The following is a 288,358-nucleotide window of genomic DNA, read 5'->3' on the forward strand; positions in this document are numbered from 1 at the left end:
ATAGAACCCAACGTGGGGCTCAATCTCATGACCCTGAGAACATGACTGAAGCCAAAAGTAGAGTCAGACAGTTAACCAACTGAGCCACCAAGGTGCCCCATGCTGCGTGTTTTAGTAGAAACTTCCAAGGAAAGATATTATGAAAGATTCCTGCCAGGATCTTCATTTGGCTTACACGTGGTCAAAGTTGTCAAGCTCTAACATCAGTGCATCAGGAATTACTTTGCATTGCTACGACTTCAATGAACTTTTTTTTTTTTAAATATTCTACTTATTTATTTGACAGAGAGATCACAAGTAAGGGGGGGGGCAGGCAGAGAGAGAGGGGGAAGCAGAAACCCCAATGGGGGGCTCAATCTCAGGACCCTGGGATCGTGACCTGAGCCGAAGACAGAGGCTTTAACCCACTGAGCCACCCAGGCGCCCCTTAAATGAAATTTTTGATACCCAAAGTGCAGGGATCAGTCGGAAACAATCAATCAGGAACAGCGCAGTAAATCCAGAAGGACAAGAGCTGTATTACCACAGCTGAGCTGAGCACGGGGGAAGCAGGCTGGGGCGGGGGGGGGGGGGGGGAGGCAAATGCAAGGAACAGGAGTCAACCAAACTCCCAAATTTGTGGAGACTGATACGGCCTTGTCCTTTCTCCTTGTTCATATGACCACCATCTCCAATGCTACACTTCCTGTTACAGTCACGGAATTAGGTCACTGTCTTTGCACTCGGAGACCAGTCCTCTTGTGTATTCTGATGATGGACCTTTGCCCAGATCAGGAGGAGCACCATGAAGAATGAGATTGTCCATTCGTCCTTCCATCCATCTGGGCAGGAAGGTATGACTGAACAGCAAGGACACACAAGGCGCATATCGCTTAGTAAATGGAAAATGGGAACATGGCTGCGTTGATCCCTAGGGTGAAGTCCCCGCGGCTCTCTCTGCAATTCGATCCACGGTGAGGCAGGAAGACTTCAGGAAGCACCCACTTGCATGAAGTGGGAACAGAGGCCTGCACTCTGAATTTCATGTGACCATCATTCCCTATGAGAGAAAAAGAAGCCCGACAAGCTTCTTATACTGGTTTTCACACACTTGGAAGGTAATTTGGGGGAATTTTCCTACTCCCAGATGGGTGACCCTTGTCCCACATAATCCACAGATGTATTTTTCTTCGTTCCCCATGATGGGTGTTTACAAAATTAGCCCCGTACTTTGAATGACGGGTCTGAAGAAGCGATGTAATCTGCAACTTTCGGCCTTTAAATGTGCGCTGTAGTTGGTACTGACCGCTCGGATTTTAACCTGCGCGTGAGAAAAATAAATGGCAGCTCTTTTGGCGATTGTTTTGCTATGGTTGTTCTCGTTGGTTTGCTTTTTATTCAAAGCCAGTCATTTATACCTCTCCGTTCCCTGATCTCTGTCATATGGGAATGCTCAATGAGTAACAGGATTGCTGGGGTTACAGGAGCTAGTGCGTGGGAAGAGATGGGAGGGCAAAGCCTGGTACACAGTGAGTATTTGATTATTATTGTTATTGTCGTTAAAATATATACGAGGTGACACAGTTCAAACCCACCAAGAATATTTAGTGTTTTCGGTAACACGGTGTTGTTTAAAGGTTCGCTGTGTGAAGATAGGCCATTTTTCTTGGTGATTACCAAGGTCTTTGGGAATAAAGAGAGATTTGGATATTACAACGAGTTAAGGTGTCATGGTGACAAGGTGAGGGAACAGAGGTGACCAAATACAGGGAAAGCACCCAGAGTTCTTGCCCTAGTAACTTTTGATGGGAAAGCTGTGCTTTCCTCTGGATTGAGGACAACACCGTAGGGGGGAACAGCGGTGGGTCTGCAGGGGACTATAAGAGCAGGTTGCAGCGTGAGGGACCCGGAAATGACAGTGACAGGGACATAAGTAACCACTATCCAAGAAATGGGGATCAGAGCTGTGCGGGATTAGAAGGGATGCAAAGCATGGCGCTTGGGTGGGACCTAGGTATTTCTGGGGAAGATTCGGGTTCCGAATCAAAAATTGTATGAAATAAAAAGAAAAAAATTGAAGAGAGCCAGGAAAAGAATTCTAATATTGTAGAGAGCACTGGTCAGTGGAGTGAGCATGACAATATAGGAGAACGCAGGGGAGGTGGCCTCTTATAAGTCAGCCTTTCTGTGCCTCAGTTTCCCGACCACAGAATGGAAACTAACTGGAAACCATCTTACTCAACTTTACAAACTTAGGAAGAGAAAAGGAGTAAATATCAAAGTTCCTTAAAAGAGACATTTGCTAAATGTAATTATCACGTTTGGATATGGCCCTGTATTTACTCCACATTAATTTTGGAATCACTTGGTTGATTTTCTAATTTAGAAATTAAAAGTTTCTAATGAAATTCTTTTGGATTTTTTGGTTGAGACTGAGTTAGATGTATACATTAATTTGGGAAGAATTGACAGAGTTTTAATATTACATCTTTCCTTTGGGGGACAGGACATGCGTCTCCATTTATACAAGTCTCCCTTCCAGTGCTCCAGGAGAGACTTGCAGGTCTTTTTGTAAAGGTTCCTTAACATTTCTTATTTTGTTTATAACTAGAGATTTTTACACTCTTTGGTTGCTATTCCTTTTAAGCAACTTCAAAAAAAATTTTTATTTTTTTAATTTCTTTTCAGTGTTCCAGAATTCATTGTTTATGCACCACACCCAGTGCTCCACGCAATACGTGCCCTCCTTAATACCCACCACCAGGCTCATCCAAGCCCCTACCCCCCTCCCCTCCAATACCCTCAGTTAGTTTCTCAGAGTCCACAGTCTCTCATGGTTCGTCTCCCCCTCCAATTTCCCCCAACTCACCTCTCCTCTCCAGCTCCCCATGTCCTTCATGTTATTCTTTATGCTCCACAAATAAGAAAAACCATGATAACTGACTCTCTCTGCTTGACTTATTTCACTCAGCATAATCTCCTCTAGTCCTGTCCATGTTGATACAAAAGTTAGATATTCATCCTTTCTGATGGAGGCATAATACTCCATTGTATATATGGACCATATCTTCTTTTTTCATTCATCCGTTGAAGGGCATCTTGGTTCTTTCCACAGTTTGGTGACTGTGGCCATTGCTGCTATTTTTAATTGGACATTTTCACCTTGTATTTTGTAACTGACTTATAGGAAAGCTATTTTTTTTTAAGATTTTTTATTTATTTATTTGACAGAGATCACAAGTAGATGGAGAGGCAGTAGAGAGAGAGAGAGGAAAGCAGGCTCCCCGCTGAGCAGAGAGCCCGATTCGGGACTCGATCCCAGGACCCTGAGACCATGACCTGAGCCGAAGGCAGCGGCTTTAACCCACTGAGCCATCCAGGTGCCCAGAAAGCTATTTTTTAATATATATTTTATAACCAGTCACTTTACTGAATTTCTCTAATTCTTTCTAATAGCATTTCTGTTGATTCTCTTGGAGTTTCTAACTACATAGACATAGGAACTGCAATAGAGAGAGGATGATTTAATCTGTTCTTTTCCAGTAATTGAACTCAATTTTTCATTCTCTCTTTAGTTAGAACTACAGAACAGGAGCATCTGGATGGCACAGTTTGTTGGGCATCTGACTCATGGTTTCAGCTTGGCTTATGATCTCAGGGTCGTGAGATCAAGTCCTGCATCGGGCTCCATGCTTGGTGTGGAGTCTGCTGGAGATTCTCTCTCTCCCTCTCCCTCTCTCTGCACCTGCCGCTCATGCTCTCTCTCTCTCTCTCTCTCTCTCACTCACTCTTTAAAAGATATAGGTAAATCAGGGTGCTTGGGTGGCTCAGTGGGTTAAGCCTCTACCTTTGGCTCTGGTCATGATCTCAGGGTCCTGGGATCGAGCCCCGCATCAGTCTCTCTGCTCAGCAGGGAACCTGCTTCCCCCTCTCTCTCTGCCTACTTGTGATCTCTCTCTCTGTCAAATAAATAAAATCTTAAAAAAAAAAAAAAAGATAGAGATGTCTGGGTGGCTCAGTTGGTTAAACAGCTGCCTTCGGCTCAAGTCATGATCCCAGCATCCTGGGATTGAGTCCCACATTGGGCTCCTTGCTCAACGGGGAGCCTGCTTCTCCCTCTGCCTCTGCCTACCACTTTGTCTGCCTGTGCTCGCTCTCTTTCTCTCTCTCTCTAGCAAATAAATAAAATCTTAAAAAAAAAAAAAAAGATATAGGTAAGTCTTTTTTTAAAAAACCCCAAATGCAAAAATACCTACCAGAACAACACTGAACAATATGGAGAGGGCTCACACTGTCTACAGTTGTTTTAGATTTTTTAAATGAATGTCTAAAGGACTTACCACTAGGTATGATGTTTGTTGTTGATTTCAGACAGAAAAATTGTATCACCATAAAGAAGATTCCTTATATTTTTTCTTTACTAGTGGTTTCCCAACATGGTCATTGTTTGAGCTCCTGCTTACAGAAGTACTTTCCTTAAGGTCCCCCCATCTCATTTTGGTCAAAAGCTTTTCGATCCATCCCAACTTAATACATGTTGTTGGATTTATTACTTAGCTGTGATAATTTGCATAACCATCAGGACCTGAATATGGGCAGCCTCTTTTAAATTCATATGGTGTTAAGCTAAATTCAGGAAAATAGCTATCCCGAGGAAGTGCCACGCGGAAGGCATCTCCTTAGATGCTTCCAAGCAGAGTTTCCCAGGAGGGGTTCACAGTTCGCTTGATGTGCTGGTTACAAGCACAGACTGATGGGTTGTACCGCAGAGCCACCGAAGCAGGCGTGGGGACGGACGCTGGCGGGCTGCGTTTTCAATGGGCTCCAAGCGTGGTGCTTCCACACCTGCCACAAAGGGTAAAAGCAAGCGAGACATACCGAGCGTGGACAAAAAGGGAAGAGGAGTGTATTTCCTTACGTTTATCCTCTTGTGGATAGTTGAGTGGAGTTAGCTCACCTGTCACGCTGCCGTGACTCAGCTAGTCGCGAAACCTCCTGGCCACCATGCGCTCTGCTGCCATCATAGGGGCTGAATGCTGACAGCTGCTTCTAGAAATTTCCTTTAAATCGTGGATGTTTGCCGAGGCCCCAGAATGGGCGGCAGAGGAGGCCGAGCTGCTGGAACTCTCTTTTTCAACTTCAAGCCTTGGCAGCTCTACTTTTAACTGTTACCCATTGTGGGGTTCCGGGCAAGATTCTAAGAATAAAAGTTTGGAAATGACTGTTCCACACCCTTGAGCAACATCTTGATTTGACTAAAGAGCTGGGTCGTTTTATGTTGGTGCACATAATTCTGACAAAGAGGCTTCATCCGAGCAAGTTTGAGATGGTCCCTTTTATGTTTTTCTTCCTTTATGGATTTGTCTCAAAAATTGAAATCTCTTTGGTAATCAGGGACCCTCATTTTGCATCTAGTGTCTAAGATGCTTCTGTGAATCTGAAGACATTCTGTAGCTCTTACTTTTATTACTCAGAAATTCTCTAAAATTTGTATTTTAAAAGATTTTATTTATTATTTGACACAGAGAGAGATCACAAGTAGGCAGAGAGAGGGGGAAGAAGACTCCCCCCCTGAGCTTAGAGCCCGATAGGAGGTCGATCCCAGGACTCTGAGACCAGGACCTGAGCTGAAGGCAGAGGCTTAACTGACCGAGCCACCCAGGCACCCCTGTATTTTATAAAAAGGGAGGAAATTTTTAAAAACCCCACTGAGAGAAATAGGGATAATTAATGTAGGCTGTGGGCCCAGGTCCAGGACAGGAGCCGGAGGTCCTGGCTAGGGCCCTCTGATGCCCTTCGGTTTGTTAAGGTCAATGTCCTCCTTCCCTGCTGGGTCTCATTTTCTTCTTTGATAAAGTGAAGATGCTGGAGCATGAAATTTACAAGATGCCTTCCAGCTCTGAAAGTTGATGACTTATTTGCATGTCAAAGAATTCAACCTAGCCTGCGTCTTACAGTACTCCAAGCTCTGTCATAAACAAGAAAAACTTTCTGCTTAATCATCAAGCATAGAATAATGTCCTGCACTTGTATATATTAAGACTAATTTATGATAAAATGAATTAATTTAGCATGATAAGTGTTTACTTATGTGTAATTAAAAAGAAATTATTTGAAGGGACTCTAAGCTAATCATTATTCTTATTTTTCTTTTAACTTACACATGATCGGCTAACGTCCTAGGTCCTTGTAAGATCACCGGTTTATTGCGGACAAGGTTGCTGCATTAAGAATTTATTTTTTATTTTTTTAAAAGATTTTATTTATTTATTTGAGAGAGACAGAGAGAGTGGGAGAGAGAGAGCACGAGAGGGAGAAGGTGGGAGGGAGAAGCAGACTCCCCATGGAGCTGGAAGCCCAATGTGGGACTTGATCCCGGGACTCCAGGATCATGAGTGGAAGCCCATTGCCTAACAACTGAGCCCCCCAGGTGCCCAAGGATGCCGCATTAAATCAAGTACAGAATCTCATTTCTCCACTTAAGGTTTTAGTTCTCTTTGTATTTATTTTTCAGATCAAGTTTTGTTTTGTTTTTTTCAGGTAGGACCTTCCTCTCCTCCCATAGCCTCTGCCGAGCTGAAATTTTAAAGGTGATCCTTTTATTTTATTTATTTAATTAATTAATTAATTTATTTTTTAAAGATTTATTTATTTATTTGACAGACAGAGATCACAAGTAGGCAGAGAGGCAGACAGAGAGAGAGGAGGAAGCAGGCTCCCTGCTGAGCAGGGAGCCCGATGTGGGGCTCTATCCCAGGACCCTGGGATCATGACCTGAGCCGAAAGCAGAGGCTTTAACCCACTGAGCCACCCAGGCACCCCGAAAGGTGATCCTTTTAGTTGTGCTCCCTGATGTCTCACCAGTGCCCACTGATCATAACAAAACTGAATTAAGTTGAGTCATGAACCCTTTTATGCATCTAGCAAAAACCTAGCAGTGGACTAGGACATCGGAAGCAAAGGATAGGGGATGGCCATGACCTTGAGCAGCTACCAGCCTTCCTGATGCTCTGGAGAAAGGGGAAACCATATCCAGCATGCTGGATCAAGGCTGTTCCGTGACCAATGATGATTTCTACCTTTCAACAGAATTCCTTAGCAATGGTTGCTTTTGGAATACACATTTGACATTTTAACAATATGGTATTGGTTGGACGCAGAGCCCCAGGCGTATCTCCTTGCGGTTGTCAAAACAAATTCAACGACAAGATAATGAGTGGGTTCAAGGAATTAATAATATTTTGGTGCAAGCACCACTAACAAAGTGGCAAAAGGCAAGAGCTGGGGGAAGGACCGCTGCTGTATATGATGACCACATTTTCCTTCCCTCCCAAATCCTAGTACACTGTTTTATAAAAGAGAGATTAAGGGGGAAGGCATCTCAGCAGGAAAAAAAAATATGCAGCTATCACATATGAAAGAATTTCTCTTACCTTTCCCTCCATCCCAGTTTATTCTTTGCCTAGAGACTGTAGCATAGACCGTATTCCCATGTGGTTGTGTCCCACAGGGTTGGGTGTTGGGTACAATAACTTACCTTGAACAACTCTTCACTTGACTTTCACTTTGCCTTCGGAAGTGCCAGGCACTATGTGAGCCCCTACTTATTATATAGATGATTCTCTCTGCTTTGCTGTGTTTCTGCTCGTGTCAAAGGGACACCTGATCGTGTCCCATGAGGCTGTGTTTCATTTTCACCTCCCAGCTCCCTCACTTTTGTGAATGAAAGTTAGACATTGCTATAAGGTTTTTTGGTTCCTGCTTTGTTGGAAAAGCTTTTGGGGGCAATATCTGTGATCACAGGTGTATTAAATGTCAGGTCTTGAATAATTACTCCACCCTGAGCTGATGGTAAACCAGGGACAAATCTTTTTACTTTTCATCCCAAGCAAGAGAACTGCCCTTGGATTCAACCCATCTAAGTCAAACATGCTCAGACTCTGTTCCAATGCATATCCCATGCTACCTAAATAAAAGAAAAGAAAAGAAAAGAAAAAGGAGAAAGAAAAAAAATGAATTCACAGAACCTCGGCTAAACATCACCATTAAGAGGAAATTACACGTACCGTATTTCCATGAGAATGGCAAAGAGAATCAAAATAAATAAATACCAGGATCCCTCTTGGTTCTTACTGATTTGCCAGATTGTGGCAGAATTTAGGAGATCAAGGAAAGATGTGACTTCCATTCTTTGGGATCAAAGAATTTTTTTTCAAAATTATTTGTAAAATATAATTTGGCTTTTTAATGTGTGCATCTGAAAATGAAAATAAATGAAAGAATCAGTGGACTCTGACATTTTTCTGTACTTTAAAACCTTTTATGATCTCTCTGGTGTGAGAACCCAGGGGTTATTTTTGTATCATAATTTCATTCCTTGTACCGTGTGTGTTTTCCTGTGATCTTTGACATAAATAAAAAAGATAAGCATCAGTGTTCTTAAGTAGAAAGTGGAATACTAAACAGCTCCAATTAAATGTGCAAAATGTTAGGATCTGCCGGCCGGCTGGTAATGTTGGAGAGTGGTGGTTTTCAAAGTACATGTAATTAAGTTATCTGTGTTTTTTTGTTGTTGTTGTTTTATTATTAATATTATTATTTTGTTTTGTTTTTTATTAAGTTACTTGTTAAAATGATATTCGAATCTGCATGTCCTTGTACCTAGTCCAGTACCTAATCCAGTACCTAGATTTTGGTACTGGAGAATGGGAGGGAGCCTATGGTGCCCTGGTTTTTGGATCTAGGCTTATGAGTATGAAGAGCATTAAAGAAATAAGGAGGGGAGCAGCGCGCGCATGCCCAGCGGTCCCTGGGAAGCGCCCCGCAGCACCCCACCGACGGCCACGAGCCCACCTGACAATCACTCCGCCTGCGGGCCGCTCCAGCAGCTCCCACTGCACACCTGCACACACCTGCGCCCGCACCTGCACACGCACACACCCGTATCCACACTTGGGCACATCTACGTCCACACCTGCACTTGCCCACGCCCCACCCACGTAACCCGCATCCTCCCGTGCCCACACCTGCGCCCCCAGTGCCCCACCCACACACCTGTGTCCAATACCCATGCACATCTGTGTCCACACCCGTGCAAATCCACGTCCACACTGGCCCACACTGCACGCATCCGCCAGCAAACCGGTGCTTCCGGGGTCTGCCTCCAACAGGAATCCTTGACCCATGATTCTTCTGTCCGATGCCGGCTCACCTCGGTAACACCGTTTTTTTGAACACAGCAACAATTTATTTTAAAGGCATGGCCTGTGTGACTGCAAGTGCATCTTACAGATTTAGGGCAGAGATACTCCATGCACGTCCGGAAGCCTGACGGCCTATCTGCTCGGCAGTTTTCAGTTGGTCTGTGCAGAGCGGTTCTCAGCAGTTGTTTTATCATTTTAGGGACGCGCATTCACCCCCTCTTCTCACCCTGCCCCCCCTCCCCCGTTAGGAGGCTCTCACGTAGGCCTAATGATTTGGGGTGGCCTTTCCTTTAGCATTTCCTCCATTTGGAAGAAAAGGGTGGCTATGAAGAGTGCAAACTACCTTCCAACTTGTAGTTCCACAGGAAGCTGGATCAGATTCCGCTTCGATTTTTTGGCATAAATACTTCATAGGCTGCACATTTCCTACTGTGTCACATGGAGGACCCAGAATACTCGGTGGCTTCTCTTCTGTGATGACAGCACCCTTTGGCAGATACCGCCAACCTGATGGGTTCATTATGAAGCTCCCCCCAGGAAAGAGAATCATTGCTTTTTTTTTTTTTTTTTTTTCCAGATGGGATAATCATTTCTTCCTGTATTCAGTAGTGATTGCAAAAATGCCAATATTTGAGTTGTATCATTCCTCCTTCATTTATTAGCTGGATCTCTTCTCATCGATTATTTGATGACGCTGAGATGCAACTCATACAGGAAGGTGGGATAAATGCTTGATTCTTTATTTTTATTTACTCAGAGACAGTTGCTTCCTTAACATCCTTCAGAGGTGAGCAGTGAATCTATTTTTGGAGCATTGCTAGGAACCTGTGGATATTATTGTACTTGATGTATCTCGATATACTGCAAGTTCTTTATATGTTTATTTGATTCTTCAAATACCCCACCTTTGGCCAGTGCTCCTGTGTCCCTCTGACACAACCCCAAAAGTCTTTTTTTTTTTTTAAAGGTTTTGTTTAATTATTTGTCAGAGAGTAGACAAGCAAGGGGAGTGGCAGGCAGAGGGAGGAGCAGCCTCCCCTCTGAACAAGGAGCCTGACACAGGACTCGATCCCAGGATGCTGGGATCATGGCCTGAGCTGAAGACAGACGCTTAACTCACTGAGCCTCCTGAGCGTCCCACCCTGAAGATCTTTGAGAGCTTCCTTGCTTCTGGTACAACAAGAAGTTCCGGGGCTCAAAGGAGCACATTAAATGACATCATGGGAAATGTGATATCATTAGAATGTGAGACACTGCAGGACAAATTATTCTGTTTCTCCAATAATTGGTTTATTTGAGGGGGAAAGAATGGGCTGGGAAACCTACAGATTTGAAGAGATTGGAGAAGCAGCAGATAAATGCGACATCTGGATCTTGTTTGGATCCTGGCTTTAAAAATTTTAAAAAACTATAAAAAAATACTATGTGAGGAAATCAAAGAAATTTTTATGCTTGTTGGCTTTTGGATCATATTAAGGAATCATCGCTAACAATTTTAGAAGTAGTAAAATGACCAGATATGGCTCTGTTAGAACTCTATATTTTAGAGATACAGTACTAAAGTGTCTGTGGATGAAATTATCTGACACCTGAAATTTGTTTCCAAATGATCTCGTTGAGCTGGTGGGATAGATGTAATACAGATGGAGTGAGACTGGTCTCCTGCTGGTAATTATCGAGGTTGGGTGATGGGCACCTGGCAGGTGGGTGGGGGTCCCTGTTTTAGTCTCTCCAGCTTTATACCTGTTTGAAAATTGCGTAACAAATGCTTGGAAATTTATTTTGAAATAGAAAGCACCCCACAAGGAAGGAGCCAAAGGGGAACAGATTATGGATAAGCTACGGCAACTCCAGAGATGAAATCTTGCCCAATTCAGAAATGTGCTCGCCACCTGCCAGAGGCTAGTAGCAGAGTGAGAGGGAGGACCTGGAGTGCTACACAAGAATGTTACTACCTTAGTAGTAGGAGTATCGTGTTGTTTGTATTGGATGGTGACTGAGGCGCACTGCAGGCCTGTGCCAGGTGCTTTGTGTGCATTTAAGTCCTGTGATCCTTATTTATAACTTAATGAAAGCCAGACTTGAGAGGAGGTGACTCTGGCCCCTCTCATGCTCTTAGCCCTGGGCCCCCACTGACACCTGTCCTGTGCAGGGTCCTTCCTCCTCGGGTCCTTAAGCATCTACTGAGCATGCACAAGAGGCTCTCTCTCTCTCTCTCTCTCTCTCTCTCTCTCTCTCTCTCAGAGGTGCTGTGTATGGTGAGGAGCAAGACATGTTTTTTTAACCTTCGGGTAGCTTATAGCCTCCTGGTGCCTGACACTCTGTGGGGTTCTGGAGGCTATTTAGGAGATAACGGGTTCAAACTCAGAAGCTCATGGAACCTTGGTGACACTTCCTTGTTTAACGCTGAATTGGAAGGAGCAGGGAAGCAGCAACCCCAAGAAGGAGCCCTCCTGATGCTAGAGTTTCCGAGGTGAGCCTCTGAAGGAAGTTGCCTGTGGATCCCATAACTTCACACGATGACCCTCCACAGTGGGACCAGTTGGTTCCTGTCCCTCAGGACGCCATTGCTCATTCCCGTGCTAGAATGTTCTCTCTCCCCTGCTGGGTTTTGTTTACCCTTTATCTCATCTCTGTCTGGGCTCTCAGTGATCTCCTCTTCTCTGAAATCTCTTATGGGTCGCTCTCATCAATTGAGGAGTAAATTCTGTAATTCTATTCTTAATTCTATACAAGGTATAATTCCGCACCTCGATTGCTGCTTACCAGCTGACTGTGTACATTGTGCCTCTTCATTTAAACTGTAAATATTTGGAAGACAGAGACTAGGTCCTGTACTTCATTGATATTCCCCCAGCAAGCCCCAAACCATGGAGTGGGTGCTCACTAAATATTATTTAAACGAATAAATTCTGTTTACAACAGTCCAGTGTATGTTAGATGGCAATATGTGGAATGATTAAGAGCACAAACTCTCTCTCTTCTTAGCTGTGTGCCTTGAAGCAAATTTTACATTCTTTATGCCTTAGTTTTTCCCCTGTGAAATAACGATGACCGTATCTTCTTCGTGCATGTAATACTTAGCACCGTGCCTGGCACACAATGAATATTCAGTATATATCAGACCTAATATATGTATTATAAGTAAGGTTTTATTACCTAACTAGAGCACTTTTTTCTACATGTGAGGTCAGATTAAATTAGAAGGTTGTTTAGTATGCATGGTTTAGTTGGCCGGAGAAGTTGGGGGTGTAGTGGAACCAAAAGGGGCACTAAAGCTGACCAGAATTCACAGCTCACTTTTGACACTGGCTGTGAGACCTTAATATTTACAAGGCTCAAATATAAAGAACCTCTCCCAGAGCTTAACACAAAATAGATCTTAGATAAACCATTCTGTTAATATCATCAAATCTATAGTGTCCCCTCTATATAGAGACTATGTCTGCTTAGTAGCTGAGACATTTGTGGTTGTTCATTGACCCCTCTTTTCTAGAAAGTTCTAATCCTCTAGACTGTTTTGTCTCTGTCCCCCTGAAATCTTGGTATTTAACTATACCACTTATTGCTGTGTACTCCCAGGACACTTAATACATGTAGGCACTTAATGAATTTACATTGAGTGACTTGGCAATTTCCTTTTTACAGATGCATGTAGACTATCCCCCCTCAACCTCTCAGACCCTCAATCTACCGATGACTAAACTCATCCATTATGTTTTTGTGCTTCTTAATTTTGTTCTCAGGGGTAACCTTCATATCTGTGTCCCTTTGTTCGAACCACAGGTAAGATTTTACACCAGATAAGAGAGAGCATCCCAGGCTGGGGTAATGATGTTTTGAAGACCAAATGAATAGTATCCGGAACCAAGAGTACAAAAGGGAAAGAAATTTAGAGAGAGATAAGATAGGGAGGGTGGAGAGAGGTCACGGAGAGACTTCATGGTCAGGCTGAAGAATGTGACTTGACACATTAGGCTGTTGGAAAAGCCAGGCAATTTGTTTACATAAGTTATAATGATTTTTTTAAAAAATATTTTATTTATTTATTAGAGAGCATGAGACGGGAGAAGGTCAGAGGGAGAAGCAGGCTCTCCATGGAGCTGGGAGCCCGATGCAGGACTTGATCCTGGGACTCCACGATCATGACCTGAGCTGAAGGCAGTCACCTAACCAACTGAGCCACCCAGGTGCCCAAGAATGATTTTTTAAATTTAATGTTTCTACTTTTGTTTAAAGAGTCAAAAATGCTATTGACTTATAATGAAAACAGCAGTCTCCTGCCCCACCTCTCCCAACCCCCTGCTCCCTCTCCACAGAGGCAACCATGTTTGAGTCCTGTACCTGTCTCTTTTGGTTATTTGAATTGATTTGTTTTCTTGTATGAGGGATGATTCCTGACTCTTGCTGCATCACCTTCCCTCCATCTTCCCAATATATTCATGTCATAATTTATGCTAAATCAGTATTTACCATTTACATCACTCTGACTGTATAAACATTGTTTACAACTAATTAAATTTTTTCCTATATAGTTTTTTGTTTTTCCTAGTGTTAATTATTGCCTATTGATTTGGGCAGATATTTTGCCCACTTTGCAAATACTTTGCCCAATTAAGCTGGTAAAAAAGCTCGGATGGTGAGTGTAGGAGCATACAGAAGGACATCAGGATGTTGTTGGCTGCTGAAGCAGTTAGGGGCTAACATTTAATTACACCCCCCCAAATAAAGTGGAGTCATTTCTGCAGTATAGCTGTTCTATTCATCTCCTGTGTCCCAGCATATATGCCACTATTTGGTTCCCTACAGGCAATGGATAAACAGTTCTTAGCAGTTCTTAGCAATTTATTTTCATTCCAACTTTCTAATGACCTTTGTTATGGGGAGAGTTTGTATGCAATTGCTAATTTTTCCAAATATTTTCATATTCATTATCTTCACTGGATCCTCAAAGTGTCCAAACTACTAGACTAGCTATTTTGAAGCCTGCTGGAGTGTTTACTAAGCTGTGTGTAAGTTACCTTGTTTCTCGTTTTTGTCAAAGCAATTGGGGATCACCTCATGGGATAGTTGCAAGAATTAAATGAGATAATCTATGTAAAGCATCACATACATATATCAACTATTGTTATTGAGGTAAAGCATTATAACCTATTTGATGGTGAGACAAACCAGTACAAAGAAGTTGAGCGACTTGCACCGTTTGCAAAGCGCATTAGTAGTGGCAGCCCTGGGCCTAAAGGTCAGCCCTGATTGAATCACAGTGCAATTGTCAAGGAAGAACTGATTTAACGTCTTGGTCACTGCTGCATCCCAGTGTCGGAGATAGTGTCTGGCAAATAATAGGCACTCATACATGTGATGAATACATTAACGTAAACACAAAGTTTTAGGCCTGGAAATGGTTCATAGATCGTTTATTTAAATGAACTGATTTTTGGGGTGCCCATGTGGCTCAGTCAGCTAAAGTGTCCGACTCTTGGTTTCAGCTCAGATCGTGATCTCAGGGTTGTGAGATCAAGCCCTGGGTTGGAACCTGCTTAAGATTGTCTGTCTTCTTCTCCCCCGCCTCTGCCCCTTCCCCTCCTCTCTTAAAAAAAAAAAAAAAAAAAAAACCCAAAACTGATTTTTCAAGTAGAGAAACTGAGGCCCAGACATTTTAAATGAACCAGGGGCATGTTTTGTTTTTTTGTTTTGTTTCTTTGTGTCTGCACAGTGTTTTTAAGAAAAACTGAAGTAGTTGCCAAGTTAAGTTTGGCCGTGTATGAATAGAAAACCCAAATTAGTGGCTTAAATACAACAAAGGTTTCTCTTTCATGAAAAAGAAAAACTAAAGACAGGAAGTTCAAGATGGTAAGTCCAAGAAACAAGGCACCTATCTTTCTGCTCCACTCTTCTTAACACAGGGCTGCCATCCTCTTTACACTGTTAAGACACAAAGTGGCTGCTGGGGCTCCAGCCATTTGGAAGGGAGAGCCAGAGGAAATAAAGGAGGCCCACGAAGGCAAGACTGAGGAGAAAGAAGGGGAGTCGATGTCCCCAGATGTGAGGAGTGATGTGGAGTTTGGCCTTCTGGTCTGATAAAATTCATGTTTTGCAGTCTGGTAATAGTGTGGAGGATGGGTTAAACTGGGGGAACGCAGAAAGAACAGGTAGGAAGCTATCGCAGAGATGCAGGCACGATATGATGAGGATCCAGAGCAGCAAAATCCATAGAAACGTAATGTAAGTGCCACGTGTAACTTTTAAATTCCTAGTAGCCACATTAGAAAGGGAAAAAGAAACAGGTAAAACTGACTTTCATAGTAGATTTCACTTTTCATTTTTAAAAATTTTTTTAATTTTATTTTTTAAAAATTGAAAAAGAAAGATTTTATTTTTTTAAGTAATCTCTATACCCAACGTTGGCTTGGACTTAAAACCCTGAGATCAATAGTCTTCTGACTGAGCCAGCCAGGCGCCCCTGGATTTCTCTTTTCTGATGTTCACAATATTACTATCTGAACATGTAATTAATATAAAAATTGTCAATAAGACATTTCACATTCTTTTCCTGTCTTTGAACTCCAGGGTATATTTTGCACATCTCAATTCAGATGCCAAATTTTCATCAGAAACACGTGGTGCACAAAATAGGAGGGCACGAGACTTACAACTGAAAAATTACATTCACATACCCAATTTATCCCAGATATATTGAACAATTTTTCTGACAACGAATTGAGTGGTTTTTAAATTTATGTTAATTAAAATTAAATACAGGTAAAAATTCAGTTCCTTGATCACACTCACCTTGTTCCAACTCTCAATGGCCACCTGCAGCCAGTGGCCCCATATTGGAGAGAGAAAGAGAATCCAGTTTGAAACATCTGGCTCATAAAAGATGCTCATCAACAGGACCTTCTGAACAGACCCATAATATCGTTCTATGAAGCATTAAGCAAAGCATCACCATTCTGCCCATTTCCTAGACTCGCCAGCTTCTTTTACGTCTCCTGTCCCTCCACCTAGAATGCTTTTCTCTTTCTTTTTCATCTGGAAAATGTCCACTTATCTCTTAAGTCTCCATTCAGACCTCATCTCTGTGAAATCTACCCCAAGTCCCTCAGGCCCTGTTAGTTGTCCCATCCTAATTTATGCCTTTGAGGATCTGTAATGTTCTTACAATAGGGAACCATTTCTTGATTGTCTCTGAATCGCTACTACAGAGCAAGGACCTTCTAGATTCTTGGTAAAGTTTCCCAAATCAGGGCGCCTGGGTGGCTCAGTGGGTTAAGCATCCCACTCTTGGTTTCAGCTCAGGTCATGATCTCACGGGTCCTGGATTGAGACCCAAGTCGGGCTCCCTGCTTAGCATGGAGTCTGCTTGAGATTCTCTCCCTCTGCTCCTCCCCCAACTCTATCAAACAATTAATCTTAAAAAAAAAAAAAAAAGAAAAAAGGGCTGGGTGCCTGGATGGCTCAGTCCGTTAAGCGTCTGCCTTCACTCAGGTCATGCTCTCAGGTTCCTGGGATCGAGCCCTGTGTTAGGCTCCCTGCTCAGCAGGGAATCTGCTTCCCCTTGTCACTCCGCCCCTCCCTCCACTCATGCTCTCTTTGTCTCAAATAAATAAATAAAATCTTAAAAAAAAAAACTTATTGAAGGAAGAAGACCTTCTGTTTAGCCTGTACCTTGCTTCCCTCTTGGTACTTTGGTCTGCTAGATTTTTAAAAAACTAATCCCTACGCCCCATGTGGGGCTGGAACTTATGACCCTGAGATCAAGAGTTGGGTGTGCTGTCCACTGAGCCGGACAGGTGCCCCTTTGTTCTGATACCTTTTGAAAGGACACCCTCAGCCTTCTTGATTCAGTTTTTACTTTGTCTACTTGAATTATTGCTGGACGTGACCCTTCCAGATAGCACAAAGGATGATGTCTAACTTTATGTATCCGTACATAAAATCTGCGCGGTGCAGGTTTGTGTAAAACTTTCATTTTTTAAGGCTTAACATCAGTGCATACGGCTGCACTAAATAAGGCATTCGAACTTAATGCATGTGTCTTTGTGACTCTCGCCTTTTATGCGGACCGACTATAGCACACAGCAGTTCTAGACGACAACGCCAGGGACTTCTCCAAATGTAAAAGGGATTGATTCTGGTGGAACCTGCTTGAGCAAGGCTCCCTACCGAGGGCCAGCATGACGGGACACACCTTCACTCCCCTGCTGATGGGGAACAGGCTCCATCAGATATTGCTAACTTGGGCACAGTCAACCTCACAGCAATGGAATGACCCACCTTCAGTGCTGCCAAATCCACGCTGCCATTCTTTAGATGACAAGGGACACCGTGATCCCCAGATGATCTCACCTGGTAGGGAAGCAATTTGGCCACGTCTATTAAAATTTTAAGTTCAGGGACGCGTGGGTGGATCAGTCGTTAAGCCTCTGCCTTTGGCTCAGGTCATGATCCCAGGGTCCTGGAATCGGCCCCCGCGTCGGGCTCCCCGCTCTGTGGGAAACCTACTTTTCCCTTTCCCACTCCCCCTGCTTGTGTTCCCTCTCTGTGTCTCTCTCTGTCAAATAAATAAATCAAAGATTTAAAATAAAATAAAATAAAATTTTAAGTGCATGTTCCCTTTGACCCTCCAAATTCTACTTTTAAGAATTTATTGTATAGGAATATTTGCATAAATACATTATCATGTGTGGAAGAAAGGAGACCATTGTACTATTCATTGTTATTTTGAAAATTTGAAACAGTCCCCACACCCATTGGTATTAGATGGTTAAATAAAATGTAGTATATCCATACAATGGATTACTATGCAGCTGTTGGAAAGAACAAAATCTTTCTCTATATATAAATAAACAGATAAATCTTTCTCTCTCTATATATATATATATTTAAATATTTATTCATTTATTTTAGAGGTGGGGGGAAGAGGTTGTGGGAAAGAATTCTCAGGGAGACCCTCTGCTGAGCAGGGAACCTGATTCAGGGCTCAGCTCCAGGACCTTGAGATCACGACCTGAGCTGAAATAAAGAGTCAGATGCTCAACCAACTGAGCCACCCAGGTGCCCCTCTCTGTATATTTAAAAAAAACACTTTTTAACTAAACCCTACATAACACATGGGGCTCAAACTCATGACCCCAAAATCACGCTCTACCGACTGAGGCAGCCAGGTGCCCTCTCTCTCTCTAATTTCTTATAAACACGGAGAGCTATTCATGATTTATTGATGAATAAACAAGGTTTGAGAATATACTATACTAAAAAATATATGCAAGAATATTACACTGATAATTTTAACTGTGGTTTTCTTTGGGGAATTAAAATGGGAGAAAGGATGGGTTTTCTCTCATACAAACATTTTTTTTTATTTGTGGTTTGTTCAATATGCTCATATCATATCTACAACATTAAAATATATTTTTAAATGTATCAGGATACCAGGAAAGTAAAGAAACAAGAAAATGTCTCCACAGCAGAAAATCCAGGCAAGCTTGCCAGGAAACCGCCTGGTCCTCTCATTCCCTCAACAGGAGAGAAGGCCTTGTCACCCTGCTTTAGTGACATGCTCTTACTACTAATCCACTTTCTTAGATTCATTTTCTTTCCTTTTTTTTTTTTTTTTTGGTCCAGATTGTATTTATTTGTTTTGAGAGAAAGAGAGAGAGAGCAGGGGGAGGGGCAGAGAGCCCGATGCGGGGTGTGATCCCAGGACCCCGAGATCATGACCTGGGCCAAAGGCAGACACTTAAGTGACTAAGCCACCCGGGTGCGCCTCTGGTTCATTTTCTAATGCCTTCTCTCCAGTTTACATAAAAAATTCCCCAAGATAAATGCTCTGATTATGTTGGCTAATTGCTGTTAATCGGGATTATCCGTTGGATGGAATTCTCACCCCTGGCCACCTCCTGGGCCTGTAGTCTCCTTTTATAGCTCACTGGCTTTCGCTAGAGCTGTTTCACAGTTGGTCGTGGCCAAGTTTGCAGGGTTATATGACACAAAGCAAGGTGACAAGCACGAAGCATACCTACATTTTGAAAGAATATGAGCAAGACGTATGTCTTGTATGTCTACACACGTAGCATAACATGGACCACCCAGTGTATACACCCTTTGGTTTCATACAAGCAAAGACAGAGAGCATAAGCGGAATCAGCAGGCATCTATGTTGTTAAGAAAGCCGACCAAGAACCCCTTTTAAAGATGTCCTCGTCAGTTGGGAGGAAGCTCGTCTCCCTCAGATTTTCCTGGTGGGTCAGTGTGTGTTCCTTGGACCGCCAGTTTGCACTATGCCTGCTTATGACCAACAGCAGATTCCAGAAGCAAGCTACTTGGAGTTCTCTTTGCACTCGAAGATTGATTGGGTGACGAAAGGTGAACAAAGAAAAAAGGAATGAAAAAGAAAAAAGAGAAACAAAAGAAAAAGAAAAACCCCAAATCAGTGTTACTGCTTCTGAAGGGATGACAAAAGTCGCAGTGTTCGTAGAGATGAAAATGCAGATAGGATTTTTATAGAATCTGGGATTCCTGTAATGCTGTATTCTGGAAATATTTCAAAGCCCAGTCTGAGCATCTATTTTTAAACTTTAAACGGCAGGTCATTCGAACCTTCCAGAATAAGGGAAAGAAAGCAAAAGAATAGACATGTCCTAGAAGACTGTAGGGGCGAACACTTCCTTCATGATATTTAATCTAAAAGTAGACATCTTCAGGCCACTAGGAATATTGTTAGTCTTTTCTTGCTGGCAAAAGGGCCATCTGTCTCATCTGTCTTTGAAAACCTCTATAAGCTATATATGTATTTATAATACTTAAAGGCAAGTAAGTTTCCTATCTCTTTTGGAATGTGGTGGCAATTATGGAAGACAGCCTGCCCCTGGAGCAGGGAGACGGATTCGCCAAGGTACACTTGGTGGAACAGTTGGCTCAATGAAGTTTTATTATTATACGAAGTCTGTCACACATTCTTCATTCCTAGTGGACCCCTTCCCCGAGTGTCTAATATGATCTTGCATGAGGATTTCAATTTATTTTTATTTTTTTAAATTTTCTTTATTTATTTAACAGAGAAAGAGAGGGAGAGTGCACAAGCAGGGGAAGTGGCAGGCAGAGGGAGTAAAAGGCTCCCCGCTGAGCAGGGAGCCCGATGTGGGACTCGATCCCAGGACCCTGGGATCATGACCTGTGCTGAAGGCAGATGCTTAACCAACTGAGCCACCCAGGCGTCCTGAAGATTTCAATTTATATTAAGCAACTGAGTATTGAACATCTATCTTGGACCAAACGCCGTGTTGGGTGCTGGGATGCCAGAGGAAGAAAGATATATTTCCTACCCTAAAGTCACTCATATCTAGCAGGGAGAGCAGCCCTGTTAACAACCAAATAGAATGCGATACAACGTGTTTCCTGCAGGAATGCACAGCCAGCTACCCAAGGCCAGGGAAGGGAGCAGGTACCTTGGTCCACCAGTTTGAAGGTGAGCACTAGCATTTCTGAAACCGAGATGCCTCTTACGGTTCATGGTGTCTCACAGTTATTTTTTTTTAACAGCTGCTCTTTTTAAATTAAATTAAATTTAGTTTAATTTTATTGTTTATCGACATACAATGTATGATTTGTTTCAGGGATACAAGTCTGTGAATCATTAGTCTTACACATTTCATAGCACTCACTATAGCCCATATTCTCCCCAGTGTCCATAACCCAGCCTTAACCCCCAGCAAACCTCAGTTTGTTTCCTAAGATTAAGAGTCTCTTATGTTTTGTCTCCCTCCTAGTCCCATTTTGTTCCATTTTTTTCCCTTCCAACCCCCCAGAATCCCCCACCTTGTCTCTCAAATTCCTCATTTCAGAGAGATCATATGATAATTATCTTTCTCTGATTAACTTTTTTCGCTTAGCATAATACCCTCTAGTTTCATCCATGTCATTGCAAATGGTGAGATTTTGGGGGTTTTGATGGCTGCATAGTATTCCATTATATATATATATATATATATATATATATATATATATATATGTATATATATGTATATATATATATCTCCGACATCTTCTTTATCCATTCATCTGTTGGTGGACATCTAGGCTCTTTCCATAGTTTGGCTATTGGCTGCCTCACAATTATTATTGGCAGGTGTTGTTTCTTTATTTTTCCTTAATGACATACAAAATGCTGGTGCATCTTACAATCTGTGGCATCTTCAATACGTGTGGGTATCCTTGGGTCATGCCGAAGTGAAAGAGATTCTTAAGTTGGGTCTGTGAAGAATGAAGCAGGATTCTTGCTAGGTGGAAAAGCAACGCACGAGGGCAAAATCCACTGATTGTGAGCTTTTGAGTCGGAAGAACAAAGTCCTAATTTCCGAGGCTTGGGGCTGTTTCTTGGTTACCCGCAGGAGTATTATGAGGACAGTAAATACAGCTGACCTTCACACGAAGTATGCGCTGTGTGTCTGGCGACATTCTAAGGGTTTTATTTATTTATTTTTTTAAAGATTTATTTATTTATTTATTTGACAGAGAGAGATCACAAGTAGGCAGAGAGGCAGGCAGAGAGAGAGAGAGGAGGAAGCAGGCTCCCTGCTGAGCAGACAGCCCGATGCGGGACTCCATCCCAGGACCCTGAGATCATGACCTGAGCCGAAGGCAGCGGCTTAACCCACTGAGCCACCCAGGCGCCCTCTAAGGGTTTTAAATAAATTAACTTCTTTAATCCTCAGCACAAGTCTGGGAGATAAGATACTGCTATTAACTCATTTTTAAAAATGAAGAATCAGGGCACCTGGGTGGCTCAGTCGGTAGAGCGTCTGACTCTTGGTTTTGGCTCAGGTCATGATCTCAGTGTCGTGAGCCTGAGTCCCGTGTTGGGCTGTGCGCTCAGTGAGAGCCTGCTTGTCCCTCTCCCTCTGTTCTTCCCCTCCACCCCACTCTTGCACGAGCTCTTTCCATCTCTTTCAAATAAATAAATAAAATCTTTAAAAACAAGTCAATATGAGGTAGCTGTAGCAGTTACATGAATGGCCGGGATTACACAGTCTGGCTACAGCTCTCCGTCACTGACGCGGAGCTCTCAGCTGAGTGTTGGCCAGAATGTTGCACAAATGTTAGTCATTATTTAATGCAACGAAGAGGGCTTTTCAGGTTAAGGGGACAATAGGAGCAGAAGCCACAAGATGTTAAAGCATTTAGGAATTCCTTTTGGCTGAAGGTTTCGTGGGGAGGAAGGGTTGAGGCAGGCTGGGGTTGAGTTTCTCTAGACAGGAAGCTAGAAAGTTCTACTGATGTCATATTATAGCAGGCTTCATGGAGCACTTGGGCTGTGGGACAATCTATAGACTACAGAGCACTTACATATTTTTTAAAAGATTTTATTTTTTAAAGATTTTAGTTATTTGAGAAACAGAGATAAGAGAGAGCGAGCGGGAGCAGGGGGAGGGGCAGTAGGAGAGGGAGGAGCAGACTCTCCGCTGAGTAGGCGCCCAATGTGGGGCTTGATCCCAGGACTCTAGGATCATGACCTGAGCCTAAGGCAGACACTTAACCAACTGAACCAACCAGGCGCCCCATCACTGTTAAATATTTTTGAGCTGGGGAGTGACTCAACCCTATCTGTGATTTAGAAAAACAGGCAGCCCTGGGGAAGATGCACTCACTCGGGGCAGGACGAAGGGCAGAGCCGTGTTAGGAGGCTGAGCATTGGGTGTGGGCCAGTCAACAGACAACGGCACTCGGGTGGCAGCCGTGGGCAGGCCGAGCAGGGGCTGGCTGAGACATAGTTCGGATGGAGGGCTGAGCCAACTCTGACGAAGATGCGAGTAGCTATCCTCAACCAGCTCACGGGAGGGCAGGTGCATATCACAGGAGGCAGGCCAAGCAGCCAACACAGTAGCACAGGGCAGGAGTTTGGAATCCATGTCCTGGTGGGTAAAACTGACTCCTTCATCGTGACATCCCACAGAGATTGTTTAAAGTTTGGTTTGGCTTTGGTTTGCTTCTTAACAAGCAAACTCTTGTTTGCTCTGGGACACAAAGCAAAGTTTTCATCATGACCACACGTTGCCTTGTGTGTTTCTCAAGCCAGCTGGTGTGCTCATGGGTAGTTCATGACTACCGGGCACCTGAAAGCGATGGAGGGGACTGGCCCGAGTTGGTGGCAAAGACCTCCATTTCCAGAGGGGTCTAGTGAGAAGAGATTCCACTGACAGTCCATAGCACTGGGTGTCCGCTGTGCCCGGGACACGAGCGAGGAGACTAAAGTCCTGAGGAATAAGGTAAGCTTCTTGGTCAGCAGGGAGGTCAGAAAGGGAACACCTGGAAAAGCGCTTTAATCAGCAGATCAAGCAATGGGAGGAAAAAATGATCCGTGTAGTCAAGCTGCGTGTGCCGAGTGAGGACACAGAATGCTCTCAGGCCAGCTCAAGCTTCATGGAGGCTAAGTGGCCGTGGGAGTGGGTTGGGGCCAAAGCACCTTCCCGAGAGCTGCCTCAAGTTTGGTCCAATGCTCATACTCCCAATAAGAAAGAAAAAGACAGTGTCCTTCAGAAGCTCTGAATTTGGGAATGTCTCTCTCCAGCCCTGTGCTTTTATTGATTAAGTCCTGTCCCGCCTTCCAGGAGCTGAGCTCCTCCCCCTGGAGAGCCCTTCCCCCATCCTCTGACCTCACGGGGTAGTGAGATGATGTCATTCTGTATCAACCTGGATACGCGCATGCCCTCGGATTGCCCCCAGAGGCCTAATGGGAGTTCTAGATATGGACCACCAGGGGAAGGGTACCAGCCAGGCAGGGCAGGAACGGGTCTCCACGTAGTGCTGGGCAGACTCCCAGGAAGGGGACTGACCTGCCGACGCCGCAGGGGGTGGGGCAGGCAGGTCCCTCCCCAAACCCACACCTCAATTTTAAGTAGTTTTTTTTTTTTTTTTAAAGATGTTTATTTTAGAGAAAGAGACAAGGTGAATGAGGAGAGAGGCAGAGGGAAAGATAGAGAGAGAGAAGGAGAGAATCTCAGGTTGACTCCCTGTGGAGTCGAGAGCCCAATGCGGGGCTTAATCCGAGGACCCAGAGACTGTGACCTGAGCTGAAATCAAGAGTCAGATGCTTAACCGACTGAGCCACTCAGGCGCCCCAATTTTCCAAATAGTTCTAGGAGCTTGCTGAATTATAAGAACAGAGGGCAAGGAGGGCATGGCTTTTTCTGGGGAAGTTGCTTTGCCTCAACCAGAGACATCTCATGGAAATACAGCTCCAGATATGGAGGTCATTCAGTCAACATTAGCAGCCATGTTATTAAAAAGTTAAATGAAACAGGCAAAAGTATTATCATTTTAACAATAATCAATATAAAATCTTATTAATCAGGTATTTTACTGAGTTCTTTTGTATGAGTCTTCGAATTCCAGCACTCATTTTACTCTTGTGTCTCAGCTTGGAATAGCTACATTGGAAACACGAGCCAGGCACGCATGGGCACACGCAGGTCTAGACACCACCACTCGGGGCAGCTGAGTGAAAGCACTGGACACGTTTTATCTGGTTCCCCAGGGCAGGGGCTGGATTCTTCACTTCCCCATGTCTCCCTCAGCTTAGGGGGACTCCTGGACGTTGGATGGTCTACATCCCTCTCCTGGGGTTTCCCTCCATTCCATGTTTACCAAATTTGGAAAACTTTCTTGGAAGACTGAGTGGGATTTGATTGGATATATTATATTATATTATATTATATATTATATATAATTTTTTAAAACTTTTCCACATTTGGGATATGCAGGTCCTTCACTGCACATTCAGGGTAGGGGCTCCTCTTGCTCTGGTCTAAGGCTGGCACTGGAGCTTGGTAACATTATTTCAACCCCTGGATCAAGCAAAGCCAAAATCCATATCTGCTTATAGACACTTGAGTTCTGTCCTCTCTTCTCATTGAGGTGGTTTAAGAAGGGCTCCTGGTCAAGTACAAGGGAAAGAGTGTTAAGGGATACAAGGTCCAAAGTCTCCCTTCAAAGGCCTCGGGTGGGATACTCACTGAGGGCCCCCGTCCAAACCCCCTGCTGTTGGGGCTATGCAAACAAGCTCCTTTCCAAGTGTCAATGATCCTATGATTTCTCTAATTGTAGGTAAACAGACAAATTGGACCACATCCAGTAGGAAGTCCCAAGTTTGTTCAGCTTTTTAGACAAATGTGTATGTTACCAACATTCTGATTTTCACAGCATTCTTCACTTCCTCCAGATGCCTGTCAAACCCATAAAACAGTTCCTCTGAAGCACTGGTAAGAAAAGGAAAAAAAAAAAACCAGTTATCTCAGGAATATGAAAATTCCTGAACAGAAAGAGTACATTACTGTTTTATTAAAATTAATTACTTATTTCCCAAAGATTCTATTCATTTGACAGAGAGACCGAGACAGTGAGAACAGAGGAAGTGGGAGAGGGAAAGCAGGCTTCCTGTGAAGGCTGGAGCCCGAGGTGGGACTCAATCTCAGGACCTGAGATCATAACCTGAGCCAAAGGCAGACACTTAACAACTGAGCCACCCAGGTGCCCCTGTTACTGTTTTTTTTCCCCCCAAAATGGAATGTTTCTATACACTAACAGTGAGCAATTAAAAAAGAAAATTAAAAAATTTTTACTTACTGTAGCATCAAAAAGATTAAAATATTTAAGAGTAAACCTAACCAAGTAGGTGAAAGACTTATACGATGGAAACTCTAAAACAGTGCTGAAAGAATTTAAACAAGACACAAAGAAGTTGGAAAGAAACCTTGTGTTCATAGATTAAAAACTTAATTATGTTAAGATGTCCATATTACCCAAAGCAATCTAGAGATTCAATGCAATGCCCATCAAAATCTCAATGACATGTTTTCCAGAAATAGAAAAAAATCCTAAAATTCATGTGGAATTGCAAGGGACTCTGAAGAGCCAAAACAATTTTGAAAAAGAACAAAATTGAAGGATTCAACTTTCTTATATCAAAACTTACTACAGAGCTACATGTTACACATCACAACAGTGTGGTCCTGGCATAGGACAAATACAGACCGATGGCATGGAACAGAGAGCCCAGAAATAAATGCTCACATATACGGTCAAATGATCTTCAACAGAGTGTCAAGTCCACTCAAAGGGAAAAGAGCAGTTTTCAACAACTGGTGTTGGGAAAACTGGCCATCCATTTAGGAAAGAATGAATTGGAGTCTTATGTCAACTGGGAATGACCAGTTGTTGTTTAATGGATAAAGAGTTTCACGTCTACAAGATGCAAAGTTCTGGAGATCTGTTGCACAACAATGGGAACATCCTTAGTACTACTGAACTTGTGCTTAAAAATGGATAAGATGGTAAATTAAAAAAAAAAAAAAGATGTACTCCGGCCCTCTTCTTTCCTTGATGCATCTGTGGTTCATTCAGATACAGATTCTTCCATGAACAACGTTACCTCCAATATATTCCAGCAGTGGAGATACCCAGTGTCCTCAATTTGTGGTCATGATCTGAGATTGTTTAATAACCATAATTGTCAATGACCGAAATCTCTGAAAGGAGATCACACTGAAGGCCGGGGCGGGGGGGATGGCACAGGATATGACTAAGAGACCAAGGAGATCATCGATGAGCATCTTAGAGGCTGGGCCCATCCTCTAACACCGCAACTCTAAGCACTCATGGTCGTCATGCTCTTTACGAGAGCTTTTATGAGAGACTCCAAATAGCCAATTCATAAGGTTCTTACCACTCACAGCTCAGTGTATTATGTAATTTGTTCAGGGTCACAGAGCAATAACCGTAATTAGATCTCACAAGTCTTAACCTCCTAGGTGTTCTATCTGACAGGGTATTTTTTTTTTTAATGATTACAAGCAAATCATCTTCTTATTTCACATTTATGGAAAATCAGTGATGTGCTTTATGGCACCATGTAGATTAATGGGCTTGGTAGCAACTGTTTTCTTTTCATATTTTTCCGTATGTGTAGTCTTCTTCATATGTCAAATTTGTTTGTTGGAGTCAAAACCCAAACCAAACACACATATTACATTTGATGGTTACATCTCTTTGGTTTCTCTGGGTATAGAGTGATCTCCTTCCCTCCTCCATACCTTTTTCTCAATGCCATTGAATTATGGAAGACACTGGTCTAGTTGTCCAGTACAATATCCCACATTTGGGTTTTCCCTCTAGTGCCATTTAACTCACTGTTCCACTGCCTCTCCTGCTCCCTACTCCCATTCCCTGTAAATGAAAGCTAACTCTAGAAGCTTGATTAGAGCCGGGTTCAATTTCTTGGGTGACAATATTTCCTATCTGGGTGATGTAGTCATTGGTGACTTAAGAAAAATTCCTACAAAATCAAGCAATGTTGGATTATTCCAGGAGACACTCGAGATCTCTTCTGAAAACACAGTGTCATGGGGCATAAGAACCCCCAAAGTCCAGCCACTGACTTCATTTTTTTCTGCTCCTTGCTAAGGTTTGCCAGCATTGAATACCCAGTTTTGTCATTGTCTAAAGCAGAGAAAACAATCCAAGGGCCTCACTGAATATGGAACATGCTGGAAATGAGCAGGTATGAATCCTTCCAGTTCTGGGTTGGAAGCCACAGAAATGAACTCTGCCTAACTCATTACTGTATTCAAAGATACAAGACAGATTATAGAATCTCTAGATAAGCTGGAGAACCAGGTTCAAAAGAAGGACGGAAATCTCAGGAAATGAGGCAAAAGCACCCACAACCAAGGTCATCCCACAGGAAGCTCTTGGATGGCCATCAGGCATTCCTACCAGCTACTGCCCCTAGATCTTACTCAATGAAAGATTCTTAATGATCTCTTTATCTTTGTGTCACATGTTCAAGATCCAGAGTTCTGGGCAGGGTGACAACTAATTTGCCATCCTGGCTCACGTGTCCATTCCCTGCTCCTGAAGCGTTGGAAGAGGAAGCATCTGAACACTTAGGTATACATAGGGGAACACTTTTTCTCCCCCTTACTACTTCTAAAATGGGAGATCAATCTTCATTGGAAACTGTAGCCAGAAAACTAGCAAATATCAGAATGGATTGGATGAATGGTTGGATATGTTCAAAAGATAGGTGAACAGAATCACTGAGAAGAAGGAAGGTTTCCAAACCTAATGGAAATCGAGATTTTAGGCCAAACACATCTGATCACCTGTATTGGTCATCGTGATTGAGCGTGCATTAGAATCACCTGGAGGGCTATTGAACAACGGAATGCTGGGTCCCACCTCCGCGGTTTCTGATTCTGTAGATGGGAAGGGGTCCAAAGGCTTTATATTTCTGACAGATCCCAGGTAGTGCTGGTGCCACTGGTCTTGAGTCCGCATCCTGAAAACCACGAGTTTAGTTTCCAGATCAATAACTCTGCATTTTGTTCTGGTTCAGATGTGTGTATAAGAGATCATCTGTAATTCGAGCTGCAGAAGGGTGGGTGGAGGAGGATTCTTCCAGCTGTGACTCCCTGGTCCAGGAATAAGCTGCAAATATGATTTATTTCCTATACACCGTTCAAGTTCTCGAAGCTAGCCATCATTCTCCCCCAAATTATCGGGTTCTGGACTAAAATGCCTGGTTCCATCACTATTCTTCATGTGTCACAGACTTAATTCTGCTCAGTGACCCTTGTCACTTTCCTGTGGATTTTTTTCAGGTCCCTATTGTTTCTTTTTAACATGAGGGACCCAGAGTTTGAAACATACTCCAGATAGAGTCTGACCATTGTAGAGCAAAACCAAGAAGTACCCTCCCTTATGTTGCTCCCTAATTGTCTATTAATTTCATTCAGGAGCTGAATCTTCTGAGGGTTTAAAAAAAAAAAAAGATTTTATTTATTTATTTTATTTTAGAGAGAAAGAGAGCACAGGAGCAGGTGGGGGGGAGGGGCAAAGGGATAGGGAAAGAGTCTCAAGCAGACGCCACATGAGCCTGCGGTGGGGCTCAAGCCCATGACCCTGAGATCATGACCTGATCTGTGATCAAGAGTCGGATGCTTAACCGACTGAGCCACCCAAGTGCCCTCATGTTGAGTTTTTAATGCATGAAAATACAAACCACCTCCCTTCTCTCTTTCCTTCCCTCTCTTGTTCCTTCTTGCCACATTTCAAGACTCAATGCCCATGTCTTCTCATCCAAAATTCTTCTCATTGTGAAATTGATTATGGAAGTCCAAGTTTAAGATTTAACATTTATCTCTATTAAATTTTATTGGTTTAGCCTTGATCTAACACATTTGCCTATTATGATATTTTAATCTTAAATTTCCTGTTTGATGTGATTCTTTTGTTTTTTTTAAAGATTTTATTTATTTATTTGACAGACAGAGATCACAAGTAGGCAGAGAGGCAGGCAGAGAGAGAGGAGGAAGCAGGCTCTCTGCAGAGCAGACAGCCCGATGTGGGGCTCGATCCCAGGACACTGGGATCATGACCTGAGCCGAAGGCAGAGGCCTTAACCCACTGAGCCACCCAGGCGCCCCTTGATGTGATTCTCGAGACTTGAAACTTTGTGACAGCTAAAGTGATGATCAGCACAGTACAAAAATGTATTAATTCATTTATTCAATACGTTTACCTATCCTACCATATTATAGTCACTGCTCTGGTCCCAACCATTAATAAAATGTTGATCAGGACAAGGCCAAGGATAGAACCCTATTGTACCTACTCCCAAGAATAATACATTGGCTGCTAATCCACAGTTTGAAGGTTTTGGCCATTTTTTCTGTTCTCACTTTACCTAAATCTATTTTCACCGAGTTTCCCTGACCATAATTTGCTTACAGACGAATCCTCGGGTTTCCAGCACATACTTCGATGAAATGAGATCCACACCAAACAATGCGCCCCTTTTCCAGACTAGGAGATTCTCTGTTTCAAACGCCGTTGTGGGCGGTGACTTGGGTCATTAGGGCAAGGTGTGCACCCCAGGTCTGTGCTTACCACTGTGAACCAGTGGCAAGACTTAGACCCTTGGCTTTCCCATCTCCACAAAGGGCAACAAAGCCGACGTCACAGGGTTGTTATAAGGATTAGACATGATGTATTTATTTATTTATTTATTTATTTATTTATAAAAAATTTTATTTATTTATTTGAGAGACAGAGGGAGGCATAAGTGGGGGGAGGGGCAAAGCAGATTCCCCCCCCTGAGCTGGGAACCTGATGTGGGACTCAATCCCAGGAACTCGATCCCAGGACTGGAATCATGACCTGAGTCAAAGGCAGATGTTTAGCTGACTGAGCCACCCAGGCATCCCCAGACATAATGTATTTAAGGTGTCCAACACATACTACTACTTTTTTGAATGTGGCATCTAAAAAAAAAAAAAAAATCATAGGAAGAGAAGATTTTCCGGTGAGGGGAAATTAGATTTTTTCAAATCCTATATAAATTCATGGAAAGCTTTGGTTCAAGGATTTGTAAGTCAGAATACAAAGCAGTAGATACAAAACTTAAATTATCAAATAATTTAAAAATATGTTATTGCTATCTTTAGCTTGAATGAACTCCTTTTCTACTTAGTTAAAATATACAGTATAGTCATTTCGTTCTTTCTCTCATCATCTGTGACAGGGTTTACTTCATTGTCATCATATTACTCTGCAATAGAAGACTTTCCCCAGGCTCAGAGAAAATAAGCAAATTATTTTCTCTGGGCTTCGCATGTAGAATAAAGGTTTCGTGTAGAGTTTTGGAAGGCTTATATGCTATGACATTTTCCTGGTTTCCTAGTTATTCTAGAAGGAAGGTAACAAGACATTCATTAAATAATATAAATATTTGCGTGTGGTTTTTAAAAAGTAGACAAACACAAAAAACCTGGTAACCATATCTAGAGGGAGACTTTAGGCGGGTGGGAAACAGGAAGGGAGACTCTCTTTTCACTATACAGCCTTGGTACCTTTTGAATTTTGTGCTCCATGCATATATTACTGATTCAAAAAATAGTTAATCCTTTTTAAGGAGTGGAAAAAGAATTTTAAATAACACTATCCTTTTCACTGAAAGCTTCTTTTTATAAAATCTCAAAGCTGAGATAACAAAGAAACCAAAGTCCCTGAAAAGTCCCATTAAAGTCTGATAACATGTATGAGTTAAGCCAGTTACATGAACCACATTAAAATAGATTTACTTTATAATGACCTCTAAACACTGCCTCCCAGCCATTCCAATTAACAATAAATTATTTCGAAAAAGGTGCCTGACCCATTGCAAAAACTTTCCTGAGAACATCAAATTTTAAAACACGGACACTTTAAAAATATAGTGAACAGGATAGTAAGCTCAATTTAGATGTTGAGGTATCAAAATCTAGTTTTTCAAAATATTTGGGGCAAATGTATAACTTTTATATATAAGATATTATTGTGGTTTTATATTTGATTTTTGTTGACAAGATTGTATTCAATGAACAATCAACAATTTACATGAATCCTGACTCCCTGTTAAAGACAAATAAAACAAGAGTGTTCCAAAGAAAATTGTGCACAAGAGGGAGACATTAAAAATACCAACTGTCCCCACGGCACCGGGCCAGCTCAGTTGGTAGAGGGAGCAACTCTCCATCTTAGGGTGGTGGTGAGTTCAGGCCCCACTCTGGGAGCAGAAATTACTTAAAAATACAATCCTGAGGGGTGCCTGGGTGGCTCAGTTGGTGAAACGTCTGCCTCCAGCTCAGGTCTTGATCCCAGAGTCCTGAGATAGTGTCCTGTATCAGGCTCCCTGCTCAGGGGGGAGTCTGCTTCTCCCTCTGCCTCTGCTTCTCCCCCTCCTTGTGCTCTCTCTCTCTGTCAGAAGAATAAATAAAATCTTAAAAAAAAAAAAAAGTACAATCCAAAAAAAAAAAAAAAAAAAAAATCCACCATCTCCAAGGATGACTCACAAAGTTTTATAACACAAAACGAGAGCCCTTCAGTCTGTGAAATTTTATGCAAAAATAGTTGCATAGAAAATGTTTCTGTCTCGGGATGCCTGGGTGGCTCAGTTGGGTAAGCATCTGCCTTCGTCTCAGGTCGCGGTCGCCGAGTCCTGGGATCGAGCCCCGCATCGGGCGCCCTGTTCAGCAGGGAGCCTGCTTCTCCCTTTGCCTGCTGTTGCCCCTGCTTGTGCTCTCTCTCTGACAAATAAATAAAATCTTAAAAAACAAGAAAGAAAATGTTTCTGTCTTTACATATGAGTTAGTATCCTGGTAATGTCCCTTGTCACAGCAACTGCCAGTGAAGCAGACATTATGACAGAGCCCTGTATTAAGTGATTTGGCAAATGCCAGAAAAATGAAAACGGAAATCCTTGTGCTGGAGGAGTAGATAAGCACCCGGGGATGTAATAACTGCTTGAGAAAGTCTGCTAAGACATGCAAAGCACTAGGGTCACCAGGGTGGCTCAGTCATTAAGGGTCTGTCTTCAGCTCCGGTCATGATCCTGGGGTCCTGGGACCAAGTCCCACATCAGGCTCCCTGCTCCACAGACAGTCTGCTTCTCCCTCTCCCTCTGCCTCTCCCCCTGCTTGCGCAAGCACTCGCTCGCTCTCTGTCACAAACAAATAAAATCTTAAAAAAAAAAAAAAAGTTTGCTTTTCTTTTTCTTTCCTTTTTAAAAGATTTTCTTTTTAAGCAATCCTTACACCCAGGGTGGGGCTTGGAGTCATGACCCTGAGATCAAGAGTCACATGGTCCAATGAGTGAGCCAGGCCAGGGGCCCCCCAGAATGTGCTTTTGAAGTACAAGAGATTTCATGCTCAGCAAACACAGTGGGAGGAAGATCTTCCCCTTAATGTACCTGGTGCCGCGGTATTATCTCCCTTGTGAAATCCCTGGCAGAATGGTAGGGACTCAAAATGCAAGACCCCTTGCCTCTTTCCTCACCAAACTCCGCAGCGTGTCTCCTAACGCGCCTGCCCCCAACTAGAGGAACTCTATCAGTGTCTCCTAACAGGACGCCCCAGTCACAGACAGTAGAGGAGACCATTCGTAAGGGGGCCCGGGAGCAGGAATAGGCAAACCACGGCTGTTATCTCAAAGCCACGGGGTGTAGCCGCAGCCCAATGAGCAAAGCTCCACCGGCCCTTGACCCAGAAAGCATCCCGGCGGTCTCCCCAGAGGACATGACGGGGATTCCGAAATCTCGATTCTGGAAACCGAGTGGTTTTGACCCAGACTCAGTGGGGTGTAGACACAGGAGGCCAGGATTTCCCCTATAGGTGTGGGCGTACCTGGCTGTTTCTTTCTAAGCTGTATTGAGACCAAGCAGGCCAAGAGACACCTGTTCAAAGCTAATATTCTGTTAAACAGTTACCAGGACTCCCTCGTAAGGTTCCAGCCCATGTCTGAGGACTCCCAGGGGCAAAAGGCCCCAACTGATAGGGCTGGCGGTTGTTCAAATGCGGAATGGGGTGATCACAGCACCTTCCAGCCCGGCGCACGGAGACCGCCCGGAGAGCCCCCGAGGCCGCGCAGTGAGCGTTTAACGGATGTGTCTTTGGAGCTCTTTGAGCTTTTCTCTTCTAGGATGAAAAGGAACTCAGAGTAATAGAAAGCAACAATGCCCACATTTTAGGGTGCTGCCGTTTTGTATCAGATGCTGTCCAAGTGGCTGATACACTACACCACCCCAGGATTTCTTCACAACTCCTGGGCTCTTTTCCCATTTGGCAAATGAAAAGGCTGAGACTCAGGCTGCGGAATTGGCTCAAGTCACAGACTGAACAAGTGACAAAGACAGAATTCGAACTCCGGATCGCCAGGCATCAACCCCCGTGCTCGTCCCACTCAGTTCGCAGCTTTCCAATTACACAATGTGCTTGGGAAGGCAAGAAGTGTCTCGTGACACAGGATTTTTTTTTTTTTTTTTTTGAGTATCACATGAGAAAACGTTTGAAAGCAGCAGCCTGTTGCCTCTCATACGGCAGGAATTCAGTTAAAAAAAAAATTTATATCACTATCTTACATCCCAGAAAATGTACGGTGTGGCAGGGTAAGCATGCAATGGTCTTTGGGGCTTTAAATGGGTTGCAGGGACAGATATTACATATTTAAAAATAGCAACACTCACATGGCTCTATAGTAAATCAGTTGGCCAAGTTAAAAATAGATTCTAAACATAGCAGGAGTAGAAATTCAATCTAATACCAAGTCACTGAAAGCAGTGACAGTGTTCGCAACAGAAAAAGAATAGCAGGCATAAACCGATTAAGCATTTGTAGGCAATTCTCCATTTCCATTTCAAACTCTGTCTAGCCCTTCTGCAGCAGAAAACACATACATGCGCACACATGCATGTAAATATACACATATGCAAATACACAAAGAGGACCTACCCCTCCTTATTTATCTGTAATGGCATCCTTTGCAAACCTGTCATTCTGAGGCTTTGGTCCTTATTAACAGATCCCAGATACACTACAACCCTATGCCTTTCCTTAAGCTTTTCAAGCGCAGGAGAGAGGACAGTTCGTGTCTAAAATGCATGGGGCACAGGGGCACAGCATGGCAAGACCGCAAGGTAACTAGTAAGGTTGGGGTGCAGAAGCCACATTCAGAACTATTCCCTCTGCATTCAGCGAATTTACAGTGGCAGGCTTAGAAAGTTGGGCTCCTGCTCTGTCGCTGTCATTTGAAACCCTGGGAGCTGGTATGTCAGATAAAAACTCCAGTTTCTATGCCAAGGATTCCTTCCCCAGAAGCACAAATGACTTTCAGAAGGCCGGAGCTTCGGTTCTTCTTCAGTCCCCTACTTTAAAGATGTTTTGAGCACATAATTTGCTTCCTAGCAGTTACCAGAGCGTCCCAGCTGTGTGCGTGATCGTTTAGGGAGGAAGCCATGAAACGTGTGTCCTTAACTCACATAATCTTCTTCCATGAACAGCAAGAGGGGCATGACAGATGGGTGTGTGTTATCACTTGAAATAGAGCATCGCATCAAGCAGAACTTCCCATAAAAATACAGATGTAAAGATACATTTGAAAACTGAATTCTTGGGGTACCATAGAAAGGATTAAAAAAAAAAAAACTTACAGAAGGATTCACCATTATATTGACTTATCAATTAAGGAACAGTAACCCTTTTCCTTAAAAAAAAAGTTTGAGAGAGGTTTATCTGTAAAACATGAAACAAAATAAGATTACTAAGAACAAAAACACAGGAGAGTGGTAAATTGTGTGGGGTTTGGACTCAGACTAGCTGGGTTTATAACTCACTTTAGTCAATACAAACTCTGACTTTGCATCTTTGGATAAGAAATTTCACTTCTCCGGGCAGTGAACAGTGAACTCCATTCACTGTTTCTTAGAATGTCAGGAGGGAAAAATCATAGTTTATACCTCATATGGTCAGTGTGAGGGTTAAAAGTCCTATTGTAGTTTTTGGCCTAGCACATAGGATTATAAATATTAGTTGTTATTTTATAAAAGTACCACTAAGTACCTGGGATAAACTGTTTACTACAATCAAGGACTGATTTTTTTCCCAAGAGCTAAAGGGAAAAAAAAAAAAAAAAAAGATTTCACTTTTTTGGCAAAGAAGCAATAGGCATTGTCAAGCAAGGCAACCCAAACTTAAAGAGGAGATTATTGTTATTATTATTTTTAAAAAATTATTTATTTATTTGAGAGAGAGAGAGAAAGAGAGTGAAGGGGGGGAGGGGCAGAGGGAGGGAGAGAACCTCCAGGAGGCTCCACAGTGAGTGCAGAGCGGAGGCGGGTCTCGATCTCGTGACCAGGAGTTGAAGGCCTGAGCTGAAATCCGGAGGCGGATGCCCCACGGACTCAGCCACTCAGGCGCACCTTAAAGAGCAGAATATTCACTGAAACTTGGAATACAGGACGTTGCGTGGACCCGCAGATATCCTCAAGGGCCTGCTTTGCCCACGGCGGAAACAGACGTTCCAGGGAGGCGCCTCCTGACGGCGCTCGGAAAGGACTCCCCCCCACCCCCCTGCCAGCCTGTGGCTCTAGTGGAGAAAGGAGACACGCTCCAAATTCTTCCCCTTAGAACGCATGGACATAGGACAGGGACAGTCTTAAAAAATAAGTTGGGGGGAGGGCATGACATTTCAGATGACTGGGGCCTGAAGCATGCCTTTAGCAGAAGTGGATCACGGCTCATTCATAACTTACCTACATCTTTGGTCCAACAAGTATTGGTTTCAGACATTGGGTTATGAAGACCAGTGAGATGCGTTTCTCTTTTTGGACTTAGCTGTTCCACATGTGGATTAAAGAAAGAGCCACAGACTTTGGCTACTGGAAAATTCATGTATACGTGAGTCAAATGCCTCCTGTCCTCCTCCCCAAGGGAGGCCCAATGGGGTTGGTACCATGAGGATGATGAGGCTGCTTCCAGCCACACTCCTGACAGCTTTTGACTTGAGAAAGCTATGAATGAGCTCAAACCCCAGGATAGCTTCACAGTGAGTACGGCAAGTTATGTGCCTTTATAAGACGAGGAAGAGATTATGGCCTGAAAAACTTTAAGATAGGTTTAATCAGTCCTTCTCTCTATTCAAAAGTTGGCCCTGTAGACTTTGTCTAATTTCCAGAAATATCAACAGTGTTTTGGATTTAGATTTAATTGCTCTGCTCCCGTACCTCTGGGCATTTCTCCATTCTAGTACCTTTCCTATGGTACTGTTTCCCCCCGTCAGTGCTGAGGTACTGCTCATTAATTGAGCCCAATTATCTAGAGAGCAGAGATTCAAGAAGAGCTCAGGGATGACGCTGGGTTTGACACAGTTTCTTGAATGGGTTCATTCATTGATGAATCCAGTGTTCCCAAACTTTATTCACTTGTGGTTTTTGTCATACCCATGTTACTGGTACAATTAGGTAATATTTCCTCTAATTTGACACCAACTGAATAATGTTTAAAATTCAGTTTTATCTTAAGCCGTTTTTGGGAAATCATGGGTTTGAGATACTAGACTTTTAAGTACATAATTAAAAAACCCAACTATGTAAATTAAAAAAAAATTATGAGCCACCTGACATAGTCTGCCACTCGGGCAATAGGGGATTAATAAACTAATGAAATTTTGGACTTGAAAGTCCTCTTTTGGCTTTTCTAATCCAACCAAGAGTTCCATGGAGGTTAAGAGATTTGGTCAAAGCCACCTGCCAAGGGGACAGTTAAGAACAGAACCTTGGGGAGGCACCTGGGTGGCTTAGTTGTTAAGCCTCTGCCTTCGGCTCAGGTCATGATCTCAGGGTCATGCTCCCAGGGTCTTGGGATTGTGCCCCACATCAGGCTCCCCATTCTGCAGGAAGCCTGCTTCCCCCTCTCCCACTCCTCCTGCTTGTGTTCCCTCTCTCATTGTGTCTCTGCCAAATAAATAGATCTTTAAAAAACAAACAAACAAACAAAAGACAAGGGGCGCCTGGGTGGCTCAGTGGGTTAAAGCCTCTGCCTTCGGCTCAGGTCATGATCCCAGGGTCCTGGGATTGAGCCCCGCATCCGGGTCTCTGGTTGGCAGGGAGCCTGCTTCCTCCTCTCTCTCTGCCTGCCTCTCTGCCCACTTGTGATCTCTGTCTGTCAAATAAATAAAATCTAAAAAAAAAAAAAAAAAAGGACAGAACATTGGTCTGTAGTTTAATGTTGCAAATTTAGTACTTTTTTTGTCATGTTTGGTTGCAAACTGTGCCCCCAACCAGCTGATTAGCTATTTAAATATGGGAGTTTCCTCTAAATAAGATAATCTCAGGGTATAAATGGTACGAAAGTACTTCCTCTGCAGTAGCTAATGGGTCCAACTGCTTACGATCATGAATACTTTTCTTATTTGCCAAAGCAATAGCTGTCTCCAATTTTTAAAATACCAGAAAATTAGAAAAAAAATAGGATTATATTGATAGAAAATTGTGATGATGGGGAAATGGTGGGGGAGCCGAAAAGAGGTCTTTGGGAACTCTGCTTAATTTTTTTGCTCAAAAAAATAGTCTACGGAGGGGCACCTGGGTGGCTCAGTGGGTTAAGACTCTGCCTTCGGCTCAGGTCATGATCTCAGGATCCTGGGGTCGAGCCCCACATCCGACTCCTTGCTCAGCCGGGAGTCTGCTTCCCCTTCTCTCTGCTTGCCTCTCTGCCTCCTTGTGATCTCTCTCTGTCAAAAAAAATAAATACAATCTTTAAAATAAATAAATGAAAATAAAGTCTATTAATAAAAACAAACAAAGAATGCTACTGAGGCTTAATTCTCTTAAAAAAATTTTTTTTTAATTTAGAGGCACTGGGATGGCTCAGTCAGTTAAGTGTCTATCTTTGAGTCAGGTCATGATCCCACAGTCCTGGGATAGAGCCCCATGTTGGACTCCTGGCTCAACAGGGAGTCTGCTTCTCCCTCTGCTTGTGCTTTCTCTCTGACTCTGTCAAATAAATAAATAAAATCTTAAAAAAAAAAAAGATTTTATTTATTTATTTTTTAAAGATTTTATTTATTTATTTGACAGAGATCACAAGTAGGCAGAGAGGCAGGCAGAGAGAGAGAGAGGAGGAGGCAGGCTCCCTGCAGAGCAGAGAGCCCGATGTGGGGCTCGATCCCAGGATCCTGGGATAATGACCTGAGCTGAAGGCAGAGGCTTTCACCCACTGAGCCACCCAGGTGCCCCAGTAAAAAAGATTTTATTTATTTATTTGAAAGAGAGAGACAGAGCCCAAGCAGGGGAAGGGGCAGAGAGAGAAGGACAAGCAGATTCCCTGCTCAGTAGGGAGCCCATTGCGACTTGGGGTCCCATCCTGGGACCCTGAGATCATGACCTGAGCCAAAATCAGATGCTTAATTGATTGAACCACCCAGGTGTCCCAAGGCTTAGCCCAGTTTAAAACTGGGATTATATGGGGCACCTGGGTAGCTCCATCAGTTGCAACCGACTTGATTTTGGCTCAGGCCATGATCTTGGAGTCATGAGTTCAAACCCCAAGTTGGTCTCACCCTGGGTGTGGAGCCTGATCAAGATTCTCTCTTTCCCTCTTCCTCTGCCCGCTACCCCTACTCACTCTCTCTAAAATAAACAAACAAATAATATAAAAATAAAGATTCATTTTTAAAAAACTGGCATTATATCTAACTGATATTATTCTTTTTTTTTTAATTTTATTTATTTATTTAAAATTTCTTTTCAGCATTCCAGAATTCATTGCTAACTGATATTATTCTTGTTTGCTTTTTTTTTTTTTTTCTTGTTTGCTTTAATGTGGGGTTTTGTTATGGACCATGAAGAAGTATTAATTGTCGGCATAGCTCAAGCTCGGTCAGACAAGAGTGTAACAGTCTTAGATGGCATTTAGGTGTATAGACCTTGGACTGGATATGAAATTTGCCTTTAACATTATCAATATCCTGATCCTAACATGTTTGATCATCAAATTCTATTTGTGTTGTCACTAGATACGTGATATTTCATGGAAAAGATAATTATCTTCTTAAGACTTTAAAGCACACGTGTAATCAAGTGGGAAAGATGTTGTACCCATTTTAAAGACACAAAGGTACAGAGGTCTGGTAAATATTCCATAGCCATTCCAGCAGTAGATATTCCTGAATAACGTCAGAGGAAAAGAGAAATAGAATTCAGGATTCTAGAGCTCTGGCTTTCTCATTATGCTGTTTATTGTTAAAGTGATCATTTTAAAAATATAATTAACAGCGGGGGGCGCCCGGGTGGCTCAATGGGTCATGATCTCAGGGTCCTGGGATCGATTCCCACATCGGGCTCTCTGCTTAGCAGGGAGCCTGCTTCCCTTTCTCTTTCTCTGCCTGCCTCTCTGCCTACTTGTGATTTCTCTCTGTCAAATAAATAAATAAAAATCTTTTAAAAAAATTAACAGAAAGAAAGACAGCGTCAGAGTTTTGGGGCGCTCACAGAGTGAAGACAAGGACATTAAAAAGAGATATACATAGCCTTCATTCTGCGCAGTCATCATTATTTAAGATTCAGGGAGGGTTTTATGTTTGTGGGCATTAATTTTAAAAGTATTTATTATATTCTCCGATGGTTTTTTTTTGGCACATTGTTGTGTGATTAGAGCAAATACAATACAAAGCCCTCTCCTCTATGAGATAACTATAATTAGTATTATGTTTCTAGTTAATATTCTACTCAGTTAAAGGTCAATGAATTCAAAGGCCTTAAGACCCATTCGAGGCACTGTAATAAAACCATCTAGTGAACAGATTTTGTCAAATTAAATTCACAATCTCTTGCTCTTCACATGGAGATTTATTTCACCTCTTACCTCCTGGAGAAGGACACTATTAGTCTAATCCAATGACATCCTTTTTTCCCCCTCCCCACAATGACACATTTTTTTTTAAGATTTTATTTATTTATTTATTTGACAGAGAGAGTGATTGCAAGTAGGCAGAGAGGCAGGCAGAGAGAGGGGAAGCAGGCTCCCTGCCGAGCAGAGAGCCCGATGTGGGGCTCGATCCCAGGACTCTGGGACCATGATCTGAGCTGAAGGCAGAGGCTTAACCCACTGAGCCACCCAGGCGCCCCACAATGACACACACTTCTCTGGTGTTCTGGATAATTAAGAATTGATCACACCTTACAGATACAAAGCACTATGGCCACAGCACGGGTATAATATACACTATACATCATTTGAAGGAGAAAGTAGCTGTGCTGGGTGAATATTTCAGTTTGGTGGGTCAATAACTTAGTAAATTTGGGACAAACAAACCAACCATGGGATGCCTGGGTGGCTCAGACAGGTAAGCAGCTGACTTTGATTCAAGTCATGATCTCAGGGTCCTGGGATGGAATCCCTCATTGGGCCCCCCACTCAGTGGGGAGGCTGCTTTCCTTCTCCCTCTGCCTTACCCTCCACTCATGCTGTCTCTGTCTCTCAAATAAATAAATCTCAAAAAAATATTTAAATTCAAACAAAATCCAAACAAAAAACTGCTAGCTTCCAACTACCAGGTCAAAGGGTACCTCAGCAAACAGAGAGCAGGTATCAGCTGTCACGCTGGTGAAATCCCCATTGTGCCTAACAGACTGTCCTGCACACAGTAGGTGCTTGTGTTTTCTACAGTGAGTGAATCTTCCTCCTCTAAGAATGGAGAGGAAAGGTAAGGTGAACAAGACGGTGCCCTTGGCCTACTTCCCGCTCCCCCCCCACCCCCAGACATTTGGGCCAACTTTCCGGCTTGGTGGGAAAGGATTAGGAGTATGTGAGAAGACTTAAGTGGGACTAAAGGAGTAGTCAGCCATTACCCAGGTAGTCAGCCCTCCCTTGGTGCAGGCTGCACCTGTCCCCGCTTTCCTCGCGCGTGCGTGTGTGTGTGTGTGTGTGTGTGTGTGTGTGTGAGAGAGAGAGAGAGAGACAGAGACAGAGACTTCCCTCCCACCCAAGCCTTCCTAAAAATAACTTCCTCTCTAACCTCTCTCCAGCTGCCACCATTCACTCTCCATCTCGCACGTTCCCTTACTTTCTTGAAAATATAGCTGACCTGAAAAAAGAAAAAAAGTATGAAGAAAACCCCAGCAAAATCTTAGAAAATTTTTTTAATCTTTGCAGGTTTGTCTTGTTTTGCTTAGTGGTAGAGTCTGTTGGGGGTGGGGGTTGTAGATCCCTGTTCGGGGACAGTTACTAGGGAAGGTGGGGGGACAGAGAAGCAGTTAGTTTCCAATTCACAAGAATGTTGAGTCTCAACTGAGTGTTATTTGCAGGTGTCTTGGTAAGTGACCGTCATCATAGGCCAGGCCTGTGCAGGCAAGGTGAGGCACAACAAGGAGCCCATTTCTTCTCGATTCTCAGGCTGCCAATGGCATTGGAATTGTCAATAATGCAGAAGAGTAATACCATATACAGCAATTTAAAAATCCGTATGTACATACATCTAGAACGATTTATGTATCCCTTAGGGTATTTTTCTTTTGTCCTGTGAGAGCCACACGGACGGACTGGTGTTCATCTGCATCAGGTCTGGGAAGGAAAATGAATTATGGTAGTGGTGGCATGGAAACAGTGGGGGGAAGGAGAAGAGCTTCCATGGGCCAGGCATACCCTCTTACCATCTCAGGGACTCCGAGTCGCAAACTTTACGAATCAGGAATCACGTCTCTAAAAAATTGCTAGGATTCCAGGATGCGTATGCTATCCTGCTATCCCCACCCCCACTTAATTTCATTATCCTGTCTCAGCAGGATCAGCAGTGAAACCCTTAAAATTAAAAAAAAAAAAAAAAGTTTACACAATCGTATTTAAGGGTTGCAAGGACGGTGGTGCTAGAGAGATAAGGATGTTCCAGTTCCCCCTGCCCCATTCGCAGACAAGACCTCCTTCAAGAGGGGGGAGAGCAGGCCAGTCCCCGGGAGTTGGCAGAGGGAGGAAATGAAAAATCTGGGAAGATCAGGAGAGCCTTTGGGACACAACAGTAGAACAGCGACCTTTCTTCTCAGAGAAGCAATTTGGGGTCTTCACCCCTGGGTCTCTTCATCTTTCACATGGGAATCATACCAGCCGCCTCCTTACAAGGGGATTGTGATGAGTAGGCACGATCGCCCCCGGAAACTGCTCAGCGAAGCTCCTAGAACGCCGTTAAGTATCTCTACTGGCCCGGGCGCCATTGAAGGCTCAGCCGGCCATGGTCAAAGAAATGAAATCAGGCCAGAAGGCAAGGGAGCTGTAGTGTGGCTTCATGTCCCAACTGGCCAGTTGTCTCCTTATGTCCCTCTAACCTCCACATAATCACGGGTGGGGAAACAGGTTCTGGAGGAGAAAGAACATGTCCAAAGTCAACTAGCTGATGGGTAGTGCAATTTGAGCCTAGGTCTGTTTAATCTCCTGTTAGCTTGATTCTTCTATGCTGCATTATCTCCTTATGTCAATGTTGACATAAGTGAAAGTTAATTTTCGAAGATTTATTTTTGGGAGAAGGAACTGAAAAATCATTCCCAAGTCAATTACCAGTATCGTTCTGTGCTCTTTCTCTGTTTTTCACACTTCTGGCGGCGGCGGCGGTGGTGGTGGTGGTGGGGAGAGGTTATGTGAGCAATCATAAACATTTCCTGACTCTCTGGGTCAGCTCCAGCATCCTTCACCCCTCCAGTCTTATTTTCAGTGAAGAAAGAACAGAGACTCCCCCAAAGTTGCTTATCTCTGAGGGTCCCTGAAAAGTGCCGCTTAGGACAGGAAATGTTTAAGTAATGAATTAAACAGTGACTTGCCTTGTCAGTGTGTATTTTGAAGTGAAACAGAAAGAAACATGTGCTTTTGAGCAACACAGGACCGGGAGCGTGAGTTTTCTCAATGCATTAAGAGCTGTGGTTTCACATAACATTTACTTTCTAGCTGCCCACAAGGGCTACAGCCCCAGCTTCTTGCTCGGGGTCTCCCCGAAAAGCCCGGAGTTGTTCTGACTCTCAAAAACGCTCTTGTCTGGGGGCAAGAAGTTAGCACAATTCTTCCTCCTTCTCCAGAGGCCTGAAATCAGATTCTGCCGGGAGGAGAGGAGGGACGAGAATTTGACCAGACCACTCGCAGGAAGAGTGAGTTTTTTCTCCTCTTCTGCCGTCAGAAGGCTAGGACCTCAAGTCTTTGTCCACGTGGGGGCAACGTGTATGGCATTCTCGGGTTCCCTCACAGTCCCTAAGAGTCTCTGCCCCGTCGTTTTGGTTGATGTTTTGCAGTGGTTAAAAAAAGAGTCGGGGAGGAAGGTGACTAATCCTGCCCAGGACTGTTGCCCTTCTCTAAATATTCACGTTACTAAACAGGATATAACAATGGTCTAGTTATTAAGAAGTGGTAGAGCACAGGGGCTCTGGAATCAGAACTAGGTTCCTAGCCAGCTCCCTTGTTGACCGAGACCTTCAGCCGGCCATTAATGGGAAGATGTAGCTTTTTCATCTGTAAAAGAGGGATACCAGTATCAGCCTCCTAAGGATGAAGAGATAATGTATACAAAGTAATTAGAAGAGGTATTTTTATTGCTGTAACTGTAATGAAACCAAACCGTTATTCTGTTGTATTCTGATAAGGTTTTCGTTTTGAGATCTTAGGGTAAGGCCATTCCTGTACAGGTAGGGCTAGTATCTTTTTTTTTTTTTTTTGGTAGGGCTAGTATCTTGAAGGGCTGGACGGTTTTTTGTTTTGGGGCCTTTTCCCATGATTTTTAAGTCATCTGTACACCCAATGTGGGGCTCAGACTCACGACCCTGAGATCAAGAGTCACATGTTCTTCCACAGATGCCCCAGGGCTGGACCTTCTTGATGTTAATCATCTAGGGAAGGGTTGTAACCTTTTTTTAGGAAACCGGAATTAGACAAACCAGGGAAAGTAACTGCCACCCTCTCACTTCCTGCGTCTAGAGCTCAAGGAGTTGAGATATGCTTAAAGCCACTTCTACTTGAGGTTTCAAAATGGGAAGGTGGAAACCAGGAAGGGGCCACACACCTAAGATGCCAAGCTCTAGAATAAGGGCTCCAGATGTCATGGGGGTGCAGGTTCTCAAACTGAAGGGTGTGAGGCCTGGAATCAGATTACCTCCTGTTGTGTAGGAAAGCCCTGGAAAAGCAAACTCTCCCAGTGGAAGCTGAATTCTCAGGAAAGAAGCTGGAGTTTGACCTCAGAGGGCTCCTTCCTACATGGAAATGGGGGTTTATCTCAAAGAAAGTGGATTTCCTTTCAAGTTCTTAAGCTTTCAAAAGCTTGCAAGTTACATCTATGGGGTCTCATGAAAACTCCAAGATAGGGAGTTTGGACATTGCCATTTTTTCCCTAGTTAACAAGAGTTTTTGTTTTGTTTAAAAGATTTTATTTATTTGACGGAGAGGGAGAGAGCAGGAGTGAGGGGGGCAGGCAGAGGGAAACAGAGACGCAGACTCCCCACTGAGCAGAGCGCCTAGGACCCTGAGATCCTGCTCTGAGCTGAAGACAGACACTTAACTGACTGGGCCACCCAGGCACCTCATGAGTTAACAGCTTTATTTATTTATTTTACTTTATATTTTTAAAAGAATTTTATTTAGTTTAGAGATAAAGATCCAGATAAAGACAAGCAGGCTCACGCTGAGCACAGAGCCCCATTGGAAGGCTTGATCCCAGGACCCTAAGATCATGACCCGAGCAGAGACCAAGAGTCAGCTGCTTAACTGACTGAGCTACCCAGGTGCCCTGAGATAATGGAGTTTTAAAGAGATGAAATAAATGACTTGCCTAGGCTTGTGTCAGTCCACCGTAACCGCCAAGGAAAATCCAGTTTTTGTTTTTTCAATTATTCCTTATCCAAGGAGGTTTCAATTATTCCCAGAATAGTTAAGTAGATATGGGTGAAGATTTTTTGGCTATGATTTTGCCTTACTCACACAACTTACCCTTTCCATGTCAACCACCTCTCAGGTAACTTGAGTCGATTGTATTCAGAAGAAATATCTGTGTTCCCTCACTAGCATGGAACTGGTGCCTGCATGAACAGATTTAACTCACTATAAATGCAAACATGCAAAAGGACATAGCCTGGCCCCATTGAATAATTAATCAAGCACGTCATTGTCTAAAATCATGCCCTTGTTTTTTGTTTTGAATAGGCTAGTAGTTTGATTTAGCCCCGAGATTGTATAATGTCTGAGTGGGACCAAAAATAATTTTCCAGTTTGGAATTTCAGACAAACTCAGAAAAATCACTCTGAGAATCGTAAATGAAAGAGCGCTTGAGTGCTCAAAGCCATAGTTCAGAAACAAATTATATTCTAAAGGGAAAAAATGGCTGTGGTTAATTTGCTGTTGTTCAAAACAAACTAATAATATTTTAAAAGAATTAAAATTGTAATATAATCAGAAGTCAGTTTTCCACAACCAAAGACAAGTGGAAAGTCAAGTCAGATAGCATAAAGTAGGTAATTACTCGTTGGTATTGTGGGCCTCTATTTTGTCATTTGGATAACTACTTTTTTTCCATTTTGTGGAGTTTTCCAAAATAATGATACATTTTTATGTGTAATAAGCTAGTCAATTTAAAAATATGTATTAATCTCCTAATACGTGTCCCAAATTGGGTGATGTACTGTGAGTACATAAAAGATTTATACATCAGGCTTCTGTCTTCAAATCTAACTGGAGGGAGAGGTTAACACACACTGCTTTTTTACTCATCCCAATTTAGAGAAACAGTATGGTCTTAAATCTGCTGTAGAAATTAATGTGGTTTGGAATAATCTAAATAATCTTTTTTTTTTTTTTTTAAGATTCTATTTATTTGACAGGCAGAGATCACAAGTAGGCAGAGAAGCAGGCAGAGAGGAAGCAGGCTCCCTGCTGAGCAGAGAGCCTGCAGGGCTCCATCCCAGGACCCTGAGATCATGACCTGAGCCAAAGGCAGAGGCTTTAACTTACTGAGCCATCCAGGCGCCTCTAAATAATCATTTCTTAATAAGTCATTGGAAAGACTAACCCCAGTCTTTAATTTTTTAAAACATGTATTATTTCAGATGCAAGAATTTAAGAATTATTGTAGGCACAGGGGATACAGGGACAAATAAAGTGTTTCCTGTCCTCAAGAGCTTACAGTACAAGCAAATATACAAAGTCATTGCAAATCAATCGAAGAGGCTCTAGAATGCGAGTTCTGGACTCCTGTGAGGAAAAGCTTGACCCGGAAAGCTTCAAGGAGCAGGTGACCTTCAAGGAGGTCACTGACAACTGGGAGGGAGCCGCCCCAGTGTCTGTGGGAGGGTGAATGTTAGGGCAGGGAGGGGCTGGGGGAGGGCATTCCAGAAAAAGGAAACTGCAAACAACCTATGAGAAGGCACAGTGGGTGAGAAGTCAACCCGAGCCCAAAGCTGAGGTTTTCCGACGTTTATTTCAAAGCCCTTCATTATCTATATGCAAAGAGGGCGTCTTTCAAAACAAACTACCAGACTATAATGACTACGAAATTTAAATATTATGTCAATGCTAATGATTACTTTCCCATATTCTGGGAAGTCCAGAATTAATTGTAAACAACCGTATTCGTTTTATGTAAGTACCTATTTTCTAACAGAAGCCATTTTGTGATGATTCAATAGTTTCTCATCAGTTTCAAAAAGAGAATGCTGGTAACAGCATCAAACGAGTACATTCTATAGAAAAAGGTTATTTTAATTAAGAACAGTTGGCTTCCGGGCTTACTGAGAAATTACAGGACCAGAATAAAAGGAGAATGTTAAGAAAATCATCACAGAGTAGTACCTTGTACTCTGAAGGTTTCAACATTTACAGTTAACAGTTCATACATTTTCACACAATATCCTCTAAACTAATAGGCAAACACTTAAAAATCATCCAAGATTAGCTTTAAAATCGTGTATTCGTTTGAATCACGTAATTCAAGAAATTAAAAAAAAAATTCTAGCAGAAGGAGCTGATCCTTAAACCCAGACAAAAATGGAACACCCTGCGACAGCTGCGAAGTTTCAGAAACGCGGCAGGTACAACTTCTCAGTAGTAACCTTAGCCGGAGGTCACGTCCAATCTCACGAGCTAGGACATTTAACGTCGGGGTCGAGGCGGCCCGCCGGGCCCGTCTCCGTTGCCATGAGACCCTTCCAGGCTGTGTCAGCCACTGCCGCCTTGGCGACGCGCGTGGGCCCCGCCGGCCCGGGTCGGGGTGCCGGCTGGGATGCCCCCCACCCCGAGCCCGCCCGGCGTCCCGGCCTCTCGGCCCCCGGGGCAGCCGCGAGGTCCGCCCCCGGCTCTCCGGCCGCGCTTTCAAATCCGTCGTACCCACGGGCGGGGAGGGAGCCGGGTCTGCGAGTCCCCACGCGGGGCGGGAGGAGGGAGAACGGGGCCCGTGGCTCGCTCACTCCCTCGACCCCCCCAGGCCGGAGAAGGCAGCGCTCGGGCCGCGGGAGAGGGGCGGGAGGGGTGGGGGCGCGCGCGGGGGGAGGGGGAGCGGGAGGGAGAGGGGCGCGCGCTACGAGCCTCCCCTCCGCCCCCGCCCCGGGGTCTCCCGCCCTCGGGGTTCGGAGCCGCCGGTGCCTCAGGCCAGACTCGCGCGCTGGCTGGAAGGGGCAAGGACGCCACGACCTAGGGTGACGCCAGGCATCTCCCGGGCGACGGCTCCGCAGCAAGATGGCGGACGATAAAGAAAGGGAGGGCACAGGTAAGACCGGGGCCCGCACCGGGGCGCGCCGGGCGGGGTGGGCCGCCCTCCAGCGGAGTCGGCCCCGCGGGGAGAAGGCCCACAGGGCAGGGGGCCACGGACGCGCCCTGCAGCCTGGCGCCCGCTGCCTCCCTGCCGACGCCTGAGCCCCGCCCCGTCCCCCTCCTTCCCTCCTCCCCCATCTCCCCCCTTCCCCCTCCCCCACCGCCTCCCTCCCCGGGAGCTCCGAGCCGCGGCTCCGGCGGGCGAGGCCGATAATGGCGTCCTTGTTCGCCGCCGGCACCCCGCCTCCACAGTCTCGCCCCGGCCTCTGTGCCGCAGGCGCCACACCGGCGGCTGCGGGGCTGCGGGCACCCGGGGCGGCCCGGCTGTGGCCGCCCGCGCCCGGCGGACCCTCGGGCAGCACGGCAGCCCCGCCCGCCGGGAACACGCCCGCCGCCTCCATTTTGCCTGCTCGGTGGGGACGTGAGGGGGACGAGGGGGGACGGCGGGGGGACGGCCTTTCCGGCTCGCGGGCGCCCCCTCCGCGGCTGCGGCCTCCGAAGCGCGCGCCCGCGGGGGGCGGGTCGGAGCCCTGGCGCGCGGCCGCGTGAGGAGGGCGGGAGAGCTGCCCGCAGGCGGCGGCGCTGGGCGGCGGAAGCGCGGGCGGAACCCTGGGCGTCCACGTTGCGCGGCGACCCTTGACGTCGTGTCGGCGCCAGCCGGAGCCCCGGCCCCTTCCTCGGTTGCTCCAAGGGAACAGCCCGTGCGTGTGCGCCCGCGGGCACCCTCCTGGCAAAACCCCGGCCACCCGTCGAGGTCAGCATCTTGGAAATGAAATTACAGTTCGTCCTCGTTTCCTGGCCGGGGAGCTGCGAACACCGTGTCACGTGTCCCTTCCCTCAGCCTGCGGCCGAGTGTCATCAGGTTCACATTCACTAGTGCAGAAGCCGGCCCTGAGGTAGTCAGTCACTCGTGTGGCTAAAATCACAGAAAATCGGCGGAGAAACCGTGGAAACGGGGCCGAAGATCTGCCTGCCTGTGGAGAAGAGGAATGCGATTTGGTTTATTTTTAGGACCGTCAAGTCTGGAGACTCGGAAGTGTGTTCTAGATGTTACCTTTACAGAGAGGCCTCATTTTTTATTGTGCTGCTTTTGCATCCGAAGGAAATGATTACTTTTTTTTTTTTAAGACTGATTTTAAAGGGTTTTATTTTTATTTTTTGGAGTTTATTTTTGTTTTTTTAAGTAGTTTCTACACCCAGTGTGGGGCTCGAACTCCCCGACAGGAGATCAAGAGTCCCATGCTCTTCGGACTAGGCCAGCCAGGTGTTGCTTTAAGACAAATTTTTAAAAACTGCCCCAGAAAACCACATGATTTCGTCGTTATTATTATTTACAAAAAAGTGGAACAAGATAAATTAACATGTTAATTACGGATGTTTATTTTTTTAAGGTTGATTAGGTCAGCAGAGAACGCACTGGATTGTGTCTCAAATCCAACATTTTCTTTACTTTCTTAAAAAAAAAAAAAAGCTTTTCTGATGTTTCACTTTTCAGAAATACTTTTCTATTTAGAATAAATCCAGAGGAAGAAACAGTTCTGTCCATAACTATAGAAGTAATGACAAAGGCTGGATGTCATTCATTCTGTTGACATATGTTGAATGCCTGTGGAGGGTGTTCTCCTTAAGTGAGGATTTTGAATGAAAAAAACTTGACTTTCGAGAAAGGTGGGATCAGGGCACTGCTGGGTGGCTCAGTTGCTCAAGCCGCTGCCTTAGGCTCAGGTCATTGTCCCGGGGTCCTGGGATCCAGTCCTATGTGAGGCTCCCTGCTCAGTAGAGAGCCTGCTTCTTCCCCTTCCTCTGCCTCTGCCTGTGGCTCTGCCTACTTGTGCTCTCTCTCTGTCTCGCTGTCAAATAAATAAATAAGATCTTTAAAAGAAAAAAAAAGGTGAGATCAGTAAAGGAGATAAGACATGGGTGCAGGGGAGAGAGCAGTGAGCTGGGGACCAGACTGTATATTAAATCTCAACATTGGTTGAGAACCAGTGTTATATGGTATATCTTATTTATGCTTAACAGTTTTACAAGTTGATTGTAATTGCAGTTGGTAGGACATGATGAAATGACGCCATGTTGCCTGAGGGTAAACTAGCAACTCATTTGGCAGTTACCATCTTTGGACATAACTGCACTCCTGGATTTGATTCTCAGCCCTGAAGGTTGAGAAATTACATCTCACCAGTAATCATAATTGATCAAGGCTTTGGGGTTTCACTCAAGCAAACTAATTAATTTTAAATTCAGTAGGGGTATGCTGACACTTTAACCAGAAAGCTGATCTCAGCAATGTAGTATTTTGTTTTATGAGTATTAAGCTTTTGGGGAGGGTGAATTTATATTTCAAAAGGTCCTTGATGAGCGTGGAATCACACAAAAGAAAGGATAGTTTTGGAGCATATATCCAGTACCCTGTTAGCTTTAAGAGGAAAGGACCATTAAAAAAAAAATTTATTTACATTCAATTTGGTTAGCATATAGTGTATTATTAGCTTCAGGGGTAGAGTTCAATGATTCATCAGTTTCATAGGACACCCAGTACTCACTAGGTACAATGAGCCCTCCTTAATGCCCATCACCCGGTATCCCATTCCCCCACACACCTTCCCTCCAGCAACCCTTAGTTTGTTCCCTCCAGTTAAGAGTCCCTTTTGGCTTGCCTTGCTCTGTTTTTTTCTTATTTTATTTTTCTTCCCTTCCCCTATGTTCATCTGTTTTATTTAAATTCCACATATGAGTGAATCATACGGTGTTTGTCTTTCTCTGGCTTATTTTGCTTAGCATGGTACCCTCTAGTTCCATCCATGTTGTTGCAAATTCAAGATTTCATTCTCTTTGATAGCTGAGTAATAATCCATTGTATATATATAATACCACATCTTTTTTTTTTTTTTTAAGATTTTATTTATTTATTTGACAGACAGAGATCACAAGAAGGCAGAGAGGCAAGCAGAGAGAGAGGAGGAAGCAGGCTCCCTGCCGATCAGAGAGCCTGATTCGGGGCTCGATCCCAGGACCCTGGGATCATGACCTGAGCTGAAGGCAGAGGCTTTAGCCCACTGAGCCACCCAGGTGCCCCTAATACCACATCTTTATCCATTTATTTGTCAGTGGGCATCGGGGCTCTTTCCGTATTTTGGCTACTGGGGACATGGCTGCTATAAGAAAGGGGACCATTTTCTGATCTGTTACACTCAGTGTCTTGAGGAGGTTCCCAGCACATTGTAGGAGCTCAATATTTACTGAATAGAGAATATTTCTATTAATTAAAGATGTTTATATTTTAGCCAAAACATTACTTGCTGTTAACTAAAAATCTATTCTGTACCCAAAACTACATACACTAGTTGTGTTTTTTTGTTTTTTTTTTCCCTCATTCTTACAAGTAAGCAATAAACTTCTATTACTTCTGGCTCAACGTATTTTTAGAAAAGATATGTTTGTTTATTTCAGAGAGAAAGAGAGGGAAGGGGCAGAGAAAATCTCAAGCTGACTCCCCACACTGGGCTCGATCCCATGATCCATGAGGTCATTACCTGAGCTGATACCAAGAGTTGGTCCCTCAACTGACTATGAGCCTTCAAGGTACCCCTTAACAAGTATTTTTTGAGAGCCAAAGTATTCACTGGCCTGTTTTTAAAAACAACAACTACAAAAATTCTCTATGTAGAAACATGCATATATTTTCTTTTTAAAGATTTTATTTACTTACTTGAGATAGCACTAGTGGACAGGAGGGTCAGAGGGAGAGGGAGAAGCAGACTCCCCGCTGAGCAGAGAGCCTGATGTAGGACTTGATCCCAGGACCATGAGATCATGACCTGAGCCAAAGGCAGACGCTTAACTGACTGAGCCACCCAGGTACCCCACCTTAACTGATTTTCATATATTTTAAATAATTTATCTTTAATCTTGAGAAAGTTTCAGAGGAAGTTTAAGCTTCTAGATTTATATCCTATCCAGCTCTTCTTCAACATTTAGGAATTAATCTTGGTTAAAGTACAGAGGACATTGGTAACAAAAATTAACTATGACAGGCTATTATGTTCTATTTATAAGTTTCGTATAAGATTATGTACACTGAAGTTGTTCTGTTCCTTTGTAGCGTTTTTGTGGTTTAACATTTTTTATTTATTTTTTTCCTAGGGGCACATAGGTGGTTCAGTCAATTAAGCTCTTTTGGCTTAACGTCTTGACCCCAGGGTCTTAGGATTGAGTCCCGCCTCAGGCTCCTTGCTCAGCAGGGAGCCTGCTTCTCTCCCCTCTGGCTGCTGCTCTCTTTGTGTGTGCTCTCTGACAAATAAATAAATAAAATCTTTTAAAAAATAATTTATTTTTTCCTAGATTAAAAAATGTATGTAGTGGGCGCCTGGGTGGCTCAGTGAGTTAAAGGCTCTGTTTTTAGCTCAGGTCATGATCTTAAGGGTCCTGGGATCGAGCCCTGCATCGGGCTCTCTGCTCAGCAGGGAGCCTGCTTCCTCCTCTCTCTCTCTGCCTGCCTCTCTGCCTACTTGTGATCTCCATCTGCCAAATAAATAAATAAAATCTTAAAAAAAAAGAACCCACCTACGTAGTTATGTTAGCTAACAAAAAAAAGGAATTTACATTTTAGAATCAAGTTAATTTCAAAAAGCTAATTTTGTTTTACTGAAAGAATATTTGAAATGGGATAGCAAAAATTGTTTTTTGAAGTTCTATTATTTCTTTCAAGTTTGCTCAGCCAGAACACTTTTTTCCTTTTCCTTCTCTTTTGTTTTGTTTTGTTTTGTTTAGAGAATCAACTCAATTGTCGATTCTTTGAATCTTTTAAACTTATTGTCTCTATCTCCTCGAGAATTTTACATAGGACTGCAAAGAACTTCTGTTTATAATTAGAATCATGTCTAGGAAACAAACTGCTTTGGAATAAAATCCGCTAACTTGGCAGGGCAAGGAGCTTTGGAAGGTATGTCAGTTTTTTCAGTAAGCCTCAGATATTTAAAGTTTGCTTTAGGATTTACTATTTTTGTATAAAAATATTGTTTCTTTGCATTGGTTGGTTAAGTGTCTCTAATTCAACTATCAACTCCTGAATGGTAGAGTTTTACAAGTTTTTGTTTATTTCTTTGCATTGTGCCTTTCCTCCGAAAACCCAACATTTGAAAATCTAAGGTAAGAAACAAACTACAGGTGGATATTACTTTTTAAAAAGGAAACTGTTAGTAGTGCAGGGTATACAATGGAGTAGTAGAAAAGTGGGGTAAGACCTCAATTTCCCCAAGCTCTGTCTGATCTTAGCCAAGATGCTAAGACCTCAGGAGCCTGTAGTTCCTCAAATGTAAAGTGGGAAGAATTTTACCTACTTCATAATGTTGTTGTAATGGAGATGGTGTGGTCTTACTCATCTTTATATCCCCAGGACCCACCGTGATGCCTGGCAGAAAAGAAATGCTGAATAAACAGGAAGAAAAGTACTTGGCACAGTCTAGGAAATTTGTAGTTATCGGTATATGTGTGGCATGGAATCTAGGAGTTAAGGAAAACTTAAATCTAAGTCTTACCAATTCTTGATCACACATGATGCATCATCCATGCCTATATTGAGGACCATTTAGCAGTTTTCTCCTTGTTTTAGACAGATAACAATCGACATAGAGACTAACTGAAGAAGAAAACTTACAATTTATTTCCTCTAATTTAGAATAAAACTTGGAGAAAAACTGGACTGAATTTGATCTTTGTACTTACCTATCAAAATCAGTGAAGAAAATTCGTATCTTAACAAGTCAAGTGGACAGTGAGATAGCACGTCACACCCCTTAGGATGACTACGGTAAAAAAAATTAGCACTGGCAAGGTGTGGAGAGATTGGAGGTCCTGTGTGCTTGTTGATGGGCATGTGAAATGGTACAGCTACTGCGGAAAATAGTATCGCAGTTGTTCAAAAATTCAGATACTGAATTACCATATAGATCCAGCAACTCTACATCTGGCTTTATACCCAAAATAATTGAAAGCAGGAACTTGAATAAGTCTTTGCACACCCGTGTTCATAGCAGCATTATTCACAGTAGCCAAAAGGTAAAAGCAACTCAGGTGTCCATCAGTGGATGAATGGTTGCACAAAATGCAGTGTGATCATACCCGGCAATATTACCCATCTTTAAAAAGGGAAAAAATTCTGACTTAATGCTGCCACAAGGCTGAATCTTGAAGATACTATTGTAAGTGAATTTAACCAGTCGCAGAAGGACCAGTACTGTGTAATTCTGCTTACATGAGGTATGTAGATTTGTAGGAACAGAGTAGAATGGTGGTTGCCAGGGGGAAGGGGAAGAGGGAGCTTGTTAGTTAATGGAATAGAGCTTCAGTGTTTGCAAGATGAAAAGTTCTAGAGATGGGTTGTACAACAATGTGAATGTACCTAACACTAAGGAACCGTATGGTGCTTGAGCTGGTTAATGTCTTAGTCTGTTTTATCATAATTTGAAACAGATGAAATGGAGATATTGAGTACATCCAAAATACTGTTAAGTGTGAGAGACTGCCCGGGAGCCTGTAGTCCTCCGAGATGCCACCTATTGGCCTGGGTTTTGCTTCCAGAAACCTGCCAGGTCATCTGGTAAAGAGCCAAGAAAGACCCCATGTTGCTCTAGCAGGGGGAGGGGGAAGGTAAACATTTTGAAGTCTCAGAGCATTCTGCATAACAAAGACCCACCCTTCTGGTGGAAAAGACTTTCCCAGAGCTTTGTGCTCCCCTGCCTGCATTTAACCAACTCGGGTCCCCTGTAGCAGTCCTATCTCGTCTGAGGGGGCAGAGAGAAGCCAAAAAACACTTGTGAAGGTCACAGCCCAAAGACAAGTCCAGTAAAAGACTGAAGTTTGATTATGAGGTAGAATGCTTTCCTTCGCTTAACTTGACCACCACATCACAGAGTTGTAGTACAGTAATCGTGGATTGCCGCTGAACTGTGTGTGGCGCACATTACTTCAGGACTCCTTAGAGGAATACAGCTGTGGCGAAGATTAAACACAGCCCTGTTCTTGGCCAAATTGTTATGAAGCCTCTTGACTGACTGTCTTAGGTCCTATAACTTGAGCGGTATGCCTGGCTTTCAACAAAAAATTAGAAGGCATGCAAAAGCAAAAACACCTTCGGAGACCAAGTAAGCATCAGAACTAAACTCAGGGGGCGCATGGGTGGCTCAGTGGGTTAAAGCCTCTGCCTTCGGCTCAGGTCATGATCCCAGGGTCCTGGGATCGAGCCCCAAGTTGGACTCTCTGCTTGGCGGAGAGCTTGCTTCCTCCTCTCTCTCTCTCTCTCTGCCTACTTGTGATCTCTGTCTGTCAAATAAATAAAATAAAATAAAATAAAAAAAGAAATTTAAAAGAGCTAGGATTAATATGTTGAGGGCTCCGATGGAAAAAGGCAACATTCAAGAACAAATGCAACATTCAAGAACAAATGCATACTGTAAGCAGAGACGCGGAATCAAAGGGAAATGTTAGAAATTGAATGCAGCGGAACAGAAGAATACCTTTGGTGGGTCCGTCAGCAGACTCAACATTGAGGAAAGAATGACAGAATTTGATTATTTCAATAGAAATGTCTCAAACTGAAATACAAAGAGCAAAAAGAATGAAAAAAAAAAACCCAGCATGAGAGCTGTGGGACAGTTTCTTGAAGGTGTAAAAGACACAGTGGGAATACCAGAAGGAAGAGAATGAAAGAATGGAGCGGAAGAAATATTTGTAGTGGTAATGGACGAGTTTTCCCCCAAACATCCCAAGATACCAAAGTAGATCCAGGAAACTAAGAGAAGACCAAGCAGGGTAAATACCAAAAAATATTGCCAGGGCATCTCCTAGTCAAACTGCAGAAAACCAAAGATGACAAGAAAATCTTGAAAGATGGCAGAGGAAAGCAGTCACCTTACCTGGATTTTGTCAGAAACCATGTAAGCCAGGTGAGAGTAGAGTGAAATCGTTGAGGCGTTGAAAGATGCGACCAAGTTATTTTTTTAAGTAATCAGTATTGAGGAAGGTACTATCCAAGGTCACTAGCTCCGTCGTGAAGCAAGGGCTCCATTCAAGTCCGTCTCCAACACCAATGTCCTTAGTCTCTGTGTCTCACATAGAGAAGTCAAGTTGAAATTTATAGAAAGAAAAAATAATAATAAAAATAGAATTTACCCATCATCTCATTATCTAGAGCAGTACCCAGACTGCAGTGAGGTCAGAATCACCCAGAGGGTTTGTTGAAACATAGATTGCTAAGCTCTCAGGCCCGAATTTGTGTGAGAATTTGTGTTTCTAACAAGTCACCATAGGATAAGGATGCTGTTAAAAACCATTGATCCACAATCTAGAATAAAGTTTGCCATTTTTTTTTTTTTTTTTTTTTTTTTTGGGAAAGTTTGCCATTTTAACGTATTTTTTTTCTCGGCAGATTTGTTTTTCGTTGGTTTCATATAGTTGGTATTGTATATAGTTTTATATCTAACTTTTCCACTTAACTATTAATGAGTGCTTTCTCATGCCCTAAGTGTCTCTCACACACATCGTGTTATAGCTGCGTGCATCGTTGTTTATGGAACATGTGAGTTAAGCTTTCCCCGACTGTTGGCTGTTTCGATTGTTTCCACATTTCCCGTGCTGTAAATAATGCTGCAGTTAGTGTTGGTCCACAAAGATCTTTTGACCCAGCTTTGATCCCCATCCTCTTCCCGCTTTGGAAAAATAATTTCACTTAATCTCACCCCTGTTGGTTCTTACTAGGTACTAACACAGGGTGTTCTAATTTCTAAATTCTCTGAGTGCCTTGTGATCCTCTTATACTAATTACATTAATTCTTTTTCAATTTTTTGTAATCAAAGGCACATAATTGCCAGAGTTCATGATCAGTATAAGACACATAGTTGCTTAGTTGTTTATCCTATTACAGTAGAAACTCCATGAAATCAAGAGACTTTGTTTCATTTACAGCTGAATGCCTGGAATTTGGGACAGTGTGGAGGTTATAGTAGTCCCTGTGAAAACATTGAATGAATGAGTGAACCAGGAGTAACACATGGAGTAAAGAAATGTAATGTCACCCTTCATGGTCTCATTATGGATAAATGTATTTTTCAGTTAACCTTTAAAAAACATTAAAAATAGCTCAGAGCTACCCCCATTAGGTTTGGAGAGGCACTCAGACTGGAAACATTTAATCTAACCTCATAAAAAACTAGAATGACACATCTGCTTCACCATGGTGATTGAGCACACATGTTTATTTTTATCCTTCTTGAAACCCAACTAGAATGACAGTGAAGGAATTAAAAAAGGCCTTAGACGTTACAAGGGCAGGGAGAGGGGGAGAGGAGATAGCAGCAGTTTGTAAAAAGACATTAAGAGAAGAGAATAGAAAGATTAGGAGAGGGCATAATTTTTAAATGGGTGGACGGGTGGCCATTAGCCTAGCAGAAACAAAGGAAAGAAAAGTCTGTAGAGAAAGGAGCCAAAAAGGAACAAACCAAGTGGAGCTGTACAACCCTGTACAACCCTCAAGATTGACGCAGCAACCATCTGAAGGCGTGTGTGAGGCTAATTCTGGGTGGTTTGGATTGAAGTCCTAGGCAAGTGGTTGGGTCTCTCATTCCTTGGAAAAACCAGGTGATCCCTTCCCTTCCACCCATTCAGGAGACTCTGATTATTATTATATTTTTTTAGAGAGGTGGGGAGGGGCAAAGGGAAAGGGAGAGAGGAAATCTTAAGCAGGCTCCCTGCTCAGCACAGAGCCAGGCACGGGATCTGATCTCATGATCCTGAGATCATGACCTGAGCAGAAATCAAGATTCAGATATTTAACCAACTGTGCCAGCCAGGTGCCTCTCCCTGATGGCCTCAAATCAGAGAGACAGGTTTTAGGGATGCCAGCCCTGTGGATGGTAGTGGGTGATAGACCATCATTATTATTATTACCATGTTTGGTACAGTAGCTGAAATATTATTAAAATTGGTGTGAAACTCAAGTATTGTCACCTAGATAGAAATCTGAGTAGGACCCAAGATAATAAACCTGAAAAGTGGTAGTATGTTGAATAGGTTGTCATACAGATGGGGATTTGAAATTCTCAGATTTGTGCTAATGATTACATTATAAGTAGTTCAAGTACTAGAAACTTCAAATGAAAAGTGAAAGGGAATCCAGAGTTTAAAAAACGTCAAGTGAAATCAGTAAATAAAATGAAATTTCATATGAAACTGGGATATAATCAAATACGAGGGAAGTTATCTCAAATATGGCCTCAATTTCAATGACTTTGATCTGTTACAATTTGGCGACCCACTTCCGTAGCTAAACCAGAGATGCCCTAATCTAGAATGGTGGTACCTCTGACATCTTAAATTTTAGTCTCGGGCCTCTAGTCTCTCATCTAGAGCAGTCCATCAGTCTTTGTCTATCCCAGCCCTGCTTGCTTCAGAAGGAGTTTGGGTCGTCCGCATGACGTCATGATGTCATCTCTCTAATCCCCTCACCTACCTCCCTATTCACTCTGCAACTCTTTTGTTTCGTATATGGGAGAGAAGATACAAGCCCTAAGATAGAAATTCTCTCAATTTCTTGACACATATATATTTATCTGTATCTACCAGATTGTGGAAGGCTCTGAAATGGTTTACTCCATTTCTCATACTGAAAATCTGGTTATCTGGTTATAAATCCTCTAACCTAAGACCCTATACTGTTTTCCCGTTGATTTAGGATGGACTAAACTTCAACAGAGCAGACTAGGATGTTTTGTTTCTCCAGGTCCGTTTCTGATCTCCTGTTTGGCACAACCTTTCGTGCATTCGACCCTTTGTCATAATGAACAGTTGGTTTTCTCATCACAGCAGTGGTGGACCTGTGCACGTGTTTCCCCAGCATGGGCTTCATTTAACAAATTGTTGTTTTGTGGTTAAGAACATGAAATATAGTGGCATCTGGGTGGCTCAGTCGGTTGAGTGCACGACTCTTGATCTCAGCTCAGGTATTGGTCTCAGGGCCATGAGTTCAAACCTGGTGTTGGGCTCCACCCTAAGTATGGAGCCTACTTAAAAGCAAACAAATGGGACATCTGAGTGGCTAAGTTGCTTGATTTTGGCTCAGGATTTGGTCTCATGGGTCATGGGATTGAGCCCTAAGTTGGGCTTTGCATTCTGTAGGGAGTTTGCTTGAGATTCTCTCTCTCTCCTCCTCTCCTTGCCCAGCTTGCGCTTTCTGTCTCTCAAAATGAATGGATAAATCTCTAAAAACAGGCAAAACCATGAAGTCTATAGTAAATCTTTACTGACTCAAATTCCAGCTCTGCCACTTAAGAGCTGGGTAACTTCAGGGTAGGTACTGAGCTATTCTAATTTCTTTCTTTCTTTTTTAAAAATATTTTATTTATTTATTTGACAGAGATCACAAGTAGACAGAGAGGCAGGCAGAGAGAGAGGAGGAAGCAGGCTCCCCACAGAGCAGAGAGCCCAATGTGAGGCTCGATCACAGCACCCTGGGATCATGACCTGAATCTAAGGCAGAGGCTTTAACTAACTGAGCCACCCAGGTGCCCTCTATTCTAATTTCTTCACAAGTCAACTGAGTATAGTGGAACCTTCCTCATATGGTGGCAAAGCAGGTAGCAGAGAGCGTCACGTGTTAGCAAGAGCTGTGCACAGGTTATCCGTCATTACCTGCCATGCCAGGCACTGTGCTCTACATTGGGGGAAGAATTAGATTAGAGATGATATTACTGTAGAGGAGAGAGCCATAAGAACATAATTATTTAACCACATTTTGGATAAGTGCTTCCAAAAAGTTCAGGGTTTCAGAGGAGGGACACTTAATTTTTTCTTCAGGGGCATTGAGTGTAGCCCTCCCTCTTACTAGGGTTCAGTGGAAGCAAAGCAAATTCAGAAGGCCGAAGCAGCAAAGGAGCCTGGCTTATCCGAGGCATTGATGAGGGCCAGGGTAGCTGGAATGGAGTGACGTGTGAGAAGTGACGGGAACTGAGGTTGGCAGAGTGGGCAGAGGTCAGGCCTGTTTGATGACCAGGTTGGAGGGGAGTGGATGCTGACCTCTATTAAAGAGGAAAAGGAAGCCATCGCAGCATTTTAAACAGGGAAATAACACATTTGGTTTATGTTTTTATAAACACACGAACAAATATTTTTGTTCAAGCCTGTTGTCTTGAACCAGGGGTTCCTGGGTGGCTCAGTCGGCTCCACGTCTGCCTTCAGCTCAGGTCATGACCCCAGAGGCCTGGGATCAAGCCCCATGTCAGGCTCCCTGATCAGTGGGGAGTTTGCTTCTCCCTCTCCCTCTGCACCCTCCTGCCCCTGCTCCTGCTCTCTGTCTCTCTCAAATAAATAAATAAAATCTTAAAAAAAAAAAAAGCTGAAAATTTGCTGAATGAAAGCTAGTTGAGTAAATATGGTATGCAGTTTTAAGCCTGGTGTTTTAGTGGTACAGTGTCTTTGGATCAAGTTGATTATAAAATAAGAATTCATTAATAACTACTCCCTCCCCTCCTCCAAAAAAAAAAAAAAAAAAAAAAACCAAAAAACAAAATACAAAACGAATTGGGTTCTTGACTTTTTAAAAACAGAGTATCTTTGGAATAGGTACCGGCGGTACTTGAGACAAACAGAACAATAGTGTTATTTGTACTTCTTGTTAATTAACCTTAGGGGCATTTCTTTACCTTCTTTGCTGTATGTTTTATACAGTTCTCAAGGGAAGGATTCCTCTTGGGACTTATTATTTCATGTTAATTTCCTAGGAGGGGTTTTGAGCACCTGGTTAAATATTTAAATATGTATAAGATGTCTTAGGTTTAGGAAAGAACTAAGCTGTACTATTTGTTTAAAACTCCACTCTATAGAGATGCCTGGCTGGCTCAGTCGTAAGAATGTGTGACACTTGATCTTGGGGTCATGAGTTCAAGCCCTACTTTGTTTAAACAAACAAAATGCCCTGCTCTATAACCGTAAGTGATGTGACTTTTATTTTGGTTATGACAGCTCCTTCTGTATTTATTATCATTAGTTTCTTCTTTTGAAATTAAGTGTAACTTTTTTTCTTTTTATGTTTTTTTTTTTCTTAAAGATTTTATTTATTTATTTGACAGAGAGAGATGACAAGCAGGCAGAGAGGCAGGCAGAGAGAGAGAGAGGAGGAAGCAGGCTCCCCGCTGAGCAGAGAGCCCAATGCGGGGCTCGATCGCAGGATCCTGAGATCATGACCTGAGCTGAGGGCAGCGGCTTAACCCACCGAGCCACCCAGGCCCCCCTCTTTTTATGGTTTGATTTTAATTTGGTATGATAGCTAATTTTTAGCCTTCGTGTTCCCATTGCTGAAAGGCAAATATAATGTCAAATTGTTGGGTTTGGTAGTATCTAATATGGAATTTTTTAAAATTAATTTTTTAACTTTAATTCCAGTATACTTAATATAAGTGTTGTATTGGCTTCAGGTGTACAATATAGCAATTCAACACTTCCATACATCACCCTGTGCTCCATGTGAGTGAAATCATGGTATTTGTCTTTCTGACTTATTTTGTTTAGCGTCACATTCTCTAGCTCCATCTATGTTGTTGCAAATAGCAAGATTTCATGCTTTTTAATGGTAGAATAATGTTCCATTATATATACACACCATTGTATATACACACGCACCCACATCTTTATTCATTTATCGTTGGACACTTGGGCTACTTCTGTAGTTTGCCTATTATAAACAATGCTGCCGTAAACATAGGGGTGCATGTCTCCCTTGGAATTAGTGTTTCTGTATTATTTGGGTAAATACCCAGTAGTGTGATTGCTGTGTTGTAGGATAGCTCTATTTTTAACTTTTTAAAGAGCACTGATACTGTTTTCCAGAGTGACTGCACGAGCCTGCATTCCCACCAGCAGCACGCAAGGGTTCCTTTTGCTCCACATCCTTGCCAACACCTGTTGTTTCTTGTGTTGTTAATTTTAGCTGTTCTGACAGATGTGGTCATTGTGGTTTTGATTTGCATTTCCCTGATGATGAATGATGTTGAGCATCTTTTCATAGGTCTGTTAGTCTTCTTTGGAGAAATATTTGTTCATGTGTTCAGCCCATATTTAATTGGATTCTATTTTTGGGGTGTTGAGTGGTATTAGTTCTTTATATATTTTGGATACTGTTTATCGGATATGTCATTTGCAAATATCTTTTCCCGGGCGCCTGGGTGGCTCAGTGGGTTAAAGCCTCTGTCTTCGGCTCAGGTCATGATCCCAGGGTCCTGGGATCGAGCCCCACATCGGGCTCTTTGCTCAGCGAGGAGCCTGCTTCCTCCTCTCTCTCTCTGCCTGCCTCTCCGCCTACTTGTGATTTCTGTCTGTCAAATAAATAAATAAAAATTAAAAAAAAAAAATTTAAAAAAAAAAATATCTTTTCCCATTCACTAAGTTGTCTTTTAGTTTTGTTGATTGCTTCCTTCACAGTGCAGAAGCTTTTTATTTTGATGAAGTCCCAATAGTTTATTTTTGCTTTTGTTTCTTTTGCCTCAGGAGGCATAGCTAGAAAAATGTTGCTACAGCCAATGCCAGAGAAATTACTCCCAGTGTTCTCTTCTAGGATTTTTATGGTTTCTAGGTTTTATGGTTTACATTTAGGTCCTTAATCCATTCTGAGTTTATTTTTGTGTATGGTGGAAGAAGGTAGTCCGGTTTCATTCTTTTGCTTGCTGTCCAGTTTTCCCAACACCATTAGTTGGAGAAACTGTCTTTTTCCCATTGAATATTCTTTCCTCCTGTGTTGAAGATTAATTGACCATATAATTATGGTTTTATTTCTGGACTCTCTGTTCTGTTCCATTGATCTATGTGTCTGTTTTTGTGCCAATACCATACTATTTTGATAATGTCAGCGTTGTAATAACTTCAGAACTCAGATTGTGATAACCTCCAGTTTTGTTTTTCTTTTCCAAGATTGTTTTTGTTATGTGAGGGTCTTTTGTGGTTCCCTACAAATTTAAGGACTGTTTGTTCTAGTTCTGTGAAAAATGCTGTTGGTATTTGGATAGGGATTGCACTAAATATGTAGGCTGTTTTGCATATATAGACCCTTTAACAGTATTTGTTCTTCTAAAACATGGGCATGGAATATCTTTCCATTTTTTGTGTCCTCTTTAATTTTTTTCATCAGTGTTTTATAGTTTTCAGAGTACAGGTGAAACCCCTTTGGTTAGGTTTATTCCTAGGTATCTTACTAGTTTGGGTGCATTGTAAATGGGATGGTTTTCTTAATTTCTCTTTCTGTTGCTTCTTTGGTAGTGTATAGAAAGGCAATAGATTTTTGCATATTGATCTTGTAGCCTGCAACTAAATTCATTTATGAGTTCTAGTAGTTTTCTGGTGGAGTCTTTAGGGTTTTCTTTATATAGAGGATTATGTCATCTGCAAATAGTGACAGCTTTACTTCTTCCTCACCAATTTGGATGCCTTTCATTTCTTTTTGTTGGGAGCACCTAATATGGGATTAAGGAGAAAAAGGAATTGCTATGTAATGATGTAACTTGCCTCTAACTGGAATTTCACCAAATAAATTGCATTTTATATTATATTGATATATTTATTAATTTAGTTACATTTTTTTATAGTAAACAAGTGTTCTGTGTGTTTCTGTAACCTAATGGAGTAGGAACAACTAGAAAATGTAAAGAGCGTTTTTTTAAAGACTTTATTCATTTATTTATTTGTTTATTTATTTGACAGAGAGAGAGAGAGAGAGATCAAAAGTAAGCAAAGAGTCAGGCAGAGAGAGAGGGAGAAGCAGGCTCCCCGCTGAGCAGAGAGCCCGATGTGGGGCTTGATCGCAGGATCCTGAGATCATGACCTGGGCCGAAGGCAGAGGCTTAACCCACTGAACCATCTAGGCACCCTTGTAAAGAACATATTTTTAAAAGTGTCTAAAATATACACTTTTATTTACTATTTGAAGAAAGATGATTTATTTAACCCAAAACAATAATACAGTATTAAAATATATATAGTGTTATATAGTAACTGCTATAATAATATATAGTATTTTAGTGAAATATCAACAGGTTCCAATATGGTTTATGATTTCATGGAAACTAATAATAATTCTGTGTGAAATTAAATATTTTGCCAGTTTTCTCTTTCTATATATGTTTCATGTGAATGAGTAATAGAAAGCTTAGTTTCTCTCAGTTAAGGAATCAGTCCTATTTACAATTATACCAAAACCCATAAGATACCTAGGAATAAACCTAACCAAAGAGGTAAAGGATTTGTACTCTAAAAACTACAGAACACTTATGAAGGAAATCGAAGAAGACACAATGAGATGGAAAAACATTCCATGCTCATGGATTGGAAGAATAAACATTTTTTAAAAAAATATTTTATTCATTTATTTGGAGAGTTAGAGTGAGTGAACATGAGCTGGGGGAGGGGCAGAGGGAAAGGCAGAAGGAGACTGTCCACTGATCAGGGATCCCAATTATGGGACTCAATCCCAGGACCCTGGGATCATGACTTGAGCTGAAGGCAGATGCTTAACCAAGGCCCCAAGAATAAACATTGTTAAAATGTCTGTGCTACCCAGAGCAATCTACACTTTCAATGCAATTTCTATCAAAATACCATTGATATCTTTCACAGAGCTGGAACAAACAATACTAAAATTTGTGTGGAACCAGAAAAGACTCCTAATAGCCAAGGGAATGTTGAAAAAGAAAACCAAAGCTGAGGGCACCACAATGCCTATATTATTACCAAACTGTGATCATCAAGACAGCATGGTACTGGCACAAAAACACACAGATCAATGGAACAGAATAGAGAGCCCAGATATGGACCCTCAACTCTATGGTCAACTAATCTTCAACAAAGCAGGAAAGAATATTCAATGGAAAAAAGACAATTCCTTCAGTAAATGGTACTGGGAAAATTGGACAGTCAAATGCAGAAAAATGAAACGACCATTTCCTTATACCATACACAAAGATAAATTTAAAATGGATGAAAGACCTAAATGTGAGATGGGAATCCATCAAAATCATAGAGGAGAACACAGGCAGGTAATAACCTCTTCAACCTTGGCTACAGCATCTTCTTGCTACATATGTCTCCAAAGACAAGAGAAACAAAAGAAAAAATGAACTATTGGGACTTCATCAAGATAAAAAGCTTCTGCACAGCAAAGGAAACAGTCAACAAAACTAAAAGGCAACCCATGGAATGGGAGAAGATATTTGCAGATGACATCAGATAAAGGGCTGCTGTCTAAGATCTGTAAGGAACTTAACAAACTCAACACCCAAAAAACATAATCCAGTCAAGAAATGGGCAGAAGACATGAACAGACATTTCTCCAAAGAAGACCTACAAATGTCCAACAGACACATGAAAAAATGCTCTGTATCACTTGGCATCAGGGAAATACAAATCAAACCACAATGAGATATCACTTTACACCAGTTAGAATGGCTAAAGTTAACAAGACAAAAGCAATAAATTTTCCATGGAAGTGGAGAACCTTCTTCCACTGTTGGTGAGTATGCAAGCTAGTGCAGCCACTCTGGAAAACAGTATGGATTTTCCTCAAGAAGTTAAAAATAGAGCTACCCTATGACCCAGCAATTGCACTACTGGGTATTTATTCCAAAGGTACCGATGTTCAGAAAGAAGGGGCAACTGCACTCCAATATTCATAGCAGCAATGTCCACAATAGCCAGACTGTGGAAAGAGCTGAGATGTCCTTCAGCAGATGAATGGATAAAGAAGATGTGGTTCATATAGACAACGGAATATTACTCAGTCATCAGAAAGGACGAATACCTACCATTTACATCAATGTGGATGAAACTGGAGGATATTATGCTAGGTGAAATAAGTCAGTCAGAAAAAGATAATTATAGAGTTTCACTCATGTGGAATATAAGAAATAGTGCAGAGGATTATAGGGGAAGGGAGCAAAAGCTGAAGGAAGAAATTAGGGAGAAAAACCATAGGAGTCTCTTGACTGTGACTCAAACTTCCCTTGCAAAAGGGAAGGTGGGTGGGGAGATGGGGTACTGAGTGATGGGCATTAAGGAGGGCATGTGATGTGATAAGCATCACTGTTATATGCAACTGCTGAATTATTGAATACTATTTCTGAAACTAATGATGTACTGTATGTGGGCTAATTGAATTTAAATTAAAAAAAGAAGAAGAAAACTTAGTTTCTCTCAGTCAAATCTGTATACCTTACTTTTCCTGAGATACTGAGCAACTTTTCCAAATTAGAAAAACTTAGAAATTATGATGGGTAACTTTGATTGAATATTACTAGAGTTCCGATAGTACCTTTCAAAATAAACTTGTGAGATAAATATACAAATAAATAAATGAGATACTGTTTTCTTTACAGGTGAGAAAAACAGAATAGCTGAGCAGTTAGGTAATGTTTTCAAAAGGTTACAGTGCTAATAAGTGGTGGATCTGTTCTTTAAGCCCAGTTTGGCTCTAGAGTGTATGATCTTAACCACACTGTGCTGCAATTTGGAAACAGTGCCCAGATTTGTTAAAAGTAAGGTGTTAACAAAGTTTGTTTGTTTTTGTTTTTGTTTTTTTAAGATTAACTAAAGCCTATACTGTAGGGTGCCCGGGTGGCTCAGTCCGTTAAGCCAAGTAAAGTAGTTTTACCTGCTTGCATTCTTCTGAATCCAGCTTATTCCTAGTAAAAACAAAACAAAACTAAACAGGGGCACCTGGCTGGCTCAGTTAGTGGAACGTGTGACTCTTGATCTTGGGGTCGTGAGTTTGAGCCCCACACTGGGCACAGAGATTACTTAAAACAAAACAAAACAAAAACAAATAGCACAGTGCCTGACAAATGAGGAGCACTGTTGTTGAGAACAGTGCTCAACAAATGTTATGTGTTATCGTAGTCACCTTCAATATTTTTCTTACCATGGACACCTGGGTGGCTTAGTCGTTAAGTGTCTGCCTTCAGCTCAGGTCATGATCCCAGGGTGCTGGGATCAAGTCCCACATTGGGCTCCTTGCTGAGTGGGGAACTAGCTTCTCCCTCTGCCCTCTGTTCCCCCTGCTTGTGTTCTCTCTCTCTCTCTCTCGCTCTCACTCTCTCTGACAAATAAATAAATAAAATCTTTTTTTAAAGGCCTGTACTTTATTCAAGTTTCCTTTATTTTTACCTAGTGTCCTTTTCCTGTTCCAAGATACCATTTGGGATACTATGATCCAGTTAGTTGTCTCCCTAGGCTTCTCTTGGCAGTTTCTTAGACTCTTGTTTTTGATTACCATTTTGACAGTTTTGAGGATTAGCGGTTCTTTAGAATGTCCCTCTATGGGAATTTGTTTAATGTTTTTTCTAATGATTAAATCAGGTTTATGGGATTTGGGGACGAAGATCACAGAGGTAAAGTGCCATTTCCCCTAACATTACATCTAGATACAGACTCTCAGTTTATGCCACTGTTGATATTTACGTGGATCATTTGGCTGAGGTAAGTGTTTGTCAGGTTTTTCCACTGTAAAGACACTCTTTTCCCTCCTTCCCATACTATAGCCTTTGGAAGGAAGTCACCATGCAAAGCTCATACTGAAGGAGTGGGGAGTTATGCTCTGCCTCCTTGAGGGTAGAGAATTTAAATAAATTATTTGGAATCAATCTGTGCAAGAGATTTGTCTCTTCCATTTATTTGCTTACTTGATCATCTATATATGTCAGTATAGACTCATGGGTATTTATTTTATACTATGGGATATAATCCAGTACTGCTTTGTTCTGTTGCTCAGACTGTCCCAGTTTTGGCTATTGGGAGCTCTTTCAGTTGGCTCCTCTGTCCTTTTGATATAGTACCATCAATGTAATTTTTTAAAAAAGATTTATTTATGTATTTGAGAGAGATGGCCAGTGGATAAAGGGGCAGAGTGAGAGTGAGAGGGAATATCTCAAGCAGACTCTCCACTGAGCTCAGATCCCAATGTGGGGCTTGATCCCAGGAGCCTGAGATCATGACTTGAGCTGAAATCGAGAGTCAGGAGCTGAACCGGCTGAGCCACGCAGGCACCCCTGTATTGTTTGTTTTTCTTTTTCTTTCTTTCTTTCTTTTTTTTTTTTTTTTTAAGTATTTTCTTATTTTCTGGCAACAAGATACTCTGGGCTCATCCTTTTTATTTTTTGCCCTAGTCCTAGGACCAGCCATTTCTCAAAGAGCCTAGTTCCTTTTTTTTTTGGAGAATGGTACTAGAAACCAACATGTGGTTACTAGGCTTGCTCACTGCTACAGGAATGTTACAGCTTCTAGGTGCTCTCTGCTGACCGATCAATAAAATACGTGTTCCCACTAACCTATGCCTATACATGCATCTATAAAGATTTATCTCTGTAGTCATCAGTATCAACATTTAGCTGAACGTGAGTTCATAATGATATCTCCAGCTCCAATCCACGATGACATGGATCATCCCAACCTACCATTGCTTAGCAGTAAATTTCCACTCTGGCAGTGAGAAACGTGGCTCCCACCACACACCTAACATTTACTTTATTGTTCAGTTCCAGTATCTATGCAGGGTCAAAATTGTTAACTCATACCCCTGTGGGAAACAGCATTATTAACTAGAACACAGTGCTTATGCACAGTTCCTTTTGCCTTTAGTCTTACATATCCCGCTCATTTCCAACGTTACTTAGGTCAGCGTTTCCCTCCGCCTTTTCCTTCAGTGAGATTGTTTCATACATTTTGTCATACAGGTATTTTCTTGGGACTTGGGACTGCTTGACCTCCTAAATGATTTTCATTTTAATTGGCATACCTTAAGGTTCACTCTTTGTTCTGTGGGTTCTAACAAATGCAATATCATATATCTATTCGGGTAGTAGAATATAGAATAGTTTCATCACCCTAAAAAATTCCATCATATATTCTGTTATCTTCTGCTTCACATCCTTGACAGCAACTCATCTTTTTCCTGCCTCCATAATGTTGATTTTCCAGAATGTCACATTATTGGAATTATACAGTACATAGCCTTTTCAGACTGGCTACTACCAATATGTAGTGTTTCAACATGTCTTTTCAGGGCTTGATAGATCTTTTTTAATCCCTGAGTAATATTATAATGCATGGATGGGTCACGGTTTATCTATTCACCTATTGACAGATATCTTAGTTCTTTCCAAGTTTTGGCAATTATAAGTAAAACTTCTAAAGCAGTCAAGTGTAGGTTTTGTGAGGACAAAAGTTTTCAACTCAAGTGGGTAAATATCAAGGAGTGTGACTGATAGGTCATGTATGTTAAGACTATGTCAACCATTGTAAGAAACTGCCAAATTGTCTTGCAAAGTGGCCACACCATTTTGCATTCTCACAGGCAATGATGAGATTTCCTGTTGCTTCACATCTTTGCCAGCATTTGGTTTTACTAGTTTTTTGAATTTTAGCTCTTCTAATAGGTGAGTAGTGGTGTCTCATTGTTGTTTTAATTTTCAGTTCCTTTTTTTAATTTAAGATTTTATTTATTTATTTGACACAGCGAGACACAGAGAGACACAGCGAGAGAAGGAAGACAAGCAGGGGGAGGGGGAGAGGGAGAAGCAGGTACCCCGCTGAGCAGGGAGGCTGATGTGGGGCTTGATCCCAGGACCCCGGGACCATGACCTGAGCCAAAAGCAGATGCTTAACGACCAAGCCACCCAGGCGCCCCTAATTTTCAGTTCTTGAATGACATATGATGTTGAGCATCTTTTCATATGTTGATTTGTCATCTGTATATCTCCTCTGGTTAGGTTCTGTTCAGAACTTTTGCCCATTCCCCCACCCCAGCTTTAGTGAGGCATAGTTGACAAATAAAATGATAAGATATTTAAAGTGTACATTGAGATGATTGGATATATGTATGCATTGTGAAAGGATATTTCTCATCTAGTCAGTGAACACCATTGCCCCTTAACATATGTGTGTGTGCACGTGTGGTGAGAATACCTATTTTTTCCCCCAAAGATTGATTTATTAGCGAGAAAGTGAGCGAGAGAGAGAGTGGGCTGAGGGACAGAGGGAGAGAGTGAGAAATCCTCAAGCAGACCCCCTGCTGTACATGGAGCCCCGTGCGGGGCTTGTCCCCAGGATTCCAAGATCATGACCTGAGTCAAAATCAAGCGTCAGATACCTAACTGACTGAGCCACCCAGGTACCCTGAGAATGCCCATTTTTAACCTTGGGTTGTTAGTTTCCTTCTTGTTGAGTTAATAAAATAATTTTTAATGGATGATCTCTTTTTAGTATTAGTCTTCCTGGTAATCATTCTGGTTGCATCTATTGAGAGCTTGTTGACTGTGAACCAACTTTATGATTGGTTCCTTTTTTTAATGGTAATCCTTCTATGTGCATCATTACATTTATCTTCACAACAACTCTGTGAGGTATTGTTCTCAAAATAGACTAGTAAGAGGCAGGGCCTGTTTGGTCAGCATTATCCTATTATCTGCTGCTTAAACTTAATGTTCCAAGTTTCTGGAAAATTATGTAAACGTTTTAACATTGATTTAAAATCAGTAAACAGAAATCCATAAGGAAACTGTGTTTCTTCTTCACATTCGGTGTTTTTCAAGTCATTTTCATGTAGTTTATAGAAAAGAAAGAGTTTTTTCCCCCTCCTGGATTTCATGGTGCAGAATGTAAAGAAAGTTACGAACATTGTTAAAAATCGGTTAGTTTTCATAGAAGGCCATTCACATCTTGTGACTGTGTGTTTCAAAAACCATAGAAAAAACAGAGGTAGGAAAAGCTGATGGGGAACCGAAAGCTGTAATAAGCTCTCTCCTAAACCATAGAATGTAGTTGACAGACATCTTTTTATAGACATGTCTGTGATTGTACACTTTTTTTAGGCTTGAAAATTTTTTCACCGAGGAAAACCTTTCTGTAATTTATAAAAGCTGTTTACAGTAAAATAGCAAACTATTACAAGACAGAAACCTACCCAGCTCACTTTGGAGCTCTCTTGGACCACATTTCCATAAAAGTGTAGACAACAGCCACAGTAGAACACAATGAAGCCTTTGTTTAGCGAGGAGATGTTTTTAAATACTACTTCTAAAATAATTTTTCAAACCTGGAATTCTTTATAATTTTGAGAAAGCGACAAAGGCAGATGAGAGAGGAAAGGAAAAGGAAAACTAACCTGATTTAGCAAAATTTGTTAAACAACTAGGATTATAGAAATCAAGGAATGAGTTTGACACAGTCCTTGAATTAGTTAATGGTTACCATGCAACCAATTACCCCCAAACCAGAAGCTTAAGCCACCAAACACTTACCATTTCACACAGTTTCCAGATGTAGCTTTAGTGGGTGATTCTGGCTCAGATTTTCTTACAAGTCTGGGGCTCACTGACATGGCTGTTGGCAGGAGGCCTCAGTTCCTTAATGGTTGTTGGCCAGAGGCCTCAATTTCTTGATACATGGGACTCTCCACAGGCCATTTAAATGCCCTTGCAACCTGGTATCTGGCAGAGAGAGTCAGCTGAGAGACACAAAGATGGATACAGGTCAAGACAGAAGCCACAATATATTGTATAACCTAATTTCAGAAGTGACATACCATTATTTTTGCCATATTTTATTGGTGACATAAACTAACACTGATATAATATTGAAGGTGACTGTGCAGTAGAGTGAATACCAAGAGGTCGGAGTCATTGGGAACCATCTAGGAGGCTAGCTAGCACGGTCTTCCCTCGGGCTCCCAATGATCCACTTCCCTCCCACATGCAGAGTACACCTACCGACTATCAAGGCCCACCAAAGACTCATCCCATTACAGTACGAGATAGAAGTCCAGAATGTCATGTCTAAATTGAGTCTTGGTGTGGATGAGGTTCCTTGGCTGCAGCTACTTAAGTATTGTCTCTTGATGGCTTCTCTCGAGCAGTAGACCTGTGAACCAGAGAGAGAAGTTACTTGCCACTTCCCACCCAATGTACAATGGCAGTGTAGGTGAGGGATAACCTCCATAGACAATTCTACCAGAAAAGTGGAGGGTGGGGGGAATAGGAGGCACACAGGAGTTACTGGTGCATAAAAGCCAACTGGGCAAATGTTGGAAGGGTCTTGATCAGGACTTCATTCTACTGTTCACAAATGATTCTAGGTGGCTTTTAGCTCTACTGCCTGGGTTCTGTCTACCCTCTCTGTGCTTTATGAGAATTAGTATATGTTTTCAGCTGACCACTTTTCTAAACCTGTTTCCTGCTGATAGAATTTTGGGGAGTCCATAGACTTTTTTTTTTTTTTTTTTTTTTTTTTTCATTTTGTACTGTGTATCCTCTGTCGGTCCAAGCTGGAGCTGTCTCTGGAAATATAATAATCTTAGAATCTTCTTGGGTCTCCTGTGAATCTTGTCCTTTAGACAAAAACCCATACCCAACTTTATTTGAGACAAGCCATTCTCTCCATTGGGCCTTTGCTCACACAGCCGAGAAGCATGAAACCCTACTGCTTGATCAAAACCATCTGTGGGATACGCCTTCAAACTCTTGAAAAAAAAATTTTTTTTCCATTTAGCTTGGTGTCCCGAGACACTATGTTTGATCTTTCTGAGGTCTTAACAAAGGATTTTATAACCAAATACTCTGTTTCATGTTTAGACTGTGTTTTCCTGGCATCACCCCAAATTCGATCTTTGCCCAGAAGCCATTTCTTATCTTAGCATCTATTGCCATCTGGAGAGGCAGGGAATTTTCACAACTAGCAATTCCTGGCTCCTTTTTATTTAACAGGTTTTCCTTTGGGTTATCTTCCTCCTCTTGCATTTTATTACAGGCAGCCAAAAAGGACCAGGGAGCACCTTCAATACTTTTCCTAGAGATTCCTAGACCACTAGGTTCATTGGGTGTGTTTTCTACTCTCCATGTTAATAAGAATTTTTTCTGCAATTCATAAAAACGCAACCCCTTTGTAGTTGCCACTGTGATTTTTCTCACTTGCCTTTAAGCTCTAACAGCCTACTCAAAGGCCAGCACTACCTGACTCCAAAGCGTCTCCTGAATTATTAGGGTTTGTTTTGGTAGCATCTCACTTGCAGATACCCAAATTCTGTACTATTACTGTTATCTATTAGTTATTAGAGATAGAGATTTAATTATTAGAGATAGAGATAGAAGGGAACAGAGAGAGAGAGGTAGACAGTAAGATAAGAGCCTAACATCAAAAGTGATGTACCATTACATCTGCCATTTTCTATTGTCACATGATGAGCCCCAGTATAATGGGAAAGTTTGTTTGCCCTCTTCCTCCTGCCTTTAGGAATTCCGTAGTCCAGCAACTACTTATCAGTGCCTACAGGTTCCAAGCATCGTGTGAGACTATCATGTGCTGTTCACCTTGTATATACGCCCCTGAAAGGAGCTGCTACCTCCAGTTGAAGCTTAAAGAGATCAAATAGCTTATTGGAGAACTCACCAGAGAACATAGATTTTAACCTAAGTTTGGGGGGAATAAATGACTTGGGAGCCCGGGGCCTTGGGTAAGAGAGTGGATAAATATTTCATAGGATTATTGTTTTTGTTTTTAAGCATAAATTTTCTTCAGGATACTTATGTTCAGCTGTAGCTATGTGACTTCTCTTTCATATGGGGATGTCTTTGGCCAATTATATTTTCTTGTAGTTCCTTCTCCATGTGGCTCTGAACTACTTTAGCTGGCCTGTCCCATCCTTCTCCCGATGTTCTTCTCGTCACTTTCCATGGAGTCCTTTGGAACTTCAGATTTAGTCTAATTTGAACAAACTTCTTTACAAATACTCTTTCTAGAACATTCCCCTCATTTCTTTTTCTTATTTAACCCTGGCATTTCTTCTGGAACACCACTTCTTTTGGTGCCATCTTGAGTAAGGGCTGTTCATTTTCCCATGTCTTTTTGTCTTCATGTAATAAGTTGAATCAGCCCAGTTCTACTTCCAAATTACTGCTCGCCTATCTATCTATCTATCTATCTATTTACTTAATTTTATTTTATTTTTGGATTTTTTTTTGTGTTTTTTTTTTATTATTTTTTAGATAGCACAAGCCAAGAGAGGGGCAGACAGAGAGAGAGAGAGAATCTCAAGCAAATTTCACACCTAGTTCAGAGCCCAAAGCAGGACTCAATCTCATGAGCCTGAGATCATGACCTGAGCAGAAACCAAGAGTCTGACACTTAACCAACCGAGCCACCCAGACACCCCTGCTCTTTCATTCTTATATAAAAATTCTTTTCCTTTGAAATTTACCCCATCTTACCCACCTCTCTTTGTCACTGTCATTTGTCATCTCCCTCTAACTTGCTCTTTGTTGAGCAAAGCTTTTGGTACTTCCTGAGCAGTTTTCTCTTCATCCCAAATTCCACCATCATTCTGGGTGGGTTCAGTGACCAGCTAGACCACTCATCCAACACACTAGTTTCATAATTCCTTGTTCTTTTCAACTTCAATGACCTTAAATCCCACTCCTTTTCAAGATCCTACTCTCCTGGCTAAATCTTATGAGCCACTATGAAATCTTTGCTCTTCCTTTCCATCGATTGGCTATGATCTCCTAGATTTCAGGGGTGCTCTGCTTCCTTACATATAAAATCCTTGCTGTTGGGGCACCTGGGTGGCTCAGTTGGTTATGTGTTTGACTCTTGATGTTGGCTCAGGTCATGATCTCAGGCTTATGAGATCAAGCCCATGTTGGGCTCTGCACTGGGCATGGAGCCTGCTGAAGATCCTTTTTCTCCCTCTCCCTTTGCCCCTCCCCCCTAAAAAAGTAATAAAATACATGAATCTTACCAAGATCTCTAGTTTCCTTGATCCTTCTCCTTCTTTCCCACTCACAGTTTATCAAGCAAAACTGATTCTAGCTAATGTAAGAAGAAAAGAACTTACCAGACAATAACAAGGAGCTCACAAAACAGGCAAGAACCAAGAAGGTTCAGCATTCTGTACTACAGCTAAAGTAATGCTATAAGGGCAGTCTAGTTACTATGCCACTGCTGGTACCACTGCCCCGGACCACTGCCACTAAATTCTTGCTGTTATTGCTTCCATCAGCCCCATAGGTAATTAAAATTGTCCCTCATTTTTATATTACCTCCTTAAGATTCAAAATCGTGCACAAGAACATCTGATTGGCTGAGCCTGGTTCACATGCCTGTTGCACCAGAAGACTGTGAGAGCGAAGATCTCGCCTCTTGAGCTTACTTAGTGAGAGGACATTGTATTCAGCTAACCTACCCAGCAGAGTCCACCCAAACAGGAAAAATATTTGGATCCTGAGTGCCACAGAAGTGAAGAATGAAAAGGAGAGGAAGGAAAAGAAGAGGAGTGGGGGGGGGGGGGAATGGAGGAAAGGGAAGAGGAGGAGGAAAAAGAAGAAGGGAAGACACCCATGGTTGTCTCCTTTAGCCCCTGCTGCCTTGGGGACAGGGTTGGCGGGGGGGGGGGCTGCTGTCTGCTTAAAGCTGTCTGTTCCAATGTCCGCCTCCTTATTCTCAGTAGATGATCTTACATTGTATTTCAAGAATGGTAGCCGTACGGCCCAGACCCCTCAACTTGTTGCTTCTACCTTTAAAACATATCCTCCACACTCTCCTTTCCTGCTGTCCTTTTTATTTTAGTAAAAGAGCTGGCTGTTCCTGCTCTTGTTCAAGGCTAATTTTCTCATTTGTATTCATGATCTCATTCACGCTTGTCTTCTCCAGGACTTTTCTTCAGTAATTAAGACTTTCTTTCCTCTCTCTCTTTTTAAAAAAATTTTCTTTAAAGTAATCTCTACACCCAAAATAGGGCTCAAACCCATGACCCCGAGATCAAGAGTCAGACGCTGCACTGATTGAGCCATCCACACGCCCCCCGTCTCTTTGTTAAGATTACTAAATAATACCTATGCCAGAAATCTTTGAATGCTAGAGATATAAAGATGTATTTGATGCAGTTTTGAAGGAGTTAGTATTTAATAGGGAAAAATGGACACAAAGAGTTGGTTGCAGTGCAATTATTTGCTCATAATCAGAATTATTTGTGTAAGTCGTTTACTTTCTGGTTATCCTTTAGAGTGTTAACATCCCTTTGTTCTCTGCGGTGTCTTCAGCATCTGGTACCTAGTTGGTGCTCAGTAAATATTGTTGCATGAACAACGAGAAGCAAGCACAGGGCTCAAGGATCCCAGAGGCGGGTGGTTGACTCAGCCTAGGGAATGAAAGAGGGAAGTTTGGGGGCGGGAGGCGGGGGAGGGAGGCCTGGTGTGGAGGAAGCTGCAGGAGCAGTATCTTCAAGGCCTAAGGTCAGCAGGGAAGACACGAGCGAAGAGTACCAGGCAGAGACAGGAGCAGGAACAAAGGAGGGACTGAAGAGGAGGTGGACGGCATGAGCCGTTAGGTGTTAAATAGTTCTTAACAGTTAACATTTATGGAGTGTTTACATACGCATTCTAAGTATTCTGTGAGTAAGGTATGATTCCCACTGTAGAGAAGAATAACTTGGATTCTTAGGGGCCACTTAGCCTATAAACGTTAGAGCAGGGATTTCGTTTGGGTTCTTTCTGGCTGCAAAGCCTGGTCTTAAAACTACCCTGTTCGACTCATGTGGTTCTCCAACTTGGCCAGTCATCAGATCTCCCGAGGGGCTCTGCCTGGCTCTGCCCAGGATACTGAATCCAAACTTCCAGGGGCAGAGCTTAGAGATCCCTAGTGTCATCAAGTTCTTGGGTGCTTGCCGGATGACTGGCCTGGTCCTGCCTCTGGTGTCCAGAGCCAAGTCACCGATCAGACCACGGCGATCTGGTGTTCCTCCGGGTCTTTGACCGCATCCTGTAGGGGTGGGGGCAGAGTCTGAAGGATTTTAGCTGGAAACTGACATCTCAGATACCCAGGTTTGCACCCCACTTTGGCAGCAATGTGAAGGATAAAGTTGAGGGTACAGGTTGCAAGCAATAAGAACATTTATCTTTAGATTTCTGCCGCAACTGATCCTTCCTTTCTGCCCACAAATATTCTCAAATCTCTATTTTTTTCCTCGTAGTCTTGCCAGTCTTTCAATTATGTGAGTTTCCTCTTTTTCCTTGCTAAATTCTTAAAAGAAACATCTGTGCTCAATGGCAGGTTTCAGTCAGGTCAAGAAATACTGCTTCGTATGTTCTTCATTCTTGCCTCACCTTTAAAATGCAGCTTCCCTTCCGTTGTCCTCTGCTCTCTCTAAGGTCATCTTTCATTCAGTAAATACTGAATGTTATTTGCAAGCTGGTCCTTTCTCAGATTTTGGGTTGAAATGGGGTCCAAGAAAGGGATTAAAGGAATGAGAGTATGGGTCAGCGGCAGAGTAATCAGTCAACAAAGTGTCGTGTGCCAACCTGTTCCCGAGCCAGAGGCACGCACCAGATGGCCCACACGCAGTTATAAGTCAGAGGATCCTCCATCTGAAGACGGATGGAGGATCTGATGGAAAATTACTTTGGTTTTCGATAGGCTGAGTTTGCGGAGAAGAGATTTGTAGTGGACATACGCACTGTCACTTGGCTGAGAAGGGGTTACAGGCTAGACAAACAGATGTGGTCGGTCACAACGTGAAGTGGTAAGCCTCAGTGCCTTTTACACATTAAATTCACAAAATGTTTCTATAATAATTTGTACCTTTGTAGTTGTTTATATCTTGAGTCAAAGTCTTCTGCTTATGATAAATATATCATGAGGGGTTTAGTTTATCTTGATGTACTAGAGTTTAAAACGACACAAGGATCCAATCTGACTTTTAGATTTGGATCATAATTGTATAAGAACCTCTCAAATGGTTGCATTTTAGTAGACGAAAAAAGTACTCTTTTTTGGTATATTTTATGTACTCCTTACCCTCATTTTCTGTTTTCTTTCTTTCTTTTTTTTAAAAATATTTTTATTTACTTATTTGACACAGAGAGAGGGAGCACAAGCAGGGGCGCAGCAGGCAGGCAGGCGGGGAGGAGAAGGAGGAGGAGGAGGAGAGGGAGAAGCAGGCTCCCTGCCGAGCAAGGAGCCCTGGGATCCTGACCTGAGCCGAAGGCAGGCTTCACCGTCTGAGCTACCCAGGCGCCCCTCTGTTTTTCTGTTTTCAATTCAGGCTGTATGTCCCTCATTTTATTTTTTTCTGCTCATGCTATTTTTCTTTTTATTGCTTTATTCCCCACTAAGTTGTCTCAATAAAGAATGAACATCAACCTATTTTGTTTTTTAAAGTTTTGCATCAAATTTTTACTGCTTTTGGTTCGTTTATTGTCGTTATTGTTACGAAATGTTTGCTGAAGCTGGGTAAGCAGAGATAACACTCAGACTTGTTTGCAAACCTTCCTCTCTGGGTAGGACTCATCAGTATCATTGCATGACCTTTAAGTTTTAAGACCCTACGAGGAGAACATATTGAAAATGGGCCATAAAACTGACCATAGTTGGGGCAATTATCTAAAGAAGGAAGCAAAAATTTAGGATGCCCAAGTCCTGTTTTATTATGTGCCATTTATTTAATGTGAAGTTGAACAATTTTTTGTGCCTTTTTTTTTTACAGCTATATACAAGTATTAGGAAACTTATAAACATTTCAGAGATTCAAAACTTTTTATGAAGAATTACATATAAATCTTAAATATCAACTCTATTATATATGATATCTATAATCCAAGCAATTTTTTCAAAGCAATGAGAAGCAGCATAATGTAGTTAAAAGAAGCTATGTGGACTTGTGCTTGAATCTTCAATATCCCCCTTGCTAGGTACTTTTCAAGTCACTTATCTGAACTTTCTAAGCCTCAGTCACCTCATCTGTAAGGCTATTAACAGCTAGTCCAGATGATTTTTGTGAGAAAGAAAACAGCGGCTCCCATCTAATGAACATTTCTATGAGCCACAGTCAGGATATGCCTTGTCTCTCTTATCCTCACAGAGACTTGCAAGGTAGCTGCTAGTATTATTATCATTGTTATTATTATCACAACATTATATGTTGATGAGGCAACTAAGACTTAGGGAGATTCGATAATTTGCTAAAACTACCAAAATTACCAAATTTGGTCATTTCCTAAGAGTTTGAATATTGAAGGTGCCTGGGTGGACCAGTCAGGTAAAAATCAGGCTCTTAATCTCAATGCAGGTCTTGATCTTGGGTCACAGGGTTGGGAGTTTAAGTCCTGTGTTGGGCTCCATGCTGGCTGGGGAGCCTACTTAAAAAAAAAAAAAAAAAAATAGTTTGAGGATTCAATCCGTTTTGATTTTGGTTTTGTATTTTTTGGGGGGATGCAATCAGTTTTGTCCAACTTTAGAACTTTATTTTTTTTTTAATATTAATCACATTAAAATTTTTTTATTTATTTGTCAGGGAGAGAGAGCAGAAACAGGGGGAGCAGCAGGCAGAGAGAGAGGCCGGCAGAAGGGGAAGCACACTTCCCATTGAACAAGGAGCCCAACATGGGGCTCCGTCCCAGGACGCCAGGATCATGACCTGAGCCGAAGGCAGCTGTTTAACTGACTGAGCCACCCAGGTATCCCCAGAATTTTAATTTTTAAATGAAATCATCACAGATGTCACACTGAACCTTGTGTCTGACCTACAGTACAAGTATTACACTGGTTTTTCAAACCTGTTTCCCACACTCGGTAATGCAAATGAAGCTGATAGCCATCTTTCCCATCTTAGGATACAAAGTAAAGGTAATCTCCAAGTTACAAGTTCTCAACATAATAAAAATAGCCTATGTTTTTAAGTTATTGCCAAGTACTATGCATGAAGCACTTTACACGTGATATTTGATGCTCGCAGGGGCCTTATAGTATAGGGACTGTCATTAGCATCATTTGACAGATAGGAGACTCAGGCCCAGAGAGATCGAGTAACTTGCCCAAGATCACACAGCACCCAGCAAAGCTGGGATCTGAGCAGTGAGTGCCGAGCATATGGGCCACATTATTTCTATATGTTTTGTAGACCACAGTGCCTAGTGGCTGCTCAACAAATATTTGTTAGTTGAGTAAAGGAATGAATGAACTAATGAATGAAGCAAGCGCGACCTCTCCTTTACCCTTCTCACACCAGGCCTTCCGTTGGTTACTAACTTACTGGTACCACCATTGGATATGATCCGAGCTACTGTTTCTTCCCCATGATCCTCTTCCTTCTGTCTGCTCAAGAATTATGTAGTGGCTGTACCCAAGCTCTCACATATGGCCAGATACGGTGGTTTGGTCTCTTGTTGAGGGACTTGGGGGAAGGAGGCTGGAAGCTTGCTCTGGGCTCTTGTGGGCCGTGCATTGTGGGTGTTCACACCGTGGAGTGTCCCTGTGGTTTTTTCATTTATTTCCTTATCATTTGATCATATAACAAATTTTATTGAACACTAAGTACTTGCTTTGTGTCTGCTTGGGTGCTTAGGATGCTAGGTGTCCTAGTGATACGAGAGTGTTGAGAGCAGATGAGGTCTCTGACTATTGAATTGAGGGTCTAATAAGGGAGGGGAAGGAAACAGTCAAGCAATTCGGACGCTTTGGGAAGCAGAGGGTGCAGGGGGATGCGGTCGTCTCCTCAGGATCGCTGTAGGAATCCCCCAATGGGCTCTGCCTCCCACTGAGTTGCCTTCATAGCAGCAAGAGGGAGCTTCCTTGTTTATAAATCTTGCTAGATACTCACTGCTTTTTTTTTTTTTTTTTTTTAATTTACTTGACAGAGATCACAAGTAGGCAGAGAGGCAGGCAGAGAGAGGGGGAAGCAGGCTCCCCACTGAGCAGAGAGCCCGATGCGGGGCTCGATCCCAGGACCCTGGGATTATGACCCGGGCCGAAGGCAGAGGCTTTAACCCACTGAGCCACCCAGGCGCCCCAATATTCCCTGCTTTATAAATCTTCAGTTGATATCTGTTGCCCTTAGGATAAAATCCAAATTCCTTTAATGTGTCTCACACAAAAAAAGTTCCCATCCCTACCTTGCAGTATAAAAACGTTTAGGAGCTCAAGCTTGAACTTTTCCTCGTGTTTTTTAGTTTCTTTTTTGGAAACTGCATTGTCGTACAGTTATGTACTTTTGTACAATTGTACAATTTTGCTTTTTATAATTTTGAATTATTTTTTAAGGAAGAGAAAAAACTGATCAAGTTAATGTAAAGGATATATAATTTTTAAGATTTATTTATTTGGGAGAGAGAGAGCATATAAGCAGGGAGAGGGGCAGAAGGAGAGGAAGAAAGAAAATCCTCAAGCAGACTCCCCGCTGAGCACCGAGCCCCATGACCTTGAGATCACAGCCTGTGCCAAAATCTAGAGCAGGCTGCTTAACTGACTGAGCCACCCACGTGCCTGTAAAGGGTATAATTTTTAAAAGCACATTTAAGAATTAGTACCTTGCAAGCACCGCCCCCCCAAGAATGTTGTGGGGGGTCCACAATAATCAAAAAGCCTTCCTGCTTATTAACACTCTCAAAAAATACTTTTAAGATTCTAATTTTATCAAAATAGATAAAACTTCAGTCAGTATACTTAAAAATTTATAAGATTGTCTGAAATGAGGCCTGTATCACCGTGGTTCTTTCATAAACATGCTTGCTAACCGGTGTTTCTGGTATAATTTCACCATCTGACCATCTTGTAAAAGTGCTTATTTTTACATATGGTCATTCCATTTTCTGCTAAATGGGCATTCTATAAAAGGTAACATTTTCTAGAGTACCTGCTGAACATGACATTTCTGTGAAATTTAATATGTTATTGCTAATATTCTCCCCCAGGCTCGGCAAAATTGCATATACCTTACTGAAACCTTACATACTCATTTCCACTGTACTTAATTTGTGATACTCATACTGAATTAGATGTGACCATGAATTAAATAGACAGAATTACTTGGGTTTTCAACCAGTTATTTTCTCCTATATGTGAAGGTTGTAGTTTAAACATATTCAGTGGCAAAAGATGGTTATTTCCAGAGCACATTTATTAATTATGGCTTTATTTCTATCAACATGTTATAACTTAACAAGAGTTAAGTATAAATAAGACTGTGCTTTGTGAAAAGTGACAGAGTGTGGATTTTTAAAAATTTGTTAAGACTTCAGTAAATGTCATTAATGGTGGTTATAGTCAATACAGTGCTTCCTTTTTTTTTTTTTTAAAGATTTTATTTATTTATTTGACAAAGACAGATACAGCGACAGAGGGAACACAGCCCACATTGGGCTTCTTGCTCAGCGGGGAGCCTGCTTCTCCCTCTCCCTCTGCCTGCTGCTCCCCCTGCTTATGCTCTCTCTGTCAAATAAATAAAATCTTTAAAAAAATGAATATACACAGGCTTTTTTTTTTTTTTTCCCCATGATGAAAAATGTAGTTAAAGAAGTCAGGGGCAGTTAAAAAACAAAGCCAGAAAAGGGGAAAACAGTGCTTTAGTTTGCTTTGGCTTAACTACCTGCAACTTTCTCAGGTATTGAACCGATCTTGCTTGAGTTCCTGGGGTCAATCCCATTTGGTCAGAGTGGACAATCCCTTTTATATGTAGCTGCATTTGGTACACCAGTATCATGTTGAAGATTTTTGTGTTTATACTTAGAAGAGATACTGGCCTGTAGTTTTCTTCTGATGTCTTTCTTTGCTTGGATCGGGGCGATATTGACGTCATAATAGATGATTTGGTTTCTGCCTCTTCATTTTTGGAAGAGTTTGTAAAGTATTCAGGTTAGTTTTTCCTTAATCTATGCACTTTAGGTGTGGCTCCGTATATATATTTGCAGCTTAAACTTATGATTTGCAGCATATGGCCCCAAAATGTATTCTACATGGTAAGTAGCATGTAGGAGACAGGGTCTACAATATGGTATGTAACTTTCTCTTTCTGTGTTGGAAAGGTAGAGTAGAATGCACGTACAGAATTCTGATGAGATTATTTTTCTCAATTTTCTGGTTCATTGCAGGGTACCTAAGAACTGCTTACAAGCCGTTGTACAGCAATTTTTATTCAGAGCTGATATCTTTTGGCTGCACGTATATTAACAGATGATAGAAGGGCATGAAATCATGGCACTGTATTTACCAGATAGTATTTTGGAAAACTCTCTCTCTCCTATACTAAGGCTTTTGAGTATATTTCTACCACTAAATTCCTGCAATCCACACAGGTTTTCTAGTTAAGCAATCTGGTTTGGAAAGGTTAAGATTGGGAAAGGGAATTATCATAGACAGGGTTGAGAAACTTTGGGCTATTAATGCTTTAAAACAAGCATTATATCACTACAATTTTTTTTTTTTTTAAATATCACTACAGAATTTTAAGCAAACGTTTTCATGTTGGGCTTACTTGCCAGGGAAGTGAATGTCTGGAAATCTACCACTGAGCTGCTGAGATACTGCCAAATAAAATGTTTATTTTACAGGGATGTGTTCGATTTAATGCCAGTGTATATTGCCATAATAAAAAGGATTGCTTGGCCACTCTGCCCTAACAATAGGTAAAAAGCTGAACGCATTGGAAGAGTAACAACTCTTCTTGCATCTGTGAGAGAGGAGAAGACACAGGGCCAGATAAGCGATTACAAAGAGTCCAGGGCATAGACTCCTAAGTAGAAGCTGCTGTGGGATCGAGTCCAGGGTTAGGGAAACCGGAACTGTAAGTGATGAGCTACTGAAGATGCAATGTGGACAAGTCACAGGGGGACCCCACAATTTTATGAGTTTTACCTCCATGAGTTCGACCAGGTTCCTAGAGTAAATATCAGAGAAAAATCCCCTTGTGCTTTCAGTAAGAGGAGGGAAAAAGGAATCATTTTGGAATCCCCCAGAGCACTCCCTTCTTAACACAAAGAAACTAGTTAACTAGAACCTAACCTGCTGGGGTGTTATCAGAGCTTAAACTGACCTGGGGGAAGGGAAGTCCCCAACTCAACTCACTCTAGCCATCTCATCCCATTGTCCCACCTAAAGGGAGAGAAAACAACAGAGAAACACTTGTGAAGCTCCTAGTCCAAAGGCGTAGGCTCACTAAAAGACCAAGACTGAACCGCGCAGGACTTCTAGAACTCTCCCCCTACTCCCACACCTTACTGCTACATTACTAAAGTCCTACCTATTGCAGTTCCTTTTACCTGGTACACCATGTCCTGCTATAAAGAAAAAATTCAAGGCATCCTAAAAGGCAAAAAACATCACTGGAAGAGGCAGAACAAGCATCAGAATCAGATGTGGGCCGGGATGTTGGAATTATCATTCACAGAATATTTTGAAAAACCAATTAATACACTAAGGGCTCTAATGCATGCGAGAACAGGTGGGCCATGTAAGTGGAGAGATGGAAATCCTAAGAATCAGAAAGAAGTAGTGGAGGTCAAAAACATTGCAGCAGAAATGAAGAATGACTTCGGTGACCTTAGTAGTCGACACAAGGAAAGAAGAACCTCCGGCTTGAGGATGTATCAATAAAAACTTTAAAAAGTGAAAAGAAAAAAGAGAATAGTGACTCAAAAATATCAGAAAAAAAATCAGAACAAGGACAGTGGAGCAACTACAAAAGGTATAACCTACACATAATGGGAATATCACAAGGAGAAGAAAGAAGGGAACAGAAAAAATACTTAAAACTGATGACTGAGAATTTCCCCTAAATAATGTCAGACACCGAACCACAGATTCAGGGAAGTTAGGGAATACCAAGCAGGCTAATTCCCCAAAAACTATCCCTAGGCATATAATTTTTAAACTACAGAAAATAAAAAATAATGAAAAAATCCTGGAAGAAACCGGAGGTAAAAACCACTTCACTCATAGAGGAACAAAGATAAGAATTACGTACACCTTCTCCTCAGAAACCATGCAAGCAAGAAGAGAGTTGAGTGAAATATTTAGTGTTTAGAGAGATCCCCCACCAACATAGACGTCTTTATCCTAAGAAATTGGGCTTCAAATAAATGAAAGAGAAATAGTCTTTCTCAGACAAAAATCAAAGGAACTTGTTTTCAGTAGATCTGCATTGCAGGAAATGTTTTAAACAAGCTGTATAAAGAGAAGGAAAATGAGATAGGTCAGAAACTGGGGTCTATTCTATATAAAAGGAAGAGCACTGAAGAAAAATAAAGTAAAAATATAACATTTTTCTTATTCTTAACTGAAAATAGATACAGTTCAAAATTATAGCAACAATGTATTTGATTATGTATGCTTATGTATGTGTCTTAAGTATGTATATATATGTATGTTTATATTTGCCTATATAAAGATGAAATGAATGACAGCAATGATATATGGGATAGGAGGGAGAAATTTGGATTATTTTATTATTATAAGGTACTCACCTGTGAAGTGGTAGTTTATTTGAAAGTGGACTTGGGTTAGTTGTAAATGTATATTGCATACTCTAGGCAACCACTAAGAAGAATTTTTTAAAAAAGCATAATGTGTATGCTATCAAAGGACAGAACATGGAATCATATGAAATGCTCACTAAAAACCACAAAAGATGGGAAAAGAGTGGAAGACAAAAATAGGAACAAAGAACAGGGCAACAAATAGAAAACAGAAAATATGGTAGCGCTCAACACGATTATATCAATAATCACTTTGAATGTCAGTGGTCTAAGTGTACCAATTAAAAGAGATTGTCAAGGTGTATCAAAAACCAAGAATTATATGTTGTCTTCAAGAAACCCACTTTAAATAGAAAGACACATATAGATTAAAGGCAAATAGATGGGGGAAATATATCATGCTAACAGGAATCAAAAGAAATTGGGAGTGGGGTTATGTCAATTTCAGACAGAGGAAACTGGAAAGCAAATTATCAGGGATAAAGAAGCACATTACATTAATGATAACGGGGCCAATTCTCCAGGAAAACATAATAATCCTTAACATATATGTGCCTAAAAAGAGTGTCAAACTGCATGAGGCAACAACTAATAGAACTGCAAGGAAAATAGATGATTTGGGGTACCCGGGTGGCTCAGTTAAGCATTCCACTCCTGGTTTTGGCTCAGACCATGATCTCAGGCCTTGAGTGGGACTCTGTGCTCAGCTGGGAGTCTGCCTGAAGATTCTCTCCTGCCCCTCTCCCGCACTTGCTCTCTCTCATGCCCTCTGTCTCTCTAAAAAAAAAAAATAAATCTTTTTTTTTTTAAGATTTTATTTATTTATTTGACAGACAGAATACAAGCAGGCAGAGAGGCAGGCAGAGAGAGAGAGGAGGAAGCAGGCTCCCTGCTGAGTAGAGAGCCCGATGTGGGGCTCGATCCCAGGACTCTGGGATCATGACCTGAGCCGAAGGCAGAGGTTTAACCCCCTGAGCCACCCAGGCGCCCCTAAAAAAAAATAAATCTTAAAGAAAAAAAAAAAACCCACCTCTCAGTAAGCTAGGAATAGAGGAAAATTTCTTCCACTTGATAAAGAATATCTACAAAAATGTACAGTTAACATCATACTTCATGGTGAGAAACTCAGGGCTTTCCCACAAAGATCAGGAACAAGGTGAGCATCCACCTCTCATCGCTCCTTTTCAACATGGCACGGTATGTATTAGTGCTACGGTCTGAGTGTTTGGGGTCCCCCCAATTCATATGTTGAAATCCCATCCCCCAAAAGGGATGATATTAGGAAATGGGGGCCTTTGGGAAGTGACTGGGTCATATGAGCGTGGAGCCCTCATGAATGGGGTTAGGGGCACCCTAGGGACCCTAGGGAGCTCTCTTGCCCCTTCCACCACACGGGGATACAGTGAGAAGCGTGTAACCTGGACGAGAGCATTCGTCACCAGACCATGTGGGCCACCTGATCTCTGACTTCCCACTTCTGGAACTGTGAGAAACACATTTCTGTTGTATGTGGCATTTTGTTTCACAGCCCAGACTAAGACAACTAGACCAGAAAAGAAAAATAAAAGGTAAACAGATTGGGAAGGAAGAAATAAAATGGATTGCCTTCACACGTAAAATGTATTATTGGGATTCTTCTGAAGCAGTTGGCAAATTTTTTTTTTTCATTTTTCAGTAACTTTTTTTAAAAGACATATACACTACTTATTAGAATAAAGGAAATATTTCCTTCTGTAATTACCTTCTTTAAGAATTATAATATCCCTCTCCTCTTTTTTATAACAGCTTTATTGATACACAATTCACATGCACAGTTTTTTGAAGTGTGCATCCAGAGGTTTTTAGTCTGTTAATAGGTGTATGTATGTAGCTATTCCCCATTGTCAATTTTATTTTATTCATTCTTTTTTTTTTTTTTTTTTTTTTGAGAGAGAGAGAGAGAAAGTGCAGGCATGCACGTGTGCACACACACAAGCGTGGGAGGGGCAGAAGTAGAGGGAGAGAGAATCTTAAGCAGCTTCTACATCCAGTGTGGAGCTGATCTGGGGCTTGATCTCGATCCTGAGATCATGACCTGAGCCAAAACCAGTTGTGTTGTATGCTTAACTGACTGAGCCACCCAGGCTCCCCACCACTGTCAATTTTAGAACAATTTCATTAGAGAGGTTAGTTTTTAACTTTTCTTCTTCTTTTTTTTTAAATTAAGATATATATAATGTATTATTTGTTTCAGGGCTACAGGTCTGCGACTCCTCAGTCTTACACCATTCACAGCGCTCTCCATAGCACACGCCCTCCCCAGTGCCCCTCCCCCAGCCACTGCATCCCTCCCTCTCCCCTCCAGCAAAACCCTCAGTTTGTTTCCTGAGCTTGAGAGTCTCTCATGGTTTGTCTCTCCAGTTTTGTCTTGTTTCATTTTTTCCTCCTTCCCCTGTGATCCTCTGTTTTGTTTCTCAAATTCTTCCTATCAGTGAGATCATATAATTGGTTTTCTCTGATTGATGTCATTGCAAATGGCAACATTTCATTTTTTGATGGCTGCATAGTATTCGTGTGTGTGTGTGTGTGTGTGTGTGTGTGTGTGTATGCCACATCTTTATCCTTTCTTCTGTTGATGGACACATCTAGGCTCTTTTAACTTTCACTCTTTAAAACCATTTTTTAAACCATTTTTAAAACCATTTTTTTAAACCATTTTAACCATTTTCAAGTGTGTAGTTCAGGGGCATTAAGTCCATACCCAGTGCTGTGCAGCCATCACCATCATCTATTTCCAGAACTTTTCATCATTCTCAACAGAAACTCCCCATGAGACAGTAACTTCCCATTCTTCTCAGCTCCTGGCAACCAACACTCTACTTTATGTCTCTGTGAGTTTGATGATTCTGAGTACTTCCTGGAAGTGGGCTCATTCATTATTTGTCCTTCTGGATCTTGCTTATTTCATTTCGCTTAATGCCTTTAAGATTCATCCATGTCATAGCATGTCAGAATTTCCTTCCTTTTTAAAGGCTGAGTAATATTTCACTGTGTGTGAGTGTGTGTGTGTGTGTGTAAAAACATTTTGTTTATACATCCCTCTGTCAATGGACTTTTGAGTTGTTTCCACCTTTGAGCTATTGTGAATAATGCCTCTGTGACTATTGGCATACAAGTATACAAGTTCTTTTGGGTGTATACCCAGAAGTAGAATTGCTAGATCATATAGTAATTTGACTTTCAGTTTTTTAAGGAACTTCCATACTGTTTTCCACAGTGGCTGTACTGTTTTACATTCTCAGCAGTAATATACAAGGTTTCCAGTTTTTCCACATCCTCACCAGTACTTGTTATTTTTCATTTTTATGATAATAGCCATTCTCATGGTTGTGAAATGGCATCTCATTATGGTTTCGATTTGCATTTATCTAATGACTAGTGATATTGAATATCTTTTCATGAACTTAGGAGCCATTTGTGTAACTTCTCTTGAGAAATGTCTGTTGAATTTTTTTGCGTATTGTTAAACTGGGTTGTTTGTTTTAGTTGTTTAGTTATAGGAGTACTTTATACAGTCTGGATGTTAATCCCTTACCAGATATATGCTTTCCAAACATTTTCTACCATCTGTGGGTTCTCTTTTCACTTTCAATAGCATCTTTGATTCACAAAATTTCTAACTTTGATGACATCCAGCTTATGAATTTTTTTGGTTGTTGCCTATGACTTTGGAGGTCATATCCATTGCCAAATCCAATATGATGAAGATTTTTCCCTGCTTTCTTCTAAAAATCTTATAGTTTGAACTCTTCTGTTTAGGTCTTTGATTCCTTTTGAGTTCATTTTTGTGTCTGGGGCAAGATAAGGATCCAACTTCACTCTTTTGTATGCATATACAGGTTCCCCAGTACTGTTTATTGAAAAGACTGTCCTTTCTGCATTCAATATTCTTGGCACCCTTGTCAAAAATCAGTTGACCATATGTGAGGGTTTATTTCTGTGCTTTCTATTTTTTTGCATTAGTCTATATGTCTCTCTTTTTGCCAGTATATTTGGTTACTATAACTTTGTAGTAAGTTTTGAAATCAGGAAGTATGAGTCCTTTAACTTTCTTCTTCTTTTTCAAGATTGTTGGGTCCTTTGGGATTCCATATGAATTTTAGGATGGGTTTTGTTTCTGATAAACAAAACAAAACAAAAACCACCACTGGAATCTTGACAAAGATTACTGAATGTGTAAATTGCTCTGGTAGTATATTAATTTTTCTAGAATTGTAACAAAATGCCATAAATTGCATGGCTTAAACAACAGAAGTTTATTGTCTAACTGTTCTGGAGGCTAGAAGTGTTAGGGTTGGGTCCCTTCTGAAAGTTGTAATAAAGAGTGCTTTCTCATGCTTCTCTCTCTCTCTCTTTTTTTTTTTTTTTTAAAGATTTTATTTACTTATTTGACACACAGAGATCATAAGTAGGCAGAGAGGCAGGCAGAGAGAGAGGAGGAAGCAGGCTCCCTGCTCAGCAGAGGGCCGATGCAGGGTTCAATCCCTGGGATCATGACCTGAGCGGAAGGCAGATGCTTTAACCCCCTGAGCCACCCAGGCGCCCCTCCCATGCTTCTCTCTTATCTTATGGTGGGTTGCTGGCCAGTTTTGCTGCATCGCTCTGATATCTGTATTCATCTCCAGATGGTGTTTCTGCTCTATATCTGTCCCTCTGTCCACATGTCCCCTTTTTATAAGGACACTAGTTTTATTTTTAGTGACCCACCCTGCTTCCGTATGACTTTATCATGTTGATAATTACAATTGCAATGGCCCTGTTCCAAATAAGATCACGTTATGGGTGTAGAGGGTTAGGACTTCAACATATAAATTTTGGATACCACAATCCAGGTTTCCAGTAAGTAGCTTAACTTACCAATATTAAGTCTTCCAGTCCACGGACATAGGACATCTTTCTACTTATTTATGTCTTTAATTTTTTCCAGCAAAGTTTTGTAGTTTTTAGCACACAGGTCTTTCACTTCCTTGGTTATATTTATTCCTACATATTTTATTCTTTTCATTGCTACTGTAAACAATTTAAAAAAAAATTTTTTTTAAGATTTTATATATTTGACAGATCACAAGTAGGCAGAGAGAGAGAGGGGAGGAAGCAGGCTCCCTGCTAAGCAGAGAGCCTGATGCGGGGCTCGATCCCAGGACCCTGAGATCATGACCTGAGCTGAAGGCAGAGGCTTTAACCCACTGAGCCACCCAGGCGCCCGCAGAATTATTTTTTAAGTTTTCTTTTCAGATTGTGTATTGTTATCAATAGAAATGCAACTGATTTTTAAGTGTTGGTTTTATGTCCTGCACCACTGTTCATTTCCTTTATTAGCTTCTGATAGTTTTTCTCATGATATCTTAGGGTTTTCTATATGTCATTATGTCATAAACAAACAGAGATCATTTTACTTCTTCCTTTACAATTTGGATTTCTTTTATTTCTTTTTCTTGCCTAGATCCTCTGACTAGAACATTTAGTCCTGTGTTGGACAGAAGTGGTTAAAGAGGATATCCTTGTTTTGTTCCTGATCTTAGGGGAAAAGCGTTGTCTTTCGTCATTGAATATGATACTAGCTCTGGGTTTTTCATATATGACGTGTATCAGGTTGAGGAGTTTGTCTTCTATCCGTGGTTTTCTGATTATTGTTATTATTATTAGATGCTGAATTTTGCCAAATACTTTCTCTGTTTCAGCTCTAATAATTATGTGGGCTTTTCTCCTTCATTCTGTTTTTGCTTGTTTGTTTTGGGGTTTTTTTTTAAGTATGTTTGACACAAAATATTACATTCGTTTCAGGTGTACAGCGTAGTGATTAAACAAGTTCACGTATCCTACTATGTTCATCCCAGCTGTGGCTACCAACTGTCACCAGACAATGCTGTCATGACCCCACTGAATATATTCCCTATCCGATAGGTTTTAGTCCCATGACTTACTCATTCCATAACTGGAAGCCGGTATCTCCCACTCCCCCTCACCAATTTTGCCCACCCCCCTCCCTTCTCTATATTTGTTCTCTATATTTATAGGTCTTATTCCACTTTTAGTTTGTTTATTCATTTCTTTTGCTTTTTAGATTCCACATATAAGTGAAATCATATGGTATTTGTCTCTGTCTGACTTGTTTCACTTAGCGTAATACCCTCTAGATCCATCCTTGTCACAAATGGCTAGATTTCATCCTTTTTATGGCTGAGTGATATTCCATCCATATATATGATGAAAAAAATATATATGTATATATATTCACGTCTTGGCTATTGTAAATAATAATGTCATATACATAAGGGGTGCATGCATCTTTTTGAATTAGTGTCTTTGTTTTCTTTGGGTAAGTACCCAGTAGTGGAATTACTACAGTAATGTGGTGTATAACTTTGATTGATTTTGGTATGTTGAACCAATCTTGCACTCCTGGAATAAATCCCTCTTGATTATTTTAATATGTTAGTGAATTTATCAACCACTACATTTTACTGTGTCTTATTTTCTATAGTACCTTAATCCTTTCCTTGCCAGTATCTTAGCAAACAGATCATTCTCTTGTTATACAAATTGTTCTATAATGTAATAAACCATTAAACAACACCCCGTTCCATTATGTGAAGGAAATAATATAACTCTGGTAATAATACCCAATAAAACACCAGAAAGGGAAAACTATGGAATGTCTCTGTGCATACAAGGCATGGATTATCTCATTTCCAATGATTAACTACTTAGGAAGCATTTATTGAACTTCTAGTGGGTTCCAGGCACTGTCAAAGTTATTCTGAAGGTGTTTACAAGTATGAAAGGGGAAACAAATAAATTGCTACCTACCATAGAGTTCAGTACAGTACTATAATAGAAATGTCCATCAGTGCTACGTAATTACATTAGAGGGTATTTTCCTGAAAAAGAGGATGAAGTTAGCCTTGAAAATATTGTGTTACTCTTAAACTGCCTTGAATGGTGGGTCCTGGAGTTAGCCAGGATAAAGAAGAGTTTCATACAGAAGGACTGTCTAGAAAGCGACACTGTGAAAAAGCATAATGATTGGAAAACTACAAAGATTTCCAAATGGGAGATCTGTACAAGAAAGTGTTACAAAATGACATTTTTGAGATAGGTGGGGCCCAGTTCATAAAGCATTTTGTGGGTTTGGTTAAGGAGTCTGAGTGTATTTTTTTAAGACCCCGGGAACCACTGAAAGATTGTAGAGCCACATGAGCACATTTTTATTTTAGGAGATTATCCTAACGAAGTGCGGACTGTGATTTGAAGGGTGGGAGGGGGAGGGAGGGAGGCGGAAGGCAGAAGGACCGGAAGTGACTGTGCTAATCCCCGCCGGAAGTGGGGAGGGTTTGTACTTGAGCATCCGCAGCGGCCGGAAGTGGGGAGGGTCTGTACTTGAGCTTCCGCAGCGACGGGAGGAGAGAGACACATTTCAGAAGTGCTTCATACAAGAATGAGCGGCTGTTGGTGATCAAGAAGGACTGTAAGGTTGGGTTGTTGGAAACGGAAAGAGTTGGGGTGTGAAGTTTGAAGGGCAACGATCAGAGAATCAACAGAAGACGGCAACGAGAAGGAGGCGGTGGTGGTTGTCCTGAAGGAGTGAAGCTTCATGAAGTAGTAGTTTTTAACGGGGTAGAGCAAAGAAGCTCTCAGGCAAGCCTAGCACGTGCGGCGTCTTGGAAGACCTTGCATTGCCTGGTCTCTTCAAACTACTTTCATGGTGGGAAGGAGAGGGAGACTGTCTCACTTTGGAAGAGACCTAAATAAATAGATAGATAGACCAAAGCCAAAGCCCAAGTGTGGTACACAAACGTTGATTAGAGTTTAGGTTGAAAAAAACTCTTAAGAGACAATTCTGATACAGTTGGAGAAATTTGAAAATGGAATAATTGTTAGATCTTAGTGAATTTTTGTTAACTTCAGAGAATGTCACAGTTATACTGGGAATATGTAGGAGAATATTCTTATTTTTAGGAGATGCATGCTGAAGCATTTAGGGACGAAGTATTGTAATGTTTACTATTTATTTAGGGACAGAGACAGAAGGAGGTTTACCAAATGGCAAAATATTAACAATAGTTCAGTGGCGGTGCTGGGCATAGAGCTGTTTACAGTACTAAGCTTTCAACTTTTGTGGGTTTTTTTTTTTAAGTTCTTATTTTATTTTTTTTTTTTTTAAAGATTTTATTTATTTATTTGACAGAGAGAAATCACAAGTAGATGGAGAGGCAGGCAGAGAGAGAGGAAGGGAAGCAGGCTCCCTGCTGAGCAGAGAGCCCGATGCGGGACTCGATCCCAGGACCCTGAGATCATGACCTGAGCCGAAGGCAGCGGCTTAACCCACTGAGCCACCCAGGCACCCTTAAGTTCTTATTTTAATTCCAGTTAGTTAATGTACAGTGTTAGTTTCAGGTGTACAGTATAGTGATTCTCCACTTCCACACATCACCTGGTGCTCATCCGACAGGTGCACTCCTGAAGCCCCGTCACCTGCTTCACCCATCCCCCTACCTAAAGCTTGCGCTTTTCCTCAACGTTTGAAATTTTTCTTAATTAAAAGACTTGGAAAAAATAGGACAGGTTAGGAGTAGGGGACTGTGAGCAGCAATGGGGAGCAAAATGTTGTTAATATTCCTTAAATCCCTGAGATCGTTGATGGGGAGAATGAGTGGTACATTCTTAAGTCCTCAGGGTAGCGATTCTCAACCTTTGTCACTTCCAAACAGGAGCATGGAAAATAATATTTGTATGGTGCACTGGGGTAACAACTGAGGCATCCACATGGGGCTTAATGAAAAAAAAAATCATTGCATTTCCTGTATGATTTTTATTTTAATTTTTTTAAGGTTTTATTTATTTATTTGAGAGAGAGAGCACATGAACATGGGGGGGGGGGAGAGTTAGAAGCAGGCTCCCACTGAGCAGGGAGCCCGACATGGGGCTCAGTTCCAGGACCCTGAGATCATGACCTGAGCCAAAGGCAGACACTTAACTGATTGAGCCACTCAGGTGCGCTTCCTGTATGATTTTTTAAAGAAAATAAAATAGTATTAGGAAATTTGTAAGTGATGAATTTATATATATATATATATATATATATATATATATATATATATTCCAAATGTATTTAAAAATTTGTAACGAAGAACTTTAAGTGTGGAGCTTGAATTCAGGACCCAGAGATCAAGAATTGCCTGCTCTACCAACTGAACCAGCCAGGAGCCCCCCAGAATATTGTTTAATATCAGATTTTATGCTTGTTTTTGAGTCTACCACCAACAAAAAGCTTTGTTCATACAAAAGTGTAACTTTTGAATATTCTCAACTATTAAACTATTAAAACTGTTCTCAACTATTAAAAAATAATAACAGTTGAAATTATATTTAGATGGGGGCTCCTGGGTGGCTCAGTCAGTTAAGCATCTGCCTTTGGCTCAGGTCGTGATCCCAGGGTCCTGGGATCGAGCCCCACATCAGGCTCCCTGTCCGGTGGGAAGTCTGCTTCTCCCTCCCCCACTCCCCATGCTTGTGTTCCCTCTCTTGCTGTCTGTCTCTCTCAAATAAATAAAATCTTTAAAAAAAATTATAGAATCTAAAAATGTATACTTTAATTGACAAATACAATGTAGAAAATTTTGTAATAATGCAAGTTGTTTTCTAACTCGTTTGAACTTTCTCCTATCAATTTATTTCAAAGTAATGATGAAGATTTACTTTATAAAACAGGTATGTGTTGTAAGAGGCATGTAGCAAGTTACTAAAAGAGCAGGTCAGCTGCAGAGGGACAGAAGTAGACTATTTATGTGAAGATAAAGATGTGGGGCTGCTACCTACAGCCATGACACCCCTCAGTCCCTGATCACACACTGGGTTGCACAGTGTGCTCCTTGGACAACTGGAACATGAACTTCTCCAGCAGCCCTCCGGTCCTTTGTCCTTGGTGGACGGCAGTGCATTTGGTATATGGCTCCGGTGGGAGCCCATGTGGTAGATCACCTTCTTGGCAATGTGGGGCAGTGGGCGTCTGATGGCATTTGTGGTGCTTGCCACCTGTGCAGACCGAGGGCCACGCCCTCATATCCTGCACTCCTCTAAGCCTCCTTCTGGGAAGCCTTGAAACAGATCCTCTCAGCTGCGTGGCCTCATCCGGCCACAGTGAAAGATGAGAAGATCAATATTTTTGGTGCCTCTGTCATCCATTCACATCTTGCTAATGTCCAGTAGGTGAGGATTCCTGATTAGGGAAGTCCCAGATTTCAATTAAGGCATGAATTATTCATGGCAGATGGTAGCTGGAAAAAGAGATTGCATGATCGAGTGCCTTTGGGAAATGCCGTGTCAAGTAAGTGGGGGTATCTTTGCTGTAGGACATCCTGAAGACTTCAGTGCGAGAGCACACATTGCAAGTCTCCAGGAGGAGACTGACTTACAGTGTTCAGAGTTGCCCAGAAATGTTAATCATTGGAGTCTTTTATCGAGAAGCCTTTTGAAGAATAGGTGTGAGACAGAGCACACTGCAAAAAAGGTAGGAAATACCGGAGAGGGTGGTGAAATTTGTTCCCCGTTCTTAATATGCAAAGTTAGATGGAGAAGGAAGGAAGCTGCCTCCCGCTGTGATATATGTTTGGGGACACAAGTCAGCACAAGGTTTGCTGGCCAAAGACTGGTGCTCGAATCTATTTAGTAGTAATGTTTTTAAAAATCAAAAATTACCATTACCACTGTATGCATTGAAGTGACTTTGGTAGTCAGTCAATGCTATGAGTCATGAAGAGGAAATAAAAAGTATAAATTTTGGAAGGAAGAGACAAAATGTGTTATCAGGAAATGTAAATTGACGAAGAAGCAATTTTTTAAAAAAAGGTTTTATTTATTTATTTGATGGAGAGAGAGAGATCACAAGTAGGCAGAGAGGCAGGCAGAGGGGGAGGGGGAAACAGGTTCCCCACTGAGCAGAGAGCCCAGGACCCTGGGATCATAACCTGATCCGAAGGCAGAGGCTTAACCCACTGAGCCACCCAGGCACCCAAGAGTAAAATGTATTTTTAAATTTTAGAAAAAAATATAATTGAGTTTTCACCTAATTTCCAGGAAAAGGATGATTTTCTCCCTCCTCCTTGGTCCTTTCAAAGTGTAAATTCTTTTCCTTTTCCTTTTCCTCTCCTTTCTTTTCCTTTCTTTCTAATTGTAATTGAAATGTTTTCTTCACACCCTTTGAACTGTCTTGCATACACACTGGGGTGCAGATATCTTTTATGTAGATGCAGATTAAAAGTTAGAATAGTTCTCCTCCAAAGAATTTTTGGATAGTATCAAAATCACTTGTACTTGACTTAGGGATGTGACACCAGTACAATATAGAGTAAATTTTACACGAGAACTGTGTTCAGGTGTGGGGTAGGCTACCTGAGGCGGGGGTGGGGTGGGGAGTGGGTAGTGAGTGGGGGGGCTCTCTGTGGCGCAGGGCTCATTGGTCGAAAGCTAAAGAACCGCACATCGCGCATGTCGTAGGAAGAATTCACAACTCGGATCAGGAATTGGACTGAGCATTCCTCCTGAGCTTCTAACCCAGGAACAGATAGGGTGAGGGATGAGGGCAAGTGTGCGCAGCTTCTGTGGCCTCTCTGGGTGGGTCACTGTCCCAGGACCTCCACATGGAAGGTCCGCAAAAGGTAAGTTTCAGAAAGTTGAAGGATAAGAAGAAAACTCCTTGATGTGACTACCTAAAAATAAGAGATAATACACTTTTTAAATGACCTTAAAATTAAACAACGTCATGATAAAAAAACCCTCCACTAAGTAGGTTTAGAGGGAACATACCTCCACATCATAAAGTCCATCTATGCAAAACCACTGCTAATATCCTAAATAGGGGGAAACGGAGTGCTTTTCCTGTATGGTCAGGAGCAAGACAGGTATGTCCACTTTCACCACTGTTGTTTGATACAGAACTGGAAGTCCTAGCCACAGATAGCAAAAAGAAAGAAAGGCGTCCAAATCAGAAAGGAAGAAGGGAAATATTCCCTATTTGCAGGTGACATGATACTCTATGTAGAAAATCCAAATGACTCCACCCAAAAACTGCTAGAACTGATAAGTTCAGTAAAGTCGCCGGACACAAAATCAATGTGCCGAAATCTGTTGCATTTCTATACACCAATAAGGAAGCAGCAGAAAGAGGAATTAAGAAAACAACCCCATTTACCGTGCACCCAAACCAGTAAGATACCCAGGACTAACCAAAGAGGTGAAAAATCTGTCCTCTGAAAACTATAAAACACCGATGAAAGAAATTGAAGGCGACACAAAGAAATGGAAAGACATTCTATACTCACGGATTGGAAAAACAAATATTGTGAAAGTGTCTGTACTGCCAAAGCAATCTACACCTTTAATGCAATCCCTATGAAAATACGAACAACATTTTCTCACGCAGCTAAAACAAACAGTCCTAAACTTTGTGTGGAACCACAAAAGACCTGGAATAGCCAAAACAATCTTGAAAAGGAAAAGCAAAGCTGGAGGCATCACCGTTCCGGACTAGGAATCATACTACAAAGTTGTAGAGATGAGAAAACAGAATGGTACTGGCACAAACACAGACACATAGATCAATGGAACAGAACAGAAAACCCAGAAATGAACCCACAACTGTAAGGTCAATTAGTCTTCAGCAAAGCATGAAAGAATATCCAATGGGAAAAGACAAATGGTATTGGGAAAACTGGACAGCAGCATGCAGAGAAATGAAACTGGACCACTTTCTCATGCAAAAAAAAAAAAAAACAAAAAAAAACAAAAAAAAACAAAAAAAAAAAATAAATGGATTAAAGACCTAAATGTGAGGCCTTGAAAACCAGAAGAATCCCAGAGGAGGATACAGGCAGTAACCTCTTTGACATTGGTTGTAGCAACTTCCTTCTAGATATGTCTCCTGAGGCAAGGGAAACAAAAGCAAAAATAAACTATTGGGACTTCATCAAAATAAAAAGCTTCTGCCCAGAGAAAGAAACAGTGAACAGAACCAAAAGGCAGCCTACGGAATGGGAGAAGATATTTGCAAATGACAAATAATTTCACTCTTATGTGGAACTTAAGAAATAAACAAGAAAAGGGAAAATTAAAAAAAAAAAAAAAAGAAAGAAAGCCAAACCAAGAAACAGACTCTTAACTATAGGGAACAAACTGTTACCCAAGGGGAGGTGGGGTGGGGGATGGGGAAACAGGTGATGGGATTACGGAGGACACCTGTTGCGATGAGCGCTGGGTGTCGTGTGACAATGTTGAATCACTATATTGTATTCCTGAAGCTAATTTATTACACTGCATATTAACTAACTGGAATTTGAGTAAACACTTAAAAAAATAAATAAAATGACCTTAAGTTTAAAAAGCAGACATCAGCTTTGTGTGCTGGCTGTGTTAAAACCAGTGAGATTTTCCCAAGACAATATTACGACTAGTTAGAACTTCCCCAATACCCTACACAAATTCCACTATATTCAACTCTTTGTATTTCAGTGAGATAATAGGACAAACTCACAAAGATGAATTGGGCAAGATTGTGCACTAAAGAATAATTATAGCAGAGGAAAATTGGAGACAACAGAAATGTCTACAATTAGAGGCTTGGCTAAGTAAATTATGGCAGAACTCTATAATGGAATACCAAGCAGTCACTAAAAATGGTGCTGTGATCGATATTCTTTTGAGAATGAAAAATGCTCTCAATTTACTGTTGAATGAAAATTAGATTAGGAGACAACAGTAACAGTAGCTAACCCTGGATGGTAGGATTCAAAGTGGTTTTTACTTGATCTAAACTCTTCCTACATATTCTTTTCTTTTTCTCCAGTAATCATGTATCATATTGGTGATCAGCAAGGATATGAAACTGGTTTTATTTTTTAAAAAAAGAAACGCAAACAACTGATTTGAAAAATTGTTTGCAGTAATTATGACACGGAGTTAAGTCATTGCTTAAAGAGCACATACATCAGGGTGCCTGGGTGGTTCAGTCGTTAAGCGAGTGCCTTTGGCTCAGGGATCACGACCTGGGATCAAGCTCCACATCCAGCTTCCTGCTCAGTGGGAAGCCTGATTCTCCCTCTCCCACCTCCCCTGCTTGTAGTCCCTCTTTCACTGTTTCTCTTTCTCTCAAATAAATAAATAAAAATCTTAAAAAAAAAAAAAAGAGCGCATACAAACTGCTAAGAAAAAAATGGAAGATCCTAGTAGGAGTGAGCAGAGAGCAAGAACAGCTGGCTCACATCGTAGAAAGCAGATCACATACAAGCGTTTGGATCATCATTCAGAGTCACTTGGAATCAAGGAAGTATAAATTTAAATAGTGAGATAACAGTTATTTTTTTGCTTATTAAATTAGCAACAGTGGTTCAATGCCATATATATATTTTTAATTTATTTGACAGGCAGAGATCACAAGTAGGCAGAGAGGCAGGCAGAGAGAGAGAGAGGGAAGCAGGCTCCCCGCTGAGCAGAGACCCGATGTGGGGCTCCATCTCAGGACTCTGGGATCATGACCTGAACCGAAGGCAGAGGCTTAACCCAATGAGCCACCCAGGCACCCCTGCCATATTTCTAATGATAAAAATTAATATCAATAAATTGTGGTGTATCCCTTTGGTGCTGTTAAAAATTGAAGGTTATGTAGGTTATGTTGTAGCCTGGAAGAGTATAACATTTGAGTGAAGAGATGAAGAGTTAAGGTTTTTAAACTGATGAGTACTAGCAGTTATGTGGTGGTGGTGGTGGGGGGGGATAGAGTGTGGGAGAGAACAGGATCCCTCCAGTGAGAAAGATCTGGTTCAGTCTAGTTCTGCTGCTTGGCAACTCTGCTCTGAGCTTCATAATTTTTTTAAAATTTAATTTTATTTATTTGAAAGACAAAGGTCACAGGTAGGCAGAGAGGCAGGCAGAGAGAGAGAAGGAGGAAGCAGGCTCCACACTGAGCAGAGAGCCCAATGTGGGGCTTGATCCCAGAGCCCTGAGACCATGACCTGAGCTGAGGGCAGAGGCCCAACCCACTGAGCCACCCAGGTGCCCCTGAGCTTTATTCTTTATTTGTTTTCTTTTGTTTGTGTTTTTTGAGAGAGAGAGAGAGCCTGAGCGAGGGGAGGATCAGAGGGAGAGGGAGAGAGAGAATTCCAAAGAGACTCCAAGCACAGTGTGCAGAGCTTGAGGGAGGCCTCGATCCCACGACCCCAAGATCGTGAGCTAAGCTGACATCAAGAGTCTGGTGCTCGGGGCACCTGGGTGGCTCAGTGGGTTAAAGCCTCTGCCTTCAGCTTGGGTCATGTTCCCAGGGTCCTGGGATCGAGCCCCGCATCGGGCTCTCTGCTCAGCGGGGAGCCTGCTTCCTCCTTTCTGCCTGCCTCTCTGCCTACTTGTGATCTCTGTCTGTCAAATAAATTAAAAAAAAAAAAAAAAACTTTATAAAAAAAAAGAGTCTGGTGCTCAACCAACTGAGCGGTCCAGGCACCCCAGACCTCTGTGAACTTTGACTGATACATACCTTTCTGGTTATAAATGTAGATACAGCATCTGGCACAGAATCTGGTACATAATGTCTCATTCAGTAAGGTTTTGTTGAGTGAATGAGTGGCAGCTCCTAAGTGATACATGTAAAAGGTTGTGTATGAAGAAAGATTGGAGGAAAATATAGCCAAGTGATTAGTGGTTCTGTTAGGGTAATGGGAATATGAAAAGCTTTTCCTGTTTTCTATAATTTGATGGTATTGTATTTATAATCAAAAAGAGTATATGAACTTTATCTCTTTCTTTTTGGGTGTCCTATGTTATTATTTGAAAAATAAATTTTAAGACTTGATTGCATTATTTTTTCTTTTACTCCACTCAGCCAAACACCTTGGAGTCAACCTCAAGAGCTTTCTTTTCCTCTGCGTCTAACATCAAACCTATCAGCAAGTCTTGTCGGCTCTGCGCTTTCGATTATATCCGGAATCCTATCATTTCTCACCATCTCCGACTGCTTCCGCCACCATCCCTGCCACCATTCAACTCTCCCCAGGACACCGCAGTGACTGGTGTCTCCTTAGATCCTTGTCCCTTTCTGGGATATTCTTAAGATTACAGCTGAGGTGACTATAAAAGCCAGGCCATGTCACGTCACTGCCTAGAACCCTCCAGTGGTTCATCCTCTCATTTAAAGTAAACGACAGAACCTTTAAAGCACTATACAGAGATCATGTAGAACCTGGCTCTACCCCAAAATTCACACTTCTCTGACTTTATTTCCTACCATTCTGCCTCTGCTGTTCTATTTGCCTAAAAACTCCTGCAGATATTCATAAAGCTGGCTCGTTCCCAGGTGCAAAATCACCTTATTACTAAGGAGGTTTTCCAGTACCAATCCCTCCACCCCTTTCTCAAGACCCTGTCCCCCAGACTCTCTGTGTCTTACCTGCTTTATTTTTTCCAGCTCCATTTGCCTGACAGTGTATTTTTACCAAATATGTATAAACTTATATATCTCTCCCAATAAAAACAGCTCCGTGGAGGTAGGCATTTTGGCGTTTTGTTCCTTGCTATAATGTTAGCACTTAGAATAATGTCTAGAACCTAGTAGAGACTCAATAGATATTTATTGACTAAATGACTTTTTAGATTCTTTCTTTCTTTCTTTCTTTTTTTCTTTTTTTTTTTTTTGAAGATTTTTATTTGACAAAGAGAAACAGCAAGAGAGGAAACACAAGCAAGGGGAGTGGGAGAGGGAGAAGCAAGCTTCCCACTGAATGCAGAGCCTGATCCGGGGCTCGGGCCTAGGACACTGGGATCATGAGCTGAGCCAAAGGCAGATGCTTAACAACTGAGCCACCCAGGCTCCTCTTTGTAGTTGTTTCTCATAAGTAAATCTTAGTCTCAAAACTAGTTTGAAAGCCTTTTGAGAGACTGTCTCGTATTGCTTTTGCCTAGCTCCTACCCCAAGGTCAGCCCTCCTTAAGTGCACAGGCAGACACACCAGTGAGCCACAACCTATCCATGGAGCTGGATTCCTTCTGCCTCTTGGGCTGGGACTCTGTCCAGACTACTTGAGACAGAAGATAGGCTGTGTTGGAAAGCATTCTGTGTCTTGATCCACGTGGTGGCCCCAGGACTATGGACATTGTGTACTCAAGAGCACTGCGCCTCTGGTACTGTGTTGTGTGTGAGTCGTGCCTCGGGAAATGAATGTTCGTTCATTCCTAGCTTAGTGGTTGAAATTTTTGTTTTTGCATTCAAAGATAGAGTAAACACTTTTTATTACTTTGTCTTTTGCAGAGCTAGTCGTAGCAGAATATCACAGAAAAATCAAGGAGGCTTTTGAAGTGTTTGACCACGAGGCGAATAATACAGTGGATGTGAGGTTTGGCAATGTTTTCTTTGTCTTAATTCTAAATTATTGATGCAACTCATACAGTAGAAGAGGCCTCCTGTCTTTTTTTCAGTCCTTGGATTTATTATGCTATCTATGTATCTATCTATCTTTGATTTGAGAGAGTGTGGATGGGTCTGTAGGGGGGTAGGGGTGGAGGGAGAGAATCTTCAAGCAGACTCCCTGCTGAGTGCAGTGCCCAATGTGGGGCTCCATCCCTCAACCCATGAGATCATGACCTGAGTCGAAACCAAGAGTTGGACTCTGAACCAATGGAGCTACCCAGGCACACCACCTATTATGCTATTTAAATTTTTTATTTTCCGTGTTCTGTGAAAGGTCTTTACTAACTATTCTTCAGATCAATCCTGTTTCTTATTCTTTATATTCTGGGAAAAGAATATCCACATTGTCCACTTCAACCGTAGGCTGTCAGTTCTGCGGGGGAGGTGAACTCGGCTGGAGCATTAGTGCTAGAGACTTAGCTGGTGCTTAGTAAATAGTTGTTGACCGAATGAACAGAATTTGCTTTTAAAATAAATAAGTATAGGGCACCTGGGTGGAGCAGTCTGTTGAGCCTCGGACTCTTGGTTTCAACTCGGGTTGTGATCTCAGGGTTGTGAGATCGAGCCCCGTGCTGGGCTCGGCACTTAGAGATTCTCTCCTTCTCCCTCTGCCCCTTTTGCTTGTGTGCTCTCTCTCTCTCTCTCTCTCTCTCTCAAATAAATAAACAAATCTTTAACAAATAAAATAACTAAGTATGTATTATCAAGCCGTGAATTAGAAAGATTAATAATGCTTAAACGATGATGTGTTCCCCAAGTAAAATAACAAAAAAGAACCCAAACAAAAGAACATAAGAGATGAGAGAGCCATGAATACTGGTAAGTCAGGAGCAAAGGAGACGGAATGGTTTGAGACCAGAAAGAAAAAAAAAAAAGGCAGAGGGAGACTCTCCGGGAGAACAAAGAAGCTGTGGGGTCCTCCCACTGTAGGGTCGCGTTCCGGAGCGGCCGTGAAGCCATTCTTCCAGGAGAGCGAGCGCAGCGGTCCCATCCGGCAGGCCTGTGGCCTCCGCACACAGCAGCCAGCCCGGCTGCGGGAAGGGACAGGGAAGGACAGTCGGAGGCTCACACGCAGGTGCCCTCGCTTCTAGGACTAGGCAAGGCTCCAAGTGCTTTAACCCAAGCTACGCTGGAGGAGCAGCCCGCGCTGTTATTGTATTTGCGACAGGTTGTCACTACACACATCGTTTTGTTTCTTACATCTGGAGGCACCAGGTGTGACTGCAGGAGAGGGACGGAGAGGTGGGTCCAGTTCATGCTTTGTACTAGCGCCTTGCGAAGCTGAGTTTTGCACCTCGTCTGTGTTTATGGGCCTTACAACAGGGGGTGAGGCTGAGAATTACCTTCTAGAACCGTCGCCGTAGTCAGCCCAAGTGAGCCTTGGCTCCGCTGTTGCCTCGGACATGTGCGGGTCACGTGCTGGGCTCCAGGTGCTCGGGCCACAGCACAGGTGGCCTGAGTGACCCCGGAGTGGGAGCTCCTGGGAGGAGAGTGACCGGGTGGGACCCGTCGCTGGGGCCAGGAGCTCACGTCCATGACCTCATCTTCGTCTTTTTACTTGTGTGCTAAGAGTTGGCATCTCCAGTGTCTGGAAACATAGAAAAGGTTTGCTCAAGGTCCTATCAGGGTTTTAAGATTCTAGGCTTCTGCCTGCTCCCTCCTCGCCCCCCTCGACCGCTCCCCCTTTGCAGGAGGCACCCCTGGACCTGTCTCCGGCCTTTGGGCCTCCTGACAGAAGCAGTGAAAAGAAAGCCTCCCAACTCTCTTAGAGCACTGATGCTAGGTCTTTTCTGGGTAAAAGGGCTAATTTAGGAAAAACAGACATGCTTATGGGATGCATCTTTCTCCCACTGAATGGGAGAAAATTTTGAAAATTTAAAAATTTTACTGCGGCCCCAAGGGAAAGTATGTATTTTTACAATGTAAATGGTCTACTTCATTATGTAAAGAAGGCATTATTTTTCTCACTCAACGATTAATGCTATGCATATTCGAATAATAGCAAGAGGGATGGATGTAGCTTCCTAATCTTTATTCCTTCTGTTAATTCTGAAGTTCATCACGAGTGTTCTCATGCAGCTGGTGTCATTACCACGTGCCCTGCATGGGACAGAGAAGCCAAGTGACTTGCCCAGGAGGGCACAAGGGCTGAGCAGCAGAGGCGGTGCTCAGAGTAGTTCCTTCTGTTTGGGCAGCTGCCCCGTGGCCCCAGACGAGACCCTGGGAACGCAGGGATGAATGAGATCTGGTCCTGCCTTCCCCACTGGCCGCTCCTTATTGTGAAAACAATTAATCCAGCTAGAATTTATTTTGGCACGTGATTAAAAGTGAAAGTCTAAATATAGACTTTTTTCCCCCCAAAATTGCTAAAGTTTATTTTATTTACATCATGAATTGTTACACCTACTTTATAATATGCTGCATTTTCTATAACTGAATCTAACTTGAGCTGTGTATTCTAATCTATGGCTTTACCTTTCAGTCTTCTATTAGGTCAGTCCAATCCTAATTGTTTTTTTTTTTTTAAAGATTTTATTTATTTATTCGACAGACAGAGATCACAAGTAGGCAGAGAAGCAGGCAGAGAGAGAGGAAGAAGCAGGCTCCTTGCTGAGCAGAGAGCCTGATGTGGGGCTCAATCCCAGGATCCTGGGATCATGACCTGAGCCGAAGGCAGAGGCTTTAACCCACTGAGCCACCCAGGAGCCCCAATCCTAATTGTTATAAATTTAAAATGTGCTTTAATATCTGATAGAACTGAGCTCTTTATTACTCTTCTTTTTAAATATTTTTAATTAATTGAAAAAAAACCCCAAGACATGGAAATAACCCAGTTGTTCATCAACAGATGAATGGATTAAGAAGTTGTGATGTACAGATATAGGTTTGTGTATCTCTATCTCATAATGGAATGTTACTCAGTCGTAAAAACGAGGAAATCCCGCTGTTCGTGACAACATGGTTCAGTCCTGAGGGATATGCTACGTGAAATAAATCAGAGAAAGACAAACACCCTGTGATTTCATGTATATGTGGAATCTAAACACAGACAACGAAAAAAACGAACTCGGAAGAAGAGATCAGATTTGCGGTTACTCAGGTGCGGAGGGTGGGGAGGAGGTCCTTGGAGGAGGAATGGGAGGAGCCTGGTTGAAAGGAGCGAAGTTCAGTTATGAGCCGAGAACTAGGGATGTGCTGTGAAACGGGAAGACGACCGCTAATGGTGCCGTATGGGCTCCAGGGAAGCTGGGAGGAAAGTAAACCCCAAGAGTTCTCAGCATGAGGAGACCTTTTCTTTCCTTTTCGTGTGTGTGTGTGTAAGAAGATTTGTCGGTTGAACCTCTTGTGGTCATCATGTCCCAACATCGATAAATCAGACCGTCTTGCTGTATGGCCTTCAACTTACACAGCGATTGATCCACGTCAAATTTTTTCTTAAGAAAACTGGGGAGAGAAAAAGAATCGAAGGCAGAATTCTACATAAAGAGCCGTGTCGAGAAGCGGATGGAGTGAGAGTCCAGAGACAGAGATAATGGCTGGGTTTGGGCAGGAGAGAGCTGTTCCTGGAGAAGCTTCTAGCACATTTGGCTGTGTCTTTCCTACCCTGTAGGTAAGGCGCCGTTTTCCTTGTAGGACAGACCCGGGCCCCCTTACAGATGAGTTTTGAGGCTACTCTCCCTTCTCCCTACCTCTGCTTTGCACAAATTGAAAGATCGAATTTGTAACTGTACCACTATGTAAAACATCACAAAATGGGTCCCTGCGGCTGTCCTCCTGGCTCTGAGGGCCGACCCTGGGGTCCAGAATCAGACTGCCTGGGCTCCACTCCTGGTTCTCTGAGTAACTTACTTTTCTCCTTCACCTCATAGAAAGGACCCTTTCAGGGGTCTGGGAAGTCAAAACTATTTTTATAATAAATCTAAGTCAGTATTTGCTATTTTCATTCTCGTTTTTTCACAAGTATATATTGGAGTATTTGAAAAGCTACATGATGTGTGATATCCCAACAGATTGGATGCCGAACCCGATAGGAAAATCCAGCTGTCTTCTGCTAAACCAGACATTACAGAGATTTGCAAACATGTAAAATGGTGCCGTTCCTCTAATTAAATTTGTTCTTGTGGAAAATAGTTATTTTTCATAAAATTATGTTATTAACATACACTTGTAATGAATTTATTGTTTTTCTAAATGAAAAATTTAAATATTTAAAAAAGATTTCTAAGTGAATATTTTAAAATTTTTTGAGTTCTAATATGGCAAATACAGATAAATACAACTCACAGAAAGAAAGGCTTTCTGAGGATCTCTGTCATGTTTAAGACTGCAAAAGGAGTTCTGAGACCCCAAAATATGAGAACCAGTGTTGTCAGTGGACATTTTTAAAGCTCTTAAAACAATATGAGCTCAGAAAAAACTAGCTTGGGATTTAAAACTTAGAACAAATTAGGTATTAGCAGTGGTAGTAGTACACTTTATATTCTTGAAGTAAACAATTTAGAGTTGTTTTTCCTCTATTTTCTCTGGATTAGTCATTATACATAACAAGCCTCTCATAAGAATTTTTTACATAGCGGCGCCTGGATGGCTCAGTGGGTTAAAGCCTCTGCCTTCCGCTCAGGTCATGATCCCAGGGTCCTGGGATTGAGCCCCGCATCGGGCTCTCTGCTCAGCAGGGAGCCTGCTTCCCCCTCTGTCTCTGCCTGCCTCTCTGCCTTCTTGTGACCTCTCTCTGTCAAATTAACAAATAAAATCTTTAAAAAAAAGAAGAATTTTTTACATATTTCTGTGCATTCTGTTTTGATCTTTTAACTTTTGAAGCAGTTCATTTTCCTTGTTGAATAGTGTTTGCAACTTGGCACCTTGAAAAACACCGAGGCAGGTTTTTAAAAAAATAACACTAACTGGGGGCATTTTAGTGTTGCCTCATATAAAACCTAGAACATAATACATTTTTAAAAAAATATCTTATTTATTTATTTATTTGAGAGAGATAGAGAGAGCAAGCATGAGAGGGGAGAAGATCAGAGGGAGAAGCAGACTCCCCATGGAGCTGGGAGCCTGATGTGGGACTCGATCCCGAGACTTTGGTATCATTACCTGAGCCAAAGGCAGTGGCTTAACCAACTGAGCCACCCAGGCGCCCCGAACATAATACATTTTGACTTATGGACATTTTCCTGCTCTGTGTTGAGATTTCAATCAATACAGCTGATTGAAAATGAAGTTTTTGAATAGATAATATATAGACCCAGGATAAGATCCTTAAGGTACAAAAAGTAGTATTGGATACATCTTTTTGCCTCTAACTCATGGCTATCCAGTTCCTCTGTTTTCTTTTTAAGATTTTAGTTGTTTGTTTATTTATTTATTTGAGAGAGAGAACAGTGGGGGCAAGGGGTGAGGGGAAGAGAGAAGGACAAACAGATTCCATGCTGAACGTGGAACCTGACGTGAACTCCCTCTCAGGACCCTGAGGTCGTGACCTGAGCTTAAACCAAGAACCAGACGCTTAACTGACTGAGCCACACAGGCAGCTATCCTCTTTTTAAAGGCAAGAGTTGTTACAGGTTTTTTCCAGAGAAAGTCTATGCAAATGCGTGTGTGTGCGCGCACGCACTTGTGTTTTATTGTGGTAAGTATATACAACATAAAATTTAACATTTTAGCCATTTTTAAGTGTGTAGTTTAGTGACTTTAAATATATTGACTTTACTACCATCCATCTCCATATTTTTGCTGAAGTTGCTATATTGACAGGGTGTTCTCTTACTTCATTTTATGAGTGTGCCTGTTTCCCTACAATCTCAAACAAAGTTAATTATCAACCTTTAGGATTTTTGCTGATGTGTTATGTGAAAAATAGAAACTCAGTGTTAATTTTCATTTCTCTAATTATGGACATCTTTCTGTATGTCTAAAAGTGATTTGTATTTCCTTTTGTTTGAACTGACAGTTCATGGCCTTTCACATTTTTTATTGAATTGTTTACCTTTTTATATATTAAAGATCTTAGCCATAGTGCGTGAAATGTATGCCATCTGTCTTTTGACTATTTTTACTTTCTGGTGTTCAGAAACTTTAAAAAAATGGTTAAATTACAGACCATTTGAGTATGAATTTGGAAACAAACCAAAGTCATCAGAGTGGTTTTAATAGAATAAATTTAAGTTAACCTAAATAAAGCTAGTATGGTAAAAAGGAAAAAAAACCCCACAACATTCCACAAAGAATGTCTCTAAAGGAGTGAATTAATTTTTCCATGTAGATGATGAATTTAATTTGATTGCCACTCAAATCTGAATCACAAACCAATCTAGTTTTTTGTAATGTATGTTCTTTCATCTTTGACTCTTAACGATAAAAGTATACTAGAAGTTGGTAGAGCCAGTTGTTGGCTCTATGATTGATTTTTTTTTTACCTTATTACAATATTATTGACTAATTCCCTATGCTGTTCTTTTCATGTTATTTATTTTATAGCTGGAAGTTGTACCTCTTAATCTTCTTTATCTATTTCATCCACCCTCCCTCCTCCTCCTTTCTGGCAGCCTCCAGTCTGTTCCCTGAATTTAAGGGTCTGTCTGGTTTTTGTGTGTTTGTTCATTTCCTTTGCTTTTTAGATTCCATATATAAGTGAAATCATATGGTATTTGTCTTTCTCTGTCTGACTCATCTCACTTAGCATAATACCCTCGGGTCTATCCATGTTGTTGCGAATGGAGAGATTTCATTCTTTTTTATGGCAAAGGAATGTTCCGGGCTGTGTGTGTGTGTGTGTGTGTGTGTGTGTGTGTGTGTATCACATCTTCGCTATCCATTCATCTGTGTTCATCTATCGATGGACACTTGTGTTGCTTCCATATTTTGGCTGTCGTAAAAAATGCTGCAGTAAATATGGGAGTGCATCTATCTTTTTGAATTAATGTTTTGTTGTCTTGGGATAAATACCCAGTAGTGAAACTGTTGGAACATATGGTATTTCTATTTTTAATTTTTTTGAGGGCCTCCATTATTGTTGTCTACGGGGGTTGTACCAATTTATATTCCTACCAACACTGCACGAGGGTTCCCTTTTCTCTCTCTTTCTCTCTTTTTTCCCTTTTCTCTTCTTTTTTGCCCACACTTGTTATTTTTTGTCTTTTTGGGACTAGCCATTCTGATTGGTGTGAGGTGGTATTTCATTATGGTTTTGATTTGCATTTCCCTGAGCACCTCTTCATGTACATGTTGGCCATCTGGATGTCTTCCAGGGGAAAAAACATCTAGTCAGGCCCTCTGCCCATTTTAATCAGATTATCTGGGTTTCTTGTTTGTTTGTTTTATGTGTGAATGTGTTCCATTGTATAAACACTCTATATATTTTGGATATTAACCCCTTATTGGCTATATCTTTTGTTATTCGCTAGATTGCCTTTCTGTTTTTGTTGATGGTTTCCTTTACTGTGAAAAAGCTTTTTGTTTTGGTGTAGTTGCAATGGTTTATTTTTGCTTTTGCTCCCCTTGCCAGAGGAGACAGATCTACAAAAATGTTGCTAAGGGCAATGTCCAAGAGATGACTGCCTCTGTTTTCTTCTGGGAAGAAAGGTTTAATGGTTTCAAATCTTACATTTAGGTCTAATCCATTTTGAGGGGGCTTTTCTTGAGTCGGTGTAAGAAAGCGGTCCAGTTTCATCTTTTTTTGCATGTAGCTGTCCAGTTTTCCCAATGCAATTTATTGAAAAGACTGTCTTCTCTCCATTGCATAGTCTTGCATCTCTATCCTATTCTACTGATGCATGTGTTTGTTTTTGTGCCAGTACCATACTGTTTTGATTACTATGCTTCGATTTTTGTGTACCACCTCTTTTTATTCATTTTCCTCATTCCTGCATCACTTAAACCACAGGAGTGTCAAGAGTAGCAAATGAAGAAACATGAAAGCATTTCGAAAAGTATAGGAGGTCAGATCAAGTTATATATGTTTTTAACACTCCTTTCTCATTAACTCTGGAATGGATTAATCCTCAAGAATTTGGTGAACCAAGATGATGTAGGTCCAATCCTGGAATCAACATGCTGGTCATCCCCTTTCCCCAGCTACATCCATTTGCGCCCTTGCTATGTTTCAGCGCCTTTGCAGAGTGACGTGATTGGTATTCTAGACTATTCTATATTTCCTTTACTCTTACCTCCACTGTAGGAGATTTTCCCCAATATTTTCTAGTTGTTTTCTTCACCTTTGGGCAAACTTTTTGCAGCCCAGCAGCCCCCGGTGTCCTGCTAATGCGGTGAGTCTCTTTTCCAGTGCTTCCACCTCAACTCAGCACGACTCTCTGAGGCACACAACATCCACTGTTCGTCTTGTACGCTGATAAGGGGACTTGAGTTTCTTAAGCAGTTGGTAGGAACTCAGAGTGTATTAGGTCTTGTCTAAAATTCAGTAAGAAGTAGGTAGTAAGAACCTCTTTGTGATGGATTAGGGATCACTCTTCCAAAGAAGACTGGAGATACCATAAATATGATTTCTACCTCTTCAGATTTAATGCTATGTTTGAAGATAAGTTAATAGCAACCCTTCACAATACGTTTAATCAGGTAGTGAAAAACAATTATTACTTGAGAAAGCTTGAGACTCAAAAGAGGTTTGAAAAACTGTGCAGGTCAATAGATCTGTATCTGTGCACTGGAAAAACAGTGTTAAAGAGGAATGGGATTGTTGGACCCATGGACTACTTTGTAGGGAATTAATCATAAAAACTGAGGTCCATTTATACATAGTTCACGCATATGAGCAAAATGACTGATGAATTAGAATAGAAGATAACTTGGATAAATTTCAAGAGCAACGTTGAGTTAAAAATAATTACAGAAGGAAGCATATGTTCTGATACAATATATATAAATTTTAAACCTACAAAATAATGGTGTCTTTTGTTTGTGAATACAATGACATGCATGGAAATGATAAATATTATCCCCAGAATAGTGGTGTCATCTGAAGACAGAGGGGGAAGGAATGGAGAGTGGGAAGTGGGGCTTTAGCTGTTTTCTGCCATGTTTTATTGTTCAGGAAAAAATCTGGAACAGATGTGGCAAAAGGTTAATATTGGTTAAATCTCAATATTGGATATATGGCTGTTATATTTTTTCTGTACTTTTTCTGTAATATTTCACAATTATTTGTAAAAATAAATATTTTTTCTCAAGAGTGGTTTATACATTGTCTTTTCATCATCTCACTTTCCAGTTGCTTTGTAAAAAATAGGTTTGCTTATGGAGATCTGGGTGGCTCAGTCACTTGAGGGTGTTGACCGACTCTTGATTTTGGCTCAGATCTTGTTCTCAGAGTCCAGGGATCAAGCACTGAGTTTGTGTGTGTGTGTGTGTGTGTTTGGGTGGGGAGTGTCTCTGCTCACCGGGGTGTCTGCTTGTCTCTCTCTCCCTCTGCCCCTCCCCCAGCCCGCCAGTGCATGCGGTCTCTCTCTCTCTCTAACATAAATAAATCTTTAAAAAATTGGTTTGCTTATAACAACCCTCTTGATGAACTGTGATTATAACTGTGATTAAATAATCTCTTAAAGTTTAAAAAAATCACCCCAAATCCTGCCTCCTGAAAGCACAGTTGTTCATGTTACACAAGTGTAGCTCTAGATGTTTTTCTTACCCATGTGTAATAAGGTACATGGCTAGAAGGGTGGGGAGTTGATGCAAAAGGAAGGAGGAGGAATGGGAAGACAGGACAAAAGAAAACATGTGGAAGGAAAAAATCTAGAGTATAATCTCTTTGAGGGAGGACCTTCTGTCTGTTTTGCTCTCTGCTGTATTTTAGCATCTAGAACAGTGTTTGCTGCATGGTAGGTCCACGGTATACATACATTTATTAATGCATGAAGGAGGAGACTATCCTGTAGAAATAAGATCACAATACCCATTCTTTAAAAAATAAAAAGTATCAGTTTAATTTTACTTGAATTAACAAAAGAAAAAAATAAATTTTTTAAAGTGAAGAAATTGTGGAATCTCACAGGTTTCCTGGTGATGAGCAACATTATTTTAAGTTCAGAGAAGATAATGAGGAAAACATGAAGAGTTTGTAAAATGAAAAATTTTGTAATTTGTGAGGTGAAAAATACAATTTTTAGGGGTGTCTGGGTGGCTCAGTTGTTTGAGTGACTGACTCTTAATCATCAACTCAGGTTGATGTCAGGGTCCTGGGATCAAGCCCCATGTGGAGCTCTGCGCTCAGCAAGAAGTCTGCTTCGGGATTCTCTCTCTCCCCTGTTGCCCCTTCCCTGCTTGCTTGCTCTCTCTCTCTCTCTCTCTTTCTCTCTCAAAATAAGTAAATCTTTAAAAAAAACACATTTTTTTAAACATAGATAATGTATTTACATGGTTAAAAATTCAAAGAGAACAGAGTACAGAGAAAAGTCTAACTCCCTTCCACCAGCCACTCAGGACCCCTCCAAAGTACTCGTTACTCAAGTACTAATTCCTAGGGATTACTCCAGAAATATTCTGTGTATACGTACACATTATTTTCTTACCCCACCCTTACATTTTTCCTCAAATGGTTGCGTGCTTTCGTTGCATGGTACTCTTCCCTTGGGATGGAATCAAGCCTGTGCTGAAGTTCATTTTAATGACGTCTCAGTAGCGTTCCGGAGTCCAGAATGGATGTAGCTTTCCAGTTTATTCTTTTTTTCCCCCCAGTTTATTCTTGGTCTATGTGCATAAGTGCACTAAGTTTTAGTGTATTGGAGGGCATCAGAAAGCCCCTTAAGCCATACCCCGGGCTTTATAAACGGGAGCCAAATAGGATACACGTGACAGACAAATAACTCCTGGAGTCCGACTACTCTGTTGGGACACTTAACTTGCTGTGTGATAAAGAGGATGTTTTCTGTATTTAATAGCTTCGGAGGCCGACTCACTTGACTTTGGATTATAGCTAGCTGTCTGTTGTGTTTACCGTATTGTCTGGATCCGGGGCGAATTTTGGTGTATGGCTGTGAACATCGGGAGCCAGAGGCTGGGGGCCGGTGGTCTCAGAGTGTCCTTCCTGGGGCCTCTGGGTGGCTATCTTCCGTGATTTCCAGGTTCATATTCCCGCAGCCTCAACCTGGTCTCCTTAACATAGGAAATACAATATAATGAAAATAAAATAAAATAATGACGGAGCAGCACGCTGATACACAGTGTCATAGGCTTTCTGGTGTCAGCCCATGGAGAGAGATCATATTTGATTAAGTTTCCATCTCCGCTTAAAGCAGCTGTGCCCAGGGAAGGAGGTCAAACGGCACAAAGCACAACCTGTACGTTAGGGAACTCTCACAAGGATTGCTCTCTATCTGGTACAGTTACCCCCAAATCCTGATGAGGGCGTATTAGGCCATTTCAACCCAATATATAGGCCAATAGTGCTACTAATTCTCCTCGTCCCTGGCAGTGCTAGTGATTCACACCACGATGGTTGACTGTGGTAGAGATTGGGTAGTCTAATTTTATTATTCTTCCTGAGCGTATAGCTAAGCTCAAATTTGTGCATTCCCTTGAAGATAGAGGGAGGCTGGGAAGTAGGGTTTAGCCAGAGTTCTGGCTGGTGGGATGTAGGTGGCAGTGATGTGCGTCACTTTTAGACCTAATGCTTAAAAACCTATCACGTATGGTCCTCCGTATTTTCTCCCATTCTGGCTGGACGCATACAAGCCGAGTGTCGCTGGAAGCCGTGTGTTGAAATTGATGGAACCGCAGGATGGAGGGAGCTGGGCCCCCGGAATGAGTCTTTGGAGCAAAGCCATTCTTTGATCAGGAAGACTCATTTTGGATTTAAAAGAAGCCACTTCCATAAGTGCAGTAAGCCACTGGCTGCTGGCGTTGGTTGTAGTGCTGTTCGTTGTCCTTGCAGAGCGGCATTATTGAATTTTCTCCTCTGGAACCCAAGGAAGGATTTGGGGACCCTAGATATCTAACAGGCTATGTCCTAGGTTGTGGCTCGTTGAAGAGGGCTGATGGGGACTAGGGGAACAGCCTTCATTGTTTGCTACTCCTGACAAGCATGATGTAAAAAACGTCTCCCTTTATGACTGACCCTACAAACCGCAAGCTGTGGAGAGCAGATATATTTGTGGTTGCATAAAAAAGCCTGGGAATTGTTTGAAATTGCCCGAGCTCTCGTTGGGAGGCAGTGAGGAGGGCATTGAGGGTTAGTAACCAGTGCTTCTGTGTCACACCCAGTGCAAGGGACTCCGTCCCGACCACAGTTCATTGTGGTCATGGAATCCAGCGTCCTACAAGTTGTACCCAGAGGGAGTGGCAGAAACCTCATCCGTTTCATCTGTAGATATGGCCAGATGTCTAAATCTGGTCTTTCCTTGGGGGAGGTGAGAAAGACGGGACTGTTCTGGACGCTATTCGAGTGGTTGTGAAAGGGAGATTCGATTACGGGAGCAGGGTCCCAAGGAGCATGGGAATTCATGCTCCTTGGGACTTTGAGGGTCTTTGGGGGAGTCTTTGAGGGACTCTTGAGGGACTCCGAAACCAGTGTTTGGAAGTGTCACTGCGTAATGCCAAGATGAAACCAGGCCAGAAGCCAGGCTGCACGTGCTGTAATTCAAGTCGGCTTCTGGTTAATTTAAAGGCCTGGTAGGTACACCAGCTCCTAACCCGAAGTCGCCTTCTGTTTCATTTTCTGAATTACTGAAATGTGACACTCAAATGTCTGATTGTTGTTGTTGTTGCTGCTGTTTCTTCCCTGAAAACTACCGGTGCATTTTGTAATGGTTTCCAACCTTTTCACTGGGAACTCATTTTGGCCATCTTTCCTTTGCTCACCCCACTCTGGAAGTATTTTTGTTTTTCACTAAGAGCTTCTTTCTCTTGCCTCTCCCGAGTTACAAGCATATTGAAGACAAAATGTATTGAATGTTTGGGTTCATTGTTGTGCACAATATGGTCTTTTTCTATATTCAGTGCCAATGATATTAGCAGAGACTATGTTACTCATTTGTGTTGTTATTGGAAATGAGTGTGTAAAGGTGAGTTGGGCTGTGCAGGGAGCGGTCCTGTTTGTGCCCTGCGAAGCCTGGATGCCGTTACCTACGCAGACAGCAGAAATCCTCAACTCAGAGAGGTAACTAATGGATTTGGGCTTTTAGAAAGAAAATGTAACTCTGGGAGGGTAGGTAGGTTGACACGTAGACCAGATCCATGGTTTCCAATTCTGAGGCCACACTGGAATCACCCGGGACTGTCTAAAAAAAAGCCCCCCACCAAGAGAATGAGCAAAGACTTGAACAGGGACTTCAGCACTCTCCAGTGACATGAAATCTTGCAGTAGCAGCTACGGACAAGGGTATGGGGCAAGAGGGATTCCCATGCTCTGCTCAAAGGAATCTTAATTAGAGATTGGGGGGAAAATGGCTAACTCTGTGTGTGTGTGTGTGTGTGTGTGTGTGTGTGTGTGTATGCGTGTGGTGGCCTTACAGAGCTGCCCCATCACCCAGAGGGCCCAAGACCGCACACGGGAGAGCCAAGGACTGCAGCTCTCCGAGCCCTGAGAGCTCTCCATCCTAAGAGACCCAGCGGCTCTCCTGAATCCACGGCCTAAGGCAAACCAGAAACAGGAAGTCTGCACTGGGGCAGGCCTGGATGGTCTGAGTGCCTAGCCGGGCATTCACAAGTGAGTCAGCTTCCCTTGGCATTCACCCTGATCTCTGTATTGTGCTGAGTCCTCCTCTCCCTGAGGCAGTGAATGTGGAATGCACGGGCCACCTTGGCTGGGGGGAAAAAGGTACTGCACGGGCCACCTTGGCTGGGGGGAAAAAGGTACCATGAATTGGATGGAAAGGTTTTCATTGTCATTGCAAAATATCCCACTACATACATATCTTTCACGTGGTGATGCAACATGGGGGCTTAAGTGGGTAGGAGAAGAATAAATGAAACAAGATGGGATTGGGAGGGAGACAAACCATAAGTGACTCTTAATCTCACAAAACAAACTGAGGGTTGCTGGGGGGAGGGGGTTTGGGAGAAGGGGGTGGGATTATGGACATTGGGGAGGGTATGTGCTTTGGTGAGTGCTGTGAAGTGTGTAAACCTGGTGATTCACAGACTTGTACCCCTGGGGATAAAAATATATGTTTATAAAAAATAAAAAATTAATAAAAAAAAAAGAAAAAAAGGAATAAAGGTGGGTAATATGCTGAAAAACAACAACAACAACAACAACAACAACAAAAAAGCTCTGACCCAGTAAAACCCCCGGCTAATGCCCTGTCATTGTCTTTCTCTTCATAGCTGAGAATCTTGGTACGAAGGAGAGTTTGTTTGGATTGAGAACCTTGCCTCTGTTCATTCTTCATGTGCAATTGGTAATTTGACTTCGACCTCCAACCCCATTCCCATTCAAACTGTGGTCTCCTGAGGTCACCAGTTGTCTCTTCCCTTGTCTTCCCTGAGTTCACCTGCTGTTTTCATCCAACATCTCCAGTTCTTCCTTCTCGGCTCCTTTTGGGGACAACTGGGCCTCTAGATGACATATTAATGTCCCCAGAGGCTCATCCCCATCCCTCTTTTCACTTTATGCCCTGTCCTGGGAAATCTCATCCACATCCACATCTGGAGCTCAATCTGGAAAAAAAAAAAAATTAAGAATCTAGAACAACTCTAGGTCAAAGGGGAAATTTTAGGACAATGAAATTGAAAACTTCTGGAAAGTAACCATAATGGAAATGAGATATGGAAATGGAAATGGCATTAGAATCCATGAGGTACAACCAAATCAAAATTCATGAATGCCTTTATCAAGCAAAATGAAGGCATAAGAGGATGAACAGAATATTCAGTTCAAAAAACTAGGGAAGAAGAGTGAGCTGAGAGAAACCAGAAGAGAGGGATTGGTGAAGATAAAAGCATAATGGCCCCAGGAAACAGTAGGAACTAATAAATAAAATGAAAGCCTGGTTCCTTGTGAAAAGTTAAAAAAAAAAAAAAGTCAAGTCACTGGCATTTTTTGTTTCTTTGAGAAAAGCACAAAAAGTCACCAATGACTGGGGTGAAATAACAGTCAAAACAGAGAAAATTTAAACATCATGAGAGTAGTTTGTACAAGTCTGTGCAAGCAAATTTGAAAATCTAGCTGTAAAGGGCAGCTTTCTAGTAGAATATGAGTTTGTCAAAACTCATATATGTGGATTGGAACACTTATTACCAGTAAGCTGGCAATACTCCCCAAATCAACAGATTCAGCATAATCCCTATCAAAATCCCAGCTGCCTTTTAAATTTTTTAAGATTTTATTTATTTATTTGTTAGGCAGAGATCACAAGTAGGCAGAGAGAGGGGGGAAGTAGGCTCCCCACTGAGCAGAGAGCCCGATGCTGGGCTCCATCCCAGGACCCTGAGATCATGACCCAAGCCGAAGGTAGAGGCTTAACCTGCTGAGCCACTCAGATGCCCCTAAATTTTTTTTTCAGTAATTGGCAAGCTGATCCTAAAATTTGTACGGAATTGCAAGGGACCTGGAATAGCCACAAACATTCTCAAAAAGGAACAAAGTCGAACTTACACTTGCCAATTTCAGTATTTAAACAAAGCTATAGCTGGGGTGCCTAGGGGCCTCAGTGGTTGAGCATCTGCCTTTGGCTCAGGTCATAATCCCAGGGTCCTGGGATGGAGCCCTGCATCGGGCTCACTGCTGAATAGGAAGCCTGCTTCTCCCTCTCCAGCTCCCCCTGCTTGTGTTCCTTCTCTTGCTATCTCTCGCTGTCAAATAAACAAATAAAATCTTAAAAAAAAAAAAAATCCTGAAAATAAATAAATAAGCAAAACTAGGGTAATCAAGACTCTGTGATACCGGCATAATGGCATGAGGCTACCCATGTCCTTAGGTGCAACAGAGTTGAGAGTTTGGAAATAAACCTTTACATTTATGGTCAACTGCTCTTCATCAAAGTTGGCAAGTCAATTCAGTGGAGAAATAATAGTCTTTTCACCAAATGGTGCTAGGACAGCTGGGTATATCCAAGCAAATAAATGAAGTTGGTCACCTGCCACATACCATATGCAAAAATTATCTCAAAGTTAGATAAGAGATTACATGTAGGACCTAAAACTGTAAAACTCTACAAGAACACCGGGTGTAAGTCTTTGTGACCAAAGAATAGGCAGTGGTTTCTTAAATATGACACAGGTCATCAAGCACAGGTCATCAAGGGAGAAAAATAGATAGATTGGACTAAATCAAAATTAAAAAGTCATTTTTTACTGTAAAGAAAATAAGTCAGAAGGGGAGAAAACATTTGCAAATCATATATCAGCATCCAGAATTTACAGAGAGCTCTTAATAAGTCAGTAATAAAAACACAAATAGCCCAATTAAAAAGTGGGTAAAAGATTTGAATAGACATTTCTCCAAAGAACATATTTCGTGGCCAACATGCACATGAAAATATGCCAAACATCGTCAGTTGTTAGGGGAACACAAATCAAAACCATAAAGAAACACTACTTCAGATCCCCTAGAGTGGCTATAATTTTTTTTAATGTAAAATAAAAAATGTTCGTGAGGATGTGGAGAAATTAGAGCCCTCATATGCTGCTGGTGGGAATGTAAAATGATGCAGCCCATTTCAGAAGCAGTTTTGTGGTTCCTCAAGAAGTTAAACAAAACAGAGTTACTCTGTGACCCAGAAATTTTATTCCTAGGCAGGTACCCAAGAGAAATGAAAAATTATGTTCACACAAAAACTTGCACATGAATGTTCATAGCAACATTATTCCTAATAGCCAAAAAGGAGAAACTCAAGTGTCCATCCACTGATGAATGAATAAACAGAATGTGGTCTATCTATACACTGGAATGTTTTTCAGCAAAGGAGAATGAAAGAACTGGCCCGCGCCGTGCAACAAGGAGAGTGAACCCTGGAGACATTATGCCAAGTGGAAGACACCAAACACAGAAGGCCACGGTGGTATGACGCTTCTGGAAAGTGTCCACAGTCGGCATCCATGGGGGGGGGGGGTCAGTAGTTAGTGATCCCAAGGAGGTGAGGGGAGGGCGAATGAGAAGGGACTAACAGGTCCGGGATCCTTTCTGGGGTGACAGACCTGTTCTAGGATTAGGTCGTGGTAGTGGCTGCTTACCATGTGAGTTTCCTAAAAACCACCGAGTTATACACTTAAAAAAAGCTAATTGACAAAAAAAACAAAGCAAAACAAATGAACAAAATCTGGATCCCCATGAAGATAGAACATCTAAACATACTCACTTCGACAGAATCGATAGGGAAGTTTTCAAACAGCTCTCTCACTGAAAGCCTTCCATCCAGATGCTTTCATAGGAGAATTCTATCAAACCTGAAAATAACTTTTGTACCAAGTTCTTCTCGAAAATAAGAAATGAAGGCAAACTTCCAAATTCTTTTTCCGAGATAACTATAATACAGATAACAATAACTTAATTTTAAAAATCCTCCAGAACAATCTTACTTTACGAATAGATTATAAGTTATTAGATATTATTCATTATTATGAATAGATTAAAAGTGATTAGACTAGATTAGATTAGATATGAATAGATTCTAAGTGAAATGCCGGCAACAAAATGCAGGATCGTATTAAAGCAAAATGGGATTTATTCCAGGAGTGAAAGAACAGTGCTATGCTGGGAGGTGTATTAATATATTTAATTATATTCATAGATCTGAGAGGAAATATCATAGGATCATCTCTATAGACACTTAAGAGGCATTCGACCGAATTCGATACGCACTCATAATTTTAAAGACTCAATACATCAGATTCTGCAGAGAAACAGAAGCAATTAGAATTGTCTGTATCATCTATACCTACATCTGTATCTGCATCTGTATCTATATATGTATATGTAGAGTGAGGGGATAAGGCGATTTATTATAGGGATCGGCTCACACAATGATGGAAGCTAAGAAGCCCCATGACTACTGTGCGTAAGCTGGAGAACCAGGAGAGCCATTGATGTAATTCAGGCTCAGTCTGAAAGCCAGAGGATCAGGGGAGCTGATGGTGTAAATCTGAGTCCAAAAGCCGGAGAAGCAGGAGCACCGGTGTCCCAGGGCAGGAGATTGGTATCTCAGTTCAAGCAAAGTCAGTAAATCTGCCCTTCTTCCACCCTTTTTTTCCTGCTCAGGCCTCCGTTGGATTAGATGATGACCCCCTGCTTGGGTGAGGGCGGTCTTCTTATCTTCTTAGCCTGCCATTCAAATGCTAATCGCGCCTGGAGACAGCCTCACAGACACACCTAGAAATAATATTTTACCAGCTGTGAGGGCATCCCTGAAGCCCAACCAAACTGACATATAAAATCAACCATCACACTCAATAAAGTAGATCTGAAAATATGTATATCTTCACGTGAAATATCTCTGCCTAAAATCCAATTTCTTAATGGGGAAGGACAATCAACATTTCTGTTAAAATCAGGAACAAAATGAGAATATCCGTACTTGCCATTATTATTTAGAATTTTTGTAAGTAGACTCCATGCTCAGCATGGGGCCCAACACGAGGTTTGAACTCACAGCCTCGAGGGCAAGACCTGAACTGAGATCAAGAGTGGGACGTTTAACTGAGCCAACCAGGCCCCCCAAATTTAGTATTAGAGGTTTTAGCTAACACAATTAGACAAGTCATACTTGCCTCCATACGTATGGAGGCATAAATATTGGGCATGACATAGTAGAAGGTAGAAAAGAGAGAAGAGAGAATGACAACTATCCCTATTTGCAGACCTGAAATCTCTAGAAAACCCAAGAGACCCAATGGAAAAATTACCTCAGGGAAAAAAAAAAGTCCGATAAAGTAGTAGGAAAAAAACTAATACACAGAAATCAAGAGCCTTCAACTATATAACGGCCAGTCAAGTGATATAAAACAGAAGAAAAGACCCATTTATAAGCTAAAATTTACAGACATAAATATAACAAAAAAATTTACAAATGCTAGCTTAGGAAAACCTGAAAGATACAAAAATAGAGTTGAACAAATGGAGAGACATACCATGTTTGTGGGAAAGGAAGACTTGAACTCATAAAGATGTCAAGTAATCCTAAATCAACTTACAAATTCAACACGGTCACAGTTAAAATACCAGTAGATCTTTCCTGGAGCTACACAAGTGAATTTCATGTTCATATAAAAATAAATAAGAATAGCCAGGAAATTGCTGATTAAAAAAGAGAAAGGAGGTTAGTTTAGCTTTAATTGATAGTAAGACATTACAGATCCTTTACAATGAAGAAAGTGTGGCATAAAAGACAATGAAATAGAACAGAAAATCCAGAAATATCCCAAGTGCGTATGGAGAGTTCTCTTATGGAATGGGGAAGAAGTCAGTTAAGTGTCAGACTCTTGATTTTGGCTCAGGTTGTGATCTCCGCGTCGTGAGATCGAGCCTCACGTTGGGTTCTGGGCTCAGTGCTCACCACAGAGTCTGAGAATCTCTTTCCCTCTGCCCCTCCCCCATGTGCTCTCTCAAATTAAAAAATCTTTTAAAATACATATATAGGTGAATTTCTTTATGAACTTGGAATGGGGAAAATGACTCACAACGAAATCCTGAAGTTAAAAGATTGACCCACTCAGCCACATCACAAAAATTTCAAGTAAAAGTACCTTCACAGAAAAATGAAGAGATGAGTGACAATCTGAGAAAACGTTATATTGTAAAACGGCTAATATCCCTGAGGTGTAAAAGTGGTAAATCTTTAAAAATATCTGATTAACCAGAACTCTCCATTCTTTGACCACAGAGAAAAAAAAAAGCATAAATTGTTATTTTAAAATAACTTTTTATTTGAAAAATCTTAAATAAATGTTATTTTAAAACTTAATCTCAGTGTTTCTAAAAACATTTTATTTTGAAATTAATTTTAGAGTTCCAGAAACACCAAAAATAGTGCCGGGCATTCCTGCGTATGCTTTTGCCCACCTTCTCCTGATGGTCACGCCCTAACTAGATGTCGCACAATTACGGAAGCAAAGATCTGGGACTCTCACCAGTTTTCTTACTCTTTCTGTTCTCTGCCAACACAGAATCCTGGTTGCATTTAATTGTCGGGGTCAGTCCTCCAACCTGTGACAGTTCCCTCGTGTTTCCCTTTTGTCACCTCGATACATGTGAATCAAAAGTCCTGCTCAGTGATTTGTAGAACGCCCTTCAGTTTGGGCTAATCCAGGTGTTCCCATGCACAGATCGAAGTAATGCATTCTGGGCAGGAATGCCAGAGGAATGATTTTGTATTCTTCTCAGAGGAGCAGGTCAGGGGCACTTGATGTGGTTAGGTTTCATGACTGGTGATGTCAACCTTGTTCACTTGCTTAATTTTCCCACCGAGGGGGAAAATATAGTGGGTTCCCCACTATAAGGTTTTTATTTTTCCCTTTGTAACTAGTAAACATCTTGGGGCAGATACTACAAGACTCTGCAGAATTTCCTTCTCCTTAAACTTTGCCCACTGGTTTTAGCATTCATTGATTGATCTTATTCGTAACAAGGATTACTGTCGTGTTTGCCAAATGGTGTTTCGGTGTTATTTTTTAAAAAGAAGACTCCAGGACAGTGAGCTTTTTGTTGGTTTTGTTTGGACAGTGAGCAGCCATCTGGCAGTGTAGAACTTGGAATGACTTAGCCCTTTCACAACAATGGAAAAATGTTTCTGTTAATGAATCTTGTAAACATTTATTAAGCCCTTATTATAATCAAAAGGTCCTCGAGAAGTATTCAAAAGCCATGTTTGTTCTGTTCCACATCTGGGTCTTTTTCTCTGCCACTACTTTTCACCTCAAATCCCATTAACCACCATGATTTGTCCTAAGAAGATGTTACTGCCAAGAGTCCTAAGCGACAGACTCTGAGGAGTCGGACAGTAGAACCAACTTCCAGCTTTGCTCCTTAGGCTAGTTATGCTGCTGGAGAGTGAGTCAAATGCCTTCTCCAAGTTCTAGTTTCCTTATATTTAAAATGGGGACTATAACACGGATTGATGTGAGAATTAAATGAAAGTTCTTTTTTAATTGAAAGGCATTTCTCAATCTCTAAAGTGTTCTACAAAGTCATGTATTATTCAACAGATGTATAGTGAGTCCCTATCAAGTGTGTCTGTTTTAAGTGTCAGAATGTAGCAGTGAAGGGTCGTCTCTGTCCACATGGAGCTTACATTTTATTTTATTTTATTTTTTAAGAAAGAGAACGGGGAGGGGGAAGGGAGAGGGAGAGAGAATCTTAAGCAGACTCCCCGCTGAGCATGGAGCCTGGCCTGGGGCTCGACCCCACAACCCTGAGCTCATCACCTGAACCAAAATCAAGAGTTGGCCGCTTCACTGATGGAGCCCCCTGGGGCTCACATTTGAGGGAAGAAACAGACAATATCCCAGCAGACAAATTTCAGATAGTAACAAGTGCTCTCAGGGAAATAAAACAGGGCAGTGTCGCACATTGCTGGGTGGAAGGTAGAAGATGACATGTTAGCGAATGAGGGCGTGGTGATGTGGGATGAAACAGTGTAGACCTCTGGTCAGGGCAAGCTTCTCCGGAGGCCATTTTTGAGTTAAGATCTTTAAGATTCAAAGGAGCCAGCCCGTGAAGAACTGGGGAGCAAACATAGAGGTCCTCTGAAGGGGCCAGGGTTAGTGTTGCGAGATCAGCTCAGGAGGGTGGGGAGCCAGGTGGGCGGCTGGGGGCCCGGCTGCGAGCCCAAGTCAGGGCGGCCGGCAGTCCGGCTCAGGCAGAGCCTCCCAGACATCAGTGCAGTGGGGAGCCACCGGAATGTTCTAGGCAGGGGAGTGCCGTACTATAATTTCCATTTTTTAAAAGATTGCTCTGACTGCTAAGAGAGGGAATGCAGGTGGCTGGTGGGAGCCGAAGCCGTGACAATATAAGGGTGACTTCCGTCCGGGTGAGAAGTGGTGGCCACGAAAGGTGGTGGTGGACACGGGGAGAAGGCGGCCGTCTGCGAGCCCAGGGGAGAGGCCTCAGAAGAAAGCCGCCCTGCCGCCATCTCCATCCTGGACTTCAGCCTCCAGAGCTGTGAGCAAATAAGTCTCTGTGCGTCAGTCCCCGAAGGCTGTGGCCATTCGTTGTGGCTGCCCCAGTGGACTCACGCGGTTATAGTAACGATGATGGTGGCCGTCCTTTCTTCATGGTATTTCCCACTGCCTGAGGCTCGCACATAGACCTGTGTACGTGCACGCTTGCTCCCGCACTTGGTTGCCTAGGACAAGAGTAAAGATGCCCCTGAATTACTTATTTATTATCTGTGTAATGTCTGGTATCTTATAGAGACTTTTCCCTGAGATACACCGAAATCTGAATTCTTCACTTGGGGGCTGCACACTCTAGCACATAGGAGGCAGGAGAAATAATAATAATAATAAGTTAGAATAATAATAATAATAGAATAATAATAATAATAACAGGTTAGAACCCAGAGCTTTTTGGAAAGCATCTTTCAGCAGTGGAAAAATGATCCGCACTTGGTTAGAGAGACCTTCAGGAAAATAAGCACCCCCCCCTTTTTTTTGAGTAGAGTCTTTGTCTGAATAAGGAGGTTTAGCCATTATTTTGGTTTCTTCATGGCTTTGCAAAAGAAGGTCAGTCTCCGACAACGCCCTCTGCCAGGTCAAGGTCCTCCTTTTGTTGTCTGCTGCCTGGCAAATGGTACCTGGCCTGTGGTAGGGTTTGGCAAATATTTATGAAATAAATGAAAAACATTTTCAAATCCAGCTTTTGTTCCTTCTTAGACATTTTTGAATTGCTTTCAACATTCTTTCACACTTAGCTGAATATCAGCTGTCCCGTAGAGGAGGTAAAGAACTTGGCCTTCTCTTCTCTCTCTCAGAATTGCGTTCCTTGTCACGGGCACGGTTTTGACCTTAGACTGCCCTTAAACGGAGGACTCTCCGCCGAGCTCCGTGGCACGGGCGCCACCTCGAGTCAGAACCGTGATACTGCACCCGCGGATTCAAGGAAGATGCCTCTACTCGGCGACTTTATTGTGACTCTTGTGTTCTGAACCGATTTTGTCCCCGTGTTTATCACGTTATCGATAGTGCGAGCGCGAAGCCGATTGTTAGTATCGAACCATAAAGACTTCTGGCGTTGGTTCGCAAACACTCGCTCCGGCAAAGGGGACGGCTCTGCAGATGCTACAGACTTTATGTGAAATGGTGTAATTGAGGCGTCAGCAATTTAAAAAAGGAAAATCCCATGAACTTGATTTAGAAGAAGAAAAATTTTCCCGAGAAGTGTGTGTGTGTGTGTGTGCTGTTGTTGTTGTTGCTGTTTTTACAAGGAATGTATTTCATTTCCATTCTGTGAACGCGAGTGGGCTGTCCCGAGGGGAGCCTGTCCAGGGACCTGGGGGCCAGGAGCTGTCTCAGCGCAGGGGAATCCGCTCTGCAGCCAAACCACAGCTCACCAGAGCCGATGGTTACGTTTTCAGGAATTCTGCAAGCCGGGTGACTGATTTCTGTAAAACGTAAATTGCACGAACTTAGGAGGCAATCGTATTAAAAACCCAAGGCGCTCGCTGGGGCAGCACTCACAGTGACCCCAGACCCGCGCCCAGATTAACTTGACCCCTCCCTGGACGAGGACGACGTGCAAGACTCACGCAGTGACCGACACGTTTTCAGTCTGTTCTGTATAAAATGCAACACGAATGTGTTTATGAACAATGAAAAGGTACTAAATACTCAAAGGTGACCACTTCTAACTGCAGGTCAATGTATTTGACTTTATGCTTGCCAGGCAGTGAGTACGCGTGTGCGGGGGCCAGGCAGGTGCGTGGCGGGGGCCAGGCAGGTGCGTGGCGGGGACCCCTGGGGGTCTCTCTTCCCAAACCCTCCCCCAGCGGCTGTGCTTGCGCAGCTTCAAGTTGGCCCCCGGGTGGGGGACGGTGTAGACTCGGTGGAAACACAAATGCTGCTCGTCAGGGCTTCTCTCTTCTGGGGAGCTGGTCGGTACGAGCCCACCCACCACTGTACGCAAATGAGTTTCTTTCTGGCTTTTCCCTGAACTTTCTTCCAAAAACGCTTTGGAAGGAAGTATTAAAATCCAAAAACTCTTTTAGTTTTATTTCACTACATTGATTTCAGGAAGTTCCTAACTGGTTGCTTTAAAAGGCGACTTAAATAATTGTAAATACTTGAATGATTTTAAAATGTTACAATCGTCGTAAAAGTTAGTTTACTATTTTTTTTTAGATTTTATTTTATTTATTTATTTTTAAGATTTTGTTTATTTACTTGATAGAGAGAAGAATCACAAGTAGGCAGAGAGGCAGGCAGAGTGGAGGGGGGGGGGAAGCAGGCTCCCCACTGAGCAGAGAGCCTGATTCATGGCTGGATCCCAGGACCCTGAGATCATCCCCTGAGCCGAAATCCAGAGTCAGATGCTTAATTGGCTGAGACACCCAGGCACCCCTTAAACGTTACTTTAAAATAATTTTCAATCATTTCACTTGATTCAAAATCCCATTTAGTAGACGTGAAATAGCTCAATCAGTCCTAATGTGGGTAATTGTGTTGCTTTATTTCATAATTTTGTTTTAATGTCCCAGTGCTCTACTCTCTTTGTTATTTCTTATTATTGAACTTCTTTAGTTTTCATCGTGAAGTCTTGGGATTTCTATTCCTTGTCTCTGAAATCTACAGTTTGCCTCCTGCTTCCCTTCCCTTTTTCTCCTTCCGAGACCCCTGCCCCTTTCTCAGGAACTCTACCCCTCACCGCTTTTCTGGCTTTTGGTCTTCCTTGCCCTCTCCCCCTCTCTGTTTTTCTTAGCTCAGTTTAGAAGCCTCACTACTCCTGAGGCTGACGGGTTAGCTGTGTGGTTTCTTCCTTTCTGGCCAGGACCTCAGCCCCATCCTGGCACCATCTGGGGTGCTGGAGGCCCACGTGACCCCTCCACCTGCAGTCCTGGTTTCCTGGCACCAGAACCCTAGCCAGAGCAGCTCTTGGGATCGTGGGCTGACCGTGCCTCTGGTCTTGTATTTTGAAATGTGTAAGAACAAGAGGAGCTCAGAGGCGGCTTTGCTTCTCTAATTTCCCTCCCCTGCCTTCTTTTGTCCTGCCCCCGCCCGGAGTGGGTCACCGTGCAGCCCTCCTCACTGTGGGGTCAGGGACGAACCGGGCTCCAACTTCTCCAGATACTTTTACCTGTTCTGAAGCCAAAATGATAGACAGTATATGCCTAATGGTTTTAAATAGTTTATATGAGGCAGGATTTCTGTTATTACTTCTTATCACCTTGGTTTTCATTCTCAGTGTGCTTATCTTTTTTTTTTTTAAGATTTTATTTATTTATTTGACAGAGATCACAAGTAGGCAGAGAGGTAGGCAGAGAGGGAGAGAGGAGGAAGCAGGCACCCTGCTGAGCAGGGAGCCTGATGTGGGGCTCGATCCCAGGACCCTGGGATCATGACCTGAGCCAAAGGCAGAGGCTTTAACCCACTGAGCCACCCAGGCGCCCCTTGTTTGTTTTTAAAGTACATTTATTTTTTAGTAATCTCTACACCTAGGGTGGGACTCGAATTCATTACCCCAAGATCACAAGTCAAGCCCTCTTCCAACTAAGCCAGCCAGATGCCCACTCCTGTATGTTTTGTTTTGTTTTAAATGAAAACTTTTTATTTAAAAAATTTTACACTTACAGACAAGAGATGCACCAATTATGAACATTTTGCCACATTTGCTTTTGCTTGTGTTCTCTCTTTCTAACACACACACACATTTTATTATTATTTCAATTTTGCTGGGCTATTTGAAAGTAAGCTGTGGACATTATGACTCCCCCCCCAATACTCCAGTGTATGCCTTCTAAGAACTAGAACCTTCACTGACATAAGCCACAGGTGTGTGTGTGTGCGTGTTTGAATATAATGGAATCGGAGCAGCTGGGGAGAACTTAAAGAGGTCATTTGGCTCCTTCCCCTGCCTCTTGCAGATAAATGCCTACAGTAAATGACTGTTTTCCAGGAGTGATAAACCCAGATTTCCACAGGGACCAGGCCTGTGACACTTCTGAGGACGCGTACTGGTGGCCCACCTAGAGAACATAACCCGATCTGCCGGCCAAGTCTGTCCCTCGGGTCATCAGTTTTGAGCCCTGGATCTGTCCTCACGGCTCCCACGGGGTGGAGCTTCTGGTGTTCTTGGGCAGCACCTTGTTACACTCAAGTTCACCCGGAAGTCTCCGGAAATCCTCGGCCAGGTTTCTTGGAGGTGGAGCTGCACAGGGGTGAGGGTGGGGTCCCACGGCCACGACTTCCTAGGATTCTGGGGAAGTTGCCTGACCCGGTGCTCCTGTTTTCCTCCTCGGTAGACTCAAAGCAGGCGCCTTCCTCCCCGGGCGGGCGGTCGTCAGGTGTCAGCAGGTAAGGATATTTGAAGCGCTGAGGGCAGAGCCAAACCCTTGCACAGCTACTTGCGGCCGCGCCCCCCTGCAGCCTGCCGGTGGGCATGCGGTGAGAGTGAGCTGCGGGGCGATTCCCGGAGGAGCTGTGGGTTCCCAGCCAGGTCAGGTAGTCTGCCGACTCTCTGTCTTGCTGTCCTGCGTCCGGGTCCGACCCGCGGCCCGGGCCTCCTGCTCCTGGGGGAGCCGCTGCTGGAATGCTGTGTGGCCCAGGGCTAGTTGCTGAATGTCCCGGGATGTCTCCTTGTGTGTGGGACGGAGAGAACGCGGTGCCCGCCCCCCAACAAGGGGCTGCTGCAAGGAGTAAAGAGGTCCGTGGGGACAGAGTTTGAGCACAGAGAGTGCTGGCCAGGAGCGGGGGTGGGGGGTGCCCCTCCAGAGCTGCCACCTTCCCCAGCTGTGCTCTCTGTGCCTGCTCCTCAAGTCCGTGTCCCCAACCCACCCCCCCCCACCGGCACCCCGCGGGCACGACTGCAAAAGCAGGGGGAGCTGCAGGCTCCCCACTGAGCAAGGAGTCCAATGCGGGACTCGATCCTAGGACTCTGGGATCGTGACCTGAGCCGAGGGCATCCTCTTAACTGACTGAGCCACCCAGGCTCCCCTCTGGGAACAGTTTTAACAGTGAGGTCATGTTGCAACGGGGGGTCCTGGTCGGGGGGCCGTGGCAGGCAGAGAGGATGGAGAGGCTCCCAGAGGCAGGACAGACTGACTGACTGGCAGAGAGCTGGGCATGGCCGGTCTGCGGCGGCTGGGCCTGGAGCTGGGCCTGGAGTGGACGGGTGGGCAGTGGGCTGACTGCTGCAAGAGGAGGAAGTCAGAGCAAGGGCTGGGGCGTGACCGAAGCGGGGAGCGTGCTTGGGATGTCGTGAGGCACCTAATAGGAATGTCTCCAACCTGAGGAAGCAAGATAGCTGAACATTTTAGGGCAAAAGAGGAAGCAACTGGTAAAGGACAGGATGAAGATGCTGAGCCGGAGGCACGTGTGTCCAGAACAAGAACCAAGACTGAGGGGCTTACAAGTACACTTAGCAAGGTGAGCGCTCAGTGGTGTCTATAACCGGTGGGAAGAAAGAGCCAAGACTGCAGCTCCAAGACACCAAGAGGGGTCAGCTTTCTTAAGGAAGGGAATTTTTTGTGTCTTAGAGGCTGAGAGGGACAAGAAGGGAGGGATGTCCGGACTTCTAGCATGTACACGGGCAGGGTCTGCCACGGCAGTGCCCCCACCAAGGCTGTGCCTCCCTCCCCGATTCATAGAGGAAGCCCGGACCCCACGCTGTTTGGAGGTGGGCCTCTGGGAAGTGATGAGGTTTAGGTGTGATCTTGAGAGTGGCACCCCACGATGGATTAGGGCCCTTCAAAAAGAAGACAGAGACCCAGAGTGGGCTCACCGTCTGCCGTGTGAGGACACAGAGAACGGGGTCGTCGCAAGCCGGGGTTCTCAGCAGACACGGACCCTGACGACGTCTTGGCCTTGGACTCGGCAGCCTCTGCAACGGTGCGCAACGGTGCAAGGCTTTCCTCCGCCCAGGCTGTGGCGTGGAGCTCTGCTGCCCGCGCTGCCCCGGCACGTGGGTGGGGGGTGGTCAGCGGTGGTGCCCAAACCAGCGGCGTCTGTTCAGGGACATAGCGGTGCGTCTCAGGGCTCTTCCGCTGAGATGATGTGCGCATGTGGTTTAGAGCTCGAGGCAAGAGATGGCAGATGGGTAGAGTGAGCAGAGTGGAAAGTTAAGGGGCCCCGAATCTAGGATGGGGCAAATGGCCATTTTGAAGGGTTGACGGAGCAGCCGGGTGTAGAGGAAATGACCGCTAGACGCAGGGTTGTAGGCGTGCAGGCGCGTTCTTGAGTTCTGTGTCGCTCTTTAGGCCACTGTGGACTCGTCCGCCCTAGAAGCTTTGCCTTTTCCTCTTTAGTCAATCAGGCCTTCGTGTTTTAGGGGTAGAGGAAGAAGCAGCTTGGTTCTAGCTGGATTCACTCAGAAAAGGCAAAGAGGGCGAGTGGTCCTTCAAAGGGGAACTGAAGGGGAGAGAGAGAACTTTCTAGGCAGAAGGAAGGACCTGCCACCCTCTGACTCAGAGCAACCTGCTGCTGCTGCTGCTGCTGGTGGGACCTGGGCGCACACTGAGCACCAGCACCAGCACCCCCGCCCCCGGGGAGCCAGGCCCACCCACAGCCACGTGTGCTCCCCTCTCTCTGGTCCTACAGAAACTTCCTTGACCCCGTGTCCCCTCCAGTCATCCCTTCCTCCCTCTCACGTCATGCATCCACCCCCCAGACCCACAGCAATCTGGTTTCTGCACTGCCTTCGACAGCAGCTTCCCTCATCAAAAAAAATCACCACTGATTGCTTTCCTAAACCCAAAGGGCGCTTCTCAGAACTCGCTCGAAGTCTCAGCAGCACGTGACACAAGATGCCGCCCACTTTTCCCCATGTCTTTCCTCACTCCCTGGACCCGGCCCTCGGCGGATCCGTGGAGTTCTCGCCTAGCGCTCTGGCACCTCCCCTCTGTGTCTAAGGCCGGCCCTTGGACCCCTGGGTCAGGGCCGGGCTCTGGAAGCTTCTTCACTGGACCCTTGGCTGGTCTCTTCCCGCCAGCACATTCTTCTCAGGGGAGCCCTTGTGCTGCTGTGGCTTTGTTCCCAGAGCTGTCCCTGGCCAGACCTTCTTCCGAATCACAGTGTGGCAGGTGTCCTGTCTCAGGGGAGGTCGGGCCCTACCCCCAGCTAGCGCTGTAGCCCTTCCCCTGTCCTGGGCTCAGTTCACTCTGGTTTGCAGTTTCTCAGACAGGCACCGGGGGCATCGATGACCTTGCTGACCCAGCGCAGAGCAATTCTTCTCTCGCCGCACCTCTCTCCTCACACGCTGACTCTGATGCCAGCGGTTCCTCGCCATTTCCAGTAAGAGGGGGTACTAGTAATGTTCTAGTACTGTTAAAATGTTCTAGTAACCATATTAAAAAAAAAGATAAAAGAGAAACAGGGAAAATTAATTGTAACACTATGTTTTATACAACCCCATTGTCTAAAATAGAGTCATTTCAACGTGTCAGTTGAAAAATGATCAGTGAGATATTTGACATTTTTTTTGTATTCGGTTTTTTGAAATCTGTGTGTATTTTACACTTACAGCCTGTTTTCACTTGGACTGATCACATGCCCGGTGGTTGCTGGTCAGATGGAGGTGGGGGCCACTGTCCCACACACGTGCCTGCAAGAGCTTCTGGTCCCCGTCATGCAGGGGATGCTTCTCTGATGCACATAGACCTAGAAGGTTACAGAGGGTCTAGATCTGTGAATACTGACCAAGTCATGCTTTCGTCGGTGCCTCATTAACCCTTGGTTCTAACGTGCACAGTAGGGGTCTGATGTTCAATGATCTATTTACTACACTGCTGTTCGCCAGATTCATGGGACATCTTTGGGGACTTCTTGGAAGTGGCGTCTTACAGGATGCTTCAGCGTCTCGTCCACTTGCACGTTCACGTCCTGCCTTCATGAGGGACGGGGGCGTGGAAAGCAGTGCACGGGTGTCAGGACCGCGGCGGTCCGGCAGGCAGGGAACAGGAAGCCATGACATGTTCACCGGGCCCTCATTTAAGATGAAGGGAGACCAATAAATGAAAATTAATCCCATTCTCCGCAGTTACTGACTTTCGGTTTTCCTATTTTTTTTTTTTAAAGATTTTATTTATTTATTTGACAGGCAGAGATCACAAGGAGGCAGAGAGGCAGGCAGAGAGAGAGAGAGAGAGGGAAGCAGGCTCCCTGCTGAGCAGAGAGCCCGATGTGGGACTCGATCCCAGGACCCTGAGATCATGACCTGAGCCGAAGGCAGCGGCTTAACCCACTGAGCCACCCAGGCGCCCCGGGTTTTCCTATTGATACGCATCCTTCAGCCTCTGTAAGTGAAGAACCCGGACGTTCTTCTTTAAAAGGTTTTCTCAGTAAAATAGTGACTGAATATACACCACCGAAACTATCCAGAATGGTAAAGAAATGACTTCAGTGAATATTTGTGAAATTAAGTACACGTCCCGGTACTGCAACTTTAATTTTAGTAATTTTAAGTGGAAATATTTGATAATCTATTGCAAACCCGGTCTTAGCATCTAGAGAATACCGAATGTAATTCATACTCTTCTTAGGCTATTTGATGAATTAAATTACATTATTACAGGGGTCAGGGGAGTAACTAATATTTATGGGGAGCTACTCAAGAGCTATGTTTTGTATTATGGTAGTTCGTATTATTTTACTCTGAGGCCATGCCCAGCCCCCTTCTAAGTATTTGAAGGAAGATGCTGTGTTTTCCCCACCAGGTCCGCCTCCGTAGCCAGAGATTAGCCTGCCTGGCCTTGAGCTGGGATCTGACTCTAGCAATCGGACACTAGAGGCCACGCTTCTAAGTACTCTGCCACGAATGTGCACTTCAGCACAGACCTCTGTCCCCACTTTACAGACGCAGAAACTGAGGTGCAAAAGAGTTAACTAACTTAAAACTCGCCTAGTAAGTGGCTGGCATTTCTTTTTCCTACCCCACCCCCCTTTCTGTTTTCTAGAACTTTCTGGGTTTTGGCTCAGGCAGGGCTTGCATTTGCTAATCAATACAAGCACTTATTTCTTCTCCCTTTGGTTTGCTTGGCTGCCTTTTCCTTTTCCTGGAAAGTATCTCCTGTCCTGACAAAGCTTGCGTATCGAGTGCACTGTTTGCTGGGCGACCTCCGCCCTGAAGTTTCGAGGGACACCGGGCATGCTTTTCCAAGTTTGTATTCTGAAACTTCTGACCATTTTTCCTTGCAGAGAGATCGGCACAATCATCAGGTCACTAGGCTGCTGCCCGAGTGAAGGAGAGCTCCATGACCTGATTGCAGAGGTGAGTTGGGGGGGGGGGGCAAGGCTGCGGGGGGGGGGCTCTCTGCTCCCCCTTGCTCCTTGTAGCTAAAAACCCTTACCTGCAACTGGGCAGCTCCTAAACTAATGCGTGTGCTTGGCGAAGACATTGGGGCTGCTTTGCGGATTGGCCCGGCAAACGTTCTGAAACAATATCAGATCTGCAAGAAATGGCTTTGACCCAGCAATGGAACGGCTCAAGTAAGGAGCCCGCCTTAGACATTATCTACACTCTTTAAAATGAATTATGAAGACGGATACCTGGGGGGCTCAGTCCAGTTAAACATCAGACTCTTGGTTTTGGCTCAGGTCCTCATCGCAGGGTCATGGGATCGAGCCCCGCGTTGGGCTCTGGACTCTGCAGGGAGTCTTCTGATCCCCCGCCCTCTGGCCCTCCCCCTTCTCATCCTCTCTTTCTCTCTCTCTCAAATAAATAAATAAAATCTTTAAAAAAATAAAATTAGTTGGAGAAAGGCCAACAGATTGAGGGGACTAACTCTCTGCCAAGAGAACACTGACAGGTAAAAAGGAATGGATTGAAGAAAGTCATCTCAGAGGGGAGAGAGGGAAGTAGAGACCAGAGAAAATTTATGTTTATTGGGGGAGAATAAAACTAACTTTTAGAACAAGTAGTACACATATAATAATAATAGATAAGATAATAAGATAGTAAAATAATAAGAACGAACCTGACATGGACTGAACCGTCCAAGAATTGTAAAAATGGTTATTTGTAAGAGTGTCGATGAGTTTCTGGAGAGAATGATCCCATAAAGCAGTGAGATCAGAGAGCTTCATGCCCTGTTTGGTTTTCCAGAAAAGTGTCTGGTCTCACGTCATGCAGCTTTCGGTTCGACAAAGCAGAAGCCAGAAGGGGACAAAGCTACCTGGGCCCCCACCAGGAGACGAATCTGTTCAGAACTGCTAATCTAAGCGTGTGGGTTTAGATGGAGGCCAGGCTTCAAGCAGGAGGAGACAGGAGGCAGGCAAGGAAGTGGGATTTGGTAGAGTTTTGTGCCTAATTGGGCATCGACTCGAGATGAGTCACCTAACCTCTGTGTCAGTTTTTCCACGATGATCCTCCCTCAAAGAGAAATGAAATGATGTATTAGAAGACGTGTTTTAAATCCTAAAGCACTATATAGAGTTAAGGAGTAGAAGATGGAAAGATGGCTCTGTTGTTGCCTGTGTATTAGCATCTCTGTAACTAAAAGGCAGGACCGATTTTTCATTAGCATTTAAAACTATTCAGTAAAGCACAGAATATTTACATTGTTTTTCCATTTTGGGGTCCAATAAAGCTATTTTTACTCAGAGGAGAAAAACCTTATTTTTTTCCCCGAGTTGGTCCTTATTTTAAAAAAAGGTGTTGGGGCACCTGGGTGGCTCAGTTGCATAAGTGGCTGCCTTCGGCTCAGGTCATGATCCCAGAGTCCTGGGATCGAGCCCTACATCAGGCTCTCTGCTCAGCAGAGAGCCTGCTTCTCCCTCTTCCTCTGCCTGCTGCTCTGCCTACTTGTGGTCTCTCTCTATCTCTCTAATAAGTAAATAAAATCTTTAAAAATGAAAAAGGTGTTGATCACTGCTCGACAGTGTTTATCAACAAAGCTAGAATTTGTGCTAGGGAAAGAGGAAAGTTGGTGCTGTGGAGCAGATAGGAGCAGGAAGGTGAATTTACAGTGAAATCGTAATTAGTGCATACAATTCAGTAGGGTAAGTGGAGCAGCAAGGAAAAATGCCTCTGGAAGGATAGAAAAGTAGAACCTGTAGAGCCCAATTCCTTCTGTCTGTTTTACTCAGCCATCCACAACCTCTGGGCCAAACCCCACCCACCACCTGTTTTTATAAAGTTTTATCGAAACACAGCCAAACTCATTTATTTACATCTTGTCTCTGGCTGTGTTCTCACTACAAGAGTGGAGTTGAGTCCTTGTGATAGACAGAAACTCTATGGTTTCCGTATAGTTACTGTCTGGTCCTTGGCAGAAGAAGTTTGCCAACTCTTGATCTGAAAGTTTTTCTGGCAAAGTAGAACAAACACCGCATCTCAGGTATCTGAATCCCAAAGCCACCACTTAACAGCTGTGCAGGCTTGGCCGAGTAGCTGAACCTTTCAAAGCCTGGTTTCCGCAGCCACAGGAGGAATGCAACAACAGCAAATTGTTTCTTTATGAGGATTAAATGTGGTAACTGTGAGGATTCACGTGTTACTTGGTGGGCACCCAAGGCATATTTGGTTTTGCTTGCTCTGTAGGTGGCTGTCTACCAGAGTGACGCCACGGGTTTGGGCAGTTGATCATAGTAAGTGCTCGGGTCCCAACGTTTTACTTTGTCTTTGGCCCTTCCTTAGGTATATTGACGCAACCTTGGAAAATTACACACATTTAGAGCAGCTGGATCAGTAGAGATCACTGCGCTGTCGAAGCCCTATACACATTTTGCTTTATGCACATAAATTGTCCTTGTGTATAATTTATTCAAATCAGAGCGATATGCACAAGAACTTTGGGGCATGACTCTCTTTTTTGTGGTTTCCCAAGTGACTGAGGGGAACAAAGCACATAGATATTTATAGGTATTGAATACATCTAGAAAATCGAAGCTCGAGGGACGAATGTCCTATTGCTGAGTGCTCTGCGGTAGTTTCAGAAATGAAACGATTTCTGCTTTTTTTGCTTTATAATGCAATAACGTGACAATGCTCTAAAATTCAGTAAAACATCAAAACCTCTGAGCAGGTGTCCAGTCACCATTTGCTTGAGTTTTAGTCCAAGTACATACTAACCCTCAGCCCCTCACTTGGGAAGAGCGGTATGAAATCTGACGTTGCTCTTGAAATAGATCATTTAAAATCACTCAGCATTGATCCTACCACTTCATATTCTACAATTACCAACTTGCCCCAGATAATCTTGGCACATTTGGAATATCACGAAACTCGACAGCTGCGACGGGTTAATACCCACATTTTATTGACAGACAGGTTACCAAACAATTCTTCCTTTACTAAGAAGGCCTGTCCTTCCAGGATCTTCTGTGTGGGAGCCGGGAGCACAGGACGGTGTCTCAGTACCAGTGGGAAGGGCGTGGAGAGGTCAAGAGCCTTTGAAGGTCAAACCTAAGTGGAATTGTGGAGAATTTAAAGTATTTGGAAAGGAGAACTAAAAGAACTTAGGAAAATAAGACCTATGTGAGTGAGATTTTGACATTATACAGTGATTTTTTTTTAAGTTCAATTCATCAGAAAGGTATAAAGATTTTAAATGTCTGTGTACCTAATAACAGAGCTTCAAATGACATGAAGCAAAAATGGGCAGATGAAAGGAAGAAATAGATAACTCCTTTATCATAGAAGAACTTCTAACAACCTTCTCTAAATAACTGATAGAACAACTACATAAAATGTCAGCAAAGACGTAGAAGATCAACTGTCAGTCACTGTGGCCTATTTATAGGACATACACCCACAGATGCAAAATACGTGTTCTAAGTATACATGGATACTTCAATAGGATGGATTAAGTGCTGGACCATAAAACAAGTCTCAGTAAATTTTAAAAAATTAAAATCATATAGGACATGTTCTCTGATTTTAAAGAATTAAGGGCACCTGGGTGATTCAGTCAGTTAAGTGTCTGACTCTTGATTCCAGCTCAAGTCATGATCTCAGGTTCATGAGATTGAGCCCCATGTCGGTCTCAGTGCTCAGTGTGGAGCCTGCCTAAGACTCTCTCTCTCCCTCTCCCTCTGTCTCTCCCCACTGTTCCTGCTCTCTTTTTCTCTCTAAAAAAGTAAATTAAAAAAATTTAAAAAATTAAAGAAGTGATCAAGTCAGCAATCAATTGAGAATAAGATAATTAGGAAATCCTCACATATTTGAAATTAAGCAACCTACTTTAAAAAAAAATTTATTTATTTGACAGAGATCACAAGTAGGCAAAGAGGCAGGCAGAGAGAGAGGAAGGGAAGCAGGCTCCCTGCTGAGCAGAGGGCCTGATGTGGGGCTCAATCCCAGGACCCTGGGATTGTGACCTGAGCCGAAGACAGAGGCTTTTTATTTTTAACCCACTGAGCCACCCAGGCTAAGCCACCTAAGCAGCCTACTTCTAAATAATTTACAAATCAAAGAAGAAATCACAGGGGGAATTATTTTTCCCTGAATGTTCATAAAAATACAGGATGTCAGACTTTGTGGGATACAGGTAAGCAGTGCTTAGAGACCCATTTAAAACTTTAAATGTTTATACTAGAAAAGAAAAAAAAAAAAGACCTAAAACTAATTATCTAAATTCTCATCTTAACAAGCTGGAAAAAAAAAAGAGCAACATAAACCCAGGATAAATGGAAGAAAGAAAATTATGAAGAGCAAAAATCAGTGAAATAGAAAATAGAGAAAATCACTGAAAGCAAAAAACTAGTCTTTTCCAATAAAATTGATAAACCTCTAGCTAAGGTGATCAAGACATATCACCAACCTCAAGATTAAAGGAGGGTTTATCATTATCCTTCAGACATTTTAAAAGCTAATAAAGGAACAACTTCATGCTAATAAATGGGGCAACTTAGATGAAATGACAAATTCCCCGAGACACACAAATTACCAAAACTGACCCAAGAAAATCTGGAGAATTTGAATAGCTCCCTATCAATGATGAAAATTAAATTTATATCTAATAACTTTCCCATAAAGGAAACTAGAAGTTCAGATGGCTTTTCTAGCAAATTCTCTCAAATATTTATGGCAGAAATAGTACCAGTTCTACACAAAACTTGTTTTGGAAATGTCACAGGAGATAACACTTTCCAGTCAAGCATTACTCTAATATTCAAACCAGGCAATCATATTATAAAAAAGAACAGACCTTACTGACATAGTTGTAAAACATCCTCATAAGATTTTACCAAATCAATTTCCAGCGACATGTTAAAAAGAATAATACATTATGAGCAAGTGGAGTTTATTTCAGGAATTGAAGTTTGGCTCACGTCAATCAATGTGCTTTGTTATTTATTACATCAACAGAACAAAGTAGATAACCCGTATGATCATTTCAGTAAATATAGGAAAAGCTTTTGAAAAAAATTCAATACCCATCGAAGAGAAAAATACTCAGCAAATGAGGAATAAAAGGAATTTGTCAAGCTGCCCAAGGGCAGCTACAAAAATTCAAGCCTAAACTCCTACTCAGTGTTTTCTATCTAAAATCATGAACAAGGCACAGATGCCTGCATTCACCACTCCTATTCACCATTTACTTGAAATTCTAGCTGGTACAATAAGGTAAGAAAAAATAATAAAAAGAAAAGAAAAACTGAAAAAAAAAAAAAACCTGAAACTCTTTCTGTTTCAGACAAGATTTTTCATGTAGGAAATCCAGAGAGATTTACCAAAAAGTTGCTAGAACTAATATGTGAATTTAGCCAGATCACAGGCTACAAGGTCAACATGAAAAAATAAATTGTATTCTATACTTAGAAATCAACAATAAGAAAAATGAAATTAAGTAAATGCCATTTAAAGAGCATAAAAGTAGAATAATGAATAAATTTAACAAAATGAAGGCAAAACTTAACCAAAAGAGCAAACACTATAGAGAGAAATTAAGAGTTAAACAGATAGATATATATGTTTGTGGATTACAAAATAACATTAAGAGGGCAGTTCTTTGATTAATAGATTAAGTACATTCTTAATCAAAATCATAAGAGGCTTTTTTGAAGAAGTTTATGAGCTGATTCAGAAATTTGCATGGAAAAGCAAAGGAGCTAGAATAAACAGAATAATTTTGGAAAATCAAGGCCAGGGCGGACTGTTACGACCTGATTGCAAGATTTACCATGACACCACAGTAATCTTGACAGTGTGACATTTGTGTACTGACAGACCTATAACCAATGGAACAAACCAGAGGATCCAGACATAGAAGCACACTTCTGTCTTCAACAGAGGGGCCAAAGTAACACAACAAAGAAAGGATCATCATTTCTATAAATCTGAATAGAAAGAAAACAAACTTCAGCACTCTTTTACTCCACACATAAAGTGGATCATAGACCTGAATAGATGAGCTAAAACGATAAACTTCTGGAAGAAGACAGAGAGAAAACCATGTGATGTTGGGTTAGCCAAACATTTCTTAGGTAAGACACAAAAAGCATGAACCATTAAAAAAAAAAATCACAACAAATAATGATTTCCTTCATCAATATTAGAAAATTTTACCCAAAATGACACAGTTAAAAACCAAACAAACAAATGCAGATCAAAGATTGGGGGAAAATATTTGCAAATAATTTCTTTGACATTGTATCCAGAATACAGTAACATCTATTTTAACTAATATTAGGAAGGCAACAACCCTATTTTTAAGCTGGCCAAAGATTTAAATAGACATTTCACAAAGGAGAATGTATTAATGGCCAAAAAGCACATAAGAAATGATGAACATCTCTACCCACTGGGGAGCTGAAAGTGTTACTACACAACCATGAGAATGGCTACAGTTTTAAATTCTGAAATATTAAACGCTGGTAAGGATTTAGAACAGCTATAATTCACACATCACTGGTGGAAATATCACTTTGGAAAATGGTGCCAGTGTCTTATAATGATAAACATACACTTATTCTACAACCTGGCAATCCCACTGATAACTATCCAAGAAAAATGAAAGTCTACGCCCACGTGAGATTTGTAACCAAATGTTCTTGATAGTGCTAATCATAATAGCCCAAAACTGAAAATAACCCAAATGTCCATTGACTGGGGAATGGATAGATAAATACTTTGGACTACTACTCTACTCAGTGATAAAAAGGAACAAAATACAATACACACGTGACATGGATGAATTTCATCAAGAACGTGTTGAGCAAGAGAAGTCAGACGTGGGACTTCTGGGAAGATGGCAGAGTAGGAGGACCTCAAGCTAAGCTTGTCTCGCAGATACGAGGTAACACGCGTATCTGTGTAAACAACTCAGAAAATGACCCAAAGACGGTAGAACAGACTCTCCTTAGCTGGACAGCAGAGGCCACACCCAAGAGGGTAGGAAGGATGGATACCTTGTCGAGAGCCAAATGGAGCTGTGGGACTGACCCTGGGGAGGGAGCAGACCCCACCCTTGGGAGCCCAGGTACGGGGACCCGGGTGAGGAAGATGAATCCCCATAGCATGGCGTTTTGAAAACCGGAGACTGTAAAATTGGACTTGAAAAAGATCATCCGTTGTACTCTGTACTGACTCTGAACCCTGCCTTCAGATGAAAAGCTGACCCCTTCTCACTGCTTCCATACCCACCACCTTGGTCCAAGCCACTGTCCCATCTCCCTGAACTATCATGGCGGCCTTTGAACTCTCTTCTCCTGCACTTGAGCCCCTGCAGTCTACTCTTCACACGATGGGCAAAAGGATGCTTTTAAAAGAAGTTAAATCAGAGCTCACCACTCCGCTCCTTAGAACCGTGCTGCTGAGGTGCCCAGCTCACTCAGGAGAAAAGCCCAAAGTAGTGTCACTTACCACAGCTGACAAGGCCCTAACTGGTCAGGCCTATCACTTCCTGCCATTGTCCCTGATCACATACTGGCCTCCCTGCTGGCTCCCACTATGTCCCGCTTACTTCTCTCCAAGTCTTTGTTCTTGCCTTTACCCCTGCTCTGGGCTGCTCGTCCTCCAAGTACCCACAGCACTTGGAGACCTGATGTTCTAGATCTGGGCCAGAGTGAGTCCTAATGTGGCAAGAAGGCATCTCAGAGATGACGTTGCTGTCCTGAACTGCCCCATGTCTCACCTGTGTCTATGACTCTCTATCCTTGGAGATTTGATACTAGGTAAGATCTCTGATTCTGGCCAATCTGATTTGACAGTACAAACCTTTGTGTTTTGTCGGTAGTGTTCAACATAATCTGTAATTACCAATTTACTTCTGTCTTAAAATTTGCTTCTGTCATTAAAAAAAAAAAAAACAACTCTTGGAAGGCATGGAGTTTACACTTTGTACGTCAGCACTGAGGACAAAGACTGACATATTGGGGTTCAAGGACCTGCTCTACCATGTCCTGGGGGCCCAAGCAGTATTCTGGTTATAATTACGTTTCTTACGCTCTCTCTTCTTGCTCTTGCGAAAACTAGTATCAGAATAGTGGAAAATTCATGCTTGCAAAGCACCGCAGACAGAAATGAGAGAAGAGTTTTACAATAGGTCTGATTCATGCACTCAAAAATCCTGTTTCCAGTAAATAAAAGTAATTAAAAACCGTCTGTGAGCTGGTAATCATTCATTCATCAAATAATTATCAAGCATTTACCATGTGCCAGGTACCAGGCATTTAGAGACACAAGGAAACTGAAAAAACAAACAAACAAACAAACAAACATCCTATTTTGGCTCAAGATAGTCAAAATTGTGAACATCAAATATTTAAATACATAGGCATTTAAATATTTAGGATTGCATTCAGTCCTGTTCATTCAGCAGAATGAAGAAACTCACCCACAAATGAACGTCCAGTTGCATTTTCTGTGGTCAGTGATTTAATGGTAAATGAATGGTGGTGAGAAGCCTCCATGTGGTCAGTACTGCTTGGTAGCCGGCCAAAACAAAATAATGGTTCTACTGAGTCATTTCATCTTGGATGAAAAATGTCAGACCACACCAGACATAACCACAAGTCCCAAAGATCCCAAATCACAGTTTCTCGGTATTTTTAATTGGTTAAGTAGTCTCAGAGATTTTGTCTTTGAAACGCCAGAAAGAACTGCCTAATTAGTAGAACAACATCGGTATTACCCACATGCTTTGTCCATCCGTCTGAACTGTAACTGCGTCACCCTGGTTCCAGAGGAGCCCTGAGATGTCACAGCATTCAGAACCCAACTGTGCCAAGCTTCTTAGAAGAATGGGAGGGACAGTGTGGGGGTGATGACGTTCTGATATTGAAGTAGCTGGTGATGTGACGTATTGTTGTCTGTTACTTTTCCTCAGGACTCCGGCGTTGGAGAAGGTGGGAGGAGGGAGTAGGTCGTTCTAATTTGTGCTAATATTCAATGCTATCAAAGAACTGTAGACCGATTGGGGCGCCTTGGTGGCTCAGTCGGTTAGGTGGCTTGATTTAGGTTAGGTGACTCTTGATTTAGGCTCAGGTGGTGATCTCGGGGTCCTGGGATTGAGCTCTGCACTCAGCAGGGAGCCTGCTTGTCCCTCTCCTTCTGCTCCTCCTCTCTCACTCAAATAAATAAAATCTTTTTAAAAATAAAGAAAGAAATAAGCACTGTAGATCAAGAGGTACTTTGGAGATTGCTACTAGCCGAGACTTCTGATGCAAATAGGTAAGTGGGGGGAGGGGTGTTGAGGAGATTGTGTTGTACAAGGAAAATATCTGTAATTAGAAGAAAACCACTAAATGGTGCCAAAGCAGTGATTAGTAGCAGGAAATAAAACCCAGGGAAATCTGTAAAAGTGGCTTTCCCTTTCTTACATAAATACATAGTACTTATGAATAAATGTATTTCATAATTTTATGTAAAATAGCCATAACAGGAGACTAATAAAAGTTTTTATCTCAAATTTTTATTATAATAAAGTAATATATATAGGAAATTTTTAGGGAAATAGAGAAAAATCCTTTCCAATAATGCATCATCATAATGTGATCATTATAATATTTTATTGCATTTCCTTCCATATTCTTTTCCTGTGCATGTTTTCAACTTGACCATAATCTTATCGTACAGTTAGTTTAGCAGGAAGCTCTTGATTTCTTCCCCCACAAGAGGATAAAATAGGGAAATTAATGGCTTGATTGTCACCGATTCCCCCATAGCTTCAAGGTGTAGAAACTCACATTTGGAGGGGACGTTATCAGTGGTCTGGTTTAGTCACCTGTTGCTTCTTAGCATCTCCAATGGTCCAGCCAAGAGATGATTCAAACTTTTTTTTTTATATTATAGTGATAAGAAACCTGAAAAACCTGAAAAAAATCACACATCTTCATTTTTTTAGAACAGCCTCTGAAATGTTTGTAGTAAATAAATTTTCTAAAGTAGGTGACTTTTTAAATTTCCCATTTGGGGGCACCTGGGTGTCTCCATCAATTAGGCATTGGACTCTTGATTTAGGCTCAGGTCACGATCTCAGGGTCCTGAGATCGAGCCCCCTGTCTGGCTCTGCACTGCGTGTGGAGTCTGCTTAAGATTCTCTCTCCCTTTCCCTCTGCCTGTCCTTTCTCATGCTTGCTCTCTCTCTCTCTCTGAAAAAAAAAAAAAATTCTTCATTTGTTAAGGTAATTTTTGGGGGCAAATGCCAATGAACCTTTGTTATTATTTTATTCCATCCAAGATGGAGAAATAGTTTCTAAATTGTCCTGTTTTCATTTTGAAACATGACTTACGCCAAAATTTGAATGTGTTATTTAGAGTCTAACTTGAAATATCTCATGGCTTTTTTTTTTTTTTTTTTTAACTGCAAACAGGTAAAAAATGTTATGTCTATCTTATTTGGTGACCTGGAACTAGTTGAAATGTAGGTGCTTTATAAACCATCTTAACTACTGATATTATCTGGTGTTTGTGAAGCATGAAATAGTTCAATCTCTTGACTGAGGGTTGTGTCACTGGGGAGAAATGAATTTTCACTGTGTGTTTTATTGCATCTACTCAGTGACTTTGGCATTAAAATAAATAATGCTTTAATGAGAAAAAGGATGGCCTGATGATTTCCCTGTGAGATTGGAGGTAAAGACCTCTGGGCCGTGGTCCCATCAAAACGCCTGACCCAATCACGGACAAGGTGGGCACTTCACCTCCCTGTGCCCGACTTCCTGCAGAAGCCAAAACAGATTAAGAAAATGGAGTTTTGCCAAAGTGGACTGAGAAACAGTACTTGCCTCAGGCTTTGAGACTTAGATATATGTTGATCTTTTAAGAAATCCCACACCGTGTGCATTTACTAAGCCTTCTTCATGCCAGGAAGCGGGGGGAGGGGCAAGAGACTGGGGGGGTCTGCTGCCGAGGCTACTTGCCAATTATTACCTCCTTTGCAGCACCTTATCTCTCCTGGTGGCTGAAGCAAGCGAGACCATAACTTACTTTGCCTTGCTCCTGTTGGCGGTAACCAGATCTATTGGTCTGGCTTGGTTTTGTCTTCTGAAGAGGAGGGATGTGTTTGGTGGCTGGTTGGTACGACCCCCCCACCCCCATCAGTCAGTCCAAAGAGGCACCAAGGGAGACAGCGGAGGGGGAGGGCATGCCCTGTCCTCTAGGCCGGGGGCGGGGCCAGGCACAAGGTGTTAGATCTGTCCAGAAAGGGAGTACGTTCTCCCCACGCGGGCAGTGGCATTTGCAGACAGATGGCAGGACCAGACTTCTGTACAAGCAAGTTAGGGCCCCCCGGGTGAGTCAAGGAGGTTGTGTTGGAGATTTCAGCCCCAGAGATTGATTCTTTTAGGAGGAGGTGTGATAGAGATAGAGAGAGAGAGAGAGAACCAGGCGTGTGTGCGCTGTTGCTAGAAAGCATCATAATCGTAGCAAGAGACTCGTGGTTCACGGGACCTCGTGTCCCGTCACACGTGAACTTCACAGCGGCTGTGGCGCGTAGACCTGCTGCTCTCCCTGTCACAGAGGAGGATGCGAGGGGAGCAGGTTAGTTAAACGGTTCTTTGTCTCACATGGTGACTGTATTGGGGTATTTTTCCATGAGAAAGGCAACGCCTATTTTTTTTTTTTTTAATTCCCCAATACAGAAGAGAAGTGGGTGTTCCCAGGGCTTGCTGGAGTGGAGAAATGGCCACGAATTCTCAGTCTTTTCCAACATGTCCGCTATTACCTGGGGGTGTTTCTTGAGTTCATTTCATTATTAGTCGTTAATTAAGTTTTCTCTCAGAGAAAGCAGGTCTGAGCTGCATTCTTTTCTGTGTATCAACTCTTGTAAAATCAGTTCTGAATTTCCAGTATCTTTGTTAATCTCCAGTTGGTGAGTGTAGAGACATAAGCTTGATAGCGATTCAAAGTCTTTGGGTTACAGTGAGTCGTGCACGCTTAAAATATATATGTGTGCGTATATATGTACATATATGTATGTGTATGCCTCTGTGTGTATGTGGGTGTGTATGTGTACCTGTGTGTGTTTGGTTGGGCTGCTATAACGGAGTACCACTAACAATAGCTTGAACAATAGGAATTGATGAACTGACATTTCTGGAGGTTAGAAGTACAAAGTCAAGGCATGGGCGGGGTTGGTTCCTTCTGGTGTCTGTGAGGGAAGGATCTGTTCCAGGCCTTTCTCCATGACTTGTAGACAGCTGTCTTCATGCTCACATGGCTTTCTCCCTGTGTTCATGTCTGTGTTCAAATTCCCCCTTTTTATAAGGACGCCAGTCATATTGGATTTGGGCCCACCCTACTGACCTCATTTTAACTTGATCACGTCTGTAAATTCCCTCTCTTCAAATAAATCACATTCTGAGGTACTGGGGGTTGGGACATCAATATATGAATTTGGGGAGGATGCACTCAACCCATAACTCACTCTCTCTCCCTATATCTATGTATATATCCCCCTTCTACATATACACACACATAAACACACACGCGAATATAGTTCGATATGTGCTATATTTCTATTAAATCTTAATGACATATTTTCATTAAAATGACATATTTTAATATGTGGGCCTAATAATCATAGAGCCATTGTTGCATAACATTTCTGGCAAGTAGTGTTTTTGTCTAGTCTTACTATGGCCTCATAAAGTTGACTAATTTGTCTGCAGCAGAAATAATAGAATCACATCTTATCCTTCCCTGTCTCCAGTCTTGTTTCCAGATGCTCAGAATCTTGTCTCCTTGTGATGATAGAGGAATTACCATATTTTTAAAATGACTTTTTAAAAAAAGATTTTATTTGTTTGTCAAAGAGAGAAGAGAGCACAAGCAGGGGGAGCAGCAGGCAGAGGGAGAGCCTGACGCAGGACTTGATCCCAGGACTCTGAGATTGTGACCCGAACCAAAGGCAGATGCTTAACCATGTGTCCCTAAAAATGACTTTTAGAAAAACAAATAGAATCCAAATAGAGCATGGAGTTTAGTAGATTCTAATATATTTATATCACTTCATTAATTGTGACAACAAACAATAAAGTTGTACCATGGTGATCTAAGGGTTAACAACAGAGAAAACTGGGTAGGCGGTATGGTGGGAATTCTGCACTGTCTTTGCAACTTTTCTTTTTCTTTCTTTTTTTTTTTTTTTACAACTTTTCTAAATCTAAATCTGAATCTAAAACTATTCTAAAATAAAATGGTTATTTTTTTTTAAAAAGATTTTATTTATTTATTTGACAGACAGAGATCACAAGTAGGCAGAGAGGCAGGCAGAGAGAGAGGAGGAAGCAGGCTCCTGGCCAAGCAGGGAGCCCAATGCAGGGCTCGATCAGAGGACCTGGGTTCATGACCTGAGCCGAAGGCAGAGGCTTTAACCCACTGAGCCACCCAGGCCCCCCAAAAGGTTAAATACTAAGAAACCTTTTATGATATAAAATATCTTTACGTATATATTAAACAGGTTACTAACATGGTAGCAAGAATGGTCATATAGTTTTATTGTGTTTATGCCATTGCCTATCTTTTCATACAGAGGAAGGAATTAGATGTGGCCTCTAGAGGACAGTGTTGGGTCATAGAAAGATTTTCAGGTCTGCCTGAGATGAAGATGGATTTACTTATTTTTCTTCTTCCTTTGTAACCACAAGCCTTCTGTGGATTCATTATTCCTCTTTGACTTTCAAAAAAAGTCAGAGAGCATGTATGCCTCCTCAGCTATCCTGATCAGCTGGAGATCTGCTTTCACTTGCTGTTTTTGTGCCGTTCAGGCTCTTCACAAACAGACGGGGCCAGAATGCTTGCCATGTTCACCCCTGCGTTCAGAGCACTGGGGGCTCGTGGAAGTCCTGTGGGAGCCCGGGGACCACTACGGGGCACACACGACATGCTGCGAATTTTCGCATGGTGGAGAGAGTGCTAGAGAGGTGACTTCCCTTTGGAAACACTACAGACCGTTTGTAGATGGATGAAGATGCTCATAAAACACCGGGGGTGGGGGGTTCGATTTCTCAAGGTCAAGACTGTTCGCTCTGCAGTGATTTGTTGGGGGTGGGGGTGGGGGTAGAGAAGGAAACAAACCATTCGTCTAGCTTCCGAAACCCATTTCTGGAGTCATCAGCATAGAAACTCTCCATTTTAATTTAAAAATTATCCCTCAACGATGAAATCTGTTACACTGAAAAGAAATTAAATAAAAATAAAAATAAAAATTATCCCTCCAAAGGTCATCTCATGGGATTGACATTTTATTTTTAAGAGGCTCCAGGGGTAGGTAGGTTACAGAGTGTGACTCAAGCACATCAGGGCTGGATGAACATTAATTTGCAAAATCTTGCCTTGTAATAGAGACGGCTGAAACAATGGTTCGAGGATTGATGGGCTCAGAGATTGTGGAGGACCATTCTGTCATTCGATGGATGACAATTTCTCTCCATAGTGGAGTCTGAGGGCTCCCCTTATGCTAGGTGAGGACATCCAATATAAACACTGAAAAAGAGTCATTTGGACAACAGCATGTTCCACTTAGCGGCAACTTACAGATTTCTTGTTTTTTTCTCAAAGAATAAATCTGCTAAAAGGTCCACTGTTGAATTGGGATAGATGAGCCTTTTAATAGAAACTTTGAAAGGGAGTGGAAATTTACAGCTCCTTGTAAATAGCCTGACATGAACGTTCAGATCAATAGTGTTTTATTCGGCCACACCATCGAAGCCGAACCAAAGGGCAGGAGTCTCTCCTGCTCATCTAATAGTGCTCAGTAGCAAAATTTCTTTCTCAGGTCTAGTGTTCTCTTATTTAGTGGTAGTATAACAAAGTTCCCTTAACTGTGTAGGCGTTTAGTAACTATCACAGTGATTTGATAGGTATTTTGGTCCTTGAGATATGATTGGTTCTCTAACCTCGTCCCCCACCTTAAAAGATTTATTTATTTATTTGAGAGAGAGAGAGAAAGAGCTTGAGAGGGGAGAAGGTCAGAGGGAGAAGCAGACTCCCCGTGGAGCTGGGAGGCCGATGTGGGACTCGATCCTGGGACTCTGGGATCATGACCTGAGCCGAAGGCAGCCGCCCAACCAACTGAGCCACTCGGGTGCCCTCGAACCAGGTCCCTTATCCCATGTTCCTTATCACAGGAGAACGTCACTCCATCCCATTTGTGCAAGTCCGAATCCTTGACCACTCTCTTTCTCATTCTTGCCCAGAAGAGATGCAGCACCAGGTTTTATTGCCTTTTCTTTTTTAAGGTTTATAATTTTTTTTGAGAGAGAGAGAGAGAAAGACAGTATGCGCACATGACCAGGTGGAGGGGCAGGGGAAAGGGAGAGAGAGAGAGAAAATCTCCGACAGACTCCCCATTGAGTGTGGAGCCCCACACAGGGCCCAATCTCATGATGCTGAGATATAGTCTGAGCCGAAGCCAGGAGTCAGACGCTTAACTCTAAGCCATCCAGGCACCCTTGGGTCCGATTGCTTTTACTTCTTAAATATTTCTTGAAACCGTCCGCTTCTCCCTCATGGCCACCGCTCTAATCCAGGCTCCCTCACAGCTGCCGAGCCCACTGCAGAAGCCACCTCACCCACAAACAGTGTGATCTTTTACACACACACACCTACCAGACCTTCAGGGATCTCCTGATGTTCTTAGGATAACAGCCGAAGTCACTTTCGTGGACCAAAAGACACTGCAAGGTCTTGGTGTCTTTCTCTCCTTCCAGCCTCATCTGGAAACAGTCTCCTCCTGGCTCGCTATGCACACCCTCCCCCCAGGCTTCTGGCCTCCAAGGGCACTCAGGCTCCTCTACCTGGGTTCTTGTCCCTACTGGCTTCTACGCACATCTTGTAAATCAGCTCCAGTGCCTTTCCTGATCTGGCCTAGAACTTTCCTTCGCTCTACACTCTGATAGACCCATGTGCTGTCACTTCACTGTGTTTATAATTAGACACTCAGCTCTGTTGTTTTTTGGTTTATCTGTGTCTCTACTACCAAATAAAAACTGTGAGCAGAGATCAGGCCCCAAAATGTTCATTATCAAATCCCTAGCACTTGGCTTAGGGAAATGGTGTTGCTCAATACACTTGAAGTAATCAGTGGCTATTTTTTACTGAGTGTTTAGGTAGAGGAAGAAGAACCCACCGGATACATTCGATATGAGAAGTTTCTTCCAGTGATGACCGAAGTACTGCTGGAAAGAAGGTAAGAAAGTACATGTAATTGTCAAGTTGAAGCAGTGATGAGAATTATGTTGATTTCAAAACACTTGGCTTTTTCACTCTGTGTATTATACTCAGCCAAATATTTATCCTGGGATCGCTTCCCTCTGACTTTTCGCTATACTTCTGAACTTCCAGGTGAAGTGTGCTTAGAAATATCAACCACGAGGCGTCTGGGTGGCTCAGTGGGTAAAAGCCTCTGCCTTCGGCTCAGGTCATGATCCCAGCGTCCTGGGATCGAGCCCCGATCAGGCTCTCTGCTCAGTGGGGAGCCTGTTTCCTCTTCTCTCTCTCTCTCTGCCTGCCTCTCTCTCTGTCAAATAAATAGATAAAAATCTTAAAAAAAAAAATCAACCATGTTTGTATTAATCTCATAAACAAAGTGTGATCACAGAGCAAAAAGGCCACACAAGGCACAAATCAACAACGTATTTATTATCTTCTATTGTGAGCTCTCAGTGAGAATTCACCCTAATTCTTTTTCTAAGGAACGTGTAGTGTTAGTTTACCACAGTTGGTTTATTATAGAAACTTTGTTTCCAAATATTTTCATAATGATGAGAAAGGCTAATAGATATCTTCATGTAGGCCAGTGAATTTGAACTCAGTATCTTCTGTGGGTGTGGAGTGCTTTCAACTTCCAGAAATTTCTTTAACTTCTAGAAATCCAAACATGTTTCAATGAGGGAAGTTATTATCCTTGCATATCAGTAGGCTTTATTTCATTTTATGTGATCATTTATTGTGTAGAGACTGAGCTAAATACTGTGGTGTTTCTCCTTTTACCGCATGATTAGATACAGACCCATTCCAGAAGATACCCTTCTTCGAGCGTTTGAGGTGTGTAAGCTCCAGATTTTACATATATTTATAGGAAAAATTCATCCTGTAGAACTTATTCACCAAGCAAAAAATAGAATATCTACCCTTCTTTTCTCTTAGGTGTTAGATCCATCTAAACGTGGATTTCTGACTAGGGAAGAACTGATCAAGTATATGACTGAAGAAGGTACGAGGCATTTATTTTGCATTTTATAACTGTGACTTATTTAAGTGATTAATAATTTAACAACAATTATGGAAAAACTCTAGGAACACCTTTAAATCAATCATTCAGTTTCAAAGAGTTATTTATGGTTCCTATTATTTTGGTATTGGAGTGGTTTCTGTTTTGCGGGGTAAGTGGACAAAGGGTAGGTTAAAGAAAGATTGATTTTTGCCTTATAGCATTTTACAACATATAAAGATTCTGCTGTAAATTGAGGTCACTCCATTCAGTTAGAGTATTTTTCAGAATAAAAGCTATGCCACTTGGAAAACATGAGCTGTCAATCAGTAGAAATCAATGCCTATTACTAGATTGAAGATTTGAATTGGATTATATAAAAATTCCTTTTTGAAGAGCTTTTCAGCTGATGAACTTACAGATAATACAGCCTCCATTGAATGGAATCCACACAAAAACTTACAGCTTTTTCTGCTGGTGGAACTCTGTATTCGCTTTGACCTTGACCTATAGACGCACACACGGAGCCGTCGTATTGGCTGAGCTCTCTGGGCTCTCTGGGCCGCCATGTTTCCTGGAGGCGCTCGCTCTCTGCTTTGCCTGATGTGTTTGTTTTCCCTGAATGTCAGTGGCCTACTGGGCGTTCTCTTGAAACCGTGCCCCTCTTGGTCACCTCCCCAGTCTCCATCCTCTGTTCAGTTCACTGGTTTCCAGATCGAGCCCAGTGTGATTCAGAGTCGCGATCGCTTGAGGCGGAATCAAAAGTGCAGCTAATTGTGAGGAAGGGAGGCGAACACCACGTCCACCTGCGTCGCTGGCCGACCACGTTGGCCTCACCCACCGCGATGTGGGGCTACGGACAACGAGGGCAAGAGTGACATGGCCGTCACAGCCGCCACCAAGCCCTGGGACGCTGTAACAAATGTCTTAGGGGTTCACGTTGATGGGAAGGGAATGGCTTTCAAAGCGTCAGCCTCTTAATCCTATAGATTAATTAAGGGGAGTGAATCCTGGATTATATGAGGCAATGTGAATTTAGTCGAAATGGCCAGAAAGAGTTCATTGTCATTAATAGGGTGACCTGCCGTGTGGAGGTGGGGGGCACTAAGGGCAGTGGGAGGGACTCAAATCTCCATTTCTCCAGGATGTTAGACTGGGGGAATCAAAGGTGACGGGAGACAATTCACAGCGCAAGACAGTGGGTTCTCGGGACGGTAGGCTTCATGTGGGTGAGTTACTGGGAGCAGGGCTGAAGTCTTACACGTTCCAGCGCCCGTCCGGTCTGTCTCAGCAAGTCTGTGTTGAATGAATGAATGAATGAATGAGCAGATGAGCGAAGAATATGTGAAGGGGTCGATGGAGAGAGACGCCCTTGATCACACAGTGTGAACAGTAGCGGGGAGCTGGGGTGAGTGTGATACTGTGATATCCTGGAGTCTGTGAGGGGAGAGGACCCAGAGGTCTCGCTGGCAGCCAGCAAGAGACAAATCTGGGGATGTGTGTGGACGGGCCCATTGAAGCCTGGGCCCGGGGGGCTGGAAGTCTCCATGTGGGCACCGCAGATGCCTTGTAGGGTGCTAGGCCCATGGGCCTCATGGTGCAGGAGGGGGTGTTGGACAGAAAGAAGTGATAGCCACAGCAGGACCGTGTGCAGCAGGACCCATGGGTCTCGGTGAGTCACGGAGTGCGGGGGACAGAGGTGGGCACTGGGCCTGGAGTGACGGGTCTTTGACCTTGGTGATGGGATCGAGGTGGTGCTGCAGACTGACAGAGAAATCAGGAGCGGGCTGCCGTGGATACAGCGTGGCTGTTCACCATCTCCACACATTCTGAGGTTGGGATGATGCCTTCTGAATGCCCAGGATGTCACGTGACGAAGGTGGCAAATCACATGGACTCAGATTCCTACAAGTTGTCCAGGCGTGTGTATGGTGTCAGACAGTATTTAGGAACAGGGAAGATCTCAAAAAAAAAAAAATTTTTTTTAAACAAACGCACATTACCACCCACATGCCATGCAGCGTTCTAAGTGATCTTTCAATAATAACATTTCTCGTGCTCATAACGACCACATTCAGTAGGCACTGTTATTATCACTTCATTGTACAGACAGGAGTACTGAGGCTCAGAGAGTCGAAGTGACTCGCCCAGCTTTTAAACCCAGGCAGTCCGCCTTCCAGGACTGTGCTCTTAATCATTAAGCTAGTCTCCTTCCAACCTTAATCAAATACTGCGTATCTCCTTCCTTGCCCAAGGAAGCGGCGTGGCTGCCTTCTGGATTTTACTGTGAGCAAGGCCTTGTTCTGAGCAGTCGAGTGTGGCCCCTGAGTTCATGGACCTTGAGCTGGTCGGCGGCATCCAGATCCCAGCTCTGCCTCTCTCTGGCAGCGGAGGAAGCAGCCTCGCATCTGTGTGCTGGTGTCCTCTGCTCCTTCTTTTTCTTTTTAAGATTTATTTATTTATTTGAGAGAGAGAGCAGCAGCGGGGGCGGGGCAGCAGGGGGAGAGGGAGAAGCAGACTCTCCACTGAGCAGGGAGACCGATGCGGGTCTTCTGTGGGACTCGATCTTACGACCCCGAGATCTTGACCTGAGCTGAAATCAGGAGTCGGATGCTTAACAGGCTGAGCCTCCCAGGTGCCGCTGGTGTCCTCTTCTGTAAGTGGGGTAGCAGTTCTTTCTTCTAATGAGGTGGCTGGGCTGTTAACTTAGTGAACGTATCTGAAGCACGCACAGGTCAGTATCTGGAACACAGCCATTCTCAAGAAATGCTTGTTACTAACATACTTTTAAGGACTTCCATGGTGCCCCTCAGAATTCACTGGCAGTGGATTTAGCCGGGTATAAGAGAGATTCAGAATTGTCTCCGTAGGTTCTGTAGGCATTCTTTTCTTAGGATGTAAGGACGGTTTCAAGGACTCGACACACTCCCCTTGTTTGATCATCTGTCATCGTTGTCATCACGTCACGATCCCATGTGAATAACTGCTGTGGTACGAGCTGACTTCCAGCCTAGAAAGGATTGTTCATGGGGCAGGTGGCAAGCTCAGAAGGTGAGCGATCCACAGACCTTGGTAACTCACCTGCTCAGAGAAGACTCTTTGGGGGGAAAGCAGCGATTTGGATGTTTCTGTATTTTTACTTCATATCAGGACAAAATTCTTTTTTATGTGCTTGATGGCATTTCCAACATTCTTCTGGAGTTTGCTTCTCATCTTGGTGAAACCGATGTCCGCGATGATCCTCCGCTGCTCTCTGAATCTGGCGAAAGCTACAGATTTTCTGGGCCGCTTCTGGTTCCGTTTGACAGCAACACTAGGCCAAAGCTGTGACAAAGAGGGCCCTCTAGACAGGGCGGGAAAATGGCATCTGTCCCTGGGCTCAGCTGGCGTCATGAAGCGGCCAGACCTGGTTAGGGGATATTCGGAGATACGGTGGTTGCTGTTCGAGCCACCGCCCTTCAGCAATTTTGCATTGAGACCGGACGGTCCCATCCTCACACCCTTGCGAACATAATGATAAGACGCCCTAGAAAACTGGGACTTCGGGTGAATCCTTAGGCAATCCCAATAGCCTTAATTCAAAGAACCAGCCTTGTTCAGAATGTCTTAATGTTCTGCTGGGTTGGCTCAACTGATCGATTTCATAGCTTGTTTGAGCTACAACATCCACAAGGTAAACAAGTCCCAAACCTGCCAGGGGCACAGCAGCCCACTCTTGGGATCTCCGGACTGGGTTGACACGCTGACCCCAGGGCCCCGGGGAGGGGAGCCAGCAGCCCAGCGGGGACCTGGGCAGCTCCAGGGCAATGAAGTTGGCTGAGAGAAGGAGAAAGAAAATGATCAGAAGATTGTCAGTGATGGAAACTCTCTTCTTGTCCTTCCCAGGTGAGCCTTTTTCTCAGGAAGAAATGGAAGAAATGCTGTCTGCTGCCGTTGACCCAGAATCGAATTCCATTCATTACAAGGACTACATAGCCATGATGGTGGTGGACGAGAGCTAGGCACCCTGGAGACTCACCGAACGGACGGCTGTAGAGATGGCCTGTCCTCGTTAATTTCACATCGTATAATTAATGCCCAGTGACAACTACTTTGCAATACTTTAGATTGTAAAGATGAACACAAATTTATTTGGTGTGTTTAGCTTTATGGAATGACCAATGGCTAATTATTTTAAAGCTTATTCTTAAAAACATCTTAACATTATCTGTGGATTGTTGTGGATTGTCTACAATAAAACCCCAGTGACCTTCAAATCCATTATGCTGACAAAATGAAGAACGACCAGAATGACCCCAGGTTGGGCATAGAAGGATCTTGGGAGGGGGCAGAGTGAGCACAAAGTGAGGGCCAGTATCAGCGTGCTGAAAACAAGCAACAAACAACGAACCTTCTGCATCGGGATGGGAGGGGGTTGTTGAAAGGAATATTAATCGTTAACCCCTTACGAGTGTCGTTTACAAATCTCATCTGAAATGTTAGTAACTTAGTGTGACAATGTAAGTGTGCTGATTCAGTGTGTTCCATTTGCAGAGCAGGTAACGGAGTTGAGGTCATGGACTCTATAGAGACAAGAAGACTGAATGGAAATTGACAACGTAAGGGAGTGACCGTAGTCTTCCGGTCTTTCAAATTCTTAGCTATTCTCATTGAATTTAAATTGAAAAATAAACAACAAAAAAAGAATTCTTAGCTGTTCAGAATAATTGCCGTGAGAATATTGTTTTGAATACTGAATAAGAATATTGAGAAATTGTGTGGTACGCATGAGCAACAGCAGTGGGAAAAGCAGAATGAAGTCTGAGCACAGGGAATCCCAACGGAGAAAGACCCAGGGACTCAAAGGCAGAGGGGAAACAAGGTGAAGGAAAGTGAATAATCTCCCATAACCTGTGTATTCTGTCGTGCACGCACGGCGATCCCTGTTTGAAGGTGCTTCCTCCCCAGCATTTGATGTTGCTTATGATGCTTCCTTCTAGGCGTGCAGGACGGGGGCTGCTACTGGAGACGTAATTTGTCACTGTTTGTTCCTTGGTTCATGAAACACTTCCTGAGTATTATCAGGTCCTGTGTTAGGAACTGGCGCTGCGAGGGGGCTCTAACTCCTTGAGGCCACAGTTCAGCGAGAGAGATCTGCAAGTCAGTCAGCAACCCCATTTCAGGCTAGGGCACATTCAGGGTGCTGTAGAAGTGCAAAAGAGGGGCAGCTCACTCGGCCTGGGGGGTGGGTTTTGGGCGAGAAAACTGTCTATTGAGCAGAAAGGACCTCCCAGATCAGGCGACACTGACCAAGGTGAGTAGTTCACTAAGCTGGTGATGGGACCCAGGGGGTTTCCACGGGGGAGCAGCAAGTACAGACACCCCGAGGGTGTCATGAAACAGGGAGCACTCTGGAAATGGAAGGTAATGTAGATGTGGGGAACACGATGAGAGATGAAACTGGGGTGGTACACAGGAGCTGTACCATTGAGGATATCGGGTTGGTCATACAGTTGGGTTTTCTTGTTAGAATCTGGACTTTTTCTAAAGATCACAGAGAAAGATCCTTTGTAAATCATGTGGAAAATGATCTCGAAGAGTCGAGACCAGAAGCAGGGAGACCAGGTGGTAAGGGAGCTGGTTGGTGGAAGGGGGTAGGTTGGGAAGAGTCCAGCAGGTGGCCAGGGGTGGACGGTAGAGCCATTTATTTAGCGAAGAAATCAAGAAGCAGGTCAGGGTCGGTGGGCAAAATGGGGAGTTTGGTGGTGGACATCCTGGGATCAGGGAGCCAGTGAGGTACCCAGGGGAGACAGCCGATCAGTTGGAGCAGTAGGAGGAAGATCTGGCAAGAGAGAAGGATTGTGGAGGTTCCAACATGTAAGTAGTAATTAAGGGGAAAAGAAGAGTGTCAACAGGCTGGGGGGGACATCAGCATTTAAGGACGGGCAGGGGAGAAGGAGCCCACAAGGGACAGGGAGGAGAGGACCCCAAGGAGAAGACAGGGGCCGTAGAGAGGGCAGGTGAGTTGAAGACGGAAGATGTCCACCAGCTGGGGCAACCGAGCTCACTGGTGGCTTCTGAGGAGCCAGTTTGGTGAGTGAGGGCCAGAAAGCTGCGGGACCGGGCTGGAGAGAGCTGGCAAGGCAGAGGAGCTATTTGCAGGAGAGTGGACACCCGCGGGTGTTTGTGCTCTTCCTGGAGGAAGCAGGAGGGGCCGGATTGCAGAGCAAGGAAAGGGTTGCCTTGGGACGGCTTGGAGCGCCGAACCAGCTTGGACAGCTCCTTCCCAGTGGCCTCTCTCATGTTTGCACGAGGAAGAAGGTGGTGGGTTCTAGAGCAGGAGATGAGCAAACCGTGTAAGGATTTTCAGGGACTCCCGGAGGTTTGTGTCCAATAACCCAGGCTCAAGAGCAAACACGGCGGGTTGCTGTGTCGGCTCAGGGTTCGGGTTTTGTCAGCTGGGATGGAAGGAACCGAAGGTCAAGGCACTTGGGTCCAGCAGCACGTGGGGGTAGTGATGGCCTTTGGAGCCCGCGTGCTAGGGTCAGAGGCAGAGAGGAGAGCTATCAGACTGAAGGACGGGGTCTGGGGACCTCCACTGCAGCGACCAGTATAGCCGGAAGGGAGGCAGTGACGGGCTCCCCTGCCATTCCCGGGTAATATCCCAGGCTGCTGGAAGTTTGACTTCACCCTGTCCTTAGGGTCATTCCATTTACAAATAGCAAACATGGATGCGGGCAAGGAATCATCACTTACGGGAGGTATAGCGATGGGACCCAAGATGAAACCCAAGTGCAGGGTTGGCTTATCCACGTGTGCGAGAGTCACTTCCCAGACGGGGGTCTGAGCCCCATGCCTTTAGGTCAGGGCAGAGCAGCGTGGGGAGGAGGCGTGGTGACCCCTAAGAACACTCGACCCCTCGGGGACACACTGCAGCCACTGAGGTTGGTGGCAGGGACATGACAGGTCCTTGAAGGCGGCGCCTCCAAGGGCTCCTCGTTGGGCAGCATGGACCAGCCCCAGCATGCTGCGGTGACGCGTGTGCTGGTGCCCAGGGCGGAGACCCAGGTGTGGACTTGTTTAGACACACAGGTGGCTCCAGGTTCTCTTCTAGAAGCCTGTTGCCCTGCATGACCCTGGCGCCCGAGAAGCACAGTTTGGTGAGTTAACCCCGACATCTTCATCATCTTTCTGAGGACCGATGCTCCCTTAGAAGGAGGATCAGGTAGTCCCTTCTAGAATTCTCCTGAAAGTTCTGACTGATGTCCAGCTGCATAGCCTATCTCAAGGAAATTCTGGTAGTCATAAGAGTTAGCTCTTTGGAATCTGATTCATTTATCTTTAGCAGAAATTTGTGTGGTTTTTTTTTAAGGCCCCCAAAAAGGAGCAACACAGACGTCCCACAGAAATCTGGTTTTATCCCCCAGTTCCAGAATAAATGTGGGAGTCACAAAGGGAACATTTGTCTTTCTACTCAAACCATTTCGGTTCATATTTTACCTCTCTCTCCACTTAGCCCCAGCCTCTGACTTCAACCACAAGAGCATTTTCCTGGCAAGAGGGGTGCTTGGTCTCTCGGGCAGGGTCTGCTTTTCCTTGTGACCCTGGCTTCTGGAGCTCCTGCCCCACCCCCCAGCTCTGCAGGGCTTTGCCCTGTGTTGCCCGTGACTCACTCTGGTTAGATGCCCCCTCCTGTGCACCCCATCTGGAAAACAGAGCCCACCTCAGCTTCTCCCGCCTTCCCAAGTGTCCAAGTGCCAGATACTAAGAGGCAAAGAGAACGTTCAACACAGTTGGCTGGCTCGGGACTTCCACTGGCGGGGCTATTTTCTGTGGCATGCGATGCATCGAGATCTTTCTCTCTTCCTTCCAACTTTCCTTCCTTCACCTTTTCTAGTTGTTTTTGGATGAGAGAGCACTTTTTCCTACAGCCACTTCCCTGTAAAGGGTCAGTGTCACTATGTTGCCTCTTCTGGGCACTTTAAAGAAGCCAAGAGCCCCCTGGTCACAGACCCCCCCCAACCTCATGCCGGACGGGGCGGCCATGTGTGACTGCAAGTTGGGTCAGCAATCTCCGGCATCAGAACACCTGGGAGAGGTGTGTATTAGAAATCTGGGGGGGGGGGCGCCTAGGTGGCTCAGTTAGTTGAACAACTGCCTTCGGCTCAGGTCATGATCTTGGACTTCCGGGATCGAGTCCCGCATTGGGCTCCCAGCTCCTTGGCGAGTCAGCTTCTCCCTCTGACCTTCTCCTCTCTCATGCTCTCTCTCACTCATTCTCTCTCAAATAAATAAATAAAATCTTAAAAAAAAAAAATCCGGGCTCCTGGGTCCCATCAGGGTCCCAGACCGAATCTCCGGGGCAGTATTAGATTGCGCAGTCAAGTGTTGGGTTTGGAGCTGGGCTGTGCTACAGACTGACAAGGCAGTGGGTGCAGACATTTAATACTATTGGGTCTCTGTGTCCCAATTTATGAAGTGGGAAGAAGACCAACCTTGTAGGACTGGTAGGAAAATCAAATGGATAATGAAGAGGAAAATTCTTTAAAGGGTATAAGGCATGGCACAAATTTTATTTATAGGAAACCAGCCTGGGTAGGGCGGAATGAGTGAAGGAGGAAGAGGAGAGAGGGGAGGAGAGGAGGAAGTGGTCCACTGCCTGGCTGGGCAAGTAGGTAATCATGTATTTAATCTACGGGCCGAGGGTAGAGAGCCACCTCAGTCACTGCTGGTAGAGATAACAGGAGATTTGCTATCCTGGTGCTGCTAATTATAAGCTCTTAAGCTAACTACTAGATTGTGAAATTAGGGGGTTTTAGGCAGCACTTGGTCTTTCTTTTTCTGAAAACTGCAGTAAAAAAAAACCCAACAGTATAAAATGAACCATCTTAATCATTGTCAAGTGTACAGTTCAGTGGTGCTGAGTGTATGTACGTTCTTGTGAAACAGATCTCCAGAACCTTTTCGTCTTGCAAATCAGAAATTTTATACCCGTTAAACAACATCCCTTTCCCCCCTGCCACTAGCAAATACCATTCTGCTTTGTTTCTGTGTGTTTGATGACTGACTACGAGTTAGATACCGCTTGTAAGTTGAATCACACAGTATTTGTCTCTTTGTGACGGGCTGATTTCACTCCGCATCCTGTCCTCAAGGTTCATGCATGTTGGAGCAGGTGTCGGGATCTCCTGCCTTTACGACAGGCTGAGACTCCGTCGTACATGCATACCATGTTTTGCTCTTCCATTCATTTACCGGTGGGCATCCAAACTGCTTTCACCTCGTGGGGCACCGGCATGGCTCTGTCGGTTGGTGTCTGACTCTTGGTTTTGGTGCAGGTCATGATCTCAGGGTCATGATCTCAGGCCCCATGTGGAGCCCCAGATCTGTCTCCCTGGTCAGCAGGGAGTCTGTTTGAAGATTCTCCGTCGGCCCCTCCCCCCACTAGTGTGCTCACACTTTCTCTCTCTATAAATAAATAAAAACTCCTTTAAAAAGTAGTACTAGTAAATGTATGGGTCCTGTCTAAAGGAGGCTGTGCGGGGTTAGGCACCACATTGGAATTGCTTTCACTTCCTGGCTCTGGTGAGTAAAACCACCATGAACGTGAGTGTATCTCTCTCTCTCAGACCCTGCTTTCGATTATCTTGGATAAATACCCAGAAGTGGGATTGCTGGATCTTTCTTCTTTTTTTAAAAATTCGCTAGCAGCCATAGTGCTTTTAAAGTGGCATAAATTATTCACCTTGCCCCCTGGAGAAAACTCCCCTTCATTTGAGGAAGCAGTGTTTTATTTTGATCAAAAAAATTCATGGGGCACCTGAGTGGCTCAGTCGGTTAAGCCTCTGCCTTCGGCTCAGGTCATAATCTCAGGGTTCTGGGATCAAGCCCCGCTTCGGGTTCCTACTCAGCGGGAAGCCTGCATCTCTCTCTGTCTCTCAAATAAATAAAATCTTATTTAAAAACCCCCCAAATTAGGGTTTTTCTGATCTGAATAATTAGTTTTTATTCTTTTTTTTTTTTTAATTTGATTTATTTGAGAGAGAGCATGACCATGGGGAGGGGCAGAAGGAGAGAGAGAAGCAAACTTTCCCCTGAGGAGGGGAACAAGTGCAGGGCTGGATCCTAGGACCCTGGAATCATGATGTGAGCTGAAGGCAGACGCTTACCTGACTGAGCCACCCGGGCACCCCTGGACACTTAATTTTTAAATATCTTGCCATCTGTGGTGGCTCTACTCAGAGCCCAAGGCATGATGTCCAAAGGGGGCAGAGTTTGTTGTTAGTGAGAATGATGGTAAATTGATTTGCCGACTGGTCTTCTTGATGATATACAGTCTTTTTTTAGTCACTTTTCACAAAATCAGATGAGACCTTGTCACTTAGCTGACACAGAGCTCTGCCATTTTCTTGGAACTTGCTTCTGCTAACAACACTCCTGCTATTTTCCATTCCAGGCCACGTTGTGGGAAACTTTCTAAGCCTCCTGTCCGTTTAGGGAGGCTCGTTTTGTTAAAACCAGATAACATTTGTGAATGCTCTGCTTCACTGGGCAGCCATATATTTAGTAAAGGGCGAGAGTGTGTAGGGGCCCGAGCCACCCCATGCTGCCCTTAGGACACCTGCCTGCCTTCCTGACATGTGCCTCCTAACACCTGGGCCCAGTGACCGATGCAATGCATGCTGGTCAGATCTGATTCTAATTTTGACAATCTCCAGCAGAAAGGGTCTTTTGAGAAAGCAATGTAAAATGTAAAATCCTCTAAAAATCGGTATAGTATTTTTAAAGCGATGCAGAGCTATTAAAAAGAAACTGGAAAATACCAGGAAGCAAAAAGAAAAGAAAACCGACGACTATGTATTCTTTCTTTCAAAAAAATTTATTTATATATTTTTTGGGAGGAGAGAGAGCGCGCACAAGTAGGGAGAGCAGCGGGCAGAGGAAGAAGCAGGTCTCCGGCAGAGCAAGGAGCCCGATGCGGAACTCGACTCCAGGACCCTGGGATCATGACCTGAGCCAAAGGCAGAGGCTTAACTGACTGAGCCACCCAGGTGTCCCAAGACTACATAGTACCAAGACTATGTAGCTCTTGACTGTAAGGATGGAAACAAGCCTGCTTAACCGGAGCGAGAGGGGCTTATTCACTGGGAGGCAGAGGTGCTCACAGAGCCCACGGGAGCCGGGGAAGGAGGCTCAGGGCAGACAAGAGCCAAGAGGGCTTTCTGGGGGCAAAGAAGCTAGGGGCAAGACCTAGCAACCACCTCCTAACCGGCACAGCCCGTCATAGGGGAGTGACCTCTCACAGGCTCAGGTTAGAGTCCCAGGAGGGAGAGCGGGGTTGGGGGGTGGGAGCTGAGGACTTCCTCCTTCCAGGCATCCACGGAAGGCAGGCGTCATCCCAGAGATCATTCAACCACTGGCTACCCCCGCCCCCACCCAGGGGAGGAGAACTAAACTCAACACAAATTTATGGCAAGGTTCCTATGATGCGATCTGTACTTCAATACACCCTGAACAAGTTTTCTGCGTTCATGTATCTTTACCCAAAATATAAATTTAATCACAGAATAGTATCTAATTGTTGGGATCTGTTGTAATTTATTTAACTAGTTCCTTGTTCCTGGTCATCTAAATAATTCCTAATTTTTCTCTATTATGATAAATTGTTATGAACATCTAGGTAGTTAAATCTTAATTATTGGCTTAGAATACAGTCCTGGAAATGGAATGGTTGAGTCATCTTTAAAGAGCTGGGGATATCTGTATTTAGAAGCCTATTGTTAAGAATGTACTTTCAAGCTATTCTAGTGAAACCCTCAGTGATTTGGGGGCTTTTAATAGTGCCAATTTGATAGGCAAAAATAGTATCTATTGATTTTCTCAATGTCTGCATTCCATTGATGACTTGAACTTTCTAAAGGCCCATGACAATGTGTACAGAACGATTCCGCTGGATTAGCTCCAGGAGGCACCCAATTTGAGCCCTCGCAGACAGTTTCCAGCCAGACAGAAACAAGAACCGCCCCCATCCTCCGCCCCGGCTGCTGTGAGATGGAGCCCACAAAGCACATCATTACGCAGAATCCCAATTCAAGGGGCCCCTGGGTGGCTCAGGTCATGATCTTGGGGTCCTAGGATCGAGTCCTGCATCAGGCTCTCTGCTCAGTGGGGAGCCTGCTTGTCCCTCTTTCCCTCTTTCTCTGCCCCTCCCCTGCTCATGCTCTCTCTTTCTATCTCAAATAAATAAATAAAAATCTTAAAAAAAAAATCCCAATTCTTTGGGATTTCATTCTAAACAGTTACATTTCATTCTAAACAGTTACCACTTGGAGGAGGTCATGAGGAAGAACATCCCACAGTCAGACAGAACAGTTGGCAATAATGTCCCACTTGTTCAAGCAAAGAAATAGGAGCTGGGGAAATAAACATGCCAGTAAGACAGGAAGAGTGATCACCGAAGCCAGAATGAGGGTCTAAGTGGCCCTCTGCTCTACTACCAGCTTCTTACAAGGGTCTAAGTGGCCCTCTGCTCTACTACCAGCTTCTTGAGATATAATTGTAGTTCCTAACACAATTCATCTGCTCATTCAGTCAACGTTTATTGAATTCCCAGTATGCTCCAGACAGATCTAGACAGAGATGCCACAATGAATGAGACACAGTCCTTGTCCTTGAGAGGTTTCCATCTTACGGACTAGACCTCAAGACAAGCTGTTACGCCAGGCAGTAAGTGTTCTGCATTGGAACGAGGGTTTTGGGATTTTTAGAGCAGAAATCAGCCAGCTCTATGTGTAGGACTCCCAGAGGGCTTCATAGAAGGAGATGACAGGATGAATCACAAGACGTTTCTGGGCTCCTGTAGGTTTTGCTGCTAATACTGAGTGGGAGAGAATGTTCTGGAATGAGATGGCTTGAAGATCATGCTAAAATAGCTTTCCAGCATGGCTTAGGGGAAACAATGGACCTGCTTCTGGGCTTCCACCTGTGCCAGGTGCAGGATAGGTGACCTGGGAGAGGTCATTGGATGGGTCTCTACCTCAGTTGCCCAGCTATAATATAGCAGTCAGCATATTTACCTTGTAGAGATCCTCTGAGCATAAAGGGCTTGATATGTATCTGTCACTACAAAGTGCTCAGTCAATATCTGTTGAGTGACCAATAGAAATATGCTCTTTCATAGTAAGTCTTTGAGAATTACGTAATGAGGTTGAGTTCAGGTCCTTGGAGTATTTCTGGGAATCAGGAAGGCTGTTTTCCTAAACTAGTGACCTCAGGAATTTTATGAAAAAAGGCAGACATGTCATTTTAACTTCATTCATTCCATAAACATTTCTTCAGTGATACTCTGTGCTCAAACTGCTCTAGTGAACAAAATCAAGTCCTTACCCTTATGGAATTTGGCTTCTAGGCAAGGAGACAACAAGAAGTCAATCAATCTATATGTCACATAGGGATAAACACTGCAGAGAACAAGACAAGGATAAGAGCGTGTTAGGGCACCCTTCCAGTCAGGGCGATATGGGATGTCCTCTCCAAGGAGGTGACACTTGCACAGTGAGTGAAAAAAATGAAGGAACATTGGGGAAGAGAATTCAATACAGAGAGGACAGCAAGTGCCAAGGGTTTGATGGCCTGGCGGAACAGAAAGGAGGCCGCTGAGGCCGAGGTAGACTGGGTAAGAAGAGGGAGGCAGGAGTTAGGGATGGAGAGAGAGGCAGAACATCCCAGAACATGAAGGGCTGCATAGTCTGGGAAAGAACTTTGGCTATCTGCTGACAGTGAAGAGAAGCCACCAAATGGTGTGAAACCAGTTCACGGCCTGTCGCATGGGATTTGGCCTCTCGTCCCTGGTAGATGAGGTGAGAAGTGTTGACATCGATCCATTTGGGAGGTAGAACCAAAAGGATTTGCTGATGGATTCGATGTGAGCGGAGAAAGAGAAGAATGTCAGGGAAGACAGCAGGGATTTGGCCCGAGGGACAAGGTGCCATCCGTCAAGGTTTGAGCTATGGCTGGAAGAGTCAGTGTTTGGTGACTTAAAGCTGTGAGGTTGGGTGGGATCACCTAAGGAGGGCGGCGGGATAGAGAAGAGGAGGGCTCTGGGGTCTACACCTGGGGGCAATCCAAAAATTGAAGATGGGGAAGAGGAGAAAGACACAGAGGAAACGTAGTGTCGATAAGATCCCAGATCTCCCTGCGTCTCCACCCACCCGTACCACTGAAGGCTTCCGTCTGTGTAGACCCTCACCCAGGTCTTTCTTTTCAATGGGCCATCAGATTCCCTGAAATGATTTGGACTCACCTAGATTGAAAAATACTGCAGGTGTTTTGTGTCCAACTCCACAACAGCTCTAAACTTTTTACTTGCTTGAGAAATCCAAGCATATCCCCTCTTGTCACATCCTTAGTGAACTATCACGAACCCCCGAATTTCCCAGTTTCTTTTAAACACTCAGGATCTTTAACCCTGAATGAAAGAGGTCAAGATTAATCAGGCCCAATTAGCACTCTTGGGGGCTTCATTAGAAATTATAAGGTCTAGAGCTTGATGAGCCAATGTGGTGGCCATTAACAAAAATTGCGTGTCTAAAGATAAGTGCAAAGAGACTTGGGGTTTGTAGTGTTTCAATATCAGGAAGGAATTAACGGGCAACCTGACCCTCAGGCATGGAAGATGCCTGTCACATTCTGGTAGCTTTGTTTTTCTAAATCAGGTCTGACTTTCAGGTGCCTCCTGTCCAGTCATATCACAAAAAGCCCTCAGTTTACCTGTGCCACATAAGAATCTGGGCATTTGTACACTACCTCTAAAACCCACGATATTTACCACAACATGACCATTGTTTCTCCTCACCTAGCACCACCTGAGAAGTCCTATCATCTTCTCTGGTTGCTGTATGGGGAACTCGAATGGCTCTTCTGAAGAAACAAGGGGGAAATTGAGCACCTTCTCTAAACATGGGGCTCTCTCCACACGATGGGTGTTAAGACCACAGTGAAGTGTAGAAGAAACCGATCTATAGAGGAGGGGACATTCCTTCCCCTCTGCACATCTGCCCTCCTCTGCCCTTCCCCCTCCCCAAGCCCAGAGACCCCACCTGCTCTCTCCAGACGGCTGAACCGCTGGCTTGTCTGTGTGAAGGCTTTTGAAAGCAAAGCCTTTTGCCCCTGCCCTATTTGCAAAGGAAGCCCCGGTTCTCCGGGACTCAAAGCACAGCCTGCCCCCAGGAAGGGGTGGGTGGGGAGGAGAAGAGAAGGAATCACTTTTAATTTTTTTGGTCTCTTTTAACAGCAGTAAGAATAATAAGAATAATAACAAAATAGTAACTCCATAAATTATCCCACCAGGTTGCAATATACATGTTTTTTTTTTTGTAAAATTGCTCTATTACTGAGAGTTCAGTGAGCAACGTACAGCGAACCCCCACTTCCATCTTCCTGAACAGCTGTCACCTGTCAAGACCAATCCTGACTCCATCTTCAGACATTGTCCTCACACTTGTTATTCTCCACCGGATCCAAGACATCATCTCACCTCACCCATAATATTTTCAGCATGCATTTTTTACAAGATTTTTTTTTAAATTCATTTGAGAGAGAGAGAGAAGAGAAAATGAGCAAGAGCATGAGGAGGGGGGGCGCAGAGGGAGACAGAAAGGCAGACTCTCCACCGAGCAGAGAGCCTGATGCGGGACTCGATCCCAGGACCCCGAGATCATGACTTGACCTGAGCCAAAGGCAGACACTTAACTGACTGAGCCACCTGGGTACCCCCTCTGCATGCACATTTACAAGATAAAGATTCTTTAAAAAACATAACCACAATACTCTGATTACCCCTAAAAAATAAAAATTGCTTAATGTTATCAAATACCCAGCCAGTGTTCAAATGATCAATTTTCCCATAAATGTAATGAGACGCTTCGAAAAAAATAACAGTTTGAATTAGAAGTCAACAAAGATTGACTGTATTGTGTTTGGCTGATACGTAAGGTTTCCTTTAACATATAATTTTTTAAAAAAATTTTTTTATAAACATGTATTTTTATCCCCAGGGGTACAGGTCTGTGAATCAGCACTCACCAAAGCACATACCCTTCCCAGTGTCCATAACCCCAGCCCCCTTCTCTCAACCCCCCTCCCCCCAGCAACCCTCAGTTTGTTTTATAAGATTAAGAGTCACTTATGGTTTGTCTCCCTCCCAATCCCATCTTGTTTCATTGATTCTTCTCCTACCCACTTAAGCCCCCATGTTGCATCACCACTTCCTCATATCAGGGAGATCATATGATAGTTGTCTTTCTCTGCTTGACTTATTTCGCTAAGCATGATACGCTCTAGTTCCATCCATGTTGTTGCAAATGGCAAGATTTCATTTCTTTTGATGGCTGCATAGTATTCCATTGTGTATATATACCATATCTTCTTTATCCATTCATCTGTTGATGGACATCTAAGTTCTTTCCATAGTTTGGCTATTGTGGACATTGCTGCTATAAACATTCGGGTGCACATGCCCCTTTGGATCACTACGTTTGTATCTTTAGGGTAAATAAGTGCAATTGCTGGGTCTAACATAATTTTTGTCTCCAACCTTTCTCCCCTATCTGCACCGCCCCCAAATAATTATTGAAGAAACCATGTTTGTCCTGTTGAGTTTCCCCGAGGCTGAATTTGGCTGGCTGCCTCCCCACGGTCTATGCAGTTGAAATGCCTTCCTCTGTCCTCTCTAATCCATAAATTGGCCATTGCATCTAGGCTTGATCAAATTCTGGTTTGAGTTTTTGGGGATATAAGATTACTTTATAGGTGTTGTGTCCTTTCATCAAGAAGTGAGTGACACCAGGGCACCTGGGTGGCTCAGTGGGTTAAGCCTCTGCCTTCGGCTCAGGTCATGATCTCAGGGTCTTGGGATGGAGCCCTGCATCAGGCTCTCTGCTCAGCAGGGAGCCTACTTCTCTCTCTCTGCCTGCCTCTCTGCCTACTTGTGATCTCTCTGTCAAGTAAATAAATAAAACCTTTAAGAAAAAAAAAAGAAGTGAGTGACACACCATGTTATCTGGGCATCAGTGCCGTTATTGATGAACGCTAGGTTTGTTAATACACGAGATGCTGTCTATGTCTATCCTTCCTCCTCCCTTTCTTAGTCGCAATTCTTGTTTAAAGGAAACTATTTCTCATCTACTATTTGGTTGCCCGGTGGTACAGTCTTACAAGAAAAAGGATAAATGTTAGGAGGGTTTTAAAAAATTTTTTTATTTAACAATTTTGAAAATAATGATTTAGTTTCCTAGAATTCTCTAGCAGTGACCAATTTTTGTTTGTTCACGTTTTAGCATTGTCGTAAAATTATGTGTGTCCGTCGTAAACTCACGTGGGTTTGGTGTGTTTCCCTCCATTGCAGTTCTTCTTACTGATGCTGGCAGTTACCAGTCCTTGCTTGGTGGAAACCTCTTCAGGTTGGCTTCCAAGAGCTTCCTGGGTTTAGAGTATGAGATGTTTTAGGCTGGTGTCATTCAATATTTAATTTTTAATGATGTGTTGTCGATCCTTGGTGACCTGAAATCGGGGCCAACACTGGACCTTTCCAGATAATGCGCTAATAGGCAGTAAGCAGAGAAAGAGGTTTGGTTGGTCTAGACACCTGCTTTCCACCATGGCTCTACACAGAAGTGCGCAGACACAAACCCACTGGTCACACAGGGATCAGAGAATCTCCAGGAAGGTTTATGAGCAACCTCATGTCTCCTGACTCAAATTCAGACCTGGAGCCTGCAGCCAATAAGGGGGCCTCCTATTCAGCTCAAGAGTCTTTGGGGGGCACTGGAATTTAGAGGGGTGCTTTGATGGAGGGGGTGAGCAGAAAGCCTAACAGGTGGAGAGCAAACGAGTTTATGTTATTCTGGAACTGCCTTCGCAAGACACTGATCACCCGTTTGGGTGATTCAAAAAGGACCTTCTAGTAAGAAATGTCAACACAAAAAGAATTGGATCAAAGGACCCCCATGTATCCATCACTCGCTGTCAGCCAGTCTTGCCCTATCTAGTCCACGTCTACCCTCCCCCCTGCTGGATTATCTCCGAACCAATTCCAGACATCACATCCTTCCTTCTGGAAAGGCTTTGGTACTCTCTCTAGCAGGTAGGGACCCCCTTCCCCTTTTTTCCACACAGCCATGAAGCCATTATTGTAACTAAAAAAATTAGCAATGATTCGTTAATGTTGTCTGATAACATGGTCGTTGCTCAAATGTTCACTGTTGTCTCATAAATGTCTTTTTATTGTCGGTTTATTCCAGTCGGTCCCCAACAAATCCACCACTGCATGTGGCTGATGTGTCTTTCAACCTCTAACAGTCCCCTCCCCTTCTGTTCTTGCTGTTTATTTGTTGAAAAGCCTGGCCACTGGTTCTATAGGATTTTCAACATTTTGGGTTTGTCTGATTGCTTTTTTGTGATAGCGTTTGATGTGTTTTTCTATTCCCTGTACTTCCTGTCCACCAATGGTTAAATCTAGAGGCTTGATCAAGTTCAAGGTCAGTTTGGTTTAGTTTTTGCTTTTTATGAGTTCATTGGAGGTGGGGTATTTTTATGGCCTTCCCTAGGGAGGCACACGCTGTCAGAATTGTCTGTCCATCCCTTGCTCGGAAGCACCTGCCATCAGATCCAGTGACTATGAAGTTCCCCATCACCCTTTCCCTAATACTTGCCTAGAAACATTATTTATTAGGAGTTGCAAAATGGTGGTTTTTCAAAATGTTGTTATTCCTTCTGTGTTTATGTGCTGGAATTCCCTGTTAAGGATAATTTTCCTTGGAGGCGTCTGGGTGGCTCAGTCAGTTACATCTGCCTTTGGCTCAGGTCATGATCATGAGGTCCTGAGTTCAAACTCCTCATGGTGGGGGGGGGTGTGTCCCTGCTCAGCAGGGACCCTTCACCCTCTCTCTGATGCTACTCTTGCTCATGCTCTCTCTCCCTGTGTGTCTTAAATAAATAACTACTTTTTTTAAAAAAAGATAATCTTCCTTCCTGGACTGTTTGGCTTCTTTGAAATGAAGTTCGAACAGCAAGGCAGTTTGCTCGGTTCATTAATTTTTCAAAAGAAATGTTTCTTGATGTCTTTTAAAAGTCTGCATTTTATTTTTAGAATTGTGTGCATGACAGGTGGGGTTTGAAATTGCCTGTGCCCCTTTTGGGAAGTATGGGCCCCCACTTGTTGGGTGTCCTAGCCAAAGCAGCGCTGGGTACCGTTCTGCTTACCTGATCATTTTTGGGTGATTGACAAGGTTTGCAGTAGGGGTAACTCTGCTATTTTTGTCACAGCAAATCTATCTTTTTTCCTGTGGGTGGAAGTGAGGTGTTTGGACTTGGCTTGATTTAATAAAGCTGTTGAGGATTGACAAGCAGGTTTCAAACATCGTAAGGCTATAAAGAAAAGGATGATTTAGAGTAGTTATTTATGTCAATGTTAATAGCACAGCAAGAATTCATAACAATCCTGAATGCGATTCTTCCCTAGCTCAACACATAGAAATAACCAACTAACACATATATTTTAGAATATTTTGATATTTAACATATTTAAATGATATATTCAAAGTAATGTATATTTTATAATAAGAAAACCACCCACAGCTCAGATGTGCATCTTTTTGGTTCTGTGTCTTCCATTTTCATTCTGGCCATCTGACAACACACATTGCTTATACCACGCAGTGTGGAGTTGTAAGTCAGAGAAAAACCTAGTAAATTTCTGCAATAATCGGGAGGGACCAGACAGTTGCAAAATTCCTTGAATGTAGGAATCAGGAATTCGTATGGCCTAGGACATAGAATTACTTCCAAACAGTTGTAACCTAACTTCAAAGAAAAGTTGCATTTTTTTTTAAAGATTTTATTTATTTATTTGACAGACAGATCACAAGCAGGCAGAGAGGCAGGCAGAGAGGGGAGTGGGAGAAGCAGGCTCCCCGCTGAGCAGAGAGCCTGACTCGGGACTCCATCCCAGGACTCCAGGATCATGACCTGAGCTGAAGGCAGCGGCTTAACCGACTTAGCCACCCAGGTGTCCCGAAAGGTTGCATTTTTAACCCCCGATGGAATTGCCTGGGTACATCCCTAACATCAAGGGCTCGGGTCCTAGGAGCAACATAGCAATCGTGGGCATGAATGGGCGGACACCAGCACTGACACTGAGAAAAGGAGAAACCACGGGCCCGAAACGTAGACCTGGGGCCCCATCAGCAGTGGTTAAAGACCGTGCCTGGAGGAGGGGAATCAGGGAGTGGTTCCAGGGATAGAGAGACAGACACACACACACACACGGAGACACACACACATGGAAACTGTGAGGCCTACAGGGCTCCTTGCAGAGGTCAGCTAAGGTGTTTTATAGGCAGGAAAAATGATGTGTGTGCGTGCAGGTAACAGACGGCTCAGTGCCATGGGGGGGTCATGCCCCGCACCCAGAGAGGCACACTGCACCCCATCACTGACCTCCTGTAATAAAATCAAAATCAAAGGCTGCTCCAGATGTTGGCATCTCTTCTCCAAGTTCCTGCCCCGCCCCTGGGCCTCTGTCTTGTCTGATCCGAGGACCTGGCTCGCATTGGACAGAATTGCACACTCTCAGCAACACCTTGGCAAGGGCAAAACCACTCCTCCAAGCCCCAGGCCCACACATGCCGCTGCCGCCTCCACACTGCCCCCTCCTGGCTCACAGGCCTTAGTTCCTGGCCGGGCCGGGCAGCTTTGCGGGGGCTGGCTCCAGGGCAGGGTCCAGAGTGGCCCTGAGGCCCTGAGTCCAGACACCCGCTGCCAGCAGCAATTCCATCACCCCCACAGCCTCCCCACCCCCGGCCCCCGAGTGCTCCCTCATCTCAGAGCTGGCCTGCATGGTCACCGTCCTTCTCTCCGAGCCTCCTGCTCCGGTCCCTCCGGCCACCTCCCCACCTGTCTCCCTCCGTCCTTTGTTCTCCTTCCTTTTCTCTTTATCCACCTGTTGATTTCTCTCCAGACCCGATCTCACTCAGGTCTACCCCTCTTTTTAGGGACACCTGCTAGGACTCACGTCCCCCAGGCCTGGTCTCTTCCTGCCCATCACCGCTGGCCTCTGTCCAGCCCTCCCGCCCTCGGTGTGGGGCTCCTGGCCTGCCTTCTGCCCTCCGCTCCCTCTGCAGCCGCTGACCAGCTCACCGTGTGGCTCCCGGTTGTCAGTTCCAGCCTTAGCCTGTGTGAGTTCACAGCAGCGTCTCACATTTGCTGGATTCAAAGACGCGCACTTTCCAGAACCCCTCACCTATCTCGATCCCCACCCTTCAGTGTTCCTGCCCCCAGGATTCCAGCCTTGGCTTTCCTTGAAACAACAACTCCCCTTACCCACTGCCCAACCCCTGGTAGCCACCATTCTCCTATCTGTTTCTATAGGTTTGGCTACTCTAGGACCCTCCTGATATGTGGAATCATACGGAATCAGTATTTTTATGACTGGGGTATTTCACTTAACACAGTGTCCCTGGGGGTCATCTATTTTGGAGCGTGTGATGAGATTTCTTCCCTTTATACGGCTGAATAATACTCCATTCTACGCCCAGACCACACTGTGTCTATCCATTCATCTGTTGATGGACACTTGGTTGCTGCCACCTCTTGGCTCTTGTGGAAAGCGCTGCTTCGAACATGGCTGTGCAAATGTTTCCTCAAGATCCTTTCAGTGCTTTCAGGGGTATACCGAGAAGTGGGGCAACTGGATCGTGTAGTAGTTCTATGCGTAATTTTTTGAGGGACCACCATATTGTTTTCCATAATGGTTACACCATTTTATAATCCCATCAATAGTGAGTTGGCATTTCAATTTTTCTATGTTTTTTAAAAAACATTTTATTTATTTACTTAGAGCACGCGCAGGGGGAGGGGCAAAGGGAGAGGGAAAGAGACTCTCAAGCAGACTCCATGCTTAGCACAGAGCCCGACACAGGGCTCCATCTCACGACCCTGAGATCATGACCTGAGCCGAAATCAAGAGTGGGACTCAAGTGACGGAGCCACCCAGGCACCCCCAATTTTTCTGTTTCTGCCAAGACCTATTATTTTCTGGGGTTTTTTTGATAGTAGCCATCCTGCCACGTATTTTGATTTGTATTTCTCTGATGATTAGTGACGTCTGCCATTTTCTCATATGCTTGTTGGCCATGTGTATATCCTCGTTTGTAGAAATGTCTATTCAAGTCCTTTGCCCATTTTTAAATTGGGTTATTTGATTTTGTTGTTGTTGACTTGTAGTTCTTTATATAGTCTGCATAGTAACCCCTTATCAGGTATCAGATCTGCAAATATTTTCGCCTGTTTTGTAGGTTGTCTTTTCCACTTTGTTGATTTTGATGCACAAAAGTTTTCAAGCTGGATCGAGCCTCACTTGTCTGTGCTCTTGTTGCTTGTGCTGGGCGTGTTTATAGAACATGTTTGAGTCCCACAGCTCACCAGCTCACGCCGCAGAAGGGCAGTAAGACCCAGTGCCACCATCTTTGTTCCTTACAAGGCTGTAGAATTGGGGGTTCCTAGTTTTTAGTGTGGACATGTCCTCCCTAAAATTGGGGGGGGGAGCTTCTTACTGGGCAGAAACTTCCCCCAGGTCCGCTGTAATCGACCAGCTTATAGATTGATGAGAAAAGGACGCTTTTCCTTTTTAATACAACAGCAGCCTATAACTACATGCACAAACTTATAAGAGCCCATTGACATGGTGTACTTAACCTGTGAATAAACATATCCTAGGAAAACAAAGATCAAAATAATGCACACTTTGCTGTTAAAAATTTACTTTGCCATTTACTTTTTGGCAAAAGGGGAGAATGGGAAAGAATAGTGAAGACAGTAAAAAGGCAGTGGAGAGACAGCCCCCCCCCCCCTTCTTCTTCATCCGGGTCCTGGATGTTCATTGGTGCTTGTGTGGACTGAGTGGAGATGACCAAGTGTGTACGGGCAGTTGGTGCTGGGAACCCAGGGTGACCTGCACAGGACGTCAGCGCCCAAGCCTCTGCCTACCTGCTGACTGCAGGGTGACATGTTTGTAAGAGAAAAGTCTGGCTCACCACCCCCTCAATCCTCCACAAGCCATCTGCAGAAAAGAGGGAGCTAAGCACAGTCTCTTTACAGGGCACATGGATTCTTCCAGGGCTGCAAAAATCAATAACTAATGAAGGCTACATGAATATCTTCGTTTCATGGTATCTGTGGATCTTGGCTCTTTCTTACCTCTTGAAATGTTTCCAGTGCCTACTATGTTCGTCTTTCTTCTGTTCACTTTCATAAAAGACAGCTTTTTTCTTCTGACTTTGAAATTCCCTGTGTAAACAGCATCTTTCGTACCTGAGTCCATCCAAGGGAAAACAACGCAACAGCTGGGAGACTTCTCGAAAACCCTCTGGTTGCCATCAGCGAATCTGAAAGAATGCGTATGACCCTATTACTCTAAGTATTTCCTTTGAGGTCACCTTTACCATTATTGGGGTTAAAAGAGGTATCTGTACCTAAGGGAGAGAAGTTACTGAAAATTTTACTATATTTGTGTGTTTCTATGTTTAGAGAAATGTGTAAAAGTAGATATGTGACTTTAAACCTTTTCATTTTTTTTACTGTAGTGAAATACACACAAAACAGAATTTATCATTTTAACCATTTTGTGCACATGGTTCTGTGGCATTAAGCCCATTCACATTGTTGTGCAACTGTCCCTACCACCCATTTCCAGAAGTTTCTCCTTCCACACTGTAGATCTGTACCCATTAAACAACTCCCTGTTCCCTCTTTATACTTTTTTTGAGAATGATTTTTATTTTTTTAAAGATTTTATTTACTTATTTGAGAGAGAGCAGAAGCAGGGGAGCAACAAGCAGAGGGAGAGGGAGAAGCAGGCTTCCTGCTAAGCAGGGAGCCCGACCCAGGGCTCAATCCCAAGACCCTGGGATCATGACCTGAGCCGAAGGCAGATGCTTAAAGACTGAGCCACCCAGGAGCCCCTAAAATGACTTATAATAAAAGCTTTTATTTTGAAAAACAGGATATGTTTTACCTCGACCCACAAATAATGTTTGCTCATTCTGTTGTGCTTCCAACTTTATTTTTCCTATGAAGTTGTTCCCCCACAAAAGCTCATTGCAGTCTCTTTCAACTGAGTCAGTCAAATGAGACACATTTGAAATGCCAATTTTTGAGGTTTCAAGGTAATCTTCTGCAGGGTTTCAGAGAAAGTGAGTAGGATTTTCTCTAGAATGACTCTCAGTGTTCTTAACCCCATCTGTTGAGATGGATCACCGATTTTGTCCATTGTGTGAGCTATATCTTTGTATTTCTTCGTTGCCTTTCATTTTCGTTTTATTCTTTTTCTTTTTGTTGGAGGGGGGTATAAAATCTATTGTTGGCACTTTTTAAAAGAATCTTAATTCCAGTGTAGTTAACATGCAGTGTTACATCTGTGTCCAGCGGACTACACCGTGGTTCAGCCCTTCCGTATATCGGTCAGTGCCTACCAAGATAATCGTCCTCTTACTCTTCCAGTTTTCTTATATCTGCCTCAGTGCCGTGTCTAAGGCCCATTGTTGGCTCTGCACTGTACTGCGCACCATGGAAAACATCAAAGTTGAAAATGTGGTTACCACTTGGAACAGTAACGTGCTGATGGGGAAAAATGCAATAGAACTAGGACATTCATTTAGAGCTGGCTACAGAAAACGTGATTTCCAGTGTAAAATTAATATGCCACTTATGAACCTATGATATGAAATCAGAGCTGAAATCTGGAAATAGATTAGATTAATAATGATGATGATGATATTAACACTTAACAGTCATGAAGCACTTACGTAATGTGCCAAACAGCACACCAGTTCATCCCCCACATGATCCAGCGTAAGCCTCACAAAAACTCTACAGTAAGTTACTGTCAGTGTCTCATTTTACAGTGGAAAGAGCTGACGTACACAGAGACTCAGGGCAAGGTGCTGGGGGCGTGGTGAAAGGGAGATCGGGTTGTTACGGGAACTGAGGGTGACATTCCCCATCACTGTGCGGACAACCGTTGGAACACCGTTACGTCATTCAGAATATCTGGTCCGGAGCTAAAGGAGTCGATCGTGTGAGGTTAGATTTTGTTTTTTGTTGAAATGAAAATCAAAAGGGAGCATTGAGGAGACCATCTGAATTTTATAACAGCCTCTCGTATCGCGGCTCTCATTGGTTTGCAGGCCGGGGTTCTCTCTAAAAAAGCCTTCCTAGGCTGCCTCCAGATGCCTTCTTGGATGCCTTTCCCTGTAGGACACCACCGTGCCCAGCTCCGTGGTTCACCAGATGCCGGTTTCTGCCGTTCTTCATGTCAGGCTGAGGACTTGTCCCAGAGGAAATCCAGTGATGCCTGCAGAGCCTGCCTGATTGATGGGATGGTCAGTTTTTTCATTTCTTAAGAATGTACTAAAGGGAGATACTATCAATCAGCCGATGTAAATTATTATTTTTTAACAAACTATTGCCCACTCTTGAGCTGTGAGGAAGGAGAGTTCCTTGATGTTCCCCCCAGAGATGCAGGGGTGTGCTCTCAGGACAGGACCTGGTGATAGCTGTTCCCCCACGTCCCTAGCCACCCCCCACCAGCCACTTAGAGTCTCTTTGTCTTAAACCATCGATGTCAAGATAAATGTTGTCAACATAGCGTAAAGGCTGGTCTTATAGAAAATATTTTATCAACTAACTACACAGAGGAACTATAATAAAATCCTGGCTCTTTTGCTCCTTATCATGGGCTGTGTGGTTACAAAATATTTTGTTTTTATCTCCCTTCTTGTGGCTAATACTTATAAAGCCAGTAATAATTTTATCTGAAATTCAGAAATATCAGTGTAAGAGCCCCGAAGCCCTGTAAAGAAAATTACTGTTTTTCTTTCCTCCAATATTGAGAAGCTCCCAAACACATCCAGTGTCAGGCAATTTGTGGCCGGTGTGTTGTTACTGCATCTGGCTTCCTTCTGTCGCCAAGTGACAAGAGCGGAACTAAATCGGCCTCGGATGGGAAGGAACGGAGCCCAGGCAGGGGGATGGGGATGCAAGCAAAAACCACAGGGACAGGGCATGAAAATGACAAAAATCTGAATATGTTTGAAAACTCTGGGAAGGCCATGTTTGTTCCATTTTTGCATGATATTGGCATCAGAGCTATCCTCGAGGTAGAGACATCCCAGTTGTGCCGTGAGCCATAGACGAGAAGGCAGTTCGACTGAACTAAGCCACCTACGATGCATTTTTCCAGACGGAAAAGGCAGACCAGTGTCTTCCAGGAAGCCCTGAATAAATCTGGGAGAGAAGGAGCCGGGAACACTGTGGGCTGGGCTGCTGGGGAAGCCAGGGGTGCTTGCGAGGTTTCCGGAGTGCCCTCGAGGTTCACCGTGCCGCCTCTGCAGAACGGGGAGAGAGCTTCCAGGGCTCTTGAGGAACTCAGGAAGCCCCCGCCGCAGGAAGAAGCTCGGTGCTGTGCGGTCGTGATCATCAGGGTCCGGCACTTTGATTTCTAGCAGATACGGTGCAAAGGGGAAACCGTGCCTGCCTGGGTCGACTGGCAAGCTCCCCAGCTTGGAGACGGGCGTGACTCAGCCACCTGATGAGCAGCTGGGCAGAGGTGGCCGAGAACTGGGCGTGCTCCGGTTACCCGCGGCTGTGAGGTGTAGGCAGAGCCCAGCGCACGCCTCTCGCTGCGACGTGGAGGTGGGAGCCTGCTACCGCGCTAGGCCCCTTGCTCTCCCCGGATCTGCTGGGAGCAAGAAGAGAAATGAAGGCCAGGCTGACAGCGGATTGCAGCGAGTACTTCAAATTACCGGCAAAGTTCTGGACCAAAGCGTAGCCATGACTTTTAGGTAAAAGAATGTCTCCGTCCTGTTGTGTTTCATGATTATAGCCAACCACACATTTAAATGTAACACCAGGGGCTCTCTCAACCCCAAGGTCCTCCATCAGAAAACAGCACACGCGAAATCGAAGAGCTGATTTCTTTTTCGGAATAAAAGTGACCATGATGAGTGAGGAACTGATCTGGTGTGCCAGAGACTCTGGGGAGGCTGGGGGCCGTTTAGTTAAGGAAAGGGGGTTGATCGTGAATGTCAAAATCAGAAATGATCTAATTCACTTCTCAAATGAATTAAAGGGCACTTGGTACAAAATTCAAACGGCCTAAAGGCTCCCAGAATGAGCATGAATCCTTCTTTTTAAACTTGTCCCTCCACCACTCCGTTCCCACCACACCCGCTCCGCATTCGGCCGTTCTCTGGAGTTCTGTGCAAGCGTGTGGGTGGGGCGCCTACTGTATGCAACCGTATGTGTCACGCTTTCCCACTAAACAGAGCCTGCACACCCAGTTCCTAAGTATCGTGAATACCTGCCTTGTTCTCTATCTGCCTCGCACTCTGTGACACGAAGGCTCCGTATTTCCTTTCAGCAGTCCCCGTTTAAGCAGCGTTGACTTCTTTTCCGACCTTTCAGTAAATCCCAATTCTCTTGCTGTGGATGTTCCGGCCCCTAGGTAACTAGACCCCAGCTTTGTCGATATTTTCATTTGCCTCATAGGTTTTTGGCTGCACCCCGGCCCCTCCCACCCTGGGGTTTCGTCCCCGTGTGACTGGTGTCAGGGACATGCCATTGGCAGTGATGACCAAGGCCGCAGGGGAGCACCTGTCTCCACGATCAGCCCGAGCTGGTGGGGGATGTGTTGAGTTAGAGATGTCCATTGGACATCCAAGTGGAGACTTCCAGAAAAGAGCCAAACTGAGGGGTGTGTGGGGGTTGGGGGGCGGTGGGCGAGTCAGGGAGTCTGGCAGCCCTTCGGAAATGGTCAGTCAGAGCCTGGGTGAGGGAGAAGACGTGAGGACGGAGGGCTGGCCCCAGGTACTGGGAGGGGGCTGGGAGGGAGGTGGGGCCCCGGGGGGTGCCGCTGAGTGGGGAGAGCTGTGGGCAGCAAGGGCTGACCAGTCAGGCCGGGGTGCTGGGGCCGGGCCTCAGGCGGGAGCCCGCCATCAGGATGGGCCCCTCCTTCTACCTATGGCATCACTGGGAGGGGGGAGCGAGCAGACGCGGAGGGGTTGGCAGCTGACGCTTCCTGTCCTGCGCCACAAGGCCCTAGAGAGCCCTTGTCTGAAAATGATAAACCAAGAAATGGCAGGAATGGTAGCATCAGCGCATTAAGAAAAATGGAGTCAGACATTTCAGGACGGTCCAAATGGTTGCCCTGGAGGACAGGGCGCCGGCGGGCAGTGCAGGGGTGTGGCCTGGGACCTAAAGAGACGCCTCTGGGTACTCTGAGCCGGCACCCTGTTGGAGCGGGGAGGGAGGCGGTTTCTTCCCTAAGGAAAGTCTGAAAGACAAAAAAAGTGGGCATTTGTGCACAACCCTCCCATGCACTCCCCTACCACACCCCTACACACCGGCCTACACTCCACACACCGCCCCCCTACCCCCCATCACGTGCATCAGGCACCACACCCCCCACAACTCCCCACACCACACACATCACAAACATACACACACCAGTCCCAACACACAGACACACACATCCCCCTCCCCCACACATACACCACATACCACACACCACATACCACACACACACACCACACACCAGCCCCAACACACATATACACACATATCCTACACCCCCCCCCATACACCACACACAGATGTCCCCACTACACAGAAACACACACACCACACATCATACAACACACCAGTCTCAACACACACACACACACACACACACACCACATACCACACCACAACAGGCCTTCCCTGGGCCTCAGGAGCTGATGGCCCACAGAGGATGTGGGGAGGCTGCCTGGGGGTGGAGGGGGGCCAAGACTCTGTAGGGCGTCTTGGCGCTCTGATGGGCGCCAAGACGCGATGGGCAGCTCTTTGCTTATTTTCTGTGGCTTTTGCTCCCAGCGAGAGGTTCTGGCTCTCACAGGGAAGTGTTTGGCACACCCCGGCATTCATCCTGGGGGCTCCTGAGGTGTTGCAGAGGTTTTCCTGGTCGGAGGAAGGGAGGCTGGGTGCAGTGACACCCCTGAGCCAGAAAGAACGAGAAAGAAAAGAGAAAGGGAACCGCCCTGGGCTGAATGTCGGGGTCCCCACCAGCTCATAGAGGGGCATGGACTATCCCCCCCCCCACACACACACACTCCACTCCCTCAAGGCTCCAGGACACAGGGCCTTCCGGAGGCTCATGGTCACCAGGTGGCGCCCTCAGGACACAGCCGTGCCCTGACAGGAAGATCCACCGTGTGAGAACCCGAGAAGCTGGCGGGGCTGTCGCCCCCATGCAGGACCTCTAGCTTCCAGACTCTGAGGGAGAAACGTTTGCTGGGGTGGTTGGCTATGGCGGCCCACACAGGGGCGGAGACCACGAGACAGGGGGTCAAGTGAACGGAGATGAAAGGAAATGATTTTAAAAGGCAGGTGGGGAGAGGATAGGGCGTGGTGGTGGGGGCTCTAGCGTGTGTGTGTGTGTGTGTGTGTGTGTGTGTGTGTGTGTGTGTGTAGGGCCGCGCCGGAAGAGAGGAGGCTGCTTGGAGAACTGGGTTTGGCTGTTATTCTGTGGACTGATGAGGTGACTTCATGTGTTGGCTTCCCGGGCCTGCCCTAACAGCCACAAACCTGACGGCTGGAAATGGCACAGCTCCGGAGCCTTGAAGTCCAAACTCAAGGTGTCGCCAGAGCCATGCTTCCTCCAAAGGCTCTCGGAGGCTCCTGCCTGCCTCTCCCAGCATCTGGTGGCCCCAGGAGCTCCTCCTGGCAGCAGTGTCTGTCCCTCCCTTCCGGGGGCCTGTCCCCACGCTTCCTTGTGCAGGTGGGTCTCAGAGCTCCCCTTCCCTTATAAGGACACCTGTCAGGGCTCCCCTCAAGGTCAAGATGGTTTCATCTCCAGATCCTTAATTACATCTGCCAAAACCCTATTTCCAAATCAGGTCACGTCCACAGAGGGGCGTCACGTGCACACACAGGGGCACATCAGGACTTGGACATGTCTCTCTGGGGGCACAGTGCACCCGCTACAATTATTTACGTGGTTTTGACTTAGACACAGGGCGTTCTCTAGAGGGAGAGTTTCTCAGGAGTATTGCACAAAATCTAAAGTTCTCTTTTGTTTTTTTTATTTTGCTTTGCAAATAATAACTAAATCAAATGAATGGGTCCATAAGGAGATATTTAAAAACTGGAGTATGACTGAGGAAAAAATAGGACGATGAAGAACCTGAAAGTGTGAACAAATCTATGCTGGAGGTTGGGGTGTGTTTCCCTTTGATCTCACTGGGCTCTGGGCGGGATGATGGGCTTTGGGCACGTTGCAGGGAAACAGATACGATGATGACATTTTCAGGAATCCCTGTGCTCAGCGGTGTTCTAGTTGCATATTTGACTCAAATGAATGATTATCCCATCTGTTCATCGATCAAACAAACTCTGAGCCCTCAAAGACAGGGTCCAGGGAGGGGAACCAACCAGAACATGGCTGAATGGTGTCCCGGGAGAGTTCAAGTTCTGACGGGAGAGAAGGACATTCTTCCAGGAGCTCACACAAGACAGCCGTGGGGATTTGGGGAGGAAGACAGTGCATCCCGTTGGAGGAATCCGCCAAGGGCTTCCTGGAGGAGGTAGCATTGGGGCTGGGCGTTGTAGGAGGGAGGACTGAATACGCGGTCGTGGAAGGAAGGGCATTCTGGGCAAAGGCAAAAACAGAGGCTTGAGTGAAGAGGTTGTAGCGCGTGTGGGGGAGTGTAGTCTAAGGGTTAAAAACCCAAACTCCAACATCAAATTCTAGCCGTGCAAATTTGGACAAGTTATTCAGCGTCCACTTCCTCCTCTCTCACTTATCTTCTCACCTATTAAAAGAGGGTGAATAATAACACCTACCCCCCAAGGGCTAAACTGGGTAATTTATGTGAGGGGCTTAGTACAGCGCTGGACATAGATGACTCCGTAAATTCTAGCTTAGAATCATTACCTTCTGACAATCTGAGGCGGAACATTCCTCACAGGGGACAACAAGTCTGACATACTGTGATCCATGTAACAAGAGTCAGTGGTTCATTTTGGCAGGATGGTAGGGTCTATGGGAGGACATAGAGAGCTCAAGCAGGGCCGGCTCGCGGAGGGTCTCCAAGGCCATGCCAAGGAGTCTATGGTGCACATGCACCCTTCTCAGGACAGCAGTTTGAGAGTCTCCAGGGGTGGATATAGTTGGAAAGAGCTCCTCCAAAGGGAGCACCCCTCCAGCCCAGGGTCTGAGGTCCTGGACGGTGGGAACCATTCCAGCCCTGGGCAGGGGGTGATTCTGTGCAGCTGCTTGTCAGACTGGAGCGGGAGAGACCAGAGGCAGAGTCCCACAGGGACGCACGAGCTCCTCGCCTAGCCTGCCTGCCTGTCGAATCCTACCTTCCAGTTGCGGCCCAGGAGCAGGCTGAGTGTCAGGGACATCGTGCTAAGCGAAATAGCAGTCACAGGAGGATAGATGCCACTTATAGGAGGGACCGGAAGGAGTGAAAGCCGTAGAGACAGAAAGAGGAATGGTGGTTGCCAGGGGCGGGGGAAAGGGGGACGTGGTGTTCAATGGGGTCAGAGTTTCATTTGGGGACGATGAAAAGGTCCTAGAGACAGACGGTGGTGATGGTTGCGTAACAGTGGGAGCGTACTCAATGCCATTGAACGCTATACTTAGACATGGCTGAGCTGGTGAGTCTTACGTTATGCATGTTTCACTGTGATTTAAAAAATGCAGACCACGGGGCGCCTGGGTGGCTCAGTGGGTTAAGCCGCTGCCTTCGGCTCAGGTCATGATCTCAGGGTCCTGGGATCGAGTCCCGTATCGGGCTCTCTGCTCAGCGGGGAGCCTGCTTCCTCCTCTCTCTCTCTGCCTACTTGTGATCTCTCTCTGTCAAATAAATAAAATCTTAAAAAAAAAAATAAATTAAAAAAATAAATAAATAAAAAATGCAGACCTACATTCAGATTCCCAAAGAGCCCAGAAGATGGCCAGCGATGGAACAGTGGACCACGTCCATGGTCACCAGCTGGGCCAGGCTGCTTTCATCTCTCAGGTGCATTATTGTCAAGGCTGGTCTCTGCTTCCGCCCTGCCCCTGCCGTCTCTCTATTCCATGTATCAGCTGCTCAAAAACCTCTAGGTGGCTCTTTATCTCACTTGGAGTAAAAGCCAAAGACTTTACATGGTCCACAGGCCCTGCTGGTGGCCCCCTAAGGCCACCTATTAACTATTCTTGTCCTCTGCAGCCACGTGACTTCTTGAGTTGCTGCTTTCCAAACAGCGTCTTCCCGAAGAGCCCGAAGTTCTCTTCCCAGAGCTGAATGCGTTGCTCCCTTGTTTGCTTCAGGTTTCAGCTGAAGTTTCACTGTAGCAAGGAGCCTTCCCCAACTACCGTACAAGATAATAACACCCCGTCCCTCCCCACATCTGTCCTCCTCAGCCCGCACTCACCAACTCTGCCATATTGGTTTATTCATTGACTCCCACTGAGCTATAAGTTCCAAGAGGGTGGACCTTCTTCTGTTTGGTTTGTTCTCGTATTCCTGACACCCAGAACAGTGTCTTTCCTTGTCTTAAGTGTGGAATGAATAAGTAAATGATACATATTTATGAGTGTGTTGAGGCGTTTCACTTCTTAGGCAGTGAATCCATCAGAGGAACAGAGCCCCCTCCGGGTGCTAAATGGAAGGGCGGGGTGCCAAGGGAAGGGAGTGCCATTGGCCACCAGCCATTGGCCCACACTAGCTGACAGAGGAACAGGTAGGTTCAAGGTGCGACTTCTCTGGGAAAGGAGGCCCTCGGGAAAGTCCTGTGTGCCATATCTGTCTGTTCCTGAAGGGGGAGCCACTCAATGGTTTGTATTTCCTCCATCTTCTAGAGGTCACTTGAGTGCTCTGGTTGGTGCCATCAGTTGGTATGTGGGAAATGCGGTTCCCATGTTTCCAGCCCCTGCCATTAAGGGGGACTGTACAAGAGTAGAGAACAGAGCTGACGTCCCATGGAAGGCAGGGAATGTCTACCCTCTTTGCGCTTCCTGCTTTATTCTCTTGAGTGGAAGAGTTGTTACATGGATCGCAGTATGTCAGACTTCTTGTCCCCTGTGAGGAATGTTCTACCTCAGATTTTCAAAACGTAATAGTTCTAAGCTAGAATTTACAGAGTTATCTATGTCCAACATTGTACTAAGCAACTCATATAAATTACCCAATTTAGCCCTTGGGGGGTAGGCGTTATTATTCACCCTCTTTTAATAGGTGAGAAGATAAGTGAGAAAAGAGGAAGCGGAAGCTGAATAAGTTTGCACAGCTAGAATTTGATGTTGGAGTTTGGGTTTTTAACCCTTACATTACGCTGCCCTACACGGAATGTAAACACCAGTCCCGGGAATCACAGCCACATGAAGGCGCACAAGGAGGAGAGGGTTTTGTAAATCTAGGTGAATTTGTCAATAACATAAAAAAAAAGCAGTTGAATGTAGTACTTGGGAACCTAAAAACACAATCCAGGGGGAGGACTCAAAAAGCATATCCTGTGGGCTCAAGGAGTCCTGGAATTACAACATCCCATGCTCACTGCCACAAAGAAAGAGGTAAGTAGAGAAAAACATGATTTGTGACTTGGAATTCTGATCCTCTCTGTGACATTCTAGCTTCTTTTTTGGTGTTGGGCATGTCCTTCAGCTCTCTATGTTTACACTCTGCGCTGCATCAGTGTAAACGAAATAACTATGTGGGGCACCTGGGTGGCTCAGTGGGTTAAAACCTCAGCCTTCATCTCAGGGTCCTGGGATCGAGCCCTGCATCAGGCTCTCTGCTCAGTGGGGAGCCTGCTTCCTCCTCTCTCTCTTTGCCTGCCTCTCTGTCTACTTGTGATCTCTGTCAAATAAATGAATAAAATATTAAAAAAAAAGAAAGAAAGAACTATGTTAAGCTTCCCTTTATACTCACTCACTATAAATTATTCTGAAAATCCAACTGTTACAGAGTAATGTCCTATGCAGGCATAGAACTGAACATTGGACTAGAGGACCATCCAGATGTCATTTAAAATTCATCAGTGATGGGCTTGCCTCCAGTCGTGAAGGAAGACAATTACACAGTCTGCTAGATTTCGTAGTCATTATATTTACCTTGAAAGCTTGCCTACACTTTCTTAACTTCAAATCCATCACTTTTCATTTTAATCTCCTCAAACGAGTATGTGTTCCTGTCTTTGTTCTCACCTCTAGAAATGGACTCACTGAAAACAGTCTTGTTTTACCACAGTTATTTTTAGACTTTATACATATTCTAGTTGCTTTGGTCTTCACTATTTAGTGATTTCTCCTAGATGCTTTGATTACTTGTGGTCATATATCAGATTGGTCTTTTGGGCTATAAGTTGTTCAGAACACAGTGTGGTGTTTGACATCAAGTGTGAAGTGAGTTGTTTTGCAGGAAAAGCAAAGCACTCAAATACTGATACACACTCACTTCCACCATAAACGTGTATTAGGAGCCACACCCGGGGCTGTCCTGAACGTGAGGGACTTGAACATTAAAGACATGGCCACTGGCCTTGAGGAGCTTACAGTGGGTATCATGCCCATAATTTTGAACCCTTAAATGCCTGTCTCAATCTTAATTTGGACAGTCTTGGCCACCATCTTGAACCCCAGCATTGCATCGTGGCTGGAGAACTCTAGGGGGGCTGGGGAGAAGGGCGAACGGAAGCCGACCATGGACAGCTCCTGCCCCGCCATATTGTCCTGCAGCTGTATGCTTGGTGCTGGGTGATGAGGGAGGGGGGAACAGTTAAGACCACAGTACCAGCAGATCTGTAGAGAATGGCGTGGCTAAGCAGGACTTGTTAGGAAAAGCTTCCTGCGTGAAGTGGGCCTGTTTTACTGGAGCAAAAGTTTATTTTTTAATTTGAAGCCAACTCTCTCTCCCTTGTCTTTTAGGGAAAACTGCTCTCTAATTGTCAACCATTCCGAGTCAGGAGCTCAAAATCCACCTCCTTGATGTCGGAAGTTTGATGCTTTTGGCTTGCTTTTGTGCTTTTTGTTTTCTCACACTTCTGAGACTCTGAATTTTCACACATCTTCTTGCTTTCTTCGGGAGTGTTGGCAATACCTCTCAATTTAGCATGGCTCTGCAGTTCATGTGTTGTTTACTCCTCCTTAAAGATCTGTTGTTGAGATGACGGCTAAGACCAGAGCCAACACTTGGTCCCAGGCCTCCCTCCTTGTCTAAGGACTGGGGGCCATGCGTCATAATTGGCAGCCTAAGGCCTTGGATCATGCCTTCTTTGCTGGGTGGTGGATGGGAAGGGCAGAGGGAGAAAGAGAGAATCTCAAGCAGACTTCATGCTTGGCTCGGAGCCTGACACAGGGCTCCATCTCTTGACCCTGAGATCACGACTTGAGCTGAAATCAGTCAAGATCCCATCGTTCAATCAACTGAGCCACCCAGGTGTGTTGGGTTGTGCTTTCAATCCACATGCCTGTGCTTATCTGGGAGATGAGATTTGTAAGATTTGCTACCAGAAAAGCGGTAATAAGTAATAACCTACCGAATAAGCCAAAGTTTCCAAAGGCGATTAGGTACCCAAGCCAGGGCTTCTATTCTTTGACACCTGGGTAGTTGTTGTTCTTTTTCTGAACTTTCTTCTCACTGGAAGGACTTTTTCTTTCTCTTTGTAGGCATTTGTGGTTCTGGGCTCATAAACAAGTTGCTTCTGTGGAAGCCAGTTGAACCAAAGCTCTATACAATTTCTTCCACTCAGAGTAAAAGCCTCTGGTTTTTGTTATTGTTTCTTCAGTGGCTTGTGACTCAGTCCTCAGTGGCAGGGGTTTGGAAAAGCTCTCCAGAAGGACCCAGCGCACAGTAGGCATTCAATGACTGTCAGTTTTCCTGGTGCACTCTGGGCAGCCCTGCTGTCAGCATTTTACCCTGCTGCCTGCTGTCAGGGGAGAGTCGGATTAGCCAGCGAAGCATCAACTGGGGTTTCTCTGGGCACATCGTTCTTCTCCTGGGACTTGGCTTCTTCATCCATTAATTCTTTGGGTTTTTGTTTGTTTGTTTGTTTTTGTTTTGTTTTTGGAGATTTTATTTATTTATTTGACGGAGAGAGAGAGACAGGGGACACAAGCAAGGGGAGTGGGAGAGGGAGAAGCAGGCTTCCTGCTGAGCTGGGAACCCAATGAGGGGCTCGATCCCAAAACCGTGGGGTCATGACCTGAGCTGAAGGCAGATGCTTAATGACCGAGCCACCCAGGTGTCCCAGTGGTTTCTTCCCTCTTAATGTGGGAGTGAGCAGGCTGCTGCTCTCGCAGGTGGCTGCCAGGAATTATAAACCAATAAAGGGATTGCTTAGCATATGGCTGAATGTCAAGGGCAATATAAATGCTTAATCTCATTTATTTAGTAGGAGTTGGGTGGCCACGTGAAGGTTGCTGTGGAAACCATAACTCCTGAATTCCCTGACACTTGTTGTTTTTAAATGAGGCCAAATCCTGTGATTTAAAAATATATATATTAGAAAAGTAACGGGAAGGATCATGGCTTGATCTCAATAGCAGCCTTTTTATAGAAACTGTGAGTTGCCACTGTCCCCTCACCCAGAGGTATCTGTCATCCAGTTACTCTCACTGGGTCCTTCTTTTTGTTCAAGGTCATGTCTCCCATCCGGTCCACCCACCAGTCACCCAGCCACTCATCCATTGACTCCCCACTAACTTCCCCACCCATCCATTCATCAACCCATACACCCACTGACCCCTCCATCCACCCACCCACCCACCCACCATACATTCTCCCGACCTGCACAGCCTCTCACCCATACACCTACCCATCCATCCATCTAGAAAAACTTCACTTCCAACTCATGAGCTAGAAATGAGCCCAAGTGCGAGTAATCAGAACTAGTGGTTTTGCAGGGAAGGCACAGCACTGAGAGGACGTCCTGGGTGACGGACAAGCCAGAGCAGAATTTGTGCAGCTGGTGCAGCCAGAGGTAGAGGCAACAGAAAGAGTGGCTGCTAACGTGAGCGTGGAGGTGTCAGCAGTTCAGAGGAGGACCAGAGTCTCCTCATGCTGGTACCCAGGGCTCCGGCAGTACACAGCTGGGAGACATCCATCAAGGGTTCAGGCAATGACAATACTGGTTAGAAACATTGGTTCTGATTTTAAGTCCTCTTTGGAGGAACTCTTGGAATGCCACACCTCCTGTAAGTTGCTCTCTTCTGCAAACACGATCTTCACGTGGCTCCCTTCCTTCCATCGTGGTCTTCAAAGCTCTGCCCTGGGTTGTGTGTGCCTTTCTGCCCATCGCCACTTGTGGCTGGCTGGTGGCTCCTGGTCACTCCTGCACCTGGCGGTGCTCACACGGCTTGGGTACAGACAGCCCACTCCTCTTTTCCTCCATGACCTTGCTCTGACGGTTCCTTACTGAGATCCTAATACCACAACTCTTTTTAAAGCACACATTTCCAGTTTGTTTTCTGGCCCCTCAGTTCCCACCAGCAGTCAGCCAGGGTCTCCCGATGCCCTTCCCAGTGATGGGCTCCCCTCTGGCTGATTCACAATGTCCGCCGTGTGGGGGTTCCTGAATGGCACACGTGACACCCTCTTTCTGGGGATTCTGCTTCAGAGGGTCATCATGGCCGGATCTCTTTGAAATCACATGCCATCTTCCTCCCACCAACCTTGTGTTAGAAACACTATTGCCACATCTTCCTTGTCCTGCAAACCAGCCTGGCTACCGCCACCTTCCTCCTTAGGTGTCCTTAGTCTCCAAGCCGAGCTTGCCCAGGGCTGGTGGCCTGGAATGGATTCCTCATTTTCAACCCCTTTTGCCTTGTCCAACACTTTTATAAAAATGGCTTTCTTGAGATAGATTTTACATATAATACAAGTCATCCGGCCTGGGTGGCTTAGTCAGTTAGGGTCTAAGTCTTGATTTGGGCTCAGGTGATGATCTCAGGGTCATGAGTTCGAGCCTGGCATCAGGCTCTGTGCTGGGCATGGAGCCTGCTTAAGATGCTGTCTCTCTTTTGCCCCATCCCCATCACGTGCTATAAATAAATAAATAAATAAAATTTAAAAAGAAAACTCATCCTATTCATATGCACACTTTTGGTTTTGTTTTTCTAGATCACCACTCAGCAGTCTCCATCACCCTGTGAGATCCCTCAGGCCAGGTAAGCCCTGTCCCTCCCTGGTGCCCAGGCAACCACCCATCAGCTTTCTGTCTCTACTGCCTGTCCTTTGTGAGTATTTCACAGGGAAGCCGTCCGACAGGGCGGGTCTCTGGGGGGTGCTTTCTTTCACTCAGCCTGTCCATCCCTTCTTTCTCGGGCCACTGACAATAGGTTCTTTCCACACTGGGGCTACTGTGAGCAAGTTTGCTGTGTGCAAGCTTTTGCCTGGACGTATGTTTTCTTCATTTTTATTTTTTTCTCCTGGGTGGATACTAGGAGTAGAATTAATGGGCGGGACAGTAATTTCCTATTGAACTTTTTGAGAAATTGCCAAACTGTTTTCCAAAGTGGCCACACCATCTAACTTTCCCCCCAGCAGCGCCCGGGAACCCGCATTTCTCCGTCTCCTCCGTGATGGTTTTTGATGTCAGCTGTTCATTGGTAGCTCATTGTGGCTTTTAATCCTCACTTCCGCAATGACAAATGCTGTTGAATCTAGTTTTATGTGCTTATTAAGCTGTTTGTCCACGTTTTGGGGAGTGAAATATATGTTCACATCTTTTGCTTTGGATCAGGTTGTTTATTTTCTGATTATCAAATTAGAACATCTCCTCTTGCTCGTTACCTCCTAACAGGTACACCTGTCTGGAAAATTGGCGCCCTTGTGACCTCCCTGTCCCTTGTCTGATGTCTACCTTTTTGTAATCCCTGCTCCATCTTGCCCCGTCCCGTCAAAGGCTCTTTCCCCCGGGGGTCCCTTGCTGTTCCCTCTACTGGGAGTATCTCACCCTTTTCTGACCTCCCCTGACTCTGTTTCCTTTGTCGTGCTGGGCTGTACTTGACCTGCCTGTAAGTTAAAGGCTGTTCTAGAAATTTTAAATAAAAATGTTTCCCGGCACCCACGTGATGATGTTTGGCTCCAGCTCAGCCCTCACGTCATCAGACAAGTCATCCAACAGGTGCAGTTTTGTTTTACTACATGTCTGACTGTCAGACTGGACTGTCACAGTGTTCTTATTCCCACTTGTCACCAATGGGTTCTTCCTGGCTTTTAAGTGGGGACCAAAGAAGGCTCTGGGTTTTTCCTTGGCCATCTCCCTTGGCTGGGTTTGTGTCTTGGGGCCAGCCACCTCACCTCTGGAGAGCTCTCAGTTCCCTCTCTTATAGTCCTAACTCTGAATTCAAGAAATTGTACAGATAAGTGAAGTATGATTACTTTTTTCCCTTTTTTTGGTGAAGCGCTTGGAAAACCTGTTTTATTGTAAAATAGTTAATCACCGACATTCTCTACTCATTTCCCTCCTTGGCTTTGTTTGGTTTGGTTTGGTTTGTAGCCCGGTCTCAATTAAGTATGAAGGCGTGTGTGTGTGTGTGTGTGTGCGTGACTGTGTATGTGCCTGGAAATGTATGACCATGGGTGTTTGTGGGGCAGCCCAATTCTTTTTTTTTTTAATTAAATTTATTTCTTTTCAGCATAACAGTATTCATTATTTTTTCACCACACCCAGTGCTCCATGCAATCTGTGCCCTCTATAATACCCACCACCTGGTTCCCCCAACCTCCCACCCCGCCCCCCACCACTTCAAGCCTCTCAGATTGTTTTTCAGAGTCCATAGTCTCTCATGATTCACCTCCCCTTCCAATTTCCCCCAACTCCCTTCTCCTCTCTAACTCCCCATGTCCTCCATGCTATTTGTTATGCTCCACAAATAAGTGAAACCATATGATAATTGACTCTCTCTGCTTGACTTATTTCACTCAGCATAATCTCTTCCAGTCCCGTCCATGTTGCTACAAAAGTTGGGTATTCATCCTTTCTGATGGAGGCAAAATACTCCATAGTGTATATGGACCACATCTTCCTTATCCATTCATCCGTTGAAGGGCATCTTGGTTCTTTCCATAGTTTGGCGACCATGGCCATTGCTGCTATAAACATTGGGGTACAGATGGCCCTTCTTTTCACTACATCTGTATCTTTGGGGTAAATACCCAGGAGTGCAATGGCAGGGTCATAGGGAAGCTCTATTTTTAATTTCTTGAGGAATCTCCACACTGTTTTCCACAGAGGCTGCACCAACCTGCATTCCCACCAACAGTGTAAGAGGGTTCCCCTTTCTCCACATCCCCTCCAACACATGTTGTTTCCTGTCTTGTTAATTTTCGCCATTCTAACTGGTATAAGGTGATATCTCAATGTGGTTTTGATTTGAATCTCCCTGATGGCTAGTGATGATGAACATTTTTTCATGTGTCTGATAGCCATTTGTATGTCTTCATTGGAGAAGTCTCTGTTCATATCTTCTGCCCATTTTTTTTTTATATGATTGCCTGTTTTGTGTGTGTTGAGTTTGAGGAGTTCATTATAGATCCTGGATATCAACCTTTTGTCTGTACTGTCATTTGCAAATATCTTCTCCCATTCCGTGGGTTGCCTCTTTGTTTTGTTGACTGTTTCCTTTGGGGCAGCCCAATTCTTTACCTAATGATCAATCCCCTTCCTAAAAATTAAAACTTGTTCTAAATTCTTTTCTTATTTTAGAAATCTTTTTCTTATAATAATATTACATTTGTCGCTGTAAACAGAATTGGAAACTCCCAGAGAGCTATAATACTCTCAATATTTTGATGCTGGATTCTAGTCTTTTTTTCCCCTGATTATATACTTACACTGCATTATCAATGTACTGTACCGACTTTACGTTTTTCAGTCCTAACACATCATCATTGTCTTTCTATTACTTCCATAAAATTCTTTTATGGAAATGTTCTTAATGGCTGCATAGTATTTCCTAATCTGAGGACAGCGTAAGTTATGAAAGCCGTCCCCTACAGATGCACATGTAGGTTGCTTTTCTTCCATCACAATTATACACGGTGACACATGGGATGCCCTGATCTCTTTGCAAAGCAGGTCACGTCTTGCGATAAGTGTCGGCATGGGTCATGGCTGTCCATCTGCTACCCAGCGTCCATGGGCTGGACACACACTGTCTGGTCTTCTTCTCTCTTTTCCATAACTGGTCTTCTCTTCCCCAGCCTGAAAGCAAAATAAAAATAGTGATAGAACATTTATCCCTCCAGCCACACAAATTTCGTTCAGCCCTTTCTCTTTCTCTACTCTTATCTACGGTCACCTTGGGACTGAACTCAAACTTGGAGGTTAACGTGAAAAGGAATTTACGAGGATAAAATGATTAGTGATTGAAATGATAGTCCAAGAGTGGAAAGCCTTCCTTCACTTGCAGGGTGACAACCATCCTCTAACACTCCAGTAGTGACCAAGCACGAAAATGAAAATTACCAGCTTGCTGATGACTCTTTGGCAGCCCACACATGATCATATGGTCCCTGGAACGCCAGTAGATCAAATGCAAATATTGTGTGCATAGTCATCAAGAATACCACATGGGCAGTGTAAGCTGTTTTAATTATCTGTCAAGGAGAAACTCAGCGGCCTCTGGCACAGGCAGTGAGCCCACCGGTTCTGCTGGCATGTTTGTGTCCGAACCATTGTGGAAGTTATTTCAAAAGAAAAGTATTAAAGAGAAGGGGAATCTGTTATCTGTTGCCCTCTGATTAGCAATTAGAAGTGGCCAGCCTCATTTTGTTTTTGTTTTTGTTTGTTGTAATTTTTAATTTATTCTTTTAGACTTTCAAAAATACAGTGCCATAATATAGTGTAGTTATAAAATTTATGAGCCACTTGTCCCTGAGATATAAATAATGAGAAAGCTAAACTGCATTTTTGGACAATGTAAAAGTCACCTGAAACGTTCCCAAAGAAGTTACGTCCACTTCATAACTAAGGAGTGAGGAATATGGAATAGGAATTTTATTCTTAGCCAAGTGATAGACCTTAGTGGGTTTTTTTTTTTTTTTTCACTTTGTATTCGTGGATGTAACAGGGAGATATTGTTTCATCCAGGGGTATCAGTAGAATAAATAAATTGGTGTTTAGAGAAGCGCTCAGTTTTTAGAAGCTAGTATGTAATTTCTTCATTCATAAAATAAGGTGTGTGTGTGTGTGTGTGTTTGAAGTAATGCTGTTAATGTCCTTGAATGTGAAAAGGTAAGATCTATCTAGACAGATAAGTCTGTCTAGATAGATTTGTCTGTCTGTCTATCAGTGAAGGGTCTAGTTGCATCATTAGAATCCTTCAGTCCGACAGAAAATAAAATAGTTAGACTCTTGACACTTGATCTTAGCCAAAAGGCCGAGAAATGATATACAGTTAGATTCTTTAAAGACTAACTTTTTAGGCTGCTAATTCACAGAATAAAAACCCTTGAAGCTACAGGAATTCTAAAAACCTAACATAGACTTGAAAAAGCCACCATTAAGACTAAAATTGGGGAGTATTTTATATATACAATTGAATTCCCTAAAGAAAACAATTACAAGCTGGATAACAGCAACAACAAAAAGCCTATTTAAAGGCATGGGAGAGTGGCCAGAAGTAGGCAGTGGCCAGAGGGGAGTCAAGGGTTCAGTCTCTGAATGAAGTATTATATGGATCTGTTCAAGTCTGCTGGGCACAGTGGCTATAACTCGAGGAGAGAGCCAGTCTTTCTGGTGTGAGGCATTCCCCTGGTGCAGTTAAGGGCTGTGGCTGGAAAAGGAGAAGAAAAATCTTGGAAAGGAGAGAAGCAGCCCTAAAATCTGCAATTTCCCAAAGTCATTGGCTGATATTTTTGAATTTTGTATACATGAGAGAGCTACAGGAAGTCAGGGAAAAGTAGTATCCTAAAACTGGAAGAATTGATTTCAGCTGCTGTCACTACAGGGGAGCAGAGTCTGGCTGTAAATCCCAAGCAAGAGGGTCTGGCAAACATTTTGGGCTTTTTACTGAAATGCCAGATGCTCTCCACTTTAGGGGTAAAGAATAGGTCTCAGGACCAAGGAATTTTTCTTAGATATATCTAAGCTACAACCGACATAGATCTAGTCTAACAAAGCATAAAGCCAAGTTGCTACAAGTTTAAGGTGATCCACCACTAGCTTAGCTGCTTGTTGCTAGAACAAAATGGATACTCTTCAAAGGAAGATAGCACAATCTAGCAACTCTATGATGTAATGTCCACCATATTCAGCAAGCAGTTAAATTTTATTGGCTATCAGATATGAAAAGAAACAAGAAGACGGGATTCAGAGTCAAGAGAAAAATCAGTTCATAGAGAGTGACCCGCAAGTGAGCCAGATGTTGGGATGAGCAGATAGGAAATTTTAAAGCTGCTCTCATAACTATGTTCAAGGATTTAAAGGAAAAAGAAGCAGATAAATGGAAACTATATATGTATGTATGCATGTATTAAAAACCACAATATCTGAAATAAAGAATTTACTGGATATTCTTAATAGAGACTGGAGATAGCAGAAACAATGCCTAGTGAACTTAATAAAGGATCTGCAGAAATTAATCCAGATTGAAGAATTGAGGGATAAGGATAATATTAACAAATAGAACCACTCAGTAACTTATGAGACAATTCAAGTAGTATAAAAATATCCATGTAATTGGTCTCCCAGAAGGAGAGGAAAGAGAGAATGGGGCAGAAAGTAATTTGAATACAAAAATGGCTGAAATGACCCCAAATTTGGTGGAAAAACTTTTAGATTAACTTACAGGTCCTAGAAATTCAGCAAACCTTACCCAGGATAAGTACAGACAGAACCACATCTAGAAGCATCATAGTCAAATTGTTGAGAAGTAATGGTAAAGGGAAAATCTTTGAGCATCCAGAGAAAAAGGACATATACTACACAGAGGGAATTCCTATAGGTTTGCTGTTGATCTCCATTCAGAAGCAAAAAAGGCTGGGGTGTCTAGGTGGCTCAGTTAGGTAAGTGTCCAAATCTTGTCTTTGGCTCAGGTCACTGTCACAGGGTCCTGAAATGGAGTGGGGCTGCACGCTTAGCAAGAATCTGCTTAGGATTCTCCTTCTCCCTCTGCGTCCCTCCCCCCTTCTCTCTCTCTAAAAAATAAAAGAAAAAACCTACACTTAAAATTTTCTAGTTTCACTAAAAGACAACATGTTTAAAATAAAATTGTTAAGACTGCACTTTGGGTTTTATAATGTATATAGATATAAAATTTATTTAAATAGTACAAAAGAGGGAGGTAAAATGCAATTTACTCTTGCGAGTTTCTTAAATTTCAGTCGAAGTGGCTCAATATTAACACTAAGTGGCCCATGATGAATTAAAGATGCACATTATAATCATTAGAGCTCAAAGGCCAGTAGACAGATGAAAGCACCCCCCACCCCCACTCGCCCGGGCCGCTCCCGGAATATTCAGTTAACAAAGAAGAAAGTAGGAGAGACAGGAATGAACAACGGAGTACAGACAGAATACAGACCTGTACCCAACAACATGAAGGTCAGAAACTTTATAATAAGCGACAAAAGCCAACCGCCATAGAATGCAGACTTCCTGGGGTCCACGAATAAAAAGTTCAAGATCAGGCAAAACTAATCAATGGAGATGGAAATCAGTGCAGAAAGGCTGGGCGCTAGGCGTGGGGACGGCCTGGGAAGAGGCAAGAGAGAACTCTGCAGGAGCGGACATTTATACCTTGACCGAGGTGGTGGCTTATCTGGGAGCCTAGATTAACCCAGATTCACAGAATTGTACCCTCAAGATTTGTGCATTTCACTGGGTGCAACTGTTAGGTCCATTTTTAAAAGCCTGGAACCAACTCAACTCTCCGGCGGGGCTTCGGGTTGGAAACTGTGCTCAACAGAGGGCGCTCCGAGCCCGCCAAACGCACTTGGGGGACCCAGCTACTTGGGGATGCAAAGCGGACCAGCTCCGGTCTCCGTCTTCAAGGTGGGTCTCGCAGCTCCGCGACAGTTCTCCCTCGACACCCCACCTCCGCATCCCACCCCACCCCCTGCCACGGCTTCGGGGGCTGGTGCATTTCAGGGGGGCGCACGCTGCTGTTCCGCAGAGGCGCCGCGCCGAGCGGATGGCGGGGCCGTTTCCCCGCGGCCCCTCCGCGGAATACAGATGTGGCTGGGAGCTGCCGTGGGCCGCCTGGAGGCGTACCTACCCCCCTAAGGTCCTCTCTCTCGATGTGATCGCTTTTAAATTGGAAGCAGGAACGTCATGGAAACTTCCATACTGCTCTCGACATCTTCATTTTGACCTTCTTACCTCGCTTTGGTGGCTGTGAAATCTTCCCACGCCAGGGCTGCGGCGGGGGTGGGGGGGGGTGGCGGCGGGAGGGAGGCACAGTAGGAATTTTCCCCGAGCAGGGCGGGAGGGGCGTTGCCCCAGGCTTTCAGCACCCCCAGAAGGTTGCCTTCCTGCCCCCTCCTTAGCTCAGAAAGAAGCCAGAGGCTGGAAAGCCCCAAAAGTCTTTGACGCCCTCGCCCACCCCCAGGCCGGTGTCCCCGGGCGCGGAGATGCCATTACACCTCACGTGATCCCCGCGCTGGGCCGGTCCTTCTCGAGGCGCCTCGCGGGGTGTTAATTAAAGGTCACAACAAAACAGACCTGCCGGCTCACCGGGAGAAATGTCCTCCCGGGAAATGAAAAATGACACCCTGGAGCAGCCACGTGTGGAGCCTGGCATATGCCGGTTTCCTGCACTCCACGGCGCTGCGCCGGGGGTGGCGGGGGGGATCGGACAGGGGGCGGTGGCTGGGGGGCTCCCGGGGCTCAGGCGCGGGAAGAAAGGGAAAGAGAGGTGCCGAGCGGGGAGAGATTCCGGAGCGGCCGGGCGAGGTCACCCCGCACACACCCCCTTTCCAGGCCGGCGCTGCGCGTGTGCACCGCGGCGAATCCCTCAGTTTCCCCTGCCCGGTGGCGGCCGGCCTGGTCCCGGGCTCACCTGGGCCAGCTTGGGCGGCTCGGCACGCTGCAGCTTGGGGCGCGCGGGGCGGGGGGCGAAGGCCCCCGGCCCTTGGCTGTGGCTAGGTGGGTGTCCCCCTTGCCCCCCCCCCCCCCCCAGCCGGCCTGGGGGCTGGTAGGGCAATTCCAGAAAAGGTTTGCAGGGCAGGTCTAGGAGAACAAAGGGCGGGGGGTGGGGGGAGGACCCGGCATGTTTGCGGACTTGTTTGTGACTCAGTCCCTTTTACACGGCGTTTCAAAGGCAGAACTGCAAGCCTTGCCAGGAAGAGAAAGAACTTGGGGGCGGGGAGGCTCGGGCGCATTTCGGTCCAGCCCTCTCGCTCGGCGCTGCCCCTCCGCGCCAGGCTCGCGCAGTGGCGTCTCATTAGGGCCCTGGCCGCGGGCCACTCTCCCGTAACTTCCCCGCAAGGGGCGAGATTTACGACCCCCCGCCCCCAGCCTCGCCTCGCACTGTCAGGCGCGCGCGCCGCAACATAAAATGGATCCCGGCCGGCGCGGCGGCGGCGGCAGGCAGGCGGCGGGCTCCCGGGCGGCGGGGCGGCTGTTCCCGAGGCTCCGCGCTGCGCCCGGGCGCACACGCGCGCGCTGACCGCGGCGGCGCCCGGGCCACGCCGAGCCGCGTCTCCCTGCGCTCGCGGAACTGTCAGGCCGAGCGGGCCGGCGGATATTGGCTCCGCGACGCGCCGAGGCTCCTCCCCGAGTCTGGATCCTTATATTTTGGGAGAATTTCTTTGAACTCAGTTACCGAGCTCCGTGAAGGAGGCAAGTTCCCAGCGCCGGCTCGCCGGCGGGAGGCGAGGCGCGGCGAGGGCTCGCCCACCTTCCCCGGCAGCTGCGTGTGCCTGGCGGCCCGCCTCGCTTCCCTCGTGGAGGAAAACGGAGCCACCTGGCCGAGGAGAATGCCAATTATCTGGATGTGACCGTGCAAAGGGAGCGTGTGGCTGGAGGAGGCAGAAGAGGATGAGGAAAAGCATTATTTGAAGAGAAGAATAAACCACCCACTCCAGCCCGTTCTGCAAATTTAGTGCTATCACTTCTGGGCTCCATTCGCCTTGATTCTCTCCCTCCCCCCAATTAAGAAACCTTGACTTGAGGGCCAAGAGGCAGCCCTCGACAACGGGGGGACCCTTCTGGGTTGGAAGACCTTTTGGATGTAGCGTTGGTGGAACGTTTAGACACTCTGCTCTGCAAAAGCCACCATGAATTCGGTAGCCGGGAATAAAGAGAGGCTGGCGGTCTCCAGCAGGGGGAAGAAATACGGGGTAAGTTGGGACGGGCACATTGCGGAGGCGCGTTACCAGACCGCCCCACCCCTCGGCCGGGGTCCCCCTTCCCCGGCGCCGCGCGGCCCCGCAGGGCGGCCCCGAGCTCTCCTGCCGCTGCAGAGGCGCCTCCGCCGGGCGGGCTGGGCGTGCGTGCACGGAGGCGGGTCGGCCGCCAGGACGCCCGCACACTGGCCTGGCCCCCGGAATTTTCCCAGTCCTCGCGTTCCCGGCGGTTCCCGCACCCCTAACTTTTGTGGCATTCGTGCACTTCAGGCAGAGTTAAGCCGAATTGGGCGGGGGGGAGGGGTTGTCCATGAATCCTCTGCCGTCCCTCGGGATCAGTGCCCTGGAGCCGGGGGAGCCTTGCATTTACCTTCAGGATCCGGAGGGCAGTACCCTGAATGAATACAAATCCAGATGCCCCCTACCTCGCCCCCCGCCCCCGGCATAGCGTCTTCCAGGATCTAGAACCTGGGCTCTTTCTGGGATGGGTGTCGGGTTCAAAAGCGCCGGGCGCGGACTGTATGAGTTCCCCTTGCAGGAAGCATGGGAAGCCCCTGAGCGAGCCCTCTCCTCCCGACCCGAGGAGGGGTCCGCCGGCGCCCGGGAAGCCGGGACCTACTCAAGGACGATTAACCGGGCAGATGGAGGCAGATTCGGCCGCCGAGCTCCCAGCGGTCACGAAAGCGCGCTCCTTGGCGCTCTGCCCGGCCCTCGGGGGCGCGCGTTTCCCCGGCCGGCGGGAGGGCGCCCCCGGCCCGGCTTGGCCCGGGGGCGCGGCAGCCCGCCGCCCTGCGGCTCCTGACTCGGCACGTCTCCCCGCAGGTGAACGAAGTGTGCTCGCCCACCAAGCCCGCGGCGCCCTTCTCCCCCGAGAGCTGGTACCGGAAAGCGTACGAGGAGTCGCGCGCCGGCAGCCGGCCCACCCCCGAGGGCGCGGGTTCGGCGCTCGGCTCGTCGGGGACCCCGTCCCCCGGCTCGGGCACCTCGTCCCCGAGCTCCTTCACCGGCTCCCCAGGCCCCGCCTCCCCGGGCATCGGCACCAGCTCGCCGGGCTCCCTGGGCGGCTCGCCGGGCTTCGGCACCGGCTCCCCGGGCTCGGGCAGCGGCGGCGGCTCCTCCCCCGGCTCGGACCGCGGCGTCTGGTGCGAGAACTGCAACGCCCGCCTGGTGGAGCTGAAGAGGCAGGCGCTGAAGCTGATCCTCCCGGGGCCCTTCCCCGGCAAGGTGAGCCCGCGCGGGGGGGCAGGCGGGAGGGCGGCCCCGGGGCGGGGGAGACTGGGGAGGGCGGCGGCCGGAGGGGCCCCGGGGGGCGAGCCCGCGCCTCTCCCTCGCCGGGTCGTCCAGGGGCGCAGAGCCGGGAGGTGTGCCCAGGCCTCTCCACCCACTGGGTATGCCCCAGCTCATCGGTCCTGCTGCCTCCACTCCCCGCACTCGCTGGCACCTGCCATTGGACCTGCGCCTGGCGCCCTCCCCGGGGACCCTCTGCCCGCGCGCCGCCCACCTTTGCGGTGCGGCAGGCCCGGGAACGGGCGACACCTGCTCGTGGGGGGGCTTGTTTTCTGCCTCGCGCCGGCACTGTGGCCGGCTCTTTAGAGTGTCCTCCCCACGGCCCCCCGCGATGCTTACGAACAGGCCGGTGGGAGTGGTAGACGCAAGCTGATACTTAGGGCTTGGCGTGTCCCATGGCCTCTTCGTGGGCCTTCGTTCCCAGATGACAAAAACGGAAACTCGTATTCGAATGCTCCCACGTCCCGGCTGACATCCCGCGTGTGCGCCCGAGGGAGATCGGGGGGCGGGAGCGCCTGGGAGCGGGGCTACCTCGCAGCCGGCTCAGCACATTGGCCCCTCCGTGCGGTGTGCGGGAGCCTCCAGAGTGTAACACAATGCGATTGTATTTGCACTCTTGGGTCCAAGTACTATCAAGTGATAATATTTACTCTTCCACTTCAAAGAGTTTTTATCAGTGGTTGGAGAGAAATATTGAGAAAACAGTGCATAGCTGTGGGGGTTTCCGACACTGCTCCGTGGCATTTTCTGATTTGTATTTCTGTGACTTTTGAAATGGCATACTGTGATTTCGAATCGTGAAGTCTAGCAGTAACTGCGTCTGCTTGCCTCTGTCTGCAAATCCAAATTCACACACATCAATGTTTTCCCAGGCAAGGGTTAAATTAAACAAATACCCACAGAAGTTGTAAAAATTTTACATGTGGAAAATTGCCACCCAGAGAATTGGTTTTATGAAGCCCCAATTTATCCCAAGAATAATTAACTTGTGGATTGTTGTCAGGATGCCATTTTTGTAGTTTGATAATAAATCTGTCCAGACTCCCCCGGGAAGGATCTCAGGAAATCGAAAAGCTTATTTTATAGTTGCATTCTGTATTCTCCAATTTAACACTGCTTCATTCACATTTTATTTGCTCTTTTGATCATTTATCAAAAATCTCTGACTTTCTGCTGCTTTCAGGGCACTGTGTTAGGCACAGCAGCGAAATAACAGCCCTCATCCACATGGAGCTTATATTGTAACAGAGGATACCAAACCACAAAATGCACCATTCAGAATTTGTTCCCATTGCCTTAAGTGCTTGAGAGGTAGCATGTGGGGCGCTGTGAGATGATAAACCAGACGACCCTCTGATGAATTTTGAAAAACCTTGGTTCTTAAAAGTTACCATCCAATGGGTGGCAATCCTAGTAAGATGCAGTGTACCGAAGCATTCTAGAACATTCTCTAGGAACCATTCTTATAACAGTTTATTGGTTGGTGTTGTAGTATTTCCGTGTGTAAAGGTAAATCAAAATCTGCTCTTTTCACGCAAATGGAGGAAGGGAAGGAAACCTATAGGAAGAAGAAACAAATGTTTGCAACTCAAATACCTCCATCCTGTGTTGTGACAAAGTTGATTTGGGGTTTTGTTGGAAGCACCTGGGAAATCCATTCTCGGTGTTACAGTTCAATATATTTGCCAATTGTGTTTACCTGATGAAATTAAAGTGGCCCTAGGAAGCCGGTTGGGGGGTCTCTGAACTCAGTGCTCTGTGCCAGCTCACAGTCACGCAGGCATGTCTGGGGGACAGCTGTCAGGCACCGGGAGGTCACATGGGGTCACTTGCAGGCACACATCAATATCACCCAGGACCACAGTTGCCTGGGGGCGCAAGACTTAGCCAGAAACAACAGTGACCTGGATTGTCTCCTCAGTCATGAGGTGTGGGGCCCTAAGTCTTCTGCACGTCTCTGGGAATAATAAAAAAACTTCAGCTTTTTTTTTTCCTTCTTCTTTAAACATCGGTACCCTCAGATGAGGTACAATTTCCACTCCCCTTTTAAAGCCTGTGAGATTCTAAGGAAACACATGCTGTGTTCTCTTGAACAGGATGGATGGAGGCCACAGAATTCAGACATTAGGCCTCCCTTCTTCCCAGGGCTGGGTTTATGAGCTCTCTATGGACCTCGGTAGCCCTCTGGCACCAAAAGAGTTAAATTTCATTAGCCCAGGAGATGCCACTGTGACTCCAACATGCAGTTTGCCCTGGAGAGTAAGCATCTAGAAGATGAAGGCATGTTCTTGAGGGGAAATTAGCAAAAATCATCATTGTAATTCACTTAAGACACCTAATGGAATTTGGGAACTATTTTTTCTTTTTTTAAAAGATTTTATTTATTTATTTGACAGAGATCACAAGTAGGCAGAGAGGCAGGCAGAGAGAGAGAGGGGAGGAAGCAGACTCCCTGCTGAGCAGAGAGCCAGATGAGGGGCTCAATCCCAGGACCCTGAGATCACGACCTGAGCCAAAGACAGAGGCTTAACCCACTGAGCCACCCAGGCGCCCCTGGGAACCATTTTCTTAAACGGAGTTCTAAACTCTACTAGGTGGTGTGAAAAGTCTCCTAGGTGGGCATTTAGAAGTCAGAGGCAGACTAGCACATTCAGGAATCTTCTTATTTATTTGGTTTCAGTTCTCTCTACTGCTGATTTATTTTGTGACCTTGAGTAAATCCGTTTTTGTCCACATTTATAAGTTTCTTTGGAGAAAGACGTGGGGCTGTTGATGATTATTAATTAGCCAAGACACTGTTAGGTTTATGTTTTATAGAGTTAGGTATTTTTTTTTTTTCAATCCAACATTATCCATTTTTTAGTTTCTAATTTCATCACATTTTCCAAATATCATCCAGCGGTAGGAGTCCTCACCCTGCACCGTTTGTAGGTAGCAAGCCCTGTTGAACCCCCCCCCCCCCAGTTTTGTCTTGGGGACAGTTGGTTAAGGAGGGGAGGAGAAATGCTGGTGAGCTCATCTGGGAGGGGTGTGTGGCTGATCTCAGCCAGCTCTGGTGGCCTGCAGAGTGACCGCCGGTATTCTGAGCCCTCTTAGGAGTCACGTGACCACAGGAGCCCAGGGCTTTGGGGTGGAAGGTAGCAGCTGGCCTCTGAGGTTTCTGGGCGCAGGGCGGGCATGGTGTTAACTGAGGCAGGAAACGGGAGCAGTTCCACACTTGGGAGGGGCTTGGAGAGAAAGGTGCTCAGGGGTTTGGTTTTCCTTGCACTGAGTGTGAGGTTTCTGGAAAGAGGCAGGGAGTGGAGGCAGATAGAGGAATAGGACAGGCTCTGCAGTGTAGAAACAGCAAGCGTGATCTCTTGCTCCTGTTGATGTTCTGGATTTGCCCCTTCAAATGACAAGTTACCTGGTGAGTAAACACCTGTGTCTGGTGGTAGATTGTAAAACCTTTGGATCGATTTCTACTACCTGCGTCGTCAGGTCAAAAAAAAAAAAAAAAAAAACAAAAACACTCGCTGGGTTTTATACCACATCTTTTTTTTAGGGCTGGAAGTAGAAGGGGGGAAGTAGAAGATAAAAGAATGTTGGTTTGTGAAGTGTTGGGATTGGGGGTAAACACGGTCTGTCTGCCCCTGGCAGCGTTCCCACGTGTATTTCACATCCACGGGCACGAGTGTCTTTGCGGTTTTACGCACAGTCAAGCCACCAAGCAAAAATAAGGGCCAAGGAACGAATCTCCCATTTTCGGGCTCACCTTGATCATTCGGGGAACTGAATGGAACTTTTGAATTGACACTGAGTCCTAAGAAACATCAGCCCGAAGGAATTCCCTGGAGTAGGTGGAAATGTTCCAGATTGGCAGAAGGGTCTCGGACATCTGATCATTTCCAGATCAACACAAGAAAATCTTTTATTTGAAAAAAAAAAAAAAAAGTGTCCAGCACTATATTGCTATCTGAATTTTTTTTCTCAGTCAAGTATTCTAGGCCCATTTATGTCCCGGAAATATCAGGAAGATTAGCCAGTCGTACTGAAAAGGGTGGCCAGGAATCACAGAGATGAAAGAAAGGAATGTGTCAGAAGGGTTTAAAAACACCAAACGTAGACTGTAAATAGCCAGAGTCCAAGTAAGTCTAGACTTGGGGAATATGTGTGTGTGCATGTGTGTGTGTGTGTCTGTGTGTGTGTGTGTGCGCACGCGTGCACATGGGTGTGTATATTTCTGTATTTTCCCAGCTCCAAAACGGCTATGAAAAAATAACTATGGAAAGTTTTCTCCAAAAGCCATGGTGCAACTCTTTATAGATACAATACAAATTGCATTTTAAATGCTTATTAGTTAGGAGAGATGTTTATCTGAAATCCTTTCAAGAACACATGGTGATTTTCAGAACACGTGCTTTGAGCCTTTTCCGTTTCAGAAAGATTTTCAGTCCAAGATCAGCTAATAGATAATATCAGTCGTGAGAACATTCCGGAAATATGTTAGGGGTTCTAAATGCCCTCCCAGCGGAGACCCGTGAGTGGCAGTCTTTTCCTTCGGGCTTAGCAGGCTATGGAATAATGGCATTTCATTCCACCAGACTTTTAATTGTGAACCAACATGGTCAGTTTTTATAGTGACTTAATTCACTTTGTGAAAATCCCTGGGCTGTAGTAACGTGTCCCGCACGCCTCGCAGATAGGATTATTGCATTAGAAATGTGATTTTTAAATGGCTGAGGCTAGTAATTTGTCAGCATTTGGAAGGATCAAGTCAATAAAATTTAGGCAACATGAGCTGCTCTTTGGCATGTCCGCGATCGCGCCGTTCATGAACTAATCCTAACGGTGATGGTGATGATGCTGATTAGGAACAGCTAGCAGTTACCGGCCTTGGTATGTGCTGGGCGCTGTACTTGGACCCCCGCTCCCCACCCCCGCAATCCATTAGCTCTCCTATAGCAAAGTGGAGACAAATGCAGTCTTGTTACCCGGGAATTCCAAGTGATGGATGTGGTTCGGGTCACAAAAAAGGAAGCATGAGTAAAGGTGCAAGGAACAGAGAAATCCAAGGAAGCCGTCTCCCCCAGACCCCGTGATGAGGGTCACTGTTAGGGTAACTGCCTGAGTGGGAATCCACCCCCACCTCCGACCTGGAGAGACAGAGTTTGGATTATTTTTCCTGGGCTTACAGATGGTAGCATCACTTTGGGGGGTGGGAAAAATATGTGGGGCTGTCAGGATGAGGAGTTGAATAATTTTCTTGGCTGGAGTGTAACGCGGGGAGTGGGTGAGGAACTGCCTCATATTTCTTCTAGTCACTCGCTTGAGACTCCTCTGTTGCCTGCCCTTTCTGGAAAACCCTATCGGATGGGGGCGGGAGGAGGCTCCGGTGACCTCCGGAGGGGAAGCGTTCTCCAGGGGAACGTCTCCGAGCCAGGTCTGTAGGGCTGCCAGACTCCAGCTCTGTTCTGTCCTGGCAAAGGTTGCAAGTTGGCTGGTGTCTGTCAGAGTTCCCAGTCTCTTTTCAGGAATACAAACTGGTTTCGTTTTTACTATCTTGAGTCACAGGCTGACCTTAGCATCTTTTCTTTACCCTTTTTTTTTTTTTTGAACCCTCCTGTATGGTCTTACTGTGGCAAAGAAGCACGAATTCTATGGGTTCTCACTCATCTCTCATACTTTTGAGCACCTCTGAAATCCCGCAGAGGGCATTTGCAGAGGTGCCAAAAGACAGGGAATAAGCCTACATTCCTAAATTACTTTAAAAAGTTTATCAAGGGGCGCCTGGGTGGCTCACTTGGTTGGGTGTCTGCCTTCAGCTCAGGGCATGATCCCAGGGTCCTGGGATCGAGCCCCACATCGGGCTCTCTGCTCAGCGGGGAGCCTGTCCCCCCCACCTCACTGCCTACTTGTGATTTCTCTCTCTGTGTTAAATAAATTGAAAAAATATATATATATATGTATCAAATTAATACATCAGTTTATATCTGTCATCCTGCTTACTGCTGCCTTTGGGTTGCTCCAGAACCCATCTAAGAAGGGTGGATTTCAAGTCATGGTTACAAAGTCTATCACTTCCAGGTTTCAAAGGAATTCACCTTTGTTTTCTTTGAGTGTTTCGATAGCTTCCTTTTAAATATTTAGATGTCTGATCCACTGGGAAGCTACTTTGGTGTATAATGAAAGGTACAGATCAATTTTATCTGTTTCTAAATGTCTATAGTTGTCACCAGACCTGTTATTAAAACATCTGTCTTCCCTCCACTGATCTGAGATACCGTCATTATCATAAACCAGCTTTTCAGTTGGACTTGGGTCTATCTCTGGACCTTTTGCTATGCGCCATTTATCTGTCTCTTCACGTGCCAGTTCCATTTTATTTTATTTTATTTTTTTAGATCTTTATTTAGAGAGAGCAGGCGTGTGCATTCGTGGAAGGGAAGGGCAGAGAGGGGACAGGGAGAGAGAAAATTAATCTGAAGGAGACTCCGTGCTGAGCACAGAGCCTGATGTGGGGCTCAATCCCATGAGCATGAGATCATGACCTGAGCCAAAACCAATTTTCAAGGTTTCTCTCCTGTAGACTTTGAGCATTTCTTTTTAAATTTACTCCTAGGTATTATATCTTTTATTGCTATTGTAAATGGGCTCCTCACTTCCATCTTCTAATTGATAATTGTTTGTATATAAGAAGGATATTGACTTCTATATTAACGTTATAGCATATTAAATTCTATTAATGTGTTTGTTAGTTTTAAAAATTCATCCTCTTGGATTTTTGAAAGAATTTATCTGATATAAATAGAGGTATTGTTACTCTTTTGCTCTTTGTATTCTTTTAATGGTTTTTCTCTTTTTTGTTACATTGATTCATGCCTCTGATACAGTGTTAAATGGTAGTGACACAGTTGACATGTGTATAGTTTTTCCCACTAAGCAAGATGTCTGCTTTTCGATTGAGGCATACGTAATAGTTTTACAAATTAAGGAAATATCCTTCAATTCCTACTTCATTTAGTGTTTTTCATCGAGAATGGGTATTGTGTTTTGCTAAATGTGTTTTCAGTCTTTAGGGAGATGATCATATGAGTTTCCTCCTTAGATCTATTACTGTTGTGAATTACCATTGTTGACAAGCCATCCTTGCATTCCTGTAATAAACTCCACTTGGTCACAATGTATTTTCAAAGGATGCTGCAGATTGGACGGGTAAATATTTTATTTACTGCCTTCGCTCTCATGTTCACATGCCCATAAGAGTTTCTGATTCCTGCTCCTGCATCAGCTACAGTGCTCTGCCACCAGACAAGGAGCTGGTGTTCAAGGGAATTGTGGGAAGCGCCGGACCACAGGCTGGGTGGGCTGCCAGGGAGCGGAGGGGAGGAGGGAGCGTCTTCAGCAGGTGGCTGGGAGTTCGGTTTTTTGAGCACAGGGCAGCTCCGACACCCGGCCAGAGGGAATCGCAGACACAAAGCACAAGAAGGCTATGCACGCTTGTACCGTTGGGGGAGCTGCAGGGGTGCATAGTTACCGTAGCACAGCATGTGCATGGGTGAGTAATACACTGGGAAGATGGCAGGGGTTAGGCGGAGTGGCCTCACAGCTGGAGAGTCTCCTATGACGCGGTTGGCCTTCGGCAGCTGTGGATGGGCGTCCGGAAAGGGAACGAGGTGATCAGATACCACTGATGACAGGTTGCTGTGTCACTGAGGGAAGATGGGCTCAAGATGGCATCTGGGAGCCCATGAGGAGGCCCCTCACCATGGCTTGGGTGACGGGGTACAGGCCTGAGCTGAAGCAGTGGCAGTAGGAATGGGGTGGCAGCTTGGACTGGACAGATGTCGTGCGTAGAAAACCCATGGGGACATGGGGCAGAGGGAGAGGAGGAAGAAGAGGGCTCCACATCCTCCCTGCCCCCCCCCCCCCCCCCCAGCGATTTCAGGCCAGGACAAGCGTGAGGAGCTGCTGCCATTAATTGAGATGGAGAGTACAGGAGGGACTAGGGCTTTTGTTCTTGTGGGTCCGGTTTCTGAGGACGGTGTGGATAATAAACTTGTTCTGGGCCCTCTGGGGCTTGAAGTGGAATGTTCCAGTGGGTCCCGGTGGGATTCAGAGCTGGAGACTCGGGTCTGGGGGATGTTGGCGTGGAGAGGGTGGTGGGATCCGTGGAGGCGGAGCTGTCTCCCGGGACCGGGGGACAGTGAAGGCACAGGCAGCCCGAGGAGCCAGGAGGAGGAGTCAAGGAGAAGCCAGGAGAAGGGGAGGGAACCCAGAGACAGCGGAGCCACAGAAGCAGAGAGAGAAGCAAGCTTCCGAGGAAGGCAAAGGTCCGATGCCTCAGAGATACCAAGGAGGTAAGGACCAAGGTTTCCCTGTTCTGTGACTCAGAGGTCGCTGGGGATCTTTGTTCGAAGAGTTTCTGGTGCTGGAGAGAGGCGGGCAATGACCGTGTGTCAGGAGCGGGTGGAAAGGCGGAGGGCATGTGGGGTAGCATTTGAGTCTTTGACCACGCTAACAGGTTAAGAGATCCAATTTGAAGCTCTTATGACCTTAAAAAGGAAGACCTGGGGTCCGAAAACTTGGCTGCAAAATCAGGTTACTCACAAAGGGCGTGACCTTGGGCCCAGCCTTTCTGAAACCGGTCACTCTCCTCCTTACAGAGGGGACAACGATAGGGTTGTCCAGGGTTGTTGTGAGGGTCTGTGGAATGGGCGACTTAGTGTTCAACCTTCACTTTCCGTTTATTCCAGTGATCTTCTCTAGGAAGATGTATCCCCCCCCCAGTCCTCCCCCCTCCTCCCCCCCCTCACCCCCCTCCTTCCTTCCCTCCTTCCTTCCCTCCTCTTGCCAGTGGTCTGACAGCAAAAACGCAAAAGCAGCGTCAGAGAACACAGAGCCAAAGCGCTCTTCGCCTTTCCACGCCTCCCCTCCCCGCGGAGAAAGCTCTCATTTATTCCTCCACAGGGTGACCCCACAGAGACTCTGGGAGAGCTCAGTGGACGAAAATAGCCCCTCCTTTTAGCGGAGATGCTGTGAAGGTGAGCGCGACCCCTTGTCACAGATGGAAATCCCTTCCCCATGCCCTGCCCGGCTCAGGCCCTCCTCCGGGGAGCTTGGCAGCCGCCCCGTCCGGCATTCTCACTCCCGAGCGGGGAGCGGGGAGGGGGCTTCCGCTGCGGATCTGGGCAGCACCGGGGATTCGGGCTTATCTGCCTCCCCATCCAGCTTTATCTCTCGCAGACAGTTTTCTTTGCAGTTATGCTTTGCTGATCCTATCGCCTCGATTCTGTCCAGACCCTGCAGAGGAGTCTGGAAAGAGAGACCCCCTCCCCCACATGCGGGATTTCCTGCACAGGGTTGGGCTCTCAGAGCCTCCTTGGAGACTCTCACCTGCCCCAGAAAGCGTCCATATGCCTGTGCCGCTCTGGGGGTCCACGGGTCCGGAGGCTCCGGGGTAGATGGAATTCCTTTGATAAGCAGAACTCGATCTACATGTATCCTGCGTGTTACAGGCCAGGTGGCAGCTGAGGGGCTGTTTGGGCTCATCGTCTCTGCTCGATGGAGTTTGAGGTCGATATCGTGGCCAACCACAAAAAGTTCTTGGAAAAAGGTTTAGCGCTCCACCTCTCCACTCACGACAGGGTTTTTAAAATCTTTGATAGTTCTTATGCACAAAATGTCTTTATTTTTAATTCTTTTAAAGATTTTATTTATTTATTTGAAAGAGAGCGCACAAGTTGGCGGAGGGACAGAGGGAGAGGGAGAAGCAGGCTCCCCGCTGAGTAAGGTGCCTGATGCGGGACTCAAACCCAGGACCCTGGGATCATGACCTGAGCCAATGTCAGATGCTTAACCTACTGAGCCACCCAGGTGCCCCAGAATGTCTTTGTTCTTAAAGCATTAACTGCAAATCGTAAGATAAAATCTCCTTTGCCACCACAGAGGTGATGAGCTTTCAACACTTTATCCAACCTGAGTGATGACTGAGATTTATAATGGCTAATTCAGGACCCCTTCCTCCCCCTGAACTTCAAGAGCTTGCGATTCTTCCTGTGGTGTGATTCCATTTTTTTAATTAGCGGTGATGAGCAGCGACGCTTCCCCGCGCAACACCACCATCTGATTCAGAGCGGTTGCTTTCTTTGGAGATGGGATGGCTGCTTCCCTCCGCCCGCTCCGTCTAAATGCCGGGTTCATGCCCCAACAGGAGACTTGCTTATTAACTAAGAAACCAAGAACAACCCAAAGCTGTCGAGTTTTCTAACCAGCTGGTTGTCCAGAAAATAAGCAGCCGATCAGGCGAACAGCCAGCAACCACATGGTTTAAGAGAAATGGTCAGCTGCTGGGGCGCCTGGGTGGCTCAGGTGGTTGAGTCTCTGCCTGCAGCTTCGGTCATGACCCCCATGTCCTGAGATCGAGTTGCACATCAGGCTCCCTGTTCAGCGGGGAGTCTGCTTCTCCCTCTGCCTCTATCTCTCTTCCTGCTCATTCTGTCTCAAATAAATAAATAAAATTAAAATTAGAAAAAAAGAGCAACGGACAACTGCCTGGTCCAGCTGTGTGCCTTTCTGCAGAGGGACGACCTGGTCCTGAACACGGCGGCCTCCCAGGTGGCCTTGAACGTCATCCCTGCCGAGCCGGGAGGCAAGGCCACGAGGCTGAGGGCAAGGGGGACGGAAGACGGCGAGGGAGGAATACGATGAAGGGGACCAGGAAGGACAAGAGAGGGCGAGAGAAAACGGGAAAAAGGGGTAGGGGTTGGTAGGCATCGCAGGTTGTCTGCAGCCCCCGATGTTTACATGAGAAGAGACGGTCCTTAGATAAGACAGTTGCCATCGTGTCCACAGCGCTAACTAGCACTGGGATCCCGGGCCCGCCAGCCTGTGCTTGGTCCCTCCTTTGTAATCCAAGAGGGTCAGTGTCGGTGGTCCCTACCAGTCTCTGTGAAGCCACAGAGGAGCCCCAGGACTGGGACACCTAGTCCTTGCTCCCAAATCCCAGAGGGTTCTGCTTGACAAGGCCCGAGGTGGTTTTCTGGCCAAACGAGGGTTTAGGTCTCCCACCCCCAGCCAGCCGGGCCTGCCCCCTGCCCCAGGGTCTGCCCAGCCCCACACGCGGGTGCTGCCCGCCCTGCCCTCCCTGAGGTTCCTGCGTTCGGAATTTGGTTCATAAACGGACGGACGGGATTCTTCCTGTTTCTTAATAAAGCTGTTTACTTGTCTGTCTGCTGTGTTTGTACACAGAAATAAACTCAGGCAGACGGAAAGACAAATTGCTTTTATAAGAGCAAATTGGTTAAGGAATGTCTGAGAAAAAATACTGCCTTAGATATAAAGAAGGCTTATAGTTTTACATGGAAAAAATCTGTCATACTGATTAGGTTTGTTCATTTTAAAGATTTTTATTTACTTTTTTATTTGAGGGAGAGGGAGAGAGAGAGAGAGAGAGAGAGAGAGCGTGCACAAGCAGGGAGAGGGGAAGAGGGAGAAGCAGGCTCCCCGCTGAACAGGGAGCCCGATGCGGGGCTCAATCCCAGGACCCCTGGGATCATGACCTGATCCAAAGGCAGAGGCTTAACCCACTGAGCCACCCAGCTGCCCCTGATTAGGATTTAGAAATAATCTGGGGGGTGTTCATCCTGGGCAGCAGTCCAGGATCACCAAAACTCCAGACATCTCATTTGTGTTTCTTTCAAAAAACTCTACATCTAGGGGCGCCAGGGTAGCTCAGTCCTTGAAGCATCTGACATTGGCTCAGGTCATGATCCCAGGGTTCTGGGATGGAGCCCTGTGTTGGGCTCCCTGCTCAGCGGAGGGTCTGCTTCTCTCTCTCGCTCATGGTCTCTCTCTCAAATAAATAAGATCTTTTTAAAAAAACCTCTGCCATCTAGACTTTTTTCTAAAACATTTCTTTCCCCTTTGGTTTCCCTTCTTCCTTCTGCTCCTATGAATGTTTAGACAAGGCCACAGTTGTTTACACCAAGATTTACATCCTCCATGCCCACGACATGGGTGTAACTGTCCCGTTGTTTTGAAGGGTGGCCCGCAGAGGAGGGGACAGGTGGCCGGCTGGGGGGGGGGCAGTGAACAAGGTCAGTTCATTCATTATCCATTTTATTTTTCTTCCTTTATAACTAACCCATCTTGTCTTTAAGCTGTCTGCGTCCTGTGAGATGCCCCCCTCACTCTTATAACTATAACACTCTGTATGCATGCACACTGTCATCTGAGCACAGTTCAGGGAGCCCTACAGATACTAAGGGCAGAACTGCATCTGACCTTGAGCGGGATTAGCACTGGGGTGTCCGCACGCATGAGGGCACGCACGGAGCACCCGGACACGTGGACATGCACTTGACCGTCCGCATTCTCGCACTTGGTTCTTGGCCCCTATCCCGGGGGTGGGCGCAGACTGACGCCCACGCCGTCGCAGGGCTCGCCCAACTCCGCACAGCATCCTCTCTGCGTGTTTGCCTCCATTGTGTTCCCAGTCCTCTGCTCCTTGCCCCCTAAATTCGCTCAGGCGACCCTCGGTGGCATTTCTAAAGCAGCTTGCCGCTCGCTGGACTGTGCGCGTGTGAGCGTGTGCGGGCACACTCCGCAGGAGCCCCGGGAGGAAGCCCATCTCCGGTTTCAGACATTGTCAGGCCCCAGCTCTTATTGGAGGTCAAGGCTGCTAACAAAATGGGCCGTGCCATCGAAAGGGCACTGAGCAGAGAAGGGTGGCGTGTGTCTGGGCAGCTGGTGGTCGCAGGAAGGGGCTGCCTGCGGCAGGTGCGCTCAGGATGGCTTGGCGAGCATTTTTGCAATCAGGGTGACAAGTATAACAACAAGGCATGGCTTTGCTCTGTCTCTTCAGGCTCTGCTTCCTGTGTGCGGCAGGACCCCGCGAAGGAAGTTGCTAGTGGTGGGCTCTTTGGTGGTGGTAGTTTGTGGTAATTTCCTTTTTTTTTTTTTTTTTTTAATGAAGTATGCTTTGTTATCAGTGATTCTCCACAATGGCCCTTTTTGGTGGGCAGGAGAAGATAACAGAAGGGTGGAGAGGGGTGGGGGGCTCTGGGGTCACCCCGAAAACCTCTGGCTGCGGAGACCCCATCAGGCTCAAGTGGGACCTGTTGTTTAGCCCATGCGGATCTCCTGGACTCTGAGCCCTAGAGTGTGGCCGTCGTGTTGTGAATTTTACGTTTCTCTTGGTACCCACACACCCACTGGACAGTAATTTATTTATCTTTTAATATGTGAACTCTCCAAGGATTTCTGGCCTTTGTGGGGGAAAAACTCTCCTTCTTTCTACTTCTGTATGATGGAAACTTTATGGGGGATGAGGGAGGAGACTGATGGGGGAGGGGATGCTGGCCGCAGGTGCGGGGTGGAGGGCCTGCCGCCCGCCCCCGAGCTGGCCTCCTGTTCTAGAAGAGTGAAACCCAGAGGGAGGACATGCGAGTGGGGCTCCTTCACCGGGGTGGCTCCTGGTCTGGGTGCTTCTGGATCCTTAGTCTGCAGGCCCTTGAATTTCCTGTTCGTTGCTTTGGCCATGTTTTTGCTCCATTTAATGCGCTTGTGCTCATTTCTGGTCTGGAGAATAACGGAATGTGGGAGTGCTCCTGGGGTGCTCAGATGGTCCCAGGGATCCCGGGGAGGACGCCTGGCTTCACTGGTCGGAACGAAGCCGCGAGGGCAAGCTCAAGGCCTCACGTCCAGACACCGGCCCCTGAGGTTTAATGTCTCCCTTCATCTGCAAGTTCATGTGCGCAGTCGACACTGCCCTGCCTCTGTTATTTGGCGAGATGGTGACACAGGATCACTTGCAGGCCGGAGGGGATTCTGCAGTAACGAAGGGTCCTGCTCCCTTGGAGCGGCTGCTCGGAATGGCCACGGTTTGCAGGGAGAGGAGAAACGCCCCGGCTGGTTTCCAGTCCTTCATGGCAGAGTAGCAAGGAAGTGGGCTGGTTTTTTTTCCCCGAGACACGGATGGGGTCGCACTTGTTCTGAAAAGAGACACAGCAGTGTTCTCTGCTCTATTGTAGAGCACACATCAGTGTCTTGGTAGAAGGATCATGAGCTTTCCAAACCCTCTGCCTTACACATGGCAGAATTCAATATAATATGTCGATTTAAATGAACACCATGAATTTTTTTTTAATTTTTTAAAAATTATTATTATTTTTTTTATTTGACAGATGGAGATCACAAGCAGACAGAGAGGCAGGCAGAGAGAGAGGGAAGCAGGCTCCCAGTTGAGCAGAGAGCCTGATGTGGGGCTCGATCCCAGGACCCTGGGATCATGACCTGAGCCGAAGGCAGAGGCTTTAACCCACTGAGCCACCCAGGCGCCCCGAACACCATGAATTTTTAATGTTATCTGTCACCTCGACTCCTGGAGACCCGATGCGGTCCTTTTGAATCGTTAGGATTTTTTAATCCTGGGAGTCTAGCAGAGAACGAGCTTCAGAGTTTATGGAAGGTTGGGTTATTCCTGCTATTCAAAAAATATATATATATATTTATTTATTTTTAGAGAGAGAGGGAGAGAGAGTGATAAGCTGACTCCCTGCTGAGCACAGAGTGCAACACGGGGCTCGATCCCACAGCCCTCAGATCAGGACCGGAGCTGAAACCTCAAGCCAGATACTCAATTGACTGTGCCACCCAGGTGTCCCTAGGTGACTTCTGCTGTTAAGAACATGGTTCCTGGGCACACTGGTGGCTCAGTTAAGTGTCTGCCTTTGGCTCAGGTCATGGTTCCAGGGTCCTGGGATGGGGCCCCACATCAGGCTCCCTGCTCAGCGAGGAGTCTGCTTCTCCCTCTCCTTCTGCCCCTCCCCCTGCTTGTGCTCACTCTCTTTCTCACTCAAGTAAGTAAATAACTTCTTTATTTTAAAAAAAATTTTTTTTAAAGATTTGACCTATATATTTGACAAAGAGAAGCAGTGAGAGAGGAAACACAAGCCAGTGGAGAGGGAGAAACAGGCTCCCCACTGAGCAGGGAGCCCAATGAGGGGCTTGATCCCAGGACCCTGGGATCATGATCTGAGCTGAAGGCAGACGCTTAATGACTGAGCCACTCAGGCATCCCCAATAACATCTTTAATAAAAAAACAAAACACAAAAAACCAAAACATGGCTCCTGCAGCCAGACCGCTAGGCTGTGAATCTTGGTTCTGTCCTTTGCCAGCTCTGTAGTCTGTGAACTTAGAGGGACATGCTTCCTGCCTCAGTTTCCCTATTTGCATAATGGCATTATCAGGAACAATTGCTTTATTGGTATGTTTTGTCTGGCACGTAGTAGGTGTTCACTAAATATTAGCATCTGAACTGCCATTTCCTAGAAGAGGAAAGTCAAACTCCCATCTCTAGATGGCGACCCCTGACCCCAGGATTCATTCCACACAGTTAACGTCTGCTTCTCTTGTGCTCCATGTCTGTCTATCCCTCGGACTGCGTGCCTGGCCGGCGTTTCTTTGGCTGTCGCTGTGTAGTCATGTGGCCACCTGACTTGGGGCCGGGACAGAAGGGTGGTTAGGACACAGCCCTGCCCTTGAGCTCCACAGCCTGGGGTGACAGCGTGTCAGACGACAAGACAGTGGTGCCCCTCCCCAGCTCTCGGCAGCATCCTTCACCAGACCCAAGAGGGGAGAGCAACCCACGGGTCCGTCAGCAGGCAAGAGGATAGACTAAATGTGGTGCACACGCGATGGAAGGAAGTGCCTAACACACGTGTGGATTACTAGAGATGATATTTACTTCCTGTATAAAAAGGAAGCAACATTGGACACCACCTGCTACTGCGTGGAGGAACCTCGACGTGATTCCGAGTGAAATAAGCCGGTCCCCAAAGGGGCAGATCCTGTGCGGTTCCAGTTTCCAGGTGATGCTTTGAGTGGTTGGATTCTCCGAGACAGAATCGTGTGGAAGGATGGGGCGGGGGTGGGGGCGGGGGGATGGGAGGGGGTGGAGACTTGACGCTTAACCACAAGGAGCTTTAGTCTGGGGAAATGAAACAAATTCTGGAGATGGAAGGGGGTGATGATTGCACGAACACGGGCTGTACCGGATGCCCCTAAGCTGTGCATTCGAAAATCGTTAAGATGTTACATTATGTGGGACATTGCCCCTCCCCTGCCCCACACCGCCCACAGCAGGGTGAACTGTGTCACAGCATAGGGATGTAAGGGAAGAGACGTCCCTGCGGATTGCCTGGGCAGGGAAGTGGTTCCTGAAGGGGTGACCATGACAACTGTTGGGCTAACCACCACCGGCTTCCCAGCACACTGTGCACAATCCCATCTAATCCTACGACTGGGTGCACTTACTGTTCCCCATTGCACAGATGAGGAAGCTCAGCAAGGTTAGGGACCCGGGTCTGCATCCTGCCAGGGATGTGGGGCGGGGATAGGTTGGGGGACCTCCCTGTGAGCCTCCCTGCTATCTCCACGGGAGGGAAGGAGCCCGGGGAGGCCCGGGGAGGGGTGTGGGAAGGGCCCCTCACTGCCCCTTACCTTCCAAGAAGCAGTCTTTTCATTTGTGCCTATAGGAGTTTGCAGGTTTTGTGCGGGCTGTCGTCCTCCCCAAGTGAACACAGGAGGCTGGCTAATTCATCTTTTTGAAGGCAGCACGTCTGTGGTCCCCTGCATGAAAGTTATTAATGTAATACTATAATTACATTGCACAATTTTCAGTAAACTTAAAAAAAATGACTTATTAGCCCTTGGGTTCTTGACAGCGGTATGTTCAGTGGCTGCGACACTCTTGCGAATTTGCCAGCACATTTTCTTGTAGGCACTGTTTTTTTGGACTTGGACCCAACGGACACTTTGAAAGATTCGATAGGAGCATACAACCTTATATTTAAAAAGCTGCCTTTTTCAGGGTTACTGTCCTGGGCCTTTGCCATTTAATTTCCCGACTCTGTAACGTTCCTTACAGGGATGTGATGGCTGGATATGGGGCTGGGGGGCAGCGGTCCGTCTTAAGCTCATTTGGCAAGCTGGAGAAAGAAAAGTGGAGAGAGAAGTCAAGAGAACTTTCTTCGCTCCTGCTCAGCAAGTGATCTGACAGCATCAGCTCCTTGCCCGGCACTGCTCTTGGCCTCGATCGCTGTCCCCTGTGAGCCCACTCTGAGCCTCACTGCTGCCTGCTTTTTTCTGGAATGCTGTTGTTCTGCGTTGGTGGGATTTCATAGCCTCACAAGCTCCTTGCTCTTATTAAAGAGGTGTCTGACTCTTCCCAGATTGCAGGAAGGGAATCTGGCCCCAGCGCCCCATCTCCCCACAGCATCGACTTCAGATTCTAACGCTTGTGGCTTCTCTTGCAAAGGGCTCCCGTTCCCGTTGGTTCTGGCTGATGGGGAGTTTCTCTGGGCGGCTCCTCGCTCACTCTGTGCTGCCTTTGCTGCTGAGACTTCCCCCAGGGTGAAAAGGTACAGTGGTGGCTTTTGTCTGGAGCAGACCATCAATGGCACAGTAACTGCTTTCGGATGTGGCCGAGGTGGCCCAGACTCAGGATGGTGACCTAAGGTGACAGGATCCAGATCCCATCACAGCCTGGAACCAATCCGCCTCCACCCTCCAGGGCATTTGGGCGGAGAAAGGGGGAAGGATAGGGTGACCCAGGCACTAGACATTTTTGTAAAAGGCATTGCCTACGTTAATACAAAAAGCATCAACAGTGCAGTCCTACAATCTTGGAATATAGGGTGCCTGTCTAGAAGGTACATGTATGTTATATGTGAACACAACACGGTGGACAGACGTGAGTTACAAAGCACGAGGCTCACACGCGGGCTTTTTTCCGTTTCATCATCTCGAGAAAGGGTGAAATCTTAATATGTTGGTTAGCGCCCCCAGAAAGGGGCACAGATCGGAACCATCATAGAAGATGGAAACTCACCTCCTTGCCAGGTCTCGGGTCCCGTTGAGTCTCCTCCCCGGGGGCTGGCTGGTAGGTCACGTGTGCTGCAGGCGTGGCTGCGGCGGGGGCCTCAGCGAGGTGGGGACTCGAACACACGGCCCCAGAAAAAGATGCTGCAAAGGGGGTAATGAAGGAGCAGGCAGGGTTGTCTTCCGACGTGAGATTCCCCAAGGCTCGCCCTAGAAATACCAGCCCACGGCCAGTTTTCACTGGCTGCGATCCCTTGAGGTTCTGTCAAGCAGAGATTTAAGGGGAAAAAACAAACAAACAAACAAAAGAAACCACCCAACCCCAAAGGCACAAAAAATTAGAAGATATAATTTTGTGGCCACATGTAGAGAGTCCCTGAGCCTAGCTATGATCCCAAAAGAACAAAGAGGCCATAATCTGAGTTCTGAGATCTCTTTTATTGTATTCCTGTTTCCTCAAAAGCCTCTTTCTGTTTGTTTTCTCTTCCTGACTAGGGTTCAAAGGGTAGAGCAGCGAGCGAGCATGGAAATGTTGCTTTTGTTGAAAGTGGTGTAATCATACCTCCATTTTTATTCCCTGTGAGAGGGTGGGGTTATTTAAAACAAAACAAAACAAAAAACAAACCAAAACATTTGTGTGGGAAGAAATAGATCTATGGTATGAAGATCACACCAGAATTTACTAGGAAGCAGGAAGGAGTAGAAGGTCCCCCTTCTACAGAAGGGGACCGGAGACGTTCGAGAAAGATGCGTCCTTGAGGTCTAGCCTGGGATTTCATCTGGCGTCTGGAATTTTCTCCTAGTCCTAGCTTCCCGCTGTGTTTGCCGTAGCTGGGCCTGCCCCTGGGAGGAGCCAGAAGACTCTGGGCCTGCTGTTGTCCGCATCTGCCCTGGTCATTCCCTAGACTGAAGGTGCCCACCCTTGGTGGCGAGGCTGGCAGCCGAGGGCCTTAGAAGGAGCCAAAGGTCCTGACAGGTGTTGTGTGATAAGCCAGGCCAGCTACTGTCCCCAAGACAGTGGTGAGGGGGGTGGTGGGACTCTCATTCACGCCTTTCGCACTCAATTCAAAGCTTTGGGGACATTTGGTGGGTCACTTCTGCTGTTAACCGTGACCTCAGCTGCTGTGGGTGACATACGGCTGACGGGATGGGCCCGCGGGTGATGGGGCCACTGAATTTCAGACGATCTTTTATTACTCTTTTTAAAAGGTTTTATTTATTTATTTACTTAAATTTGAGAGAAAGACCGCATGATGTGGGGGGAGCAGCAGAGGGAGTGGGAGGAGCAGGCCCCCTGCTGACTCAGCCCCAGGACCCTGGGATCATGACCCGAGCCGGAGGCTGACGCCCAACCCACTGAGCCACTTAGGCGCCGCTGAATTTCGGACGGTTCATCCTGTGACTTTTGTAGGATGTACTTTTGAGCAGAACCTGGTGTGAAGCGTGTATCACGCTGGTACTTTCGGGAGGAGGTGGTTTGCAGGGAGCTGTGCTGTGGTCCCCACAGGCCATTTGCCATAGCTTCTGCACAGAGGCCCGAAGGCCTGGCCTATTCCCCCCCAATTTTTGAAAGAAAGACAGACAGCCCTGCCTTTGTGGATCCTTAGTTCCCTCCAAGAGGATGCTTTCAACACCCTGTGGGTGCAGTCCTGAGCCCGGGTGAGTCTTTCTGGCCGAGGACACTTTGTGGGTTCGTGGCAGTGGTCAGAGAGGGGGGAACGCAAAGACCCAAACCCCAGCCATGGGAACACACTCGTTCCTGCTCAGAGCAGCACCTGTGTCCCTCTGGAGTCCTGAGCAAGCTCTCGTCCTCGGCTGGGGGTGAGGTGGTGGGCGTCTCCCCCGCACGCCCCAGCCCAGCCGGTCGGAGTTGAAGACCCGTGCCCCGTCTCGGTTACTCAGCGCGCTCCCATTGGACCTGCTGCTCTGCGCTTTCTTCTCTTTGTCTTCCTCATGCACAAACTCAGTGCCTCCTCTCTCTTCAAATCAATTCCGTGCTGTTTAACCTCCCTTCCCTGATTTCCCCTCCTCTGCTGCTGCTTTTACGGTGGTTTCCGCTAATGGATCCCCTGGATGAGATGGCCCGGCTTTGTGAGTGGCAATTAGTGCTCCCCCTGAGAAGGGGCTGGTGGATATTTTCAAGATCGTATCACATTCGCTCAGGAGAGTTCAGGAGAGAAAAATGTACTAATAAAGCAAAAAAAAAAAAAAAAAACGGACAGAGAGAGAGGGAGAAGACAATGATGAGTTCTTCCATTATATTATAACCCAGATGAAAAGGAACCTGACTCTACAGGGCTGGGCCGTGTTCTGAGAGAACCTGTGGGGTGTGCGTGTGTGGAGGTGGATGAGTTATGGGGCACGGAGACACCTAGCAGCAGTGTTAAAGGACTTTGTGTTTTGGTTTCTTCTTTGGATTCCTTGTAGGACTGGTTTTCTTTCTTTCTTTCTTTTTTTTTTTTTTAATTAAATTAAATTTAATTCTGTTTTCAGTGTCCCAAAATCATTGTTTATGCACCACACCCAGTGCTCCGTGCAATCCGTGCCCTCCACAATACCCACCACCAGGCTCACCCAACCCCCCACTCCCTCCCCTCCAAAACCTTCCGTTTGTTTCTCAGAGTCCATAGTCTCTCATGGTTCATCTCCTCTGATTTCCTCCAACTCACTTCTCTCCTTCACCCAATGTCCTCCATGTTACTCCTTATGCTCCACAAGTAAGTGAAACCATATGATAATTGATTCTCTCTGCTTGACTTATTTCACTCAGCATAATTTCCTCTAGTCCTGTTCATGTTGATAGAAAAGTTGGATATTCATCCTTTCTGATGGAGGCATCATACTCCATAGTCTATATGGACCACATCTTTATCCATTCGTCTGTTGAAGGGCATCTTGGTTCTTTCCACAGTTTGGTGACTGTGCCCATTGCTGCTATGAACATTGGGTACAGATGGCCTTTCTTTTCACTACATCTGTATCTTTGGGGTAAATACCCAGTAGTGCAATTGCAGGGTCATAGGGAAGCTCTATTTTTAATTTCTTAAGGAATCTCCACACCGTTTTCCAGAGTGGCTGCACCAACCTGCATTCCCACCAATAGTGTAAGAGGGTTCCCCTTTCTCCACATCCTCTCCAACACATGTTGTTTACTGTTTTGTTAATTTTGGCCATTCTAACTGGTTGTAAGGTGGTATCTCAATGTGGTTTTGATTTGAATCTCCCTGATGGCTAGTGATGATGAACATTTTTTCATGTGTCTGTTAGCCATTTGTATGTCTTCTTTGGAGAAGTGTCTGTTCATGTCTTCTTCCCCCTTTTTGATGTGATTATCTGTTTTGTGTGTGTTGAGTTTGAGGAGTTCTTTATAGATGTTAGGTATTAGCCCTTTGTCTGTACTGTCATTTGCAAATATCTTCTCCCATTCTGTGGATTGCCTCTTTTATGTTGACTGTTTCCTTTGCTGTGCAGAAGCTTTTGATCTTGATGAAGTCCCAAAAGTTCATTTTTGCTTTTGTTTCCATTGCCTTTGAAGACATATCTTGAAAGAAGTTGCAGTGGCTGACATTGTCTATGTGTAGAAGAATGAAACTTGGCCATTCTCTTACACCATACACAAAGATAAACTCGAAACAGATAGAAGACCACAATGTGAAACAGGAATCTATCAAAATTCTAGAGAACTGATTTTCTTAGGAAATCATGACTTTAGGGAAAAGATGAGATGGGCTGTAGAGTCGGCAAGATCCTTCTAATGTCAACTTTGTAAGACATGGAGGCGATGCTCACCACTGAGGGCTGGCTGGTGTTACTTTTGGAGACCAGGTGGTTTGCTGTTGGTCACACTCTTGCACATGCAGGAATGTGGAATCATTCCTTTTTGTTGTTTAGTAGCTTTACTGAGATACAATTTATAGGCCACACAATGTACTTGTTTTGAATGTGTAGGCCAGTGGGTTTTAGTATATTCCCAGAATTTTGCAGCCATCGTCCCCATGGAATATTAGAACATTTCTGTTCCTCCCCAAAGAAATGTGGTGCTCATTTTCAGTCAGTCCCCATTCTCCTGTCCCCTCAGCCCCAGGAAACCATGGCTCCACTATTTCTCTATGGATTTGCCTGTCTTGGACATTTCCTGTGCATGGAAATTGTGAACTATGTGGTATATCGTGACTGACCTGTTATGTTCAGTGCAATGTGGTCAGGGCTCACCAAATCATCGTGTGAAGAGGAATGACATTCTATTGTGTGGGTATACACGCTGTGTACCTGTTCATCTTAAGAGGGCTATGTGGTTATTTCCAGGTATTCACTGTTATGGAAAAATGCTGTAGTGAACATTGTCTCTATGAGGTCATATGTATTCTGTTCTCATGGGCTGATACTTGGGAGCAGAATTGCTATTGAGTGTGGTAACTCTGTGTTTAATGTTTTGAGAAACTTCCAAGCTGTTTGGTAGTGTGGCCGCACCATCTGCGCTCCCACAGCAACAGATCAGATGTCCTTCCTCTGTTGATTCCTTTTGATTCTAGTGGATGTGAACTGGTATCACAGCCTGGTTTTGATCTGCGTTTCACGAATGCCTAGCAAGGTCGAACATCTTTTCACGTGCTTATTCACCTTTCTTAGGTTTTCTTTGGAGAAACATCTAATCTAATCTTTTGTTCAGTTTTTTAGTTGGGCTTTTTGTTGTTGTTGTCACTGAGTTGTGAGAGTCCTTTATATATTCTGGGTAGAAGTCCCTTAGCAGATACATGATTGGCTGGTGTTTTCTCCCAGTCTGTGGCTTATCTTCTCATTTTCTTCACGATGTCCCTTGAAGCACAGATCTTTTATTTTGGATGAAGTCCAGCTTATCAGCTTTTCTTTCATTGCTGTGCTTTTGGTGTCTTATCTGAGACTTCACTGCCCGACTTGAAGTCCTGAAAATACATTCTTGTATGTTCTTTTGAGTTTTGTAGTTTTAACTTCAACTTAGGTCTATGGTCCATTTTTTATTAAGTTCTTTCACTTTTCCTGCAGTAAAAATTATTCCCAAACTCATTCAGGTTTCAGTAAGATTGATGCAGATTTTCTTTCATGCTCCTTATTTGTTAACACAACATACCTAGTGGCCCTCCTGTGCTGGGTAAGGGTCAAGACTGTGGAGATGGACATGAGAGTTGAGTCCCTGCCAAAATCTCTTCATGTGTCTTTGGACGGATGGCAGGGAGAGCAGTCACATGGGCAACCACAGGCGGGAGCTGGACCCCAGGACCTTGGCACTAAGCAGAGGAAAGCTTGACCTCTTGACGAGCGTCACAGGTGACAAAGCAAATGAGCCATCAGAGAGAAGGACCTCATGGAGGTGGTGCAATGAAGTCGTGACTCTTGGGCGGTCTGCCAGGTAAGCTGTCAGAAGGGCAGACAGTGATCAAGATTTTTGCTGGGGTGCCATCACATAGTCATTTGATTAAGCTCTCTCTCCAGTTTTGCTTTCAGTGTTTTGGTCTTTTTTTTGTTTTTGTTTGGTTTTGTTTTGTTTTACATCTTGCTCCTCACTGTCCTGAAAAATTTGCCAGGGCTTTCTGAAGCACATCTTTGGTTTGCCTCCCATGTCCCCCAGGGGTCAGCTACATATAACTTTTGGGGATGTGAAGGGAGAAGGGAGGTGCTAGTCTTATTTTTACCAAAAATCAAGACTGATGGCATAGGCTAGAAGTCATAGGATGCAATGATCTCATGGGATGTTGTTCCCTCCTAAGGCATGAATCATAAAAGCAAGTTGAGTGGTAGCCTTTTTTTTTTTTTTTTTTAAGGATTTTTTTATTTGACAGACAGCAAGAAGGAGAGTACAAGCAGCGGGAGGGGCCGAGAGAAAGGGAAAAGCAGACTCCCTGCTGAGCAGGGAGCCCAATGCAGGACTCAATCCCAGGACCCCAGGATCATGACCTGAGCTGAAGGCAGTTGCTTAGCCAGTGGAGCCACCCAGGTGCCCTAGTGGTAGCCTCTTGAGATGAAATTTAATACTTTGTCACCTGAGCTCCTGGCCAGGTCTCAAAACACGTTGGGCACATGGCCGGACAGAGCTCAGCCCTCTGGCCAACCGACTGACTGTGGAGAGCCTGGCGTGGTCTTAGGTGCTGATGTTGGTGTTTGTCCACACGTATGCAGACCGTATCTGCATGCACAAGTACGCACTGTGTCCCTAATTCTCCAGGAAAGCCCTGCTTCATGTTTATTGTCCCTCCATCCACCACTTGAGTTTAATATCTTGGGGGAAAGTACTGAAAATCAAATGGGGTCATGTCTTCTGCATGAAATAAGAAGAGAGCTGTGATTTAAAACTCTGAGTTTGCGTAACAAATCAAATGCGGAGTACCGGTTCATATCACAGAATGGGGTATGTCCACGGTTGGCCTTTAAAAAGCAGGTTCTATATGGGCGCCTGGGTGGCTCAGTGGGTTAAGCCTCTGCCTTCGGCTCAGGTCATGATCTCAGGGTCCTGGGATCGAGGCCCGCATCGGGCTCTCTGCTCAGCGGGGAGCCTGCTTCCTCCTCTCTCTCTGCCTGCCTCTCTGCCTGCTTGTGATCTCTTTCTGTCAAATAAATAAATAAAATCTTTAAAAGAAAAAAAAAAGTAAAAAGCAGGTTCTATAAAAAATTAAAAAAATATATTAAAGAAAAATAAAAAAATAAAAAATAAAAAAATAAAAAGCAGGTTCTTTGGTGTAATTGCAACAAACTTTTCGGAATTCTCTTCTTAAATATGGAAGCATGTCTGTACCTCCCTTCTCCCAGGGTACAGACGGAGGCTGCGTAATGTATAGTAGATGATTTTTAGCAAATATGGCTGTTTGGTTTCTTCCTCCTAAACCCGAGAGGATTGACATAGGCTTGTCACTGCCACAGTAGATAGAGATGTGTTGCTGAATGTGTCTCTTGTTTGCACTGAGAAAGACTTTGCAGAACACTTACTTAAACATTTCTCTGGGTATTTATATCCCTGTACAACAGGAAACCATATGATTCGAGATTGGAATCTGAGACACTCAAACCCACAGTTAATTTTCAGAGCCAATTTTTTTTTTGTATTGCTTCTCTGGAAGTATGCTAATCATCCAATTCAGATTCACTTCCACGCACATTTCTGAGAGCCTGCTGTGTGCTAAAGCGGTGGAGATACTTGATAAGACATGGTTCCAGCCTTCTAGCGTGGTCTAGCGAGAGGAGAGTCTGGACAGTATCCAGACACGCGTGTCGTACTGGGACTAAGTGAATCTAAACATCCTTTCCTGGGTTGTCTCATTACTCAGAAAGTCAGCTCTGTTCCCCATCAATGAACACGGTCATCTGCCTTTCCTCTTTGCAAAGCCTGAGGGGCGGTCCTTTGTAGTCTTCGTCCCCGGTGGGCCGTCATCTGGTAGTTTAACAGCCAACATCAAGAATTCCCCAAAACATGAGTTTACTCATATTTTTAATGTTTGTATTTTCTCAAAATGGGTCCTGCCCCTTCACTTCCATGGGTGCTGGTTTTCTAAATAACACCACCACCAACAAAATCCCCCCAGGACGAGGCATTGGCAGAACTGGGTTGTGGAGATGCTGGCCGCATCCCCTGAGAGTTGTGTGATACCCTCCCCAGCAAAGGACCGACTGGCTTCCTGACCCAGGCTTCGTGTCACCCACCGGCACCTTCCTCAGAGTCTTCATTTCCCACTTTATTTGGGTGTAGCTAAACCAGGCAGTCTTCACAAGTTATGCTCTGGGATAAAGCAACCTTGCTGTGTCAATGAGGAAAAGGGAATTTCAGTAGCTAGTGTTGACGGTTGTTGTCTGTAGAGAGCAACCCTGAAGGGCGGTGGGAGGTGCCAAGGTCAGGAGTCAGAACTTGTAGGGACTCTCATTCCGCTTTCTGATCTGAGAGCTGGTGGGCAGGAACTTACCTCCGATCCAGTCTTCCATAGAGTGGGAATCGTCATACCTATCCTGCTTACCTTTGCAGGTAAGAATCAAATGCAAAGGTGGAAATGTCTATGAAATTAAAGTGATGTCATTGTCATCATCACCACCAGGGAGGGTATGATAATATGGGACAAAAGGTCCAGTAGTTTCCTAACAATTTAAATGTCCAAAATAAAAGATATTAAGAACTTTGAATAACTGGTGGGATGTTTTTGTTTTTTGCTTTTTTAAGAGAGAGCGAGCAGGGAGGGGCAGAGGGAGAGAGAGAGAATCTTAAGCAGACTCCATGCGTAGTGTGGAGCCTGACCTGGTGCTTGATCTCATGACCCTGAGATCATGACCTGAGCCGAAACCAAGAGTTGGTCGCTCAGCTGATTGAGCCACCCAGGTTTCCCTGGATAACTGGTGGTTTGGCTAATGAAGTAGAGTGTTTCTCTGGTCACTTGCTTTTGACCAGCTCAAGAGACAGTAAAAGGGATCATTCAGGTTCCTATTTGGACCAAATGCTCTGTCCATCCACTTGTGCTTAGGGGAATGTGTATTGGAAGGCTCTTGGTGTTTGAGTTTTGTGAGTGGGAATGTGCAGTCGTGATGGAGGGTGATGGGATGCTGACTCAGTTTTCATGGCTGACGAGATAATGGTAAACAGTCCTTGGAGCATTTACTAATCACTTCACAGGGGCAGTTGGTTAAGGGCCTTGAAGGACCAGCAAAGGGTGTGGGATTAATTCTGGTTCTTGGGCTCAAGACTGAGTTGACGAAAACTGTGGTTGAGGATTACCTTTCTGATCTTGGAGAAGTTCAAGTTTGAATGTGTGAGAATCTGCGTGAAGATTGAGGTGGGAAACAAGGGCAGATGTAAGACCCCGTAGGACAGGCAAGGCTTCGTGAGCTGCGTGAGGTGGGGGTAGGAGGGAAGAAGTGAGGCGGTTGGAAGAGCGAGCAAAGCCCACCTCTCTCTTTCTCTGACAGCCTCCATTTGCCCCAGGATTATATTTTCATACTGTCGTGTTTGGGTTGGATTTCATGGCTCAATTTAGGGAAGACATTTTAAATTTCCCTTTATGCTCTGCAAACGACAGACAAGATGAGTTTAGAGAAACTAGCTCCCAAGCAAATTCTGCTTCCACAGATGTTTAAACTTTTAAATGGTGACTCATGCATTGCTGGTAGGAATGCCAAATGGTGCAACTGATAAAGAAAAAGGGTGTGGTGGTCCCTCAGAAATTAAACGTGGAAGGGCACCTGAGTGGCTCAGTGGGTTAAACCTCTGCCTTCGGCTCAGGTCATGATCCCAGGGTCCTGGGATCGAGCCCTACATCGTGCTCTCTGCTCAGTGGGAAGCCTGCTTCTCCCTCTTTCTCTCTGCCTGACTCTCTGCCTACTTGTGATCTCTCCCTGTCAAATAAATAAATAAATAAATAAATAAATAAAGTTTTTTTTAAAAAAAAGAAATTAAACATAGATTTCTCATACAACCTATCAATTCCTCTTCTGGGCATACACTGAAAAGAATTGGAAACAGGGACTCAAAGATCTATTTGTAATATATATATATATAAATATATATAGTATATTCGTTCATCCATCAGTGGATGATGGCATTGCTTCCACTTTTTATCTTTTCTTATTTTATATATATTTTATATTTTTATATGTATTATTTATATTTTGTTATATATCATATATTAATGTATTATATATTTTTATTATATGTACTTATTTTATTTATATTATTTATATATATGTAAACTGTATAGTGTATATGTATAAACTATATATATAGGACATTTTAACACACAGATAAGATTCAGCCTTCAAAAGGAAATGCCATTCTGAAATGCTATAGTGATGGATGAGCCTCAGGAACATTTTGCAAAGTGAAATAAGCCAGTCACAAAAGGGAAGATATTTTATGATTCCGCTTACATCATGAGTCCGGACTCTTTTGATGCAGAGACAGGTTGCAGAATTGCAGTTTCCAGGGTCTGGGTGGAAGGAACCGGGGAGCTGGTGTCTAATGGTACAGGGGTTCAGTCTGGAAAGAAGAGGAAATCCTGGAGGTGGTTGGGAGTGAGCACAGCAGTGTGACTTAGCATTGAACTGTACACTTGAAAAAGGGCTAATATGGCCCATCTTACATATTCCGCAGGGAAGAAATGGTGAACTGTTCTCTTGAATCAGTAATTTTTTTTTTCTTTGAAATCCTGGAAAATATAGATTCTAAAATTCTCTTCTTCTGTTTTCCAGTTCTGGAAAGTTGACTATGGTGGTCCTTTTAAATGTCATTTGCTTTTTTTAAAAAAAATGCAATGATGTTTCCTAGACCAAGAATACCCTGTTGACAGGTTCAATAACACACCGCAAAGTGTAATTTCAAGTTTATCCTACTCTGCTATTGTGAGGCGAACGTGATAACCACTACACTACGGAAACCACTCTGCTATTGTTATCCACAAAGAGGCAGTGTTTACATCGGGTTTTATACTGACAAGAGGACTGTCTTGAAATGTGGGTTTGTGGGTGCACTGAGTACTTTGTGGGCCTTGGACTGTGTAAGGGTTTGGATTCTAGATGCCCGCTGGAGTTTTCTTTCTGAAGGAGACCCGAGATTCAAGGTAAACCTCATCCCGCCCATGTGATGCTCCAGAAGTTAGAATTTTGTGTCTTCTGTTTGTGGTCAGGAAGAGGATGATCTCTGGAGTTTCGAGAATGTTAATGAAATGTGAAAGCTGCTCAGAGAACAGCCCACAGAAGGGCTCTAGGCCCGCTGCCCACATCACCAGGACCCACTTGTCCAGACCCTTCCTCTGTCTATACTGGCTGTTCCCAGAACAAAGCCTTTGAGGGTTGCTTGTCTCTTGGGTCTTTTGTCCAGAATTCCGTGGCATGAGGTCTGGACCAGCGGCCCACATTGGAAACAGTCTCATGTCCCCCAAGAGCAGCTTCCAAATTCCAAATTCCTGGGCCAGCATCCATTCCCCCCCCCCGCCCTTCCCCCCCGTAAGATTCCTGAAATGATAACCTTACACTTCTCACAGATGTCCTTAAAACTTCAGCACCTTTGTAAAGCGTCCTTTGATTCAAAGAAAGTGGCCATTTTCCCTTAGTGTCACGACTCTGTCTCGTGTCTCAGTCTCCCTTTAACAGACGATTACCAGATATGTGTAAATATCAACATTTGTTTACCTGCGATCCTAACTTTTCCTGTGATAAGGGACCACCGAGATTTGGGAAGACAGTTGGAAAGAAGTTACCGTGTAACATGGGCACCAGTAAAATCGACACCTAATAGGTGATGTCATCCACGTGTAGAAAACCTTTAAACGAATCCATTGAAGAAAGGACTGATCAGGGATGAGTTGGTTCGGCTAAGACATGCTCTCTGGAAGATGGGACCGGATCCTTCCTGTGCAGAGAAGTTTGTAATCAGCTCGGTTGAACCGATGGTGCCATGCCTGACCAAGAGAATTAGTTGGTATTTGTTTTCATGCCTTGGAAACCTCCAAGGGTGAGGGTATTTGACGATTGATTATATGGATAAAATAATCCCTGGAAGTAGGGCAGATATGCAGCTGCTGTGTACCAGGAAAGCCTGCCTGGTTGCTTATGGCCATTGCCTTTCCTGATTTATTGGGCACCTTTTTTGATGGGTTGGGCGTGTCTTCTAATTATAATTAGTCAGGTCCCAAGTAAAAATTTTCTGTCTCTATGAATTTGCCTCTCGTAGATCCCTCATCTAAGAGGAATCATACAATATTTGTCCTTCTGCAAACACTGTTAATTAGCTTGATGAAATTAACAGTGAACTTAATCACCGTAATAATTATTTCCAGATTCCATTAAATTGTGAGCGTTATTGTCCTCAAGATGTAATTAAACGGCTACCTACTAAAATACACTTGATCTTAGCCAAAATAGATAAGAGAATTAAATGTAAGAAAAAAACTAAAAATATAGAAAAACATAGGTGATTAGTCAATGGATGGGGAAGATTCTAAGCAGGAAGGAAGGAAAGGTTCCTCTGTGTTCTATGTCCAATGGGTCTCAATAAATAAAAGAAAGACAAAAAGAGAATGGAAGGTATCACAAGAGAATACAGGGATGGGTCTGATGATACACATTGGGTAAATAAAACCAGTGCGTAGAGGATGTGAAAAATTAGAACACGGTGTTATCATACTTCATATATAGTATCTTTGTACATGTTCTTCATGTAAATGGTAAGACCTCAGGAGACACGTGGACAAAATTTACGTACAGACTTTGCAAAGGGGAAAGCAGAAGTGGTAAAAAAAAAAAAAAGCAAAAACAACCCAAGGAAAATGGTTGAAGCCCATTTCTAATCAAACACATGCCAATCCCAACAATGCTGAGATACCAGTGCTGATTCAGTTTTGCAAAGACTTTTTTTTTTTTAAGATTTTATTTATTTATTTGACAGACAGAGATCACAAGTAGGCAGAGAGGCAGGCAGAGAGAGAGGAGGAAGCAGGCTCCCCACAGAGCAGAGAGCCTGATATGGGGCTCAATCCCAGGACCCTGAGATCATGACCTGAGCCGAAGGCAGAGGATTTAACCTTCTGAGCCACCCAGGTGCCCTTCGCGAAGACTTTTTAAAAATGTGATACTCTTTGAGGCAGCCCTGGGCATGTTGATAACGGCTGTTTTGGAGAGTGGGCTGTTGAGAGGTCGTGACTCTTTGCCTTTGATCTAGTAACTTCACTTCTGAGAATCTCCCTGAAGAGAATAATCGTAGCTATGGAGATCACGTGTGCGAAGGTATTTCTGATGATTATAAGGAACTTGACAGAAGTGACATGCTCAGTGTTACAGAAACGGTTAACTGAATTATGACCCATCTGATCAAACACTTTGTGTTCATTTAAATGAAGTTTATGAAAAGTTTCCAGGGCACAGGGTGAAAGCTCCTGCTGTAATTAAAGCTAATTGTGCAGAAAGCAAGGAGGTCACACAGCGTGGGCAGCGTTAGACAATCAGAAACTGCAGAAAAAACAAAAGCGATTGACTGATTTTTGGCTAAAATTTTAACAGAGCAACATGAGTGGCTGCTAATCTCACGCTGTGGGCCGTTTTCTGATTTGTCATAATGAGCACATTTTACTTTAAAAATATTTAAAATTTTTGGGGGCATCTGGGTGGCTCAGTCAGTTAAGCCGCTGCCTTCCGCTCAGGTCATGATCCCAGGGTCCTGTGTTCAAGCTCCGCATCAGGCTCCCTGTTTGGCGGAGAGCCTGCTTCTCCCTCTCCCTCTGCCTGCTGCCCTGCCTACCTGTGTTCTCTTTTTCTCTGTGTCAAATAAGTAAATAAAATCTTTAAAAAAAAATTAAAAATTCTGGTTCATTTTGCAAAACCTTGATTCTCATATACCCATTTTTAGGATTTGTCTATCAGATGACCCTCTTCTGAGAAGTTACATGGCTTCCAAACTTTATATCCTGCTACGTGATCATCTATACGGTTGGCTTTTTAAAATAATATAATCTTGCGGAAGAGATGAAAGAACTGTGTTTATTTCGGTGCCTGCGCAGCCCACAGAATTCCTGCCTGACGGGGGAGGGACGGCCACAGAGAAGTCCCCGGTTTGTGTACCATATCCTCCGTGCTTGACATGGTGCCACTGTGCTCACTACGGTCACAGTCAGATACCATGTCGTCTGTTTCAGCTTTGGAAGAAGCAATCTTGGGGCGGGGGTGGGGGCAGTTGGGTGGCTCAGTCGGTTACGCATCTGCTTGCGGTTCAGGTCATGATCTTGGAGTCCTGAGATCGAGTCCCATGTTGGGCTCTCTGCTCAGCACAGCGTCTGCTTCTCCCTCTCCCTCTGCCCTTCCCCCCCCACCCCTACTCATGCGCGCGCTCGCTCTCTCTCTTTTTCTTTCTCTCAAATAAATAAAATCTTTTTTTTTTTTTTTTTTTTTTCTTAAAGAAAGCTTAGGGGCGCCTGAGAGGCCCAGTTGGTTGAGCCTCTGACTCTTGGTTTCAGCTCAGGTCGTGATCTCAGGGTCGTGAAAGCAAGCCCCGAGTGGGTTCCGTGCTGGGCTCAGAGTCTGCCACAGGTTCTCCCTATGCCCCCCTTCAACCCCACCTTTTTTCTCCCTTTGAAATAAATAAATCTCAAAAAGAAAGCTTATGCTTTAGTTTTGAAATAACTTTTTTTTTTTTTTTTTAATAGAAAACCTTTTTCCCCCCTCTCATTTTAGGCATGTAATAAATAGAGCTCATTCGGATCTAGCCCCTGTTCTAGGCCCTGCCCATGTGCTGTGTCACTCACTGTTCACAAGCCTGTTGGGTAGCTAGCGTTCTGATTCTAGCTGCGCAGGTAAGAACACAGACATGAGCAAGTCAGGTACCTGAAGAGGCCCGTATTCAAACGCAGGTGATCTGACCCCGGAGTCTCTCCACTGTGCCAAGTTCACCGACAACTTGCGTGTACTTTATGCGGGAATCAGCTCGGGCACAGACAGGCCGAGGTTGGCATCTGATGAAACGTCTGGCAGATCAGGGGCGGGGGGAGGTTTGGAGCCGAGCCCTGGCTGTGTCCATGCACCAGCCGAGGAATGGAGCTTTGCGGAGCGAGAGTTAACATCTGCACGCTGGAGACTGCTCCTGGCTTTTAAATGGGCAGGTGGGAGTTGACCGTGGACTTTTGAGGAGAATTCCACAATAACACTAACGCGGTTGTTAAAGCGTTCCACGAAGGATGCTGGGTCACTTCATTTTCATAGGAAGAGAAGTGTGGTTGCTCCTTCCACTGGAAGTTCGCTTTTCCTCTTCCAGCCTCCTTGAGCTGTGCAGAAGGCCCGATCCCTCGTAGTGGCAAAACGTGTTCTTAAAATCCACACCTTGTTTTGGAGTCGACTTGGACTTCGTTTTGCATAGATTGTCGGACGTGGGAGAGAGTTCTGGAAAGGGGGGCCATCTCTGAGCTGAGCTGCCTCGACTCTGGTAAGACAGTAACACTGCGGACTCAGAAGACGGGAATAGCAAGATATTTCCTGTTTCGCCTTTGAAACTGACATTTTAGCCACTCCGTCCTACTCAGAGGGAGAACTTTGGCCTGGGTGTCCATAGAGCCAGAAAAATAAAGATGCTTGTCATCAAGGTTTGGTGTTTTCTTGAAGAGCCAAAACCTATCCATTGTAGAAAGACTAGTAAGGGTCTCACTCTGTGGAGTGTGTGTTTTGGGAGAAGGTTGTAGATTTAACAGCTGTTTGACTGTGGTTATATCTAGTTAAGACTCTGTATGGAGGGCTCCAAGGCCTTTAGCATATGGGGGAATTTTTAAAGGCAGCTACTTGGAATTGCTGGCTTCCATGGGTTCTGCTAGGATTTCGCGTAGGAACCAGTGTGACCTGGGGAGATTCCTATGCAGACTGCCTTTAAAAAGCCACCTTTGTGGGGCACCTGGGTGGCTCAGTGGGTTAAGCCCCTGCCTTCGGCTCAGGTCATGATCTCAGGGTCCTGGGATCAGCCCCACATGGGGCTCTCTGCTCAGCAGGGAGCCTGCTTCTCCCTCTCTCTCTGCCTGCCTCTCTGCCTACTTGCGATCTCTCTCTCTGTATCAAATAAATAAATAAAATCTTTAAAAACAAAAAAAGCCACCTTTGTGGGGCACCTGGGTGGCGGCTCAGTGGGTTAGGCATCTGACTTTTGGATTGAGGCTCAGGTCGTGATCTCAGGGTTGTGAGATCGAGCCCCGTGGAGTCTCCTTGAGATTCTCTGACCCTCCCCCTCAAAATGAGTAAATCTTTAAAAAGCTGCCTGTGCGTTCCTGTCTTGCTGCATTTGCGCCCCATTCACCTTGGGTTTCATTTCTCCACCTGCAGTCAGGCAGGAAATTAAGGATCAGGTGTTAATTTTACTAACATGGCCAGTCTCCTCAGTGGTGCCCACATTTTCCTGATGCTTATTTGACACCCGGTTGGGGGACTGTTCCTCTCTCTGAGGTGGGGATAGCGTTGTTGTTTTGTCCTACCACCGTTTCTCCATCTCCAGCGCCTTGTCTACACCTGCTGGTGTGAAGGGTGCTGGGTGGGCTCCACCCTCGAAGTCGCGTGTTGCTTGACATCCTTGGGGGACGTGGGTGGCAAATACGAACGTGTGATTACGCTGGGGTCGAGTGTCAGCATTTCCACTTGCATGAAGTCTTGGCCCTGTGGACTCCTCTTGAATGTGGAGGGGGCGAGGCCAGCCTGCACGGGGCACCCGGAGGAGAGTCGTTGGCTTTTTGTGCTCCTTTGTGGGCAGCAGAGCACTGGAGCCCTTGCCTGGGAACTGAAGTGATCTCTTAGGTCCTCAGTCTGCCCTTCTGTGGAATGAGGACCCTTCTGGTGTTCTCTCAGGCGTTGGGACCTTTTGTGTCATGGTAGAGATATGACACCGTGGTTAGATGCTGTCCCTGTGGCGAGGCAACCGTTCTCCTGGTAGGAGAGGTTTAAAATATAGTGGTCTTTTGTCGCCTCCCAGCAGCTACTTTGTGGCCAAATCCGAATCCTGTTAATTCCCCGCTCTGGATCAGGATGTCGGAGCCTGTCTCTTAGCCCGCACCCTGGCCTCCTGTCTGGTCTCCCGAAATTTCTTTTCCATTCCTAATGGCTCCGAACACAACATTCCCTGTGTTGTTCAGGTACATTTTAAAGGATGGCTCTTGTCCTGTCATGGATCTGCTCAAAAGCCTTCACTGGCTCTGTGCCACGTGGCGAACTTGAAGCAAATTCCTTAGGCCCCCAGGTCTCCTACCCACCTTTCCGAGGCTGGTACCCTCGACGTGTCCTGTGCTCCAGGCCAGTGCTCCAGAGTCACTTGGAAGACTTGTTAAAACATGGACTTCTGGGCCCCACCCCCCGAGTACGTCTGCATTTCTAACAGGTTCCCAGTGAGGCTTTGTGAACCACGGTTCCAGCCAAACAGACCGTCTGTAGTTTAACGGACCTCAGGCCCTTCCTTGAATTTCTTTTTACTGCCTCTTCCTTCACTTTGAGTACTCTCCTCGGCCCATTCTACCCATCAAAACCCTCTGCATCCGTCTGAGTTTTTCTGGAAGCCACCCTTCAAGGAAGTGATCGCCGGCCCTTCCGAATGGCTCTGAGCCCGCCTTCCTTTGGCCACAATCCTATTACCTCTTTTATCAGAGCCTACCATGTGCTGTGGTTATTTATATTCTATCTTCTTTTCCCCTCCTGGATGGTAAACTCTTTGAGAGGAACACAATAGAACTCCTTCAGTGTTTGGTGGCTAAATAACTTTTTGAGGTAAGAACCCTCTCCTTCTAGTTGATTCTGTACTGTTTAAAAGGTTCTGGCAAGTGCTTTGAGACTCTTAAAGGGCAGGGATTATATCTTATTCCTATTTGAAGCCTCTGAAGCACTTCACTAATTCCTTGTCCATATAGGCCCGGAATAAGTGTTCGTTGAACGGGTAACAAGCTTAAGTACTGGAGATACCGCAGGCCTGAGACGTAAGGAGGAAACTGCCTGGCCCTCTCGCTTCTCCGCCTTTAATCTTCTTATAAACTGTGGGCCTTCTAGGAGCACATTTATTATTTTTAATGAACTGGTGTGTGGCATAGTTTAAACCTATTTATTATCCTTCCAACACGGAGGCTTGAATAGTATCCGTCCGCCAGGAAGACCTGGGTGGGGCGCACCTTCATCCCCAGGACATTACTTTTCCAGAGGAGAACGCTTTGAAGAGTGAAGGCCGATCTTTTATTTTAGCTCAATATAATTATAACCACCTTGTTCCATAAGACGTACACGCACGAGTTGCTTATGGCCAGGGATGGTGGCCGTGTAGCGGCTCGCTGGGAAGAACGGAGAAGCAGGGACAAGCGAGGGAGAGGACATGTATGCTTTTGAGGATTTATTTTCAGTACTTGGTTTTAAAAATGTATAAACCTCAGGGGCACCTGGGTGACTCAGTCCGTGAAACATCTGGCTTCTGCTCAGGTCGTCATCCCCGGTTCGAGCCCCATATCGGGCTCCTTGCTCAGCGGGGAGTCTGCTTCTCCTTCTGCCTCTGCCCCTGCTCGTGCTCTGTCTCTCTCTCAAATAAATAAACACCATCTTTAAAAAAAAATTTACAAGCTTAATCTATGCTCACTGTAAACAACACACACTTTACAGAAATAGACAGACCTAGAGTTTAGGTGCCCCCGGGGATGGATCCTTTATAAATTCAATGTGCTATATTGGGAGATTTTGCTGTTTTAATGCCCCAAAAGTAAAGTACATGGTGTTTGCAGTACAGAGAACAATCCGGTTCTCCCGATGGCTTCAGGATCATTTGCATGTCTATCCAGACCAGCTACTTGGGAGAAAAGCGAGGGTGTGCGATCCTGCCTTGTGATTTTCCCTCGGCCCTCCCCCTTTCCTCCCTTCTCCTGTCCTCGCGGAGTGCCGTGCCCCAGGCTGCCGCACTCAGGCAGGTGCCAGGCACCGTGCATAGTGGCAAGTGAGACAGACCCAGTGCCGGCCTTAGGGGAGGTTTGAATCAGGATCGCAGAGTCAGTGCGGTCTCCGAAGGCAGACAGCTGAGTCCACATCCCACACCTGGCACTTACTAAGCAGTGTGCCCTCAGACAAGCTGCCTGTGTCTCTGGACCTCAATTTCCTGATCTGTAAAATGGGAATGAGAAAAATACCTACCTCAAAAGTTACCGTGGGAATAAAAACCCGTAGCGTGTGTCAGTTGAGTAGAGAGGACCCTGATATTTGGTAAATGCTCCATGCGTGTTATTTGCAGTTGGGGGGCACAAAGGTGAAGGATGCAGTGGGAGGGGAAGCTAAGGGGTCCTCACGTGGACTGGGACGTTAGAGCATGTGGGGCCAAGGACATCTGGGTCACCACGTCCACCTTAGAGATGAGGCAGCCAAGGCCCTGAAATCATCACCTTTTCCAGGTCACCATGCCAGCCAGAGTGAAGGCAAGACCCAGGTCCCCTTACTCCTGAGGCAGTACCTCGAAAACCCTTCACCCTTCAACTCTTACTACTTCCATTTCCGGTCGGAAGCAAATCTGAATGTTTTTATACTTGGGCCTGGCAGGGTGCGAGGTCCCCATGCCCAAGGAGGCCGAAGTGTTGGGGTCTGCGATGGCCCACTGCCGCTCCAGCCCCGACACGCACGTGCATACGTGGTACGCTCCCTCCTTCCTCTTTCTGGCTTCCTTACTTGGCCTGGTGGGGCTCAGAGAGATAAGTTAGGTGGTAGAGGGGAGCGGAAGGGGGAGAATTCAGGCTGCTCCTTTGTTTCCAGATTTAAATGATCTGGCCCATGCATGTCTCATTTATCCATCCATCCATCAGTCCGTCCGTCCATCCATCCATCAGTCCGTCCGTCCATCCATCCATCTGTCCGTCTGTCCATCCATCCATCAGTCCGTCCGTCCATCCATCCATCTGTCCGTCTGCCCATCTATCCATCTATCCATCCTTCTGTCCGTCTGTCCATCCATCCATCCATCCATCCGCCAGCTATGCAGTCTGCAAACATTTATTGAAGGGCAGATATAGGTCAGCCATTTGTGTAAGGTATTTTTGATAGTCAACCCAACCAACCCAGTCTCTACCCTCATACGGTCTAATAAATACCATTAATAAATCAACAGCAGCTTAGCACACACCCACACTTGATGTGTGCTGTGGGATGCAAAGAGGTGCGCAGGCTGGTCTCAACCCCCACAAGGAATATATGACCCTGTTAATCCCACCAGGCTGTTCCTTTGCTGGCTTGCTTATTTTTAATTTCCACGATAGGGGCGGCGCTAGTCCCAAATCTCATTTCTCTCCGGCATCTCATTTTCACAGATGCTCAGCGAGGGTTGGGAGATGGTTAGAGGAGCACATGGCATTCAGCAAGGAACAGAATTTTGTGAACCTGGGTTTTTATTTCCCTTCTGGTCTCTTGAGTCTGGTTGATCTTGTCTAGAGCCCCGCTAATCTCCTAGACAAAATATTTAAATCTTTTGCAGCTCTGGGGACTTTGAGGAAGGAATATTGTGGCTGAAATCCTAAATATTTTGGAATATAATTAATGCAAGTGTTACCCACAGATGCTGCTCGGCACAGCCTCCATCCCCAGGAGAGTGAGTCACTGTCTTTGTGTGTGGAAATGTACATGTATGCCCATGAATGTCTCCAGTCTCCCAACTGTGCATCCCTCCCCCTGAGGGGCTGCCCCCTACTTCTCTCCTTTGGTCCCTAGTTGCCTTCATGGATGTTTTCTCTTTGTTTCCAGAAAAGGATGAAAAATTATCACTATAAAATGACCCTTCCATGTTCCAGAGGAACTTGCCTTTTCATAGAAATCAGAGCTTTCCTCCGAAGGAGCCATTCTCTTATTGTTCCATTTTGGATGCAGGCGGGGCTGGCTTGGGGGTAATGGGATTTTTCCAAGGATTCTTGAAATCACAGTGCACAGGTATAAACATAACTCTCGCTGTCCCGGACAGGCTATGAGGTTGCACATTTTTCAAGTAGGCTGAAGGTCTTGTGCTCTCCTATTGATGCTTCTGTGTTCTGATTTTTTTTGGAAAAGGCAACCAGATTAAAAAAAAAGAAAGAAAATGTTTATTAGTCCCACACCAGGAAGCCAGGTTCACCCCTAGCCTGGGGTTTTGCTACTTTATTTGACCCACGAGGCAACTGGCGACTCCAGCAGTGAAGGGGCTCACTTGCTTGAGGCCACATGACTGAGAATGGGAGCTGGGCTTGAGGCCTGGGCCCTTGGGGGCTGGCTCACCTGGCCCAGGGGGGTCTAGCTCCGGGATCCCTACCGCCTTACCTCACCCACCTCTTAGCCATTTTCAAGTTATCACAAATTACACACACCAATGCACCAGGTCCGTTGCAGTTTGAAATAACACAGCATTTAGAAGGTGGGTAATAATGAGAAGAATGTTCTGCCCAAAACAACACCGTCCTGGCACAGCCCCGTGCCCAAGAGACAGCTGGCAGAGAGGACAGACACCCCGGAGGTCTCACTGGGCCAGTGAGGGCCAGTGACTGGCTGCTGCATTCTCTATACATCCAGATTTAGCCCATTTGCCTTACGGCCCTGTGGCCCTGCCTACGGTCTCATCTGTGACCGCTGGAATTCTGAATTCAGAAAGGTTATTAGCCACCTGGATAATTGCACCTTTATAACTTTTGAGACAACCACCTAGAGGCAGAGGATCACTGCAATAAACGGCTTGTAATTCGAGGTCTTAGATCTTTGCTTTGACATAAAACCAGCTCTCCGCTTCCTTAGAGTCACAGCCTTGGAGAAATCAAAGCTAAATGTTGCCAGAAGCCGTCATCTACCATTTAAAGCATGTTCTGAAATGGAAACAGGCCTCTTTCTCAGGGCAAGAGGGGTAAAGGACCCATTTTAAATTTCTCCAGGCTGCCGTAGGGATTGGTTTAATAGGGAGAATTGTTTTACACCCCCCTCCCCCCCAGCCTTCACCACGGTGGGGGGGGGGGTGTGATTGTACCCAAGGCCATGGCTTGACTTTCTGCTTTGAGGAGGAGACAGGTACTTCCTGTGGGGTTTTAAAGGTACTCCTGTTGATGTTGCTATTTTAAAGTCTCTCTGAATCCTGCAAGGCAGGAGGCCTGTCAGGGTAGGCTGTGTTGGCCTTGGGGCATTTGCATGACAGAGTATCTTTATTTAGATTTGCTAGGTAGGCCATATGCACTCAATTATCCCCATTCCAGCATCTGTGTCCTTTGTATAGGACAAAGGCACCCAGGGACAGTAGGAGGTGGCCTGCATGGAGGGACCCCCCCCACCACCTCTCCATGCAGGCCACCTCCCACTGTCCCCAGTGCCTTCAGCAGGACCTGGGAACCCCTGGCAGGGAGTGCTCACATTTGTATCCCTGGGCCCCCGTGACACCGGCCGCTGACTTTGCTGCAGAACATAGCCCCTGCGCACCTCCACCTTAACTAAGTGCTCCAAGAAGCGATTGAAAAAGTCCACTCGCGCCAGTTGGGTCCAGAGACTGACAGGATGTGGAAGGAAGAGCACAACATTTGACGTCTGGCAGACCACAGTCCAAATTCCGATCCACAAGCTACTCAGCTTTTCTAAACCTCAGTTTCTCCAGTTGAAAGTGGGTTGAGGTTTAAGGAAGTTGATGTCGGCTCTGTAAGGCAAGGGCTGAAGGATAGTTGCTTCACCCCTAGGCTGGGTACTGACGGGGCAGATCTCCAGACCGGACGCAGGACCCCCATTATTCACCTCTCCTGCTTCCCTCAGAGGCCCTCACTCAACAAACATTTATTTATTTAAAGATTTTTATTTAATAAAGAGAGAGCATGAGAGAGAGAAAGAGAGAAAGAGAGAGCACTAGCATGGGGGTGGGGAGAGGGTGAGGGAGAAGCCGAGTCCCCGCTGAGCAGGGACCGCAGTGTGGGGAGCTTGACCCCAGGACCCCGGGATCATGGCCTGAGCTGAAGGCAGCCATTTCACTGACCGAGCCACCCCGGCGCCCCTACCGAGGCTTCCTGAATGTTATCAGGAACTGGGTCTGGTTCCCCAGAAGAGGATAAACCCCAAGCTATTCAAGTCTGTACACAGATGGCTCACAGGGAGTGACCAATTAGCTTACATCCCCCCGCAAGATGTTGGAGTTTTACTTCCCGCATCCTGGGGTAGCCACTGTCCTGCCCGGCTTGGGTGGCAGACAGGCAGAGAGATGGTGGGGGGACTAGGACGGGGCTGTCCTGAGGGGAGTGGGAAAATCCATCAGATCTAGGAAGGAACAAATAGAAGTTACCTTGGAGCTTCCTGGGTGATAATTCACTTGCAAAATTTCCAGCTGGAGCACAAAGTCGAAATACTATTTGGAACGTCGTCCTAGAAACTGTACTAATTTGTAGTTGTAGGGAAATGTGTCTTACGCATTGTAAGGATCTCTTCAATTCTTCTGATGGCTCTGTCTCAACTTCAAAGCAAATAATTCCCCTCAAAAGTTCAGGTTTTTATCTTTTTCTAGCACAGGGTTTTATTTTGTGAGCTACTACTTAATTGTTCATTAACAGCCCTGATTGGGGCTATAAAAGGGACTCAATGTGTTTGTTTAATGTCCTTTGTAAATTCAGGCCACGGAGCACCTTCTAGCACATAGTTTCCCCAAACACTGGGTTTTGTGCACGTGGCGGTAGCAGATTCTATTAAAAGGGCCATTACTATCGTTTATTGCTTTTGCAAATGCAGTTTAGTCTAAGCACAGTGTGCCAGAATTATTTCTACAATTCGTGGTGGTGTTATCAGTAAGGTGTGTGGAAAGAACACTAATTCTTGTTCCTATAGGATAGAACAGCGAAGGCCCAGAAATCATTCTGCCTTATTGGATCTATTCCTAAAAATCTAGGGGAGATAGCGCTTCAAGTGCACAATAGGAATAATAACCATAATATGTTCAGCCGGCTATAGCAGTTACCCTAAGAGTGATGTGGGGGCGAACCACATTTGCACAATAATCACACCACTGCCGTTCACCTGGGAAAGCAAGCAGCCGGGTGACAGAAGCCACCACTTCTCCCTGTGCACGTCTCCTGGCACGGCGTCTGGCTGGGAGCTGATGGGGAACCCGGCGAGGGGTCCAGTGTCTCCTCTCCATTGACTCCCACTGTGGGTCCTTCCCGGAGGATCGCAAGGATGAACAGGGGCCCATCGTTAAGCGCCAGCTCCCTGCAAAGTCCAAGGACACACCTCTGGGCATATCTTCTGCTCCGCTGGGGAGAAGTGGCATCACCGGGTCCAGAAACGGAGGGGGAAGCCCAGAGCCTTCTCGGCATTAAAACACAGGGTACAGCTGTGGGCAGCGACTGATGGACAGAAGCCATCTCAGTGGCCGCTTGGAGGGGGTGGGTGCGTCTCTACCGAGAGAGGCCGCGTGACTCCCGGACAGCTGGGGCTCTAACCCCTGGTGCTATGCTGCCGTCCACAGCAGCTGTGCAAATTTGTTTGCCTCGGGTGACAGCCACCGGGAAGGACTGGCTGGTAGGACCTCTGGCTGCAGGCCACTTCCGCTCCCCTTTGCTCTACTCTTTAAAAATTAAATATCTGGGCGCCTGGGTGGCTCAGTGGGTTAAAGCCTCTGCCTTTGGCTCAGGTCATGGTCCCGGGGTCCTGGGATTGAGCCCCACATCAGGCTCTCTGCTCAGCGGGGAGCCTGCTTCCTCCTCTCTCTCTCTGCCTGCCTCTCTGCCTACTTCTGATCTCTGTCTGCCAAATAAATAAAATTTAAAAATCTAAAAAAAAAAAAACCTAAATATCTTAGATGAGCTTATAACAAGTCCTGTTCTTTTTAAAAGATTTTATGTATTTATTTGAGGGAGAGAGAGCGCAAGCAGGGGGAGCGACAGAGGGGGATGGAGAAGCAGGAAGCCCGATGTGGGCGGGACTCGATCCCAGGATCCCGGGATCATGAGCGGAGCCCAAGGCAGCCGCTTAACTGATGAGCCACCCAGGCGCCCCTAACACGTTCCATTTTAAATAACAAAATAGCTTTGTTGATAGAAGTGATATACACCCAATATAGAGAGTGTGGAACACACAGAAAGAGACCAAGAAGAGGAAAATCAGGGGCGCCTGGCTGGTGCAGTCACTAAGCGTCGGAATTCAGTTCAGGGCATGATCCCAGGGTCCTGGGATGGAGCCCCGCACCGGGCTCCCTGCTCAGCGAGAAGCCTGCTTCTCCGTCTCCCACTCTCTCTGCTTGTGTTCCCTCTCTCGCTTTCTGTCCAATAAATAAAATCTAAAAAAAAAAAAAAATAATAAGAAAATCATGTAGAGAATCACAGAACTGGGCCTGGGAGATTGTGTCCCGCTGGGATGATCCTGTCTGAATCAGCACGTGGTATCTAAATGGGGTGTGGTTGTCTCGGAGGGTCTCTGCCGTGTGTCAGAGGAAGCCTGGGGGCCCTGCGCCTAGCTCGGGGCTGGCCCAGAGAGGGCAGACAGGAGTGTTGCACAGGGAAGGAACGCAATCGGGGAGCCGAGTGAAGGCAGGACTCGCCGTTGGAAACGCACCGGCATCTCCCTGGGGAGTCGTGTTGGATGAAACCCATTCTGAAGGGTTTGGGAGCTTTCTCCCACTTTCCACGACCTGCTGTCCCGCAGCGCCCGCCCAACACGTGAGGTACACGTGTGTACCTCAGTTCTCATTCCTCACGCTGTTACTCTTAGGCTTTTTGGTAAAGGAAAGTGTACTTCTCGGTCATGCATCAGCCCTCTCCCCAGCAGGTGCACGTGTCCGTAGGTCTGCTGACACAGGGACGCAGGGATGCAGGACGGAGCAGCCCTTCTGGTGGCTTCCTGGCCGCAGGAGGCAGATGGAGGAGTCCCGGGAGGTGGGCCCTGCAGCCCCCGTCCGCCTCAGAGAGACACACCTGGTTTCCTTTCACAGCAAGTTTCTTTCCTCAACAGATCATTATAGTCCGTGAGCTGAGGAGGGCTCCTCGGATCCGGCCCCGTGTCTCTCCCCACCTCCGAGCCCGGGACGTTTTCCTGGCAGTTGAAACCAGAGCAGCAGATTGGCTCGGGGACCGGACTTGGCGAGGGGTAAAATAACCAATGATTGCACATAATTGCAGAACACAGTTTTGAATTTTATTAATGAGGCGCTCCCAACGACGTCTTTTTAGCCCATCGTCGCACTGAATGGGCCAATCCGCCGGGGCCCAGCGCGCTGGAAGGTGCGTTCGTCCTTCCGCTCCCGAGGCCCCGGGCCCTGGGCTCTGTAACTGACACAAGCTGGTCATTTTCGGGGGTGGCTCTTCTCCGAAGCAGTAAAATAAACAGACTTGCTGGAATGCTGCCTTGCTTCGTCGCTGTCCGGAGAGCCAATTGGCTGCGTCTGCTTGGAACTTCTTTTCTTTCCTTCGAGGCAATGTGGGCACAGAAGGTCCTCAGGTTAGCGGTTTCCAGGAACAGAGGCCCGGGGAGGCCCGGGGAGATCCGACGTGAGCTTCTGTGCCTGTCATCTGCTTCCTCCTACCCAGCGAGCCACGGGATTTTCAGGGTCGCCCCACAAGCCTTGTGGGGTAGGAATGGTGGTAAGGTGGGGATCTGTGTGCTGTGCACATGGCATGCAGAGACTTTGCCACCCCACCCCCGCCCAGGTCTCCATGAGGTCAGCTGGCTCAGCGCATACCTTCCTGATGGGCTTAGAGACCAACCTGTAGCTCCTTTCACGCGTCTGCTGGGCATCGTGTGGCCAAGCTGCTCCGTGCTGGGCACTCAGGGGAAATGAAGTTAAACCTGTGGCTGTCTGAGGTGCGTTCTGAACGTCGCTGAATTTAGTGATTTCCCAAATGGGTTGTAAGTCCCTTGAGGCCACGGACCTTGTCTTCCCTGCGTCATCTTTGGAGCCTGCCTAGAACCTGGAATGCCATGGGTACCCAGAGAACGTTAGCAAATGGACCAGTGTAGTGGAGGACAGAGGTCACGTGCCGACTTACATGCAGACCTGGAAAGGCAAAGACCCAGAATGATCATTAGAAGGTCCCAAAGGGGCTGCAGGACTTAGACTTTGCCCCTCCTGTTTGGGGGTAAACAGGAGGGCTTCCTGGAGACTCTGGCCTGGAAGACGGGCATTGCAGGTGTGAACTCAGAGAATGCTGGGCGCACAGGGAGAAACAGTACCAGGTGCCCAGCTGCCACTGGCTTTGACTTGGGGGTTGGAGATGTCTAAGGATGGAGTTGGAGGTCAAAGGGGAAATGGAAGTCGGAGGTGGGTTATACCCTGTCAGGTCATGTGATCCTTCTCAGAGTGAGGTGACTTTGTGCAAAATGGGAGGGGGAGGAGAGGTGTGCTTGCTCCGTCTGGCCCTTGGGCTGCTCTCCAGCTATGCTGAGGAGCCACGGACAGGAAGGTAATCCTTCGGCAGGGCAGGGGAAGGGAACGCTTTGAGTAATATCTTGAATAGCAATCCGGTATCCGGTTTGGGGTATCTTACTCTCTTCCTGAGCAAGGTTCAAGGTAATCTCATTCTAGTACTGAGGGCCCAGAGTCTGTTTCTTTTTCCCAAGACGTGTTGATTTATTTTAGAGAGAGAGGGCCCAACAGCAGGCGGGGCCGAGAGAGAGAGAGAGAATCTCAGGCAGACGCCGTTCTGAGTGCGGAGGCCAGTGCGGGCCTTGATCCCGCGATCCTGGGATCACCATCACCGCCTGACCTGACCCGAAGCCAAGAGTCTGACTTGGCTAACCGATTTAGTTAACTAAGTTAACGAAGCCCAACCAGCTTAACCGACTGAGCCACGCAGACGCCCCCAGGGTCTGTATCTTCAGTGGTTAGGCCAGAAGTGGAGCTGGAGGACAAGAGCATTTCCACGGAGCTTGTCACCGAGGGAGCGGCTCGCTCACACCGTCCAGGAGCCCGGGGGCCTCCCCAGGAGCATGTACGTCGGGTCGTGGGTCACCTGTGGCCGTCTTCATCCCTGTGTGCACCCCTCAGCGCGTGGAAGAGCGGGGGTGCTCCTGCTTCCCGGAGGCACCAGGCTGTTCTGGGAGCATCCTTTGGGGCATCCGGACCTGTAGCTTCTTCCTGCCCCCGAGGAACCTCCTAAGACGCGTTTGCCTCCTGCCAGTTGTTCTTTATACCGCTGCCGATGTTGGCTTCTCCTCGGGATACCACAGAAGCCTCACTTGTTCTTTGAGACCAAAAATATGTCCCGGGGAACTCTGGCTGTTGTGGAGCTCACAGCAGGATGATGTTTCCGTGGGCTTTGTGTTTTCTGGTTGAGATGTTTGCCAGCAGCGGGCTGAAGGGGGACGGCGAGCCAACTCTTGCTAAACCCAGTATTCCCTTGTGAACGAGAAGGCCCAGCTTCCAGCCCAGCTGGGGTCTGGCGGGGCTGGGCGTGGGATGGGAACCGCCGTCGCAGGCTCCCCAAATATCTGTCTGAGCCCCTGTGTGGCCTGAGGCTTCTCCCAGTTTGGAATGCAATCGAAAATCTCTCTGCCTTCTGGAGACGAAAGAGACACCATCCACGCACGCGTCTGGATCCTTCTGCAGACTCACCGCAACTGTCTAGCCTTCTGCTGCTGTGACGCCTCTAGAAATGACCGGTCTTTGGAAGCCAGCTCTGGGAGTCGGGCTGCTGCCGAGGCCTAGTCACAGTGGGAGAAGAACGTGGCATTTTCGGGTCCCCAGCCTCCCGTTTTCGTTCCGAGCTCGGGGCTTTTCTCTCTGTGCTTGCTCACAGAGTTTTTCCTTCTGGAAGAAACCTTCGAACGCGATGGTTGTGTTTTTGTCTCTTAGGCCAGATTGTGGATTCGTGTTTTTTAGTATTTTCTTCCTTACGCTCCTTAGTAAGTCTGGGAGAATGCAGGGTGATTTTTTTTTTTTATCAAGAAACACAGCCTCTTTTCTTTCTCTTTGCCTTCTTTTCCTTATGGTGCCTGCAAACAATGAAAAATCTTTCTATCAAGATTCATTGAGTTCTCTCTCTCCGGAGCAGTTTTTTCCTTCTCTGTGTCTTAGAAAATGCAGTCGGACTTGTTGCTGGTCCCAAACCCTATCAGACACGTTTTTTCTATGCAGTAGGTACCCAGGGACGTGAGCTCCTCAGGGTGTCCCTGGGGGAGAGTGGGGGACTTGGGAGAGAGCTCGGGGCTCCCCGGGATCACGAGAGGCAGTGCTCCCGTAGCACAGGGGTTTGGAGCCCGGAGGCAGGGAGCACCCTTTAGCCGTGCCTCAGGATGCCACTCCTCCCTGCCCCTCGGGGGTCCTCCTGGACGAGGGCATTCATCCGGGCTGCTGTGGCTGCCCGTGGGTGGGTGGGTGGTGGGTGGTGGGCATGGCCTCGGTTCAGGGCTTGGAGATGGGGTTTGGGGAGCCTTCCGTGGAAGAACTTCCTCCATATCCCATCCGGAAGAGAAGCCTACCGTTCCTCTCCATGTTGAAGGCTGGACACTGGGAGGCCCGGAGGGAGGACGTGGATTGCTCCTGATACACGAGAAAGTGGTGTGGCTGGGCCTGGAAACCCGGTCCTTGCAGGCCACCCTGCCACCTGCCACCGCGTCAGCTTCCTCTCTCGGGATGGATGCAAAGCCACGAGGTCCCCTGTTGTCTCCCTTTGACCCACAGGTTTGGATGCCCGGAGGGAGTCTGGAGCGAAAAACCAATGCAGGTTTTCTGTCCCCTCCCTCCTTGGGGACACCCGCACAGTCCCAGCCCCTGCCGGGCGCGGGGGGTGGTTTGCCGTTCTCCTTTGACGCCGTGGACGAGACCGCTCTGGGTGGGGTGAGGGCTGCCTGCACGGTCCCTGCTGGTGCGAACGCAGACGTTGCGCCTGGTTTTGAAGCCAGAGTCCGTTCACCGGGTGCACTTTGCATGAAGTCACCATGACAGGTGTCCCCAAGGCAGGAGACCAAGCAACCTGAGCTCGTCCTACTTCACCCCTGTTGTTGCTGGTCACAGGAGTACCAGCCACTTAATGAGCATTTAATACCCGCGAACTGGATGCAGTGAGTCTACAGCCGGCACTTTCCGTGCCTAGAAGTGCAGAAGGGCTCCAGTCATCCTTTATGGGTGTCCTCCTTGGAGCAAACGCAGAGTAGGAATTTGACCCAGTTAGTTGAAAGCTCAAGGTAATAAACAACATTAACATGTTTTTAGGTCTATTGACCGATATCTTTTAAATCAGTGGGGTTTTCCAAGGCGGGGGACCGGCGGGGGGACCCCTGATGTAGTCAGAACATTATTTTTTTTTTTTTCAATTAACCTAGTTCAATTTTGATTTCCTTTTGGTTCAAAACAATTTAGGTCAATCTCTGATTTTTAAGAATGAATCTCTGGAGGGAAAGGAAATTAACTGGGCCCTAAGGGGGCTCGGTTACCACAATTAACCCCGAAAGACAGACGCTCAGGCTGGTGGGGGTCCTGGAGAGGGGCCATATGACCACTTCGGGCCATCTTCTCCCACGGAGACCCCGGTAGGAGCGGCCTCCTTTCTTCCTTGCTGCCTGATTAAATAAACATCTGCCTGCCACTGTGCCTTCTGAGGACTTCCACATTCCTCAAGCTCTTCCTGTCTTTTTTTCTTGCTGTTATTCATTTCAGAGGTAGAATTTGGTGATTCATCAGTCGCCCCTAACGCCCAGCGCTCCTTCCTTCCAGTGCCTCCTCCACGCCCATCCCCCAGCCACCCATCCCCCCACCTCCCCTCCAGCAGCCCTCAGTTCGCCTCCTCCAGTTGAGAGTCTCCTATGACTTGTCTCCCTCTCTGATTTCGTCTGGTTCTATTTTCCCCTTCCTTCCTCTATGCTTTTCTGTTGTTTTTTAAATTCTGTACATGACTAAGATCATATAATTGTCTTTCTCTGACTGACTTATTCATAATACTCTCCAGTTCCGTCCACGTCGGTGCAAAGGGCAAGATTGATTGATAGATTGATTGATTTTTTTTTTTTTTGATGGCTGAGTGATTTGTCATTGTGTGTCATCTTCTTTATCCATTCATCTCTTGACGTTCACCTAGGTTCTTTCCACAGTCTGGCTATTGTGGACATTGCTGCTATAAACATTCGGGTGCACGTGCCCCTTCGGATCACTACGTTTTGTATCTTTAGGGTCAATACCCAGTAGTGAGATTGCTGGGTCATAAGGTAGCTCTATTTTAAACTTTTTGAGGAACCTCCATGCTGTTTTCCAGAGTGGTTGCACCAGCTTGCATTCCCAGCAACAGTGTAGGAGGGTTCCCCTTTCTCCACATCCTCGCCAGCATCTGTCATTTCCTGACTTGATTTTAGCCATTCTGACTGGCGTGAGGTGAGATCTCGATGTGATTTTGATTTGTGTTTCCCTGATGCCGAGTGACATTGAAGCTCTTCCTGTCTTTTAAAGAGGATCGTTCTCTCCTCCCCTAAGAAGGGGGCCTGGCAGCCTTTACTCCCAGGGTTCATTGGTGGGGTCCAGGGATGGACGAGTTGGCCCCAGGCAGACCTCAAGCAGGGGCCGGGAAGAGGGGAGTTAGCCACTGCACCGCGTGCCGTAAGTCGGGAGCAGAATCCTCGGAGCCTTGCCCCATGCATAAAAAGCATTTCTTCAGTGTGGATGCTAACGTGGCCGTGTGCTGGGCCACATCTCACTCTTTGCTGAGATAATGGGGGACGTGGTGCCTCAGCTTTGAGCTCTTCCTGGTTCAGGATGGGACCCGGGGACCTGGGGTTACCCCGCGGGAATCCGTACTGTCCATATATACCTGGCATGCAAATGTCCCCAAAGTTGGAAATCTGAAATGCAGTTCACTCCTTCCCACGGAGTAAGACCCCCCCCCACAGGCCTTCTGTGCCCCTTCCTGGGACGCTGCTTCTTCTGAGGAACCAGAGGCTGAAATTCTGTTAGCAGGGAGATCGTTCCGGAGGAAGGGAGGACATGTGGATGGTACCCCCATGCTCGGGTTCAGAAACGGGAGGCCCCTCTGGAGGGGCTCTTCCGTGGCTGGAAAGTCTGGGTGTTCATTTTCTTCCTGGAGGCTGGTACGTCTCCTGCCTACCTTCCCCACAGGGTTCTAGAACTCAGGCCTAAGTTAGAAGCCTGACTGGGGCAACTAGGAGAACGATCTCTATCTCAAGGTCTTGACTTGCAGGGGTCTGGCTTAGCGTGTCCTTGTCTCACGTGTATTACAGGGTGTGAGCGCACATCCGAGGCCGATGTTCACCCCGCCCTCCGTAAGGGAGGGACCTTAAAGAACATACAACACAAGTGATCACAAGATCCTTCTGTCCGTATTAGTATGTATCTTCCATATAATTCTAAGCAAAGTATACTTTTTTCCTGGCCTGCCAGAACTCCAAAAACAAGTTATATTCGGACAGAGTTGACCAGCGACTGAAATGACATTTTAAGAGGAAAACCTTCTCCCCACCCGTGACTGTACGGTGCGCTGGTGGTACCAGCGTGCCCCCATCTCCCCAAGTTGAGAAAAGCTGCTCTGCTTCTCGTTGTCAGATGTCACCACCTTTGCTCTAGCATCTGAGGCCACGTGGAAGAGAAATTTTGGAGTGGGTGGAAGGGTTTACTGTAATACTCTGACAGGAGGGCCACCTGGGTGGCACAGTCAGTTGGGCATCTGACTCTTGGTTTCAGCTCAGGTCATGACCTCAGGGTTGTGAGATCGAGCCCCGCGTTGGGCTCCACACTCAGCATGGAGTCTGCCTGAGATTTTCTCTCTCCCTCTGCCCCTCTCCACACACCCCTGCTTGTGTGCACGCGTGATCTCTCTCTCTCTAGAACAAATCTTAAAAAATATCTTCTGACATGAAAATAAATACCGCAAGCCAATGTTTTTACTTTCTGCACTTGCTGGTTTGAATTTTGCTTCATCATTCTCTTGGTGTATCTTCCTTTGATGTTTCGTTCCCAGTGTGCCATCTTTTTATTAGTCTCTGAAAAGACGTATTGCGGTAGTCCTGTCTTCCTCAAATCTTCCAGGCCCCTCAGAATCTGTAATTTTCTTCCTTCCCTTCTTTTATTCTGACTTTTAAAAAAAATTATTTATTTATTTATTTATTTGACAGAGACCACAAGGAGGCAGAGAGGCAGGCAGAGAGAGAGAGAGAAGAGGAAGCAGGCTCCCTGCTGAGCAGAGAGCCCAATGCGGCGCTCCATCCCGGGACCCTGAGACCATGACCTGAGCCGAAGGCAGAGGCTTTAACCCACTGAACCACCGAGGCGCCCCTATTCTCACTTTTGACTCAGTTTCCGTTGGTGGATGTTTTCTAAGTGCCAGTCGTGTCCCTAGGCCAGGCAGGAGTTCTGATGAATGATGGGGGAGAGCAAGACGTCTTCTTGTCCCGAGGAAGTGTGTTTATTGGGAGTGCAGCAGAGAAAAGTGCATGAGTAACTGGTAGGGGTTGGTAGATGCTAATGCAGGAACCACAAAATGGGGCTCAGAAGAGGGGGCGTCGTGTCTGAGGGGCTGATGAGGGACGGAGGAGGTGACCTTTCAGTTGGACCTCAGTGACAACAGATGGGCTACCTCTTCTCTTCTGCTTAGATCTTTCTCCTTAACCCTCCCCTTCCATTTCTCTTCCTTTTCCCCAGAAGAAAACTCTTCCCCTGCTGCATAGACTCTGTGTGGCTCAGGTGGTGATGAGAGGTGTCCTTGGTTTATGTGCCAGCCCGATGGCAGCCCCTAGGGAGACAGTGGCAGCTGAGTGCAGTTAGACTTTGAACTACCTGGGTTGGGACAGCATGGGTCTTACTTGTACATGTTTGTATGTTTTTGTTTGTTTTTAGTAAATACAATCCAGTGCTTTAATTTTAAAAAATGCTTGCTTTTTCCTGGTTTACTTTATGGTAACCATATACTACATAGAACATACAAAATGTGTGTTATTCAGTTGTTTATGTGATCACTGAGCCTTCCAGTCAACAGCAGGCTATTAATAGTTTAGTTTTGGGGGAGTCAAAATCTCCGACCACACAGAGGGAGTGGTGTCGGTGCCCCAACCCCTGCGTTGTTCAAGGGTTGACTGTACTTCTGGGTGACCAGCCAGGTGCCCCAATGGGGAGTGGTCCTAGGGAACTACCTGGGTTGTTGGGAGGATGTTGGGAAGAATTCCTGTGGAGTAGATTCAGTCCAGGAGAGGAACAGAGCTACCCAATTACGGAACATGCCTCTCTGACACTAGGGAGCTGATGTGCTCAGTCTTGAAAGGGATCCCTTTCTTCAGGGCACATGAAGACAGAACTTCTCTCCCTCCCATTTCTGAAAGCCCCTGGAAGCTTTTCCTTGTCTGAGGATTCATCTCATTTGTTAGTTTACTCACTTGTTCATTTGTCCATCCATCCATCCATCCATCCATCCATCCATCCATCCATCCATCCACCTACCCACCCGTCTGTCTATCCATCCATCTGTCCATCTGTCTGTCTTTCCATTCATATGTCCATCCATCCATCCATCCATCCATCCATTTATCTTTCTGTCCATCCATCCAGCCATCCGTCCATCCATCCACCCATCTGTCCATCATCCATCCACCCATCCATCATGATCGTTCAACATCTCCCCCATGCCAGGCGTGACACTGGGCTCAGGGACTGCAGAAGGGCACTGGACCTGATTTCCCCTCCTGAGGGTCTTACAATCCCTAAGGTTGCTTAGGGATTTTGGACCTGGGAAGCTATGATAGTAGAAATTGGGTCTCTGTGTGTCATTTCTGTGCTTTCATGTTTCTTAGGGGCTTACTTGATAATCCTTTTTTTTTTTTTAAACTAATAATGTTTATTCTTTAGGTTGTTTGAAAATGTGCCGTCTATCTTCGTCATGTGGCATGCTGTGACTTTGGTGTGACTTAATCTTGAGTCAGACCCCAGTGTCATATTTGTAGTGCTAGTTATTTCTTTAAGAGAAACCCCTTCTTCTTGTGCTCCTTTTTTATTTTTAATTTAAGATTTTACTTATTTGAGAGAGAGAGAGAGCGCGAGCGCATGAGTAGGGGTGGAACAGAGGAGCAGGGAGCCTGACGTGGGGCTTGATCCCAGCACCCCGAGATCATGACTTGAGCTGAATTCAGATGCTTAACTGACTGAGCCACCCAGGTGCCCCTTGAGTTCCATCTTTATTGGCCTGACTTGTCTAAATAAATCCCAAACTGCTCGACATTGCATTGATATCTCCTGAAGATAAAGCGTCATTTCTTTTAGTGGAGCTCCCGGCAAGAACAGATGTGTCGGTCCCAAAGACAAGGGCAAGAGGGAGACCCAGAGCTCATGCTCCAGCGGCGGGTTAAACTCTGGAAGATGGCAGCCCTTCCGCCCACCCTGCCCCCAGTCTGTCCTCAAGAGCTCCCAAAGAACAAAAGGCAATTCACATCGCAAAATATTACTTCTGTCACCGTAGCACCAAACTATTAAAAATAAAACTGTCCCTCAAGGCAAAACATTTCATTTATTTTCCTTTGAATGAGCAACTTGTTTATTAAGATGAACTAAGTGGCTAAGTCTAGATTGTATGCAGGCAAGAAAAATTGATTTATTGTAGCCTTTTGGAAAGCCTTGCGTTCTCGGGAATTATCTTTGGATTTTAAATGAAGAAGAACTCATTCTGTCAGATGGGGAGCTGCTCCTCTGGGAATAAACCTCAGTTGGCTCTGCAGCCTTCTGGGTAAGAGTCGACCACTGTCCTTTTGCAGGTTGGTCCTTTTGGGCTAAGTGAAGGTGTGGAAAGATTTGACTGGGTTTAGTGATCTTCAAGGAAGACTGTATTTCTCCCTGCACTGTGATTATAGTTGTTGTTTTTTTTTTTAATTGTTTCTTATGAAACTCTTTCACTTCTGCCTTTTTCATCTCTGAGACCATTCTAGCAAAGCATCCGTCATCGTCCTGGGAGAGCTGGGGCTTTGTGGTTTCCTGACCCAGCTCAGAGGCATTCCTAGGGCAGGGAAGGGTGTTGGTCTCGGCAGGGAGGGCCCTCCTCCCCGCATTGCTGTCTGCTCATCTGGGGACAGAGGCCCCATGCTTCGCTCCCCTCCGAGGCCCTGTTTGCTCTCCAGTGATAGAACTCAGGAGGAGAAAGAGCTATAAATGGTTAAAAAAACAAAACAAAAGAAAAGAACCAAAAACCTGTACCCAACTTAGCAGAGAAACAGAGGAAACTGCGTTAAGGAGACATGTCTTTTGTTCCGGAGAACTTTCTGTCTAAAATTTGGACCATGAGAGATTCTTCTATTTTTTGGTTGTAATTGTTTTAATGCTGCAACCCACATGCCATTTCCAGTATGCAATCTCATGACATCCCCTGGCCCCCCAAGAGTCGCGACCAGCTGCCTGCTAAAGATTATTAACCTCATTTTTCAGAGGAGGACACTGAAGGTCAGAGTAGCTTCCTGACTTGTGTGACGGTGACGATGGTAATCACCAACTTGCCCGTTTGGTTTTTACATCACCTCAGTTCTACAAGCGAGGACCAGAGAGGCACAGGGAGAACCGATGAGGGCTCGAGACTATCCAGCTGGTGGCAGAACTAGAATTTAGCCCCGTGGGTTTTCCATTTTTTTTCTGAGTCCCAACTTGGTGGATATGGTGATTCAGTATTTGGCCATGTTGATCTGGGACTTTTGCACCGTGCCCTTCAAGAGAGCCCCCTCCAGTTCAGTAGACCTATGACCAGTGCCCTGGGCAGAAGGCAGAGGCCATGGCTGGGGACTCCCAGGGCCCAGAGGCTGAGTCCCAGAGATCTAGCTTTCTGTCGGTGTGTTCATGTCCCCTGAGCAGTGACCTCAGGCTCTGGGAGGAAGACCATGCCTCGGGCTCTTCGGCAGGTGCATTATAGCCCCTCCAGCAAATGGGGTTCTGTCCCTTTGGTCTGCTTGGGGTAACATGAGCGGGTATGGGACCAGCAGCTGCCTTGGGAGTGGGGAAGCTCAGGGGAAACCGAGAGAGCTCCTGGCCCCTCCCTCATTCCTGCTTCCCTTTCTGCCCTCCGGAGAAGGAAGAAAAGGAGGGTGAGTGAGACAGCACAGGTAGCCCGGCCAGGGCTGGGATCTCAGGATCTGATTAGTAACCCTGCCCTGGAGGCCGAGAGCCAGGTTTCCCCTTTGGCCCCACTGCCAGCCCCGGTGGGGAGGGGGGACCCCAGGAACCCCACGGCATGCGGTACGGGATTGGGGGAGCCGGGGCTGCTCAGGAACGGACAGCTTCACTGTGTGTCCCACACGTGTGCGCAGCTAAGAATTCTAACCAAGAAATACGCATCGCACGTTGCTGTAGGGGCCTTTCTACTTCCAAACCTGTGAATTGCTGAACAGGACCAGCCTTTTTCAAAAGGGAGCGTGGGACAGAATTGAGCCACAGGAAAGTCACTGGCTCTTAACTACTGCTTTTTGTGCATCTTGGCAGGGTCCTGTGGCCACACCTGAAACACTTTCTTCCGGGTCGTGGGAGCATTTTGTACCTCTTCCCCGCCACAGACCGCGGGCGCCGGGAGTGTGCGTTGTGCACACCTGCTGTTGTCGGGGAGGTGCTCTTTCTCCAGAGTCACGAGTGGCTCATTCCGACCCTCGGTTTCTTCTCTGTGTCTGTCCGAGAGTGAAAGTCTGTCCGGTCACAACAGGAGGCATCGAACTCCTGCTTGTATTAGAAACTGGTGCTGTGCAGCGCCTGGGCGGCTCAGTCAGTTAAGCGTCTGCGTTTGGCTCAGGGCAGGACCCTGGGGTGCTGGGATCGAGTCCCACTCTGGGCTCCACACTGAGCAGGGAGCTGCTTCTCCCCTTCCCTCGGCCCCCATTCATGCTCTCGCTCTCTCTTTCAAATAAATAAATAAAAATCTTAAAGAAAGAAAGAAAGAAAGAGCGTATTAACTGTGTCTTCCCAGTTTCCCACCCGACTGTTGCTTTTCTGGTCAGCTCCCCGCTTTCCAACAGAGGTGGTGGCGGCAGGGGACCGCTGTGACCTCCTTCCCGGCTGCTGGGACTTGCCATAGGCTTTTGGGGTGAGGGACAGTTTCTACCTGCGCTCACTTCTCTGAGGAGCCCGGAATGGCCCAGTTCACAGTGACCCAGCGCCTGTGGGTGCTGGGGACGGTGTGGACCGGAAGGTGAGAGGAACAGGGCGGTGCCCCCCCCCTTTGAGGGATTCTTTGTCTTCCCCTTCACAGCTGGACGCAGAACTTAATCATAAGCCCCGATAGTGAGTCACACGGACCAGTCTCTTAAGGCTTTCATCCACGTCCACATTCATTCTCGCAGTAACCCTGGTGTGGGTCGTAGGGTCGGAGTTATCCCCACTGCCTGTGTGTGTGTGTGTGTGTGTGTGTGTGTGGTGGGCCCAGCGGGTGAGGTTAAGATACGTTCTTTGAGTCTAAAACACTGTCTCTTGCAAAAAGAGGTTGAGAACTTGCAGCTGGTTTTCTTTAACAAACAGCAGCACCAGCATTGTTCCAGAAAGCCACAGAATTTCCAAACACAATGGAAATTCCAGGAGTGCAGGGTGTGGGTGCGGGGGGCCTGGGATGGGTGCGGGCAGGCTCGGGGAGGGACGGCCCCAGCCTGAGCCATCCTGTCCTTCCTCGGTAACGAATTTCACACGGCTCCGCCGTCCTCAAGGTCTGTCTGCAGGACGCCCAGACTGAAGCCTGGGAACGAAGGAGATTGGGAAGGAGCAGGCCCCAGGGATTAGCGGCGGCCATAAAAACCAAACATGAGCCCAGCACGGCCCCATTTGGTGCGACTCTCCCAACTGCCTTCCCATCAGCTGGTGTCCAAGGAGGCACATGGTGTCAGTTTAGCTCCAAAGTGACATTTGTATAAATAAGCTCATCAACAGGAAATTAATTTTTCCCTCCCCAATATTAAAAAACACATAGTCTGCACCCAAACAGTTTCAAAATAACAGCCACAAATGTCACCCACGGGACCCGGGGCCAAACCAAAGAAAGAGAAGGAAAAAATGGACAAAAGGAAAAATTGTGTCTTCGGAAAGGGTTTCGCTTCCCTGCAAGCACTGGGGGCCTGTTTATTCCGAGCCTGCTGGCCCCGGGCTCAGAGGTGGCCTGACTTCTCCAAAGCCCGAGGGAAAGGAAAACAACTTTTGGATTCACATCCAGCTTTGCACTCGACGAGCTCAGGAGACCAGACCAAAGAGCATGGTCCATGAGGATTCAATTCTGGGTTTGGAAATAAATCTTAAAAATGTATTTTTTTTTTTAATCATTTGAAGCACAGGGATGTCAGGACCTTGGATTCTAGGTCTGGCTGTTCCAGAAGCTGACTGGAGTGGACACACCATCAGCAGGGTCAGGTGTACTTTCACAGGGAGCTTTGGTCTCCGGTGGATGTGGCCTCAGCTGTGGGAGCACAAAAAGGGCAGACAGAGTCCTCTCCTGCCTTGGGAAGAGCACAGTTCTGGGGAATATTCTTGTTTTGTCTTGTTTTGTTTTTCTCATGCGTGAAGGAAGAGGTACTTCGTGAAGGTTAAATATTACTTGCCAACTTCATGAGGGGAGAAAGTCATTTAATACATGGTTCTGGAAGGAACACCACGTAATAACGTACTCCAGAGGGATTAAAGGATGAATTGTAGAAAATGAAACTCTGAAAGGAGGAGAAGAAAATACAGGCGCATTTTTATTTGGTCTTGGAGTAGGGGAGGCTTCTCAAAAGGGCAAGGGAAGAAACGCCCATGAACAAGACCGGCCCACTGAGTCACAGATCGCGCAGACACGCACGGTCATAGCGGCACAGGGGCGGAGCCTGGAGACAACGTGGTGTCTCTTGAGAGGAGAAGGGATAAACTGGTAGAATTGTTCCACAGTGGAATTTTAAAATTTTAAAATTTTGGAATTTTAAAAGTCACAGCCAACATTAATACCTCCAATGACACACAATGAAATGTCTAAGTCTTAATAGCTAGGAAGGGCAAAAAAGATGACTTTCAGCCCAATGGCATTTTAAACATCTTATTTGTTTTTAAATCGAGGTATAATCAATGTAATATTACACTTGTTTCAGGTATCTGGCAGAACGATGCACGTTCGCCCCAGATTTTAACGGGACGAGTTTCGAACACGAAGTCAGGTTGGAAGGATTTTACAGGGACACCTGCATGCCCACCTTCTACTTGATTCCATTAGCATTTTGCTTTATTTGCTTTCCGGCACAGCTGCCCATCCTTCCCCTTGATCCCGGGGCTGTCAGCTGGGGGTCAGTGTGTCCCCAGAGGGAACTTATGGGCAATGTCTCTGGGCATTTTGGGGGGTCACAACGGGGGGCAGACGGGCCAGTGGCATCTAGTGGGCTCAGCACCCAGCATCGCACAGGACGGGCCCCGCAATGAAGAATACTCCAGCCCTAAACTTCACCAGTGCAGGACCCTTGCCTTCCTTAATCTATCTTGGTTTTGGATGCATTTCCAGGAAGGCTGGAGCATGTTATCAGTGTCTCAGAAAGGCATCTCATGGTCTTTCAGACCACCCACCACCGAGGCAACACTGGTATGATTTTTTCCAGCACACACTTTTGTCCGTGCTAGAATTGCCCGTAAACGGGATCGCACACCACACACCTTCCCGCGTGAGAGCTCTCTCAAGAATGTGACACAGCAGTGTTCATTGTGCTCTGTGGGCCCCTGGGAGTGTCCCTAATCCCTTTTGGGCGGGGGTCTGCATGTCACAGTTAATTTCATAATGACACTAGGACTTATCCCCCCTTTACGTCATGTACCCCGACAGGCTGTGGCACCAAATCATAGAGTCACCTGTTGTTCACCGCACACCTGTAGGAAAAAAGCTGGCATTATTTAAGAATGTCCCCAAGGAGCCTGTAAACATGGTTTATTTGATCGAATTCTGTTCCCTGAGTCTGTGACTTTTTAATCCATGCGCTGAACCCAGAGGGGCACGTAGAGTTCTGCGACTCTTGGGTCAGGACCAGCGCCAGCAACGGCGACAGGACTGACCCGACACCCGAACGGGCCGAAGACCACATGCCAGGCCGGCTGTGGTTATTTAGCGTGTGCAGATGGAGCGGACCCGTCCCTTGAAATAACTCACGATAGTTGTTGCCACGGATGAGGCTGGAACTTTCAAGTGAGGACCAGGACTTTGGAGACTTGCTCCCCTGTGAGCTTGATCGCTGCTCTGGTTTGGCGCGTGAGCTTGGTGGTGACTTCAACCCAGCTGACTTTTAAAATATTGTAGGATGACATGCGTCACCGTTTGGAAATTTTGCCTAGGTCAGGGGATCCTTATTTTCCAGACGGCTATGTGGGATGTCACATCCTCCGTGGTCAGAGTTCCATTCTGAGTGTAAATAGACCAACGAATTTTCACATAACAGAGTATGAACACTTGACTGATAAGGTTTCGGTTTCCACACTGCGGCTTTCCTTTAAGAAATGGCCACTTAGAGATGCCCGGGTGGCTCAGTCGGTTAAGCGTCTGCCTTCCGCTCGGGTCCTGATCTCAGGGACCTGGGATCGAGTCCCACCTCGGGCTCCCTGCTCAGCAAGGAGCCTGCCTCTCCCTCTGCCCGCTGCTCCCTCTGCTTGTGCTCACACACACTCTCTCTGTCAAATATATAAATAAATAAGGTCTTTAAAAAAAAAAAAAAAGAAATGGCCAGTTGTGCAGTTTTGACTCGTATCAAAGATGAATGCCCAAAAAGGCTATTATACTACTCCTCCATTTCCCAAGTACATTTCTGTGTGAGGCTGAATTTTCTTTATATCCTTTAAGCACAAAACCCAATCATGACAGATTGAATGAGGAAGCCGAGAGAAGATCTGACCTAGGTTCTGATAAGCCGCACATTAAAGAGCTTTGCAAAAATGTAAAAAAAAAAAAAGAAGAAGAAGAAGAAAAAAAGTTGTTGGTTTTTTTTTTGGTTTGGGAAAACAATTGTTTTTCTCAAAAATGTTAAATTAATTGGTAATGGGTTTTATCATGTTTAAATGAATTAATACATATGTTGGAATGTTCTCATTTTAATTTCTGCTGCTATAAAACCTAACCCACACAAACAAAAACTTTTGGATGTTCTTCACACGTCAGGGCACGAACTGACCTGGAGACCCGCATTGCTGATTTTCACAGTGCATTTAAGATGTTCCTGGATCAGTAGTTGATTCCTCTTTATCGCGAGGTGTATGGGTTTCTCCCGCTCTCCCACTGCAGACCATTCCTCTGAAAACTTTCCTAAGCCGAAGTGGCATGAAGCAAAGATGCAATTTCTTTACATCTATATGGAAACATTTTTAAGCATTCTCAGACTCCAAAATAACCTTAGATTTTCCCCCCTCTAATGCCATAGGACACACACTAAATCGAGATCAAGTTCAGATGCTCATAGGCGCAGGTCGCACTGTGGGGGCTGGAGGCTGAGATGCCCAGTGGGGTTCGGGGAAGGAACTGGGCCCGGGGTGGGTGTCTCTGTTGCTGCTTGGGGTGGGGACGCAGTCTGTAACACTTCATGTGAAATAGACACCAACCCCTGTTTTTGTGTTTTTCCATAAAGGCCAGAGTCTTCTTTGAATTTAGCTAGATGTAAGGCATTATAAAGCACAGTTAGAGCACTGGGTATTTTATGACACAAGGCGAGGGATACCAGGGAGGGGGTTGCTTTCCAATAAAAAAAACCACCTCCTGGAATCAGGCTCTGTGGCAACAATGTGGCAAGGAGCTGAATTTTCCTGTCCAGTCTCTGCCTATCTGAGTCTCCTTCCAGATTTCTACAAGGAGCCGTCTGTGGCCTCCAGGGTGGCTCCTGGGGAAAGCATGGTTTGCTGCTTCCATTGGCTGCATGGGAAAGAGCAAGGAGCCTCTGTTCCTGCCATTTAGGAATTCCTGTTGGGAGGCCACTACTTTTCTGTTGGCCTTTCCGTCACCCATCTCAGTCCTGGATGTCCTTGCTGTGGATTCTCCCCTCCTTTCCAGGTCCAGTGTTGGTGGCTGGAGGCCAGCAAGAGGCTTGTGTAGCTATAGGACCAGAAGCGCCCTGACACCACCTCCCCACAACCCCCTACTCTTCTCCCCCATCCATGGGGAGAGAAGGATTTAAGCCTAAGTTTATTCACCCTCAGTGAAGCCCAGCTAGCTTTTATTATTATTATTATTTTAGGACTTGGGATAAAAAGGCCCATAAAAACAAGAGCATAAAACTGCTTTTACTGAACAAACATTTCGCTGATTTATTTGTGAGCGAAATCTGAACCATATGGCCTAGTCTCCCTGAAGATGCACAAGGGGTTCCGGATTAAGGGAACAGGCACTTGGCGAACTTGTTTTGTGTACCACTGAACGCATTATGTTAAAAAAAAAAAAAGGTAAAACAGGGGTGCAGGTGGTCTCAGACACGCTGGGCGCTGACAGCGCGCGGAACAACACGCTTGGCGAGCCCCGCCCTGAGCCACCGCAGCCCAGCAGGGGGCGCCCGCGACCCCGGGGGGCCGCCGCAGCGCCTAGCGCCGGGCCTTATCACCTGTAGGAATTTTTGGCAAAAGAGGGTAAGATCCGAAATCCAGGCTTTGTCCAGCAGTGACAGCTTTTCCAACTTAAATCCCTGCCAGTGAAAGAGATGAAACTGAACACGGGCCACGAACCCGGGGCGTTGGGTGAGCCCGTCTTCTCGGGTTGCAGCGCCGAGGGCGCGGCCCCTGTAACAAGGTGGTGGCAAGTGGCAGGAGAGCGGGGTCTTCCTGTGGGGCAGGGGCAGGGGGCCAGTCTTTTGGCCACATCGCGGGGGCAGTCTCATGTCTTTGGGACTCACGGGGGTGTGATCTGTGAGTTTTGGAAAGAAGAGTCACGCGCTGCCCGGAGCGAGTGTGAGGACGAGGACGGGATTTTCATTCATTCGCCGTCGTCCAGGTGCGCGCCCTGGTTGGTCTTGCGGCATTTTTGCACATTCTTGAGAGGCAGACAGTTTATTCTGAATGAACTGTAGGGGATGGCGACTGTGAATTCAGTCAACCCCTACAGTGGGTCAGTCCTAGGTCACTTTTTTTTTTTTAAGATTTTATTTATTTATTGGAGAGAAGAGAGCATGAGTGGGGGGAGAAGCCAACTCCCCCCACTTCCCCTTGCATATGCAGAGGCACAGAGAAACAGGGTAAGCCGGTAGGAGGGGGAACCCTCACCGTGTGTTTGCAGCCAGACGGGAGGCATGGTCTCCACGGTTTCCTCTGTCCTGGCCTTTTTCTTCCTGTTCCCGTCACGTGATCCCTTCTGTGCAAAGCCACTGCCTTCTCAACCTGCTCCCTACTTTGCTCTGGGGCGTGGAGATGAAAATCAGGAATTGCAAGAGAGGGAAAGAGTTAAAATTTTAGAACCCTTGTTTTGTGAGTCACTAAGTGTATCAGACTTTGTTTTATTTGGGTTATTTCTTAAAAATCTTGTTGTATTTTTTCCCCAGACCTCTGACTGTATGTGTTACTGGAAACAATGATAAAACATTCTTATAGCTGGGGCACATGGATGGCTCAGTCGGTTGGGCATCTGACCCTTGATTTTGGCTCAGGTTATGATCTTGGGGGCGTGGGATGGAGCCCCAAGTCAAGATTCACGCTCAGAGCGGAGTCCTCTTGGGATTGTCTCTCTTCTTCTCCCTCTGCCCCTGCCACTGCTCATGCTTGCACTCCCTTTCTCTCTCTTTCTCTAAATAAATAAAATCTTAAAATAAATAGATAAATAAATAGAATTCTCAGACCTGCCTTCAAAAGCCACATGTACTTAGGGTCATATAAAGTGTCATATAAAGTGCCCCTGCCAGGGGCACCTGGGTGGCTCAGTGGGTTAAAATCTCTGCCTTCAGCTCAAGTCATGATCCCAGGGTCCTGGGATCGAGCCCCAAATTGGGCTCCCTGCTCAGCAGGAAGCCTGCTTCCCCCTCTCTCACTTCCCCTGCTTGTGCTCTCTTTCTCACTGTGTGTCTGTCAAATAAATAAATAAAATCTTAAAAAAAAAAAAGTGTACTTGTCACTTATAACATCTTACCAGCCCCTTAGCAGGCCCTCCGACAGAGCCTTATGGATTTTCTACCGTTGTGTATTTCCAGAGCCGAAATCCCCTTCGTATCTAGATGTTTCTGAGGAAGAGCTCTTGAGGTCTGTATGTGTGTCTGAATGAAGAATCAAATGTCAGTTTCTTCCTTTTAATTACAAGTTTGCTCTAGTTATAATTAGGACTGGAGGAAAAGAGTAATAATATCAGTGACAGCACGGGGCACCCGTGGTTGCTGAGTGCGGTCTGTGTGTAGGAGGTAATGTGTAGGGGTTTACATCTATTATGTCAATCCTAACAATGATCCAAAGAGATAATATCACCTTCACTTGGTAGCGGGGACTTAGCAAGGTTGATTTGCCCCCAAAAGTTGCACACCTAGTACCCAGGGTAGGAGAGGAACCGGACAGGAACATGGGTTTGCCCGGCTCCGGAATTTATTCTCTAATTACTGCATGATGCTGTCTTCTCAAAGTAGCCTGAAGGCTTTCACAAAAGTGAGTAAGGTTACATTCCAGCTGTAGGGATTTGTTTTACCCATCCCTCTTTGACCAGATACACCGTCACATGCCCCAAGTTATATTTTTAGGGAAGTTGCAAATTTCCCTTCCGATGATCTTTTAGAAGCAGAATACTTGCTGCCGAGAGTGATACAGGTACGATTGTATTTCATAGCCCCTGATGGTAAGGAGCTCACTCCGTATACAACTTTCAGAGATAATAACAGAGCTCTGTGTGGGGGCCAAATCCAGACAGTTCACTGACGGTGAGCAGTAAATTTGGTCTTGGCGTCCTATTCATTAATCTGGTGTATATTTACTGTGTTTGTGTGTATTTTACTAACATTTGTAGCCTTATTGTAGTCTGGAAGCGATGGGGATGATGAGTTGAAAATGCTAGTTAAAGAAAGTGTTTGGGGGCACCTGGGTGGCTCAGTGGGTTAAGCCGCTGCCTTCGGCTCAGGTCATGATCTCAGGGTCCTGGGATCGAGCCCCACATCGGGCTCTCTGCTCAGCAGGGAGCCTGCTTTTCTCTCTCTCTGCCTGCCTCTCTGTCTACTTGTGATCTCTCTGTCAAATAAATAAATAAATCTTTAAAAAAAAAAAGTGTTTGATTTTTTTTTTAAAGTAACTGTTTGATTATTCTGTGATCAAAGTGTTGCTTTGGACTTAAAGACACTGTCACCTAAACTTAAGTTGCTATTATTTTCCAAATTTCTTTATTCTTTTTCCTGTTGGTCTAATATATAAAGTTCCACAAGGAAAACACATAAAAGCATTCACAGCCCACATCTAAAGTGTAACCAGGAGACAGAGAATACTGTAAACTCCAGTTGCATGTAAGTGGGGAAATAAGCTTCCAAACCCAGCAAAACCAACTTGTCAGCACCGCCCTTCCCACTCACCCAAAAGTAGCATTTATTAAGATATTGTACTTTACTGTAATAGCAGAAGAGGGTGCTCTTGAATTAAGTAGCTAATTAGTAAGCCACGCAAAGGATTTTGGCAATACCTCATCTTAACCATTCTGGGAACATTGAGGTTATTTAAGAATGATCAAAATGTGGGGTGCCTGGGTGGCTCATTCAGTTACATGCCTGACTCTTGATTTCAGCTCAGGTCATGGTCTCAGGGTTGTGAGATCAAATCCCACATTGGGCTCTGCACTGAGCTTGGAGCCTGCTTAAGATTCTCTCTCTCCCTCTCCATCTGGCCGCCCCCCCATTGCGTTCATTCTCTTTCTCTCTCTCTCAAAAAAAAAAAAAAAAAGATGACAAGTAACAAGCAGAAAAATTAACTGTAATAGGGAAATAAAAAATGAGAACAAAACCTACTCAATGGAAGGAATAAAATACTCCCCCTTAAAACCACCACAAAGCACATGAAAACTCCAACACTCCTTTCAACATGAACTGAATAACAAGTATTAGAAGAAAGAAAACCTCAAATCAGAAATTTGAAAATCTCAGGATAGAAACAAAGACCAGAAGACAGAAAATGAGAGATTACATGCAAGATTTCTTACATGCAAGAAAGACATTCAAGAGAAAAGACAAAATCATCCCAGAAATAGAGACAAAATCACAAGTTGTCCATTCAGAGCCTTCTGAAAACATAATAAGGGATATTGAAAAGAGGAGCAAAACTAGTCAAGACAACAAAAATGAGCTGGAAAGGGACACAGAGACCGTGTTAGATAGAGGCTGGGCAGTGAAGGTCCAACACACCAATAACTGAAGAAGAAAAAGCAGATTGCTGGAATAAAATTGACTTTTGAGATTAAAATCCAAGAATTCTTTCCAGAACAACAAAGTTGAGAATCTGTATATTGGAAGTTCCTTCATGTGTGTGGGAAAACTGACCCAGAATGCTTAAATCTAGACCTATCCAAATAAACTTGGAGGTTAAAGAGGATAAGAAGGAGAAAGATGGAAGAGGAAGAGAAAGAGGAGGGGGATGAAAACAGCCCTCCAGGCCTGTGTACAAAAACACTAAGTCACCTAAAAAAGGAAGAAAATTCATTTGGTATCAGACCTGTCAACTGCTGTATGCAGAGCATGGCCACCATGCAACAATATTTTCAAGAAACGTAAGGAAAGTGTGAGCCGAGGATTTTATATCCAGCTAATCTGTCTTTCAAGTATCAAGGTTACAGAAAAATTTTTAATCCTACAAGAACTCAGGGAATACTGTACCAACAGTTCCTTCCTGAAGGATCTGCTAGAGGTTGGGCAGAGTCCAACTAAGAGATCAGCGGAGACATTTAGCAAAGTAAACTGGTGATTTGAACAATGTTATTTGCAGAGCTACTTTGAAAGAGGACTTTGGGTTTCTGAGACTAATTGAATGTTTTCATTTATAAGATCCTGCTAAAATAGTTTGAGTCATAAAAATAATGGAGCCTCGTTGCAGAGTTGTCACCAAACCCAGAATCCCTGAAGAGCAGTCTGAGTGTGTCTTTGGAGGCTCTGGATGCCAAGTGTGCAAAGCGGAAGAAGGGAGAAAGTAGAAGACATTAAAGAAGCTTTGGAAAGACCTGAATCCCCACAAGTGGGAAACGATGAAGAAGTTATCTAGGGAGAGAAGCCCAAGTTGTGAATTTGGTCAATTTTACCGAGAGAAGGCACCCAGATACTTTTTTGAGTTTGTCATTTTTACACACATAAGAAATATACTAAGGCGATAAAATCCTTAATTTTGCTGTCTAGACTTGGGAAGGTCCTCACCTAGAAATAGTGGCAAATTCACAGCACATGTGCTCTTTACTCCTTTCCTTCCAAGTAACCCTGGACATTAATTATTGATGTTGGCAGTGGTTCTGTTTTTCACTGAGCCCCCACGAGGAGCTAGAATTCCGCTCCCAGTAGCACGCCAGGCAGCCGTCAGCATGCTAGCTGCATTTGTCCTGAGCTGAAAAGTTTTTTTATCCCCGCCCTAATGGTAGCTCTGTGGTTTGATTACTTAGCATCTTCATCTTTGTGGGCACTAAGGGAATTAGACACTCTCTCTCAACAAGCATTTATTAGTCATTTAGTAGACGTCAAACACCATCTTAGATGCTGGACATGACAAAATGATTAGGACACGTTCCCATTCTCCTAAGAGGTTCTCAGAGCCCAGAAGGAAATGAGTGAGTCTGTGGAATTTGCCTTCGTAGATGTGTCACTCTTAAGTTATGTCTAGCATTGCGGGGATCATGCGACAGTCAACTTTGTAGAAAAATCATGGAGTTGCATACACCTCTAGTTTTAGCCATGGTGAGACGGATGCACAGTTTCTCAACTCCAGTGGATTTCCTTGCCCTCATTGTCTAGAACCATGTTACTCAAAGTGTGGCCTGAGGACCAGTAGCATGACATTACCTGCAGAATGCAGCATCCTAGGCCCCACAGTGGATGAACTGTATGAGAGTTTGCCTTTTGTTAAGATGCCAGCTGATTTGTCTGTACGATAGAGTCATGGCGGAGTGTGTTCAGCTAGGACAAGGCTCCATCGTTTGGCTCTTTCTCCTCAACCACACCTGAAAACAAGTCTCCTCCTAACCAACCACATACTCCACATATCAGTTTCTCTCTTGACCATGGTGTTCTTATGTGTAAAGTGGAGATGCTAATATAACATTTCAGTACTGTTAGTATCTGGGGGGATGGCTGGCAGGATTTGCTAAGATGATCCACAAGTGGATAAATATGGGTTTGTGAATGACAAAGATAATAATGGTTTAATGGAAAATTTGGGACTTAAAAATGCCTTTCTGTACCCTCACCTCTTCCTCAGTGGGGGGGTCTTTGGAATCTTGTAGTTTTTGGACTGTCCTTTGATGTTTTAGAGTAAGCACCCAATCATATGGACAGAAGGCACCCCTTCAGGGTTGAGGGGGTGCCCACACAGGCTCTCACACATGTGTACATGCATCACACGGGCGCCCAAGGAGACTGGCCCCACCTGCAAATGAGCTTGGGTTTGGAGCTCTGCCTTGTTGGGCGATCCATGGAGATGGCCCAGGTCCCAGGGCTACGTAGCTGCACTTGCTTGTTTCTGGAGCTGGAGATCCAGACAGGGAGCTTCCCAGCACAGTGAGGGTTGCTGGTGAGATAGCAGTGTGTGTCATGGGCCATAGATGGGCAGACCTGGGTTGGGGAGAGCCCAGAGCTTTGGGCTTCCATTTGCAAGTTGAAGGTTGTCTTACAGGGTTCAGAGTTTTGCAACACCAGCTTGTGCTTATTTGTTTCCAAGAGAAAGAAAGCCTGTAGTGGGACAGCACCGTGCCCTCCACCAACTGCAATGGGCATTAGCCACTCTTTTGGCCCAGTGGCGCTCAGATCAACGTGGGCTTGGCCGTGGCCTCCCTGTCTTCCAGAAGGCAGGGTCTTCCAGAAGAGGTAGACCACTGTCTGGTGAGATAGCCCAGATGTGTCACCGACAGTCCTTTTGTGCTCTCTGCTCTTCTGCCCCGATGCTGAGCTTCATGGCCTGGGGGAGGGAGTGGTGGGCGCCACGGAACCTTCCTTTGAGGGGTTGATCTCTCCAGGAAGGTGCTTGCATATGCTGGAGTTCTGCAAGTTAGGTCATTGCTCTTACTTTAAGGTTGTACTTGAAAGGCCAAGGTTAATTAGAAATAGGCATCCTTTGCCATTGGAAATGAAAATTTATATCCGTCCCATAGGAACATTTATAAGCAGTTACATTTGCTTCTGTTACTTAGGGGTAGAAAGGAAAAGTTCACAAAGTACTGGATGGCTTCATGGTGTGATATTCCAAATAAAACAACTGGGATACAGTATGAAGGTCCTAAAGCAGGCGCTGGGTTCAATGAGAACCACGTGTGCGATTTTTAAGGCATCTAAGTGAAATACAGGGCTTGTCATTCGGGTAGTTGTTCTGAATAGCTAACGAAGAAAATGCTTATCACCTCCCACGCACTACCACCTTGGGAAATTCATGCACACAGTGTAATTTACGTTTTTTTTTTCTTTATTTTTTTTTTAAAGATTTTATTTATTTATTTGAAAGAGAGAGAATGAGAAAGAGGGCATGAGAAGGGGAAGGGTCAGAGGGAGAAGCAGACTCCCCACTGAACAGGGAACCTGATGCGGGACTCGATCCTGGGACTCCAGGATCATGACCTGAGCTGAAGGCAGTGGCTTAAAGAACTGAGCCACTCAGGGGCCCCCACACTGTGTAATTGGTGTTTTGATGGAGAAGGTGTGTATAGATGAGAACATTTGGTTCCCTATGTTGGTTCCATCTTTTATCAGCTGTGGGTCTTTGGGAAAATCAGTCTTAACTTCATTCACCTTCACTTTGTTCCAGTCATGAAACTGGAATGAGACGTGGCTTACATCACTAATTTATCATTGTAGGAAAGGCTACTTGGTATGAGAGTCACACAATGCCTGAGGCATTCCTAATGCTCGATAAGTATTATAATTGTTAACGTGTGACCTATAGCATTCATCATGTGAAAGAACCTTGAAAGGAAGTACTTTGTAAATCTGTAATGTTAACAATCAACTCTGAGTTATATTTGTTTTATAAATTGAAGGTTTAGCGTACTGAGTTTTCTTAAAGAAGACCTGACTTACATTGTACCATGCAAAGTACCTGGTTTTTCCTGGTGCTTTCTAATTTTTGATTAAAAAAAAAAAAATCTAGGGGTGCCTGGGTGACTCAGTGGGTTAAAGCCTCTGCTTTCGGCTCAGGTCATGATCCCAGGGTTCTGGGATCGAGCCCCGCATCAGGCTCTCTGCTCTGCGAGAAGCCTGCTTCCTCCTCTCTCTGCCTGCCTCTCTGCTTACCTGTGATTTCTCTCTGTCAAATAAATAAATAAAAATCTTAAAAAAAAAAAAATCTAAAGCTAAGAACACCAGAGGGTAGAAATAAAAGTACGCTACACAGAGTCCTGGGATGCTAGAGCTGGGGGGAGGGATTCCCAGTCTTCGTGGCTGTGAGCCCACCAGGGCACGGCCCCTCTCTGCTCTGCTCTGAGCACATGGTAGGAGCCCAGGGACAATGTGTTTCTTATTCAAGGGATCCCTTTCATGGATTCCATAGCTCAACATCACCATTGGGCAGATGGAGGAAGGGACAGAGGAAAGCTCTCCCTCCCTTCTTTCTTCCTCCCAGGCCTCTGTCCCTGGTGGTGTGTCCTTTGCCAACACTGGGGTTTGGACAAAGGCAGATGTGACTTATGGGTCTGTCTCAAGACCAAGCCTGGAGCAGATGTGGGTGTGTCATATCCCGTCTTTACGGACAGATGGCACGTTCCCGAGTCCGTTAGCAAGCCCACTCTCCTGCCACCAATTTCAAGGTGCTGTTGGCTCCTGGAGGCCATCTGGGTAGAGTTTTTGTAACAGGAAAAGTGCTTCTCCAGCACCCCAGAAGCCTCGGGTGGGTAATGGTGCCAGGGATTACTCGGCTGTAGAGAAGCCCATTTCCCTGGCTTCTGGAAACCATGCCCTGGTGACTGGTGACGCGGAAGCAGAGGGCCCAGGGACTTGTAAACATCACAGCCAAAAAGCCTTTATGGGACCTCCCAGTCTCCTCTTTCAGCTTTTTGTAAACAAACATCCCCCCGACCCCCTGTTTTTGCCGACAACTCTTGTCTTTTTTTTTTTTTTTTTCTTTAAGATTTTATTTATTTATTTGACAGAGAGAGATCACAAGTAGGCAGAGAGGCAGGCAGAGAGAGAGAGGAGGAAGCAGGCTCCCTGCTGAGCAGAGAGCCCGATGTGGGGCTTGATCCCAGGACCCTGAGATCATGACCTGAGCCGAAGGCAGCGGCTTAACCCACTGAGCCACCCAGGCGCCCAACTCTTGTCTTTTGAACAGTGTTTTCCTTGGATAATTCCAGGGACTTTGTGGGTCTCTGTGCAAACTGGAAAAAATCATTATTTGAAAGTCACAAAACCCTTGTCTTTTTACATTTTTAAAAAAATATTTTATTTATTTATTTGACAGAGATGACAAGCAGGCAGAGAGGCAGACGGGGTGGGGAGCAGTCTCCCCACTGAGCAGAGACCCCAATGCGGGGCTCTATCCCAGGACCCTGAGATCATGACCAGAGCCGAAGGCAGAGGCCCAACCCCCTGAGGCATCCAGGCGCCCCATCCTTTTGCATTTTGAAGAGGTGTAGAGAGCAGTGCTTCTCATGCTGTCTGTGATGAGGGAGCGGTTTTTAAAATTTTCCGTTATGTTCCATATTGATGCATTTGTAAAATACAACCAAAGCCAATTACTGGAAAATGAAAGTCCAAACCTAAAGACCTATAAAAGCTAAGCCCTCTTTTTCTAATTATTGGAAACAGTAGATGGGTCTTATACTGGGATTGGTGCGCAAGATTGGAAATGCTTACTCTGAATTTCGTACTTATCTCTGGCATTGGTAAACCGTCGGCAGGCACGGCGTTGAATAGTCACTAATACCGAGATATGCCCTCTTATCTCAAAGTTTTGTTTTCCAACGTGCACTAACAGGGGTTTTGTTTTTCTGCCTCCCTTCTCTCTCCCCATCCCGATCTGCTGATTTTACTTCCCTAATCAGAGGGTGACCTGGGTGACTGGGGGAAGAGCGAGGCAGGGCAGGAGGAAACGGGGCTCCTTCCTGTGCCCTTGGCTTGTTCTCACGGACGATGAGGCCGTGCAGATATTTAGCCGAAATCCCACAGAATCTTATGATTTTTGCACATAGCCAAAAAAAAAAAAAAAAAAAGAAACGAAAAAAGAAAAGAAAAAGCAGTGATTGACATGAGAGCTATAAAAAAAGAACGTGAGTTAATGAACAGGCTCATCATTCTGGAAGAGCTGCGTTTTAGTGGTTTATAGACAATGAATTCTTTCTTTGCATTGACTTTTATCAGAAACACAGAGGAAATGCCCTCTAGGTGGCTAGAAGCCATTTTCCACCCTCTGATGAAGATTCTGGTTAGCACCGTGATCTCCTGAATGTCTTAGGGTTTTCTCACCCAGAAGCCACTCTTCCTGACGGTGTATTTTCCCTTTGCCGTGTTGAAGAGTTTCTTCCCTGGAAGCCACACCATCCCCCTTGAAACCTAGGAATTACTCGGACGCACGGTGACTTCCTGAGTCCACTTCTGCAGCATCCAGTACCACGTTTTCTTTATTATTTTTTTTTCCCCCTTATGTCTATGTTGTAAACCTGGGGAGTGGGCTTGCAGCATTGTACGTTTTTGGTCAGTGCCTTACTGTGGAAGTTCTCGACATTTGTAAACTTGCTTGGTAGAATTCGTTTTCTCTTCCATAAATTTGGGAATTTCAAAATCCTGCATATTGGATGTGTACGCACACACGCGTCTATACGTATGTGTGCGCATAAGACTCCTGGGGGAAAGGAGAATCCCACCTTTCTCGGGCTCTTGGGTTTGTGCTCAGTCTTTTCCCTTCTTGGGGAAATGGGGGAAAGGGGGCTCCTGTGATATTAACATCTCTGCCAGGGACATGGGGTAGGACTGTCCTGCCCGAAAGACACATGTGTGCTGAGCTAGGAGGGGACAGAAGACACGATCTAGGGAGGAAGCGGCTGGGACAGGAGGTCCAGGAGGGTAGAGGCAGGTCAGAAGAGGCTGGGAGGGAGCCACAGGTGACTCAGAGGACCAGAAGGTGAGAAACCTGCCTCCTCCGGGCCCTCGTGGAGCTGGCCCAGGCACCTGCCCCCAGATCACCACCCGCGGATCCTGGGTCTCCTCCATTCTTTCCTGATCTTCGGTCCTACCGGGCCTCCAGGCTGGACAGTTCATAACATCACTGGGCCTAACTGAGCAGCTCTTTCCGGGGTCAGAATTCTGTTGGGAAATGAATCATCCATAGTGAGGAAGGTCTTCCCTTGTCCGAGTGTCCGTGTTTCCCGAGTGCGGCTCTGAAGGACTGGGAAGTGTCGTTGCCACTGAAAGAAGCAAGGAGCCAGGAGATGGAATGGCTGAGTGTCCTGAGCCCGGAGGGGGACCCCAGGGATGACGACGAAGCCCGAGGAATCCCCGGCGGAAATCCCCGAGGAATCCCAGGCAGCCGGACCAGCGCTCCTGCAGAGACAGCGCAGGCTTGAGGTCGGCGATTCGTGGCTGTCTGGTTCTAGGTAGAAGATGTGGCACAGGGCGTGGGGCAGGCTGCCCCTTGCTGCTCTCAGAGGCACTGGGTGGAAGCAGGGAAGGCAGAATCCCAGGCTCTTCTGACGGGAGAACAGCCCCCGGGTCCCTTAGAGGTCTCAGTCCAGGGTCTTTTTTTTTTTTTTTTTTTTTAAAGATTTTATTTATTTATTTGACAGACAGAGATCACAAGTAGGCAGAGAAGCAGGCAGAGAGATAGGAGGAAGCAAGCTTCTTGCCAAGCAGAGAGCCCGATGCGGGGCTCGATCCCAGGACTCTGGGTTCATGACCTGAGCTGAAGGCAGAGGCTTTACCCCACTGAGCCACCCAGGTGCCCCCAGTCCAGGGTCTTGATCAAAGCTGCCCCCAAATGAATCTTACCCTGATGGCCTCAAGAGAGGGACTCCCGTGTCCTCCTGTCTAGTCCTAGAGGCTGTCACAGGTCCGTGGGGCAGGCAGTCAGGGTGGACACTGTCTGGGTGGCTGTCAGCTCTCCTTTTCTCCTGTTGGGCAAGTGTTCCAGCAGCGGTGACAGCAAGAGCCGTGCTTGACTGGCACTTGCTTCAGGGAGTGGGCTCTGTTAGTTCACCTGCTTATCCCCTGGCATGAGCTCCGCTGGATTCCTCAGTGTCCTTCGGGACTCATTCCTGACTTGGCGGCCCCATCTCCAGCCGGCTTAGTCAGTGTTTCTTGAATTTCCCAAGTGTTCTAGAACCTCTGTGCTTTTCAAACATGTCTTTCCCACTGCCTGCAAGGTCTTTTCCTTGCCCAGGAGACAAACGAGAGAAATGCCTATTAAAGTAGCATCTTGCACCTCATGGTTATTCTCAACAGTTCAGTCACACAGATTATAGAGAATAATGTGTGGAGTGTCCACCACCAGCTTCGTCATATCTTAACACTAGGCCATATTTGCTTCAGATCCCATTTTATTCTGTGGATCGGAAGAGACAGAGTAACTGAGGCTCACTGGGAGCTCTTTCCCACTCTTGCTCTCAAGTGGTCACCTGCCACACGCTTGCATTTACCCTGCGCTCTGCCTTCATTTCCAGCTACTTGCTCACTTAACAAATACAGGTATATTGCCCTAAATATACACTCAAAAATTGTATATTAGTGGTATCATGCCTTGCATAGCAAGAAATTTTCTTTTTCACTTGGTAATTTGTTTTTGAGATTTGGCCAAGTTGACATGTGTAGTATTGGCTGCTGAATATATTCCGGGATGAAAATCCGTGGTTCCTTGACTTCCGCGCCTTCTCTGATTTGGGGTCTCCGTCTCTGTTACGTATATCCTGCCATGTGCGCTCTGAGATATGTCTCCTTTGTGCCTATGTGGAAGCTTCTCTTTGCGTTTCGGAGAGAGAGAGGTTGTCAAGTTATAGATTGTACACCCCAACAATTCCCCAATTCTCCAGACTCTCTAAAGCAGTTATTCCGGTAGATGCTGCCTTCTTCCTTCTCCCCTGAGAACACTTACTTTTGTCAGACTTTAAATTTCTGCCAATCATATGGATGAGGCATGATAGGTTCTTGTTTTGATTTGCATTTCCCCGATTCCTAGGGACAGCGATTATCTTTGCATGGGCTTATTAACCGTGTGGAGTTTCCCCTTCTGTAAACTGCCTGTTCATGTCCTTGCTCATGTTTCTATTAGATGTTCTTTTTTCCCTTACTGATATAGGGGTTCTTTATATAGTTGAAATAATAATCTTTTGTTGATTATGTGTGGGGCCTGTTTCTTCTCCCAGTCTGTGGTTGGTCTTTTCACTGTGCTTAAGGAATCTTTGTTGCATAGAATTTTTTTTTTAAATTTATTTATTTTAGAGAGAGCACAAGCAGGAGGGGCAGGAAGAGGGAGAGCGAATCTCAAGCAGTCTCCCTGCTGAGCATAGGGACCCATGTAGAACTCAATCTCAGGACCCTGAGATAGTGACCTGAGCCAACATCAAGAGTTGGATGCCTAATTGACTATGCCACCCAGGTGCCCCTGTTGCACAGAAGTTTTAAACTTCCATGTAGTCAGTTCTATCCATATTCTTCTCTGTCATTCATGCTTGTTTAAAGTGTCTGATCTAGGGCACCTGGTTGCTTCAGTCAGTTAAGCATCTGCCTTTGGCTCAGGTCTTGATCCTAGGGTCCTGGGATCGAGTCCCACTCGATTCTCTCTCTATATATAAGTAAATAAAACATTTAAAGAAGTGTTTGATCTAAGAAATACTTCCCTAAAGTGTTTCTTCTTAAAGCCTGTTTGTTTCATTATTCCAAGAAGGACAATCCAAATTACTTCAGTCTCTTCTTGAGAAGTTCAGAATTGCACCTTGAGTATTGTCATGAAATCTAATTCTACAGCAGGATCAGTTAAATCCATGGAAGTGTAGACATTTGGTTTTTCAAGTTCTATGACTATGGGTCTGACTCCATTGGCTTCCGCCACAGTTGCTGAAGCCTTTTGCTGCTGGCTGCTGGCCTTGCCTAGACAGAGAGCATAGCCAGTCATAGTGGGAGATGCAGAGTGAGGGGGTGTATATGTTAGTGAGCCCGGGGGGTATTCCCAGTATGGCTGAGGCCTGCGCCTCTTTCTAGCATGGCTCACATTGTCCCTGGCTTCTGGTGTCTTAGCTGTCCTTGGTGTTCATTAGAACCAGATTCCAAGCTCTGTGAAGGGTTTGTGAAAAGGGACATGTGTGCGCACGTGCACACACGCATGTGCATGCATATACATACACCCATTCTGTGATTTACCAGCAATCCCTTCTGTCCTCCTCAGCCCCTTCCACTCCTCGGTCCAGAAAGAACCTCAGAAAGAACCACAGAATGCTCTGTGTGGTCACACTATTTGTTACGACATTGAAACACAGCCCCGCATGCTGGTTCGTTACTGCTTCTTGAGCCCGAGTCCCCACTCCCCCAGGATTTCTGAGATGACCTTCTCCGGTCAGCAGCTGGAAGGTAACACCAGGAACAGCAGAGGGCCTGCAGGACCTCGCTGGAGACTCTGGCTGGGTTGTATTCTCGTAGGGAGACAGACAGCCAGATGCCCGTGCACATAGCCCCACTCCCCCACACATTGTTGGGGAGGAATACATTTTCATGGGTAGATGTCCATGCCACAAAAATTGTTAAATATCATAATGATCAAAACATCATAAAACAAAAATTGGGGCCCTTTTCTATGGTTGGAGGACAAAGGAATTCGACTGTATGTCAAGCTATGCGCTGGGTTCTTTGAGAAGACATTATACTAATAGATGGTGCATAAAAAGCTTGCTGGTCAGGGCAGAACACACACACACACACACACACACACACACACACACAGTTTAAAAAAGCAATGCGTCACCCCGTTGACATTGATGTAGATCACAGATGCCAAGGGGTTGGACAGTAAAAGATACAGCCAGACCGCTCCAGAGTAGAAACGATTTTCTTTCTTTGTTCCTGTAGTACCTGCCACCACAGCTGCATAGGATTTTGGTAAATATTTAAAAATGTAATTGATTGGGGAGTATCCAGTTAATGAATTTTTAAGGCAGGTTGGGTGAGTGGAGAGGGGAGGGGGACATTCTGGAGGCGGACAAGGGCAGGGCAGGGTGCGGCCGTGGCCCGTCACAGTGGCAGCCTCAGCGGGCAGGAGGGCTGTTGATGGAGGTCATGGTCAGTGGGCCTGAGGGATGGAGAGGGGGCTGGCAGGATGCTGAAGGCTGGACACTGGGGTTTGGGTTGAATATAAAAATCAGTAAGAATGGGGGCGCCTGGGTGGCTCAGTGGGTTAAGCCGCTGCCTTCGGCTCAGGTCATGATCCCAGGGTCCTGGGATCGAGTCCCGCATCGGGCTCTCTGCTCAGCGGGGAGCCTGCTTCCTCCTCTCTCTCTCTCTGCCTGCCTCTCTGCCTACTTGTAATCTCTCTCTGTCAAATAAATAAATAAAATCTTAAAAAAAAAAAAAAAAAATCAGTAAGAATGGGATGAAGAAGACATTTCAGCCATCTCTTCATTTCTAGGGCAGGCTCCTTGCCCCAGGATGGTTAAGCTCACCTTTTTTGGGAGAGATGGAGGGTAGAGGGGGGACCCCTCCCTCAATCAAATATTTTATTGCCATCTCCTGCAGAAAGCTTTGCTCTCTTTTCTTCTGCTCTATGCACCTTCCTGAGCTTCTCTGCACTGAGATGCTACGGCAGATGTCCGCGACTCACCAGAGCCCGCATTCGCCCCGGTTCTAATGCTCCGTCTTACAGAGGGGTGGCAAGAAGAGGGAAACCACTTCTGTTAGTCACACCACCAACAGTGCGAACACAGCCATGCACGTTCAAATGGCTTCATTATTCTCTTAACATCCTGGGTGAGTCTGCGGCTTACAGCTCAGACTCACTGTTTTCCTCCTCCCCGCTGGTGGTATACTTTTACACCCCCAAATATTGGAGCACATTGACAGAGATATTGTGACCCACTGGGGAACGTCAACAGTATTACTTGGAGAGGGAGAGACTCCCCAGCAGATCCCACGCTGAGTGCTGAGCTCAGTGGGGTTCTCGATCCCATAACCCTGAGGTCGTGACCTGAGCCGAAACCAAGAGTCTGAGTCGGCCGGTTCACTGACCTAGTCACCCAGGGGCCCCGGAGATGTATTTTTTAATGTAACAAAACATGGCTGCAGGCCTCTCCCTTTCCTCTCCTTCCCCTCCCACTGCCCATTCTTCCCTAGAAATAATGGGAATTAGCCTATCTGTCCTTGGTGGACCCCAACACAGCTTTGCATGTAGGAATATTGTATGGTAGCAAAAGATAATACTGTGTGTTTTGTGTGTTTTAAAATCAGCCACAATGGGGACTCCCGGGTGGCTCAGTCAGCTAAGCATCGCACTCTTGGTTTCAGCCCTGCATGGGCTCCACGCTCATTGCTAAGTCTGGGGGAGATTCTCACTCGCTCTGCCCCTCTCCCGCTCGCAGTTGCACTCTCTCTCTCTAAAATTAAATAAATAAATAAATAAATAAATAAAATCTTTAGAATCATTTACCCTGATAGCATGCTCTACATATCCCTTGAGAACATGCTTATTTCAGTTGATGTTGTTAAGATTTATGTGCTGACTTAGTTTATGTTCACTGTAATTTTCTAATAAAAGCATGATTTGCTTCACCGTTCCTCTTCTGAGACCCTGAAGTTGTTTCGACCTTTTCCTACTATAGCCAATGCTACAGCAGACACCCCGTACAGGACTTGTGCACGCACTACTTCACACATGCTCACCCGACACACAACTCCACTCTACTAGATGCTGCCGGAAAGATCTACAGAGCACTTTCTCTACAATTGCACCATTGCTGTTTATTTTCAGACTCTAAAGTATTGTCAATCAGATGATCGCAGAAGGGCGTTTCATCATTTTAATGTGCATTTCCCCAATGACTGGGGAGATTGAGCATCTCTTCATAGTTTTACTAGCCATGGGGTTTTTCTCTTCTAAAAATACGCAGCTTGTTTCCTTTGCCCGTTTTTCTCATTGTCTTGCTTGTCTTTTTCATACCCATTATTGTAATTGAATTTTAGGATTTTAGGAGATGTGACTGTGGATCTTTGTTGCTCATTGTTTCGGGGATCTCCAAGACCACACCTAGGGTCAGTGATTCCTGTGGGGTTCATGGGACTCAGCATATAGTCTCATGGCAAAGATTCATTACAGCAAAAGGACACAGCGTAGTTAGCAAAGGGAAAACGGTGAAGTCCAGAGGAAACCAACTCTGTAAGCTTCCAAGAGTCCTCTTCCAGGGAAGTCACACCCACTGATGCACTTAATTCCTTCAGGATCAAATTGTGACAACAAGTATGGAATGTCGTCTACGGTGGGGTAGGGGAGGGGGTGTGGGGGTGGGGTAGCCTATTGGATACTCCATGCCCCAGGTGTTTATTGGAGGCTTGTCCTGAAGTCATTCTCTGCCTACTGCATACCAGAATTCCAGACTCCCTGAGGGAAAGCAGATGTTTGGTGTAAACCACAATGTTTGTTCGAACAGGTTAGGCACGGTGAGCCACTCCTATCAGATCCAGGATCGATGGGAACCCTCCCTATATACAAGTCCCACATGCCAGCCAAGGACCAAGCTTGCAAGCAGGCATTTCTAAGAAGAGTAGTCAGGCCTGCTATGGAAACGCTTTTCTATGCAAGTATATTTATTTTTTAAAAAAGATTTTATTCATTTATTTGACAGAGGGAGACACAGAGAGAGAGGGAACACGGGCAGGGGGAGGGGGAGAGGGAGATGCAGGCTTCTTGCTGAGCAGGGAGCTCGATGCAGGGCTGGATCCCACAACCCCGGGATTATGACCTGAGCCAAAGGCAGATACTTAACAACTGAGCCACCCAGCACCACAAGTATATTCATTTTAAATATCTTCTCCTAATCTGTGTTTATATTGTCCTTGGTCGTACGTAACATCTATGTTTTCCTCAGTGTTTTATACTTTTAATGTCATGCCTAAGAAGCCCTTGCCTGCCCCATTGGTAAAGGAAGCTCCTTATCTTTTCCTCCCATATAGATTGTTTTTTTTTTTTTTAATTTTTTCAATTTATTTTCAGAAAAACATTATTCATTATTTTTTTTAAAGATTTTATTTCTTTATTTGACAGAGAGAAATCACAAGTAGACGGAGAGGCAGGCAGAGAGAGAGGAAGGGAAGCAGGCTCCCTGCTGAGCAGAGAGCCCGATGCGGGACTCGATCCCAGGACCCTGAGATCATGACCTGAGCCGAAGGCAGTGGCTTAACCCACTGAGCCACCCAGGTGCCCCATTATTCATTATTTTTTCACCACACCCAGTGCTCCATGCAATCTGTGCCCTCTATAATACCCACCACCTGGTACCCCAACCTCCCACACCCCCCACCACTTCAAACCCCTCAGATTGTTTTCCATATAGTTTTATATACTCATGTGATATGCAACAAGCTGGCTGACTCTGCCTAAGTCCAATACGGTGTGGATTCTCTTGAGTTTTCATAGTTTGCAATTACGAACGTCTGTCTCTCTTCAAGCTTTACTCCTCTTGCGAACTCTTCTTGTCTTACTTCCCTGGCTACATTTTCTAGTACCACATTAAGCGGGAACTGTGATACTGAGCATCCTCGTCAGTTCTGGGGTCCTTAAGGGGATGTGTCCATCACCTCACCATTAAATACGGTGTTTGCTGTGTAGGGTGGATGTCCTTTATCAAACTGAGAAACTTCCTGTCCGAGTTTGTGAATATTATTTTAAATTTTATAAATGGGAGTTGAATTTTATGAAGTGCTTTTTCTGTATCTGTTGAGGTCATTATAATTTTTGTTCATAGTATGTTAATGAGGGAGTTATCTTAAGAGCTTATTTATTTATTTATTTATTGAAGATTTTATTTATTTATTTATTTGACAGGCAGAGATCACAAGGAGGCAGAGAGGCAGGCAGAGAGAGAGAGAGAGAGAGAGGAGGAAGCAGGCTCCCTGCCGAGCAGAGAGCCTGATGCGGGACTCGATCCCAGGATCCCGAGATCACGACCCGAGCTGAAGGCAGTGGCCCAACCCACTGAGCCACCCTGATGTTAAACTATTCTTATATTATTCATGTTAAAGATATTTTGATAATAATAATAATTATTATTAAATATACTGCTGGGCTTGACTTGCTAAAACAATTTTTTTAAGGTGTTATTTATTTATTTTGACAGAGAAAGAGCACACACAAGCAGTGGGAGGGGCAGAGGCAGAGGGAAAAGCCTATGGGGCTTGATCCTAGGACTCCAGGATCATGACCTGAGCCGAAGGCAGATGCTTAATAGCTGAGCCACTCAGGTACCCACCTGCTAAAATTTTATTTAGGAGTTTCACGTCTGTGTTCTTGAGTGAATGTAGCCTGTACTTTTCTTACACTGTTCTTAGCTGGTTTGGTTTCAATGTTAGAGCAGCTTCACCAAATTAGTAGGGGAAGGTTTCTTTCTTTCTTTCTTTCTTTTTTTTTTTTTCTATTCTTTGGGAGAATTTTCCTAAGAATTGGTAAAACTTGGTAGAATTTCCCTGTAAAACTGTTTAGACATGGGGAGTATTGTGTCAGTTTTTAACCACTAATTTAATTTAAAAAATAGGACTGCTCATTTAAAACATTTATTCTTAATTTATATTCAGATTAAAACATTTTTGGATTAGACTGTATGTAGAATTTTAACTATTTAGCTACTAGAATTGTAACTTCTTTCCTTTAATGGGCATTTCCTCCATCCTTAAATCTTCATCAAGAAGGTGACTGTTAAGCATTGAATTTAGCAGTGATTTTTATTCGCCATTAACTTTCTAGGATTTCACAAGGCTACGTGTGTGGTTAGCTGCACGAGGCACACAGTAGACACACAGTAATTTCTGCCATGCAGTCACCCAGAGCTAACCAGGTAGTGTAACTTTCCAGAGCAAAATGCTGGAACTTCCTCATGCTGTACTGGGTGAGAATAAAGGCCGGTCTGTGAAAATTAATGGCCGGGGGCGAAGGGGGGAGGCTTTCCTTTTTGCTAAAGGAAAATAACACATTCTTTTGGAGTGATGACTTATTTTTGAAACACATCCTGCCTGAAATGATGAGTCCAGATTTCTAGGTCTGAGCCACCTCTGTTGAAAGACATTTGTAGAGATTCCCAAAAGTGCATGGAAAGGCATTGGGTTCTTAGTTCTGGGGAAGAGTGACCCGAGGAGGAAATGCTTTTCCCCTTTTATTCTTCTCAGTTCGTAGAGCATAGCATATGGTTTTCCATGGGGTTCCTCTGCTGCACCCCGAGACTAAGGAGTCAGCTGCCTTGGCGGGGGTGGGTTTAAGCAATGCCCCTCTCAGGTTTGGAATTGTTTGACCCTAATTATGAATGACACAGCAATTACATTTCTTAATAAAGACAATCCCTCCCCCGACCCCCCCACCACCTCCCCAAAATCACTTAAGTTCCCACCGCCACTGCCGCCAGTGTCCTCTGGACAAGACTCTGAAAACTCATGCTAGAGTCTCCTGATTGGAGCTGTGAGCAACCCGGACCGGAATCAGAAACGTGGTCAGGCTCTCGCATTCTCCTTTTATGTTTTTATTTTTATGTATTTCCTTGAGAGAGAGAAAGCGAGAGGGCATGCACGGGAGAGGAACAGAGGGAGAGGGACAAGCAGACTCTGTGCTGAGTGTGGGCCCCAATGCAGGGCTCGATCCCACAATGCTGAGACCGTGACCTGAGCCAAAATCAAGAGTCGGATGCTTCACCGACGGAGCCACCCAGGCGCCCCTGGTGCGTTCTCCTTTGAAAGAGCCCTCAGACATCCTCACATGCTCTTTCTCAAAAGTACTCTATATACCCATGCCACGTGTGTATTTTCCGCTTGTTGCAGTCACGCAGCCTCTGTAACCCGTGTGCCCAGAGGAGAGCCGACCTGGTGGCCTGCTTCCGTCCGAGGAGCATGGAAGACCGCGCTCCAAGCTCTCTTGTCAAAAGCAACTTGTCTTCTTTTGAGACGTTCCTGTTCTGATTGGTTTAAAGCAATTTTTAAGGAAGCTTCAGGCTATGGATGTAAAAAAAAAAAAAACAAAACTCACGTAGCAAACTATTTAAAAGAAATCTGGGATGGGGAAAACTTCCTTTCATCCTTTTAGCAAGAGGGTAGCTTTAATGTTCTCATTCTTTTAGCCACAGAGTAGCAATGTCTAAACTGTCCGACATGGTGCTTCTTGGGTGTCACATGTATTCATTTCTTCCCGGCACTCAAGGCTGGTGAATGGTTGAATATTTCCTTACGAAGTAGAAACGAGAACGCGTAAGAAGATGAACGCGTAAGAAGATGAAATAAATCTCTTACTCTCAGTCGTTTTGGGAGATGTGTGTGCCCGCGCGCTTGCTCTTGGCTTCCGGCTCCTAAAACTCCGTCCTCCTTCCACCTCCTGTGTCCGAAGGCTGTGGCCTTGGGAGTACCCCTTCCTCGGCGTGCGACCTTGAGCTAGCTGCTGGACGTCTTCCTCGGCGTGCGACCTTGAGCTCGCTGCTGGACGTCTTGGAGACTGCGTCTTCCCTTCCATAAAATCTAAGATCTCTTCTCCTTTAATGACCAGGCAATTTAGGACAAAACTTGGGCCCTCAGGTTACCGCTGTAGACCAAGAAAGTTACCAACCTTTGGGATTTGACCTAAAATCCTGGTTGGACTTCACGGGACAGAGGCCGCCAAGCGCGCTCCAGGACATTTGTTGGCTGGAGACCTGAAATGGACACACACGTTCTCGTGACACTTGGAGGCAAGGGTCAATGTTCAGTGCAGGAGCGACCTTGGCCTTCAGCTGTCCAGCAGTCTCATTTTCCAGATGAGGAGTCCGGGGGCTTGGCCCTTCGGGGCTGCGTGCCAAGGCAAGGGGTGGTTCCTTCCAGTGGCGTCGCCGTGGCTCCCACTTTGCAAGTCCAACGAGGCGGCTGGACTCCCAAGTTCACGCGTGCTCCCCGCTAGCTTGGCGGAAGGCTGGAGATGGGAGCTGAGCTTCTGGCTGGAGCCTTCCAGTGTCCCGGAGAGCACAGGGCAGGGCTGGGTCTTAGATAACCAGGCTGGTGGTCTGAGGGTTCCTAGTCTCCACACAGGCCCTGGTGCCCTGGGGCCCCCGATGGGGCTGCTGTCCTAGACTGTGCTAAGTTTTCATTGTCATTTCCTTGTCATGGTCACCACCTGCGAGTTTCGCCGAGTAATCAGGCGTGAGGACCTGACACCGTCCAGAGCTGTCTTCTGGAGGCGGGTGTCCATGCCGCCGAGAGGCAGGATGGACACGTTTCAGGTAAACATCCCCACCACCGGGCCTCCTGGGCCGCGGGAAACACGTCCTTCAGGCTGCAGAATGCACGGAGAGGAGTCCCCGGGTCCTCCGGGGGACGGAGGCAGGGCCCACTCCGGACCCTGCACAGCCCACCCCTCTTCCTTTTGCTCCGTGCTGGGGGCAGGCGGGGCTGTTGGTATTGGAACAGGATCGCAGCTCGCGCCTCGCTGGCCTGCAGAGGGGAGCAGGGAAACACGCGGCAGCCACAGAGAGAGACGGACATGAAAGCTGGTCTCCTGCGGTTAGCAGCTGGCCCCTTTCCAAATTCCACCTGCTCTGCGGGGAGCAGCCATGGCTCCTTCCAGGCGTCTCTCGCCACGCCTGACCCAGGCCTTCAGGGAACAATCCGCTGGCGCCGGCCAAGGGTGACAGGAGCAGCTCCAGGAGGGGCAGCGGGGGCGGCGCGAGGTCAGGACGCGCAGAACCCACGGGTGCGGGTGTGGACGCGGGTCCCAGGCCTAAGCTGCGGGGGGACGGCTGCTGACTCACCGTGTGTCTGGGAGGTGACTCCGCGGTCTCTGCTCCAGCTGCCCGGCGTGTGAACCTGCTGTCGCGTCCGGCACACCGACGGGCCTGCTGGCGCCAAAGCCACAGTCGTCCTCACATTGGGTCCCGGCCGGTGTCAGTCGCTTTGGTGCAGTCACCAAACTTAGCGGCCCCGGGCAGGGGTTTGGGCAGGTGCTAGGAACAGTCGCGCGCCAGGGGACATCAGACCGCAGGCCAGGTGAGCCTGGGGAATGACCCCAGGGCCCAAGCCTCATGCAGCTTTCAGTGAAGGGAGAGGCATCGGGCTGGCTGGTTTCTGGAGGTCTTTCTAGGTTCAGTCTTCTGTCCCAGTGTCTGGCCTGTGGGTGCGGAGCCCGCATCAGCGCTGCTTAGGTCATGGGGCTCGGAGAGCAGAAGGGCGACCCCTGCCCTCAGTGTCTTCTCTCCCTGGCCCTGCTCGCCTGCCCCTGCGTCCTTTCTCGTTGGACAAGGGCTGGGGCACCAGCGTGGCCGGCCAGGGAATCCAGGCCATCAGGTCCAATGAGCACAAATGCCCTTGTCAGAGCAGCTGTCTGGATTCTAGAGAATGAAGACGGAGACTGAGGGGGGCGCAGAGAGCCCCTGGGCTTGGGCCGAACCTGGTCCCTCCCTGGGAGCTTGGTAATCAACCCGTCAGAAAGTAGGAAGCATTTTGCAATGTTGACAAGAAGATCTGTTTAAAAAGGACGCGTTTGCTCTATTCGCTCTTCTTGGCCTGCGTTCCGCACAGCTGGGACCGAGTCGGACGCCGTTCGTGGGCCGTCTGCGGGGTGAAGGGATGCTTGCACCTGCCCTTGTGGTGGGGGAGGGGAGGGAGGGCCTGTGGCCAGGCCAGGAGATGAGATAAATGAGTGTTGATCGCGTTGATGTGCAAGAAGTTGGATTCCCGTGGGGGTGATCTGTCTGCCCCCACCCCAGACCCCCACATTTCCCATGGAGCTCGGCGGGCTGAGCTGGTGGAATCAGGAGGCCGCACGGGTCCTGCAGTCACTTGCCGTCTCTGGGACTTAGGTACCAGTAAGAAAGCAAACGACGTTAGACTCTCCCTAGGGACCCGGGATGCATAACCGATATGGATGCTCTGATTCTCGATAAACACAGTCCCGCTGGCCTTGTAAGACTTCCAGGGGACCTGCAGGATGCACGACGTCTGAGGCTCGGACACTGGTTTGCTGTCCCACTACCTGGTGGAATTCACTTCTTTAGAAGGGCAGGAAGAGGGCGGTTCTTTCTCCCACGTCTGTTACTTTCTGCCAAGTGGAAACGTCATGTGGGCATCCGTACTGGGCTTGAGCCAGGTACTCACACGCCCTGAACTCACACAGTCCCGAGCTCCTGACTGTGGATGTCCACCGTTTCGTCGATGGACTTCACATTGGGACATTTTTGTAGCCACCATCTTGTCTCCTAGTCTCCTTTCTTAGATTCCCCATGGCACCCCGCTCAAGCCCGTGAATGTGGTTTCCCACAGATGCTTACTGATGACTGACTGGCCAACGGACGGAGTCTGGGCAGTTAACCCTTGAATTTCTTGATGGTTCCTCACGTGCAAAGTCTGAAATCTGGGAGCCACCAGTCATCTGTGGATCTAACCTGATTCCCAGCAGCTTGCTTGTGCGCCTTTGGTGGCTGGTATGCGTGGTCAATGTTGATCAAATATCCTCTCCGGATCAGGGCACGAAACACTCCCAGGGTGGGGGTCACATCACTGCCATGCTTCCCATGCCGACAGATGGGTCACGTCTTTCTGTTTGTCTTTGGGGAGACTTCTTTTCCTCCTGTGTGATACATGCACCTAAATGCCCAGGGACCAGCCCAGGGTCAGGTGACAGCTGTCCATCAAAGTAACTGTCCAGCTGATGGAAGGACAAACCAGGGTCTCCACTACATTTGATGACTTGCTGTCATTTTGCATATTTCCTCCATCAGACAACTTTCCTTTAATGCGGATGCCGAAGAGACGTGGGCAAGGATCTTTTGCACATCTGCCTTCCTAATTGCTTTTCCAGGGAGCGTCTCTGGGGAGGGGGTGATTTCCTAATGGGACCTCTTGGGAGTCTCACTCTGGAAGCAAATTGGAATTTTTAGAAGGATGGAAGATGGATGTTCATTTCATACACACACAACGCCAGCAACAGTGACATTTTAACCAGTACGGGGGCTTTAGCCAAGAAGAGAACTTGGTCCTCATTGGTTCAGACGTAGGCATGTTAAAGCACTTAGAAACCACACCTGGCACAACAGAAAAACGCCATGAGTATTCATTGTTAGGAATATGACCGCATTTTACTTGTAGTCCGTGTTCTGTGGTGCGGGAGCGTCCGAAGTCTGCCTTGGACTCAGAAGCTCTGGGTTTGTAGTCTGAGGCCAGGGGGAGAACCAGACAGTTGGGGGACCCCTCAGCCCATGGTGACGTCCTGTGACCTGTACTGCTTCTCCCGCCCCGTGGACTTCCCTGAGCTGCTGCATTGTTCTGCACCCCCTGGTTTGCGTCTCCCGTGTTGGCCCAGTGTGGGGAGAGGGTGGACGGGCTCGTGCCGGAGGCTCTCTCTGTCCCCTATGCCATAGGCAGCTCCGGGTTGGGCTTCCTGGCAGTTCAGGGCTCCCTGCTCACTCCACAGCCGCCGTGTTGGCACGTGTGATGAATTGCCGTGCTCTAGCAAGCAGATCTGAGAGTACAAGCCAAGAACCTTCTGAAAAGATCTGCAGATCCAGCTCCCGATCCTCTGTGTGCAAGGTGCTTGTGGGCACGAAGCTGGGCACCGGGGACGGGGTGTTGAGGGGTGGCCCCCCGCTGGTTTCCACCTGCGGGCTGCCCCAGGAGCTCCGGCTACGCAGTCCAGGGACTGACAGATCGCTGGGCCTCCCAGTCCCCTTGGGACACACGAGACTTGGAAGACTGGACTCCTAAAAGCGCAGTCATTGTCGTGGAAGGTTCTCTTTCCAGAGTCGCACCTCAGTCATTTAGGTGATACCCAGAAATTCACTTGGGGAAAAAAAAAGAGAGAGAGAGAGCAGCACAGTTAGGGAACAGATGTCATAATGCTCAATAACTGGTTTGGCCGCCTCGAACGAGCTGACTGGCTCTTTTGTCATGGTGGAGCCACAGTCTGTGTGTCTCTGCTTTCTGAGGCTGGGGCTTTCCCCTGAGGATCGCTGTCAGGTTTTTCCAGTATTTAGATGATTAAACTCGCAGATGGCAGCGTCTAAGTTATTCTGTCCCTGATTAAAGAATTGTTAAGGCAGATTTATTTCTCTAAATACAAACACATGCAAAACTGAAATTTTGGCTCCCACTTTGCTAGACACAATAGCGCATTGTTTCCCACGTCAAGATGTGTTTCATTATTTCCTTGTGTTATAAAACAGCGGTGCCTGGCGTTTGTATCATTGTGTCGATCACGAAGGAGCTCTGAGCTCTTGACCGCAGTTTGCGAAAGATACTCAGTCTTAAAAAAAAAAACAAAAAACCCAAAAAACCTCAGTCTTTCCAGTTTTTTTTTTCTTTTCTTTTCTTCCATCGTCACCAGTATAGTCAGGTGTGATAATGTATGGAAAGCACCACATTGCATACAGTAGGTGCTCACTAATTCTGGTTATTATCTGTATCAGTCATCTGACCGGACAGATGTATTTGTGGTTAAACATGCACAGTCTTTGCCCCATGTCTCTGTATCTCTCCCCTCCCCCCTTTTTTTCCTTCTGGGAAAAGTGGAGAACTGGAGTTTGTTGCAGTCTCTTCCCTTTGTCCTATTAAAGTTTTATTTAAAAAAAAAAAAGGGAAATCACTGGTCTTGGTCTCATGCCAGCTGGTCTCAGATCAGTGCTCTTAAAGAAATAAAAGCTCCGTCATTATTTACAAGTATAATTTTGTCTGTAGGGCCCTCCCTTCCAATTTACAAGTAAGTTGTTAATTTAAGACAAGTTTATCAAGATTTTGGGATTCAGAATTCAAAATCCAAAATTAAATTGTATTTATTTACATCATTATTTACATTTGTTTTCCTTTTAGTGAAAAGGTACCCAGGGATCAATCTAATAAGTGATTCATAAAATCTTTATGGAGGAAATTGTAAGTTTTTTTCAACAGACACTAAGAACTCTAAGTAAACAGGGAATGTCGGGTTCACGATAGGATGACTTGATATTGTCAAACGTCAGCGAGTCTCCACAAGGCAGTTGGAAGACTCAGCGCAGTGCCAGTCAGAATTACGACAGGTTTTGGCGAGGAGGAGGTGGTACATATTCGTATAAGGAGAGGAGAGAGGAGGGGAGATTCACTGTAAAGCTATGCAAGTAGGTAAGAGAATGAGTATTAGCACAGGGAGAAACAGACGGAGTGGGAGAGAGAGCTGGCAGACTAACTAGTACATGGGGAAATAGGGGACAGAGAGCCTTGTGGAAAGTGGGAGAAGGAAGGCTTATTTAAAAAATAGTGCTGAGGGTCACCTGGGTGGCTCCATTGATTAAGTATCTGATTCTTGGTTTTAGCTCAGATCATGATCTCAGGGTCACGGGATCAAGCCCTGTGTTGGGCTCTGGGCTCAGCGTGGAGTCTGCTTGAGACTCTCTCTCCCGCTCTCCGTCTGCCTCTCCCCACCACTTGTGTGTGCATGCTTTTTCTCTTAAATAGGTAAATACAGTCTTAATTTTTTAAAAAATAGGAAATAGTGCTGGGAATTAAGAAAGCCAGCGAAGAGCCTAGCCATGGAAATAGATCCCTACCTT

At 45.4% G+C, this 288,358-nt stretch overlaps 2 protein-coding genes and 1 long non-coding RNA gene across 5 annotated transcripts in view; all 3 read left to right on the forward strand.

The window, feature by feature from the left end:
- Positions 1–46,363: 46,363 nt before the first annotated feature.
- Positions 46,364–190,875, forward strand: DRC8 (dynein regulatory complex subunit 8). Of its 3 annotated transcripts, XM_082702365.1 has the most exons (8): positions 46,364–48,273; positions 102,960–103,044; positions 134,349–134,421; positions 150,648–150,727; positions 151,542–151,584; positions 151,687–151,753; positions 189,931–189,977; positions 190,613–190,875. In XM_082702365.1, the coding sequence occupies exons 1-7, from the start codon at positions 48,243–48,245 to the stop codon at positions 189,960–189,962; spliced, it is 411 nt and encodes a 136-aa protein (XP_082558491.1). In that variant the 5' UTR covers positions 46,364–48,242; the 3' UTR covers positions 189,963–189,977; positions 190,613–190,875. The 3 variants fall into 3 exon arrangements, with proteins under 3 accessions (XP_082558491.1, XP_082558489.1, XP_082558490.1); XM_082702363.1 differs by lacking the exons at positions 189,931–189,977; positions 190,613–190,875 and adding an exon at positions 155,636–156,006; XM_082702364.1 differs by lacking the exons at positions 134,349–134,421; positions 189,931–189,977; positions 190,613–190,875 and adding an exon at positions 155,636–156,006 and having other exon boundaries at positions 102,960–103,039.
- Positions 114,957–121,484, forward strand: LOC309849619. The gene is made up of 4 exons (XR_014303782.1): positions 114,957–116,778; positions 117,399–117,472; positions 119,889–120,073; positions 121,270–121,484. It is a non-coding gene; the product is annotated as an uncharacterized lncRNA (long non-coding RNA).
- A 7,265-nt stretch (positions 190,876–198,140) lies between the features above and the next one.
- Positions 198,141–288,358, forward strand: part of KIF26B (kinesin family member 26B) — a 412,901-nt gene continuing 322,683 nt past the window's right edge. Inside the window, exons 1-2 of the mRNA XM_082702352.1 lie at positions 198,141–199,098; positions 199,927–200,328. Coding sequence (XP_082558478.1) covers positions 199,036–199,098; positions 199,927–200,328 — 465 coding nt within the window. The 5' untranslated portion in view covers positions 198,141–199,035. The remainder of the gene's footprint in view (positions 199,099–199,926; positions 200,329–288,358) is intronic.

The sequence above is a fragment of the Mustela nivalis genome (assembly GCF_964662115.1).
Source record: "Mustela nivalis genome assembly, chromosome: 16".
NCBI lineage: Eukaryota > Metazoa > Chordata > Mammalia > Carnivora > Mustelidae > Mustela > Mustela nivalis.

Coding starts and splice junctions, on each gene's coding strand:
- DRC8 (XM_082702363.1), top strand. CDS start 48,243: ATGGCGGACGATAAAGAAAGGGAGGGCACAG. Junction 134,422..150,647: donor TCCATGACCTGATTGCAGAG/GTGAGTTGGGGG, acceptor CTGAGTGTTTAG/GTAGAGGAAGAAGAACCCAC. Junction 151,585..151,686: donor CCCTTCTTCGAGCGTTTGAG/GTGTGTAAGCTC, acceptor CTTTTCTCTTAG/GTGTTAGATCCATCTAAACG.